General features: G+C 54.3%; 2 protein-coding genes and 1 pseudogene across 2 annotated transcripts; all 3 read right to left on the bottom strand.

The window, feature by feature from the left end:
* Nucleotides 1–22834: 22834 nt before the first annotated feature.
* On the bottom strand, nucleotides 22835–88222 carry TMEM51 (transmembrane protein 51). Its single transcript, XM_075550935.1, has 3 exons — nucleotides 87950–88222; nucleotides 29116–29691; nucleotides 22835–23929 (listed from the first exon to the last, which is right to left on the bottom strand). Exons 2-3 carry the CDS (start codon nucleotides 29451–29453, stop codon nucleotides 23518–23520), a joined length of 750 nt encoding a protein of 249 aa, XP_075407050.1. The 5' UTR covers nucleotides 29454–29691; nucleotides 87950–88222; the 3' UTR covers nucleotides 22835–23517.
* Nucleotides 88223–132333: 44111 nt separating this feature from the next.
* On the bottom strand, nucleotides 132334–278007 carry KAZN (kazrin, periplakin interacting protein). The gene is made up of 15 exons (XM_075550934.1): nucleotides 277515–278007; nucleotides 233590–233781; nucleotides 197053–197189; nucleotides 191798–191968; nucleotides 188493–188682; nucleotides 186258–186388; nucleotides 183504–183554; nucleotides 181217–181340; nucleotides 155959–156164; nucleotides 155436–155554; nucleotides 145258–145489; nucleotides 143840–143941; nucleotides 142978–143144; nucleotides 136708–136822; nucleotides 132334–135914 (listed from the first exon to the last, which is right to left on the bottom strand). Exons 1-15 carry the CDS (start codon nucleotides 277726–277728, stop codon nucleotides 135750–135752), a joined length of 2316 nt encoding a protein of 771 aa, XP_075407049.1. The 5' UTR covers nucleotides 277729–278007; the 3' UTR covers nucleotides 132334–135749.
* LOC142438110 (U4 spliceosomal RNA) lies at nucleotides 190889–191039 on the bottom strand (annotated as a pseudogene).
* Nucleotides 278008–279853: the final 1846 nt, after the last annotated feature.

The raw sequence follows: 279853 nt of genomic DNA, 5'->3' as shown, positions 1-279853 counted from the left end.
GAAATGTCAGTGAAAGATGATGCCGTTTTTCCAGGCAGTTTTTGAAGCCCCTTCCTTTGTGTTGGGATCATTGTTCCTGAATCTGTGGGTGTAACCTCCTTTGGGAAGTGGGTTATTTGTTAGTTTGATGGATGAGGCCATATCTAGGGGGTGGGTGTCCGAAGTCTAACCACCCCTGAATCATAAGGAGCCCGTAGACACGGAGACGAGCGGACCTAGGCCGCTGAGTGGACTCAGACTCATGGTGGCCCTGCAGGACAGAGCAGAATGGTCCTGTACAGTTCCCAAAGCTGTCGTCTTTCCCGATGTAGACGGCCACACCTTTCTTCTGCAGAGCTTCAGGTGAGTTTGAAACTAGCCCTTTGGATGAGCGCTTAACCCCTGTGCCACCAGAATTCCTTGGCGAACGGCATAAATGGGACAATCGATGTCACAAGGCAATCACCAAGGAACCCTGAACCAGATCAGGAACCTCGCTGAGAGTCGTGCTCTGTGTCCCGGGGTGTGCTAGAACCCATCTGTCCTGGGAAGCCACCCTCTGGAGGGAGTTCTGTGAAAACAGCACCAGACAGCTAGACACCGGCTCTGGGATCTTGCCGGAGTCACGGACTCTCGGAGTAGAACTGCCCCATAAGGTTTCCAAGACGGACATCTTTCCAGAAGCACACAGTCACATCTTTTTCCTGTGGAGCCGATGGTGGGTTTGAATTGTCAACTTTGGGGCTAGCAGTTGAACGCCTAAGCACTGCCTCATCACGGCTCCTCTGAATCACCCCCTAACCCCCAAACCTACTGTCGCACTCCAGCTCACAGCTACTGTCTACAGGGCTTCTGAGACTAAATCTTAATGGGTGCAGACAGTCTTATCTTTCTTCCACGAGTGGCTGCTGGATTTGAACGTGCAGCCTTGTGGTTACTAGTGAATCGTTGAAAGGGCTTTGAGCTTTTTCTTGCACCAAACTCACTGCTACTGAGCCCATTCCCACCGAGAGTCCCTACAGGGCAGAGTGGAACTGCCCCTGTGAGTTTCCAAGACTGTTAATGGGAGTAGAAAGCCCCGTCCTTCTCCTTAGGAGCGGCTGGTGGTTTCAAACCGATGGCCTTAGGGATTGTATCCTAATGTGTAACCACTATGCCACCAGGGCTCCTTGCCCTCTGGTAAGGCTAAACAAGAACATTGCACACCTATTAACATCCTCACAAATTCGACTTGAAGGCTTATCTGTAACCTGAGCACTGACGACATTTCTGTTACAGCAGCACAAAGAAATGAAAGCAGGTTTACCAACAACCTCTGTAAAAGACTAGAGCTTCCTGGCCAGCACCTGGCCAGCTGTTTTGCATCCCCCAAGAGGCTTCTGGGACAATAGAACCAATCCACACAAGCAGCCTGGACTGCCTGTTGTACCTGCTGCACCAGGAGTCCTGTGTTACAGCTCGGCACTGTAGCCGGCTACCGTGTGCGTTTGCAAGTAGGGTAACAACCTCAGGCCATCCGCGGCTGACAGTTTGTTTTATGACTCCTTTTCCAGTACCCTGTCTGAGTAACACCTGACACATAGGAGGTCCTTCGTAAATGCTTGCTGAGGCCATCGGTGATACCTTGGTGGAATCCTCAGCTCCCACGTGGGGGGCAGAGGGCAGATCCCCTGCTGGGGGTGCAGCTCGTGCACAGCTGCCATGTTGCTATGATGCTGAACGGTTTGCAACAGAGTTTCCACACGAAGACAGATCAGAAAGAAAAGAGCGGCTGTCAGCTTCTGAAATTCAGCCAGTGAGAACCCGAGAGGACACAAGGAACCAGTGACGGCTCTGTGAAGGGGGTGCAGGGCAGGGCAGCTGGCCAGTGCTTCACCAGTACTTAAGACAATGACACTTCAAAGCAAGTCAGTGAGAGCAGCTCGCTCGGAATCTTTGGCTGTAACTTGTTTTCCCCTACAGTCAGTCTCAATCCTGGACGATTTCTTTAAAATGTGTATTTGATTATATCACAGTTACCTGCTATTGTGGTTAGATGCCATTGAGTTAATTCCAACCCATAATGGCCCTGTGCACAACAGAACAAAATACTGCCCAGCTATCTAGGGGGGCTGATAGAAATCCTGTGGGTGAGCGATTTTAACAGACAGAAATGTGTTCAATCAGAGTTCAGGGAGCTAGAAGTCTGAATTCAGGGTGCAGACTGGGCGAAGACTTTCGCTCTGTGTCAGCTCTGGGAAAATCCTCGTGTCTTTTCAACATCTGTAGTTCCAGCATCTCTGAGGGATCTCCATGTGTCTTAGCAGGGTCTAGAAGGTTCTCAGTCCAAGGACCCGGGGTCCAAAGGATGTGCGCTGCTCCCTGCTCTTCTTTCTTGGTGGCACCGAGGTCCCTGCTCCTCTGCTTGTTATATCCTTAAACCTTGTGTAAGATAGAAGGTGACGCAGGTCACACCCCAGGGAAACTCTCCCTGCATCGGATCATTGAGGCTGCAACCTGAGCACGGGTGCTGCTTCGCACCATACACCCCCTGATCCCAGGACTACTGATTGCCTGGCTGCTTAGATAGCATCTTGGCATTTGATTACACCATTAGGTAAGTGGCAATCATGGCCCGGCCGAAATGACCCATGTTTTGTGGGGGCACAACTCAGTTCACAGCAGCAGACTTTAGCTGTCTGGGTTGGAGAATATGTCTCTACTTTCCTTCTGCCCTTCGAAGTCACCCTTCTGCCTGAAAACCGTACCGAGAGTCATCTGAACTAGTTCAGCTCTGTAAGCCGATCTCAGCGGATGGTGGAGAGCTCCGGACACGTGCTGACAGCTTCATTCATCCGCATCTCCCTCGGCTTCAGCAGGGTGAGAATGGGGTTACAGGAGCCAAGCTACTTTGTGGAGGTCACAGGTGGTCTGTGAGCGTTCCAGGTTACGTACATGGGAAGGAGAACTAATGTGTGGGAGTTGTCCTTAAATCAGGTGAGGCAGACTGTTCTCACTAAGCCCAGGTGTTACCCGCTGGGCACCCCAAAGCTGCCAGCAGGTGCCAAAGAGGGGCCTAGCGGAAGTCCGGGGTGCCCGGTGGAGGGCTGCCCGTGGGGTGAAAATGCCTCTGCAGTCACCATGGGGCCTGAGTCAGGGTCCAAGAAGCGATCCGCAACCTAAGCATCCCTCAGCCCTTGACCTCGCGGGACCGGCCCTGGCCTGACCCGGACCTCGGCCCGCGGCCTCGTCTCCTCGGTCCGCACTCACCTGGCCGCAGGAAGAAGCCCACCCTCCGTCCTCCGCTGGGAGCCCCGCTGGCTCGGGAGGCCCGGGGCCCCCTCCCGGGCGAGCCCGCCCGGCCGCGCTCCCGCGGAGTCTCCAGCCCGCAGCCCGCACCCGCGCACCCGCCCGGCCTGTGTACGCGCGTCACCATGGCAATGCGGCCGCGCGGCCGCGGGGCTGGGTCGGGCCGGCGGGGGCGTGGCCTGCGCGCGCCCCGCCCCCTCTTCCCCCTCCACAGCCAGGTGACCCAAGGTGTGAGGGCGAGGAAGGAGCAGAGAAGGAATTGGACTTAAGCCTTGGCTTTCCCACTACTTTGGCTGAGGGCTAGATGGGGCGTCTCTTGAGTTAGACTCAAGAGAAGCTTGGGAGTGGTTAGTAGTTTGTTAACTCCGGTTTGTGACCGGTGCCCTCAGTGGGGACCCCATGTGACAGAGAACTGCCCCATCCAGTGTTCTGGGCTGTCACCTGCCCTCCTTCCCTTACCCTCCTGGAATCACTGCTCCACTTACTGGTCCTGAGGGGTTTATCTGTTCTGGATTTCCGTGTTGCAAGCGCTTATCTGTACCAGTATACATGTTCTAGTCTCTCCAGATTTGTAAGATAGAATTGAGATCATGATAGTGGGGGAGGGTAGTGCGAGAGGAAGCATTAAAGAACGTGAGGAAGGCTGTGTGGGAAACCCTGTCTTACAGGGTCACTGAGTCACAATCCACTCGGTGGCCATCAGTTTTAATTAATTTTCACAGAAGGAGGTAGCCAAGTTTTTCTCTTGAAGAGCAGCTGGCTCAAACTGCCAACCTTTGATCAATCGCCCAGCACTTAACTGCTGTGCCATTAGGCTCCTTGCCTCCCTCCACCCAAGTCCTTTCCCTGCAGATCACGAAATAGAGCAAGCTGAATGTAGCCACCTCTGGGAGCAAGGGTGGGGTGGGGTGGGGGTGGGGTGGAGACAGGCTGGAATGAACAATTTGGAAGCAATGAGGTTTTCTCCCAGGAACTGAAGAAAGGCTATCGCTAAGCTCCCAACCTTTCAAGGGCCCTTCCCTCTCCGCTGAGCCTATTACTCCTGACTTCCGGGTCAAAGTGACCTGCATTCGTTCTCTCATTCGTTCTGTATTCCTGCAAACATTCCCCCCAAGCCCCTGTCTCAGTTGTAGCCACAGAGTTGACCCAGGCCAGTCATTGCCCTTTAAGAAGCCCCCTGCCCAGTGGGACGCATGGGACTGTGGGGTGGAGTGTGTGGAGACAGACTTGCAAATCAGATCTCGCTCCACTGCACGCTCAGACCAGTCCCTTCGGCGTGTGCACAGAGCAAGCTTGCCCAATACCACCTGCACACGCCTGCCCCTGGCAGAAAATGGCTGGCATGGTGCCTTTATGTTTGTCCACGAAGGATCAGTACTGACGGACTCCACCCTGGTCAGCAGGAAGAAAAGAGAAGGACGCTGGAGATCTGTTTGAACCGAATACAGGGGAGAGTTCTCCAAAAGCTCCTAGAAGGCAAATTCTCAGGCACAAACCCTAAAGCTTCTGATGAAGTGAGTCTATAGCATGCCCCTCAGAGGTCCAGGTGGCCCAGCAGTTAGGCACTCAGCTGCGAGAAGAAAGGTCAGTGGTTAGAACTGGTGGTCCGCTCCATGTACCTGGTCCTGTACAGAGCACAGCCTAGGAAACCTGATGGAGCAGTTGTCGTCTGCCCTCTGGAGCCACTGACCCCAAGTCTTGCAGAGTATACATTGACATCAGGGCACAGCCAGGAATGTGCATTCGTAAAGCAAAGTTGATTTAAAAATAAACAAAACCAAAAAAACCTGATGTATGCAAAATGGAATGGCATACATCTCCCCAAGAGCCTATCTCTTGTAGGCTCTTGAGTGGGCTGGTGCAGCCCAGGCCAATTCCCATGGCTAGAGAGACCCTCAGAGTCCAGGACCGGGAGTCACCAGAGAGGCTTGGGGCTGAGAGATGGTTTCACCAGAAAGGGAGAGATGGGCTCAGCTTTCCAAGCTCAGTCCTGCCCCAAGAACTTTGCACTTGCTTTTGCCTCTCCCTGGAAGGCTCTTCCCGCAGGGATCTCCTTTACCTCCTACAGGATTTTCCCTCAAATATCACCCTATCTAAAAAAATTATCAAGCCAAAACAAAGCACACAGCAAATAAGCAGAAAGCACATGAGAGAAGTCAATAACAACCGCACAACAAAACATTGAATGCTGTGCCCTTCCTCCGTCTTATCATCATCTAAAATACTATTGTATTCATGAATCTTGAACAGAAGAAGGGATATGGTTTGAAATCAGGAAATGTGTGCATCAGGGTTGCATCCTCTCACCATATTGATTTAATTGGTGTGCTGAGAAAATAATGGGAGAAGTTGGACCAGCTGAAGAAGGACCCGCGGAAGGCTTATTAACAGGCTGCAATATGCAGAGGACACAATCTTGCTTGCTGAAGGATCAAGGATTTTTGCTGCTGAAGCTCAAGGAGTGCAGCCTTCAGTGTCGACTACAGCTCAATGTAAAACCCCCAATCCTCACAACAGGACCAATAAGTAACATCCCGATAAACAGATAAAAGATTGAAATTTTCAAGGATTTCCCCTTGCTTGGATCCACAATCCAAGTCAAGAGATCAAAAGACATATTGCATTCGGTAAACCTGGTGCACAAGACCCCTTTAACATGTGGAAGAGCAAGGATGTCACTTTCAGGACTCAGATGCACCTGGCCCAAATTGAATCAATATGCTGAGTGCATACGACCCCGATGCTCACATTTCCTGATTTCAAACCACACCCCTTCTTCTGTTCAAACGCCTGCCTCTTGATTCATGAATACAATAGTATCTTAGATGATAACAAGTATTTTCAATTGCCTCATATGCCTGTGAAAGTTTGACAATGAGTAAGAAAAACCGTGGAAGAATGGATGTATTTGAAATATGATGCTGGGAAAGAATGCTGAAAGTACCGGGGACTGACTGCTGGAAGAACACACAGATCGGTCTTGGGAAAAGTACAGCCAGAAGGTTCCTTAGAGCAAGCATGGGAATCATCTGACGTACTCGGGACATATTGTCAGGACAGACTGGTCGGTGGAAAATGGCATCAGGCTTGGTAAAGTAGGAGGAGCAGCAAAAAAGAGGAAGACATTTGAAGAGAGAGCATGTCACAACGGGCTCAAGGGTGACAAAAATCAGAGGGTGATGCAGGAACTGGGCGGATTTTTGTACCTTGGGTCACTCTGAGTCAAAACTGACTCAATGGCACCTAACCCCAATAATACACTATTTTAAGGAGAACTGATGGTGCTCTGTGAGCTACCATGTATTTGATGGCAGTGATGGTGGCAGTGTGGGTTAGGTGTTGGTTTGCTGACCAAAAAGTCAAAGGTTCAAATCTACTCTTCTATCCTTGGAAGAAAGATGAGGCTTTTTTCACCCATAAAGATTTTCAGACTTGGAAATTGGGTTGCTGGGTTTCAGAATCCACTCCATGACTGGGAGCGGTGGTTTGGTAAGACGCCATTTATTTTAGTTCGTTAGTGTTTTTCTATGGTCTCTCTCTTAGAACCTAAGCTTTAGGAGGGCAGGGATTTTGCTTTCCTATTTGTCCTTAGACAGCAGCAGTTCTCAACCTTCCTAATGCCGCCACCCTTTCATACAGTTCCTCATGTTGTGGGGACACCCCCAGCCATAACATTATTTTTGTTGCTACTTCATAACGATAATTTGCTACTGCTATGAATTGGGCGACCCCTGTGAAAGGGTTGTTAGACCCCCAAAGGGTCTCCGCCCACAGGTTGAGAACCGCTGGTCTACAGGGCTTCCTTTTCTGGGAGCACCTGATCTTACCAGCTGCTGGCTGGTCAATTTGGACTCCTGGAGATCCTGCCCCTTAGGGTTCTCAATGTTGCTGTTCTGTTTGTGTTTGGCTTGTTTTCTGAAGTAGATCACCAGTAATCCAGTAATCGCGGAATGCCTAAGCACGTGTGCCACCTGGGAACTCCACCACAGAGCAGGCTTTCAGGAATACCTGCTGAATGTGTGAATAAATGAGTGAATTAGCAAGAAAGGGTGCTCTAGGTCCAGTGTACCAAACCCCACCTGTCCTGCTGACCCTTTAGGCCTGGAGCCCCCTAGAACCCTCCCACAGCCTGTCCCCCTGGCCCCTGAGGGCTGCTGAGTTGGCCTGTCCTTCGTTTCTCTAGCCTGCTGCCCAGCTAGTTGGCCCTATGGGGTGGCCCAAGCGCTTCTCCTCCATACTGTTTTTGACTCAAAACTCTTGTCATCTACATGTGAGCACCAGACACTAACTTGGTCACTCCCACACCGCCATCAGCATTTCCCAAGCCAGCCAGGGCTGGAAGCTCCCACGGCCCCAGAGGCTGCAGGAATCAGAGGCCGCTGTTATCCAATCTCTCCATGAGAAACACCCAACCAACTGTCCAGCTGACGCCCTAACCCACGGAGTGCAGATCACTGAGCCTCGGTTGAACTCCCCCCACCTCACCCCAGGGTGCCGCCGTTATCTCGGAGGGTGTGAATAGTTCTGGAAACCCAATTCCCTGCAATCCACGTGACTTTGAAATAAAGCGAGTGAAACATCTAGATAACTTGGGCTATCATTTCCCAGGTCAAGTGGGAGGGCTTGGCCTCGTGATGAAATGAAGGTGGAGTCAAAGGCTGTCCGGGAGGCATACACAGGCTTCTAGATGACCTGGGTTCCCTGGTGGTCCCTGCGGACAGACAACTCCGCGTTTACTATGCTCTGAGTGTCAATGAAGGCTGTGTTGTGACCTGGTTAACACCAGGAGCCCTGGCATCTGAAGGACCCAGGTTGGAAGCCCAGCTCCATCCTCCCAGCTGTGGAAGGTTAGATTGTATCCCTCTTCCCCCACCCCCCCAAAAAAAGTTATGTTGAAGTTCTAACCTCACGTACCTGTGGATATGACGTTGTTTGGAAAATGGAAAGGAGACTTTCGGTGGTGCAAATAGTTATCTAAGCGGGCTGCTCACTGAAAGGGTGATGGTTCGGGACCATCCACAGGCACCTTAACTGATCAACTTCCCTAAAGGCACCCACTGAAAATCCTATGGAGCTTCCTAGTTCCGCTCTGATGCTCACGGGTTGGCCATGAGTTGGCATCAATTCAGCTGACAACTGGTTTGGAAGTAGGAGGGTTTGGGCCTCTGTTGATGAGATCATACTGGAGCAGGGTGGATCCTAAACCCAAGCCCTTCTGAGTGGTGTCTTATGAAAATACACACACACAGAGGGAGTGGGACAAAGGAATCTCTACACTCAGGAATGTCAAGGACTGCTGCTAGGAGAAGGTGATAGAGACAAAGAGGACCTTCCTCTAGAGCAGTGGGTCTCAGCCTTCCTCATGCTGCGACCCTTTCATACGGCTCCTCATGTTGTGGTAACACCCCCCCCCATGATAACATTATTTTTATTGCTACTTCATCACTCTCATTTTGCTACTGTTATGAATTGGGCCCACAGGCTGAGAACCGCTGCCCTAAAGCCAACATAGGGAGCCAGTCTTCCAGCCTCCAGACTGGGGTGGAGGAAAGTATGGGCTCTTTACAGTCCTGTACAAGGTACCCAGGACATCGGTGCCTTAGTGGCAGTACAAGGGGTGGTGTTTATGGAGGATCTCACTTGCCAGACACTCACCTGAGTCATCTCACTTCAGAGCCAGCGCGGCGGGTGGTGGGCTCAACTACAGGAACAATGGTGGGGATGGCACAGGGCCAGGAAGTGTTTCATTCTGTTGTGCTTGGGTTGCTATGGGCGGAACTGACTTGCTGGTCCCTAACAACAAGCGGCAGGTGCCTGTGAGACACCCAGCAGTGACCTGTGCAGGCAAGCATCCACAAATGCCAGGGAGGGCAAGTGCTTTGGGTAATTGCCCATCTTTATCAGAGAAAGGAGGCTCAGAGACAGGAAGGTGTGTGCCACGGCCACGCAGCTAGAGGGTCTGGCAGGATTCCATTCTAGTTGACTGTGGCAGGGAAGATGTTCCTGGGGGGAGGGGGCCTCTGGGTGACGGTGGCACTTCTTTTGCCCTTGCACCACCTCATCTCTGACCAGGTGATCTCTTGTCTGTCCCAAAGGCCTGAGAGTGCGCAGATGCCTCAGTGACCTTAGCACTGCTGTAGCAGATTCTTCCCACAGTCGGACCCTTCAGTGAACGCATGTATTCACGGAGTTTCTTCTTGTTGCTGGGCGGTGCTGGACAGTCAGTTTCTACCTTGTGCACAACAGAGCCATGTGCCAATCCATCTTGTTGAGGATCTTCTACAGGGCGAAAAAGGAGGAGTCGGCAAGCGGTCCTGCAGTCCAGGTTATTTGAGGCCTCTGGCTGGGAGGCGTGGTCTGAAGTCTTGGTTGATCCCACTGGCTGAATTAAGCCCATCTGGGCCTAGTGGGCTGCTCAGGTGTACCGCCCACCTGGCTGGGGCTTGAACTGGAGCATGCCTAGTAGTCTTTATGGCTGGTGAAGGCTCGCCTGATTCTCTTCCAACCTCCGGTAGGGGGCCTTCAGGCATGGAGAGGGACCACCCTCTGGTCCCTGTCTCTTGCGACCTAATGCAGGGGCTGGTCTCCCCATAGATAACCTGTCCAAAGCACACGAGATGACGTCTCCCCATCCGTGCTTCCAAGGAGCATGCTGGCTATCCTTCTTCTGAGACAGTAGTCTGCAGTAATTTCGATTTTCTTTGCCAGTACCGTCATTCAGAGGCATCGATTCTTCCTCAGTTTTCCTTATTCATTGTCCAACTTTCACATACGCGTATGAGCGTTACACAGTCCACGGGTTGGGGTCCAGTGTACATTAGTCCATCTTTGCTTTTTGGCCCTTTAAAGAGGCCCTTGCGCAGCAGATAAGCTCAATGCAGTACGTCAGTGCAAGCGGTCATTCTTGCCTGCTGCTTCCAGGAGGGTCAGTCAGTGTGCCTGTCACACTATGGTGACTTAGATGTTGCAGGGATGCTGAATGCAGACACCGGCAGGGTCCCTGGGGTGGGCAGGTGTCAGTGGAGCTTCAAGACAAAGAACAGACTGGAAGCAGGCGCAGGCAGTCCACTTCTTGGGGGTTAGCCACTGAAAGCCTTACGGGTGGCAGTGGAACATTGTGCAGAGGGGAGTCCTCGTGTCCAGCCTTAGCTTTGGGGGACAGCTGTCTGGCTCACAGTTGGCTCTGAGGGAAGGCGTGGCTCAGATTCTGCAGCCTCAGCCTTCCTGGGCCCCTTGGGGATTTCCTCCTGAAGTCTTTCTCCTACACTTTGTGCTGGAGTCGCAGTGGACTGAAGGCAACAGGGTTTCTCTCTGTGTAATCCGCTCCCTGAAATGCAGCAATTGTACCCGGAATCAGGTCAGCCCATTTACTCCATGCTGGAGGAGGAGAGAGAAGTTCATTTCGACAGTTCCAGCAAAGAGCCCAACAGCCTCACCGTCTGTCTTTGTCGTGTCCTGTTTGAAATCAGAATCCATAGAGAACACTCACCTTTGACTTAGGAATTCACCCTTTGGGGAGTCCTATATAGAAGTTTTACATGAACGCAGGTCTCAAAGTAACTTACAAGAAGCCACTGTTGACGGTGAGCGAGCAAACCTAGCAACGAGGTTCGTTAAGTCTCTGGAGGTCTTTGTGGACTAAGTAGATCGCCACACCAAACTCACTGCCATCAAGTCAATGCTGACTCATACATAGTCACCCCCGCCTTGTGGGTTTCCGAGACTCTGTTTATGGGAGCAGAAAACTCAGTCTTTCTCCCTCAGAGCTTAGACTGCCAGCCATGTGGATCACCGGCCACCCTGCACCCCCAGGACTTCTAACTAGTTAGCAGAGCCCAGCTTTTAATCCCTAACAGGTGAACAAGTGTGGACTGTCCGTTTTATCTGGCCACCTCCAGGTGACATCCCCATCTAACCTGTGAGCAATCTATAAAAATTCCAGAGACTAGGGGGATTTTTCTAATTACATTAAGTTAAATATCTTAGGTTACACCGCTATATCTCAAACTTGAGTAGGTTTGAGTCACACCCTGCACTGATACGGCCTCATTAACATAACAAAGAAAACCCTATCCCCCACAGGATTACAGCCACTGGGATAAAACAAAACAAAACAAAACAAAGGAAATCTGTTGCTATGGAGTCAATTCTGACTCCCAGGGACCCTCTAGGACAGGGTAGAACAGCTCCATAGAGTTTCTAGGCAGTTCGTTTTTATCGAAGCAGGCAACCACATCTTCCTCCCCAGCCCCCTCCCTAAGCTGCCCCGATTGAGGGATACCCGCCCCCCATGTGCTCCTTCCTCTGTTGTTACTCCCTTGGCCTGTGCATTCACACCCTAAATGAATGCTGGTCTCCAGGGCGGCTCCGCCCATCCACTAGGACAGGTAGTAGGGTGGGGTCCTCCGCCTTTATTGGGTTAGCAGTGTCAGGTTACCCAACCTGCAAGGTAAACACAGACTTACTTGTTGTGTTTACCGACTAATCCTCCGTGCCCAGTTTCACACTTTTTCCAACCACAGCAAAGATTCTGCTTCTGGGTATGGCTGGCATCTCTTTTTCTCAACCCCACAGCGCCTTCCTGTGGAACCAAAGGCTCTTCCCAGCATTATGAGACCTCACGGGGATGGAGTGCCCCAGAAGCAAAGCGAGCAAGGCTCTTCCCAGCATTATGATACCTCACAGGGATGGAGTGCCCCGGAAGCAAAGCGAGCAAGGTTGGGATGAGTTGTGCTTTCAGCAAGCAAGAGGAAGCCCGTGATTGCTTTTGAAACAAATGTGAAATTGTTCATCATAAGGAAGTCAAGTCAACTGTGCTTACCTTGCTTCCCTGGTAACAAAGAGCCCCTGGCTGAGTCAAGTGTTGCACATTGGCCTGCTAACCACAAGGCCGGCAGTTCAAAACCACCAGCAGCTCCCTGGGAGAGAGATGAGGTGTTTTATTCTTATAAAGATTTATAATCTAGAAACCCACAGGGCAGATCGATCCTGTCCTCTTGACTTGCTGTGAGTGGGACTTGACTCGATGACAGTGAGTGTGGTTTTCTGGTTTGGGGTGAGAGAGAACCAGGGGCAGAGAGCAGGAGAACAGGACATGACCAACCAGCTGGGTCAGATGACAGAGCTCAGGGCCCATGAGAGATTCCAAGGCCCTTGACTAACCTGACCATATAAGCTTAGGAAGGACAGGTTTGTATACACACAGTCACAGAGACTCACAAAAATAAATCCAAACCCCCAGAAGAACTGGCAAGCAAGCCTTCTGGGGCATCCTCACCCCCTCCTGCTGGCAAGAACATTGTAAAAAAAGCCTCAAACCAGCTCATTCTCAAAATGACTCTGCCGTGGCTGGCTGAGGGCACGGGTTTCTTTTGCCAGTCAGTTTCCAAGGGCAGATCCCCTAGGATCAGTTTGCTTCCCCAGGGTTGGCCTGCACCTTTGAATAGCTGGAAATGCACAGGCCAAGGTGTGCCTCCAGCTCTGAGGGTCCGCTTCCTGCTTTGATGTAGCGGAGGCTCACTTCGCTCACCCTTAAAACGGGGAGCAACGGACCCTGAGGATTAAATGGATGAACGTTGTAAAGCACTAGAAAACCCAACCTGACATTCCCCCTTTCTGATGACTTCAGGGCTAGGCTGTGACCCAGACCACACATTCCCTGGGGCAAGGGGACCGCTCTCTCTCCCCCTCCCTCCAAAGTATGCTGATGCCTAGACCCACAGCTGTCATCTAGTCAATTCTAATTCATAGCAGTCCTGTAGGACAGGGTAGACTGCCACTGTGGGTTTCGGAGTATAAAGCCTCATCTTTCTCCCTCGGAGCTGGAGGGTGGTTTTGAACTGCTGACTTTGTGGTTAGCAGCCCAACATGGCTCCCTGTTATAGAGCCAGAACTCGGTAAATATGTAGGCTGTCATTAAACAGTGAGTTTAAGAACTGCTGTCCCAGGGCATCTGCAGGTGAGCCCCAGGCAGGGTGTGGACCCTGGATAGCAAGAGGAATCCTTGGGGTTTTGGAACTCAGATGAACTTTCCTGGAAGAAGACCAGATCCCCACCCTCCAAAATGATTCCGAATCTCTGTGATTGGGTAGAGTCGGCTCAGTTGCCTTATCATATAAAGAAACAGTTCCTCTTAAAATATTCAAGCATTAACCTACCTAATGATCCCGAAATTCCAACCCAAACATATATAGCCCATGTACTTGAGAACAGGGATTCAAACATGTGCATGCCGCCCACATCCGCCACGGCTTTATTCACAGTAGCCCAAACAGGTGGCCACAACGCGAGTACCCATCAACAGAAAAACAGCATGTGGCACACACAGACACAATTCAGCCAGAAAGAAATGAAGTTCCAATACCTTCTACAACGTGGATGAACCTTGACACCAGGCCAAATGAAAGTAGTCACCAAGGGACAAATAATTGTATGATCTCACCTACAGTGAACATCCAGAATATGCAAATAAATGAAACACTGCCATTGAGTTGATGCCGACTCATAGTGACCCCACAGGACAGGGTAGAACTGCCCCTGCAGGTTTCTGAGACTGTGACTCTTTACAGGAGCAGAGAGCCTCGTCTTTCTCCCACATAGAGGTACAGAGACCCGCTAATCAGTGGCACCAGTGGAAGTGAGCCTTAAGGGGCACTGAGTTCCTGTGACGGGCAATGGACAAATTTGGAAACAGACCATGATGCTGGGTAGGAGCAATTGCGAGGCTGGCCCAGGACAGTTCCATGTCCCGTCTGCTGTGCCTGAGGTCACGAAGGGTCGGTGGCACCTAGCAACAATAACAGCAATGACGTGACAGTTGAACCACAGGAGGGACGGAACAGATGTCACCGAGGCGCACATGTGAAGAGGGCTGACGTGGCAAGTGTTTTAACTTGTCCATTTTTACCACCAAAAAAAAGAGAAAAGTCAATAAAACCCAGTTGGTCCTTGGGAAGGAAGGCAGCATAGGAATTAGGGAGATGCCTCCACGAGGTGTAGTGGCCTTTCCTACGTGGGAAGAGGGACTTCCCACTTGCCTGAGGTAACTGATAAGCTGGTAAGCGTGCTCACTTGGACCTTGGACCTTTTCCCCCTTTTGTCCCAGTTAGCCCCTGCCTGGCTTCCTGAGACCTTCCCCTCTCGCTGATTGTCACAGAGCAAAGACAGAAAGTCTCCGTGGTCCTGGGTTTCTCCAAGCAGCAACGAGCTGCTCTTCGTGGCCATCAGAAAGTTCCCCGGGTGGTTGGGTTGGAGGTGAGCCCACCCTCTGTGTGTGTGGGTGGGGACCTCTGGCCGCCGATGTCCCATGTCTGCATTCTCCCCTCACCTGAACAGTGCTGCCCATTGAGCACGTCTTCATGTCGGGTCATTCCTGTCACCCTCTCCGGTAGATCGGCCTAGCGCCTCTCTAAACACGGCTTCTCAGGTTTCCCCGGAATCCTGTCATAGCTGAACTATCTCCCGTCCTCCCTCACAGACCTCTTCGTCCCCCAGGACAACGGCTCCTTTCTTTCCGCTTGCTCGGCCTGCTCCTTGTCTTTCACCGGGCTTTCTGAGCGCCCCACAGAGGGCGTTGTTTCTGGAAACTTAAGTCGCAAAAGTCATCCCTTCTAATCTGACCTTGAATTTGAACCACAGTCAAGAATCCAGGGAGTCTGGAATGCTCCCGGGTAACTAGGCTTCTCCTCAGAGGGGGTCTCAATGGGAACTGGGGCAGAAGGCCGGGGCGAGGGAAACCCTTCTACTTGCCCCTGGCCTAGGGCTGGAGCTAAGAAAGGCGCTTTGACAATGGAAGCATTTGACCTGAGCCTTTAAGGATGTCTGGGCTTGGGCGAGGTGGCGACCAGTCAGAACATGGTGGGAGGAAGGAAGAGCAGGATTAAAGGCCACAAAAATCCTAAACCCAATGCTATCAAGTCTATTCTGACTCTGGCGACGAAAAGTGTCACCTCCCAATGCCAACTGGTCTGCCACTTTGTCATTGGGTGGTGGCTGGCATGGTGTCACGAGGCAGAGGCGGCGTCACCAGAATCTCTAGCAGGGTTGCCCATGAGGGACAGTTTTCAGAAGAGCTTCTAGACAAAGACAGAGGAGGAAGAAAGGCCTGGTGATCGACTTCTGAAAATTAGCCAATGGAGACACTATGGACTGCAACAGAATGTTGACTGATATATTTCCGGAAGGTGAAAGTGACTCTGAAGGCCCAGTGGCCACAGCAGTGGACGCGAGCAGGTGATGGATCCAAGGACCGGGTGGTGCTGCGGTCTGTGGCACACGGCCGCCCAGAGTCCAACAACAGCAACATCTACCTTGGACTTCCTGGCACCGCTGACCCTTTGGCTTTGCCTGAAGCACCCAGTGAGCTACACGTGTGTTTCTTCCGGATGACTTGTTTCACCTCATTTTGCTTCGTGCTTCTTCCCTTTGGGCTTCTTTTCTTTTTCTGGATTATTTTAAAGACAAACAAGTGCCAGTACCCCTAAACATACTTCTGCATGCATCTCTGATCCATCCTTACATGGTCGCCTTGATGCCACATCTGATATAAGAACAACGTCCGAGTGTCGTCTAGTCTTAGTCCAGGCTCAAATCGCCTGGATCCCTTCAAAGGTGTCTTTCCTCCTCCTCCTCTTTCCCCCCTCCCCCTCTCACTCGTGCATGTTCGAATCAGGATCCAGAGATGGGCCACACGATTGTATTGGGTCGGTGTGGCCCTCCAGTCTCTAGTCTTTCAAAGAATCCCACACAGGTTTGCAGGAGAAGCTGGGCCCTTTGTCCAGAAGGGTTGCCACCTCCTGGATTTGATGGATTGCTTCCTATTGTTGCTTCTGCTTCCCCATGTTTTCTGTCAACGAGCGTTATTGCTAGCAGCCCTCGCCATGTCCATGCAGGAAAACAGGTCTGTTTCATGTGATCCCCGTGGTTCTTCCCAGGATTCTTTTGACCCCCAGGATTTTCCTTTGTTAACGTTGGAAGCAGATCAAACCTTTCTTCCTAGTCTGTCTGGGTCTGGAAGCTCTGCTGAAACCACTCCAGCGTCAGAGCAGCACACAGGCTCTATCTGCAAACCACCCCTGACAGACAGGGGTGGAGACGCTGAGGCGTGCGGGCGGGGAACGGAGTCTGCGTGTCTGTGGTTCTGTCCACTGGAGTCATCATCTGATTCGACACTTACCCTGTGCTGTCTCTGGGGGTCCATTCAGGTTGACTCCTATGACCTACGTTTTTTTGGGTGGAGTCGCTCAATATTTGATTATAATCACCTAGGGCCCCCGTGGCACAGCAGTGGTTACATGTGGGCTGCTCACTGCAAGGTCAGCCGCTGGCCACCACTGCTGCTCTATGGGAGAAAGATGGGGCTTTCTACTCCCGTAAAGAGTTACCATCTCAGGAACCCACGGGGATAGTGCTACCCTGTCCTATAGGGTCGCTACGAGTAGACATCCACCCTATAGCAATATGTTAGTGTTTATGTCCTATAAGCATTGAACTGCTAACTGCAAGGTGAGCCATTCAACCCCTACAGTGACTCTGTAGGAGAAAGCTGGAGCTGTCCACTCCAGTAAAGACTTACAGCCTTGGGAACCCATGGGGTCAGCATGCGTGGGAACTACTAGCTGACAGCCAGGAGGGGGAGGAGGAGGAGGAGGACTCAACCAGGCTGATCTCTCTCCTCTCAGGCTCTCTTTGCCAACCACGGAAGACATTTTGGGTCCCCATAGCTTGCATTTGGTTCCGTAGGGGCCAGGGAAGTTGCTGAACACGCTACAGCCTCGGAGCCACTGAAAAATGACCCCACTCCAAATGTCAACAGGACCGAGGTTGAAAAGCTCTGGGCTGGTGTGCGTCACGCAGGTGACTCGCAGGCGGGCATTCCAGTGTTTATGCGGCAACAGGGCGCGCAGCAAAGTACTGAGGCAGACGAGGGAACGGTACATTTTAAGATGCCCTCAGCAGGCTGCACTTTCTCCTCCAGAATTATTCCTGGCTCCTTTCTGCCCCTTGAGACCTTTCTATTATTGGCCGAAGGGAAGATTAATGGACAATCTTTCCTGCTTTGGGGTCAATGGAAAAATGTCAGATCTTAAAAAAACATTTTAAAAATTTTAGAAAATAAATATCAACATCAAGTGTAATTTCAAAGAGCCAGAGACTTGTATACGTGTCATGATTCCCCATAGCCATTTTGGTGGGCCTCAACGGGATTTTCAAGAAAATATTAGGCTTCACCTTGGTTAACGTTCGTGGTGTCTTGTGCTCTCAGCTTCGCCCTTCAGAGACAGAACCCAGCGTGGTTTCTCTGCCGTGACCGGCCTGGTTCAACAGCAGCCACCACGCTGCAGGAGCCACACTAATTCACCGTCTACACCCCTCCCTCCTTCCTCTGCCACCCCTTCCCGCCCCCCACAGGGAAAGTCAATTTGTGGACTAATAGGAGGTGGCTTAAAAAAATGTGTGAGAAAACTCCATGATCTACTAATTCAAAAATTTCCCATAAATGTTTAGCTTTGGGGATCTGATCTTTCACACCTGCGATGTGTCACGATATTGAAAGTGCGGTGGACTGCCAAAAGAACAAACCCCTCTGCCATGGAAGAGGAACAGCGTGGCCAATCCTTAGAGGCAAGGATTTTGTCTCACGTACGTTGGACATGTTGTCGGGAAAGACCAGTCCCTGGAGAAGGACAGCGAACAAGAAGCAGGGCCCTGGACGAGATGGATTGACCCAGAGGCTGAGCACTGGGCTCGGACACAAGACCAATTGCGAGGGGGGCCTGGGCCGGGCGGTGTTCTGTTCGGGTGTACACAGGGTTGCTGTGAGTCGGACCGGATTCGACAACACCCAGCCACAACAACAATGTGCCAGAAACAAGGAAAATGCTCCTTCTCTTTCCTCTTTGTTTTGACTCTGAAGGAGAGGCCTCTGCTTATTCTCTGGCACCCATGCAGTCTCTCCTACAAAAAAACAGACACTCACAGCTGGCTGTATTTCACCCATCAATTTAAAGAAAATGCTTTGGGAATAATTGTGGACTTATTTATTCTCTCTTTCATGTCTTGTTAAAGTAGATGTCACAGCTGAGGCGTTTTCTGGACGGGGCCCCATCTTCAAGGCCACATTTTAAGGCAGGACACCTTGAGAATCAATAATAATACCATTTCCTTGGGTTTACGGTCCCCAGCCCTCTCCGGCATCGGATACAGTACTGAGCCGGGCTGTGCGCCTCAGAAGCTGCCTTATCCAGCATGGGTTTTCCAAGAGTTTCAACCCAGAAAGAGTCACACCCTCCTGTTGACTTCCCAAATTGTATTCTAGCTGTGTCATTTTGTCATATCGATCTTTCATTAGTTCCAAATAGGCTTTCAAACACTCAACAATTTCTCAAAATCCATTTCAGTGTGTAAGTACCGGTTACCATTACATTGGAATTGCCCTTGTGTCTCCGCTGCTCCCTACCCCAACTGCACATTGTAAACCCACATGGGCCTGGGTTCTTGGTATTGTAAACAAGGCAGGGTGAGTGCAGAGTGCGTGTGGTAGTTATATAATCTGTCGTCAATCTGAGAGGATTATGAGCAAAGAGGTGGAGGTTAGTCTGTCAATCAGGATATAGCCAATGAGGTCTCTGTGTGGGCCTGGCCTTCCCCTGAGGATTCTGGGAATTCCGGTATTTTCCTCCCTGGAGGCGGGAGACACACTCTGGACTCATTCCCTGAGAGATGCTCTACTGACAAGACACAGGGCACTACGCTGGTAGAGTCCTTGCCTTGGGAACTGGAGGAGCCATTGGAGACCCCAGCCAGCACTGAGATGCTTCTACCACCACTGGATCCACAAGACTTTGCACCCACTGGCCTGTGATCTTCCTGCATTCAGCATCATTGCATGTGTCCTGTGAGTCTAAAGAGGGCTTTAAATATTGGTATTGGACATATGGGCTAATATTGGGCTTATGGACTTAATCTGGACTGGGCTGGGGTGTTTTCTCAATATTCATCTGCTCTTGAATATAAAGCTCTTTCCTATACACATATGAATGTCTCTATAAATTTATTTCTCTAGTCTACCTGAACTAACACAGTGTGTCTTGCGTCCAACTCTTTTGAGATATAAAAGAGAATAAACAATAGAGAGGAACCGAGATGGACAGAGAGAGATGCCAAGATCCAGGAGGCCCTCGGAGATAGTTAAGGTTTATTATGCCAACCTGACCGATAAACACACATGGGGTTAATTGAAGGGCAGAGATAAATGGCTTGGTGAGCCTCGCCTTTCTAGTTCTCAGGTCTCTTGCTTTCTGATGGTCGGACCAGGGTGCAGCTGCCTTAGCTCGTTCCCTGCTTCAGCTTGCAAGGCTCACTTCCTATAGGACATCCCTGAGGAGAAGCCCCTGGACCTACCACGGTGCTGAAGCAGCCTTGTGGAGACCCCTGTCAATGCTGAGATGCTTACACGTTCACTGATTGGGCTTTCCTCCTGCAGTCGGCATCATTGCATGTATTTTGTGAAACTGAGGAGGACTTTGTAAATCAGTGTCGGACATATGGATTAATGTTGGACTTATGGGTTTGGACAGCTCAGGGTTGGGATGCTTTCTTAATGTACATTTACCCTTTATATCAAGTCTCTCATACACATATGCGCTTCTGTGCATTTGTTTCTCTAGTCTACCCAGAGTAACACACTCTCCTAGGAGCAGAAGCTCACAGAGAGGAGGCCATTGCTCCAGAGCCAGCCACCAGAAAAAGCTTTCCTCTAGAGCCAGCGGCACCCTGAATTTGGACTCCCCAAATTTCTGTGAGAAGATAAACTTCCGTTAGTTAAAGCTATCTAGCTGTACACTTCTGTTACAACAGTGCTCCATAGCTGAGCTGCCTGCCCTGTCTGTGGGTCTCCACCGGTGTTTGGAGAAGCTGAGATTGATGGGCGGCAGCTCATGGTCACGTAGCTGGAGGCACCAGCACCGGATGTCAAAGACACAAGGGAACGGCCTTCTCCCTGTAAACTGGATGTGAAAGGCACTTCTCAGTGAGCCTGGAGATGCTCTCACAAGCTGTCCACCCACTGTCCACCCCTGGGGGGGGCAGTGTAGAACCAGAGGACGTTTCTGCTTGTCTTGATGGCGTTCAGTGCGGCAAGGGCTATTGTGAGGGGCACAGGATTCTCAGCAGAGGAAAAAGCTTCCATCTTGGGGAGCGGGCACAAGTTCTGCAGACAGGGAGGTCCGCAGTGGGCCTGAGAGGCGGGCGACCTTAGGTCGCTGTGCCTGGCTCACTATGCACCTATGACCTTGGTTCTCCAGATTGCCAATGCCAGGCAGGACCATCTCAGTGGTCTGCCCTCTGAATGCCACTCAGTGAGGAAGATAACAGTGTGCCTGGCCAGGGAGCCACTGGCCTGTGGACAAGTCTCTAGTTGATCTGGCTGGTTTGTGCCCCTGTGAGATGTTTGAGGATGCCCTGAGGGGTGTCCAGTGGAATGCCAGCATGATAATGGGGGGTCCTGCTCAGGTGGTCATGGGGAAGAGGGTCGGTTAAGTCCAGGAAGCTGTGCCCTCCTGGGAATCGCGTTCCTGGTACAGGTCACATGGTTCTAATGTACTGACCACACAGCATGAAGGGAAAGCCAAACAAAATGGACTGACTCATGCAGGGACCCCAGCGGTGGTTGTGTGATGGACCCCAGGGCCAGCTGAACTGGTCCTGTAGCCGCTCCACCCCCTGAAGTCGGCTTTCTGGGAAGATTCTTCACCAACCACTCCTGGCAGCTGGTGCATTTTTCTCAGAGCATGTTTGCAGAATGCGTGCAGAGCTCATGGTGATGGGCTGATTTCTGACCTCCCCCCTGGTTCCTGAGGGCAGCTGTCTGTGGAAACAGCATCTTTGCAGATGGAAGTCGTGAGCATGAACCCATCCTGCAGAAGGACGGGCCCTCATCCCCTATGGCTGGTGACCATGTAAAATGTGGAGCGATGCAGAGACAGCACGGGGGAAGAGACTGGAGCGAGGCTGCCACAAGCCAAGGGATGCCTGCCAGAGACAAGAAGGGCTCTTCCCAAGAGTCCTCCAAGAGAACATGGCTCTGCCCACACACTGAATCCTGACTTTGGCCTAGGACCATGGGTCCAATTCTGTGGTTATGAGGCATTCCAACCCACTGCCACTGAGTCGATGCCAACCCACAGGGACCTATGGTATCACATACTCCTCACTGGCTCCCTGCCAGGTACGGGGTCCATGGATCAGGATCCCCCATAGCACTGTCATAGGCCACAAAGGTAGTCACCACCCCTTTCCATGGGGACACACTCCCCTACCCCATATGTTCACACAGCCCTCAGTTTGAGGGGTCATGGCTGGTTGTGGGGGAGCTTCCCCCGGGACCCAATTGTCAGGTGTGTAGGAAGAGGGTGCTAAGTCCAGGTGGAGAGCTAGGACTCCCTCTTGGGCACGTGGGTTCGTGGGTCCGGTCTTGGGTCTTAGGAAGTCCTCATTTAAGTCTAGAACAGCTCTGGACACAGACTTGCTTGGATGTCAGAACTAGCCGGCCTACATTCAAATCCCAACCATGCCATCGACTCGCCGTGTGACGTGACTGCCTTCATCAGACTAAGCCTCAGTGGCCGACCTGCAACAAGGCAGTACTGCCAGGCTTGTAGTCGTTTAAATACAGTAACAAGTGATGTTCTTGGCATAGCGCTTGGCACATACTAAGCGCGAGGCACAGTGGTCATGCAGCCAACTGCTACTTGCAGGATCAGCAGATTGAAGCCACTAGCCACTCTGAGCGAGAAAGACAGGCTTTTTACTCCTGGACAGAGTCACCATCTCAGCAGCCCACCCTGCCTTCCAGGGATGCTTTGAGTTGGAATGAACGGGATGGGCAGGGAGTTTGCGTGGCACATTAAAAGCTTGGCGGTACAAGGAGCCCCGGTGGTAGAGTTATATGCCAGGCTATGAGTCGCAAGGGCATCATTGGAAACTACCAGTCATTCCTTGGGAGAAAGAGTGAGCTTTCTACTCCTGTAAAGGGCGAGTCTTAGAAATCCACAGAGGGGAGCTCTACCCTGTCCTACAGTGTCACAATACGTCAGCATCGACTCAGTGAGTTGACTTTTGTTTTCTTGGGTGGCGCAGTGGGTTCATTCTCCAACTGCTCATCAAAAGGTCAGTGGTTGGAACCCCTAGTTCCCCTTCAAGAGCAAGATGTGGCAGTGCCCTGTGTTAAGGTCACAGCTCTGGAAACACTACAGGGCAGGATATTCTGTCTCCCAAGGGTTCCGGGAGTCGAAATCGACCTGATGGCAACAGGAACTGGGGTGTCGCAAATTACTTGTGTTCGACTACTACCCAAAGGCTGGTGGTTTGAATCCATCCAGCAGATCAGGTAAAATGACAACCATTTGAAAACCACAGGGAGTGTACATCAGCTCTGAAACGCGTGGGCTCCCCAGGAGTTGGGGTATACCTTCTGTTGGCTTGAGCTATTAATTATTAGTATTGATATCCCTTCCCAAGCGAGTCAGTCTTGGAGCAGCTGCTAAGGTAATTCAGCACCCCAATGTGCTACATATAAAACCTTTTATTACAAAAAGCTCAGTTGGCACTGCATTGTGGAAGGAACATCCCGTGTGGTCTTCCTTCTCTGCCATTCCACCGGAGAGGCTTGACGTGGGCCAGTGAGGGCGACTGTCTTCTTCCTCCTGTGAAGTTCACCGGGCCCCCAAGATGCCGGCAGCCTCTCGTCCGGGTCTCAACCCTCAGTCATAGTGCCTCTTGTTTCCCTTAATTGACGAGATGCCCCAGGTGTGCGTCCTTTCTGTAAGTCACCTGAGTCATCCTCCTTGTCCAGCTAAAGATTCCAGGGAAGAAAGCAAAGGCATGACTCACTTTCTCCTGGAAACAGTACTGCATTGTGGAAGAAACACGATCCCGTGGGGTCAAAACCTGCCGCCGGGCGACCCTCCCTTCCTCTGTGTCCCAGGCCCGTTGACAATTCTGAGCCGAGGAAGGATGAGAACACAGCGAGGGCAGGCCTTCTGGCGGGATCCAGGAAACAGTGCTCCAGCTACCTAAGGCTCTACAGAACCTCGGGGCCCCTCACACAGGCAGAACCCGCCCCCACCCCACCCACACCCACCCAGAGAGCTCCGTGTGCACCTGGCCCACGGCTCCGCCGACGTGGCCTGAGTGGAACCTGTGGTGCTGGGGGTGGGCATGGACCAGAGGGCACACACCAGGGAGAGCCACTCAGTCAGGTGGCCGAGTATCCGGGGCCTTCTCCTGCGCCTCCTCGTACTGGGGAGGGGGGGTCAGGGGCTCGATGGAGGGTGGGGGCACATTCTTGTCCGGGAGGTTGATCCGGAAGTCTTTGAGGTGGAGTTTCTCGGATTTAATCCTCCGAACTTTCAGAGGCTTCAGGCGCTTGGCCAGCCTAGAGTTCTGTCTGTCGGGTGGGTTCCCGGGGCCGGTTTCCACGTCGGCCCTGGTGGTCGTGGGCATCGCCTCATCCAGGCCCGTCAGGGACTCGTAGGAGGGGAGGGAGATGCTTATTCTGGGGTTCTGGCCCAGCTCCCTCTCTTCCGAATAGTTTGTGTTCATCACCTCCTCGTAACTGGGGACGTAGTACCGGGAGGAGGCCTCCTCCTCCTCCTCCTCTTGGCTGCAAGACAACAGAAGGTGACACCGTGGGTTAGTGCTGACTCCGGCCACTCAGATCACCAATAAATGGTTCTACCGTCGGCACCGGGCTCACCCTGCCACACGTTGACGGGGCATCATCCTCTGCACCTCAACACCTCAAGACCAATGAGCCAGTTCAACCTTTCTTACGGGGTCCCTGGGACAGTGGTGGCTCAGTGGTCAGAGCCTCACCTTTCAGGCAGCGGACCCGGTCACACACAGTCACGTCCCGTCTGTCAGCGAGGTCTGCGCGTGGTTAGAATGCTCAAGCTTTCCGTGGAGCTTCTTGACTAAGGTAGACTAGGAACAAAGGCCTCGGGAGCTGCTTCCAGAAAGCCGTGCCGGGAAATGCTACGCTTCCCAACCGTCCACTCGTGCTGTGCTGGGGCCACCGTGAGTCAGGCACTGACCGGACTGGATGGCAGCGCACAAGCAGGACAGTGGAGTCGACGGAGCAGCGGGCTGCGCGGCACAGGCATGCCTTCAGGAAGAGGGTGGGAGGCGAGCTCCTTCCTCATCCTCACTCTCGGGCATCTTAAGCGCTGCACTCCAGGGTCTGGGCGTTACACCCCTGTGGTCCTATGCCTTCCACTTAACACGCCGACAGCTATGCCAATGCCGGGTGTGTGGGTGGGGGTGGGGGGGTGGGTTTACCCACAGGCAACATAAAAACATAGCTGCCAGCCTGAAGCCAACGGTTGTTCCCAGGAAGAGACTAACTGAAGAGTAAAATGTGCACGCCTCTTGGGTGATTCTCTAGTGCAAGCTCGGAGCTTGCCATGAGGCCCAGAGCACAGATGTGCGTCCAGCCGGGCTCTCCTGGGACTGCGGAAAGAGGGAACTGCACACACAGAGCGTGCCCGCGAGGTGGGCCTCACCTCACTGCAATTCCACACAGCTGTGGATCAGACTGTTGTGGTCCATATGCTTTCACTGGCCGGCCTTTGGAACCATACCGCCAGGCCTTTCTTCCTAGTCTCTCTCTTGGTCTGGAAGCCCATGGAAACCTCTGCCGCATCGTTACCGCCACTCGGCCTTCACTGAGAGATGATGGGAGCTACCTGGACCTGAGGTTCATTGGTCAGGAATCCTACCTGGGTCTCCCACACAGAGGGGAGCGTTTTACCACGGCACCAGCCACGTCCTCCTTTGATGCCTCCAGGAGAGAGGACAAAGCCAGTCGCCGTTTGCCACGACCTACCCTCTTACTTCAGGCATGCCGACGGCTGGCACCAGAGGCCTCGCTGAGTCCCACAGGTGTATTGAGGCTCCTGGGCCACACCAAGAGCGCGGGTGGCACAATGGTTAAGCACTCGGCTGCTAAGGCAAACGTCTCTCCATCTTCAGGTCATTTACTCAGCTAGCCGTCCTCTCCTCCTTTGTGAGCTCATGGGTCCTCTCACCTACTCAAACGGACCCAGCACCAAAGCCCGTACGGACTCACGCACCCCTACGGGACAGGGCAGAACTGCTCCTGCGGGCTGCGGGGGCTGCGCACCCTCCTGGGAACAGGTGCCTCGTCTTCTCCTGCAGAGCAGCTGGGGGGGTCGGAACTGCTCATCAATCGATGCAGCTGATTCAGCAGAATGCTTCTACTCTTCCTACTGCCTGACTTCCGGGTCCCGGGGCACAAGACGGGACCTCCAGCTGACTGCCCAACCTGTCGAGTTTATATTTAAATCCCCCTCTTTCCCCTGCTCCGTCTAAAACCAACCAGGAATCCGGGCATGTCTGTGAAGAACAGCACTCCCTAAGGTTTCCACGGCAGACTTTTCAGCAGTAGATCACCAGGCCTTTCTTCCGAGGCACCCCTGGGTGGGCCCGGCCCTTGGACCTTTTGGTTAGCTGTCAAGCACAGTCACCATTCACACCCCCGAGGACTCATCTCGACCTCTTTACCCATCTATGGGTTCTGTGTTTCTATCGAGAACCCTGACTAAGACAGACCCATATCTCACCCCCTGAGAATCAACACTGGAGATTAAGGCTCCAGCATGCACCTTCCCAAATCCCTCTCTGACCTTACATTCACAGCATCTTACACGATTGGGACCTCACCAGGGATGCTGTTTGAGGACCATGGCACATCAACCCAGTGGCTACAGATACAGGGGGACCGCGGCTGCATGACATCCCACGGAACGGCGGTGTCATAAGAGAAACTGATGGATGCGGACTCAGGTTGGTTCCAAGCTTTTGCTATTTTTTTAACACAAATTCCTTTGCACATTTGTATGATTGTCTCCCAAGGATAAATTCTTAGAAATAGAATCCATTTCTTTTAAAAAATAGTAGGCATACACTGTGACGGTGGCATTTCCCCAGGGAGACTGTCAATGCATGTTCCCATCAACAACCCGTCTTCCTGACAATTCTTCAACATCTTGGCCAATACAATGGGCCGGAAAAAAACAAAAAGAAACCAATGAGGTTGACTATCTGTTGGCTGAACATCTTTGAAAAGCCAGTTCATTTCTTTGTCCCTTTTCCTACCAGTATGTCTCTCTTTCATATTCACTTGTAAAGTATTTTTTACATGGGAGGATAGTGACATTTATCATCACCCCAGGGGTCCCTTATTTTGAAAATGTGTGTGTGGTACTTTGGATCCACTAGAATACACCCTCCCACTCCTAGGGGCCTGGATTGGGGCCCCTCAGAAGACATGTCCCCATCCTAACCCCCGGGACCTTGCAGTGAGACCTGAGCTGGGTTGTAAATGTAATTAAACAAGGGTCTGGTGATGAGATCCTTCTGGCATAACTTCGTATGCCCTAAGCCAGGGACAGGGGTACTTAGCGATGCTTGAGTGATCCGGTGCTGCAGCACAGAAACCCCACCAGTGAGTGGCCTTCGTGAGCAGAAATGTGTGCTCTCGCAACTTAGGGGGCTAGAAGTCAGAACCCAGAGCCCGGGCTCAGGGGAAGGCTCCTGTTCCTGGGCTCCTTGGTGACCTTCATTCAAGTGCACTGTGTTTGATTTCCCCCATCTGTTGCTTTTCTAGGCCCAATCTGCTATTTTTTGTCCATTCAGAGGTGACTGATATGATAGGGTCTCTTAACACAGCAAAGGCCTAGGGGTGATCATTGACAGTGCAGGTTTTGGAGGTGTGCACTTGAAGAAGGCACGACAGAGGAAGAAAGGGCTGGTGGCCAAGTGGTGACAGAGGCAGAGATCAGAGTTTTGCTGTCCCCAGTCACGAGGAGATGCAAGAGTGGGGAGGATTCCACTCCCTGCTGGCTGACACCTTGATTGATAACTTCTGGCCCCCAGAACGTGAGGACACGTTTCTGTTGCTTTAAGCCATCAGCTTCTGGTGGGTGTTCCAGCAGCCCAGGACATGTGTCCACCAATCTTCTCAAACCCTTGCACATTCATAGCACCGAGGGGTGGTGAATGGGCAAGCACCCCGTCTGGGGGCTCTGGTTGCCCCGGGCCCCACTCAGGCGGGCAGGGGTGTGTGTCAAAATCTTGCCACGTCATCTCCTGCTCTGCCACGGAAGGACAATGTGATTTGTAAAGTTATTAACTGTTGTACGGAGCCCTGGTGCATAGTGGGTACACGTTGGGCTGTTAACCGAAAGGCCTGCAGTTCAAAAGCACCAGTTGCTCCAAAGCAAAAAGATGAGGCTTTCTACTCCCGTAGAGAATTGCGATCCTGGAAACCCACAGGGGCAGTCAGTGCTCTCCTGTCCTATGAGTCCGCCAGAGCGGAATAGACTCGTGGCAGTGGTCTGTTTTCCCGAGGACAGAAGCCCTGGGGACAGCGGCCGAGTGCCTGGCTGCTCACCACAAGGGGAGCGGTTTGAACGCACCAGCGGTTTGGCTTATGGAAGAAAATGTGGTGGTGGGGGGGGCCTTCAGGAGGGTATGCTGTTGCTGAAGTGCTTCGAGAGTTTGTGAGTGCGAGTGTGTGTGAGTATGTGTGTGTGTGAGTGTGTGTGAGAGTGAGTGTGTGCGTGTGTGTGAGTATGTGTGTGTGAATGAGAGAGAGTATGAGAGTGTGAGGGTGTGAATGTGTGTGTGTGTGAGTGAGAGAGAGTATGAGAGTGTGAGGGTGTGAATATGTGTGTGTGTGTGAATGAGAGAGAGTATGAGAGTGTGAAGGTGTGCGTGTGTGTGTGAATGAGAGTATGAGAGTGTGAGGGTGTGAATATGTGTGTGTGTGTGTGAATGAGAGTATGAGAGTGTGAGGGTGTGAATATGTGTGTGTGTGTGAATGAGAGAGAGTATGAGAGTGTGAAGGTGTCAGTGCAAGTGTGTGTGTGTGAGAGAGAGAGTGTGAATGAGAGTATGAGAGTGTGAGGGTGTGAATGTGTGTGTGTGTGAATGAGAGAGAGGATCAGAGTGTGAGTGTGTGTGTGTGTGAGAGAGTGTGAATGAAAGTGTGAGGGTGTGAATGTGTATGTGTGTGAATGAGAGTATGAGAGTGTGAGGGTGTGAGTGTGTGTGTGTGTGTCAGAGAGAGTGTGAATGAGAGAGAGTATGAGAGTGTGAGGGTGTGAATGTGTGTGTGTGTGAATGAGTGTGAGGGTGTGAGTGTGTGTGTGTGTGTGAGAGTGTGAATGAGAGTATGAGAGTGTGAGGGTGTGAGTGTGTGTGTGAGTGTGTGTGTGTGAGTGTGTGAATGAGAGAGAGTATGAGAGTGTGAGGGTGTGAATGTGTGTGTGTGTGAATGAGAGAGAGTGTGAGGGTGTGAATGTGTGTGTGTGAATGAGAGAGAGTATGAGGGTGTGAATGTGTGTGTGTGAATGAGAGTATGAGAGTGTGAGTGTGTGTGAGAGAGGGTGTGAATGAGAGAGAGTATGAGAGTGTGAGGGTGTGAATGTATATGTGTGTGAATGAGTGTGAGGGTGTGAGTGTGTGTGTGTGTGTGAGTGTGTGTGTGTGAGTGTGTGAATGAGAGAGAGTATGAGAGTGTGAGGGTGTGAATGTGTGTGTGTGTGAATGAGAGAGAGTGTGAGGGTGTGAATGTGTGTGTGTGTGAATGAGAGAGAGTATGAGAGTGTGAGGGTGTGAATGTGTGTGTGTGAATGAGAGTATGAGAGTGTGAGTGTGTGTGAGAGAGAGTGTGAATGAGAGAGAGAGAGAGAGAGAGAGAGAGAGAGAGAGAGCGTGCGCATGTGCATACCCTCCCTGTCCCGGGCAGGGGCGGCTCGCGCTCACCTGTCTTCCTCCGGGGCGGGCGGCCCGGTGCCGGCCGGGTGCTGGCTGCGTGCTCGCTGCTCGCCCTGCCGCTGCCGCTGCCTGTCCCGGATGCTCAGGCAGAGGGAGAGCAGCAGTAGCATCAGCCCGGCCCCGACCAGCACGTAGGCCACCGAGAAGGTCTTGCTCTTCAGGATGCCGCTGCCGATCTCCGTCTTGTTGCCCGGAGCTGCCGGCTTCTCCGTGGTGCTGAACCCGGGCACCAGGTTCCACATGGCCATGATGACGCCCAGGACCAGCATGCCCAGGCCGATGGCCGTCAGCGCGTAGTGCGAGCCATTTGCCTTGGACTGGGCCATGGTGCCGGTGGCAGCGGGGACGGCCCGGTGACAAGAAAGAAAAACAAAATTCAAAATCGCCCCCTCCCCCTAAATAAAAACAAAACAAAATCCCCAAAACCCAGAAACAACAGCAGCCATGGAGACTCTCTGCATTCGCTTCTATCACCACACGAAGAGCAGGTCGGTCACCGGACTCTCCAGGGCTGGTCCCAGGCGCTCAGGAGGCAGCCTGGGTGGACCGCTGCAGCGGAGACATCTGGAATGAGAACAGAAAGAGGAGGAGGTAGGGTCAGCTCCCTTCCAATGCCGTCCTCTGGAAGGAATGAAGGCACTGAACCCCAAGCTCGAGCCCGGATACCAGGGGCTGGCTGGGCCCTCCTCGATGCATTCCTGATTCCAAATGCCTTGCGCACTTTCTGGTCCCTCCAAAGGGAGGCTGGTCCACCCGCCTACTCCCATCCGAAAAGGCACAGGCAGGTCTTGTCCCGCAGGGGGCCAGAAAGGTCAAGCCATACAAACAGTGTGTGGAATTTAATGCAGTGGGCTGGAGCCACAGCAGAGAGTGAGCGCAAGGTCCGAGCAAGCTACAGTCAAGTGTCCTCGTGGGCCCACCTGAGCGACAGCCATCAGTCAGTGAGCCTGGCCCCTGCCTCTCCTCCACCTCTCGGTACTCCCCTGGCACTCATGCCAACTCCCGTATGCTCCCTGAAACCCCACCCGCCCACTGTGGTGGCAGTATCTTCTGCCCGAGGCCACTCCTTCCCCATCTGTGTGCCTGGCACACAGCCAGGACTCCACACTGTGTGCCTCATCAACATCCATGTTTGGATGAAGTGACCAGGAGCCACCCAGCAAGACAAGCTTCTCTTCGCCCCGGGGGGCGGGGGGTGGTGGCAGCAGGGGCAGGAGCCTGGGCACCCCTCCTCTGAGCTCGGTGTCTTGCTGGAGGAGGAAGCCCCTTCCTCAGGCCCTGTCCCAAAGGGAGCAGCCAGCAGCCCTGGGGCCTGGCTAGCTGCAGGCTGAGAGCAGGGGCCAGAGAAGCCAAGTCTTCATCTTAAGGCAGTGGTTCTCAACCTGTGGGTCGCAACCCTCTCAAAGGGGTCACCTGATTCATCACAGTAGCAAAATGACAGTGATGGAGTAGCAACGAAAATAATGTTATGGCTGGGGGTGTCACCACCACATGAGGAACTGTATGAAAGGGTCACAGGCTTAGGAAGGTTGAGAACTGCTGTCTTAGGGGTTCAGGCTAGAACACTCCCAGGGCTCAGGGATGGTGGCGAGCCCTGCTCCCCCAGAGGCAGGCGCCGTGGACATAGCACAACTTTACAGATGCTTAGATGGACATGATCTTGCTTTCAACCCTGCATTCTTTCCTGAGGGCGGCTAACCAGGCCGCTTGAAACCCGATGCAGTGGAAGTATTTTCTCAAACAATTGGCTTAATCCAGCCGCTTTGTTAAAAGATACTGTGAAAATATTTGGGGCAACATCCATTGAACAGCTTGAGCCCTGGTCCCTCCCGTGTGCATGCAACACGTATGGACAGGGCAGCTGCTCCCTGTGAAGCAGGGCTCCAGGCACAGGGCAAACTAATGAGCTAGATGAGGGTGGGCAGGGCTTCCGGCTAGCTGGGAGACCACCAACCAGGAAGAGCAATGTGGGAAGGCTGCTGGGGACCTGGGGAGCTAGCATGCAGGGGTCCTAACGCTATCCAGGGGGCACAGAAATCTCTTGTGAGAGAAACCAAGCACCCAAGCTCACTGCCACTGAGACGAGGCCGATGGGTAGAACTGCCCCCATGGGTTTCCGAGGCTGTAACGCTTTACGGGAGTAGATGGTGGTTTTGATCTGCCGACCTTGAAATTAGCAACTCAACTCATAACCACGCTACAGCCGGGGCTCCTGTTATGGGAGAGAAGTCCTTGGCACAGTAGGTCCACACTCTGGATATAGTGTGCCTTGTGTGTGTGTGTGTGGGGGGGTGTATCTGAATGTGATATATACACAGCCATGTGCATGTCCAAGAGTGCACATGTGTACCAGAGCTGCAAGCACAACGCATGCTTGTGGGTGTACGTGTGCACAGGCATGTGAGCAGGGCACTGAACAGGCAGTTGCCACTAGCTGCAGAGGGACTAGCTGGGAATTGTCCGAGAGCTGGGTTCACGGCTAGCAAAAAGGAGTTGGCAGCCCCAGGAATGCACCAGGTCTGCCCCATGGAGCTAAGGTCGGGCCAGACTTTGAGGGTCAGTGGTGAGCCCCTGGAAGCAGGAGAAAAGAGGAAACCCACTGGGGGAGAACCTGCTGAGTGGCCCACAGGAAGACCATGGACTGGGGGCGTGGACAGTGGGGGCATTGGCCAGGGTACCTTCACCTTCCCTCTGTCCTCCCCATGCTAGTGCTCCAGTCAAGCCTTGCCTTCACCGCCTGGGGCAGGACAAAGGGTCCCGCTTCCTCACGGCGCCCTCAGGTATCACAGAGCAGAACGGCTCCTGGGAGCTTCCCAGGCTGCAGTCTTCACAGAAAGAAGTCGCCAGGCTCTCTTCCTCGGTGGGTGACCTGGAACCACCAACTCCCCAACTAGCAGATGAGGGTGACTGCTGGCGCCACCCAGGATTTTGGACTGCCTCCGCAGCGGGCACACAATTGGTTCCTGATGGGTGTGGGTGTGCAAAAATCTCAACTGTCCCAGGGGGCTGTGCGCTCCCAAAGAGCCACCGCACGTGACGGCCACACTACAACTGAGGCCGTAAAATGGCACGGGCTGAGGGAGTACTGAGAAAGAGCTTCCCAAAATGACTCCTTACGGGAGTGATAATGGGGAAAACAGGTTGAGAAACGGATTTAATGTGCCGTATTAAATTTCAAAACCCTCAATATTTTATACCCCATATTTATCGTTATCTTCTTCCAGCAGTAGGATTAAGTGTGTGTGTGTGTTGTGTGTGTTTTGCCCACTGGGGAAAAAAAGAATAGAAAACCCTAGAAATATGCATAGCAAGAAGAGAGAGAATGTTTTCTCTGTTTGGGGCTGATGGTAAGGTGCTGTGTCCAGCAGCAGCTTAAACTTGTTCAGGATACGGGGCCTGATGGCTTGCTGGGGTCCAAGGATCACAGCTCCCAAGGTGCAGCCGCCCGGCTGTTTATCCTGTTTCTAGTTTCTTGACGCTGGACGGCGTTGGTGTTATATTTAGTAGGGTGTTCTTTCCCTCTCAAAGTATGGAAAGAAGCTAATTTTGCGCTCAGAGGATTTGGACCACATGGCTTCTGGCATGTTTCTAAAAAGGAACCGCTTCGGTGGGGCACCTCAGGTCCCAGCTTGGCCAGACCCATAGCTAAACCCTGGAGTTGACCCATCACTGCTCATGGTGAAGGCCACTCTCAGGGGCAGATGGAGGATCTCCTATCTGGGTGCTTAAGTGCAGGAGATAATAGCTCAGCCCCACACCTACCTGCTGCTGCCTGGGGAGACTCAGGGAAGGCCCTGCAACAGCTCCTGAGGCCGGACTCTTGCGTTAAGGAGCCTCCCAGAGGAAAGCACAGCCAGGATGTCAGTGCTAGGCATTTGGGGTAGAGGTGTGTCTTGGGTTTTGTTTTTAGAGGATGGGGGCCAAGGAGAGAGCAGCGGTACCCAAAGACGCCACACTTGTGCACAAACATGTGGGTTCGCAGAAGGAAAGCAATGTGGCCGCTGACCACATTACCACATGCCAATGGCTTTATCAGAAACTCTAGAGAAAGTGAATTCCACCTTACACGTGTGCTAGCAAGAATACTAAAGAGAAACCCTGCCCTGGCCATTTTCCTAGGGACTCTGTAACCACCCCGTTGTGAGGCCAGAAAAGGTAAGAAAGGAAAAATAGTAGCCAGTGTGACCCACTCATACCCAAAGCCCAGTAGCCAGTGTGACCCGCTCATACCCAAAGCCCAGCAGCCAGTGTGACCCGCTCATACCCAAAGCCCAGCAGCCAGTGGGATCCAGCGATGTTTTCAACCAGAAAGACAATGCATGTGCCATAATCAAGTTGGGTTTGTCCCAGGAATGCAAGGCTGGTTCAATGTGAGAAAACAGGAATGGTGCCAAGTCCCAGGAGAAGAGAGAAACCAAGACAACAAACCTTCAGCCTCATAACAATGACGGATGGTGTCATGCATAAACCAACAAGAGCCCACTGCCATCAAGTCAGTTCTGACTCATAGCAACCCTACAGGGCCGAGTAGAATGGTTCCTACTCACTACAGTTTCCCAGACTGTAAATCTTTTTGTGAGCAGAAAGCCTCATTTTTCTCCTTTGGGGCAGCTGCCGGAGTTGAACTGCAGACCTTGCATTTAGCTGCCTAACTCATAACCCACTAAGCCATTAGGCAAGGCTGATGCCACGTAGCTTGAAACCAGGCAAATCACACGATGCGATATTCTGTTTGGTAGTATTGTGAAGAAATGCAAGATCCTAAACACAAGCGTCAGATTAGTAGCTACGACCCTTGAGGCTGGAGAAACGGGGCTGGGAGGGGGAAGGGTGAAAACACATGGGCTTTGCTATTATCACTGTCCCTGAAATGCCACATCCATCTTGATTGGTGGCAACAGTTCATGACAGGAATTTCTAGAAGCCCAGCAATGCCTGTCCATTTCACTTTGCATACAACCCAAGCTCCTTATCACGGCCTCCAAGCCACACCCAGTCAGATTACGCTCCCCGCTTATCTTTGCTCTCACCAAACCTAGGTGGCTTCCTTCCCGTTTCTCAAGCACCACCAGCCTCAGGACCTTGGCACATGCTGTTCCCTCTGCCCCAACACTGTTCCACCCATCTCTCTTGTTTGGTTAGTTCTTGACAACTTCCGTCCCTCTGCTCAAAGGCCACCTCAGCTGAGACACTCACGGGTGTTGGGTGAAGGTAGAATGAAAGAACGAGTGCCTGGTAAGTGAAGAAGGTCAACCGTGTGTGGCCCCAGAGCAATTAGGGGAAATTCCCAGTGCTGGCTGGGCAGCGAGGGAGAAAGGGAAGGATTCGTGAGCACTGCCTTCCAGGAGCACATTGTACTTCAATGATCTGTGGGCAGCTCGCCCAGAGTAGAGGACTTTCCGTCCGCATGGCGAAGGTGACCCTGTGATGGTCCCTGGAGGGGTCTGAGGTTTCAGCTGCTCCAACCAGGGCAGTGTGCGCTCCACTGCATGCACACCCTTGGCCGGCCAGAGCCCTGGGGTGGGGAGGGGCAGGGATCCCTTTACGACTTTGCTAAATCAGAGAAAGGCATTGCTGGTTCGCCAGTTCTGAACGCTGTACATGAGGCACAGGGCTGCACACATTCTCATGTGATTTGATTTTTTTTGGACCTTTTCTCTGTCAGAACCATCCATGCTGGCTTCTGCTGCTGCCGCCGCCTCCATGGCTTCTCCTTTCCCGTGGGCTGTAGCGCCCTCCCCTTGGCCAAGACCCTGTGGGGACCATCTCTGGCTGCCCACCTTGAGAATGGGCTGCGATGGAAGTACAATCAAACCACAGGCGGTACAAACAGTGTGTGTCTGACTCTTCACCGAAAGGCGGGTAGTCGGGTTCACCAGCAGTGCCGTGGAGGAAAGGCCTGGCAGTCTGCTTCTACAGATTACAGTCCTGGAGAAAAGGACTTCGACCAGCATCGTCCAGCTGCAATGTGTGGCTCGTGGGAATCCCAGTTCACACAAACCATAATGCCGATGCAGCTAGGTTAAAGCTAATACCTTGTCGTGTGTCTTCCCTTTAGACGCCTTTCAAATCTGCTCTGGAGTCGAAGATGCTCTGCTTTCATTTGGATCCAAGGTTTTCTGTTTTCTCATGGTTGGATTTGTTTTGTGTCAGCGGTGGGGGTGGGGGTGGGTATGACCTTGTGAAATCCAGGAGAGAGACAACTCAGATGAATCGTTTCCGAGGGCTCTCGCAGAGGAGGATGGGGCGCGGGGGGGGGGGGACTTTGGGAGCTAATAAGTTTGAGTACATGAATGAGGAAGATATCCTCAAGTTGATAGTGGTGACGACTGCACAACTTTTTAAAGACATCTAAACCACTGACTTGTATGGTGTGTGAATTATACCTCAATAAAATGATTGGAGTTAATAGATATTTAAACAAAATGAAGCCATGGAAGCAGAGCCATGCCGCAGGTTGAAATGGGGCAGATTCCAGCATCGGTGACTCAGTCCTTGTCCCCTTTTCGTCCCCTGGGTCCCCCAGAGGCTCACTGGAACCAAGGACTGCACCTGGCCTCCCCACCTCAGCCACGAGGAAACCGAGTCTCCAGAGCAGTGTTTCCCGGAGTGGGCATGCCGCGCCCTGAGGCGGTAGGCCGACCCAGAGGATGCAAGAGCAGACACGTACCCTTATCGCGATTCCGGGCTGAAGCACCTGTGTGTGCTCTTTGCTGGGGGTGGGTGCGCTGAGTAGTTTCGTGTTGGGGACCGACCCTATGCTCCAAAGTAGTGTGCTGGGGAGGTCCCGTGACCTGGAGGCCCCCACCCCAAGTGTTGGTGGGAGGAGCCCTCTCAGGCCCAGGTGTCCAGCTCCAGTTTCCAGACAAAGACTCCTTCTCTATGAGTCCACCTCTCCCTGCCAAGCTGCCCAACTGGAAAGGGAGCCCAGTCCCCATGGGTGAAGGAGCCAGACCTTGCTACATCCCCATCACAAAGGCAGGATTCAGTGGGACCGCTCTGCCAGCCACCTTTGTTACCAAGTCTCAGGCCCATGCTGCATCTGGCAGGCAGAGGAGGAAGGCTGAGACGAGAGGCCCAGAGCCACCGCCAGCCACCCCTGTTTCCCCCACAGGCAGCCTCTCCAGGGACCAAGGTGAGCAGGCTCAGGTGCCTGTCTGACCACGTGTAAATGAGTCACTAGGAGGAGGGAGGGTGGGGAGGGCTGCTGGAGTCAGAGAGGCGGGTGGGGCAAGGAGTAAGACTAGAAGTCACGCTAGGGGCCAGACAGAGTGAGAGTGACGATAAGATGTCAGCAGCTTCCGGCATTTTCCACGTATCCAGCACTGTTCCCACACGCACTTAGTCCTCCAGGGAGGATAGCCGAGCCCCAGGCCTCTGAGTCTCAGAAAGGGTGAGCCGTCTGCCCTAGATCACATAGCAAGTAAGCAGCTGAGTCGACAGCCAACTTCAAGTCCAGCTGACTCTGATGTTCACCTTTGTCCTTCACACCCTGCTGGCTCCCACAAGGCTGGGTCCAGGTGAGGCCGCTCTGGCCAGAAAGGAGTGCTGGGCAGTGCTAATGGGGAAACTAGGCCGTTTACCCTCTGAAATGCGTTTCTCCTCCCGTGGAAGGTGGCATTCCTTTGTGACTGTTAAAAGCATTCGATCCAAGCAATCCCTTATCCAAAAAATGCCCTGCTGTGCACCAGGGAGCTTCAGGGGTGCACAAGGGGAGAGGATATGTTCACATTAGAAAGGTGGGAGGTGGGGGGTAGGGGGTTTTCCAAATAGGAGGGAATTAGAAATCAGAATGAGCTCCTGCGGCGAGCGTGCAGTGCTGTTTCCGAGGCAGGCCTGGCACACAGCCCTTTCCCCGCAGTCATTCCGGAGTTCGGTTTTCCACTTGGCAGATAGGAAAACGGGGTTCTGAGAGGCAGGGGAACTCAGCTGAAGTCACCCGGCTCATAGAAGGCAGGGCTCAGCTCTGTCGGATTCTGAAACTCACACTTTCCATGAGCGGGCACTGCTTTTTAAAGTGGGCATATAGAATGACGTTAGGAAACCCCGAGTGGACGAGAGAGTCAGTGTGCTCGGCAGCGGATAGGAAAGTGGAGCGGTGGAAGTCCACCCAGAGCCTCAGAAGAAAGGCCTGGCTATCTGCTTCCTGAAAACTGGCCGTGGGAAACCCGACGGAGCAGACTTCCACTCCAGGCTCAGCGGCAGCTGGCTCAGTTTTGCTCTCTAGGGAAGAAGGTGAGTTTTCTAGAGAAGGCGCGGTGAATTCGACTTGAAGGCAGTGAGGAGGAAGAGGAGGAGGAGGAGGAGGAGGAGGAGGAGGAGGAGGAGGAGAAGGAGGAGGAGGAGGAGAAAATGGCACGGGAGGTTTGCAGGTGCAGATGCCCATGGTGGCTGGGGATTCCAGGAGGGAGCTTCAGTCTGAGTGGTGCCCGCCAGGTAAGAAGTGCGGAGAAAAGAAGGCTCTTGCCTGGCCCCAGACACAGACATGAGTGAATTCTAGGAGACCTGGCACTGCCAGGCTCTGTGCTGATTCGTTTGCATGTCGGCAAGATGAAGGAAGAAACGTTCATCCCAGAGGCTGCAGACAGAGGGAGCGAGTTAACAAACCGGATGCCTCTTCTTCAGGAGCTTGCCCAGTGACTCTCTCTGAGCAGATGGCTGGGGTTCGGTCCTATTTAGGAGACTGGTGCCGGGGACCCCGGTCTGAGGGCTCCGGACCCAGTCGGCTCTTCTCGGGAGTTGGGCCATCCGTGTTTCCCTCAGACAGGACACAGTGGGGTGCAGGGTGTCAGCCAGCTCACGTGTGGCCATCAATTTTGAATGAGTCTGACTCCCTGCCTACCCATTTGGTTAAAACGCTAAACAAAACTGGGTGCCATCAGGCCGGGTCCCACTCTCGGGGACTTCACAAGTGTTCCACAGGGAGGGCTGCCAATGGCTGACTTTCCTGAGGTGGGTCACCAGGCCTTGTTCCCGAGGGGCCGCTGGGGGGACCTGAACCACCAGTTTCTCAGTTAGCAGCCGTGTGCTCCACCGTCAGCACCACCCAGGGGTTCCAGAACAGGGCTCACAACAAAAACATCTGCTGCCATTTACCGGATCCCCACTCTCTGCCGGGCACAAGTTCACTTACTTACACCATTTAACGACCACTACAGGAAAGGAGAGCTAGCCAGAATCGTGTCAAATGCAGAAGCAATGTCTCTTCATTTATAAGGGAAAAAATGTGAGCGTCCCCAGACCTCAAAAAGATAACTTACCCAATCATACCAAATAACACTAACACTGGCCATAGCTGAAGCAGGAACGGGAAGAGAGGGGAGGGGAGGGGAGGGGAGAGGAGGGGAGGGGAGGGGAGAAGAGAAGAGGGGTAAGGGAGGGGAGAGGAGGGGAAGTTGGACAGCCTGTAAGACACAGGTGTGTGTGTGCCATGTCATTCCCCGCAGGAGCCTGGGGACACCCATCTCACCTCTTGGGGTGCATGCTGCCCCTCAAATGGCTTGCCAAACACTGGCAACTAGCTTTGTTTCTCCTATTGTAAAGTGACAATTCTCTTCAGATTTTTTTCAGTTAGTGAAGAGTCAAGTGATGTAGTGCAAACTTTTGAAGGGCGGGGTGTGTGCATGAGTGTGCGTGCGCCTGTACTGTTTCTCCAGCCGTCTCCACACCCATCTATCAACAAACACACCGAGGCACAGAGAGACCTGACCAAGGCCTCACAGCTTAGCAAGTGGTAGTCCCTATTCAGAAAGTCCTTTTGTTTTCAGATCTCCCGAAAACAGGTCTTTTTCCATCAAGTATGGAGAACAGGGGCAGGGCAGATCTCCTGCCCCTAAGGGCTGGCCTCACAGCCACACAACCTCGGCTTCTCTCTGGGAGCACAGGGCGCTGCAGCTGGCTCCAGGCTCCCTAGAGAGAACCTGAGTGCTCTCGGGATGGGGCAGTAGGCCTGGGGAGGTTCTGAACTTGAACTTTGTTCTCTTGCTTCCCTTACTCCCCAGGAGTCATTTGGGTCCTGTTCACTTAAAAGGGAATGTTTTATTTTTGCATTTTGCATTTATGTCTATGGTGAAAACTGAAAAGTTAAGAGTGGAAAAGAAGAACCATCCCACATTCTAACACTTAAGATGATCGCTGCTACCATGTCAGGGAATTTTTCAAAACTTTGTAAAATCATGTTTATAGCCAAGACCATTATATCTGCGCACATACATACCTATGATCAATAAATATAGACGCACATGTTTATATCATCCCTTTTCTGCTTTTGTTGAACACTTTTGCCCAAGAGGGATTTTGCAGCCATCTTTTTTTGGTGATGGAAGAGAGCAGAAATGAGCAATTGAAATCAGGAACCTGCCGGGGGCAATAGCGAGCACTACTCCCTCCTCCACCAGGCAGTGGGATCGTGGGGCTGGGCCCTGGGCCAGATGCCTGGTTCCTCTCTGAGCTCCTCTGCTTAATAGTTAACTAGCCCCATTAATTCTTCAACTTTGTTAGCCTCAATTCTCTCTCTGCAAAAGGGGAAGTATTCGAGACTACCTATGAGCTTGATGGATTCATTTACAGGACAAACCTTATGGGGCATCGACCCTTGCCTGCCTCCCCTCTGAGTGCTGGGGACAGAGAGGACCCATACAGACAAAAGGCCTCTCACTGCTGGAGATGCACCCCACTGGCCCCACAGCGTCCCAGGCGTGCCAGACCCCTACACGTGAGGAGCTCCTGCACAGAGACAGAGAGTGCCCCCCACCCCCACCCCACCCCCTGCCTTCCGTTCAATTCTGCGTCGTGGTGACTCTACAGAAACACACAGCCATTATTGAAGCAACACAGTCAGACCTCAGGCCAGCACCTGATCGTATAAATGCACTGAATGTGACAGCTCTCAGCTGTCACTCTGGGTCCATCTATTGTTACGGAGGCTGGAGGGGCGGGGGAGAAGTGATGGAGCAGAACCTGGAGGTCAGCCCTCCTGTGCCCACCTCAGAGCTCAGTGACCCCCACCTCCCCTCGACTCTGGGAGAATGCAGTGTGGCCAAGGAGGGGGCCGAGCAAGCAATGGCCCCCAAAGATGCTCACGTCCTAATCCTGAGCAAACGGGAGGCTGCAGATGTGACTCCGGGAGGGATCCTGAGATGGAGCAATGACCTTGGGTTGTTTAAATGGGCTCGCGGGCATCCTCGGTGACCTGAGACCAGGGAAGAAGTAGAGCTGTGACGACAGCAGCAAGAGGCTGGACCGGCTCAAGGAAGGGGCGGTGAGCCACGGGGCGCAGGCATCTCCAGCAGCTGGGGGGGGGGGGGCGTCAAGGAAACAGACACTCTGAGAGCCTCCAGAAGGACCATCCCCGATTTAGACCTCCAGGTACTAAGAGAATAAAGCGCTACCAGTTTGTTAATTGGTTACAGCAGTCAGGGAACACGGGTGCACAAATGGTGGACAGACGCAAAAGAACTCCAGAAACACTATTATTATGTGGGGGGCTGCTAACTGCAGGGCCAGGGGTCACACCCACCAACTGCTCAGTGTAAAGAGTCCCAATCACGGGAACGGTTCTCTTGGGCTGGCATCACCTCGCCAGCAGCGAGTAGTCTATCAAGTGTGTCCGAACACCCCTTCCTAAGTGTGAGCTATCGTGAGAACGACCAGAGCGTGGCACAGGGGCACGAGCAAACACATACTGTTGGGACAAGGGCATCATCGATAGACTCACTCAAAGCAGGGCTGCCACAGCCCCTGACTTTGTCAAGCACCCGGGGGGGGGGGGGGGCAACGGAGCGGGTTCGCCAGCACGAGGGTGCCCGCCCCAGCGGGATCGTGCTCGTGGCTGTATTTGGCACCCACCACCACACAGCCTGCTCCCTTACCCCTGCGCTGGTTTAACTGGGAACCCTGCTTCCCTCGGACCCCTTGGGAAGGGCTTCCCTCAGTCCCGGGGGCCAGCTGAGAGAGAGGGTCAGTGAGCTGGTCTCCCTCTGACCGGCTGGCCTGCCTCCACTAGAGAGCCAGATTTAGGATTGCTTGAACTTGGTGGGGATCAAAACCCTGACAAACGCATCCTGGGGTTTGCACTCATAGACTACTGGGGAACTCACCTCTACAGAAAGCCCAACAGCACACAAGGCTGGTGTTTATCGCCTGTGCCCGTCCTGCGGCGACTTTCAGATGCCAGAGCGTGGTGTGTGCGGGACCCAGGCAGACCTCTGCAGACTAAGGTAGCAAGCCCTCCTTATTCATCCCGGGCCTTTCTGAGAGTGGCCGGGTTCTGGCTTGAGACGAGGCCGAGGTTGGAAAGCCAGTCCTGCCCATATTGGGACATTTCTTTTCTCGGCACAGCACTGCTGTCACCTTGCAGCAGTTCCCAAACCTCCTGCCAAGAGCCACTTTGGTGCCCCGTGGCACGGCGCTTATCCAGCCTTCTCCCCACCCTGCACCCCACTGTCCACCTGTGCTTTAGTTGGGGCTGTGTTCAAGGCCTTCCTGCCTTGGACCTGTAAGAGGTTACACTTGGCAATCATGGCAGCAGGTGGCTACGGGCTTACCTGCAGGCCCAAAGGTTGGAGGTTAGCACCCACTTAGAGACGCCACGGAAAACAGGTCCAGTGATCTGTGTCTGAGAGGTCAGGGCATTTGAAATCCCGGGGAGTGTGGTTCTTTCTGCTCTGTGCACAGGGGCCGCTGCCAGCTAGCACCAACTAGATGGCAACCCGCACCAACAAGAAGTGCCGAGTACCGTATAGACTCGAGTAGAAGCCGACCCGAATATCCACCGAGGCACCTAAGTTTACCACAAACACTGCATCAAACATGCGCTGGAAAACTCGCCTGATACTTGAGTCTATACGGTAAGTGGTTTCCATTCTCTGTCCTGTTTACACTTTCCCAGAACCCTGTGATCTCCACTCCACAGATGACAGTTCAAAGGGGTGCTCTGCTCAGCCTGTGGGGGACATGGCACAGATGCAAGCTAGACATATCCCACTCAAGGGCTAGCCGGCCCTGCAGCTGCCGCCTCAGTCCCCTTTCTCTCCGTGGCCTCCCTCTGCACCCTCCCTGGCTGACTCCTCTTCGTGGTCAGAGGGTGGAATTCCTGGCCTTCCCGGCTGTGACTTCCCCTCCATAAAACCCAACTTCCCCATGTGAGTCAGTCAGCACCCTGAAACCCATCAGGGCATACAGTAAATAATTGACCCTGGCTGTTTCATTATAAAGGGGAAGTTGAGGCAGGGGGTGGGGGTGGAGGGTGAGGAGGCCGGTAGCCCATAGAGGGGGCTTGCTTGTTAAGTTTGGAGAGAAGGACGAACCTCTACCGGGTGCTTACATCCTCTGCACTGCTCACCCACGGCTTTCTCTGGCGTTCCAGGCAGGGTTCGGGCTGGGGTGGGTTGGGAACAAGCCCACACTGCTACGATCCTCCGCGTCCTCTCCCAGCAATCCAGGAAGCTGAGGCTCAGCTGGCGGAGAGGCTGGAATCCATCCCCACGTCTGCCCGCAGTGATGAGAATGGATGACGCCCGCCTCCCAGGGCGGAAGAGCAATGTTACTCCGCGTGTTTATCCACATGGGAGGTGTACACTGCTGGGCAAACGGGCAGCACTGGGTCATGGTGCAGCAAGGGAAGGATGACTTTGACTCCCCAGCCCACCACGGGCTCATTCTTCCTGTCTGTCACGCTGGCTCCATGAGGTTTTAGTTTCCTCTCAAACCACACTGCACCGCACTGCACCAAACCAAGCACACCACCACACCACACACACTAACCACCTCACAACACACCAACCACAGCACGCCACACCAAACCAACCACAGCAAACACACAACACACCGCACCAACCACACCCACTGCCATTGTGTCCTTCTGACTCACAGCAACCTTGCAGGTCAAGGTAGAACTGCCCCTGTGGGTTTCCAAAACGGTAACTCTTGACGGGAGTAGAAAGCCTCATCCTTCCCTCTTGTGGGGGCAGGTGGTTCCAAACTACTGATCTTGTGGTTAGCAGCCCAACGCGGAACCGCTACACCACCAGGAAGCCTTTTCTTGGGGCCTGAAAAAGCCCCGGGTTGCATGCCTTGCAGTGACCTTACTGCCGGTGGACCCCTCTGCAGGCGGCAGCATTCGAGTTGGGAAACAGAGTCCCGAGGCCAACAGTTCAGGCAGGGTTGGGTGGGCAGCTCTGAGATGGCCGTGGACCTAGGCTCCTTCCCTCGAGTCTTCCGCCACCTTCTGCCACCTCACGTTCCAGATGGCTGCTTGGGCTGCAGCCATCGCATCTGCCCTGCAGCCTAGAGCAGAGGAGAGGGCAAAGCAAGGCAGGCCCCTTTCAACTGAGGATGCGTTCCTCAATTCCCCACACACTTGGTCTCAGGGCCCTCGGTGGGCACATCTGTCCGCCTCTCCGCTTTGTCATTTTCATCTGCAGATGTCAATCAGGCACTGGCAAGGGTCTGGAAAAGGCACAACACCTCCCCAGGAATGCGTCAGACATCTGGCTGAGGTGAGATGCCATCTGGAGGGTACTGCTCACCCCCAGCACAGTTACACTCCGGCCTTCTCTGGCCTGCCAGAGGGAGAACGAGAGGAGGAGGGACTGGCTCACTCCTCTGATGTTCTCATTGGGTTGCCAGGTAGCTTTGTTTTGCCTGCTCTTAAACCCTTTCCCCTTCTTCTTGGGAAGAAAACTCTTGATGCTCAGCGGGGACCCGTGGCTTCCAAACATAGATGGCATACCCCGCCTTCTGGGCAGCTGGCTGTGCCACGTGCTAAGTTCTGGCTGTAAGCAGAAAAATGTGGGGACTTTGCCCCTTACCCCTTCCCATGAGCTAGTGCAGACATGATGACTGACACCCAAGCAACCAGTCTGGACACGCAGGACAGAGGGAGCTGGGGATGGTAGAGGTGCCCTTCCTACCTGCTGAGACCTGGGCTGTGCTACATGGGAGGCCATTCGAAATGCACCTTCTTTACGGTTCCATTTGCAACAACAACAACAAGCCAACAATCCCACTGCCATCGAGTCAATCTTGACAGCCTCATCGTTCTTCCACACGGTGGCGGGTGGGCTTGAACAAACCGACCTTGTAGTTAACAGGCCCTATGCCAGGTTCCATGAATCAGAGCCTTTGGCCACTTGTAGCTAAAGCAGCCCAGGTCTGGCCCATCACAACAGTTACACTGTCATCATTTATCAGACCAACAGGTAGGCCAGGGGCAGCGCTAAAAGCTCTTCCTTCATCAGCGTGTGTAAGTGTACAGCACCCTGCAAGCAGAGGCGATTGTCTCTGTCCTCAGGGGCCGTGGAGCTCATTGGCTGGAGCTCCCAGCGGCCCCACGGGCAGCAGACCCCAAAGCTGCCCTGTCTGCTCCATCCCTACAGTGGCTACTGGTTGAACCGTGCTGATCTAGTTCATTGAGGGTCTTCTCCTTTTTCGTTGACCCTCTACCGAGTGCTCGCTCCCTCCCAACACTGTCTAAACACGAGACAGTCTTGCCACCCAGTCCTGCTTCTAAGGAACCTATGGCTGCATTTCTGCCGAGACAGCCGTGCTTCTTCTTCCGACAGTGCAGGCGCTCAACGCTCGTCCTCGCCAACACCGCAATTCAAATGTGCTGGTTCTTCGTGGGCCTCCCTCGTGCACAGACCAGCTGTCACCCACCGCATTCTGCAGATCAGGAAACGGAGATCCTGCCCAGGACCACACAGTGTGTCTCTGACTCTCTCCTCTTCCCCTACCACGAAGAAAGGATAGCCTGAGAGAGAACGTGGTGGACAGACTGCCCTCGTGGCCCTGGCCCCAGCCTCCGGGGGTTCATGCTGGCAAGGCCCTGTTCTTGTGTGGGGGTGGGGCTGTGACTTGCTTCTGGCCAGTGGAATATGGCAAAGGGGGTAAGGGGTAGGCAATGGTGTGCAGGAGTTGAGATTACCTGAGACTGCAATGCCCATCCTGCCAGGAGTCATCTTCTCCTTGCCGACTTTGAGGGAGCAAGTGGCCATTTGGAAGACCCAGAGGACAAGGGACTGAGGCTACCTCCAACTAAGAGCCAGGGGGACCACGACTACAACTGCCAGGAACTGAATGCCATCAGTTACCATCTGTGAACATGGAAGTGACCCTTCCCCATTCAAGCCATCAGATGAGATGTCAGCCCTGGCCTCCACCTAGACTAGAGTTGTGACCCATCCAGGTGTCCCCAGGTGTGTGTGTGTGTGTGTAAATGGCTAAGTGGTCAAAAGGTGGGCAGAACCTATCCAGAGGCACTGTGGCAGGAGTCTCACTGACTCTCTCCAAAAGCCTCAGCCTTGTTCTCTGACACCATTCTTCCTGCAGAGGTAGGCTCTGGGCCAATGCCCCATGCAAGATCACTCTGTGCACTATAAGTCCCTGGGGTCACGGAGGAACATGTGCTCAGCTGCTCATGGAAAGGTTGGCAGTTGGAGTCCCCCAGGCCTGGTCACCTACATCTGAATCAAACGTGGGGTCACGGAAAGGCCTGGCTAAAGAAGCCAGAGAGACCGGGAAATCCAGGCAGCACGGAGTCCCTAGGTTATAGAAGGGGCAACAGAGGGGCAGTGGTCAGCCTCCGGGGCCTTAGAGGAGGCTGCCTGGCAACTACTCCTATTCCTGCCAGTGACCCAGGACCGCAAACGGAACGTGCCTCAGCCGCTAACCCAGTGGTGGGACACTTGTGTTCTCCCTGAAGCCCCTCGGAAGAAAGGCCTGGAGGTCTGTGGCCCCAAATCAGCCATTGAAAGCCCTATGGACAGAGCTCCACATCGACAGCAGCCTGATTGTCCTCTGGGAGGCCCTCTCAATTCTCATTCCACATGGCTGACTCTCGAGTTGGCTCCTTGGGTGGACACACAGGCATTGCCCAGGCCTGGCTAATCAGGCCATTCCATGCCCCAGTCGGTCAGCACTGTGATAGCTTCAGAGATGAGCGTCTGACCCATGCTGAGCCCAGGAGCGAGTTCGTTCGGATTTCAGCACTTCCCTTAGAATCCCTGAGAAAGAGTCCTATCCCTCTTTGCATATGCAACTTGTGGGGTGCAAGCCTAGGATCTGCTGGTGAGAAAAGCTGGGTGGGAAGGGATCCTTACAGAGACAACTGGTGCCAAAACAGAGGGGGTGGGGAAGAGAGAGAGAGAGACCCCGACACACTGTGAAGACCAAGCCTTTGAGCGCTTGTTTTCAAGAGTTGATTCTTGATATTACATTCTTGTCACACGCAGCTGTGATGGTCCCTGGTTAACTCAGAAATCAAAAGAAAGGGGGCCCAGACAAGAAACGGAATTCAACTCAAACCAAAATATCCCAAACCAGCCCTGCTGCTGTCCCACTGACACCCACTCATGCGATCCTGGGTGAGAGTCAGAGCAAAGCCGCTCCACTGGGCAGAGCCAGATCTTTCTTCCATGGCACTGCTGGGTGGGTTTGAAGAGGCAACCTTAGGATGAATAGCCAAGAGGAAGCCCTTTGTGCCACCCAAACGTTCCATCTTTGGAATTCCGTACAACACAACAGGGGCCCACGGGCTGAATTCTTAAGTGATTTAAGATGATGTCGCCATGGCTTATAACATACACACTTGCTCACACATCTCACCTACCTATTTAAAAGACGAACGTGATAGGGAAATATCTACTTTTAATGGGCTGTGGGAGTAGACGGTCATTTTATACTGGCTTAGGGATTCGAAACCAAATTGAAGTATGTGCACTACTATCACAGTGGTCAGTTGGTAAACAGGCTTGAGGAGAAGAAGGGGGAGAAGGGGGAGGGAGAAGAAGGGGAGGAAGAGAGGAGAAGAGGAAGGGGAGGAACTGAAGAAAGGCCTGGTTAGACATGCTGTCGATTCCTGGGGTAAAGCCGGTTCCAGCACGTCCCTGCAATCCCACACCTGAGTCTACAGCCTGATGCCACCGCAACAAACGACCCCGGAGGCTCAAACAGCCACTTAGTGGCTTCAAACCACCCACACTGATGAGACCCTGGGTGGTGGCAAAGGGTTGCCACGGCCCAGCTGCTAACCCAGAAGTACCTGGGGGGAAAGGGCCTGGAGATCTATTCCCCCAAACCCAGCCACTAGGGGATTAACCAACCAGAGACCCAGATGTCGTCCCCTACAGTCACAGAAGTCAGAAGTCAAACGGAGGCATCTATGGGGCTGGTTCTGTCTGAAGACCCAGTGGGCTTCCTGGTCTCTCCCAGCAGACCCAGTGGGTGGAACACTGGGCTACAACGTGAGAGGTAGGCAGTGGGAACTCACCAGCCAGTCCGCGCGGGAGGGAGATGGGCTACTGGCTTCCGTAAAGGTTTGCAGCCTTGTAGAGCCTCTGGGGTAGTTCTCTTCTGTCCTATGGGGTCACTGGGAGTCGCTCTCTGCTCCATACACAGAGCACTTGGTCTGGTTTAGAAGCTGCCTGCATTCCTTGGCTCCCAACGCCCTCCCCTATCTTCAAAGCACATAGCTTCAGCCTTTGCTTCAGTCATCCCCTCCTTTCCCTTGGCCTCTTATGAGGCCCCTGTGATTACATGGCCCAGCCCCTACCTGAATCAGGTAATTTAGAGTAATCTCTCCATCTCAGGATCCTTCACTTCATCACCTCTGCAAAGGCTCTCTGCTCCCCGCAGCCCTGTTGATGGGGCTGGAGGTGGAGACTAACTAGATGTTTATCAGGAGGGTGCTTGGATGGCACGTGAGGCGGGAGCCAACAAGGGCTGTTGTGGACCCTCAGAGGCTACTGATGGCAAGTGCACACCGCAGGGGGTCAGGTACGAAAGGACTGCTTCATCCACGAGGGAGAGAGCGCCCATGACCTTGTCCTCTCCACGCTCTGCGGACCCCGCTGTGCCTGGGAGGACTGCTCAGACATCTCTCCTGCAAGCTGCAAGGCCTGGACTCCTCCTGGGTCAACAGCGAGGGCTGGCCAGCTGGGCTGCCGAGCTGTGGAAAGAGCAGGTTTGCCCTGGGTGAACACTGCCTGAGTCTCAGACAGCCATGCACCCAACATGGTGGCTATCTACGGCAAAAGGTGGATGTGAGGTCACTGTGAGAGATGACTGTGCGCAGTCGGACCGTGGGAGGCGGGGGGAGATGGAGGGTCTCATTGAGGTGTCCTGAGAGGCTGGGGTCTTGTGGGAAGAAACTCGGGACCTCCAAACCACGTGAAGCAAGATAGTCCCTGGAGAGTGAAGGAGAAACTGGGGGGTGGGGGTGAGGGATAAGATGATAAGGATGCTGGTAGCTGCTGTGATTGGACCTCAACCCCTGAAGACCCCAGCCACACCAATGGCGCCCAGCCTCGTGCCACCTGCAGGGTGGGGGACTGTGACGCAAAGCAAGTTCACTGGCGGGTTTTCTAAAGCAGACTGCCAGGTGTTTCTTCCTGGTCTGTTTCAGACCAAAGTTCTGTTAAAACCTGCTCAACAGCCTCACAGAGCCCCCCGCCGGCTTCCCCTGACAGATGGGTGAAGGGCAAGTGGAAGGCGAGGATTCTTCCACAGATCCACCTTGCCTCTTCTAAAGACGTAGGGGGAAAACAAAAGGACCACCTTACTCATACTTATTATTGCGAATGATATTACCGCACATACTTGAGTATACGCCGAGTTTTCCAGCACATTGTTAATGCAGTTTTGGTGGTAAAATTAGGTTCCCTGGTGGATATGCAGGGCAGCTCATAGTCGAGTATATACGGTAATTGCATGGTGAAATGATAATCCTTTGGATCTCTTGGGTGAAGGAAACCCTGTTATCAACATCCAGTTCACCTGCTTCTACCTGTGCCTTAACCCCGCACAAACCTCTTCTGTGGGACACGTGAGACTGCACGCGCCCCGTGAAGCCTTTCTGGGGAACATCGCGGTCCTAGAACGTGTGCACCACGAGGGTGGGGGCTCTGTCAGCTCTGCTCCCAGGACTCTCCTGTCCCAAGGGAGACAGCGTACTGAATAGCGGCCCAATGAATAAATAGCATCACCAGGTAGCACTGGGGCAAAGTCCTGGTTTGGGGAGCCTGTCAGATCTCTCAGCACACTACTCCACCTTCTTGTGCCTCAGTTTCCTCACCTGTAAAAGGAAGATGCAGCCTCCTACCTGGGCTGCTTCGGTGAGTCCAGTGGGAAGACTGAGGCAGACTCAGCAGAGAATGGGTGCTCAGGGACCTGCTGGCTGTTAGCCCCTGATGTAGGAATCTGGGGAGGCTGGGAGGACTCCCTCAAAGGGTTATCACCAACTCTCCCTGACCCCCCCTCTTTCCTTTCCAAGCCTGTGACCTTGCACAGCTGCTGAGAGGCTTTCCCCAAAGGGCAGTGCCTGCAACCAGTCTCCCCATGAGGACAAGTAGCTAGCAGCCCAGCGAGGGAGGAGGCATCGTCCATGGGCCCCTGCAGTGACTCTAGTGTAGGAAGCCCCTGTGGCGCAGGCATGGGGCTTCGACCACAAGGTCAGCAGTTCAGATCCACCAGCCACCCTTCAGATGGAAGGACGAGGCTGTCTGTGCCCATCCAGATTGCAGTCTTGGAAAGATTACCCTAGGGAGCACTGCTCTGTCCTAGACGGTCACCACGAGTCACAGCCAACTTGGTGGCAGCGAGTTTCATTCTGGGTGGAGTTAGCGTGGTGAGGAGGGGGTGCTGCTTTTCCTGAGAAGATACTGGGGCTGAGAAAGAGCTGCATTTCAGATTCACCTCCCAGAACATGGGGGCTCCAGGAGGCAGGGGCACAGTGATGATGCAAGCCGGCAGTGGGGCCCGGGGCACAGCTGTTAATGGGTGAACATCGGAGGCGCAGCTCCGGGCCGCCTGCTGCTCTAATGACCCAAATTGAGCGGCTTAAAACCACACACATTTATCCCCCTCCCTCTGGAGTCAGAAGTGGAAGAGGCAGGCGGCAGCAGGACATGGGTTGAGGGGAGAAACCCGCTCCCCTGCCTTTCCCAGCTGCTGGAGTGCCAATGCATGCCTTGGCTTGTGGGCCCTTCTCTACATTTTCTCCACCATCCTCACAGCTCCTTCTCCTGTCTCCCTCTTGGAAGGACCCCGAGACTGCCCTGGGCCCATCCTCATGATCCAGGATAAGCACGTCTGCCAAGCCCCCCGGGCCATGTAAAGGGGCATGCTCACGGGTCCTGGGGATGAGGGCTTGACTATCTCTCGGGTTCCATCATTCAGCATTCTATTAGGGTTCTCGGCACAAATCCTTTACAGTTTCAGGGGTTCAATGGTCATCCACAGACCACCTCCCAGGATAAGAACCCCAGCTTTGGGATTGACTGGGCAGCTCTTAGGGCCTCAGGAGTGTGTATTTAGCAGGTACGGTAGGTGTCTTCTGACAACCTGGGGCGGGCAGAGAATCACACATTTTCCAAACCACCTTTTGTTTGCAACAGTTTGCTGCATCTTTCAATCCAAATAGAAACCGCGGGCGTACACACACTGAAGTCTGCATCGAGGGCCTCCTCTGGTCCTCTGGAGTACGGGGCTCCCACCATCCTGTCGAGGATGCCACCTGGAGGCCCAGAGATGTTCAGGAACTAGCCCAAGTCTCACGTTAATAAGTACCCGGGGCAGAGAGCAACTCAGATCCCAGGCAGCCCGAGTCTGGAGTCCACGCTCTCAGTCACTGGACTGCCTGGCTCTCCCAGGCCCCAGGCCAGGCTTTAAAATGTCTACAGGCAGGTCAATGAGCAGGGACTCCTTGGTCTAATGCAGCGGGCAGAGTGGTGGGAGAGGCACGTGGGCCTGTGGGGACATGGGCCAGCTCACTCAGAAACAGAGATGGTGCTCGTCCCTGGAAGGACCTGTTGGAGGAGCAGCCAGGGGATGGCAGAATGCCAGACCGGGGCCTTTTTGCCAGTGGGCTTGGCCCCGGGCCCCTGGGCTCCCAGGCTCCCTGCACCTGCCCTCCTGTCCAAGGAGCCCGTCTCCTCTGAGCTGGGCACACTTCTGCACATCATCTCTGTAAACCAGAAGAGCAGCACGCTGCCTGCTTAGGCTCTCTTCCTTCCCCTCTGTAAGCTGGGGGCAGGGCGGGGGGCGGGGACGGACCTGGGGGTAGCCAGTAAATGACCACAGACCCCCAACCAGCACCACCCACCCTGGAACCCGGCTCCTTGGCCCGCGTCCCACACAGACGTCGCGGTCTCTGCAGTGGCTCTGTGTGTTTCTCCTACAGCCCCTCTCCCCTGTCCCTCGGTTGGTTTCTCCTCTTCCTCTGGGGGGGCCCAGGCAACACAGAGGTTCGGGAATGCCTGGGAAGGTCTGACCCTGGATCTCCCTTTTAGGGTGTTTCTATGAAGAAGACAGCCAAGGAACCCTAATTCCAAACACAGAAGGGACTAGTATACTGAATATCACTTGAGGCCTACATGCTGGCAAGGTCTGGACTGCCCCCGGAGCCAGGAGAAGCTTGTGTGCTGAACAATGACAGCAGCCAGGTAAGAATCACAACAATGATACTATAGCAGCTGCTATTTCTCCGAGTAGCCTGAGTTGGCACAGATGGTGCTGGTGGAGGAGGGGCAAGAGGCATACATGAACCTGCTCGGTGGCAGCTCCTGCCTGCCTCTCTCTGCCATGTCATCGTCATTCAGCAAGCATCAACTGCGCATCACCCACAGCAGCATGCTGGCCAGACCACCTCAGAGCTCTCTGGCCTCCTGAAGAAGCACTCTAGGCCCAGGTCCCCTGCAGGATTAACACGCCAACTCCAAATTAAAACAAAAAAACAAACTCACCGCCATCCAGTCGATTCCGACTCATAGCGACCCTAGAGGATAGAAGTGACTCTGTGTTTCTGAGAGTGAAACTCTTTACAGGAGTAGAAAGCCCCATCTTTCTCTCACTGAGCAACTGGTGGTTTCGAACTGCTGACCTTGCAGTTAGCAGCCCAACTCACAACCACTATGCCACCAACGCCACACAGGACCCCTCAAACAGGTAAACCGAAGGCGGCTTAGTATCTAACGTCATATGGGAAGTCGCTGCAGGGGTCCATCAAAGAGCACCCTGCTGGGCTTTCCAGAGAACGTGGCCGCCAAGAGCCTGGGAGGTGGGCACAATCAACGCACTCAGCTGAGCACAGAAGGTTGGCGGTTTGAACCCACCTCAAAGTGCCTTGGAAGACAGGTCTGGCAATATCCATTTGAAAAGCAGCCATTGAGAAACCCGGGAGCATAGTTCTACTTGGGTCCACATTGCCGGGCGGGGGTGGGGGCTCATCGGGAATTAGAATCAATCTGATGGCAGCTGGACTGACTGATTGCACCACAGATTCCCAAGCTGAGAGGTGGGGGGGAAGGCCCCCAGGGGGAGGCCCCCAGGGGAAGGGCTGCGCTGGGCTTGGGAAGGCCAGGCAGCTCCGGGGTGACAGGTGGTACCACTCTGTAATCAAGTCTGTCTCTTTCCCTGCCCCGAGTGATTGACAGAGAGAGGGTCCCACCCAGTGGGAGGCAGGGAGACCATTCTTCCGTGACTTCCTCCTCCTCTTCCTGCTGGGAGTACTGAGAGGACAGGATGTAAGCCCTGGGCAGCAGGTGGCCGAACTGTCACCAGGGGGAGAGGCTGCCTGAGGGTGGCGCCAACAGAGGACGGAAGAGCTCCAAGGGGTGACTGCACCCCCTGATCCCAGGGAGTCACGGAGACTCAGGGAGCTGTCAGCCTAGGAACCAATACCGCGACCCCTTCCTGCCCAGTCGTGACAGGGAAAGCAGGCAGTGGGCTGGCTCTGAATGGCCTTTTCCACAGTGAGCTGGACGCTGACCAGGCACACGGCAGACAGAGGAGCTCCCACAGGTCCTCCCAAAGTTACAGCCATTAGCTCTTCCAGGGTGGGGGTTCAGGCCTGGACCCCAGGGTGACAGCTGTGACCTCAGTTGGGGTGCTGTGGTCCCAGTGTTGAGGGTGGGAATAGGCATTCACAGACGGTACTGTAGAGCACAGGAGTCAGATGTCTCTAGGTCAGTGGTTCTCAACCTGTGGGTCGCGGCCCCTTTAGGGGTAAAATGTCCCTTTCACAGGGGTCGCCCGATTCATCACAGTAGCAAAATGACAGTGATGAAGTAGCAACGAAAATAATTTAAGGTTGGGGGTCACCACAACATGAGAAACTGTATGAAAGTGTCGCGGCATGAGGAAGGTGGAGAGCCACTGCGCTAGGCTGTTAGGATAGCCAGCCACTCCGCTTAGAAAACTTCACGGTGTTGAGAGAGTAAACAGACACACTCAAAGGAAAAGAGAGGGACAAAGAAATGCACTTGAAGGGCTTGTCAGGACAGGCAGATATACCCACACCCTAAGGAAACCCCATCTCCCCACCCAAGGGCCCAGCCCCAGCCTCCTACAGATCCAAGAGCTAAAAATAGCACATTCCTAATTGGGAAGGGAGGGCAGGTTGGGACAGAAGTAAGGCACAGCCCAGTGGAATAGAGCACTTAGTCCCATCTCGTGTGCTGACCCACAACTCTGCAGGACAGGGTAGAACTGCCTCTGTGAGTGTCTGGGACCGTAACTCTTGACTGGAGTAGAACACCTCCGCTTTCTCGCTGGGAGCGGCTAGGGGTTTCGAACTGCTGACGTGGCAGTTACCACTATGCCACCTGGGCTCCTGGAAGGAGAGAAAGGGGAGCAGAGTGGAGCAGGCATAAGAAGAGATGGTAGGAATGGGAGAAATTAAGATCTGGGCCCCAAAGCATCGACGGAATGGCTGGGGCACACGGAGGGCAGGGGAGGTAGCTGGAGGAAATGGAGGGGAAAGTGCCCAGCAGGAAGGAGGGTCGCTCCATGCTGCGCATCACCCTCACCAGACGGCAGCTGCCTCTCTGGCCCCATGGGCAGCCTTTGGGGTCCCAGGGACAGGTCCAGGGTAGAGCTTTAGACCCAGATGGTGGGCTGGTCAGGGGGCCCACTCACAGTGACTGCCCCAATACCACAGGGAGGCAAATTAGCAAGCTGGGCCCAGGGGAGGGAGCAGGGAGGCCACCCTCAAGGTCAGCCCTACCACCTCTGGCTTGGCCAGGGCAACCTGGTGCCTCCCCTAGGCACCATCTCTACAAAGGCCTTCTCCACGGTCACGACATTGCTCTCACAGGGGTCTTTCTAGAAGGTCCGCGTGATTATACTGCCCTCAGTCAGGATTCCTCTATGGCTCCCTATTGCCCCCGGTCACTGCCTTACTCATAGGTCTTTCAGGGACCTGGGGTCTCTGCTGCTCCAGTCAGGGCCTGTGCAAACCTCCACGCCATGTTCCGGGCCTGGTTGCACATCGTGCGTCCCACCACCCTTTCTACGGATGGCTTAGCTGAGGCTGGGAGGAGCAGGTCACTGGGTTTAAGGCTGAGGTCACCCATGACTCTAGCCTCGCCCTTCTTCTGGGGGAGCCCTGCTCCATTAGTACTTCCTGCCACCTCATCTTCCTTCTCTGGTTCGATGGTCTCCCTGATTCCTCACTGCACCCACCAAGCTTCTCTGCCCAGGGTTTGTGTCTGGCCAATTGGCTAGTGCACTGCTGCCATGTCCATCTTCCTTGGATCTTGGCACTCCCCTGCTCAGAAACCTTCAGTGGCTCCCCAGCACCAAAGACTAAAAGGCCAAGCCCAAACCTGGCCTGCAGGCTCTTGAGCTCCCACCCAAGGGGCCTGGGGAAACCGGAGCAGAGGGTTCCCAGGCCTGCTCCCTCAACTTTGGGTGGTGGCCCTGTTCTAGACCATGGCGCTGGCAGCCCCACCCCTTCACTTTAACCTCAGGCCCCTCTCAGGACTGGGGATTTCAATGGCATGCAATTTAGTCACTCAGAGGATGAGACGCTGGGTGTGGCCGTCAGCCTTTTCAGGGCTACCCTGACTACAGCAGTTGGTGTCTTCTTGGAAGCTCAGGGTCAGAGCTGGGCATGTGACATCCGGAGAGCAACCTCTGCTATCCCCATTCTGTCAGCCAAGCAGTCACCAGCGCTCGCTCGGCTGGCAGACAGAGATGGGCAGAGGGATCAAACTCCCCGCCACACAGCGTCCCCCTCTCAGCTGTCTATGGCGGCGGGGGCCCAGCGTGGTGTTTTGAGTAGCTATTGCCAGTGGAATTGTTGGTATGCTTGAGAATGCAGTTTGGAAATACCAGCCCTTCCTAGGAAGAAGGATGAGGCGTCTATTCCCATAAGGAGTCCCAGTCTTGGAAACCCAGAGGGGCAGGCAGTTCGCCCCTGTCCTGAAGGGTCAGTCGGGGTTGAAATGGACTCAGCAGAAGGGCATTTGCTTTCGTTTTCTTTCTATGAGGGAGCAGGTGCCCAGGAGGGTTAGAGGTACGTGTTAGCCGCATCCAACTACTACTTTAGCCCTGGATCTGCCTCCTTGTAGGTGAACCTTCAGCCCAGACGGCCGTCCTTGACTGAATGCCGAACCCCCCACCACGGCGTCCTTCCTGGATCCAGGGACTCACTTCACGGTTGCAGAAATGAGAACGCGTTACGAGGATGCCTGTTGTGTGTTTAAACGCATACGCTTGTGTGTACACATTAGACCACATACTTGATGCACAGATAGACATATATGTTGCCCTCCCTCTCTTGTTCCACTACTTGTGTCACTCGGACACACGTGTGGCCGTCATGGGTCGGAGCCAACGCAGTGACAATGGATTCCCGTGTGCCCGGATTGGTTGTGCCATGCCAGCCAGATGTGTACCTCTGCTCCTGTCTTTACTTGGAGATGGCCTGCGCTTGAAGCTTGAAGGAGATGTGTGTGAGCACCGGCGTCCATGGGGTGGGGGTGGGGCAGTGAACGTGCTTAGCTGCCAACAGAAAGCTTTGTTGGAGGTTCAAGTCCACTTGCCTGGTGATCGATTTCCAAAACAACAACAACAACACCAGCCACTGAAAGTTCATTTCTACTTTGATGCCCATGGGATCCCCCTGAGTCAGAATGGACCGGCAGCAATGGGTTCACTGGTTTGGGCATCACACGGACAATGGGTGCACTGTGCTGGTTCATTTAGGGTGTCAATTGGCGAGACTATAGTTCCCAGTTGTTTGGTCCAACAGTAAACTCTTGTCCCAAAATACAATCAAATATACACTATAATTACTTTCCATAATGTTGTCTAGCTAATATAATCAACCAGTCAGTTGAAAAGGGAGTTTCCTTAGAGTATGAATCGATACTTAGACAAGACTCTCCCTTCACCCTGAACTTGCACAGACCCCAGTCCCACAGATCTGGGGACACCAGCTTGCAGGCATGTCCCAACTCCCATCTGACCTATGGATGTTGGACTTGGCAGGCCCTCTCCACCGTGAGAGCCAATTCCTCGAAGGAAAGCCAGCAATCGTCCACCAAAGAGCTCATGGGAACTTTCCAAGAGCCTCTTATTCTACGTTCCCACAAATATTTGAAGTCCCTCACACTCTTTCCCACCGCTCCTTCCTCCAGAGAAGCCTAAGGCAGGGCCCGTGACTGCACCACAGAGCCCACCTCTCTGTCCTGTGGGGCCCTCGCTTGGGGCGTCTCCTGGGGTGAAGCACCATCCTCTGCCCTTGGGGTCTCTACAGGGCTACCTAATAGATGAGTGCATGGGGCGGGGGGAGGGCAGTCATGGAAGGTGGCCCCTTCACATCTGAGGCTGAGTTGAAGGCTGATCTCCAAGTGGCCGAGGTGTCCCCCAGCACTTGAAGACCACACTAAAGCCTTCCCCTGTGGTAGGAGATTAAACCAACGTTCCCCAGACTGGGGCGTTCACAGACCAGCAGAATCTCCAAAACTTGTGAGCACTAACAATGTGGCCTTTCTCTTCTACTAAAGATCAGGTGGTGAAGAAAGGCCTGCCATTCCCACCCTGCCTACCACCCAATGCATCCCTACCTCTGTCCCGGTACTGTAGCTATGATTTCTTAACTCGAAAACCTCACTGATGCATAATAACCCTGTAGGACAGTGTAGAACTGTAATTCTTCATGAGGGTAGAAAGCCTCACAGTATTCCTGGAGAGCAGGGTTGACGGTTTTGAACTGCGAACCTTGCCGTCAGCAGCCTAAGAAACAAATGCTCTGCCACCAGGCCTCCTCATCACTTTACCAAACCAAACTCACTGCTGTTGGATCAATTCTAACTCATAGCGGCCCTTGGGGGTAGAACTTCCCTACACGTTTCTGAGACTGTAAGTCTTTGCAGGAGTAGAAAGCCCTGTCTTTCTCCCAAGGAGCAGGTGGTGGTTTCAAACTGCTGACCTGATGGTTGGCAGCCCAATGAGAATCCACTGTGCCAGCAGGGCTCCTAACCATCTCACAGGCGAATTTAAAAGTAAGCTGCAAGGCCTCCGAGTCAGAATCCACTTGATGGCAGCGGGCCATTTGGGGGACAGTATGAGAGCATCTTGGCAGTGCTCTCAAGCCAATTCTGAGCAGAGAGGCCACATGGGGGAGGGAGGGGGCAGCTAACCTCAAGGCCAGCAGCTTGAATACACCAGCTGCCCCGCTCTGTGCTGCGGGGTTGCTGGAGTCTTGAAGTCTAGGAAACTCTTTGAAAAGAAATTACTTGTCATTTGGGGAAAATTTGACACACTGGTCTGAGTTTTCGGATTTCTCTGGGAAGGTGTGGAGTTCTTTGTAACAGTTGCCCGAAGTCTGCACTCAACATTTAGCCCCCTTCAAAGCTCTCTTTGCTGGTGAGCAATGGTCCCCGACCTCAATGGGGGCGGGAAAGACATCCCGAAGCAAACACAAACTCACATGAAAACCCTGACATGAAAATCCCAGTCAGTGAAGGCCAGGCTAGGGTGTCTCTGGGTGATACATTCATGTAAGTGCTCAACTGCTGGCTTGGCGGCTCGTGTCCACCAGGAATGCCTCGGAAGAAAGGCCTGGGGAGCTCCTTCTGAGGACCGGCCCCCCACCCCACCCCACGGGAACAGCTCTGCCCAGACACATGTGGGCTTTCCCAGGGTTGGAAGCAGCTCTATGGTAACGGGGCTTGGGGTTATTTGTTTTACTTTGAATTAGAAACCTTCCCCGTTTACAGCAAGTCTTGTCTCTGTTTTCCCCCGTAAAAAACAAGAAGCTGAGTGGGCTGACCCCAGTCTCTTCCAGCGCTCAAATTCTCAGTTTTTAAGAGTTGGTGCCAGTTAGATAGGCGGCGGGGGTCACATGGCTGCAGTTTCTAAAACGGGTGGGGGAAGTGCGGCCCGGGGGGTTGTGTAAGGCCCGAGACATCGTCACTACCAGCTACCGTCGCGGCTTCACCAAAACGAAGCTGTTCCAGACGTCACATTAGCGACGAGTTCATGAAATGTTGGACCAAATACAGCAGGCTAATTTTTCAGTGGATCGTTTTATATGGCCTTCACAGGGTTCCGGTCCCTGGTTCACAGGGTTCTTTGGAAACAGGGTACGGATCCCAGTGTAGACAGAGAGGTTTGCAGAATCTCCCAGTCTCGGGCCTCTCAGTGCCCTTCAGAGAGGGAGGGGATGGAGCAGAGGTGGCAGAACAAACAAGTGCCCCCCCCCGGCGGGGGCCGGTGCTCTGGCCTCCTAATCGATCCCCAGTCATCCGTCAGTCATCGGGGCTGAGCTGGGGTCCCCAACAGGCACTGCCCACCATGACACCATCTCCTGGGCCACCTCCCCATGAGGGCATTCCATATCACAGGAACAACTCCCGCCCGCCTCACCCTCCTGGCTTTGGAATAGCAAGGGTGGCAATGTAACCAGCTTGGTCATCCATTTCATGCTCCATACCCCAGGTGTAAGCGTTTTGAGGGCAGGTGCAGGGCAGACGTGCCAGGTCCAGAGGCGGGTGCTTAGCAAGGATTTGGAATGAATGACAACAACCTGTGTTACACGTGGTACCATCACACACAAGGTCTGTAACTGAACTGGGGGCCACTGTGGTACAGACTTACCACACAACAGCATGTTTCCTTCGGCATGTGCGCTGGCTGATTGCACACACAGCCTGTGGTCTGAGTGAGGCGGTCCTCCTAATGGTCATGGTGCAGAGGGACACACACACCCAGACACACACCCTTGCTTTTTCCCAGCTCGGAAGCAAGGATGGTGAGACTGGGGCTCCCTTACTTCAGACACGTCACTGGGAAAAATCCGTCCCTAGGACAGATCTGCCTAATTGGTCGGGGGTCCGTGAAGGTGAGGGAAACCCTCACCGAGGCGGATGGACGTGACAGCTGTAACATGGGCTCAGATAGATCACCAACACAGAGATGGCGCGGGTCCGGGCACCATGATACCCTGCTCTCCGTGAAGTCTTGGTGAGCCCGAGCCAATGCCACACCAACCCCAAATCCCCACCGCCATGCAGACGAGCAGGCGGAGGCTCCAGGACACCAGGTGAGAGCCGGGGAGAGGCAGAACCTGGCTCTATCTTGGCGCAGGTGGGGATATTGACGCGGCTCCTGAGAACACACTTTGTCACCATGGCGTCCAGCCACCCTCTTACTTGTCAGCCAAACAGCACTGACATGCAGAGACGGCTGGCGCTGAAAGGAATTTCATCACATAGGCATCTACAAAATAAGGGCTTTTGCTATTTGGGAGTGATTCTCGCTAAGCTGCATCTTTGCGTTCTGAATGGCTGCATATCCTCGCTCCCCAGACTGCTGGTGTAAGCCATTTGCCTCCAGCCATGAGCCCCCAAACAAGCCCATCAGGGAAGCTGCTGGGGGGGGGGGCAATGAACTTATGAAACAGTCGCTATTTCTGCATCCGGCGCTGGACTGGCACGATCTCCCCGGCCCCAGCCACCAGGTCAATGCGCGTCCATCTTTAGAGACTCAGCACTTTGGTCTAGAGCAGCGGTTCTCAACCTGGGGGTCACGACCCCTTTGAGGTCGAACAATCCTTTCACAGGGGTCACCTGATTCAGAACAGTGGCAAAATTATATTGATGAAGTAGCAATGAAAATAATGTTACGGTTGGGGGAGGGTCACCTCAACAGGAGGAACTGTGTGAAAGGGTCACGGCATGAGGAAGGTGGAGAACCACAAGTCTAGAGTCCTTCCTGCCTGTCCTCTATCTCCCTTCGAGGCCTGCAGCAGGTACCCAGCGCCCTTGCAGTTCCACTCAGGGACACGTTGGGGCCCACAGGGCCTGTTCCACTCCTTGGGGGTCAGGGTCACTGTCCCTGCTGCTCCGTCATCAGCACAAGAGCCACCATCCTCGGTACTTGCCTAGTATGGCTTACTCCCTTTTCTGTAATCGCTGGGGCAAACTTTCATGAGGGGCCACAAGGGGGTCTCAGCTTTGCAAAGGGAAGCTCAAAGGGATGGAGCCATCTGCCCAAGGTCATGTGGCACTCAGTAAGAGATGGAGGACTAAAGTATTTGCTCAGCATGGTCCCGGCCAGGGGACAATCCTGTTGACTAGGGTTTTACTGCATGCGTACCACATGCTGGACCTGTGCCTAGACCTGGACTGCGTGGTCTCACAAAACCCAGTGAGGTGGGCGCACCAGGAGGTCCACTTTACAGACGAGGAAACTGAGGCACAGTCATGAAGCAGGAGAGCGGGAATCTGACCCCAGACCCAGCTCCGGGCTGCGTTGCCATGGCCATGCAGCTTCCAACACAACGTGGTCACCACGTTAACACCACAAGCACAGGCAGCCAGATGTCAGCACGTAAGCCCCCAGGAAACAGAGCAGCTTGGGAAGCCCATGCCGTGCTCCCCCAGATGAAAGCAGGATGGAAAATAAATGCACAAGATACACCAGCCAAGGGGCAGGCAGTCCTTTACCTCCCACTTAGTCTGGCCGGGCACGTGCCAGGGGGACTGACTAGGGGGTAGTCAGTCACCCTTGACATGAACCATTGACCAGAATTGCCTCTACTGGAAGGTACAGCAAAATGGCTTGAAAACGGAGCCTAAAACAGGACTGTGGTTTTGTACGACGAGAATCCAGGAGCTGGCTTAATAATAGACCTTCCGACTCCCTGGACGTGGTTCTAAAAGGCTTTTGGCTACACCTGTTGTCGCTGGCCGCTCTGGCCACTTCTTCGAAGGCCGACCGCAGCCTGGAGTCCGGACAGCTCAGCTCCCCGCGGGAGAGGCGCGTGACCTTGCAGATGCAGCTAAAGAAGAGCAGCGGACAAGAACTTCAGGCTTTGTGTGAGCGGGGTACCTTCAGGGTGCCCTCCACCCAGTGACTGGGGAGTCTTTGCCTCAGACTCTCAGAGTACGGATGAAAACCCCAAATCCTGTAGCCGCAGAGTCGACTGCATCTCACAGTGTCCCCGTGTGTTACAGAGCAGAACTGAACCCCGGAACGCTTTCCTGGCCGTGTCTGTCACAGAGCACATCAGGGGGACTCCCCCGCCACGAGGCGGGGTGAGCTCCAGCGGCCACCTTTCAAGTAGTAGTAGAGGGCAAGCGGGTTGAGCCACTCAGGGTTCTTGGGTAGGTGTTAGCACCCCGTTTTGCAGAATAGACCACAGCGCCACAGCTGGCAGAGCTGGGATTTGCACCCACTTTTGTGGCCACTGCACACAACTTTCCAGAAGGGTAGGTCACTCACAACCAACACTGGGTTTTCATCCCAGTACCTGGGGTCTTCGGCAGGGACCCTGTGGTAGTCCCCTAATCTGGTGTCAATTTAAGGATTACGAGTGTAGGGGTGGAGTCTAGGCTGTCAATCTGGAGATAGCCAATGAGACTTCTGTGTGGGCATGGCCTTCTGAGAATTCTGGGAAATCTGGTACTTCCTCCTTGGAGGCGGAAACACCTCTCTCTCTCTCTCTGCTACTCCCTGGGAGACGTTGCAGAAGGCAAGCCACATGGACGCAACCAGACCTCAGAAGCCGGAGAAGCCTCAGAGAGACCCCTGCCAGCACTGAAATGCTTACAACGCCACTGGACCCAAGGACTTTCTACCCGCTGGCTTGTGATCAGCCTGCATTTGGTTTCATTGCATGTGTTTCGTGAGCCTGAAGAGGAAGGACTTTATAGATTGATATCAGACATATGGGCTAATGTCAGACTTATGGCCTTGGACTGGACTGGGTTGGGATGTTTTCTCCATGCTCAATTGCTCTTGTACATAAAATTCTTTCTTATATAAATATGTGTGTCCATGGATTTGTTTCTCTAGTCTACCCAGACTAACACAGACACCCACCCAACGGCACCGACAGTCTGGCGTAGTGAAAGAGCCAGGAGTTGGGAACACCAAGTTTGACTCCAGCACCTCTAATTTCTAGCTCGGTGACTTTGATGAGCGGACTTGACCTCTTCGAGCCTTGGTGTTTGCTGTGTAAAATGGGAATAAGAATAGCTCTTGTTCCCCCAGCTACCCATGCCCCGCCCTCACCCCCACCTCCTTTTTAGTTGGCTACCATATGTATCCCTGGATTTAGTCTGGCCCCTGCCATACTACCTGGACCTCACCCCAGGAATGTATGGGCACTGATCCACCCAAGGAGAGGGTGTTGTTTATATCTCCACAGGGAAAGAGGGACCAGACTTCAACCCGGTGCTCCAAGACAAGAAAGCAACACACTGGCATGAGGCAGGGAACCAATAGAGAGGCCTGAGGGGCCGGCCCCATTACCAACCAAGTGGACACACACCCCATCCCCCCAGAAGAATTCATTTCAGAGGACAGCACTGAAGCTACAGCTCAGGAATAGGGACGTGTCTGATCAGAGTACACAGGAGCAAAGGAAGGGGAGGGTGAAAAGAGTGAAGCACATCCTGGCCCACCAAACCCTGAGGACAATATTCCTGCTCAGAGCAGCCCATGCACAGAGAGGACCACAGGGCCAGCCCCACCACCAGACATGACCTCCCTCACTGACCCATAGCACTTTGGGGACAGCACTGGAGACACAGTGCGGGAATTGAGCCCGATCTGACCCCACCACATGGAGGTGAAACACTAAGGGCGTGCATCAGAACAGCAAGGGGAGCAGAGCAAGGCATAAAAGACAAAAAATAGATCTTGAACTATTTATAGGCTTTTCTCTTTTTTGTCGTTGGCTTTTTTTTGTTTTGTTTTGTTGACGTTGTTGCTTTGTTTTACTCGATCGTTTGTGCATATTATTATCTCTGCATGTCTATCTAGATAAAAGATAGGCAGGATAAACAAGCTAGAGGATAAAACAATGGGACAGGAGCAACAAGTGACCCAAAATCAGTGGCAAGGAGGGTGTAAGAGGTCTGCCAGGGCTGAATCAAGGGCAATGTAACCGAGAGGAATTACTGAAACTCAAACGAAGGCTGAACATGATAGTGGGACAAAAGAAAAGTACAAAGAAATAGAGGAAATAACTAGGAGGCAAAGGGAGCTTATAGAAATCTAAATACGGGCATGTACATATGCAAATATATTTATACATGATGATGGGGAAATAGATCTATGTATGTATATTTATAGGTTTAGTATTAAGGTAGCAGATGGACATTGGAATACTCAAGTATTCCCTCAACACAAGAACACTTTGTTTTAATAATCCTGCATTCTGAGATGCTCACCTTCCCAATATGATTGCTGAGGACAAATGGGTGCATAAGCAAATGTGGTGAAGAAAGTTGATGGTGCCGGCTATCAAAAGATATAGTGTCTGGGGTCTTAAAGGCTTGAAGGTAAACAAGCGGCCATCTAGCTCAGAAGCAACAAAGCCCACATGGAAGAAGCACACCAGCCTGTGTGATCACGAGGTGTCAATGGGATCAGGTATCAGACATTAAAGACCCAGAACAAAAAATCGTGTCAATGTGAATACGTGAGTGTGCAGTGGAGGCCCAAAGCCAATCTGTAGGCAATTAGACATCCCCTTACAGAAGGGTCACAGGGAGGAGACAGGCCAGTCAGGGTGCAGTATAGCACCGATGAAACACACCTTTCCTCTAGTTCTTTAATGCTTCCTCCTCCGCACTATCATGACCCTAATCCTACCTTACATTTCTGGCTAGACCAGAGCATGGACATGGGTACAGATAAGAACTGGAAACACAGGGAAGACAGATAAACTCCCCAGAACCAGTATTGAGAGTAGCCATGTCAGGAGGGGAAGGGGAAGTGGGGGGAGAAAGGGGGAACTGATCACAATGATCTACCTATAACCACCTCCTAGGGGGATGGACAACAGAAAAGGGGGTGAAGGGAGACATCAGACAGTGCAAGACATGGGAAAATAATAACAATTTATAAATTATCAAGGGTTCATGAGGGTGGAAGGGGGGAGGGGAAAAATGAGAAGCTGATATCAAGGGCTCAAGTAGTAAGAAAATGTTTTGAAAATGATGGCAACTGATGTAAAAATGTGCTTGACACAATGGATGGATGCATGGATTGTGATGAGTTGTATGAGGCCCCAATAAAATGATTTGGAAAAAAACATAGCTCTTAGCCAAAACCAAGCCTGTTGCCATCACGTCAATTGCGACTCCTGGTGGCCCTCTAGGACGGAGTGGGAGTGGGTTTCCAAGGCTCCCATCTTGCCAGAAGGAGGCTACTCCCTCTCTGTCCCTTGGAGCAGCTGCTGGGCTTGAATCGCTGGTTTCTGGATTAGTGGCTGAGTGATTAACATGGCACCACAGACTCTCTTAGCTAAGCCATTAACCAACCAACCAACAAAAACCAAACGCACTGCCACCTAAACCATAGAGTTGTTAAAAAAAAAAAAAGCAAATCCGACTGCCATCAAGCCGGCTCCGATTCACGGAGACCCCACGTGTCAGAGAGACATGAGCTGCAAAACACACTGCCAGGCCTTTCCCCACAGCTCCTCCGGGTGAGTCCAAGCCATTACGCTTTCCGTTAGCAGTCAAGGGCAGACCCTTTGTGCCAACCCGGCCACATGCAGGGTTCTTGCAAGCACTGCATTCGAGGGTGATGATGCTAGCCAACATTTCCTAAGCATGTCTCATGTTTGAGGCATGGTGGGGAAAGGCAGCAGATTACTGTCTTCATTTTACACGCGAGAAACCGAGGCTCAGAGTGGCTCAGACACTTGGGTGAAGACATACAGCTGATTCTAGTCCCAGGCTCTTAAGGACTGCACGGCGCATCCTCCCGTAGAATTAAAAGTCGCCATAAACCAACCAGCGAGGTGTCTGGAACACAATAAATAAATCCTCAATGCAGAGCCCAGAGAGGGCCTGTTTGGCTTGACACCCAGTGCCCGGCGCACATCAGCGGTCCTGCTTGGGATCCCGCTCCCTGGTGCAGCACAGCAGGCTCTGTGATGCCCGGCACATGGCCAGCCTGGACTCTGAGAGCGCTTTGTCCCCAGCTTTGCATTCGGCTTGCTGATCATCAGGAGACTGCCTGCGGCCAGACTTCAACCCCAGCTAGGCTTGTGCCTCAAAAGAGACCGAGAGAGTCTCTGTAACTTCAAAGGCCCAATAGTCCTGGCAGCAACCGGAGGCTGGTGCTGCACAGACAGGGTGCTCTTGTCTACTAATGACGCCTAGACTCCCGTAAAGAGAGACCGTCTCGGAAACCCACAGGGTCTGTCGGGTCGCTATGAGGTGGAATCGATTCAGACGGCAGTGAGTGAGAGTCAGTGAGTAACCTAAAGCTTGGGAGTTCAAATCCATCGGAGGCTCCCTAGAAGAATGACATGACAATCTGCTTCAATTCCGACTCAGAGCGAGCGACCCATTGGACAGGGGAGAACAGCTCCCGGGGGTTCTGTAATTCTTTACGGGAGTAGAGGGCCTCAGCTTCCTTCCATGGAGCAGCTGGTGGTTCCGAACTGCTTACTCGGAATAAGCAACCTGATGTGTAACCCACTCCACTCCTTCGGTAGCAATGAGAGTCAAGTGGAACTCTTGTGACACATGGGGTCGCCATGGATCAGAATGAAAGTGGGAGCAATGGGCTTGTGTGGGGCTGGTGCCCACCCCCTCTCCCCCTAGGCTGGGCATCAGCGCTATCCATGGCTGTACTAAGAGTAGATGACCAGGCCCCACCCAAGACCAGCTGGCTCAGAGTTGCCAGGGCCAACGTGGGGGCATTGCTCACCCACCTCTTTGCTCATGTAGGGCATCATTTATAGATAACATAGTAGCGTGACCACCTCCTAACTGTCTCGTTTAGAGGTGATGCGTTTTAACAACATGCTATATCCACGTAACCGCCATCCAGATCGTGATATCAGACATGTCCCTCACCCTAGAAAGTGCCCTCTGGCACAGCGTCTTCCATTCGGCCTGACCACCCCCACTCTGGCAGTCCCTACTGTGCTTTGTCACTGTATGCCGGCCGTGCCCCTGTTAGAAGTCCGTGTGAGATGCACTGTGTCTGATGTCTGTCGTTATCTGCAGCGCTCGCTGCATCCGTGGCCTTGCTGAGCAGTCCTCACGTCTGTAGAGACACGGCCATAAAACTCCTTAGATGTAAAGATGGCGCGGCTTTGCTCGCTGGCTTTGGACCTGGCACCAGGGAAGACCCAGCGCTGGGACAAGACATAGTGGCTGGTAAGGTGGAGGGGCAACAAGAACAGGGGATGCCCTCCCCAAGTTGAGCTGACACCAGGGCGGGAACGGTGGACCCAAACCCAACAGCCGTCACAAAGATCCAAGCAGGACCTGGCAGGCTTTCATTCTGTTTGATGGGGCGTCGCCATGAGTCTGAGCTGGCCGGATGGCAACGAGGGCCAACAAGTGGTCCGTTGCATGGGAGCCTCGGTGGCACAGTGGTTACGAGTTGGGCCAGTACCTGCAAGGTCAGTAGTTCGAAACCACCAGTGGCTCCTCGGGAGAAAGATGGGGCATATAGTCTTGGGAACTCACAGGGACAGTTCGACTCTGCGCTCTAGAGTTGCTGTGAACTGGAAGCAACTGGATAGCAGTGCGTGACTCACATCAGAACAGCAGGACAAACGGACAGAGTCGGCAGTGTGGGTGGGCCCAGGATCTACACTTGGCAAGCTCCCCAAAGAGCCTTGCTCACTGAAGCCTAAGACCTGCTCCTTGGACCAGGAGTCAGCTGAGCAGGAGGCTGCAGGGAGGGGGGCAGTAAGGGGGGTTGGAGGTGAGGAGGTGCCAGAAGCCCCGTGAAAGACTGGAACTAGTCAGGACCAGGGACAGGTGGAAGGGGCCAATCTATTTCTTCGCCAAGGCTGCCTCTCTGATGTGCCCTGGGAATTCATGGCTCACCTAGCAAGTCCTAAGCCTGGTCACACTGGTCCCCGGGCAGGTGTGCCTCATGTCACTAGTTGGGTGGGCCCTTGTGGCAGAGTCCTGGTGCTGTTTGCAAGAAAGCATTGTTAGGGCAGGGCTCAAAGTTCTGGCTCTGGAGTTAGGAGACTGTAGGTTCGAACCCCAGCTGCCTCATGTCCTGGTCGGATGACATTGGGCAGGTTATTTCAGCTGGACTGTAAATGGGATTAATAAAGGGTAGAGCCCTCTCTCAGGAATGCCGCACAGGTGTGGGCAGAGCATGTCACACAAGGTCGGGCACACTTGGCCTGGCTCTCTCTGAGGGCGCACAAAGGCCTTGACTTTGCTTCCTCATTGGGTGTGGGAACAGAGTTGGTCGCTGAGAAATGTTCACAATTCAAGGGGACAGGGAACAAAGGGCAGGTGTGCCTTGTGGATCTGCTGAGCAGCCGCTCCAACCCCCACTTGGGGTACCTTTCTATAAGGATGTAATCTCTCCCCTGAAAGACACTCATAATGCCCCCATTTTGTACCCAGCAGGCTGCGGCATCTCTAGAGGGTCAGGGAGGCTCGGCTGTGCCACCTCAATGGGGGAGGGAGGCCAGAGATCCCACTGCTGAGCCCCAGTTTCTTCGTTGGCAAAATGGGGACTGACGGATTAGAGCATTGTTGTGGGGCTTAATTACCCTATGGTGTAAGCCAGGTGAGCCAGTCTCACTGCCAGCGAGCTGACTCTGACTCAGAGCCCATGGGGCACAGTAGCGCTTCCCCTGAGGGTTGCCGCGTCTGTAACTCTTTTTTTTTTCAAAAACAGTTTTATTGACACTTAATCCACATATCACACAATTCCATAGTTCAATCCTATCAAGAAGAGTTGTATAACCATTACCACAATCAGTATTAGAATACTTTCTCTGCCCCCCCCCTCACCCCATGGTTAAATCACCTTTAAAATGAGTTGTGTAACGACCATCAGTTCTAGTACTCCCTCTCCCCTCCCACATACACTGTCTCCCCGCCCCCTCACCCTCACCCTCCGCATCTCCCACACCCACCCCTACCTCCCCTATGAAGCCCTGCATCAATTATTTCTTTATTATTAGAAGGGGTTTCATAATATATCATTCCACGGTTCGATCACATCAAGTCGGATTATATCGTTGCTATCACAGTTTTCAAACATTCTTTTTCTACATGGACTACTTGACATCTCCCTTCTACCTCACCCCCACCACTGTCCCCCTCTTTCCCCAAGCCCCTTATTCTACTTGCTGTCCCTATAGGTTCATCGATTCTGGGTTTCACATACCGAAAAACAGAGAAGCATATAATACATCTTCAAGACGGTGGCCTCCACTGACGAAACACCTCTGAGAAACACTCAACTGTGAACGAACCAAACCAAACCAAACAATACACATGAAGAATGCAGAAAACCTTGGAAACCAGAGCAGGTTCAGCCTGCATCACAGGGGATCCACTGACACCATTTTCACTGTTCAGGTGAGCTTTATGCCTTTGATCTTCTAAGTCCGCTCTCCCAAGCACTCTCTTCAGTGACCACCTTCCTCCCACCTCTCAATGTTTCATAGGGGAAGGTCACCGGAAGCTTATTTCCTGTGTAGTTCCACAAATGAATCCCACTGTCATCCATTGCCTTCTGCACACCGGATTCTCACAATTCTGAGTCTGTAACTCGATGGGAGCAGAAAGCCTCATCTTGCTGTCAAGTTCATTTCTGACTGAGGGGGACTACAGTTGACAGAAAACATACTGTGTTCTCGGGTGCCGTCTTTCCAGGAACAGAGGGTCACCAGGCTCCTCTTCTGGGGAGACACAGGGTCCCCACCCTGTCACAGCCAAGCACTTAACCTGCTCTCACTCACTGCCAGCAAGTCAATCCAGACTCAGAGCGACCCTTTAGCACAGTGTAGAATTGCCCGTGGGTGTCTGAGACGGTAACTCTTGATGGGAGTGGAAAGCCTCATCTTCCTCCCAAGGAGTGGCTGGTGGTTTCAAAGCGCTGACTTGGCAGTTAACCATTGCAGGGCTCCTGGGTTTACAGTGCATTCCCGGTACATGCTACCATGCACTTCTTGAATAGCCAGGGGCTGTTACTGTTAGTTGCTGCTGCTGCTGTTGTCAGGCTGTGCAGCCAGTGCCGACTCATAGCGACCCCATGCGTAGCAGAAGGAAACACTGCCCGGTCCTGTGTCCTCACACTTCAGTTGAGGCCATTGCTGCAGCCACGGAGCCAAGCCATCTCGTCACGGGCTGCCTCTTCGTCACGGCCCCTCTACTGGGCCAAGCCTGACTTCCTTCTCCAGGGACTGGTCTCCCTGACAACATGTCCAAAGTGCACGAGATGAAGTCTCACTGTCCTCATTTTTAAAAAAATTTGTTTTACTATCCTCATTTCTAAAGAGCCCCCTAGCTGTACTTCTTCAGAGACAGATTGGCTTGTTCTTCTGGCAGCCCGGGGTTCTTTGAGCATCCTTCACCGGCACTGTCATTCACATGCATCGATTTTCCTTCCGCCTTCCTTACTCGCTGTCCAACTTCCACATGCATCAGAGGTGAGTGAGAGCGCCACAGTCTGCTTGGGTCGGGCGCCCCTGAGCCCTCAAAGTGGCAAAGTCGTTGCCATGCGTCGAACGCATCGCCTGGCAACCCCGTGGGTGCACAGACAGGACGGGGCTTCTCCACAGGGCTTTCCAGGCTCTGACCTACTGGAAGCAGACAGCCAGGAGTCTTCAGCGTGCCTCTAGGTGGGTTCAAACCGATAACCTTTTGGCTAGAATTCAAGTGCTGTGCCTCCGAAAGACAGAGCCCCTAACAAACAAAAGGATGCTCACGCTGGCAAATTGCATGCAAGACACTGAACAAAGCAGGGGCAGAGAGGGGGTTCCCAGGGGACCTCCAGGACTGATTCAGCTGCTTCCCGTGACTAGCTGTCCTTTTCCACTGGAGTCCCCCCTTTGTCATATGTGTGTCCCTTCCTTTACCGTTGCCACCTGCCACTCCCTTCCCCCTCCAACCCCTGCTTCTCCTTCAAATTCCCCATGACCGTGTGTGGGCATGTCATTCTGCCAGTGACCTGGGGTTAACATCCCAGTGACCTCACCCCACCGCACACACTCCTAGCTCTCCCACGGGCAGCCCGCGGGCTGTAGCTGGGCCTCTAAGTGCTGGGCCTGCGAGGCTATTTAATTATTTGACGAGATACGGAGTAGCTGTTCACAGGGAATGTGGGTGATCTCATACACACAGAGCCTCACAAGCTGGTAGGCCTGGCTCACGCAGCTGTTGCTGAGTCATAGCTAGGCCCCACGGCAGGGGACGGTCCTCCACTTTGCCACAACCCCCACCCATCCCTAATGCCTCACGCCTGGCCAGCTTCACTCCTTACCCTCCCCTGCCTGCTCCGATGGTACGCCTGTACTTGCTGGTCGCCAAGCCGGCCGCTTCTGCCTCCTGTGCAGTTATCCCTCCCCCTTAAGGAAGTTGGTTGACCAGAGCGCTGCTGATTACCACTCAGCTAATGGGTTCCTGGCTTTAGTGGCACAGAGGGTGAAGCACTAACCATCAGGTTGTTGTTTCAAACCCACCAACCACTCTGCGGGGGAAAGATGGGGCTATCTTCTCCTTTAAAGATTCAGTCTTGGAAACCCACAGGGGCAGTTCCACTCTGTCCTTCAGGTTGGAATTGGCTGAGGTCTTTTTGGTTTACGGCTTTCCCAGGCTCTACGTCCGGCTCTTGAAACAGCCAGCATGTCCATCCACCTTGGAAGGAGCCCACAGTGCCTTCAAAAGGCAATCTCCACTCTTCAGGGAGAGTGTGGATTCCCTGCCCCCCTCTTGATTCTGTTTCAGGGCTTCCCAAACACCTGCTTTGCTCAGGACCCTGGACCAGCCACCAATGACATCACAGTGAGTGAAAGCATGGCCGCTCCTGAGAGATAGCCCAGGGCCATGACAAAGGAGAAAGGCCACTCTGGCCTCCTGCCTCAAGGTCAGTGGGTCTGCTTCCCATTGCTTCACACAGCCCACTTTGCCTGCCTCTGCTCTCTCCCCTCCCCGGGCTAGCCATTGAGGCCTCACCATCGACCCCCTACCCACCCCCAGCTCCTTCTCTGTGCACTCAGCTGGATGGCCAGTGAGAAGCATTCTGCTCGCCTCGGAGCTCCACTAGTGTAAGAGCCAATTGAAACTGGCTGCGCAGAGAGGTCTTGTGGGTGTAACTTTCCGTCCTGCTCTGTATCTTGCTAAGCCTTCAGTTAAGCAGGCAGGGCTGGACATCTGGTTTGGGACCTTTTGAACATTCTCCGGGACTCTGCTGACACGGGACAGGGAACACTGCACAGGACAAAGTCTCAACCAATCTCGGCCGACTTCACTCATTCATTTGTTCCATCCATCAGCATGTCCCGGGCATGGCTGGGTGCCAGGTGCTATGGGCACAGGAGTGAGCAGGGCAAAAGCCTGTTCTCATGAAGTTTCTCGTCCCCCGAGGAAGACAAGAACGCGGGAAGAACTTGGGTACCAAGAGACGCTCAGGAACGGAAATGGGATAAAGTGAGAAAAAGGGTCACCCTGAGAGCCCTGGCAGCACAGTGGTTCTGTGTTAGGCTGTTAGCCACCAGGTCAGCAGTTCAAAACCACTTGTCACTCTGAGAGAGAAAGATGGGGCTTTCTACTCCTGTCAAAAGTCACAGTGTCCGAAACCCACAGGGGCTGTTCTACTCTGCCTTCTCCGCTCGATGGCAGTGAGTTTGGTTTGGGGTTCTGAAAGGCCATGCTGGGTGTACCCCCAGAGTGACGGCAGGAAGTCAACCAGCTGTTCACTCAGCACTTGGCACAACAGCTACTGGTGGACGCGAGCGAATGCCCAGCAACCGCTGGGTATGCCATAGACACACAATGGAGCATTATTCAGCCATAAAACGAACTGCGCTCCCAAGGCGTCCTTCACCTCTGGTGGAGCTGGTCAACAGTATGCTGAGCAAACAAGCCTGTTGCAAATGGTTAACCAAGGCCCGGAACCCCACCGACATGAACTAAGTCAATATACAGAACCCAAGATTTGTAGTGGCTGCCACGACGGGGCAGAGGGGGCAGGCCGTGGAGAGGTTTTGCTCCCAGAGCAAAAGTGGAAAAGTAGCATGAAGATGCTCTCCCGGCTTGAAGATCGTAAACAAAGCCACCACGAAATTACACATGTAGATGTCGCCGAATTGACCACGGTCCTCAGGGCCTTGGATGGGCTCCTTCCAGTTTGAACCCTGCTGAGAGGTTTTGATTCTGGGGGAATCTTGTTAAAATGAAGACTCAGATTCAGCACAAGTGGGCTTCAAAGAGTTTGGGGAGAAATGGAATTAAAGTTTTTCCATGGACTTAAATATATATAGTGAATTAGATGAGGATATATATATATATAATTAGATGGGGTTTTACATTTCCAGATCATCCATTTTTCTTTCAACAACTTAAACTACTTATCAACCACCACTCCCCGCAGCTTGCCCTGTCCCTGCCCTGGAATTCTCTTCTCCCTTTTGTAGAATGCTGCCTTTGCCTTCACCCAGGTTAACCCTGGCTACCCTAGCTTCACCTTCCTGCCTGCCCCATAGGCATCAAAGAGAGTTCTTTGGGGGATGAATACCTTTGCCTTGGATTTCCCTTTGCAACTGGGGTCCCATGCAGTGTGTACCCTTTGGGACTGACTGGCTTGCTGGTGGACTATAAAACTGTGCCACCTTTGTGGAAGAGGTACGGCGCTTTCTCAAACAACTGGGAACAGAAATAGCATACGGCCCAGCAATCCCTCTGGTGGGAATACTCCCCAAAGGCGTAGGCACCAGTGCCCAACAGAGAGCTGCACCCTCATGTCCATCACAGCACTGCGCCCAACAGCAAGAAGATGGAAACCACTGTCCATCGGTAGAAGAAACTAAGGTACAGGTGCCACATAGCACGTGCTCCGCATGACTGAAGAGCCATGATGAAACTGTGGCACACCTCGGGACCCGGATGGACTTGGAGCCTATTCTGCTGAGCGACATTAGTCCAGGAACTCTTTGAAGCCTCCTGGCCTCTCTGTGGTGGAAATGGAACTTCTCAGCGGGGGATGGAATCACAATGAACTGGCTCAAAGCCTTGAATGTTCTATTGTGTATACTTTCAACACACACAAAGAACACTGTCAGTGTGTGGTTCCTCTGAGAGGGCTCCTTCCAACAGAGACCCGCAGCACATGGGGAGGAGGAGCTGAGTGGAGTCCAAGGTGAAGGCTTGAGTCGGTGGGAAGCCAACCCCCACCCCACTCCCAGCCCCCTGGTAGTAATAACCGTGGAGCATGGTGGGGAGCCCGTTTGGAGAATACTGCCCTTGCCTGGGGTCAAGGTTGACAAGTGGAGATGGATATCATGGGGGGAGGAGGAAAGCCCAAGTAACTGAGATGACAGGAAATCGCAACAAATCATGAGTGAGTGCCTAAAGGGTCTCCAGGATGAACATCTTCCAGCTGAGGCCGATATAGTAAAATGACGGCACCGGGTCAATGAAGGCTATAGAAGTTTGCCGAAGGTGCGGAGCCCTGCGTTTCCTTGGAGATCCCAAAGCACCTTTGTCTCTGAGCCTTTGCTAATGCTGTTTGCTCTTCCCAAAGGGCCCCCTCTAGGATTTCTGATCATTAAAAGCATCCTTCCCTTCCCCACCTCCACCCAGATGAGAAACCAAACTCTGCTGCTTCTGCTTGCTTTGGGAATAAATAACAGCTTCTTCTGAAACCATGCTTCAAAGTCATTGCTCCACGTATCACCTAGCCTGGCCAAAGACACCAGAGGCTGGTGATCCAATAAGCAAGGTGGGCTCACTTGTGCTTGCTGACTCATCTGTAGTGAACGATTTCACACGACTTCCTGTGCTTCCCTGTCAGGGATTGTACATTTGGAAAGAGAGAGACCCCAATTCTACAGGACAGTGCTGTGGGGCCAGGAGAGAGACAGACGCCAGCCAGAGCTACAGGCAAAATCTTTGATGTAGTGAGAAGGGAAAAAAAAAATTTAATCTCGATTTAGCAAGAAAGCACAAGTAAGCCAGTGGTTACCTTACTAAGGAGTCCATCAATCCTTTGCTCCACTGAGGAGCAGGCATTATGTAAAATTCCAATCTTGTTCTACCAGCACATGTCATCGTGATTTTACCAAGGATAAAACTGACAAATGCAGGTTTGGAAATGCATAAAACTTGGCACAATCATCGAAGGTTCCAGGTATAAGAAAAAGGTGTTTTCAGGTAAAAATAAACAGCATGGGAAATTGGAGTGATTTTGTTGGGAGTTTTTATATGCTTAAGATGTAATTTGTGGCATTAAACAAAACAGTCTAAATGATAAAACAAGAGATATTTATTTACATGAACCAGTGCCTGGAGTATGAACTGCGACCAGGTAAGGGAAATCTCGTTTTCAAAGTAGAGGGAAGCAATCTGTGTATGAATATGATCGGAGCGGCGGGTTCCTAGAAGGAACGGGAAGACTGTGGATAACATTACCTCTTGGTTACCTGTGAAGTACGGAACCAGGTGCTGTGAGCTGATTCAGACTCAGGAAGATAGCGTGCGTGTCCGAGCAAGAGCTGCGCTCCTGAGGGTGTTCTAAGGTGGACCTCAGAAGTAGACTGCCTGACCTTTCTTCCACGGTGCCCCTGGGTGGACATGAACGCCCACCCTTTTGGTTAGCAGCTGAGCACATTCCAGATCCCTGAGTCCCCCTGCTGCAGTCTGGCTCAGTAGGCCTAAGACAAAGGCCTGGTAGTCTGTCCTGAAGCTGGCCCAGCTCTTGCTCGAGGAGATGGGCAATGTCCACACCATCAGAAGGTCCTCCCGGGGAGGAGGAGCCCAGAAACTTCCCCGGGCTTAGGGAGGCTGTGCCTGGCCAGCACAGATCAAGCCTCTAGGTAGTTTGTGCAGTGTCAAGCTCGTTAGGCCAGGCCTACTTTTCCAGAATCCCCTTCCCTGGCTGACTGGTTCTGAGCTAGAACAGGCCAAGAGAGGTGTGGTAGCTACATCATTTCATACCAGCTTGAAGATATATAAAAGGGTACGGGTGGCATCCAACCTGTCAATCAGGTCACAGCCTCCTGGTGCCTCTTCGTGGGCAAGGCTAGCGCATAAGGAAGGCACTGGACAACCCCCGCCCCTCTGTTTTCCCCTCCCTGCTTGCTGGCCACCCTGAGAGGCGCCGGAGCCTTGCCAGGTCGCCACCGACCTTGGATAATGTGACTTTGCACCCACCAGCCTGTGATCTTGCTGCATTCTGCATCACTACGTGTGGCTGCATGAGTCTGAAGCGGGACTTATGGAATAGTATCAGACTTGGCTAGGATGCGTTCTTGACATCTGATTACTTCTTGATACAAAGCTTTTTCTTCCACGTATATGCCAAAGGACTTTGTTTCTCTAGTCAACCCGACCTAACACAAGAGGAATGGGCATGACAGTCAGCAAGTGCGAGCAGAGTATGAGCTGTACTTTCTCCAGGCTGTCACAGCTAGGTACAGTGACACGTGCACACCCACCTGTCCTCGCCGGCTTCCAATCTGTGTCCAGCATTCCTTCTAGACCAACAGCAGCCCCAGGTCCACGGACAGCCTGGAGCTGTGCTTCCACAGATCCACAGCAGGGGCCAAGTTCTCCCTTTGTGGTCCCATATTGGTGGCCAAGTACCCTGGCTTCTCAGACAGACCAGGGGCAGCGGCCTCTGATCCCTTCATCTCTGACCTCACTGTCACATCATTTCCCCCTGCTGTGTAAGACCCAAGTCTTACAACAAATCCCTAATTCCAGAGTGCCTCTGCTTCCCTGATGGACCCAGCGAGACACCACCACCCTCTCTCCCCTGCAGTCAGCTTCCATCTCAGGCAGCCTCTCTGCGTGGCACTGAACACCAACCTCAGCACCTCCTGGGAGCTGGTCAGAAAGGTGCGCCCTGCCAGCAGCTCTGGCAGGGGAGGAGGGCCAGGCAATCTTGTGGAGAGAACAGTGTGAGGATGGATCCAGGGAGCTACACGTAAAAAGCACTCCCTAACTAAGCCTCTGCCGTCATGTCCATTCTCATCAAATTGGCTCTCTAGGACCAGGGAGGACTGCCCCCAGAGGGTTCAGAAGCTACAGATCTATCCAGAACCAGACTGCCTCCCCTTTCTCCCATGGACGGGCTGGTGGATTTGAACCACCTACCTTTGGATTATCAGCCGACTGCTGAACCTCCAGGGTTCCTTTAAAAGCATGTCAATGCTCAGGCCATCTTTACTGCTGTTCCTGCCATTATCATGTTTAAAAAGTGTTTGCAGTTCCTTTTCCTCCTGGTCTCTCTCTCTCTCTCTCTCTCTCTCTCTCTCTCTCTCTCTCTCTCTCTCTCTCTCTCTCTCTCTCTCTCTCTTAGGTCTGTGATCAGGGCCCAGAGCGGGCCGGAGCCTCCTCCCTTCAGAAGGGAACAGGCCCGGGTGCCCTCGGCTGCAGCACAGGGTGGAGCTGAGTGGCCGGGAGGGGCAGGCTGCTACTCTGCCCACAGAGAAATTACTCCAAGCCCTGGCATATTGGTTGAAAGTCCAGCTCTGAATCTGTTAAGTGAGAAGATGAAGAATGCCACCCTCCGAGGCTTGGGAGGCACCCTGGTGGCACTGAGGTTAAGTGCTCAGCTGTTAACCCAGAAGGCTGGCGGTTCGAACCCACCTGCCCCTCCATTGCATAGAGAGATAGCAACCTGTCTCTCCTCCGTCCTCTATAGTCGCCGTGCATTAGAATGGACTGTATGGAAGCAGGCTTGGTTCCCACAGGGTTGGGGTGAGTGTCGGTGACAGGGTGCCTGGACAGCACTAGCAGGTGCCTCACTGGACGCTGCCTCTCAGAGACTGAGAGCCAGGCCACAGCAGGCGGCCTGCAAAAACAGACGGCTGCCAGCCGTGGCAAGAAAGGCTTTCTAAGTGAGCCAGGCACCGGGCAACCACAGGCTGATGCACAAGTATTTCAAGTGCAATTTTCTGGAGAAATGGGTTCATTTTTAGAGATAACTGAGAGCAAGGAGCGGTGGCAGGGCAATGGCTGACAAGACAGACTCCAGAATTAGATGTAGGAGTTCAAATCCCACTCCCACCCCCACCCCCCTTACAGCTGTAGGAAGGAGCTCCCCACACCACCTTTGGACCCCGGGAGGTGCAGATGTAGGAGGCCTGCACTGAGTACATGACTGTGGAGGAGAGACCATCCTCCCTACCCAACACACCAACTGGTGACCTGAGTGAGGGTCGTAAGCCCTGGAGATATGGGGGTGTCTGCACAGTGGTTGGCAAAAGCCATGCCTCACTTTCCCCACCCACCAGAGGACTTACCACATCAGTGAATTAATATATGCCAGGTACTGAGAATAATACCTGAGCCCATACCTGCGTGCTTTGGGGGTTTCAGTGAATCATGAAAACACCTTGCAAGGTCGGACTACCCTCTCCTTCCACCCAGCCCAGGCCTCCTCCAGGGCAGCCCCACCAGGGGGGTGATGGAAGGATCGGTCCCCTTCCCACATCATTCCCCAAACATCTGTGACTTTCAAATGACCCGGATGTGGCTCTGCCCCCCCCCAGGTCCTCCCCTCAATTCTACTCAAAGATCCTCTTGGAGGAAGCGAGCTTCTTAAGGCTCAGAAATCCCCCCTCCCCCCGTAGGAGGGAGGCTACACACGATGAAGTCAACAGCATACGTCCCCTCGGGCGGTGAGTCCGTACACATGGGCAGGGCTGTGGAGCTCCGGAACCGCCACCATCGGTGGCTCAGCCCACACATTGCCCCACTCCCTCCATCCAAGACACCCCGGCACAGCTGCCCCACCCCCACCTGCGCAGCCCTGAACTCCATGGGCTGTCCCAGACTGGGACCTTCTGGATCCAGATCATTGGGTCTGGCTTCCGAGGTGCCTCAGCATGGGTTCGAACCATCCACCATGGGTCAGCATTTGTGTCACCCAGGACTTCTCGCCCAAGCCCAAACCGTGGCTCCACCAGCAGCCACCGAAAATCCAAGGACCAGTCACAGTTGCATAGACACTCACGTCCCCCAGCTTAGGATGCGTGTCACTTATCCGTCCCCAACTGTACCTCCATGCCCACCATTCCACACAAATCTGTCTACCCCGCTGCCTGCCCCCTGCGGAAAAACACAGAGAAAGAAGCTTTGACCTACATGTCAGGTGACTAACGGGTCCTCAGAGGCAAGCTGTGGCCCCTAAGGGGAGTCTTTACAAGTTTAAACGCACCCAACAATTTTAGGACAACCCTTTACACCTCTGATGATGAAGAAAACCGCTAAAAGCAGCATTTAAAAACTATCGGTCTATGTCTAAAACCTAGAGCTAGCTGCAGGAAGATGTTACCTGGAGCTGCCTCTGGGAGGAAGGCCGGGTTCAGGGAGGAGGGGCGATGCACTGCCCCCGCGTCCCAATTAGATAGTTTTGCACAGTTTTTTTTTATTTTCCTACTTGTAGGCACTATTTTTGTCTCTACTTAGTTAAAATAGAAGGTTTCTTAAGCTAAGAGCTTAAGGAAGGGGAGGCCGCCCACGGGGAGGGGGTCATTGAACCGGCTTCAGCACAGAGAGGACAACAATTCTTTGGAAAACGGCATCCTTGTTCCCAGTGGCCTTCAGTGTAGGTTCTCTGAATCGGAGCCGGGACGTGGTCAGTAGGTCGCAGAATCCTTCCACAACGAGCTAGCCAACAGCTTCTGAGGGACGCCCTGGGGTGAGCGATGACCTAGGTGAGTCCGAGCGAAGGTGGGCGTCCCAAGTGAAGTGGACACTAGGAACCCTCTGTGGGGTCGGGTAACACGCAGAGGGTAAACCGTCCCCCACTCCATCTCCCTCCACCGCCACGAGAGCAGCTGCACATCTATGAGGTGGGCCCCCCACCTACAGGGTTTCTTTCTGGCCCTTTCACAGGGGTCACTCGATTCATAACAGTAGTGAAATGACAGTGATGAAGTAGCCATGAAAATAATGTCATGGTGGGGGGCGGGGTCACCACCACATGAGGAACTTCCTTAGAGGGTGGTGGCATGAGGAAGGTTGAGAACCGCTGCTGTAAAGAGTCTCGGGCAGTGGATTTTCCCAATGCACTGCATTGAAGGACCCAGAGTGGGGGCTGGGGTGGTGCATATGGTGAAGAGTTCAACTACTAGCCCAAAAGTTGGCGGTTTGAACCCACCCAGGTTTCTACAAACCTGGCCATCTGCTTCCCAGAGGCCACACAGCCTTGTAAAACCCTAGGCAGCAGTTCCACTCTGCCCATGGGGATTCCCCCAAGCTGGCATCCCCTCCACGGGCAGAATGGTTTCTAGAATCAATCCCCTCTTTCTGGAGGAAGCCCTGGTGACGTCCCAGGTGACACGTGAGACCGCTAACCACCAGGAAGGTGATTCAAACTTACCAGCCCCTCAGTGGAGAAAAGAGGAGGCTGTCTGCTTCCGTGACGATTTAGAAAGTACAGTTCTCCTCTGTGCTGTGGGATCGGGATCAACTCCAGAGCATCGGGTTGACGAAGACAAGACTTGGATGATTACACGGACGGCAGGGACGAGTGTGATAACAGGGAGAGGGGATGGGGAGAGATCCCACAAAAGGAAGGTTACACACACACACACACACACACACACACACACACAATTCCTTCATGGAAAACCCCCCAAACCTCCAGATACCTCGCCCCTCGGCTCTAAATGTTGGTCTGAGTGTCTAAAGAAGGAGGGAAAGTAAAACTGAACCGGACTTCGAGTCTGTAGTGAAGTACAAGTTCATAAAAATAAATAAATAACCACGCAGTTGGTTTCTCGTGCTTTTGGTATTAGTAAAAGGAGAAATCAGCGTTGAAACGACCTCCTTACGACACCCATTCCCAGGCAGTCTCCCCACTTCTGCCTTCACCAGAAGCAGGCGCTGAGGCTCCGCACTCTTATAACCTCAACCTTAAGAAAATGTTCAGAAACATTTTAAATTTTCTCTGTGAAAGAAGCCATTATTTCCATCAGCATTTCCTTTGAATCACTGACGCTGACTGTCATCTGCTTTCCCCCCCCCCCCACGTGCTTATTCGCTGCTATTTCTTCTGGATCCCGTGTCCCGATGAGGGCCGGCAGCTTTCCCGTACTGACCTGGACAGCTCTGGGGCGTACTCAGAAAACAAGCCCATGTGCCACTTGCTGCAAAGACGGACTCAGTTGACATTGGGGATATCAAGGTCTTTGAATGTAGGAAGCTAAACTAGCCATCATTTTCAGTCATTTCTTTCACGTCATCTTTTTTTAATTTTAAGAAATCATTTTATTGAGGGCTCTTACAACAAACAATCCATTCATCAATTATATCAAGCATATTTGTACATATGTTGCGATCATCATTATCAAAACATCTACTTGAGCCCTTGGGATCAGAGACTCTTTGTACCCCTCCCTTCCCCACCATCCTACCCCCATGAACCCTTTGATAATTTATCAAAAATTTTTAAATCATGTTATTGGAGACTCAGAGGAGCCCTGGTGCTGGTGTAGTCACGTGTTGGCTGCGATCTGAAAAGTCAGCAGTTTGAAATCATCAGTCACTCCTTGGAAGAAAGACGGGCTTTCCACTCCTACAAACAGTGACAGTCTTGGCAACACATTGGGGGTCAGTTCCACCTTGTCCTCTAAGGTCGCTATGAGTCAACATCAACTCGATGGCCTTGAGTCTTTACAACGATGCTTTATAGAAAAATAATGAAAACAGGCCCTTCCAGTAACTGGCAACTTTCTGGTGGAAGAGTCCCTGGGTGGAGCAGACACGTGGTGTGCCAGGCTGCTAAGCAAAGGCTGAAGGCTCAAGTCCAGGTAGAGGTGCCTCGGAGGAAAGGCCTGGCGATCTACCTCTGAAGCCCAGTCCTTGGAAAGCCTGCGGGACCCGAGCGCAGTTCCACTTGGACATACAAGGGAGCACCAGGAGTTGGTGCCAACTTGAGGGCAACTGGTTTGCAGTGCAGAAACTGGGCAGACACCCCCTTATCAATGTGCTTAATCATCACCAGTATGGGGTCATGTTACTAGGTTATCCTGATAGGACGGGAAGAGAAGGCTACATCACCTCTACAGTTTTTCCCCTAATAACCTCAAACCTTCGTCTGATCACGAGAAAATAGCAGACGAGCCCCCTCAGAGGGGGAGTCGACAGCATCCTGCCAGTCCTCTACAAGACCTTGAAATATTCAGGGGCAGGCTCTCTCACACTCTCTCAGCAATCCAGATGTGGAAAGGAGGTCCCGGCACAGACATGCGGCACACCCACCAGCCCACGCCTGCATCTCCATCTTGAACAGAGCACGCAGACCTCTCATTCTGGAGATACCCAGAACGGGGCATGCCCTGAGACTGCGATGCTTAAAACGGGAACTCGAGCTATGTAATGGCTCATGCATTGCAGCAATGGACCGGGCCACTGGGGTGACAGTTTGAGGATTTATGATCAGTTAATGCCCAGTCCCCGCAGTCAGCACCAAAAACACGTGTTTCCAGCCTGCTGCTCGGCCTGATGTTGAAGAAGCTCAGGTGTGCTGCCATTGAGTGGATTCAGGCTCTGGGCAACCCCATGTGACAGGACTGCTGGGCAGCTGGGCAGGGAGGCTGGGGAGCCTTAAAGTACTAAAATATTGTTGAAAGGAAATTTTTGTGTTCTTAACCTCTGGATTATTTACCACAGAGCCTCCTTCTTGCTAGTCTTGCCTCCCACCCCTCACCTTTGTCTTTGCCAACCCGCAGAGGCTTCTGGGACCTGGCTCAGGAGTCCTGTGTTTCCCAGAACCACAGGATCAAGGATCAAGACCAGTCGCCCAGAGGAGGGCTGCCCATGGTTCATTCTCTCTCTGCCTCTGTCTGTCTGTCTGTCTCTCTCCTCCTCCCTCTTTTTCTCACTGCCATCGAGTCAATACCAACCCTATAGGTTAAGGTGGATGAAACTGCCCCTGTGCATTTCCCAGACTGTGATGAGGAGTAGAAAGCCCATCTTTCTCTTAAGGATCGGGATGGTGGTTTTGAACCGCTGACCTTATGGTTAGCAGCCCAGTGCGTAACCACTACGCCACCAGGGCTCCTCCCTATGGCTCTTGGCACATAGTTCAAAGCAGGTTTTATCTGGTGACGTGGCACAGTCCAGCATTCAGAGACCTGCAACGACAGTTCTGCAAAGAGCGCTCACTGCAACGGGGATGCACTCCATTTTCTACCCACACTCTGCTAGTTCACGTTTTAGAAAATCGATCCATGAGGCCAGGGGAAAACGACTTAAAAGCTGAAATCCAAGCCTGCCACTACGTCCATTTGGACTCACAGTGATGCCAGAGGACAGGGACTGCCCCCAAGGAAGACATGTCGCCAAGCTCGCCATCTTTACAGAAACAGCCTGCCGCCTTGTTCCTCCAAGGAGCAGGTGGGGGGTTCTAACCACTGACCTCTCAGTTAGCAGTCGAGCATACCCACTGTGCCACCAGGGCCTCTTGGAAAGCCACTTAACCGATTGATAAACCTACCCACAAATCGGCTGCAGTCCACCGCTTTCAAACGCAAGCCCAAACCTCCCTGCCACTGGGTCAATTCTGACTCATAGTGATCCTGTAGGAAGTGTAGAATTGCCCTTGTGGGTTCTCGAGACTGTAACTCTTTATGGGAGTGGAACGCCTCATCTTTCTCCCACAGTGCCGCTGGTGGTTTCAAACTGCTCACCTTACAGTTCACAGCCCGATGCATAACCCACTGTGCCACCAGGGCTAGGAGTTCTCTGAGACTGTGCTGGAAGTGTCCAGCATGAATGGCCTCTGGTGTTAACAAAACTGTCTGCCTCCCAGAGATATGAGAGCTTGAAGGATCCTGTCCCCAGCTCCAGGGGACCCTTCCTGAATGGCTTTCGGAATCCTCACCAGGAGACTAATTCTCAGGGCATCTTTGCCACTGAAACACTTGTTCTCTGAGATGCAGGGCTTGGACACCTGTAGGCCAAAGACCTCTTCGCCCTGGACTCCATACTTGCCAGCCTAGTCTCTAGAGTGATCTAGGCCAAGAGGTACAGCAGGCGCTTGGCAAAACGAACAGGGCCCCGAATCAGAAGAGAAGAAGCTCTCTCCCTCCAGCACACTCATCTGTGACCCAGATGGCTAAACTCCATTTCTAAGAGACTCCGAGATGACTTGTTTTGTTTCCTGTTGTCAGCTATCATCCAATCAGGGACCCCATGCACAGAGGAAAGAATGCTGCCTGGACCTGAGCCACCTTCGCGGCAGGAGGCAGAGTGACTGTTGTGATCTGGAGCGTTTCCAGGGCTGATTTTTAGACAGAAAGAGCCAGGCCTTTCTTCCTAGTCTCCAGTTGTCTGAAGCGCACTGAAATTCGCTCAGCATCATAGCAACACATGTGTCTACAATGACAGAGCGGGAGCTGCACGCACAGCGCACTGCCCAGAAACGGAACCCGGGTCTCCTGCACAGAAGGCCAGGGTGCGGTCATGCAACCACAAATGCCCTCACGTCTCCCGTGAAGTAAGGCCCTTTCCCAAACACCCACGATGACGTGGCGAAATGGCCCCTGGATTCCCATGGTGACTGATGCATTTCTCGGGATTTGGGTCCTGGGAATGGCCTGTGTCCATACAAGCTAGACTCCTGAGTGCCAGAGAGCCACTGGATGGGACCGAAGAACCAGTGTGTAAAACAAAACAAAACAAAACTGTCACGTGGGGATCTTGTATGAGATGACTCTAAACTGGTGCACCGGGACAGGCCGCACAGCGACCAAGCAAACAAATGCAGAGACGCACAGCAGTGTGAACATGGCCACCAGCGGGTCGCCATGGTCTCCTTCCGCGGAGCTTTCTACAATGAACGCGTACTCTTTCTGTAAATGAGGGAGGACATAATGCTTTGAAAGCCTGTCCCCTTCAGAGGCGCATTAGAAAGCGTGGCTTAGGGAGTGCCTGTCAGATTTAATTGCTGGCTCACTCGCAGGTTCTACTGCCAGAAGGGACAGACAGGAAGTGAACCTGCCGAGATGTGAAGCCGTGGAGCAGCAGGGTGTTTTTACAGGAACGGTTCACGCCCGTAACATCTGTAACATTTATAAGCAAAGCCTCCTTCCTGCTGACCAACTCAACTCGGGCCAATCCACCGGTGGCTTTGGGGGCCCACCAAAGATGTCCAAGACCCCAGGAGTACGGCATAAAAACCCCAGCCCAGAGCACCCCTGACTTTCAGGGCATTCAATGTGTGCTCTTTGTGTGCATCACTGTGATGTCCTGAGAATATATATATATATATATATATATATATATATATATATATATATATATATATATATATATATATATATATAGAGAGAGAGAGAGAGAGAGAGAGAGAGAGAGAGAGAGAGAGACCTCCCAAGAATTATCCTCAAAAGCTGTGAAAGTGGGTTCGAGCCCTGGTTCTGATGGCAGGCCCTTCTCTGGGGTCCCTTCGAGCGCCAGCATTTTAAGGCACAGTCCAACCAGCAAGCTGGTTCAGAGTTGCCCAGCCTGCTAAATCTAGGGCAGGGAAGAAAAAGGAGACCTCATGCTACTCAGCCCAAGTAAACAATGCTGAACAGCAGGCCCGGGCCAACCCCGCCATGTGAGTGGGGGCCGTGCGGAGGGAGGGGTGGAGAATTGGCCTGAACGAGCAGGGACCCTCCGAGAGCCACTCTGGCCAGGGCTTCCAGGCTGAAAGGCCTGGAGGTGAGATAGCCAAACAAGAAACCTGTTTCTTTAGGGGTCAACTGTTCTCAACAGGCAGGGGCAGCGCCCACATCCAAAGTTCAATCCAGTGGAAGAGAGCGAACGGGTCACTGAGCTGAGCAGGGTCACCTGTTCAGGTTAGGGAGGAACAGGATCCAAGGAAGTAGCTAGAAATGCTGAAGTGTTAAAACCACCAAACCTGGGCTGATCTAGAAAATAAAACAAGTGTTTTATCCGGGCATGGCCAGGCCTCTTGGGCGAATGCAAGGGAGAGTAGAGGGCTGGTTCCAGTTCCACCTCTGCTGCTGACTTGCAGCGTGCCCTTGAGCCAGTGCCTTTCCGTCTCTGAGTTTCTTACTGCATGACAGGCATCCCGGGCCTTTCCTAGCCAGAGGTGGATGATAGACAGGGTCCCTCCTAGACAGAGTTAGGTGAAAGGCAGTACAAATTTCACCTCTGAGCAACAGAAGAATGACAGCAGGAAGGTGTCAATTCCAAGACAGGGTCCTCTAGACTTCAGAGCAAAGACAAGAAAAGCGAAGGCAAAAGCCAGCCGCCAGAGCAGACCTGTCTCCACTGACCCATCAGAAGGCATCTGGAACATTCCTGGCCATTGCAGTCCCTGGAATTCCAGGCTTAATTTGGAGCTGGGGGTAGAAGGGCCAAGGACTCCAACTCCTTATATGCCCCTGCCTCTTCCGATCCAAGAGTGCCAGGGCGTTTCCCACGAGCCCTGCAGACTTGCGAGAGCCTGTACTGGAATCATGACCCAGTGACACAGGCCCTTGAGGGGCAATGTCCACAGCTGGCGGGCTACTGGATCTGCCACCAGCCTTGCCATCCCTCACCCGAAAACCCTGGGGCTTGGGGATATTTGAAGCCCAAGGCCTGGAAAGCCACAACAGAAGGGGGCCAACCCTTGCTCAAGTCCCAGGCAGGCAGCAGGTCTCTGCTCAGAGACAGGTTGGCAGTGTGGCCTCACACCCATGCATTCCCCTTGATCAGTGGTCACAAGCTAATCTCTGCTTCCCATAGGAGCCCATCCAGGCCTAGAACCTTCTCTCCTAGCAGCTCCATCCAACTTCCACCCAGCCAAATTTTCTTCCTAATGATCGCCCATAAACTGCGGGTAGAGACCCCTGCTTAAAGACCCCAAATAGAATCCATCTTTCCTTGTCTGCCTTTCTGTTCAGTGATCTCAGAGGAAGTGGAAACAGTATTTGCCGGGTGGTTCCTAGATGTCTCTCTCATTCTGCAACAAGCCCCTCCACGCCGTTTGTCCATCTACTGGGCCAGCTCCATGCTCTTTACTTCCTCCCTCCCTCCAAGCCACACACCACCGACCTGCTTAACCACTCAGCCATCTCGACTGAGCTATTCCAGCTGCCAAGAGACGCCCGGGCCCACTTCTCCCTGAGGGACCCCTCCTCACTGTCCAGTAGTCTATCCTGTTTTTCTTCTTTCTCTTTTCCCCAAAGTCCCGACACATAGCTTGTTACCAAGTATTTACTCCATGCTAGGAATGAACGTCTCTCACGACCCCAAGAGGTTATCAAGGCCATTTTACAGATGAAGAAACCGAGGCTCAGAGTGGTGAGGAGAGAGGCCACTATCATCACCCAGCCAACAAGGAGGTGCATCCTGTCTCCCCCCCTCTCCCAGACACTGGTCAGTGTCTCCCTGACTTCCTCCTAAGATGGAGGCCTCCCCTGAGCCCTTGGGTTGTGTCAGGAATGGCTAGGGAAGTGGAAAGGGGAGAAGGGAGGGGAGAGGATGAAGAGGAGGAGGAGGGAAGAGCTAACAGCTCCTGGCAACTGAACACCAGCCTCCTCTCCTCCTCCTTCCCCTTTCCTTCCTCACCAGGGTGGGAAAGGGGGACATTTGGAAGGGCAGGGGCTCCTTGTCATCTCGGCTTGGCCCCAATGGTTGACTTAGGTCTACAAAGTGTGCACGGTCCCAGCCAGTTTCACCAGGACACCAGGGAGGCCATCCTCGAAGTGCCCCATTCAAAGCCCAAGGCGAGGCCAGCGACATTGAGTAAGTCCTCTTCCTCGCCACCCCACCAGCCTCTGAGGATCACCTACCGGTTCAGGGCGGCTCTGGCCCCGCCCACCCAGCACCCTCGGAGGCGCAGTTTTCAGCGCTGGCTGAGGGAAGCAGGACGTGGCTGAGGGCCCCGCGCATCTTGGAGAACACATCTGAGCGCTGCCCAGGGTGCCCCAAGGCTGTGCCCGGCCAGCGAGGGCAGGGTGGGGCTGGGAAAACCGAACACGCGTGCAGGTCCCCAAGCAGTCCCCATACTTGGTTAGGAAAGGCTTGGGGGACCCTCTCTGAAAGTGGTCACCCCCTTGATCGGGCATGCCCACCCCGGCCTCGGGCTCGCTGTGCGCAGGGACGTGATTTGGAAACCAAGAAGGGCTTGACTTTACTTTGCCCGCACCTGCTTCCTTCTGCTTCGAGAATGTGAAAACAAATCCAAACAAGAACCTAAGCCCCAGAAGAAGCCTCGAGTTCCAGATTCCCCGAAAGAAAGACGTAAGGGAGAGCGGCGCGGCGGGGGCCGGAGCGGTTTTCTGGGGCCTGGGGGTGGGGGTGGGTGGGCGGTGGGTCTTTGTGAAGGCCCAGAAACCGAATCCCACCAGGACGCTGACACTTGTGCCTGCCAACAGGGGACCCCGAGGCCTGCTGTCCACCCCCCAGTCTCGGCTCGCCGATCCCTCGCGAAGTCAGGGGAGGCCGGGTGTCCCGAAAGCGCTCCAGAGAGCGCGGGGTCCGGAGCCCTGAAGGCAGCCTTCGTGCGGGAAGCTCTCAGACAGACAGACAGACAACCCAGACAGGCCTCGGTGCCCTCCCGGGCCCCCGCCGGGAACCCAGGCCCGCGGCGGAGCGCGGCGGGGCAGAAGGCGCAGACTCACCGGGTGGCGGCTGTGGGTCCGGCTCCGCCTCGAGCGGGCGCCCCGGGACTCGGAGCTCCGCGATCTCAGCCTCGTCGGGCTGCCTCCTCCGGGCCTCGGGGGCTCTGGGGCTCCGCGACCAGGGGGCTGCAGGCTCGGACGAGGGAGCGCGCTGGCGACGAGGGCGCGCTGCCCGCTCGGGGACCGGGATGGGGCGCAGGAAGCGCGGCCGGAGGGCGGGCGGACGGGCGGGCGGGGCCAGCGGCCTTCAGCCCGAGAGGCACCGCCTACGTAGACCCTCCTCCCGGCCCTCCCGGGACCGCGGGGCGCTGGGCCGATGAGTCGGAGGGGGGCCACCTGGGGCGCGCCTCCGCAGGGGGCGTGGGCGGAGGGGGAGGGAGGGTGGCGCGAGGCCAAGCCCCGCCCTCGGACGGCGCTGGGTCAGCCCGAGTAGGGGTCAGAGCCCGGACCTTGCCTCTGCCTGGCCTCCGCGCTGGGCAGGGTGCGGGCAGCGACTTCTCCAGCTGGGCCTCGGCCTTTCTGGGCTAACATAGAGCTGGGACGCCAGGCGCCGGGCAAGAACACCACCCCGCCGCGCCTTTACCTGGCCGGGCCCTCACCTGGGCGCTCCGCGCGCCCTTCCACCGAGGGAGGAAACGAGAATTTTAAAAAGGCGTGAGCCCGGGCCCTCAGGCTCCCTCCCCCTGCCCGGGTGTTCAGGGTGCCCTCCTGGATTCGCGCCTGGGCGAGGGGCGCCGGGCGGAGGAAGCCCGGGCCTTGGGTTGGTTCCAGCACCCGCACACTGGGGAGCGGGGATGCATTCCAATCTGCGGGAAACTTTCCGGCTAGCGCTCGGTACAGAAGCGACCCCTGGGAAACAGCGCCGATGGCTATTGGTTAGAAATCACCGAATGCTCCCTCAGGGCCGGCGATGGGGATGGCGAGGCTAACAGCAACTGTCCAGTGGCGGGCCCCTTCTACCTGGAGGCGCTCAGGGCACGTGTCATACCTTAGAAAGGCCCGAGCCCAGAGGCAGATGGGTGTCACGTCTCTGTCCAGAGTCCCCTCTGTTGCCGCCGGGTAAGAGGAACTTGAATTCAGCGCGGGGGGGGTCGCCCCCTACCTGGGCCCTGCGACGCACAGCGAAGGTGGACGGGATCCTAAGCTCAGAAAACTTGGAATCTCAACACTGAAGGAGGAGCTAGCCGTCTTCCTCCTCCTCCTCCTCCTCCTCCTCCTCCTCCTCCTCCTCCTCCTCCTCCTCCTCCTCCTCCTCCTCCTCCTCCTCCTCCTCCTCCTCCTCCTCCTCCTCCTCCTCGCAAGACCTGGGATTGTTTTGAATTCCAGGAGAGGTCTAGCTGGGGGCGCCCTTCTCTGGAGAGCTCAGAGCATTGAAGTTCAAACCTTGAGCTTGGCCCCAGCGCCGGCGCGGTGTTCCTGGTGGAGACTTAGTTGGAAGCTGAAGGCAGCCGTCCAGCCACCGTGGGAGAAAAGCCATCCCACAGGTGGCCATTGCTGTCTTCCAAGCTGCCCAACTCATTTCCAAAGTGTGAAACTGTGCATACACGGGTGGGCGTGTGCCTACAGAGCTCCCACCAAACCCAAACGGACCAAATCCACTTCGCACAGCTGCACAATCAATTCTGATTCATAGCGACCCTATAGGACAGAGTCGAACTGCCCCTTTGGGTTTCTGAAACTTAAAATTTCTGCTGGAGTAGACAGCCTCATGGTGCATTGGAAATGCACCATGACTTGCAGTTAATAACTCAATGTGTAACATACTATGACACCAGAGCTCTATCCCCAAGCCCACTTGGCACAGCTAGTAAGTTAGACTTGCTGACCTTTGGGTGAGCGGCGGCTGGTTTGTACCACAAAGGCCTGAGGGACTCCTTACAGATGGACAGCAAAATCAAACCCACTGCCGTCGGGTCAATGCCAAATTCCAGCGATCCAGGAGGACAAGGTGGCACTGCCTCTGTGGGTTTCTGAGACTCTTTACAGGAGTAGAAAGCCTGTCTTTCTCCCTCGGAAGAGCTGGTGGTTTCGAAATGCCGACCTTGCTGTTAGCGGCCCACACCATCATAGCTCGCTCGGGCCTTTTTCCTGTGGTTGCTTCTTAGCATCTCATAATAATCATAAAAGGCAAATCCAGGGCCATCTTGCGATTGGGGAATGAGGAAGGCATTGGAGAGCAGTCATACCGCCCCATGACAGTAATCATAATCTCTGCCTTAGGACGACCTTGGCACTGGAGAGAGAGCTGAGAGAAAGCTGGGTGTAAGGAGCATCAGAGCCGTGGCGGTGGTCAGTGTAGAAGGGTTTGCAGGGCGGGATCTCAGAGGCAGATCACCAGCGCTGCCTTCCAAGGTGCCGTGGGTGGGTTGAAAGCACCAACCTTTCAGTTAGTAACCAAGCATTTAATTGTTTGCCCCACCCAGGGCCTCTGGGGCTTAAGGAGGTGGGGCCATTTGTACAATGGCTTATTAAATCTTATATTCCAGTCGTGTATTAAATCTTCCTTCTGGGCTGTTGTGAGGGTTGAAGACACAGACTGTGCATGGAACTCAATCACGGTAACTTCTCCACGCTGCCTATGAATCGCCGCCCTCCCAGACAAGCTGGGGTCCCGGACAGGTCAGCGAGGCCCTAGAGGAAGAGGGAAAGTGGCAGGAGATGGACTCAGGTGGCCCTTCCTGAGCCTGTGCTCTTGTGCTCTGTCCCCTCCCCCAGCCCCTGCCGGGGTTTGATATTTGTTGAGTGAACAAAAGTTCCAGATTATAACAGCATGGTCCAGCAAATGGGAGGACCTTCTTTGCAGACAAGTGCCTATAAATAATATGTTGCAACAATGGATTTGGGATCTTTTCCAGGCTCCAGGCCAGTGATGGGAAACAGTCACGGAGTCTCAGATAAGCGCTGGAATCTGGTTTTCATTCCCTGCTGCGAGACTGACTTGAAGCCTGGGCTGGGCCCTCAGCTCCAGCTCCTACCTGGAGACAGAGAGCCTGGTATTTTTCCATGCCGCCATCCAGCCCCACCCCTCTCGGCTGCAAACCCAACAGGGCAGGTCCCATCTATCTACGAAAACCATCTTCAGACTTTCGCCAGGCTAACCCCACTGACCCCGGAGACTGGAGAAACTGAACCCGGGCAACAGGGAGGCATCAAAGGAAGCCGCTGCTTCCCCATTGCTTCCCTTCCCTTCAGAGCGCTCTCGCTCTGCATGGTCAGCTCCTCCTCCTCCAGGCCCTTGCTGGCCTGTCCAGGACCCCAGGTTCAGTCAGCTGCCAACCTCGCCCACCACCATCAGCTGACTGAGGCCTGAGAAGTGTCCCTGAGGAAACGACCCCAAGAAGGACATCTGGGTGGACAGCGATTCATAGTCAGCGTGGAGAAATCACCGTGCTTGAGCTCCGTGCAGTCTGTGTCCTTCAGCCCTTACAACAGCCCAGAAGGAAGGTTCAGTGCACGAAGACGAGCCATATGACTGAATCATTGAATTCTATGAGATGTGGATTAGGGACCAATAAAAATGTAAATAAATAAATGATGAGGCTTTCTATTCTGATAAAGCGTTATGGTCTCAGAAACCTGCAGGGGCAATTCTGCTGTATCATGTAGGATCTCTATGAGTCAGAATTGACTCCATGGGCAGTGATTTTATATACCTGCCTATGTACACTCATATATAGCTAATGATGGAGTGGCTGCTAACCTCAAGTTTGGCAGTTCAAGTCCACCAGTCCCTCCCCAGGAAGACAAGTCTCCTCCTGCAAAGATTTGCAGGTGTGGGAGGCTCAAAGAGGAGTTTCACTCTCTGTTAGAGGGTAGGGTGGAGTCAGAATAGATTCGATGGCAGATTATGCATGCAAAGGAATAGGCTGGAAAGAATAGAATCAGAAAGGGATTGCTCTCAGAAATTGATGAGGGGTGTGCATGTAATTTATTCCCCAACAAGCAGATGTTAATATACTAATAAAAACTTGAGGGTGGGGGGAGTCGACTACAAGCCACCTATATTGCCTACCAGGAACACATCCCATGTCTTCTCCTGCTTGCTGCGGTCTCCACCACCCCCTGACACACACCCACTCCCTATCTGTCACCCCTTCCTTTGTCTGGTTCTGAGCAAGTGAGCCCCTCATTCCCATGCTGGACTGAGCAATGCTGGGCTCTGAGTGACTCCAGTCAAAGTCAGCAGTACATCAAGCATGTGTACTTGCAACATATCCCCGGTCTGATGCAGTTCAAATTAGTCACTGGGAAGGGATGGGTCTTACATGTTGGTTTCAGCAGCAACGTGCAGCCCAGCCCCTCAGAAGGTTGAATCAGATCTGGGTGGCAAGGATTCTGCAAAGCAAGCAATGTCCTGGAAGCAGCAGTCCAGAAATGAAATGATGTCATATAGGGCAAATCTGTTGCGAATGACCTCGTGTTAAAAAGCAAAGATGTCACTTTGAGGACTGATGCGTGCTGTACCCAAATCAGGGCACTTTCAATCAGCTTGTTTACATAGGAAAGTGGGACCCTGCCTGAAGAAAACCGAAGAAGGGACGTTTGTGATCCACGTGCTTGGCAACAATCGTGACTCCACCATGGACCACCTGGAGAATAATCCAACAGTTGGAACAGAAGCACAACCAGGATGCTCCTTGGAAGCAAAGATGGTGAGATATTGTCTCACATACTTTGGACATGTTATCCAGAGGGGCTGATCCCCTGAGAAGGACAGGCATCGTGCTAGAGTAGAGGGGTCAGTAAACAAGAGGAAGACCTTCAATGAGATGAACCAACATCGTAGATACAATAGGCTCACATACAGCTGCGATGGTGAAGAGGGCGGAGCACCGAGCGGTGTTTCATTCTGTTGTACACAAGGGTGCTGTAAGCACTGCAGTCCACTCAGTGGCACCTAACAATATAAACAACAACACAACGCGAAGCAACATTTGATATTTGAGCCACGTATTTAAAGGAAACCCTTTTAAAGTTTTCATCTTATTTCCTGAAAAATAATCTAAGACGCTTCGTCATTGGATTTGCCAGTGTAACTGGGCCTGTGTAGATGGATCAGACCATCCAGATTGAGGACATTGTGACATAGGGCAAAGGTCCTGGGGGCCCCCAGAGCATGGAGAATCCGCAGTTCGATCTCCTTATCACTCTGTCCCATAGAACCTCTCCTGTAGACTTCATTATCACTGGAATTTATCCAGTCCCCCCTCCCCCACCTCGCTGGTCTCCTGCTCCCAAGCTCTCCGTCTTCAATCTATTCTCCATGCGGCACAGTCTGGGAGATGAAACACAGAGCTGAGCAATGGTCCCCACTGCGCGCAGCACTGAGTCCAGACTTCTCCACCAAGACAGATAAGGGCTTCATAGCTGGGGATGTGCTCAGCCTCCTTACTCACCACTCCCTCACGCCCCACACCTGCCACGCTCACTTCCTGCAGCTCTTTTTCCTCACTGATAAAACCTTTCCCAGAAGCTCCCAGTAAGCATCCCTGGATGGAATTGGGTAATATGCCGACTCATTAAGAGATCCCTAACAAAAACCCTCAAGACTTAGGAAGAACCTTGGGATTCACCTAGTTATTCAAAGTAAATGGTTTGACCAATAGGAAGAAAAGGCCAGTGGTTGTTGGCAGAGCTCAGACAAACCTGTAGCCCGAAACAACAACAACAAAGCAAAACAAAACAGAGCCTCAGTGGCTGCCAAGTTGATCCCAGTGCATGGCAACCTCAGCTGTGCCAGAGAAGAACTAGCTCCATCGGGTTTCCAATATCTCTGTTTTCAGAAGAAAATCACCAAATCTCTCTCTTTTTAAAATGTTTATGTTTTTAAAAAACTTTTTATGGTAAATTAGGTGAAGGTTTACAGAGAAAAAAATTTTTAATTTCAAAACCATTTTATTGGGAGCTAAGCAAATCAATGTTCAATGCTACAATATCGCAGTCACTACAATGTCATATTACTTATCCCCCTTGTGTCTAGAATTTCCAATCCTCCTTCTTTCCCACCCCATTTTCTTGTTTCCCCCACTTTGCCCTTGGGTAAAATGCTGCCCTTGTGGGCTCAACTGATTAATCATTCGAAGGAGTGTATCTCCCTCGTGCTATCATCATTCACCTTCTAGCTCAATTGTTTGGCTGAAAATGAGCCACAGGAATGACCCCAGTTGCAGGTCTTAAGGAGGGCAAGGCCATCGTCTCAGGGTTCTCACCAGTCCCAGGCAAAGAGCAAGTGGGTCTTGTTTGTGATGTTGCCTTTGTCCCATATTTCCTCCCACTCCGTCTGGGACCGTCTCAGGAGAGCCCTTTCAGAGCAGCTGGGCACCAGCTAGTTCTTCTGGTCTCAGGACCATGGAGCCCATTGGTCCGCTGACTTGTGCCCAGTTCCCTGGGTTTCTTCACGGTTCTTGGCCCGGGGCAGGGAGAGACCAATAGTTGCATCCTAGATGGCCACTCACAAGCTTTTAAGACTCCAGTCACCACGTACCAAAGTCAATTTAGAAGATTCTATTATGTCAGTGGACCTTGGGGTCCCCTGAAATGATGGTTCTGAGCCCCCAGGCCCAGCGACTCAGTCCCTCGAGGCGCTTGGTTAGGGCTAAGGTGTTTTCATACCTTTACCTGCCGTGTGTTCTACCATAATCATGGTTACACAAAGGAGCTTCCAAAAGTTCGTGAAAAACAGCAGGGAAGGCTCATGGGAGTTTTCCAGGACCACGTTGAAGCCCCTTCTTGTTTGCAGCATAAATACACATGCATGTAGGGATCTCCTGTCACACCTAGACATCTTCCTGAGTACAGCCCCTCTCCTTCCCACACCTGCCCAGCACGCATGCCTTGCTGTGCACCTACTCCAACATGGCTTCATTGGACCACCGCGGCTGTGATTGTGTTCACCTCAGGTGTCTCTAACCCTCGCAGTCCTCCCCGTCTCTTCCTTTGCCATCACCACTTCTTTGCTAACCCCTCTTATTAGATACCGCCTCGCCTGCATATGTGACCAGGCCTTCCTCTCAAGACACTGCTGGGTGGACTCAAACCTCCAACGTTGCGGTGAGGAGCTGTGTGCATTTGCTCGTGTCCCAGTCAGGAGCTCTGTCACCACAGCCGAGGTTGCTGTGTGTCCTGGAGCGGATTCAGACGCGTGGCCCCTGCAGCAGTCATTTCTTTTGTGAGAGTTCCAAGGAGTTGGAGTTGAAGACGTCCCAAATGTCCACGTCTTCCCGCGTGCTGCTCTGCCCGTTTTCTCCTACTCCTCCCTTGAGCATGTCCCTGAAGCCCCTGGGTTCTGCGACTCCTGCAGCGTCCCACAGAAACTCAACAAAATGTCTCGCATGGTGTCTGTGGGGTGTGTGCTGTCGGGTCCAAAGTCCAAGGCTCAGGCGGAGGGAGGTGAGCCGAAGGCAGGGCCCAGTGGCAGAAGCCAAAAATGTTCAAAGGCCACAGCCAGTCTTCTTGCTTCAAGCAAAGCGCAGGCAGGGGAATAGAGGCCCTGCTTTCTAGGTGAGGTGATAGGATGTGTGTATAGGACTGGGTGGGGCACCATTGTTTGTCCAAGGAAAACAAAGAGTGTGGCCTGGTTCGCACCCAGTCCTAAAGTCAGGTCTTAACGATGTCCCCAGGGAATCAAAGAGTGTGGCTTGGCCTCCCCCCTGCACCAAGATCAGGGCTAAGTCCCACACCACTCCTGCCCATCAGCACAGTGGACAGTGCCCTCCAACTGGGACCAGAGCCACCGGTGTATCAAGTGCAGAGCCATAATATGTCATCGAAGGAACTCTGGCTAGAAGACCCACATTCAGTGACCATACCGCCTCAACCCTGTGGGACAGTGTAGAACTACTGTCCCCGCAAGTTGTCTAGGCTGTCACAGCCGGGCCTCTCCTCCTGTGGCACCCTCAAGCGCAGTGAGGCCTCTGTGTGAGATGAACCCAAACAGAAACACCAGAAGCCCAGACAGAGGCTGTCAGGGCGGTGGGCAGCCTCCCCCCTCTTGGTGCTGCGCAGGGTTCCCGTGTGTCGTACTGAGTGTCCTGTGTTTCCCACGTGCGTCTAAACTAGACTGGCGAGCTTCCGGTTCTTGCAGCTAAAGGACCCTGGGAGAGCCTTTGTGAAGCTCTGGCAAGCAGATGGGGAGCAGTGCCGGCGAGCAGGCCTGGATGCTCTGACCTCTCCTCGCTCACCCGCAGCCCCAGACCACCAGCCAGGAGAGGGCCCTGCAGAGTCTGGGTTCCAGCAGAGCCCACACCATGGGAAAACACACGTGGCAATAGCAGTGATGGTCACACCAACGCTCACTAACGCCTCCTACATTTTCTAAGCACCGGCTCATTCGATCCCTACCATCAACCCCCTAGGAAAGGACTGTGTGCTCCCCAAATGAGGATCCCGGGACACAGAGACGTCAGCTGGCAGGTCATGGGGACTGGGTTGGATCCCAGCTGCCTGGAGTCTCCATTCTCCTGCATGGCGCTGCCACAGCTCCCGGTGACTGGTGCTTGTGGTCCCTGTAAGGTGGCACTCTGGATCCAGGCTCAGAGGCGAGGCTGGCCTATGTCTCAGGGCAGGGACGTCACTGTGGCAGCTTTAACAAATACGGTTCTTTTTTCCCTGTCTTATGGGACACAAGTGAATTCAAGGCACCAGCTCGAGGGAGCCCTGAGGGTTAAGCACTGGGCTCAGATCCACAGGGTCAGCAGTTCTAAACCACCATCAGCTCCTCCAGATCAAGGTGGGACTTTCTGCTCCCATAAAGAGTTACAGGCTCAGAAACTCACAGAGGCAGTTCTGCCCTGTCCTACAGGACTGCTCCTAGTTGGCATCAACTTGATGGCAGTGAGTGTTTGAGGGAGTGATTGAGTGAGCGAGCAAGTGAGCAGAGCGAGAGAGTGAGTGAGTGAATGAGTGAGTGAGTGAGTGAGTGAGTGAGCTCCAGGGGGAGGTGTTCTCTCTCTGTTGGCTTTGGCAGAAGGTCCTCGTTCTTTTCAGCTTTGGTCCTTGTCTTGTTGGGGAGCTGTGTGTGGCGTCAAGGTGCCCCCGTGTCTCCTTGTTTGCTCCTGTGCCTGATCGGTTCCTCTGACATCTCAAAAGGGACACTGTACATGGGAGGTTTGTCTTTTAGACTTTACGTTTAAATTTAATTCTATTTTTATGTCTGAAGGAGACTGGCAGCTTTACTATTTAGTTATACCCCTAATCAAACCCACTGTCAAATCATAGTGATCCTATAGGACAGGCTAGAACTGCCCCCATGGGTTTCTGAGACTGTCACTGTTTACGAGTAGAAAGACTTTCTCCCGTGGAGTGGCTGGTGGTTTTGAACTGCTGACCTTGCAGTTAGCAGTTCAGCGTGTATCTCACTCCATCACCAGGGCTCTTCCTACCTAGTGGTACTGCTGATTTATCGCCCATCACTTGTGGAGCATGTAAGAAATAACATGACTCATCTACAAGACAGCTGGCCACTGAGACAAGACATTCATGAACATTTTTGTCCCCCTCCACACAAGACCTCTTTAGAGTCTTGGGAAACAAGAATGCTTCTTTGAGGATGAAGGTGGACCTGGCCCAAGCCATGGTATTTTCAATTGCCTCATGTACATGTGAAAGCTCTGCATTGAATAAGGATGAGCAGAGGTGTGATGTATTTGAATTGTGGTGCTGGAGAAGAATATTGAAAGTCAGAGATTGTACACTGGTGCATATGGGAGCTGGAGGCACAGGGAATCCAGGGTGGATGATACCTTCAGGACCAGGGGTGTGAGGGGCGATGCTGGGAGAGTGGAGGGTGAGTGAGTTGGAAAGGGGGAACTGATTACAAGGATCCACATGAGACCTCCTCCCTGGGAGATGGACGGCAGAGAAGGGGGGGAAGGGAGACTCCGGATAGGGCAAGATATGACAAAATAACAATCTGTGGATTATCGAGGGCTCATGAGGGAGGGGGGAGCGGGGAGGGAGGGGGGAAAAAGAGGACCTGATACAGAGGGCTTAAGTGGAGAGCAAATGCTTTGAGAGTGATTAGGGCAAAGAATGTACGGATGTGCTTTATACAATTGATGCATGTATATGTGTGGATTGTGATAAGAGTTGTATGAGCCCCTAATAAATTGTAAAAAAAGAAAAGAAGAAAAAAAAGAATATTGAAAGGAGCATGGACTGCTAAAAGGACAAGCCGATCTGTGTTGGAAGAAGTCAGGCCAGAGTGCTCCTTAGAGGCAAGGAGGTGAGACTTCGTCTTACGTACTTTGGACATGTTGTCAGGAGAGCCCAGTCCCTAGAGAAGGACACGGTGCTTGGTGAAGTGGAGGAACAGCAGAGAAGAGGAGGGCTCTCAAGGAGATGGATTGACACACGGGTACAACAATGAGCTAAAGCACAGGAACTATAGGGAGTGCTCGCTTCTATTGTGCACAGGGTCGCTATGGGTCGGCACTGACCCAATGACACCCAACAATTTTTAACAGCTCTTTCTAGACAGTGGCTCTTATTTGGAAAAAGCAGAGAAACCTCCATCCCACTCACGGGGACCCCAGGTGTACCAGGATAGAGCTGCACGCCAGAGCGTTTCAAGGGCTAATTTTATTTAGAAAGTCCATTGCCAGGCCTTTCTGCCAAGGCCCCTCTAAGTGAATTCCAACCTCCAGTCATTGCGTGAGCCCCAACTAGTGACTCTCTTACTGTCGAGGGCGCCAGATTCAGCAGAGAAGGAGCGAGGACGGTCATTTTCCATTTCAAGAGCCGAGAGTATCAGAGCAAGTGCCTTGTGTTTTCAAAGGAACAGTTTTGAGTGACTGTGGGCTAAAGTTGGTGCCATTCACTAGACGCTGGAAGACTGAGTCCAATCCAAGAGCAGCTGCTACCCCCACTCCCCCCCACCCCACCCCCTCAACCTCACCCCCACCCCCACCTGCCGACCCAAACAAGCACTGTAACCACACTTCTTCCAAGACACATCACTTTGTCTTTTTAGCAGTCATGGTACTTTCAATATCCTTCTCCAACCACCACAATGCAAATGCATCAATACTTCTTCGATCTTCCTTATTCCACTTTCACATGCATTGAAGGTGACTGAAAATACAAGGCTTGGGTCAGGCGCACCTTAGTCCTCAAAGTAACATCCCTGCTTTTCAACACTAAAGAGGTCTTGGGCACCAGTTTACCAAGTGCGATGCCCCTTTTGATCTCTTGATTGCTGCTCAATGAACATTATAGCTGTATCATAAGGATAATAAACGAGGAGAGGGACCTCAGTGTATTTGTGTATTGCTGTGTTCCCAATAGGCAGAATAGAACAATGCAAGTAGTAGGTGCTCAATAAAAATGTATTGATTGAACAAATGAGCCCCTCCAATCCCTCTCTCGCTTCCAGGGTGTGTTAGTCTGGGTTGACTAGAGAAATCCAGGACACTCATATATATGTAAAAAAGAGCTTTATATCAAAGAGTAATTGTATATAAAGAAAACATCCCAGCCCAGTCCAGATCAAGTCCTTAAGTCTGATATTAAGCCATATGTCTGATACCAGTCTAAACTCACGTAACACATGCAATGACACCAAATGCAGGAAGATGACAGGCCAGTGGGTGGAAAGTCTTGTGGATCCAGTGGCAGTGGAAGCATCTCAGCAATGGCATGGGTCTCCATGTGACTCCTCCAGCTCCCGAGCTCTGACTTCACCAGCGTAGCTCCATGTGGCTTGCCAACAGGAATGTCTCCCAGGGAGAGAGTATGTCGCCTCCAGGGAGGAAGAGAGGAGTTTCCAGAATCCTCAGGAGAAGACTATGCCCACACAGAGGCTTCACTGACTAACACCCGATTGACAGTCTAGATTCCATCCCTTCCTCGAGTTGACAGTAGATTATGTAACTACCGCACTGAGCTACGGCAGAGTTCAAATGAAAGCCACACTTGGCTCATATTCAGAATCGATCTGCAACTGGATGACATTTTCTAAACTGATTTTATAAACACGTGTTGATGCTAGGTGCTACTGAGTCTGGACTGACTCGTAGTGACACTCCTATGTACAACAGAACGAAGCACTGCCCTGTCCTCTGCCATCTTTACCATTGTTAGGCGAGGTAGTTAGTTTATTGTGCCAACCTGGCCAATAAACACATGTAGGGTTAATTGAAGTGTGGAGGGATAGCTCAGTGAACCTCGCCTTTTTTGAGTTCTCGGGTCTCTTGCTTTGTGATGGTTGGACCAGGGTGCAGCTGCCTCAGCCAGTTCCCTGCTTCAGCTGGCAAGGCTCACTTCCTGGAAGACATTCCTGAGGAGAAGCTACATGGACCTACCCCGATACAGCCCTGGGTGCTAGAGCATCCGTGTGGAGACCCCTGCCAGTGCTGAGATGCTTACACACTCACTGAGTCAGCTTTCCTCCTGCAGTCGGCATCATTGCCTCTGTTTTGTGAGATGGAGGAGGACTTTGTGGATTGGTGTCGGACATGTGGGTTAATGTTGGACTTGTGGGCTTGGGCAGCACTGGGTTGGGATGTTTTCTTGATGTGCACTCAACCTTTATATAAAACTCTCTCTTGTACATGAGTTTCTGTGGATGTGTTTCTCTAAAGTACCCAGACTAACACATTATGTTTGAGCCCATTGTTACAGCCCCTGTATCAGTCCATCTCCTGGCTGATGATATTGAACTCTTCCATCGTCTCTTCCCACAGAGGTAGTCAGTTTGGTCCCTGTGTTTTCCATTAGGGGAAGCCCACGTGTTGATTGCTCTTTATGCTATTGGAAATGGGTGTTTGCGATGAAGAAGTCACTGGTCTTGCAACATTCTATTATGCCATCTACAGCTTCATCTCTATCACCGAGGCCATATTTTTCAACTCGTGACCCTTCCTCTTGGTTTCCAATGTTTGCATTCCATCGCCAGTAATTATCAACTCATCTTGATTGCGTGTCTGATCAAGTTCAGACTGAAGAAGCGGAAGTCTTCAGTGTCCCCATCACTAGCTCGAGAGGCTGGTGCGCACGTGTGAGTAGGAGCTGTGTTAAGTTAATAAGCCTTCCTTGTTGGGCAGTAGCTATCATCCTACCACAGACAGCATGGCGCTTCAAGATAGGCCTTGCAATGTTCTTTTGGACCGTGAACGCCATGCCACTCTTCTGGAATTTGTCATTCCAGCATAGTGTATGTGGACATTGACTGATTCAAAATGGCCCCTATCTGTCCCTCTCAGCTCACTAGTACCTAGGATTGCGATCTTTATGTGGCCTATTTCGTTTGGGATGGCTTCCAATTTCCTTGCGTCATACTACCTGCCACGTTCTAACTGTTAATGGGTCATCACAGCTGCTGCTTTGCACTTTGAGTCATAGTCATCAGCAAATGAAAGTCCCCAAAGCTTGACTCCCTCCCCTTCATAAAGGGCAACTCTACTTTGAGGCGACAGCCCTTCCCCATTCATATTTCGACGGTCTTCCAATTCAGGGGCTCATCTTCCGGCACTCATCATCATCATCATCACCATCACCATCAGACAATGTTCCACTGCAATGTTCCAGTGGCTAGTCCCTTAATAGTGGACCACCTATTCCTTCTTCCTTGTCTGTCTTATCTGGAAACTCTGCGGAACCCTGTCCATCCTGGATGACCCTGCTGGTATCTGAACCAGTCGTGTCAGAGTTTCCAGAATCACATGGAAGCAACATGAAAGCTACCCGTGGTATGACAAACTGACATAGAGTGGGGAACAAACACATGAAGACTTATAATAACCCCAAACTGGAAACACCCAAATGCCCTTCCATGGGTTAATGGTTCCATGCTGTACATCCATGCCACTTAATATGACAAAGTAATTAAAATTTAAATACTATTGATACAGTCTTTGGGTGATACACATGTTTCACATGCTTAGCTGCTAAGAGAAAAGTTCCAACTCAGAGGCATCTCGGAAGAAAGGCCTGGTGATCTACTTCTGAGAAACTAGCCATTGAAAGCCCTAGAGCACGCAGCTCTGGTGCCACACCCACGGGGTAGGCTTCAGTTGGCATTGACTTGATGGCAACCAGCTTGATTGCATGATTTCGTTCATAGGACATTGCTGAAATGACAAAGTTATAGATCATGACAACCAGATGGGTGGTGGCCCTGGGTTGTGGATGTGGCATGAGGGGTTGGTGTGACTGTAAAGGTGTCCCCTGAGGGAAACTTGGGTGATGGAACAATTCTATGCCTTAATGATGGCGCAAACTTACCTACATAGAAACACACACACCTGGGTGTGTATAAAACGTGAATAAGCTCTATAGGTGGTATGCATGTCAGTGCCTGGCTGTGGCATTGTCCTACAGCTATTACGGGAGACAGAGTCCTGAGGGATGCACACAGTTAATCTGCTGGTCTGCTAACCAAGATCCTGGTGGCTCCGCCCACCCAGAGGAAAGGCCTGGCAATCTACTTACAAAGCAGCCACTGCAGGAAACCGTTGGAGCCCAGTTCTACTTGGACACACACTGGGGTGGACCACAGTTCACCTCGACACACGGGCGGGCCTCCCTGAGTGGGGAGCAACTTGAAGGCTTATCACTGCGTAAGGGCTGTCTGAAACCTCCTTGTAATTTGTTGTGTGTGAGTCTATAACTAATTCAAAATGTAAAGGATTAAATCCACTAATTCACAATAAATAAATACAACAAGTAACCATATAGGATATTGTGTAACCACTCAGCCAGCAGAGTCAGAATGCAGCATATAAATGGTTACATTTCCCAAATTAGAGGAAGCCACAAACTCAGGCTGGCAGGAAATGCAGCCTTCTGTCTGTGATTCCGCCCAGTTGTGCCAGGTGGCAGAAAGCGCCTCCTCCCTGATTTGCTGGGATGGCATCTAAATTCTGAAAGTCTCAGGTCGTGCCAGAGCCCCACAGCGGGGACATCTGGCATGGATGCTGTCCAGCCATGCTCCAAGCTGGCTGTGGCTGTGGGGCTGCCCAAGTCTGAGCTAAGCTGTCCCTCTTCAAACTCCCACACCACACTGGCCCGTAGTCCACACATCTCTTTTGTTTGGCTCACAGACTAATTTTTAGAAATGAGTTGCCAATACTGAAAATGGGGGATTTAAAGAGTTGGTTTCTCCTGAAGAATCCATCTTGCCACCCTCTCAGCCCACATCCCAACGTGGCAAGCCTGGGCTGGCAGCAAAACTGGATGGTGGCGGTTGCCCCGCCACACTGGCCACGTGCATGTGGTTTTGCCACAGTCCTCACCATGCCCTATTGCTGCATTTGGTCTGGGCTCATTTATAAATCCTGCCTGATCTGGGCAACCTTCTACTCCGCCACTTTTGGGTGCATGCCTCTTGCTAGGGGAGCTCTAGGACCCACCGGCCTAGACCTCTCAGTGGTTATTCACATCTAGGGTCTCCTGGCCTGCACATGGGGAAGGGATTCAGAGGGACTCAGGGGTGGGCATAGTCCATTTTCCTTGAGGACTCTCCCCCTACTGCTCCTCCCAACGTGCTCACTACCATGGAGTCGATTCCAACTCACAGTGACCCTGTGGGACAGGGTGGGGCTGTCCCTGTAGGTCTCCAAGACTGTGACTTTTTCTGGAAGTAGAAAGTCTTGTCTCTCCTCCTGCAGAGCTACTAAGGTTTCACAGAGCTAACCTTATGGTTAGCAGCCCAATGCATAACCACTGCTGGGCCCCTGCTGGTTTGGAGCCTGCTGCTCCAGGATCCTTTATCTGGTGTGGGGGTGGGAGGGGGCGACAAGAAGCCTGGCCAGTTTAGCATCTGCTCCCCTTGCACCCTGCCCATCTACTCTTACCTAGACACAAGTCCTGTCTCTTCTGATCCCCCAGACTCCTAAATCATAAGGCAGGAGAGGGTGAGTTAGCTCCCCCTTTTTGCTGTGTCACCCTTCCTAAGGCCATCCGCCACCGGCCCGCCTGGAGTTAGGGAGTGGGAGGATCTTGGAGCAACAAGAAATACTGGGAATGAAGAATGCATCCGTCAGCAAATTCAAACCCTCACCTGTCATCATCTTCCTGCCTGTAGGGAGGTCCCCTGAGCATTTTAGAGGCACCGTTTCCTCTCCACCTCAGAGAAAGGGTGGACCTCGCAGCGGCTGCCTGGCCCAGGACAACACGCAGGACAAGGCAGAGATGGGATTTAGATAAGGGTGGGCTACAGGGCTGGTGATGTAGTGGTTACAAATTGGTCTTCAATCTGCATGGTGGGTAGTTCAAAACCACCAGCAGCTCTGTGGGTGAAAAGGCTGGGCTTTCTACGTTGGTACCTAGTTCTCTAAAGTCTCAGAAACCCACAGGGGTCAGCACGAGTCAGCATTGGCTCTTTGGCAGCGGGTTTGGGTTTTAATTTTGGGTGGGAGTGGGGTGGGTCTCACAGGGCACTAAGTGGGGGAATCGTAGGAAAGGGGACATTGGTCTGACGGTCCCGTGCAGTTCCCACAGCCAGTTGTCATTGACTTAACGCTGCCTCATAGTGCCCCGGGTGTGCTCCTGGGGGTCAAAGGCTGCTTTTTCTGCAGCAGATTGCCAGGCCTTTTCGCCAAGGCACCTCTGGGTGGACTCAACCTTCAATCAGACTAACAATCTGCACCAGCCAGTTCCCAGGTCCCTAGCTAATCCTCCCCGTTTCCTGCGCTCCCAGGTCCCTGCCAGTCTCTACAGGGAAGACACAGTCAGAATCTTTGCATAGGTGAAAGTGAAAGACCATTGGTCAAGTTTTTATAAGGCCCGCCTCTGCTGTGTGTCTTCTGGCTCAGGGACCTGCCTATTCGCAGCTGATTGGCAGGATCCCGGCTATTGACATAATGCACTGTAGCCACTGGTAAAGCTACTTTATCCATTGATGGGCTCCCTGGAGAAAAGCAGGGATAAAAAATGAAAAGACAAAACAAGAGGCTGAGTCAGAGTTGGCAAATCCAGTTACAGGTTGTAAATCAGCAGTCTGCAGTGAACGCTACACAGAGCCATTTCTCGGAAAATTCACTTATCCTTCAGAGCCTCCAGGGCTGTCCTGGGTGCTCCGCCCGACTCCCTGTCCAGCCTTCCAGAATCACAGGGCCCCTTGAGCAGGTGGGGGGCCTGTTGGTCTCTGTGGCTGGGACTGACTCAGAGCCCTGGGTCTTAGCGCTTTTTGGTACAAAGGCTCTCGCTTGTGATTCTTGCTGGGCAGGAGTTCCAGATGGGCCAGCTGTCTGGACAGCCCTCGGCCCACCCCGGAGCTCTGCACTGCCCTTGGTGGCCCAGACTTTCTGCAGCTGGCCCAGCCTGGAACATTTGCTCATTCTCAAGGTGCACGAGCAGCGCAGACTCCACTAGATTTTCCAGGGTGTCCCAACAGCTGAGCAAGATGACAGCTCAGCCTGGTGTGGACGGTGCCATTTAAACCAAGACCCCCTGTGTGGCAAGAAAGAGGGGAGAGTTATTTCTTTAATCCCATGTAATTCAAAATGTAGCAATCTGTATTCCTTGGGATTATAATGTTTCCGGTTAGAAATGCAACTGTTTCCTTCACCTTGCCACAAATGATTTGTGCTCAACTACCAGCCCAAAAGCTGCCTAGGTGGGTTAACTCTCACTAGCAGCACTGCGGGAGAAAGGCCTGGTAATCCTTGTCAGTAAAATTAAACCTTCAAGCCAAACCTGTTGCCACCAAGGAGCTTCGTAACTAGTGGCAGCCCCGTGTGTTACAGAGTGGACCTGCTCCACTGGTTCCGCTTGGCTGTCATGTTGATGGAAACAGATCACCAGGCCTTACTTCTTCAGTGCACTTGTCTGGGTTTGAACTGCCAACCTTGAGGCTGTAGTTCATTACTAACCATTTGCTCAACCCAGGGACCCTCTGCAAGAATGTCGTTCATAGCAGCCTATATTATAGAAAGAGTAGAACTGGCCCACAAGGTTTCCAAGGCTGTACGTCCTTACTGAAAGAGTTCTGGGGGGTGTAGGGGTAAAGTGCTTGGCTGCTAATGGAAAGATCAGCGGTTCAAGTCCCCAAGCTGCTCCACAGGAGAAAGATGTGGCAGTCTGCTACACCAGCCTTGTAAACCCATGGGGGCCATGCTGCTCTGTGCTACAGGGTCATTACGAATCAGAATGGACTCAACGGCAACAAGGCCTCTTGATAGGAGCAGATGGCCAGATCTTTTCTCTTCTGCAGCCTCTAGGTGCTCTGCAGGGAGTCCTGGTGGCGTCGGCCCAAAACAAGGCTCCCAGAATGGACGGGCGACCAATGGAAGTGTTTCAGCTGATGGCGTCCTAGGAGACTCACTCAACTGTGCCAAGAAATGTAGAAGACAGCTGCTTGGCCAACTGACTGGCAGAGATCCTCCTTGGTACCCATGCTAAAGAAAATGACCCAGCAGAATGCTCACATCACAGAACAATGTCATTAAATAGGACATGCAAGTAAAACATTGCTGAAGACCGCCCAGCCATGGCTGCAAGCAGTCCATTGACAGGGAGCTGCCAGAAGTTTAGGCTGGATTCAGACTCTTGGCTCACATCAGAGACGTTACTTGTGTTTTTATTGACGGTGCAAAAGCATTTGACTGTGTGGATCATGACAAACTATGGAAAGCATTGAAAATAATGGGGATTTCAGAACATTTCGTTGAGCTCGTGTGCAACTTGTACATGGGTCACACTCAAGAGGCAGTTGTGTGAACAGAACATGGGACAGTGGTATGGTTTAAAATAGGAAAGGTGTGGGCCAGTGTTGTATCCTCTCTCCATAATTATTAATCTGTAGGCTGAGCACATCATCAGAGAAGCTGGATTATATGAAGAAGAATGTAGCATCATGATTGGAGGAAGTCTTGCTAAAAATCTGTGATGTGCAGATGACACAAGTTGCTGGCTGAAAGTGAGGAGGACTTGAAGCCCTTGCTGATGAAGATCCAGGATTGCAGCCTTCAGTGTGGATGACAGCTCAGTGTCAAGAAGACCAGGATCCTCACAACTGGATCAATAGGTAACATCACGATCAATGAGGAAAGGTTGATAAGTTGTCAAGGACTTCATCTTGCCTGGATCTACCCAGAGGTGCCTAGAAGAGAGGCCTGGTGACCTGAACTACTTCTGAGAAGCCAGCCGGGAGAACCCCTTTGGAGCAGCCCAGTTCTGCTCAAACACACACCAGGTCACCTTGTGTTGGGATATGCGCAAGGTTACTCTGGGTCCTACCCTGCTTCTGGGACCAGCTGTTCAGAAAGAGGAAGCGGTGGCCAGACTGTGAGCTAAAGGCCATGTGGGAGTGCTGGGAATTGCTACTCAATTCAGTGGAAATCCCCTGGGGAGGCTTCCTTGTCTGGACTCCCTCTGATTCCAGCTCTTTAGCCTATTGTTCATTTCTTTGTTTGTATTTCGGTCTAACATCTGTTCAGGGAGGTACAGACATCTGAAGTGGGGAGTTTGATGAATTTTGACAGACCCACAGGCCCAGCTCGTTTGTTTTTTTCCCCTGAGTTTTGCAGAGACTGGGCTTCTTCTTCTTCTTCTTCTTCTTCTTCTTCTTCTTCTTCTTCTTCTTCTTCTTCTTCTTCTTCTTCTTCTTCTTCTTCTTCTCCTTCTCCTCCTCCTCCTCCTCCTCCTCCTCCTCCTCCTCCTCCTCTGTCTTCATGAATGGCAGGTCTGTGGTGATCTTCTGTGTGGAGCAGCACTCCCCCCAACCGCCGTGCTCCCTATGCGTGTCTGTGTCATGTGTGGGTGATGCTCACAATGTTTCTCTCTTTTCCATCACACTGCTTCCTGCACCTTTCTGAGATATATTAGATTCAGGCATCACTCCTACCTGGATCGGGGAGATCCCCCCAAATCCGGGTGACTTGCAATAGTCACTTGATTGTGGTGACATGACCGCCACCCAGATGAAAATTACAACAGTCCCAGGACCCAAAAGGTTCCCTCCCACTTCCTGGCTTCAAACCAAACCAAACTCTCCATCATCAAGTTGATCTGACTCCTAGTGGTCCTGTAGGACAGGGGAGAACGGCCCCTGTGAGTTTCCAAGACGGTAACTCCTTCTTCTTCTTCTTCTTTTGTAGACTGTACCTCTTTATGGGAACTGAAAGCCAGTCTTTCTCCCACAAAGCGGTAGCTTCAAACTGCCAACCTTGTGATTAACGGTCAAGTGCATAACCATGACGCCACCAGAGCCCATCCCCTCTCTCAGCCACCGCACTTCTAACGCTCACTACCACATACTAGTGTTGTCTCCCAGCGATGATTTTAGATTGTTTTCTTCCGCTTAGGATTATTGTGGAGCACGCAGCTCTGAACCTCTGGCTCCTGTCTTTGGGTGCCCGGAAGCCCTCGTTTCTGCTGGGCATGCACCCTGGAGGGGTCGCAGGCCTATAGACCCTCTGTTACGAACTTAGGCTGTGAATAAATGATTATTTTAAGCCACTGTGTTTGGGGATCACTTATTATGTATCAACAGATAATTAACACAGTGGTATTGGTTTATCATACGATTCTTTTCTTGGAAGAACATTAGGCCCAGTTTTATCGGTAAGAATTCATCACGAGGGGATTACACATTGGTCTGTAAACTGCAAGGTCAGCAGTTTGACACTACTAGCTACTCTGAGGGATAAAGATGAGATTTTCTACTCCCATGGGAATTATTCTCAGAGACCCAGGTGGCAGTTCCACCCTGTCCTAGAGGGTCATCACGTGTCAGAATCAACTCAATGGCAGATTTTTTTTTAATCTGAAAGTGCTCCAACACAGGAATAAGGATAAAAGAAAGGGGAGGAGACCTGGGATCATAGTTGATACAGGTTGGGCTGTCGTCAGCAAGTTCGAAACCACCTGCCACTCTAAGGGAGAAAGATAGGGCTTTTACTCTGGTTAAGTGTGACAGACACGGAAACTCACAGGGGGGATTCTGCCCTGTCCTATAGGGTCACTATGAGTCAGCCAGCTTGTTGCCTTGGAGTTTTAACGACACTCGTGTGCTTTCTGCCTTTCAGTTCCTCCACTCGCCGGGTTCCCCACACCTCCGGCTGCTGGGCGGGGAATCGGGTAAGCAAGAAAGGATGGAGAGGACATGACAGCAGACATGCACAGAAGAAACAGGAGCCCCACTCGCCGGTGGCACTTCCCCACTGACCATGGCTCAGATCTTTTGCTGAGCACGGGCTGGAGAAAGTGTGGGAGGGGCTGCTCCCCCTTCCCCGCTAACAGTGCTCCCAGGAGTCACCAGCTAGCTCTGGTTTGTCTGGGTTTATTCCCATGTTAATACAGAAAGCAGGACCTCCCCAACCATAACCTAAATTAATTGCCAAATCGATGTTGACTCATAATGACAGAGGAGAACTGCCCCCATGGGGTCCAGACTGTAACTCTTCCGGGGAGTCGAAAGTCTCCTCTTTCGCCCAAGGAGAGGCTGACCTTGCAGTTAGCCACCCGATGCATAACCACTGTGCCACCAGGAGCCTCCTCACTACTGGGCAAATCCAAGATGCCCAGCAGGTATCCTGGCATCTGAGCCCAGAAATGGAGAAATGGTGGAATGAGGCAGGTGGCTTCCAGGAGAGGAACCATTCCTCGGGTTTGTGGCAGTCCTTGAGCTGGCCCTGACTTGTGACAACCTGACAAAGAGCAGGATGAGCCATGACCTGGCCCCCCCGTCTCTTTCACGCTGGTTTGGAGGCTTGTGTCCATAGTGTCAGTCTGTCCATGGAGCATCCCCTCGTGGGTGCTGGCCTCCTGCTGGACCAGCTGGAACACCCCAGTCACTGCCTGGGGGCTCATGAGGAAAAGTCTTTTTTCCAGACCGGTGACCAGTGTCACGTGGTTCAGAGTGAGCCTGGGACAGAAGGAAAGGCCCCAGGAGCCTGTCCTTTCCAAATCACAGCACACCCGGCCCAGCTGACTTCAGCACTTACCCAGTGCATGTTCTGATCTCCACCTAGAAGGAAGGAGGCCGGGGCTGACCGGGGGGTGGGAGGAGGTGAGGGGGCGGGAGTGTGGGGAGGGTCGCGGAAAACCCCATCCATCAAGGTGTCTTGAGAAACTCTTCTATTACGCAGAAAGTTTAGTTCAAAAATCAATGATGTCCAATTGTGGCCGTGGGAAGGTTCCCCTAGGGAACTATGGGCCCCACCACAGAGCAGTGCACTAGGACTCTCTGAGGGTGGGACCCTAGCGCTGTTGTCAGATGTCCTCCAGTTGACTGTGACTCAGGGCCACTTTCCGTGCAATAGAAGACACCTGGCCCGCACCTGCACCAGCCTCACAATTGTCACTGTGTTTGGCCATCTCATTGAGGGTTGTGATGGCGAGGCTTTGGAGTATAACCTATGGATCAGGTCACAACCTAATGGCGTGGCCTGTTCATAAGAGACCCAGTAGCGAACTGGTCTCTCCCTTTCTTACCGTTCTCTGTCCTACTTGCTGGAGCCTGTCTGGTTCCTGGGGTGGGTGACCCATGTGACCTGCTGACCCTGGAAGCTGCCAGTGCCCTGCCAACTTCCTGCTAGCCTTGGATCGCATGACTCTGCACCTACTGGCCTGTGATCTCCCAGCTTCCTGCTTCCATGTCCTGCTTTATCAGCTGGCGACTGTGTGAATCTGGAGGAGCTTCGGGCTACCATCTGATCCATGGGCTTGAGTTAGACTGGGCTGGGCTGCTTCTTTGATGTAATTTTTTTTAATGAAGTTCTTTCCAAGACATATTTGAATGTTTTGTTTCTCTAGAAAACCCAGCGTAAGACAAAGATCTTCCTCTTTGTGGCCTCCCCCTACTTTACCAAACCTGATGACCTGTCCAAAGTGAGCTACATTCAGTTCCAAGGGACATTTTGCCTGTACTTCCTCCAAGAATGGTTGATTCATTTTCCTGGCAGTCCCTGGCATATTAATTTTTCCCCCAAACTGCAGGTCTGCCTGTCAATTCTTCTCAGTTTCCTGTTTTCATGGTCTAGCATCTCCATGAAAACGTCCTGGCTTAGATCAGCCTACCTAAGTTTTCCAAGTGACAGCTTCGGTTTGTAAGATTTTAGTGAGGTCTTTTGTTTAAGATTAAAACATATTAAGTTTAAAATCTCTCTGGGTGTTTCTAGAGAGACAAGTCCCTAGAGAAAGATACCAGGCTTGGTAAAGTGGAGAGGTGGCGAGAAAGAGGAAGGCCCTGGAGGAGATGGACTGGCATGGTGGCTGCAGCCATGGGCTCGAGGATGGGACCAATTGTGAGGACAGTGCAGGACCAGGCAGTGTTTCGTTCTGCTGTGTTCATTCTAGGGTTGCTATGGGTCAGAACTCACTGGATGGCATCGAACAACAAACAACAGGTGTTTCTAACAGGCCAGGCGCCAGGACCCAGAACTACTTGGCTACAGCAGTGTGCAGAGAGGGCAGAGTGGCTGGATTATTAACATCTGTTGTTGCTGCAGCTAGCTGCTGTCCAGCCCTCTTGGGGCAGGGTAGAACTGCGTCACAGGGCTCTCTCTCGACTATGGCCTTTTGGGAGCAGGTCACCAGGTCTGCCTCAAGCTGTTCTAACTACCAACTGCTCAGCTAGTTCCGCCAGCCATCGGTACCACCCAGGGGCACAGTGTACAAGCGTGCATGCAGGCAGACCTCTGCGATACTGCAGGGATTCCAGGCCGCTGCTATAAAGCGAGATAGTAACAAAGTGTTCCGAATGGACATTTTGGTTTCACGGTGCATATAGAAGTTAATGTTTACACTGTACCGTCTTCTATTCAGTGTGCCAATAGTATGGTGAGCACGTTTGAAATATTGTGAGTACGTTGGGCTGAGTTCTCTAGAGAAGCAAAACCCATGACACTTATATATGTACACAATGAGAGAAGTTCATATGACAAAAAAAAAAAAAAAAAAGGTTCACTTGGTTGTAGAAGTGGTTAAGTTCCGTTTGGGTCAAGTCCCGTCTATCACGTGTTAAAGTTGGAGGATTTGTCTGACCTGTGTGACTGCTGCTGGATCTGGGAAACCAGGAAGCCGAGAAGCTGGAAGACAAACCAGGGGGCAGGAGGAGAAAGCAGGAAGAGCATATCCAGGGAATGAGGAGGCCTGTAGGCAGATCGGATGTTACAGCAGGCAAGCTGCCGATAGCTCCCCAGATTGGCGGGCAGTGTGGCAGGCTGTTGGCACATGTCCACAGAACCAGAGGTGGGTGAAACAGGCACAGAAGTCCACCCAGCAAGGGAGAGCAAGTTCCCCACAGTATCTATTTAGGGACAGGAGGGAACTCCCACTCCCACGGGAATGTCACCAGGCTGCAACCTAAGTGAGGGATTGCTGGGAGTTTACTATAGGCCACATCATGAGGGAGTCATACTGTACACTTACTGAGGACCCCGACCCCTATAACCTAGTGATCATGGTGGGGACTGCCAACATCCGATGCAGACACAGCCTGAGCACAGCTTGTTGGGCATGGCACTGATAGATTTGCTGTCTGCAGGATGGCCACGCACCTTCCATGTGTGGAAACACGGGATCTGTGGTGGCAGTGAATGCAAGCACAATAAAATGAGCGATGCCCACTGATACAGAATTTTCGCCATCCTGTGTTTCTGTGTGTGAGTGGTGGGTATTTGACTATCCCTTCCATTTAAAAAAAAATTGGGTTTTTTTTTGCTGTTGTTGGGGAGCCACGTATTTTTAATGATATTCGACTGATACCAATTATCTTACAGTTTGAAGATTGATACGAGCTCCCCGGGGACACCAGGGTCGCCCCTTTGGTGGGAGGGAGAGCACCCCAAGCCCCCTGTGGCGATGCTGCAGAGGGAACTTGATTCACGCCCCTCCTCTTTCTTCTTTAGAACAGCCCTGCCTCTCCTGCAGGGCCCTGGCTTCATTACTTAGAGCCCCATGTTCCTGTGAAACCAGTCATTGCTTTCTTTCCCAGGTTCTAAGGAGGCCTCCCTCCTTATGTAGATTTGGCAGTTACTGCTCCCTGCCCAGGTGTGGCGTTCCACCAACAAGTGGAATACTTGTTGACATGTGTTCCCTGACACAGCGGGGCTCTGAGGATGACCTCATCCTCCCTCACCCCATGGCGGAACGGTAACCCGTGACCCCCAAAGGCCCCTACCTGTGACCTTCCAGGAAGCTCTTTTGCGGGCCCCCTAAGCCACATGGCTAATGAGCTGGCTATCGTCCAGAGGCCCCTTTAGAGTGACGTGACTTGGAATCAAAATCTATTTCTGAGAGCAACCAAGTAATAAAAAAGCAAAGGTCATTTTCCAAGCTAGCTCATAAATACCTATTTATAGGAACAACTGTGGAAAGTTTTGTACTCTAATAATACATTTTCACCAGTTTAGACAGAAAAAAAGCCGACGACCTACAAGGTGAATAGAATTTATGTGCATAGCGACGGCTCCCCTATCATCATTTGCTGGGCTTGTACCTCCCCGCTTCCTCCCCACTCCCCCTGTTTTCTGTCTTTCAAAGTCATTTAATTTCCTGAACCTGAACAATGTTAGGGCATGTGGTCCTCGGCCTGGGGCGGGGGAGGGGGTTCCGATGATCTTGGCTACTGGTTCTGATGTAAGCGGAATGCCTCTTTGTTGTCACTGTTTCTTTTCACTATTGGAGCCTTTTACGACCAGCACCTTTATAAATTTGATCTCTGATCACCTGCGAGTGAGCGTCTAAGAGCAGCCGCAAATCATGACCTGCAACGTTGTATATAGCACATAGAACTCCAGATCAGACGTGTCAAAACCAAACGAAACCCACAGTCGTCCGTGTGGTTTGTCTTGCTGGAATGTGTCCAGGGGGGTGGCGCTACGTGTTCAGCAAGGGTGTGGCATGTGACAAGCACACTTGTCAGATGGTGTGTTAGGCCGGCTTGTCAACAGAATCAAATCCAGTGACACTCATCTATGGCTAAGAAAGAGCTTTATGTCCATAAGTAATCACATCAAAAGAAGGCGTTCCGGCCCTGTCCCGTCCAACTCAAGTCCATAATCTGATGCTGGGCCATCAGTCCTTTTCAGACTCATGTGGCCACATGCCAGTGACACAGAGAGGTGAACCGGAAGCAGAAAGATCACAGGGCAGCGGTGCACAGCCACGTGGATCCTAGGTCGGTGGGATCATGGCAGGGACCCTAGGGAACCCCCCTGGCAGCAGGCAGAGTCCCAGCAGCAGGCAGGTGGAGGAACAGAGGGGAGCAGTCCCATGCAAAAGGCCACACCTCCACCCCTAGCCCTGAGCATCTGACTGACATAAGATCCCCCAACTACCACAGATGACAAGGAATGGTGACCGTCCAGTGACTACGGCCACTCCCGGGTGACGTGCACATGAAGCCTGTGATCCCTGACCCAGCCGTGCTCCCTCAGCTGAGTCCCACCACGGTGACTGGACACAGGTTGTTTCCGTCCGGGTGTGTTCACCAGTCTGGCAGGCATGCGTGCTGTGTCACCTCCGCAGTCGCTGCCGGCACCACCATGTCTCAAGCAGAGCCTCTAACGAAGCGGTGCTCAGCCTTCCTCACGCTGCCACCCTGTCACACAACTCCTCACGCAGTGGGGACCCCCAACCTTACAATTATCTTCATTGCTACTTCACCACTGTCATTTTGCTACTGTGATGAATCGGGCGGCCTTTGTGAAAGGGTTGTTGAACCCCCAAATCTAACACATCGGTGATCCTTCTCTGGAGAGGCAGCAGGTCTCCGTGAGGCCTGGTGTGGCCCACCCTCCGCTCCCTCTGAGACCCAGTCGAGGCACCACATTAAGGGTTGAAGGCCCTAACCCTAACCTCACCGTCCTCTCTTGACTCGCCGCTGGCAAGACCGCTGTGCCCGGATGCTTGCTTCCAGGTGAGAAGCTGAGACGCCTCGTGGGCGGTGACTTTCACGCACAGGGAACACAGCCATTCAGAGGCTGTGCGGGACTCGAACTCATGCCCCTGGCCACTAGGACAGAGCTCTTTATACCCTGCCCTGTCACCTCGCTCCTCTTTCCAGCATGTTCTGAAACGCTAGTTAATAGGAGCAGCTGCTCTGTCATGTGGAGGCACATAAATGAGCCGAGAGTGGAGCCCAGCCCCTAACCTGCGCACCTGGCTGCCCCGGACCCGCGGGACTCAGTTATTCGAGGGGTTTCCGAGGGGGACCCAGCCTGAAAGAGAAACGGGCGGGAGAAAGGAGCGAGACCAAGCAGATTCTTGTCAAGGTCTCTTTATTGCTACACAAGCCTCTTTTTAAAGGGTGAGGCAAACAAAGGAATTCCAAGGGAAGGTAAAAAAAAAGGAAGGGAGGGGGTGTAGAGCAAACAGGGTAGACAGACACAAATCTACGGTTGGAATGTCCGGTGCTGGAGTAAACAAAGGTGGGCCATCTGGTGTTTGTCAGGATAAGATAAGGTTGAGGCTGCCGGGCAGGCAATATGGAGTTGGTTTTGTCAGACTGATTATGTCCGGTTCCCAACACCTGGCCTTCTCCCCACACCCCTCACCACCACCGCACCAATCACCTGCCAGTTTGGGGTACTGCGGCGGCTGTCACGGTGCCGTGATGCTGAAAGTTATGCGTTTCCAACACCAGCAGGGAACAGGTTTCAGTGGAGCCTCCATTCCTACAACCAGACTGCCAGGAAAGAGGAGTCTGTCTACGTCTGAGCTGCCGGAACCCTGGTCAGGAGCTTGGGAGATGAGCCCCTGCGGGTGGTAGGCACTCGGGGCACGGACCTGAACGACCGACACGGAGGTAACAAAGCTCTAGAGACCTTCCCCTGCGGATGGGGCGGGCTCCACATGAGCAGAACCGCGTTTACAGCCAGGGAGGCCTCATGGAGGAGTTCCGTGAGGTTGCTGGGCACTGGGGCCAGCGGGGTGGCAGGGGGCTTGGGGGGCTGGGCTGAGGATTAAATGCCACGGAAGCAGAGAAGACGCCTTGCCTAGTGCCAGGCGCACAATGGGAGCTGGCAGTTTATGGAGTCCATTAGGTTTCCTATGGCGGCTATAACACACACACACACACACACACACAGTGGTTCAAAGCAACACAGCTTCATTGCTTTACAGCTCCGAAAGCACACGTCTGACGTGGGTCACAGCAGGCTGGACTCAAGATGTCAGCAGTTTTCCTTTCTGGAGACTCTCAGACGATAACGGATTTCTTTGGCTTTTCTAGGTCCTGGAGCTTGTCTCTTCTGACCTGCTTTGGATGTGTTGTCAGGAGAGACCAGTCCCTGGAGTAGCAGGACATCACATTTGGTGACCCAGAAGTGCAGTGAAAAAGAGGAAGGCCCTCCAGGAGATGGAGTGACACCTTGGTTGCAGCAATGGGCTCGAGCGTGGGAACAATGGGGTGGCTGCAGCAGGACCGGGCAGCATCCTGTTCTGTTGTGGACAAGGTCACTGTGGGTCACCGACTCCATGGTCCCCAACAGCAACAGCAGAGGCTATCCGTATTCCTTGGCTTGTGGCCCCTTCCTCCACCTCCCGCCTTTCTCACACCACATGACTCCACACTGTCTGTAGTCATCCCTCCCTCTCATCTCTTCTGCTCCCCTTCTCCACCATTCAGGACCCTTGTTAGTATTATAGTGGGCTCCCCAGATCACCCAGCCCCCCTCTTGATTGTAAGAGAAGAATTGTTATTAGAAGCCACTGAGTGGATTCCAACCCAGTGTAATTCCGTTTGGCAGAGTAGAAGGGCCACCCAGGCAGGGTCAGATTAAGGGATGTGAGGGCCCTGAACATCCATCATCTCAGGTGGCCCCTCCTGGGTTTACTCATGCATGTGAGCTGTAGGCGCCCTGAGGGCATAGTGGAGTATGCTCAGGGATGTGGACCCTAGGGTCAGCTGTTCAAGCCCACGATCTGCTCCAGAGGAGAGAGATGAGGTATTCTGCTCTTGTAAAGATTCACAACCTCTGAAATCCAAAGGAGCAATTCTGCTCCGCCCTATAAGATTAACTTGATGGCAGAGAGTTGGCTTTTTGAATATGTGTGTGTGTGTGTGTTAGTACGTGTGATCAACTGCTCTGCATGTTTCCCATCTGTACGCAGCTAGCTGACCAGATGTTATGAGCTGATTATGTGTAGCGGTCCTCTGCGTGCTGTTTCAGACATACAGGATGGGGTCCTTCTCTTGTGCCACCATAGTTTGAGATGTGACCTACTCACAATGGATCAAACCAAACCGAGCACCCCAGTCAGGTACCCCTAAATCCCCATACACCACGTTCCTTCCTTGAGGAGAAAGTCCGTGCTCAGTGACTATTCCCCGGACAGCAGGACAGTGCGGATGGCTCCCCACGCCCAGGCTCCTCGTCACTCTCTGTCTCCTGTTCCTGAGTTAAGCCCAAATGATGTTTTCTCTGAACTATGACGACAGATAATCCTGTGAATTAGACTGTTCTCATGGTTATCAGTGACATTTGAGTTATACCAATCACTAAATCCATCCATAGCAAATCGAGAATGAAATTATTTTGCAAACAGAACAATCTTCGGAGCTGACAGAGAATATAGCAACCGCTCCTTGTCATTTTCACCATCGGACTTGCACTCGATAAATATATCCAGATGTAGAATCCCGTTATCATCCTGAAATTGTCAATACAGATTTTCAAAGGGCCACTGTGATGCGGACAATTCCTTGGCCTCTTGTGACCCGATAATTTATACGACTGGGCGGAGAAGCATTATTACACGACGTGGGAGCTGCGTTTCTGCTCCGCATGCAGAGGTGACCGGTGAGACTTACTCATGTTCTTTTCCTGCAGCAAGACCCGGGTGGACCCACTGCATTCTTACTCTTCGTTGTAATTTCAGCATTAGCAGTACTAGTGCCGTGATTTGTGCCGTTAAACTCCAGCGTTCAATGGGCTGATTCGTTTTGTTTTTTAACTGAATTTATTTTTTATTTTACTCCTGCTTCCTCTCCTTTCTTTCCCATGATTCATTGTTTTGAAAAGGAAGTTACTTTGGGAATTCTCTTGAACACTCTCTGTCATCAAGTCGTTTCTGACTCGTCGCGGCCTAGAGGACGGGGGCACGGCCCGCGGGTTTCCCAGCCTGTGCCTGCGGATGGGGGTAGAAAGCCTCGTCTTTCTCCCTTGGAGGAAGAGGGTACTGGAGGTTTCAAACTGCTGTCCTTGCCGTTCGCAGCCCACCGTGTAACCACTACGCCACCAGGGCTCGGGACTCACAGATTTCTTTTCATCTTCTGCCTGGTTTCATTTTTTGAGTTCCACTGAGTTACCATTGCATGTTATCTGGTGTGATAGTTAACGTTTATTGTGCCAATCTGGCCAATGAACACATGGGGATTAATTGAAGGGCGGCGAGCCTCGCCTTTCTGGTCTCTTGTTCTCCGATGGTCGGACCAGTGTGCGGCTGCCTTAGCTAGTTCTCTGCCTCAGCTGGCAAGACATCTCAGCTTCCTGCAAGACATCCCTGAGGAGAAGCCACATGGGCCTACCCCTATGCAGCCCTGGGTGCTGGAGCAGCCGTGTGGAGACCCCTGCCAGCACTGAGATGATTACACGCTCACTGACTCAGCTTTCCTCTGGCGGTTGGCATCATTGTGTGTGTTTTGTGAGTTTGAGGAGGACTTTGTAGATCAGTGTCAGACATATGGGCTAATGTTGGACTTATGGGCTTGGACTGGCATGGCTTGGGAGGTTTAATGTATAATTACCCTTTATATAAAACTCTCTTATAAAATATGAGTGTTTATGAATTTTCTCTAGTCTACCCAGACTAACACATCTGGACATAATATTAAAATATGTCTCTTTTTAAATTTTGACTCCACCACATTTGACTCATTTGAAAATGCATGTGATAAAAGAAGTAAAATTTCCAAAATGAAATTTGCATTACACTTTGGACATCAGCACAAAAATATACCTGAGTGTTATTCGGTGAAAAATGATGTGGAGCACGTAGCTTGGTTCTTCAGGTCTGACACGGTCAAAATAAATAGTACTTAGAAGGCAGTCTGAAACAATTCCGTTTATTTGTTGCTCGATGCTTGTGGGTGTGTCCATCACCGACTCCCATAGCTGTTTTTCACCCTGAAATTATACTTAAAGGCGTGTGTCCGCACTTGCCACCCTCTGAAGCGACATCTCCACAGCGCATACAAGTGCAGAGCGTGCTGGGCCTGGAGGTGGGTTTGGGGCTCCTGTGCCCAGGGCCAGGCCAGATACACTGAGCCATTGGAGGAGAGCCGGGCTGTCAGGTTCTCATGTGCTCCACAGGGAAGGACGGGCGGAATGCAAGCTTATACTTGGATGGTAATGATAATGCCCTGGTGGTGCAGTGGTTACGAGTTGGGCTGTGATCCACATGGTCGGCAGTTCAACACCACCAGCCGCTCCCAGAGAAAAAGCCTGAGCCTTCTACTCCCATCAACAAGTACAGTCTCGAAAACCCACAGCGGAGTCCCTGTGAGTCCGGCAGGGAGGGGAGGGGGTAGAAAATTCCCGTCATGGTCTCAATTTCACTTGGTGCCCTGTCATTGGCTTCCATGGAGGCACTGCGTTTTCTTGGGTCCTGTCTTGCTGGCCTCTGTGAGTGTTTGCATTGGACAATTGGCACCTCTGTGTGGCTGCCCTAAGCTTGTGTTCACCGCATTTATTGGGTACAATGGGTTCCTCGCTTCTGCTGACCGGAGTATGTACACACCAGGTTGATTGGGTAATCCGACCTTGCCCACGGGGTGTTCTAGATTGAGGGATTTCCTGGGCAGATCACTGGATCATCCTGGAGCCGCTGAGTGGGTTCCAAGAGCAAACCTTTCGGCTAGCACTTAGCCAATTTGCCACCAGGGCTCCTGAGGTAAATACCCCCCACTCACCCCCATCTTTCCATGTCACCTAACACGGTCGCAGGTTCCAAGCATTAGGAATTGGGCATCCTTGAGGCAGCAGGGGTGGGGTGGCCTCCAGTCTTCTGAGCACAGATTCCACCCACTTGTCATATTACTATTGCCAGGTGGCATCGAGTCAGTTCAGACGCGGCAACTCCGTGCGCAGCAGAACCAAGCAGCCCCCGGTCCCGTGTTACCCTCACACTCCTTGTTAGCTCTGAGCCCCACCTGGCAGCCACCGTGGCCATCCATCTTCTTGAGGGGCTTCCTCCTTTCCACTTTACCCGGCAGGAGGTCCTTCTCCAGGGACTGGTCTGTCCTGCCTAAGGAGCATTCTGGCCGTCCTTCTTCCAAGACAGATCCATTTGTCCTTTTGTCAGCCCACAGCACTTCCGGGGCTCATCAGCAGCACCATCCCTCAAAGGTATGGATACTGCTTGGGTCTTCCTTAGTCAATGTTCACTTTTCACATGCGTATGAGATGACTGAAGAGGTCATGGTTTGGATCAGGCACAGGTTCCTTCTCAAAGGGGAATCTTCGTCCTCAACATTTTACAGAGTGGATGTGCCCAATGCAAGGCATCGTTTCATCTCTTGACTGCTGCTTCCATGAGCATCAACTTGGCTCCAAGAAAGATGGAACCCTTCACATAGCACACCCCAAAGTCTCCCACTTCTGACACCCCCCTACCTGGCTCCCCATTGCCCCTGGGATGTCCTGTGCCCCCAGGGAGAGGCCCTCCCCAGCATGTCCAGGTGCCAGGCGGAAGGCTCATTGATCCTGTAGGCGCGTGAGAAGGAGGCAGGGGGCCCTTCAAGGTGAAGTTTATGGACATTCTTGAGGTTCCCCAACTGTGTAGAACTCCCTCAGGCACTCACTTGGTTTGTTGGCCTGTTTTATAGCCTACTCTGCCTGGGAACAATGGCCTGGACACAGGACCTGCTCCTCCCAGATGCCTCTGCACGGGGTGTCTGGCTGCCTGCCAACTCCTGCCCCACTGAGGAAGGGAGAGGGACGAGGGGGCGAGGCGAGACTCCCCTTTGTGCCTGTGTCTGTCAGAGGGGCTTTTTATGTTTGTTTGTTTTCTGTGAGGCAGCCAAAATAAAAAAGATTTCTTCACCACGAGTCACCTTTTTTGGGGTGCAGAGAGGGTGTAGGGTTTTAAGGAGTCTTGTCTCAGTGAACCCTGTATTTGCAGAGCCTGGGTTTCTGGGGCGGCAACCACTTGGGGTGGCAGCTGGTCTGACCTGGGTTGGTGAGCACACAGCGTCCCGCCATCTAGTGGTCAGTGGTGAGGTTACAGGCTGCCCGTTAAGACTACTAAGGCCTTCTTTGATTCAAGGAGGTTAAGATACAGGAGAGGGCCTCCTAGCTCTGTCCTCTATTTCCTTTCACTTTCCTCTTGTCCTACTGTTATGCTCAGCCTTCATTTGGGTTTCAGTAATTCCTCTCCATTACATTACTCTTGATCAAGTCCTACCAGACCTCCTACACCCTCCTTGCCATCAAGTTTAGATTACTTGTTGTTCCCTTGTCCCTGGATTTGTTCCTTTCCCCAGCCTCCCCCTCTCCCATGTCTCCCCAGAACCATTGTTCCCATTGTTTACTCCTCCAGATTGTTTATCCCACCTTTCTTATCTGGATAGACCTGCAGAGATAATAATATGCACCCAAAAAAGACAGCAAAACAAAGCAACAAAAGAAAACAAAACAACAAACCAGTGACCAAAACCCAGAAAAGCCTGTAAATATAGGAAATAATTAGGAGGCATAGGGCATGTATAGAAGTCTAAATAAAGGCATGTACATATGTAAATATATTTATATATGATGTGGGGAAATAGATCTATGTACATTTATTTATAGGTTTAGTATTAAGGTAGCAGATGGACATTAGGCCTCCACTCAAGTACTCCTCAATGCAAGAACACTTTGTTCTATTAAACTGGCATTTCATGAAGCTCACCTTTACAACACAATCACTGAAGACAAATGGGTGCATAAGCAAATGTGGTGAAGAAAGCTGATGGTGCCTGGCTATCAAAAGCTATAGCATCTGGGGTCTTAAAGGCTTGAAGATAAACAAGCAGCCATCTAGCTGAGAAGCAACAAAGTCCACATGGGAGAGGCACACCAGCTTGTGTGATCATGAGATGTTGATAGGATCAGGTATCAGAGAACAAAGACATAATATCATTGTGAATGAGGGGGAGTGTGGAGTGGAGACCCAAAGCCCAACTGAAGGTAACTGGACATCCCCTTACAGAAGGATCACGGGGAGGAGATGAGCCAGTCAGGGTGCAGTATAGCACGGAAGAAACATACAACTTTCCTCTAGCTCTTTAATGTTTCTTCCCCACAATCATGATCCCAATTCTATCTTACAAATCCAGCTAGACCAGAGGATATACACTGGTACAGATGGGAGCTGGAAACACAGGGAATCCAGGACAGATGAACCCCTCAGGACCAGTGGGGAGAGTGGTGATACCAGGAAGGTGGGGTAGAAATGGGGAACCGATCACAATGTTCTACATATAACTCCCTCCCTGGAGACAGGACAACAGAAAAGTGGGTGAAGAGAGACATCGGTCAGTGTAAGGCATGGAAAAAAATTATCAAGGGTTCCAGAGGCAGGTGGGGGGGTTGAGGATCTGATACCAAGAGCTCAAGTAGAAAGAAAATGTTTTGAGAATGATGATGGCAACAAACTTACAAATGTGCTTGACGCAATGGATGCATGTATGGATTGTGATAAGAGTTGAAGGTCCAGGAGCGGGCTTCCGGAAGTCTGTGGGAAACGGTAACGAAAATATAACGGAGCTGGATTGTAAAACTCTCCCGAATAGTATGGAGGGATTCCATTTATGCTCTGCCAATACAACCATGGAAACAAAGAAACAACATAACACAACCCCCACCCCTGCTTCCTCTCCTGTCAGATGTAAACCGGGGTCTGAGTGTTTACACAAAACATCCGGTCTGATGTCAGTGCTTTTGTAGCACATGGGCTTATTTCAGACAGTTTAAGAAAAGGGGGGAGTGGAATTTCCCCCACGGTCCCCTTAAATTCGGAAACCCTGGGGCCGAAGCAGCCCTGGGCACAACAGAAGGGGACACCGTCCGGTCCTGCTCCATCCTCACAAGCAGTTTGCTGCCCGGGCCGTCACTGCAGCCATGGTGTCCAGCCATCTCGGGGAGGGTCTTCTTCTTCACTGGCCTCGACTTTACCAAGCACGAGGTCCTGCTCCCGGTACTGGTCTCTCCCGACGAATGTCCAAAGTGTTTTCATCCTGGTTGTACTTCTTCCCGGACAGAGTTGCTTGTTCTCTTGGCAGTCCATGGCACTTTCAATGTTCTTCACCAGCTCCATAATTCAAACACGCTGTAGATGTAGAATGTAGAGCCCCAGGCCCCCACCCCTAAACTTCCTAGGTTTGGGACAGGATGTAAGTACCTGAGTTTTTAACAAGGTTTTTCTAGGGCATGGGACCTTAAACTTTTTAAATAGGGGGCCAGTTCACTGTCCCTCGGACCATTGGAGGGCCGGACTATAGTTTTTTGTTTTAAAAAAAAACTATGAACAAATTCCTATGCACACTGGCACATATCTTATTTTGAAGTAAAAAAAGGGGGGCCAAAACACCCGGCGGGCTGGATAAATGTCCTTGGCGGGCCACATGTGGCCCGCCGGCCGTAGTTTGCTCTAGGATCTCCTGGGATTGACTTGATTTGAACACCGCTGACTCGCTGCCCACAAGATCGTGGGTCCGCTCTGTGATGTGGATGTCTTCTCTTCATTGGTTGGTTTTAATTGGGTTGTGCTCTGTGTGATATGTGATGAGGATAGGTCAAAAAGTATTGTTACTAGACTTCTAGCTCACGTGGGCACAGTTTATTCCGACAAAAACATATTTATTTTTTCCCTTAAGGAGATGAGGAAGAAAAACACAGGTAAACATGTCTCTGTGATCGCTGAACGGCGGCACACGAGTTCTCTCAAGAAACACGCTTGGTTTCGTCTTGCAAAGCGATCTTCAGAGAAAGACCCCATCTAAACAGTGGCCTCTGAGGGTTCTGCTGAGCCAGTTAATTCAAGGCAGAGACATGAGCTCAGAAGGTTATGGTGACTCCATGTAGGGCCAAAATCAGGCCAGGGGCTGACTGCGAAAGACCATCCGTGACGCATATGTAAGTTCAGGTAGAAGCTGAAGAAAACTGAAACAAGCCCATGAGAGCCAAAGCGCAAACGTGAGTCTATCCCACCACATTTCAAGAACGTCTCAAGGACAGGTGCGATGCCTTCGACACCACTGACAGGAGAGCCGGCGAGCTGTGGGGTGGCATGGAGCGCGTCCTCCAAGACGTCACCGGAAGGCAGGAAAGAAAGGAGACATCACAGCGGGTGTCAGAAATGACTCTGAGACTTGCTCTTAATCGTAGAGCAGCCAAGGCAAACGGAAGAAAGGTTGAAGTAATTAGAGCAGAACATAATTCCAAAGGGCGGCTTGCAAAGACAAAACAAAACAAAAAACAAGCTCGCTGCCATCGAGTGGATGCCGCCTCCTCGCGACGCCGCACAAAGGCCAGGCTAGAACTGCCCCTGTGGGTTTCCGCGACTGTCGCTCTGGAAGAGACTAGATGGCCCCGACTTTGTCCTGAGGAGCAGCGGATGGTTTCAAACGGCTGACCTTGAGGATGGATCAGAGCCCAATGCGTAACCACTCTGCCACCAAGACAAAATAGAATATGATAATGAAATGTCCAAGACCTGCAGTTAGACTGCCAAGAAAACAAGACAGCGGTCAGTATTTCTCAAGCTGAACGGACTGAAGAAAAATTGGATCGTGAAGGTTTCCATGGGGAGGATTTACACAGAGGACACACACCGAGTCACTGCAGCAAAAGGAACTGGCCAACATTCAACTATTTCAGGAGGTAGCATCTGACCAACGATCGATGGTATGGAAGAATCCCAGCCTGCACTGAAGGCACCGGCAAAATCCAAAGCCCCAGGAATTTATAGAAATACCAACTGGAGAGCTTCAACACACCGGTGCAGTACTGGAAGCACTGGCTTGTCTGTGCGGTGAAATTTGAAAGACAGCTAGCTGGCCAACTGGCTGGAAGAGATCCATATCTATGCCCACCCCAGAGACAAGCGACCCAACAGAATGTGGAGATTATCAAACAATATAATGACTATCGCACGCAAGCGACATGTTGCCAACCATCATCCAAAGACGGCTATGGCGAGTGTGGAGACAAAAGCAGACGGTGCCTGGCTGCAGAAAGAATGGTGTCTGCGGTATTAAAGGCTTGTCTGAAAACAAGCAGACAGCTAAGTAAGGTGTCCACTAAGTCCACAGGGAAGAAGCGCACCAGCCTGTGTGACCCGAGGATTGTAAATAATAAAATCCAAGTCTGGAGGAGGGAAAGGTCTGAAAGCTTAAATGCCGAACACCCAGTTTGCAGAGTCATCCAGGCAGATTCAGCCTCTGGTGAAGCCCCTCTGACCGTGGACCAGGATGGGACAGAGGACATCGTAGGGCGGATTGCCGCAGCTTTACTCAGGTCAAAATATGACCTCCCTCTTGATCCAAAGAATAATTGTCCCAGTTTGTTAATATTTTCTGCTTTGCTTTCTATTGAGGTTTTTCTCTGTTTCTTTCCTCTGTCTGTGTTTTGTTTTGATGTTGTATGTGTTTCTGTAGACAAAGCTCAGGACAGGTAAACCTCTAGAGACAGCACCTGGATTATCAATAGTTTCAACAAGAGACGTGACAGGGGAGGCTGGCAAGGAATGGCGAGCCAACGACAAGGAGAGCAGGGAACAAGAAATGTCCTGGAGTTGATTGTGGTGATGTTAGCATGCCTCTTAGGAATGTGATCGAACTACTGAAGTGTAGGATAGGTGAATTATATGCTAGTGAAGCGGTTATCAATTACAAATTAAATTTAAAAATAAATAAAGCACAGAAGCTCAGACCAGAGGCTCCAGGTTCACATTGTAGCTCCTCCTTGACCCAGGTTTGGGCCCCCAGGCTTAGCCATGTCATCCTACTGCTGTGATTGGTACAAATGGGTGACGCTCTCAATTTATTGTAACTCAGAAATTTTTGTGGGCATCCAATGACATTATGCACAGGAGAATGCTTTGATAGAATGTAGTGACGTGACTATAAAAAAATGACTGAAGCCATAAATTGACAGGGATTCAGGAGAGGCTTGGAACCAAGAGTATCATTGCTGGTGTCGGATGAATCTTAGCTGCAAGCAGAGAATATCAGATAGATGTCTGCTAGTGTTTTATCGACTATGACAAGATAGTTGACTGTGGGGGTCATAGCAAACTGTGGACAACATGGTTTAACATCAGCTATGTCAGCGATATGTTGGGTTATTACTCATGTTCGCATGACATTAAATGTATGCTAGATCGAGTCTGTGTGTACATCATGCACTCTTTCTCTTTTGACATCAGCATTTTTTGTGTGTGTGACATTGTCGTCCACAGTGTACCAACCTGCTTGCCATTTCCCTCTTGGCTTAGTTTCCATGTGCCCTCCTTTCCTAACCCCCCACCCTTTGATGTGGTTTGGGGGACTGAAAGTTGACCCACAGGGTGAGTTCCGTTCCAGGCTTGAAGACTGACTAAGGGCCGGAGTATCCAAGGTTCCACCGGTCTCTATCAGACCAGTGAGCCTTGCCATTTTTTCCCCGCTCAGCCCAGGGGTCTGGATTGTGACCTTGACAGAGTGGTCTGCAGTGCTAGCTGGGCACCACCTAGTTCTTCTAGCCTTGGGATTGTGGGGGCTGAGGTTGCCATGGCCCATGAGTTCTTTGACTAAATGCTTTCATGTATCTTCTATTTCCTTTGTTCTTCTTTTGTTCCAGATGAGGAGAATTATACCTTAGATGGCTGACTGCTCCTAAGCTTTAAAGACGCCAGGCAATACTCACCAAAGTTGGCTAGAATACAGTCTATGTGGACTATGAGATGCTGATTGATCTTGATGTCCCCCAGCCCAAATCTCAAATTGTGGTCCTATACCTCCAGGTCCAGTGACCCATTCCCTCGAGGTGATTTGTGATGGCTAAGGCATTTACCTATCTCAAATCTATTTTAAAGGGAAAGCTCTAAATATAATTATTCACAAGCTTAGAGATCACTGGACACAAATGCTTACAGTCAGAAAGTATCTTGGTTGAGCTCATCGCTGCCAGGGGAAGGTAGCCCCTGACACGTCATTATGGGTCCGGTAGGCGCAATTGTACAGCGATAATAAGTAAAGATCATAGTAAAGTTATAGAGAGCATGAGAGATAGAAGAGAAGTATTGAAATCAATGGAGTCAGACATGATTCATAGTAGCATGCCCACCTCAGCCCTGCCTGATGGTCCATGTGGAGGGAGAGAGAGAATTTAATGCTAGCCCAGGCCTTTTATATTCTCTGGGGACGTGCAAGCCCCCTAATTACAGGTGAGGACATACGTCACTGGAAGGGGCTGTCCTATAGGTAATACAGTAATGAGGAGGTGCTATAGGGAAATATACACAATAGGAAGAGGAGGGATTGGGGGTATACATGTGACAAGATGGGCGGATCTCCTAGGTACAGGATGGCAGCCTAACCTTGGAGGCCACAGATCAGTTTGGCCTGTTCCCTGGCTCAGCTGATAGAGACCATTAATCCATTGTCTCTAGCAGCAGGGAGCAGGCCCACCCCTGTGGTGTGGGGAGACAGCAGTCTGGCAGGAACTGCCTCCAGGGAAGATGCCTGTGAGCATCTGACCTCCCCCACACATTGCAATGATCTGCTTCTTCAAGTGCTCTAGCTTTCTCTTGTCATCTGGACTAGAACTCCCCATGGTTGTCTACCAGGATGCACACAAGAGCACAGCCTTGTGTTTGTATCTTGGTAAAGACCCCTGCTGCCCCGCCTGACTGGAGTTGCTGGACCGGCGAGCGTGGATAGACAAGATCCCTCTCTCAAAATGGATCAGAGACTCTTGTCTATGAGTGCCATCTCTCCTTTCCCAGTAAGCGCTCATGTCGGATTCAGTTGCATGTTGGGGAACATGGCTGGAGGTAGGCTTCAGCCCACCCCCACCTCTTGTTTACTGGAAAAACAAATCGTGTTCGCCTAAGAGGCCCAGTGAGAAAGGAATTTCAGTTACACGGGAGGCGACCAGAGGAGACAGGTGTGAATGAAGGCGTGGAAGCGTTAAGGATGGATCACACCGCTCAAACACCTTGCACATGGGTGTGTTCACGGCCCGCTGTGAACTTTATTTCTGCCAGCACATTTTCCCACACGGGTGCTGGCTTACAGCTCATGCCAGTTCCCATCTGCGGTGGCATGCATTTTCCTGGGGTCCTGCCAGTCTGGCACTGGTGGGCCTTTGCTTGTAGGATGGGCACCCTATTTTGTTGGTTCCCTAAGCTCAGGCTTGCCTTTCTCACGGGCTCATCTGATTGATACAGCCAGCTGCTGCGAGACTCCCTCGGGAATTTGTTGTGAGGTCTCTGACGTGTGTCCGGCACTCTCCTGCTTGCTTCCTGTGGTTCGTTTTCGCCTAAACAAGGTGAGCTGGACGGGTCTGTGCTGGGACACCAGCTCTTACAGGCTCTCACGGAGCCAGCTGCTTCGAGTCTCTGAATGAGGACCTTGTTCTAAACCAGGTGTCCGTGCTCTTCACCCCCGTCCCTTACTGAGCCATTTCCCGCCAGGCGGAGGGAGGGAGGGACTCCAGCATCCATGCTTCACCAGGGGACATCTGCCTACAGGAATGTTTTTAATTATGAAGGGCTGGGGGTGGCCCGGTCAACCTCAGACCAGAGCAGCAGGTTCCGTACATAGGAGCCCAGGCCCTGCACAAAGCCAGGTGGCCACCACCCTCCCCTCCCCCACCTTGTGGGCCCCCCCCCCCCAGGGTGAGGAATCTCCACATTGCTCCATGCATCACTTGTCACTTTGCCAGAACAAAGCCTAGTCATGTGACCTCATTGTGGGGTTGGGGTGTGTGTGTGTGTGTGTGTGTATGTGTGTGTGTGTTTGCATCGGGAACATCTGGGCATGTTTTTGGCTGTCACACTTGGGGGAGGGGGAGGGTGCTTCTGATACCAAGGGCGTGGAGGCCTGAGAGGCTGCTAAGCATCCACAATGCAAGAACAGAGCCCCACCAACAGTTCCCTGTAGAGGACAGGGCAAGTGTCCTCAAGATTGGCTGTGATGAGTCCTGGGGCTCCGGGGTGCCTGTCCTGCTGCTCGTGTCTGTTCCTGGTGCTTCTGTGTGCTGCTGACACTGAGAGCCCTGCTCCTTCCCCTCTTAGCGTGTGGTCTGGCTGTCCTGTCTACCTGTGGGGCAGGGAGAAGAGGCATGGGAGCAAGGGGAAGGAAGCCCGGCCCTACACCTGGATCCCACAGCCTCACAGTCCCTAGGAGCCTGGTGCCCTCATGGACTGTGGTAGATTAGCCCCATGCAACACGCTGCTTCACTTCCTGACGGCTGCGTCCACCGGCGTTGATGATGTTGTTAGTTGTTGAGTGACATCAAGTCCGTTCTCAATATGGATCCAAGTTCAGTGACACCCTCACTAATTTCCGTCTTTTCTCCGTTTATCGTGGCGTGTCGATTGGTTCAGGTGTGTGGACTTACAATTTCTCTGTGTTGAGATACAACACATCTGAAGGCTGTAGTCCCTGATTTGCATCAGCAGGTGCTTCAAGCCCTCCTCACTTTCAGCAATCAAGGTTGTGTCCTCTGCACGTCACAGGTTGGGAACAAGCCGTCCTCCTGTCCCGAGGCTGTGTTCTTCCTCAGACAGTCCAGCTTCTCAGATCCCTTGCCCAGCACACTGATGGACGAAGTCTGGCGAAAGGCCACAGCCTTGACACACACCTTGGCTTTACACCGTGACGAATCCCTTTGTTCTGTTTGAATGACTGCCTATTGATCTACAGACAGGCTCTGTGTCTGGCATTCCCATTTTTCAAAACGTTATCCATAATTTATTATGATTCACATTATTGACTGCCTTGGCATAGCCAATAAAACACAAGTAAACAGTATCTGCTATTCTGTGTTTTCCCTCAAGTCGCCTGACATCAGCAATAATAGGCTTTGTTTCATGTCTTCTGAATCTGGCTTACATCTCTTGCAGTTCACGGATCAGGGACTGCTGAAAATAGTTGCGAATGATCCTCCGCTGCCCTCTGCTCAGTCTCCCGGTCTCCCCCACTCCTGATGCATTAACACCCCCGATAGTGGGCTCTCTGTAACCTGAGAGCCAAGTCAGAGCTGTTTCCTTCACATTGCTCGGGCCTCACGTCCATCTATTTCCCCAGATGGTAAGCTCTCTGAGGGCAGAAGCTGGACAGGACCGAGGAGGGCCTGGCTGCTGGATTGTTCCGGCCCCAGCTCTGGATCACCACTCTTTCCTGGAAGCCACGGGGCAGTCTTCCTCTCTTTTGACTGCCATTCGACCACTGTCAGCCAGCACCAACAACAGGATCTAGCTGTCCCAGGTTGGTGTGGGAGGGTCCTCAGCTCGTCAACCCTACCATCCACACTTCTGAAGGCCCTTCCCTGGCCTGGTGTTAGTCGCCGCCTAGGGCTCAGCTTCCGTGCCTGCCCAGGGGAATCCGATTGACTGGTTCTGACCTGGGGTTCTGCCAGGCTCTCTGGGGCCCTTATAAGGTGCCCATGACCAGGTCTTGCCTTGTGAACCAGGGCTTGTCTGGGACAACCCAGTGGGTAAGCATATGGGCTGCTAACCACAAGGTCAGCAGTTTGAAACCACCAGCCAGCTCTGCAGGGGAAGGATGAGGCTTTCTACTCTGTGAAGATCGGCAGGCTCAGAGACTCACAGGGCGGTAGGACACTGTGAGTCAGTCTTGACGTGATGGCAGTGGAAGTGATGGCGCAGGAGGAGATTGCTAACATTCTCGAACATAAAATGCCAGCGATGCCTCTGAGGTGAACCAGAGACACACATCAACCATAGGTGCGTGAATGGGTTTGGGGCTTGCGCTTCATTCTAGCCTCAATAGAAGAACAATGACTTCTTATGACATGGCCCTGCTTGAGGCTCGCCCTCATGAAGACATCGCTGAAGATATTGGTGCTGTAGCAAAGTGTGGTGAAGAAACCATTCGGTGCCTGGCTATCAGAAAGAATAGCGCCGAGGGTCTCAAAGGCTTGTTTTCAAAAAAACAGACATCGAAGTGCGGCATCAACGAAGGTTACGCGGAAGAAGCACACCAGCCAGTGTGATCCAGAGATTGTAAATAATATAATCCAAACCTAAAGGAGGAAATAGTATCAGAGTTTCAATAATGAACGCTCATTTGGCAGAAGGCTAGGATGACAGCGGATGCCCAACATCCATCTGTAGGGTCCACACATGGATCAAGCCTCTGGCGAATCCCCTTTGTTCATTCGCAGTTGAGGGATGTGAAAAGCTCTGTTATCAGACAGGAGCACTGTAAAGTTACGTAGGGCAGACATCGCTAGGCCAAAATGCAACATCTTAGTTGAACTCCAATTTGATCCTCTTTAAATGTGTGGTTTTTTTTTTAATTTTAAGTGCAGGGCAACTACATGTGGCTTCTGCCCCTGGCAGAGTCCCTCTGGCCATGGACCAGGGATGGGTCTAGCCTTGCTCACATGAGCACGCCCTGGAGAGTGGTTTGTTTACTGCAGATGCAGATAGGCTAAAACTTAGCACCCTATCATTTGGTCTCCCTTATGGTGCATTTAAATTTGTTCTAGTTTTTAATATTTTCTGCTTACTTCTCAATGGAGGTTTTTATCATATTCCGTTGTTCTTGCTCATTTGCATTTGTTTTTTAGATGTTTCTCTGTCTATGGAATCTGGGACAGGTACATCTATAGAGGCAGTAAGTGGATACATGTGGCAGGGGCGGTGGGGGAGTTGGGGAGCTAATAACAATGAGTATGAGAATGAAGAAAATGTTCTCAAACAGCTTGTGGGGATGATGAAGGCCCAACTCTTCTCAGTGGGATGGAACTATTGAATTGTATGACATGTGAATGTACATGCCAATAAAACTGTTGGAATATAGAAATGAAAAAATAATTTAAAAGTCCCTCCTGCTGAGGGGCAGCGTCCTAGTGGGATCCCTGTGAACCCACCACAGCCGTCTATTCCAGTCACCGGGCATATGCACCTACCTGAGTGCAGTGGACGGAGGGGCCATCAGCCAAGATGTGGGTCACCTGAACACCACCAGAGTGATGCGACCAGGTAAGGGGGGTTCATGCTGGAAGGTGGGCCCATGAGGCAGGGGACAGAGGTGAGAGCGTGCTGTGGTAGGGTGAGTCTGGGATTTGGAGGTAGCCCCAATAGTTTGAGTCCCTGCCCTGTGACCTTTCAGCTTTAGGGGCTGAGCTGGCTCTTCAGCCTCTCCGATTGCATCGTCCCCACCTGGGAGATGAGTGAGAAGGCTCCCGGGACTCAGAGGGGTGGTTGGGAAATGAAATGAGAAGATGTACAGAGAGAGGCCACTCGTCAACCAGGTTCTAGGTGGTAGTGTTTATTGTTACAGTGTTAACATTTCACCCGGGAGTCCCTCCTGGCCAGGGCCAGCCGCCAATGGTCAGGGGTGTCACCTTTGCTCCTGGACACAGCATCTCCTTGGCAGCCACAGTCTGTCCCTTGCACTCAGGACTCGGCGTGGGGGAAAGTCTCTTCCCATCAACCTTGGGGGAACACTGTTCGTTGCCCAGGGTGCAGCACCCCTTGAGGGCCTCAGAAGCTGGGAAATCCCAGCACATAGAACGTGGAGGGATTGATGGGAAGGGACAGGGGTAGCCCTGGAGCCTGGGACGCCCCCACCCCCGCAGGTAGGGAAGAAGAGGGGTCTGCCAAATCTCCCCTTCTGCCAAGACACCTTCTGTCACCGAGTCAGTGGCCCTGAGATTTGGGGGCATGGTGAGGAGGCCCCTCCATGCTAGTGTGGCTGTGGAGAGCTGCTTCCCTGCCTCAGCCAGCCCAGGCCCTCCTATCCTTCTCCCTGCTTCTCCGCAACCTGAGAAAGTGATGCTGCCAGACAGGCGGATGAACTTCTGCCAGGAACGAGGCGGCCTTGTAGAGCTGAGACTTAACTGGGCCAGTGCCTCCCCTTGACTCCGCGTGCGGCTCTGGGAGGAAGCAGGGGTGTCCAGCTGGTCCTAGGTGGTGAGTCCAGATGACTCCTTGCTCAGCTGCCTGCTGGAAGGCTGGAGTTCAGGAGGAGGCTGGCAATCAGCTCCTGAAGAAACAGCCACCGGAGACCCCCGGGATCACACCGCTAAGCTCATCCCACCATGGGGTCGCCATGCCTTGGGGTCGGTTTGATGGCCACTGGTTCTTTGGTCCCTACCCGGACTGCTCCCAGTCCTGGCACCACACACCCTTCCCAGGCACAGCACCCAGGGGCCTGGGTGACAATACCATGCCGAGGAGCACTTTCATGTGGTCCCCAAGCCCATGCACCACGTCACCCTTTGAAAACCAGGATCATAACTCGGTCATTTGGATGACGCATGCCAGGTCAGGGTCCCTGCGTGGCCTTGTGACCTGCCCTTGCCAACAGACCACCAAGGCTTGCCGTGCCATGCCTTCCTCTGCCCTGGAAACAGAGTGGGCATTTAGGATTATTCCAGCGGAGCCTGTTAATTTATCAACCAATCCAGCCTTGTGTTGAGAAGCCAGCTCGGAAGGCTGGCCTGGCTGCGGGGGGATGGGAGCGTCCCGCAGAGAAGCGCATGCTGCAGCAGAAGATGCACTGGAGGTCCTCGTGTGGCCCCAGGCCCCCTCGTCTACTGCTGTCCCATCAGGGACCCCTCAGCTCTCTGGGGGCCCATATACCCCAGCAGACAGGCTGTGTCTGGCTGTAGAGCAAGCTACCTATTGGACAACCTGGGTGAAGCTGCTCCTGTGTGATCACATCAGCATTCAGGCCCCTCTGCCAACCATGTTCGCCCAGCAGTGGGAGGAGAAGTGGGGGGCTACTTTTTATGGCTCCTAGAAGGCAGATCTGGGTTCCCTGACTACCCAGCCTGGACACGGGTTTTCAAGGACCTGTGGCATCAGATGAGGAAGTTCTCCCTCTTGTCTGGCTCCTCTCTGTAGCTTTGGGGTGCTGTGCGTTAGCTGGAGGGCACAGAGATAAGGGTGGGCTCAGAAATGGAACTCAAACTCAGCTAAGTCCCACACCAGAGAGGGGCTCTTCAGGGCCTGGATCAGGAATGGCCCCTTAGAAACAAGCATTCAGGTAAAAGGGGACACACACCGGCCCAGCTGCCACAGGGAATTTGGCTTCAGTCGTAAGAAAGGCTGTGCTTATGGAAGGTGCGGGCGGACTAGCTCTCATGCCTGCTGGCTAGGATGAGGGGCATGCATGGGCCTCAAGGGAAAGCAGTCGGCTAGCCAGAAGGGCAGGTGTCTGAGCCGTTCCTGGAAGCTGGGACCTGCCACAAGGGGAAGTCAACCTCCTGGGGCACCTGGCTTCAACAGAAGCAGACCACCATGGCTCAAGGAAAGGCTTGCTTCCATTACGGATGTGCGTGTCCAAGCCTAGCACACTGTGCTCCCGGTCTCCCTCAGCAGGGCCTCCTGGCCAGTGAAGTCCTCCTTGGGATCCTGAGTCAAGGGCTGTTGCAGGCCCGTGCCCACAGGAGCACCCCCTCTCCCCACCACCCACCAGAGTCTGAACACGAACCATTGCTTGTCTTCTTGTGCACGTGGCCCCAGCCAAAGCCGAGCTGGTGGGAACGAGGCCATCAACAGTTCTGGGTCTGGACACGGTGAAGGAGACATGCTTTGACCCCACCCTGATCCCATCTCACCAGTCTCCCCAGAGGTTACAGTGTGTTACAGGTATTAGCGAATGTTAATCCTCCCGGCATGACGGGAGGGGAGGAGGGCTCGAGAGAGGGAGGCAGGGAATCAGAAGTGGTGCAGATGAAGACATTGAGGCACAGAGAGGTGAAGTCGCTGGGACGCAGCCACACAGCAAGACAGTGGCAGAGCGGAGAAGGGAACCTGGGGCTCTCTCCACGGCCACCTGCAGGAGTGACTTTGCTCGGTGGAATTTGTGCCTCTGGGAGGGCAATGGTGAATCCAGCCTGCGTCCCGGGTGAAAGGGACATGATAACCAGGGCTTGTTTGCCCCCAAACCCACTGCCGAGCTTGGTGGGGCTGACCCTAACCAAACGCAGTCATCCCGGTCGTTGAGGGCCACAATGGCGTCCTGCATCCCAAGGACTACAAAGCGACACTGCCTGGAAACGATGGCGTTAAGCAGTGTCCTTGCAAGGAGCCGGTCCTGCAGCCCAGAGGGCCAAACAGCTCGTCAATGTGCCCTTCCGTGGGACATCGGATTTGAGAGTGGAAGGGGGACAGACCATCCACAACTGCACCCTCCAAAGAGATTCCGTGGCCCAAGTTCTCAGTCATGAGAGGCAGAGATCACCCCCTCAGTCGGACCGCTCAGCAAGGGCAGCATCCCTTGCCTCTGCTCTGCTGCAAAGGGGCCTCCGATGCCTGGCAGCCTGGCTCGGCCGGCTCCCAGCACGATCCATGCCAGGCTGTGGTCTGTGTGGTGGGAGAGGCCCCTGCGCCATCCTGACAGGTGTTTGGGAAAGACGAGGGCCCCTCCCCATCTTGGCAGCAGAGGCCGCAGCAGCTGCTCAGTGGCTGACAGTGGCTCAGAGACTGAGACTGCACAGAAGGGCCAAGGGGAGGCTGGGCCCCGGGGACCGGAAGTCCATGGCCCGCCCAAGACCGGCAGGCTGGCGCTGTGTCTCCTCCGGGTGCTTGCAGCGTGAAATCACAGGGGATTCTGCCCTGGGAGCTGAGGAGCAGCCTCAGCCGGAGGGAGCGGGGGAGGGGAGGGCTGGTGCCCAGGTCTCTATGTACAGTGGGGGTGGCCTCGGCCGGCTGGCCTGCTTCCTTCTAGGGTCCCGCAGGTCGGTGCTCACACATTGGTGACCTCCAGGCTGGAGTAGGCTTCCAGGCAGCACTGCTCGGGCCTGCTCTGCCGCTCATCCTCCCCACACTCTTCATTTTGCAGAGAACCATAGTCGTCGTGGAAATCAGGGTCTTTGCTGCTGAAGCCCCTGCCTATCTTCCCCAGGGGCAGCTGGGAGGAGAGGGGAGCAAAGGCAGAGAGCGGGGAAGAAGAGACACAATGAGGTGTTTTCACATGGACTTCCCGTGTGGCCTGAGGCCACGCATTTTACCTCTCCGCTCAGTGGCTAGTCTGGCTGCTCACTGTAAGGTCAGCAGTTCAAAACCACCAGGTTCCTTGGGAGAAAGGCGGGGCAAGGGGGGCGTCCCCTGCTATCAAGGTGGAATCCCACCTCTGGGAGAAGCTCCGCCCTGTCCCACAGGGTCGCTATGAGTTGGTGTGGACTCCACGGGGTGAGCTTGGTTTGGGTTGGTGCCCCCATGTTCAGGGCTAACGGGCAGCTCTGAGAGCAGACGCTTCTGTGTAGGGAGCTGGCCTGCCTCTGCACAGTTCTGCTGGAATCGGCAGAGGCTCCTCGCTTGCTATTGGCCATGTTGGTGGAGTTCAAACTGGAAGCTGGTTCTCAAGAGTTTGAGGTATATGCAGGCATTGACCGTAGAGATGCAGGGGGCCCCGAGTCTGTATCTGAAGCCACCCCCTTCCCAGGGAGACTGACACAGACAGGTGAGACCTACACTCCAAACGCCGTGCAAACCTCAGCTCTGTGCCTGATGCGTCATGCAGGTACCTTGAAGGTGGCCACCAAGACATCCTTCAGGCTGCACCTGTGACCTGGCCCATCCTTCCACTTCTACAGGCTCACCCAGCTGTCTGGAGGTAAGCTGGGAGAGGGCAGCTTGGTCGCCAAGAACAAAGAGCTTCCCCAGGTGTGCGGGACTCACAGGGGAGTGATGGGGGTACTTACCCGGCCTGCCTTGTACTTGATGGCACCGCAGTTCTCCTCCTTCCCAGTCCGGGGGATGCTGGAGGCCCTCCCGGGGGGCGTTCTGAAGCGCTCAGCTTCCCGGATGCCTGCCGAGCTGCAGAGAGGCCAGCCAGTCAATGCCACCCAGACATACCCACCAACACATACACATGCTCCATTGGTGACAACAGTCACAGCCGCTGAGATGGACAAAAGTCACGGGTTCAACTGTGAAGCCCAAAGGTTGGGGATCTGGACCCACCTAGATGTACCTTGGAAGAAAGGCCCGGTGATCTGCTTCCAACCAACCACCCGTTGCAAACCCCGTGGAAAGAACACAGTTTCACCTGGACACACACTGAGCTTGCCAGGAGCTTGAATCAACCCACCATTAGCTGGCTACTGGTGACTCTGATCCTCACAGCGTCCCTGAGAGGCAGGTCACTCACAGATGTTCAAAGATCAGATTTATAATGCTACTGGTAATAAAAGGCAAGGAGAGGAAAATTTGTGGGGAGGGGGAAAGGTATTTGCCGTATGGTAAACCCCACCCTAGCCAACATTGTTAGTGTGGAACCTTGGTGTGAGTCAGATGGCCCATGCCCCCATTGCTGTGACTTGGATTTGGAGACACAGGGGTACCCAGCAACTTGCCCATGAGGATGTGGGTGGTGGGTGACAGAGCCCAGATCCGAACCCAGGTGTCTGACTCCAGCCTCGTGCTGAAGCCTCCGGTCCACTGCAACCCTTCCCAAGAAAGGAAAGAGCAGGAGAAGCCCTCTGGAGTCCAGAGAACTAGCGTCATGTAAGGCACCTCAGGGCAGTTTTTCCGACTCTGTACTGGAAGCTTGTGTCCTGGACCCGACTCGTCGTCTGAGGCCCCACCACCACGCCTGTCTGTTAAGTCTCACCTCTGGGAGCAGGAATGTCTGTGTGACAGCCACGGGAGCCCCGTCGAGTTGCCCTGGCTCCTAGTGACCCCACGCAGAAAGGGACAAAACACTGGGGGCTGTGCCAGCCCCACTATCGCCTGCTGCTCGGGATGTTGTGAGCCACAGGATTCTCACCGCCTGGCTCTCCAGAAGTAGATCTCCAGGCCTTTCTTCCTAGTCTTCTTAGTCTGGAAGCGTCACCAAAACCTGCTCGGCATCACGTGAGCCTCTGCTGGCAGACAGCTGGTGCCTGTTCCTGAGGGGCCCCGGTGTCCGCTCAGGAGGTGAGCATGCTGCCCTTGACCCAGCAGTGCCTCGCTCTGTGAGGCCAGGGCTTGGCCAAGGGCAGCCTGCAGGCCAACTTCAGGACACCGACTACTTTTACCCATAAAGTTTGACTGGGCCCATCCACCCCATTTGTTCACACGTTGTCTCGGGCTGTCTCTGGCTCGCATGGCGCGGTTGGATTCTCGCCGCAGAGGCCATATGGCCCTCAATCCTAGAACGCTTGCCATCTGGCCTTTCACAGGAGAAGTTTACCCACGCTGCGTTAGGACATCAGTGTTGTGGATTTAAACAAACAAACAGACTCTGGATGGAGCAGGGAGTTGGGACAAGAATCCCGGACCTGCACTAGGCGTCCTGAATGAAGCCCACCAGCCACGGGCTTTTCCACTTTCTCTTCTTGGGAAGCCAGTGTCTACCCTGAGTTCTGGTCTCTCTTTCTCTGACCCCAGGACTTGGGCCCCATGATGGCGGGAAGCCACTTGCACCCCCTCTTTGAATCCATGCCAAACCCTGGCGACTCTGCCCAGACTCTCTAGGGACTCAGAACAGACAGGCTTGGCCGAAACCCTGGCTCTCCTGCTGTGTGGGCTGAGCAGGTGCGTGGGAAGCTTCAGTGCTGGTTTCAGGATCTGCAGGCCCGTTGGGGCAGGGGGGTGAAGGGCACGGCAGCAGGCACAGCACAGCAGAGCCAGCCTCAGGCAGTGGTTGTGGGGCTCATGACAAGAGATGGGTTGATGAGAAAAAGCAAAAACCCAACCCACTGTCCTCAAGTTAACTCCGACTCCTGCAACCCCACATGGCGCTGCGTAAAGCTGCTCCGCTGGGCTTCACGGGAAGGGAGGGGCAGCAGGCAGGAGGCAGCACCGGCCACTTGTCCAGCCAAGGTCTTGACACCACAGCTGCCACGTGTGCTTGGCAGGGCCCAGAAAACTAGGTTTCGCTCCTGTCTGCTCTTCCTTCATTCACCCCGAGACGAGCTGTCCCAAGTCCGGTGGGAAGCAATCCTGACTGTGGACACTATGCCAAGCCAGCCTCGTGCGTGCTGGCTGCAGAAGGGCGCCAGCCCCACTGAGTCGTGAGCATTAGTGGTCGAGTGAGCGTGGCAGATGTCCAGGACCCCCCTCTTGTGCTCACAGAAGTCAGGCCTCTGGAATCAGCTGCTTTCGGGCACCCTCTTCTCCTCGTGGAGCTATGCGTAGGGTGCCGGGAGAGCAGGCATCAGCAGCCGGCTCCACACTTGGGCAGCAGACCTCACCGTGTGCTCTGCACGGTAGGTTCCCGGCAGCCCCTCTCTCCTACAAGGTTTCAGGGTCAGATGAGGGATGTGCATGAAGCACAGAGGCCACTGCTTCACACGATGTCCCCAAAGTTCCCATCAGGCACCCAATCTTTTAGGGAAGCAGCGAACCCCAGGCTCATTAACTATCAATATCCAAATGGTGCACTTTAGGGCCAGGGCCAGGGGAGCAGAGGAAAGGGAGAGATATTAACAGATCAGGGCGCAAAGTCTCCCTGAGGCTTCAGAGTCCGAAGAGAACCCTGGGAGGCCTGACTATCTTCAGAGAATCCAGCGAACAGGGTGGGCTCAACCCCGGCCCTGCTCCCAGGTACAGAAAGGCATCTTCCTCTATGCAGGAGACAGGAAGTGGGCAAGCATTTTCTCCCAGCTCCTCTGATGACCCGGAGATAGCCTGGGGGGCACCCTGCCAGCCCTGCCTCTTGCCTGTCTGCTAGGCTTGGCTTTCCTGGAAACTTCAGCGCACCGTCCCAGCCTGGCACGGAGTTGCCACGGGCCACGGTGGACCAGGAGGTACAGGAAGTCCGGGCATGTCAGAGCAGGCTGGCAGAGACCATGTTTGGAATCTCTTTGCTGGCTCCGGTGTAGTGTTGTGGTGAAGGGAGAAGGCTGAGACAGGTGGCATCACGCTGAGACCTAAAAAATCATAGTAAATGTGTCTCTGCCAGATGTCCTCTGTCACCCTGACCGTGGGGCACAGCTCATGGTGATGACAGAAGGACAGTGTGTTCGGTAAAGGACACACCATTGAATCCAAGCATCCAAGCAACCAGGTTAGTGCTGGTCATCTCATGAGTTGGCAGCAGCTCAATGGTGACAAACAAGGACAAAGTCATCTTCAAGAGGCTCCAAGCCGCCTGTTCCCCTCTGTCCTCTTTAAGTGGCCTGAGGACCCCAAGGGCCACATCCACCAAGGCCCCCCTATCCAGGTGGACGTTGTTGGACAAGGAGCCGCCCTGGCTCCTCCTCTTGAGCAAGATGCAGCACGTCACTGAAGCCTTGTCTTTGTACCCTGAACCCGGGGGCAAAAATCCTGTTCGCTCAGCCCCACTCCTGGCTGCAGGGAGCTCAAATGAAACAAGGAACGGGTGGTAGTTTGTTGGTGAGAAATGGTGCTCGTTCTACAGCACTATGCGCCACTCAAAGAGCCCTGGTGACGTAGTGGGCTACACATCGAGCTGTTAACCATGAGGCCAGCAGTTCAAATCCACCACTTGATCCGAGGGAGGAAGCTTTAGTTTCAGAAACCCACAGGGGCAGTTCCACCCTGTCTTGTGGGGTCGCCGTGAGTCAGAATTGACTGGCTAGCAGTACAAATGGTCCATTTAGTCCAGGGTTGGGTCTTGGGCTCAGTAGGGGGATTCTCGCTGTCCCTGTGGGAGACCCAGGTTTGATTCTTGGCCAGTGCTCCCTCATGTACCCTGTGTCACTCTCTGTCGGTTGCCAGAGGCTGGCAGGCTACTTTACTGCAGAAGAGGATCCCAGTGGGGGCTCCCAGACTACAATGGATGGGAGAAAAGGCCCAGTAATCTTCCAGAGACCAGCCAATGAAAACCCTTGACATCAAAGTGGTCTGAGAGCTGTGCCCAGTCATTGGGCGGGGGGTGGGGGGGTGGGCAGGAGGGAGCAGCATGCTCTCCATGTGTCACCGTAGTCAAGGGTGACCCGGACAGCAGTGAACAGCAACATCATCCAGCTTCCCCCTCCACCCCCCGCGTGTCCCGGGCTAACACCCAAAGGCCTGGGTTAATGTGAAGCCAGCAGGGCTTCTCACGGATCTCACCACAAGCCTGGGGTCGACACACGCACCCCCACACCTCGGAATTTGCGTGGGGAGGGACTCTTGCGTCATCAGGGATGCTCTCGAAAATTCCTTAGGAGCCCACAGAGGTCTGTCTCCCTCCAGGGAACTGGCGTCTGCTCCCCTGACCCGGAGCGCAATCTCAGCAGTTTTCTGGAATACCACACAGGGACATTGACCCATGAGCCCAGCGTCTTGGTGAGCTGAGAACCCGGGGGAGCGCAGAGAACAGTTCTCCCCATCAGAGGAGCCTCAGCTGTCCTGTGTGTGATGGGGGAGCAACCAAGTCCCTTCCCCTCCGTTAGCAAGGGGCCCTTCTCAGAGGGGCCTGTGACATCCCCCCTGAAATGCAGACTCCCCCCACCCCACCCCCATTTAACGACCTACCACATAGGCTCACAACCTTACTTCAGGAAAAAAAAATTGCTTCCTGGCAAGGAAACGCTTTTGTACTATTTCCCAGAGTCCAGGACAAACCGTAGGCATCTGCTTTTGCAGGCCTGAACCCCCAATCCACATCCTCATTCCAGAGACCTCCAGGGGGCGGTGTTGCCCACTGTGGGATACCCTGGTCTCCCATCACCTTCCCCTGCATGAGTGCCAGACACGCCTTAGCACGCCCGCAGCTTCATGGCAACCCTGGGATTAGTCAGGAACGGCGCTGTTAATGTCTAGCTTTTGTCACTGCCCCAGGGCTCAGAACTAGTTACCGATCATGTGGCTCTGGACAGGAGGTCAGGGGAAGTGGACCACACTGAGAAGAGCCCTTGCTGCCCATTGGGGTAGATTTATGGCTCACAGAATAGCATTCTTATCAGCACCCCCTGGAAATGATACGCATGCTCCTTATGGGCCTGGGAATCTACGTTCTACATACGGGGGCTCGTCACATGCAAACTACAGACCTAAGTTCCTTATCAATGTCGATATAAAAACCCTCAATAAAACACCAGGGAAACCAATGCACCAGGACCAGGTGGGATTTCTGCCAGAAATGCAAGGTTGGCTCAAGATCTGCAACTCAATCAAGTGATACAATATGTGCGCAGAGGAAGACACAACTTGGGCTCTAACATGTCCTAAAGGCGTGATCTTGAGTGAGGACCTCCTTCCATCTATAAAGGAGGGTCTCCAGAATTGCTGAGAGAATTTAATTAGACAGTGATCACACAGTTAGTGATCAGTAAGTGGTCACCTAACCCTGAATGCTAATCAAGTAGTGACCACTTACTATGTCAATTACCTTCTTTCTTACTACCAATGCGGTTGTCGTTAGGTGGTGGAAATAATGAAACCCTTGACTACTAGCCAAAAGGTTGGTGGTTCAAGCCCACCCAGAAGTGTCTTGAGAGACAGGCCTGGTGACCAGCTTCTGAAAGGTTATGGCCTTCAAGACCTTCTGCATCGTGGGTCAGAATCGATCGACAACTACCAACAACCCCAAAAGCAATTGTTTTTAGGGAGCAAACCTATTGGAGGGGCATAGTTTATTCATTCTTGGGTCACTTTTTAGATGAGGAGTCCGGCCCAGGTGGCCTGATACCGCCTGCTCACCTGGGTCAGAAGAACCATTGGTCTGTGCATTCCTGCCTCCAAACCTTCACCCCCATCTCATCTGCCCGAAACAACTACCTAAGACCACTGAGCAGCTGCGAAGCCTCCTCAGCCCACTGGCTATTCCTAACACAGGCAATGGTCATCCTCAGTCCAGGGAGGCCGGGGTATTTGCACATTAACCATGTGTTAGCCAGGGCCTCAGGACTCCTCTGCCTCTTTCCGGCTTGTGCACTATGCTTCTCTGAGCCTCAGTTTCTTGAACCGTAGAAGGGGGTCGCCTTGTTGCAAGGAACACTTGGAATGTGGCAAGCCACGGAGGCAGGAGAGCCAGCCAGGGCAGTCGCTCCCCCACCCCCCCAGTTCCCACCTGCCCGGTGGGGCCGGCTGGCACTCACTTGGCAGGGTGGAAGATGGCACTCATCTCCTCGGCCAGGTGTCTCCGCAGGATGTGCTTCCCACTGGGGATGCCCAGGGCCGTGGCCATGGCCTCAGCGTTGAACGTGGGCTCCAGCACCAGCACGGCTCCATGAACACCGCTGTTCGTCAGGTTGTCTGCATACTCCTGAGGGCAAAGGCATGAAGTCAGTTAGCTCAGGAGCCCCCCCACCCATTAGCCTGAGAAGGTCCCTCTATGGTCTGAGAGGGTCCCCTGTTAGTCTGAGAGAAACCCATCTCCTGAGATACTCCCTGTTAGCATGAAACAGTCCCCCTATTAGCCTGAGAGAACGCCATCTCCGGAAAGGCGCTGCCTGTTGGCCTGAGAGGGTCCCTCTATTAGCATGACAGGGTCTCTTTGTCCTTCTGCGAAGGCCCTCCTATTAATCAGAGAGAATCTCATCTCCGAGAAGACTGCCAATTCACATGCCTCCAAAGGCAAGGACTTCTCTCTCTCTGGGATCAGTTCATTTAATTCTGGGTAAGGGGGGGGGCCTCCCACACTTTTAGAGAGATGTGGGTGGCAGAGCTGAGACTCTGCATCCCTGACATGTCCCGGAGTCCAGCAGGCAATACTGAGTGCAAAAATGGTCTGGGGCCTCGGCCCATCCTTGCCAATGGGAGTGAGGTGGGTGAGAGCACCCTTACCTGGATGGGGTCCTACTGCTGAGGGGCGAGTGGTCCCTCCTCTCGAGTGACAGGAGCCTGAGTCTTCCTGCTGGACTGGGCCCCAGGGCCCAGTTCACAAGTAAGGCTGCTGATTTACATACATATTTGCGTGTGGTTTGCATATGCCTGGGAGTCCCTGCCATCCCTCCTCACCTTCAGGTCGATGTCTCGCACCCACTTGAGCACCCGCTGGTTGGTCCAGACCACAGGGTCAATGTTCTGTGTCTCACAGCGGGCCCGACGCTCCTGGAGAGCCTGTGGGAGATAGCTGGGTCAGTGGGTGGGGGTGAGACCAGGGAGCACACAGGGGTCTCATGTGGGCCCTCATGGGGCTGGCATGGAGAGTTACCCCAGCTTGGCCATAGACATCTGTTCTGACCACACTGCCTCCTGGGGCAGAGTGGGGCTTTGGGCTGGGGTGTAGCTACAGCTGCCCAGTGATGCGCCCTTCCAAGCTCCTGGCTTGGACAGGCTCTCCATGGGCACTGGAGGGTCTATGGGTATTGGCTGGGAGGCCACGAGGGACAGGCTTTTGAGTCTGCTGGCCCCCAAGGCAGGGATGTCACCTGGTCTAAAGCATCTCCCTCAGCATCCTGAAGAGCAAAGTCTGCCTGTCACCCATCGGCAAAGCTGGGGGCAGGTCTGGCCGCCAGCTCCTCCTGTATGGCCCCCAGCAGTCCTTTTCCTGCCCTTCTGTAAGAGGTCGGCCTCTCATGTCTGTCCTCTATCCACCTGGGTTCCCATTGGCCAGGGACTATGTCCTCATCATCTTCTTGTCCCCAGGGCCCACAGTGGAGGGACTCAGCAGGGCTCTCTGAACTGCTTTCCTGACCCTGAATGGCTTGTGCTCTGCTCTTCACACTTAGAAAGTGAACCCATTGGGCAGACGCCAGGGCCTCTCCCTCGGGGACTATGGGTGAGTGTGCTGGATAGGAAGGGTGGGTGCAGCTGGCACTCAGATCACAGGGCACTCAGAGTCCACACAGGCCTGCTGCCCCCAGCCTGCCCTGCCATTCAGAACTCAGCACTGCTGTGTCACAGGTCTCTCCTCTGGCCCCGCCGGCCTGCTTCCCCACCTGTGTTCACAGATGGATCCTTGAGGTTCCCCCTCCCAGGCTCAGTCTAGCTGCCACCACCTCTGGGAGCCTCCCCATCCCCTGGGCTGGCTCAAGGGTGTCTTCTCCAGGCCACTGGTCTTATCTGTGGTTCCCTGATGAGGTGTGGGTTCTAGAGAAGGAGGGATGTATTCCTCGGTCTCCCCATCTCCCCTGAATGAGCCCCAGACCTTCCCCATGGTGGTACCCAATACACAATGTTGGAAGAAGAGTGGGGGTAATGGGAAGAAAGGATTTGGGGAGAAGTGGGTGGATGAATGGATGGATGGATGGATGGATGACAGACAGATGGGTGGCTGGATAGAAGTATGGATGAAAGCGTAGAGGGTGGATGGACAGACAGACATGTAGATTAATGTATACATACATGGTGGATGTCAGAAGGGGCAGGGAGACGGGACAATCACACATAGCCCTCCCTCCTTGCCTCGCCCTGGCCTGGTGAAGTTCACTTACCTCCCTGCTGAAGTTCACTTGGTACAGCAGCTCGATCCCCAGCAGGATGCTGACCTGGTGGAACTTTTTGGACACGTTCAGGTGCTTCTCCAGGTCCCGCTTCATTAGGGAGTTCAGCATCCGCCCGTCCACGAGGTGGTTCTGGAAGGCCTGGGAGTACTGGGACAGGCCGAGGTCATTCAGCCAGGCTTTGGCCACCCAGTGATGGTCCAGGTCTGCCGCTTTGGACAGGCTGGTGAGGGAGAAGATGCAGAAGGGAGGGAGGGAGGCATGGGTGGGCAGAAAGTGGGACAGGCGAGAGGAGACAGACAAACAGGGAGGGGAACAGAGAAAGCCACAGGAGGCAGTGGTGGACAGGGAGAGAGTGGAGAGTAGAGGGGAAGGAGGCAGGACAGAGGTGGGAGGAGAGAGCCAGGGGCAAGGAGACAGAGGCAAAGACATTGAGGGAGAGAAAGAAGAAAACAGAAGGGACGGACAGGAAAGACCTTGGGATACAGGCAGACGCCGAGAGAGGCACCAGGGACAGCGACAGGGAGCACGGGGAAGCGGTGTAGCTGCTCCCCCTCCCCGCCCCTCCCTGCTCCCACCAGGGGGTCTGAGGAACCCTGGGCTCCCATTGCCTCTGCCTCCTGCCCTTCCCCCCTCCCCCAGCTGCTGCTGCTGTCCCACTTGGTGCAAATGAGGAACAGGCTTTGCTGCTGATCCAAGGGTTGGGGAGGTCAAACCCACCCAGAGGCTCCCGGGAAGAACACCTGGAGCCTCGCTTCCCAAACCTCCAGCACTGAAAACCTGAGCCAGTGCAGCTGGACTCTGAAACGCACGGAAAACCTGAGCCAGTGCAGCTGGACTCTGAAACGCACGGAAAACCTGAGCCAGTGCAGCTGGACTCTGAAACGCACGGTCCAAACTGGCGCCCGAGAAACCATTTCCTTTGTAATGTTCACTTGCCGGGACGCAAGGGGCGCGGCCGCAGCGTTGTTTGCCATGGTGTGCGGGGTGTCGGGGAGTTGTCCCGGGCCACAGGGTGGGCCCGCTGGGGAGTCAGGGGTTAAACCTATTTGCTGGTCCCAAGCCCTCTCGCTGCTGTGTCTGGGGCTTTTGTGAATCCCACGCAGAACGTGTCCTTGTGTCACACACATCGTTGGCAAAGCACAACAACGACGTCTCATGAAATTATAGGGGGGGGGAGTCCCCTCCCACCCCCCACCCCAGGAGGTTGTGCCCGGAAAGGGTGCCGGCTCTGCGGTCATTCCCCTGAGGACCACACGGTGGCACGCTTGCAGAAGGGAGGAGGGCAGCGTTCCCAACCTACTGCATGACTGAAAAAATGGAGCTGATACCAAGGGCTCAAGTAGAAAGCAAAGGTTTTGAGAATGATGATGGAAACAAATGTACAAATGTGACTGACACAATGGAGAGATATATGGATTGTGATGAGCTGTACGAGCCCCCAATAAAATGATTTTTTAAAAAGAAGAAAAGAAAAAACGGCCAGAGGTGCTGGCAGGGAGAAACATGGTGTGGTCCCGTGGGAGCTTCTGGGCCACAGAATCCAACTTCCTTCCCTTCCCCCAGGTAGACAAACAAGCGGCCCGTCACTGTCACCTGCTTCCCAGCCCTGAGGGTGAGGGGTGAGGGGTGAGGAGGGGAACAGAGGCAGTGAGGTGGGCAAGAGACCTCTCTTACTGCAATGACTCTAGGGTGGCCCAGCCTGTGAGCCTGGGTGGTTTTGACCCCACCTCAGCCCCCTGCTCAATCTTATGTCCTATGCCACTACAGGTGCCCCCTTCTCCCTTTCCATGTCCCTTCTCAGATGGCAGTCAGCGTGATGGCAGCCGAGGGGCAAGTGCTGGGGAGCAGACCTCATGCCCATGTGGGAGACCCGGACCCCATTCTGGTCGGGACTCCTGTGGAATGGGTCTCAGCGAAGCGTCCAGACTGGAGATTCTCGCCGGAGAGTCTGACCGTGGATCCACAACTGGTCTCTGGGGTGGCTGGGGGCGGGACGGAGCTTTACTCTGTCCTGCAAGGGTCATTGTCCCTATTCAAGCCCACAGGGGCCGGGGGCAGCTAGTGATAGCAAACGCCGTGGGGAGCACGGGTTGGAAGTTCAAACCCACCAACTGCTCTGTGGTAAAGAGACATGGCTCTCTGCTCCTGTAAAGGTCCAGACTCGGAAACCCAGGGGCAGTTGGACTCTGTCCTGTAGACCTGTGATGAGTCAGCATTGACTCGATGGCAGGGAGAGAGTTTGGCATCTGAAAACACAGCTTCCAAATTCACTGCTCATGCTCTCAACCCCTCCTGTCTGCCTCCCACAGACACCTCACACCTAAAAGTTTCCGCCCACAAATCATCAGGGCCCCTTCTCAGCCACCCCTCCCTCCCTCTCACCCCACCCATCCAGGTCAGAGACCAAATCACTCTTGCCTGCCCCTCCCCTTCCTCCCCCCTGGCTACTCCATCCATCACTCTGCTCAGCTCCGCCTGAACATCCACTGGTCATGGCAGTGCCCTGCATACATCGTCCCTTTGTGCCAACAACTTCTTCCTTGCCAACCCCACCCCCAGGCCTATTTCTCAGAATGCAATGCCTGCTGGGGGCTGCCAGAGAGACCAGCTGCGCCTGGAGGGCAGGGTGTGACTTATCCCGCCACAGCCCCCTCCACTTATCCCATTCCCAGGGGCCTGCTCAGGGTGAGGTGGGGGGAGGGAAAGCGGGCCCCCACCTGGTGCCCTCCGGCCCAAGACCAGCTCCCTCCAGGGATCAGAAGTCCTGGGCAGCTTCCTCGTGGCCCTGTCACTCAGCAGGACCCTCACAGGCAGGGCACACCTGCTCTGAGGTAAGTCTAAGGTAAGGCAGGTGCGGCAAGTGCACTTGAAGCAGAGAGGCAAAGGCTGAACAGTTTCTCCGCACCATGCAGTTTCCACCGCCCGCTGGGAGGGATCATTTAAATCATTAGCAAGTTCAATGTAATCCTCCCTCCTCTCAGCACCTCCGTGGGGTTAAGGCAGGCTGCTTGGCCCTGGGCCCTGCTGCGCTGCTTAGAAAGGGAAGGGATTACAAACCATAACTGGGAGCCCGTCTGAGCGAGTCCAGCTTCCCGAAAGCAGGGAAGATGCTGCCGGGCCCGGGGCTGCAAGGGCTGTGGCTGACAGGGACTGGGGTAGCTGCTGGTCCGCTTGAAGACAGGGTTGGCTCGGCAGATCATTGGGGTAACAAGACTCAGGGCGGGGGGCTCCCCAGCTTAATCTACTTGACAGAGACACATTAATCATCAGCAGTGCCCCTCTGCCTGCCAGCCAGCCACCCTGCTTCTCATTAAAGTGCTCCCCACGGGGCCTCCGCTTGGAAGCACTTCCGCACATGCTGATTTGAGCTGTCCTAGAAGCCAAGACTAAAGCCACGTGGCATTAAAAGTCATTCGGACATTCTGTTAAATAAGCCACAGCCCCTCTCCCTGCAAACTGGGAGCTGATTAAGTCCTCAGATCTGAGAATGGGCCCATGACTTAGACACCTGGATCAGGATTCAGGGCAGTCATGCTTGCCTTGCGCATGGCAAGGACTGACAGACAGCGAATGTCAGGTCCTCAGCACAAAGCCCGGGGTGCCGTGAGGGGGACATACGCCATAGCAGCAGGAGTTGTCCTCATCTGGAACAAAAGGGACACAGAGATCTGGGAATTTTCTGCACCTCACTTTTCTCATCTTGAAAATGGGGGTGAGGATGTCCATCCTGCATTGATGGCATGGGGATTCAATACAACTCAGCCCATAAGTGATAGGCAGTAGGCTGGCCAAGAGGCAGTGGGCTTCCTTGTCAGGATATAAAAGGCAAGAAGTGGCCCAGAGAGGGCAATGCTATGGGCAAGGTCACACCAACTGTCATGGCTGGGAATGTCCTCAGAGATGACCTCACTGGGGGGGGTGTCTCATCTCAGAACCCCAAAAGTCCCATGGGTGGTCCAGAGCATCCCAGAATGCAAAGCTGTGAATTCTTGTATACTTCTTCTGGAGAGAGCATCAAAGAGTTTTGATTGTTTTAAAATTATATTCTCAAAGGAGTTTTAGCCCTAAGAGTGTTTACAAACCACTGTTTTTCGGGGGTGGGGGGAGACTTCTAAGCAAGATCTTGACCAGGCTGCATGGTTCTCCTGCCACTTACCTCCAAATGAGAGAAGAGAGAGACGGACTGAAAAATGTCAACACAACTTCAAGATCTGGAACATCCTAGGTCCTGACTCAGACCAGGTGTTCTAGAATTTTACCAAGGATGTGGCTAAACCAACTTTTGTGAAAGAGACAGTCTGCGACGGAGGACCTAACCACCAACCACAGCTTAGACGGAAGGATGGGAGACTGGACAGAAAGAAAGCTGTTTGTCTCTTGGAATGGTCCAGGCAGGAGACAGGCTAAGGAAATACCTGTGTTGTCCTTCAAGGGCAGAAAAGGACCATCCCTGGAACAACCTGGGGACCAACAGAAAGTCTGGAAGTGGCACAGGAAGCAGGGCTACCTTGGTTCCAAAGGGTAGAACCTTAGTTCGTTGGGGCTCAAAGGGTACGGGCAGGGCTTCCTGGATCTCAGAGCATCTCTTGAGCCTCTCTAGCCCCTTTGCTGAGAAGGCTTGCGACAGCCAGACTCTACACACAGGGTGTAGAGCATGTACAAGAAGGCCCCCTGGTTCTCCATTCTGGAAGTTCGGGGCTGTCTGGAACTGGATGCAGCTGTGTGTTCCTAAGTATTCAAGCTCCCTGCAGCTCTTACATCTGGCTGCTTGTTTAAGGCTGCCCCTTTGGAGCCTCTGTAGAACTGTGGTCTATGGAGGCTCTCTGCTGGGGAGACTTGGGCAGTGGCCCTCAGTTCCCTTGCACTTTTGAGGGTGAAGCAGGCTCACACCCACCCCTCTCTGTACCATGTACCCCTCCCTGCCCTGTTCAATAACTGACCATTGTGGTAAGAAGGGGGCAGGGGGTGGGGTGGGAGGATTTTCCAGGTTGAGTGACTGAGCACTGGGAAGGCTTCTGGGGGTGTGGGGAAGGAAATGGGTGGTGAATGCAAGGTGCGTGTGGACGCTCCAGATGAGGAAGCCCAGCAGGGGTGCACACTGCCCCCCAGTTTCCGCCCGTGCCCTTCCTCTTACCCACAGACCTGACACTGCCCTCTCAGAGCTGCCTCTCCTTGCCTATAAAACACTAACAGTGAGCACCCGTCCCCCCCCCCCCCCCCAGCTCCTGCCACATGGTCACCTGGGGACATCAGAGCAGCCAGGTGCAGAGCCCTTTCCCTTAGGAACAGCAACACTCCCGGTCCCATGACGGTGGGCCATCTGCTTGCTGGATGGGCAGGGTCTGACAGGCTACAGCCCCGCCCCCCACCCACTCACCATGTTCTCTTGCTTAGCTCACCTGGGGTCCCTGCCTATGTTTCTGGTCTGGCTCTTTCTCACCACCTAGAAGTCCCACAGCAGTGAGTTTCCTGCCTGTATCCCGGCCGCCCACTCCCACCCTTGAGCGGCTCTTTCTTTTATCCACAAAGAGGGTTCTGCAAACACGAGCACCCGCCCGCAGGTCTGATTAATTAACTGCACGAAAATGATGATGGAGAAGCCAGTGAAGGAGATAATTATGCAAAAACAGAAAGTGTCAGGTTTACAGAGCATCTTCCTCCCTGTTCCGCATGCCCAGGGCTGGGGGCAGGCAGGGGGTGGGCTGTGTGTGTGTGTGTGTGTGTGTGTGTAGGGGGAGCACCTGTGTGTGTGTGTGTGTGTGTGTGTGTGTGTGTGTAGGGGGAGCACCTGGTGGGTGGGAACTCCAGATTGGTGCTGGCCCAATCCTCTTGGGAAAGTGATTTCAATAAATCCCTCCATGCCTGTCCCTCCATTCAGTCCCCTTGGCCCCTGTCCCCCTGCCGTCTTCCCTCACCCTGGACTAGGACCTGAGTAGGTGGGGCAGGTGTTTTGGCTCAGTTCACTGACAGCCACCTGGCCAGCTACCAAGGGGGAAGGGTTCCAGGGGGTTGAGGTGGGGGGTAGTGGGGGTGGTCCTGAGCCTCCCTGTGTGTCCATCCCCCTGTGGGAAGGACTCATTCACATTGGGGTAGGCCTACCTGGTGTCACTCAGGAGGAGCAAGGGGCAGGGCGGGGCGGGTGGTGGGTGGGGGAGGCAACAAGCGCACTGAACAGGGTGACATTGTCAGCGGGGCTGACGTCCAAAGGACGGCCTATGAAAGTGTATGCCCCACCGAGCAGATATTGATCACTTTTCCTGAAAGGATCCCAGTGGTCAGTTTCACTACCAAGGGCATTTTATGTAAGCCCAGCAATATACAAGGAATATGTCCAAAAGCATGCTTTCAAATCACAGGAAACTTTAAGACGGACAGATAAAACTGCAAAGCTCTTGTTTCTCCACAGAGGCTCCGTCTAGGTCGACACACTTCTGGTGGCGGTGTTTCCATCTTCCCCAAAGATTTCTACTCTCGGCTCACGACCCTGGGAAATGGCCCCTGAACTTAGGGCGCACAAAGAAATCTGCCAAAGGTAAGCTCAGCCCCGTGGCTGGGGGGGTCAGGCTTCCCAGTGGAATTCTCTGAGGATAGCCTATTCCCTGGATGAAAGAGAGGGCGCATGGTGGGGCCAACCCTGGGTCAGACTGCCCTGGCCTTTATCTCACCAAGGCAATTTTAATGATCTTAAAACGTCCCTAATAAGCTCCTGTGACGACGGTCCTTTGAGAAAAGCCATCCAGATGATCCCTTTGGAGTCCCCAAACCCAGTGGCCGTGACCTCTCTTGAATGCCACTGGCCCAGCAGATCCCCTAGAAAGCCACTGTTGGAACTAAGCTTGTTTTGGAAGACTCAGGCGAGTGTGCTACAGAGAGAGACGCGTGGACGTGTTGGGTGGGGAATGAGCCTCGGCACGTTTGAACTGGCGCCCTCGTGGCAATGTGCTTTGACTTCCTCTTCAACCTACAAGGGCCAAACTCTTTGCGGGTTTACTTTGGAGTCTTCTGCAGGATCAGAGCTGTCCTTGTCATTCGGTGACAGTGACACCCACCGGCATCGGCTGCTACACGCACACCCTGCTGTTTTCGTTGCTGCTAGTGTGTTCAGGGTCACTAACGAACTCTGTTAAGTTGTGTGGTGTCTGCGCTTCAAGATGGCGGTGATTATTGTTGGTAAATACCGAAGAGTGGGTTCCCACTCACCGCGCCCCGAAGCACAACAGCACGGAACACCGTCTGGCCCTGTCCCTTCTTCACAATGGTCCTTCTGTTTGAACCCCCACCCCGCCCCCCTCGTCATGGAAGCCACTGTGTCAATCTACCCCCTTGATGGTCTTCCTTCTTTTCCGCTGTCTGATACGGTTCCAGCAGGCTGTCTGTCCTCCGCCAGGGACTGGTCTCTCCTGACAACATGTCCAATGTATGTGAGACCAAGTCTCACCATCCTTGCTTCTAAGGAGCGTTCTGGTTGTGCTTCTAAAGCAGTGGTGCTTAACCTTCCTCGTGCCACGACCCTTTCATGCAGTTCCTCCTGTGGGGGTGACCCTTCAACCATAAAATTATCTTCGTTACTACTGTTGTGAATCGGGCAACCCTTGTGAAAGGGTTGTTTGACCCCCAAAGGGGTCGAGGCCCACAGGTTGAGAACCGCTGTTCTAAAACAAATTTCTTGGTTCTTTTGGCAGTTCATGATATTTTGAATATTCTCTTCCAGCACCATAATTCAAAGGCGTTGACTCTCCTTTGGGTCTTATTCAACGTCCAACTTTGACATGTATACGAGGCAGTTGAAAACAGCACGGCTTGGGTCAGTGGTACGTTAGTCCTCACAGTGACAGACACCCTTGCTGTAAAGAGCTCTTGCACAGCCAAGTTAACCAGTGCAAGGTGTCTTTGGATCTCTTGACTGCTGCTTCCATGAGCCTTGATTATGGATCCAAGAAAGACCAAATCCTCGACAACTCCAATTTTCTTCTCATTATCGTGTTGTTGAAAGTGATGGAATGGTTACACATTGGGCTGCTAACCACAAGGTCATCAGGTCAAAACCACCAACTGCTCCCTGACAGCAAGAAGAGGCTTTCTAGGCTTGTAAAGAGTTACCGCTTCAGAAACCCACGGGGGGACTTTTGTCCTGTCTGATAAGGTATTTTAGGAATCGGAGTCAGCTTCCTGGCAGTGAGTTTGTTTTTTATCATGATGTTACTACCTATTGGTCCAACTATGAGGATTTTAGTCTTGACATTGAGTTGTGAATCCGTGGTGAAGGCTGCAATCCTTGATCTTCATCAGCAAGTGCTTCAAGGCCTCCTGTCTTTCAGTAAGCAAGGCTGTGTCATCTGCTTATCACAGATTGCTAATAAACATTCCTGATGTGACACTCTTCATACGTAATCTGGCTTCTCTGATCATTTGCTTGGGCTACAGATTGAATAAGTATGGCCAGAGGAGACACAACTTTCTTGATGTCAAACCATGTAGAATTTCATTTTTCTCTTCACACAACTGCCTCTTGAGCCATGTAGCTTCCCAATGAGCCCAATGAAGTTGTGGTAGTTACATAATTTCGTGTCAACTTGAAGATATAAACGTGTAGGGGTGGAGTCTAGCCTGTCAATCAGGTCACAGCCTGATGGTACCTCCTTGTGGGCGTGACCTCATAAGGAGGGTCATGGGAACCTGCCTACTCTCTCTCTCTCTGCCTTCACCTTCCTGTTAAGCGATGCTGAGACCTTCGTGGGCCCTGTGATGTGGCCACCACCATTGGATCCACAAGACTTTGCACCCACCAGCCTGTGATATTCCTGCATTCTGCATCATTAATGTAGCCGTGTGACTCTTAAGAAGAATTTATAGACTAGTATTGGACTTACGAACTAGGATCACACTTACGAATTTGATGTGAACTGGGCTGGGATGTTTGCTTGATATATAATTACTTATTGATATAAAACTCTTTCTTATACATATATGAGTGTCACTGAATTTGTTTTTGGAGTCAACCTGGCCTAAGAGAAATTCCCATTCTTCTCAAAGTGATCCATAATTTTTTTTTATGATTCACACAGTCTAATGCCTTGACCTAGTCAATAAAATACAGATTAAACATATTTCTGATATTCTCTGCTTTCAGTCAAGGTTCATCAACACCAGTAATGATGTCCCTGGTTCCACGCCCTCTTCAGAATCTGGACGGAACCTCTGGCAGCTCCCTGTCATTATACTGCTGCAACTGTTGTTTAGTGATCTTTAGATGGAGCATTCTGTTGGGTCTCCTTTCTTTGAAATGAGCACACATATGGATCTCGTCCAGTCAGTCCGCCAGGTAGCTGTCTTCCAGATTTCCTGGCACAGCTTGTTGAAACATCTCAGTGGGCATTCCGTCAATCCCACGGGCCTTGTGGTTGGCCTCTGGCTTCATTTCAGCTCGGACTTATTTCTTCAGCACCATTGGTTCTTGATCATAGACTATGCTACCTCTTCTTCTGATGCTTTCTGCATCATTCAATATTTTGCCCATAAAGAGCAAACAGATAAACCCACTGGCATAGAGTCAGTGCTGACTTATAGCAACCCTATAGGATAGGGAAGAACTGCCCCTGCGAGGTTATGAGACTGTATCACTTTATGGGAGCAGAAAGCTTCATCTTTCTCCCGAATTTTGCCCATAGGATTTCGGTAAATAGTATGTATGAATTTTACCTGTAACTTTTTTTTTAGAGTGAAGCAGTAATTAAAGCAAGAGGAAAAAAATGTAATTTCTGCTCAGTTACTAATAATGTTGTAACTGATTTCATTGCAATTTAAAATAGAGTCTAGACAGTTGACAAAACAACTGTGCTGTCAGATTTATATTGTCTAAGAAATGCAACATTTAAATTATTTAATATAGTTGTGTTTGTCACATTACTGTATGATTGAAATGGACACTAACCCTTATGAAGGATTCTGTATGGTGGGGGATGGGGTCGGGGCAGGGTGACACCATGAGCTACCGCACTGGGCCCACCAACGCCAGTGATGTCATTGCCTGCGCCCCTGGTCACTGGTACCCTGGGGTTATCTTAGCCACACCCCAAAGTCTCCCACCCTCGCCTGGGCAAGAATCTTGGACCCCTCTGTGGGCCCTGGGGTGTCCGGCAGCGGTCCTCCCCTCCCCCACTGCTCACCCGCGGCCAGCCTCGGCATCTCGGTAGTCCTCGATGGCCAGACGGAGCTTGCGCCGGTGCAGAGAGCTGCAGACGCCCAGGCCCAGTTCCAGGTCTTCGTCACTCAGGCTCAGCAGCACCTGCTCTCCGAGGAGGGGGGCACTGAGTGCCCCAGGAGGCGGGCAGGCAGGAGGAGGGGCTGCTGTTCTGGTCACCTAAGACCTCCCAGGACCAGAAGGGTCTACTGGCATGGGGCTGCCTGCCTACCTCTCCCTGACCCCCAATCCCCGCATCAGGGCTTAGGGTATACCTGGCCAATGTCTGCCCCAGGAGGTGAGGCAGAATCACTGTTGGTGCCAAAAGAATGCTCTAATCTAGTCCCGCCCCAGGGCTAGGCAGGGATGGTTACACCCATTGTGAGGATGGGAACAGCGAGGTTCCAGAGGGCAAAGTGAGCCCTGCAGTTGAACCTAGGTCGGTGGACTCTCCTCTGGACCTTGGGATGGGGGCGAGGCTGGTCAAGCTCTTGGAGAGGGTGCCCTACCTTCCCGCTCTTCACATTCTCGGCGCAGGCCTTGACGTACATAGGCATGGCCATGATGACCTCCAGCCAGGCCTGCACGGTGCCAGCCTTCCAATGGGACATGGGCGTGGTCCTGACCAGCTCCACATGCTGCAGTCGGTCCATCTGCTCCTCGCCCTCCGACAGGCTGAGGCTCTGCCTCGTGGGACTGCACTGGCTGTCCGAGTCTGCAACACACAAGCAAGGCCGCAGCCCGGGTGGGTGGGCAGCTTGTGGGGGCGGGGCAACCCCAGCCCTAGAGATCAGGGAGGAAGGCAGGGATGTCTTCCTCAGACACTTCTTTCCAAAATTAACATGCAAAATGACTGGTTCTGCTGTCCCTCCTTCAATTAGAAGCATCATTCATTATCCCCTTAAAAATAAAAAAGCAATATAACATGTAATCCTGGAAGAAATAAAATCAAAACAGAATGTGAAAATGGCACCAAATCCAACACTGCCCAGAAACAGCAGCTGTTGGTATTTAGCAAAATACTCTTTGCGATACACACCCGCTCCCGCTTACAGACACACACAGTCACCAAGAGCATCCGCTGCCTTCCGGGTCTACCAAGCATGCCCTTCCGCTTGCAGGCCAGGGTTTGGGCTCAGTACATAGACCTCCAGCCTACATTTCTTCCGCCAAGGAGGCAGGGGCGAAGGTGGGCTAGGGGAGGGGCTAGAGAAGGGTTGGGCGGAGCCCAGTCTCCTTCTCTGGTGACCAGGACTGTGTTTGGGCAGCACGGTGATGTTTTCTTGGGCTCAATGGAGCTCCATGAGTGACCTCCTCAGACAAAAATAGTTCACTCACCACCACTTTCCAATACGGTTGATTCTTTCACCATGACTGGTGGCCCCAACGTCAGATTAAACAATGCCAGACAGACTGAGCCCCAACACTGCCTTGGGCGGTCGCTGACTCATCTCCGGGGAGCAGCTGGTGGATTTGAACCACTGACCATTCTATTAGTAGTGAAGGGCTTAACCTCTGGGGCCACCAGGGCTTCTAGACAAAACCCAGAAAATACAAACAAGCCTCTCACTCTCTGCTGTCAGGCCCACACAGGGATGGGGGAAGAAAAGAGATGGCAAGTGGGGAAGAGGGTACTAACCCACCCCGTGGGAGGGCACTGTTGATGCCTCCACAGGAAAGGGAGAGAGCGAGTAGACCTTATTCCGAGGCCCCAAGCCTTGAGGGCAATGTTCCTGCTCAGAACAGCTCGCTCACGGAGAGGACTGCACGGCTGGCCTCAGTGCGAGACATGATGTCCCCTCCCTAGATGACAGGACGACACCGAAGACACGTTTCGGGAAACTCATAGCAACCTGATAGGGAAAGCAGAACTGCCCTGTGGTTTCTGAGACTGGGAGTAGACAGACTTGTCTGTTTCCCCCAAGGAGCAGCTGGTGGTCTCGAACTGCTAACCTTGAGTTTAGCAGCCCAATTTACAACTACTATGCCACCAGATGAAAACCCAGAGGGGACAACATTCTTCTTTCCTCTAAATCCTTATTTTAGTGAAAAACCCTTGCTTTTCAAACTCACTACCTGCTGGCCCAGTATGTTGGGGAGTCATTCCCACCATGCAAACCCCACCTGCCCATCAAGTCAGTAGGGGACAGAGCTAAAGTAACAGTTCTGAAGTACATCCAAATGACGTGGCCCCCGAGTCCAGGGACCGGGAAGAGAAGGTCATTTCCTTCTTGCTCTACCTTTGTGTATCATCGATGTTCCTTGATAACTAATACTTAGTGTATCATAATGAATTGGACGAGATGAAAATGTAGGAAGCATCACAAATACTCATTGTTGCAGTCGGCTGACTCACAGTGATGTTCTCTCTGCACAACAGAATGAACCACTGCCCGGTCCGGGGCCAGCTTCCCAATAGCTATTCTGCTGGTTGGTGGGGATTTATTAGGTTGGACAAGAATCCGTATGCCTGAATATATCCCATGAACATAGCATCGGTCACAGGACAATGTTCTCTCGACAGGGGAAAATGTTCCCCACCATCTACTGCCAAGTGGAAAGTGGGGTGGGGGTGGGGGGTCTGACAGGGCAGGCACAAATGCAGTCGTGGTGGGCTTGGAAATCTACAGGTTGGTAGCAGGGCAAAGTTGGAATTTTCTACTCCTGTCAAGAGTGAGAGTCTTGGAAAGCCACAGGGGCAGTTCTTCCGTGTCCTACGGGGCTGCTGAGTCAACTGGATGGCAGTGAGTGAGTGAATGACAGATCGAGGGTCAGGCCTGCCTGGATTTTGTGCTTTTGACTTCATTGTGCCTGGCAGAACTGTGTGTTTTTTTTTTTACACACTGGAGGGGTGTGGCCACCTCGAATGCTGGCACAAAGCTGCTCCCCGCTGCTTGCCTCTTCCCCCAGGTTGCAGTGAGTCACTCGGAGCCTGTCTGTTGATGGCTCACCGGCAACACAACATTTCCCTTCTGGATGTGGGTTGGTGGGAAGTGGCAGGTGAGCCCAGAACTGCAGGTGGTCAGGCTGCTCCCACGTGTTGCCATGGCACCCAGAATGGAAATCCCGCAGCAGGTGCTTCTGCAGCACCACCTGGACTGCACCCCCACTAGGTGAGGGTGCCTGGCTCAGGGACACAGACCAGCACCAGGGGCCACCCAGGGATACAGGGACTAGCAGGAGGGCCTTTGTGCTCAAGCCCAGAACACGCAGTCCACAATCAGGAGGTCCCTGTCCGGCCTGGGAGAGCCTCGGGCCCCCAGAAGTCTTCTTAATCTTCCTTCTGTCTCATTGGGAAGCTGAGTTCTGTTCTGTTAAGGCAATGGGGTGATGAGAGAGAGGTGTGATCTGGCCAAATCTGGTAACCCCAAGTTCCGGGCCCCTGTCCAGATTGTCTGTGTGGGCAAGGCCTATGGAAAGAGGCCAGGGCTTACATTGGAACAGACTTTTGTTTGGATACATCTCTTTATCTCTTGAAAGTTTGATTTCTTCATCTGTAGAGCGGGTGCAACACTAAGAACTGCCTCTGAGGTTGCTGCGAGCATTAGAGGCCGTGTGGGCTGCGAGTCATTTCATGGAATTGTTCCATCCTGGCCCGGGGGTGGGGGGAGGGTGGTACCCAGGGGAGGCTATGATTGGGAACACGACCATACTCTTCTTTAAGGCGTGGAAGAGCCCAGGGGTGCCTTGGAGGACGAAGGGGCGCCTGACCCAACCCATGGTATTTTCAGTCACCTCCTATGCATGGGAAAGTCGGGCCCTGAATAAGAAAGACCAAAGAATTGATGGAATTGATTTGGGGCATTGGAAAAGACAACTGGCAGTGCCACAGACTGCCAGAGGGACCAACAAATCTGTCTGGGAAGATGTACAGTCAGAATTTCCTTAGAAACAAGGGTGGCGAGACACCATCGCATGCACTTTGAACATGTTGTCGACAGAGAGCAGTCCCTGGAAAGGGGAAAGCCATGCTTGGTGAAGTAGAGGACCAGGGGAGGAGAAGGGGGGGGGGGTCTGCAAGGACATGGCAGCGCTCACAACCACTGGCTGAGGCGCAGGGACAACTGTGAGGCTGGCGCAGGACCTCGGGTGCTGTGTTCTGTTGTACATAGGGTGCTGTGGGTTGGAACTTGCATGACAGCACCACCTGTGGGATTTGGGCACTTGTCCCCACCTAGGATGTGGCTGTACTGCCTCTGCCCATTGCATCCTGGGGGAAAGCTGTGTCTTGGGCCTTGTTCCTGCCCAGAGAGAAAACCCAGTCCCACTTGTAGGTGGAAGGAAAGTCATCGTCTTAGTGGGGCTTAAAGTGGGAAGTGGGGCAAAGCTTAGTAGATGAGAAAGGGTGTGGGCAGGGGGAGAAAGACAGGAAGCAGGTATCAGAACTGGAGAGAAGGGAAGAGATAGATAGATATGTATAGATAGATATAAGCAAGTGAGAGCGACCAAGAGCAAATTGGCTCCTGAGTCCACTGCCATTGGCTACTGAGTCCATTGGCTCCTGAGTCCACTGGGCTTCGCTGGGCCCCTGTGGCAGAGGGGGCGGCCTGTGGGGGGGGGGTGTTGTAGGCTGTGGTCTTTACAGGAGCAGAAACGCTACCCTTTTGGTGAGCCGCAGAGCGTTTAACCATCGCTCTACCAGGAGCTCAGTGGTGGTGCACACAGCAGAGACAAAGAGGTGAACAGGTGGAGGAGCGAGGGAGGAGAGCAAGTGGGTGTGGAGATGAAACAGCAGACGGTGGAGAGACAAAGGGAACAAAGCAAACTGTGTGTGTGTGTGCGCGTATGTATGTGGGGTATATGTGTTTATGTATGGTGTGTATGTGTGGTATGCATATGCATGTGTGTGGCGTGTATGTGTTTGTATGGTGCGTATGTGTGGGGTGTATATGTATGTGTGTGGTGTGTATATGGTGTGTATGTGTGGGGTGTGTATATGTATGTGTGTATTATGCGTGTGCTTGCTCCTGAGGGCACAGGATGTGTGTGGTGCGGGCAGGATGCTCTTGGACTTCCAGGCCACAGGCCTGCATGGGGGGTGGGGGCGGGCATCTTACAGTGCACGTTATTGGTGGGGCCTAGGCTCTAGGTGCATCCCAGGCCAAGTGGGCTCATGGGGACACACATTTTAGTTTCTGAGAAAAGAAGGTGATTTCTCAGCTCCCCTTCACTCCATACCCTGTGACTGGTCTCCAGAGAGACCCTGCTGCCGAAGGACTATGGGGCTGGGGCCCGCTTTGAGCTCGTAAACTATCAATTAAAGGCAATTTCCAAAACACAGATGCTTCAGTGCCAGACTATATGCTGGGTGCCCATCAATCCTGACACTTTCATTTCCTCTCCTCCTCAGCCCTGAAAGTGGGAATAACTCATCTTTACGGCCAGGCTGGTTGGCAGAGGGGCTGGTCTGCAGAGAGGCTGCCCAGGCCCCAGGGCAGCTCAGTGCCTGATGTCATTCCAGGAGGGGCCACTTTGAAAATCCTCCTCAACACCATGACAGGGGCAGGGGGACTGTGGGATGGAAGTCTCTGTTCCCCCAGACATCACCAACACACACACTCATAGACACACTCACACGGGTAAACATGTACAGCCATGCACACAGACACACCAAACACATTCACACACTCACACAGACACAAGTACATGCTCATATAGGTACACACACAGACACAAGTATACATGCATGTTGACACCCACACAGAGGACAACTCGTACAAGTACACAGTCACACATAGTCACACAGAGACAAATTGATACATTCACACACACAAGCACACCAGGACACACATACAACCCATAGCACACACTCACATAGAGACATGCACATTCACACAGGTGTGGACATGCACTCGCACACACACACACACACACACACACACACACATGCACCTACAGACTGCTAGGACAGAGGCTGTCCCACACCATGCTGGCAGTATGAGTCTGGCAAACAGCTGCCCTTGGGTCAAGGGCAGCCCTTGGCCTATTCTCATAAATACAGTTGGATGCTCACACAGCAGTGTCATGGGACGGAGGCGTTTGTCAGAGGCTGCCCTTGTGATCCTCTCCCCATGGGACACTGGCAGTGTTTCACAGGGGAGCTGGCCCATCTGGCCCTGCACAGAACTAGTCTGCTGACTCCTGGTCTATGGTTGCTTCTAAGACAGGAGAAACCTAGGTTTGTTTGGACCTCAGCCGTGGGAGCTTGGGAAGAGTAGTCTCTTTTCGGAGTCCCTCTCTCTAAAATGGGGGTGACTGCTGTCTCATCTCCCAGGTTGCTGTGAGGACCACCTGAGATGATGTCTGCAGAGTCCTCAGCCAAGTGGGGGGCCCCCAATGGCCAGTGGGGGCCTCTGCAGGTGCACATCCCTCTTGGCCTAGACCGTGGTCACCAGGAGCCCCAGCACTTGAAGACTGGCTACTAGAAGGCTGTCCGTGAAAACCCACTAGGAGACCCAACATAGGGAAACTAAGCTGTCTCGTTAAGTTGATATGTACAATGTATCACTTTCACATTTTGATATTGATTTAAGGTCAAAAATCGTTGCGACATGTTGAGTTAAGTAATAAAATACATGAGTCTGATTAAAAGCAACCTCAACTTGCTTTTTAACGGTGGCTGTTGCTGCTCCGGGGCGGCACTGAGTCGGTTCCGACTCACCATGACCCGTGCACAACAGAACAGACCGCTGCCATCGCACACCTCACAAGTGTTGTACTTGAGCCCGCTGTTGCAGCCACTGGGTCTGTCCATCTCCTTGAGGGTCTTCCTCCCTTTTGCTGACCAAGCATGATGCCCTCTTCCAGGGACTGGAGGTACCGTCATGTAGCCATAAGTATCCGACCCATAGGGGCCTCATGGGACAGAGCAGACCCATCCACAAAGGGTCAAAGTCTACAATCTTTACGCTAACCCCGCCCCTGGAATCTCCCCGGAGTGGCAGGCTCATCAAACCTTTGGTTAGCAGCCAAGCACCTAACCACTGCACCACCAAGCCTTCTTACCACAGGTCAGGTCTCACAACACATGTTTTTGAGGACACCGCTCAGTCTATGAAGTGGCCCCAGAGGACCACCTTTTGTTCCCAGCCTCAGTCTCTCAGGCCTCCCCCACAGCACTGGGGTCCCAGCATTCTAACACCCCTGACACCCAGGGCCCAGCCGTCCCCATCTGCTACACCTGCTTGGTCTTCCACTGCCTGCCAGTCAGGCAGTCAGTGTAGATCACACCTCCTCACCCCGCACACATCCACTCCCCAGCACACACGTGTGCTCATGTGTGCTCTTGTTCTGGGGTCCCTTTCCTGCCCAGCCCTTTTCACAGCTGGGTTTCATTCCCCATCCACTGCAGTGACCCTGTGGACAGAGAACTGCCCCACGGTGCCCCACGCTGCCAACGTCAGGGGAGCAGACATCTCCCCCCTGCAGAGTTTTGAACTGCCAACCATCTGGGTAGCAGTTCATTGCTTAGTGATAAGGCCACCCACCAGGCCCTGGGTTTGCAGGACCTACCAAGGGCTTCAAAGCAGGGGTGAGCACAACAGGCTCACAACAGGCTCTTGAGACACAATAAAATAGCCAACCCAATCCACCTGCTTGTAACATTTGCCGATGGCTGGCGTGTCAATGCTGAGTCCCTGGGTGGTCCAGATGGGTATGCGGGACAACCAGCAAACAGTTTGGCAGTTCAAAGCCACTCTGAGGCCACTCAGAAGAGAGGCCTGGAGATTTGCTTTTGAAATGTTGGTCAAGGCTTGAAGGACCTCTGGGTTTTCCCTTTGCACACTTTTTTTCTGCCAAGAGTCAGAATCAACTCATCGGCCATTGGGACGAGGACGGAAAGGTTGGAGGGTCCGACCCTCCTGGTGATGCCAGGTGGAAACGGCTGGAGAGCTGCTTCCAAAAGATGATGGCCAGCAGCCCCCGGGAAGGCTCCTCAGCTTGCCAGTGCTGACTGTCGGGTTTGCTGCAGGCTCCTGCCCTGAAGGCCTGAGGCGAGGAAATGCAACTGGTAGAAGGGAGCTTGGCTCCAGCTGCCCCAGTCTGGCCCTGCCACAGAGGCCACCCTGCCCGGGGAGCCAGATGAGCCACCGTGTGGCAGAGCAGTTAAGGGGCAAGGGAGATTTATAGCAGCTGATTAAGATCTACAAATGCTGACACGTTCCTGGGTGAGGCCCATCACCCACGGCCGGTTCCTGCGCACATGTACATTCTAAACAATAAGATTGGCTGGTCAGGCTTTTCTGGGTGGTCTCAGTGACCCAATCCCAGCCTTGTGGTGGTTTGGACACTGAGGGCCTTGAATCTCTGTAAGAAGTCCAAATTAAAAGAAAATACACACACACACACACACACACACACAGAATCCTATGGAGCAGGTCTACTCTGTAACTCACAGAATCACTTTGAATCCCCCACTGACTTGGCCACAGCGTGTGATTTGGAGTTACCAGTGCAATGTCACCAGACATGGGCCTGCAGGCACCAGATGTTTAGCAGCTGGTCTGGGCCAGCGCCAGCCCACCACTTCCTAGAACACCCCCCACACTCCCCGCTCTCTCTCTCACTGACTTCAAATTTATTCTGACTCCAATGACCCTGCAGGACAGAGCAGCAGACCCCCTGTGGGTTTCTGAGACTGTAACTCTTTATAGGAGTAGAAAGCCTCATTTTCCCCCCTTGGAAGGGCAGGTGATTTCAAACTGCCGACCTTGCAGTTAGCAGCCCAACATGAAAGCACTATGCCACAGCAGGGTTAAAAGAAGGGAGGGAGAGGGGGGAGGGCCTCTTAGGGTCTTCTCCCACCAACCGCAGCTCCTCCACCCCCCCCCCCCCACAGCCATTCCTCCAGCGCACATAGGGTGCCCTCCCTGTGCTCTGTGCCCGGAGCAGGGGCCTCAGCTCTGCCACCATTCTCTTGGGCTGGTGGCTATCATGGGGTCTGAGCCAAATTCCTAACTCCTGGTGCCCCCGTGTTTAGGTGGGAACTGCTCACAGGGCTGTCGGGCTGTCGTCCCCTGGTCAGCTTGCATCAGGCCTTACTTCCACGGGGCCACCTTTCCCGTTAGCAGCCGCTGGCTTGCCACCGGCTGGGGCTTGAATCCCTGTTTGTGTGGGGCTGCCCTGTGCCCTGCCCCATGCTTGGTGGCCTCTCTGCTCACTCCCCACTGGCTACCAGGAGCAGCTTCCCCAGTCATGACACACGTGTCCCCTGGAGGGAAATTACTGCCAGGGGGCAACCACAGGGCCATGAGGTGCCCTCTCCCAGGGAGTTGTTGGCATTTGCAACCCTGACTGCTGGCAGATGCTTCTGGATCTCCAGGTCTGGGCTCCAGGTGTTCCCTCCTGGGTGCAGCTCCCTTGGCAGACTCATCACCCTGCCCTGATACCGACGTGTACAAACCCTCCAGTGCCCCTTGGGGTCTCATTGATCTTTGCATTCCCAGAGCCTGGCGCTGGGAGCCTGGCACATAGGAAGTGCTCACGGAATACTTCTTGCCTGTCTGTGCATCTGGAGTGAAGTGCCCCCTGTTCTTGCACCATCCTCATGACGGACACCAGACCTTGGCGAGCTATTGGTTGATTTTTTGGGGGCGAGTAGATCTCCAGGCCTTTCTTCCTCATCTGCCTGAGTCTGGAAGCTCTGCGGGAACCTGTTCAGCATCAGGGCAACCTAGAAGCCTCCATGGGCAGAGGGGCAGGGACTGAGCTGGAGGTGCTCTGGCAGGGAATCAAACCCTGGTCTCCAAGGAGTGGAAAGATGAGCCTTTCTACTCCTGTAAAGAGTTACAGTCTCGGAAACCCACAGGGGCTCTGCTGTCCTGTAGAGTCATTGGCGTCAGAGTGGACTTGATGTCAAACTCACAGCCGTCCAGCCGATGCCCATTCAAAGAGACCCTGAGGACAGGGTAGAACTGCCCCTGTGGCTTCCCGAGACTGTCACTCTTTATAGAAGTAGAGCGCCTCATGTTTCTCCCTCGGAGGGACTGGGGGTTTTGAACTTCTGACTTCGCAATTAGCAACCCAACTCGTAACTAAGCCACAGGGGCTCTGTACCCTAGAGGGCCTTGGATTTCAACCAGGCATCCTGGCCTCGCCCCACCAGAAGGGAAGCGGGGATGCAGGTGAGGTAAATTAATTCCTCCCTCCCTCCCCCCTGCAGCATCCCACATCAGGTAGGTTTTAAGCAGGTGGCCCACTGGAAGGCCAGCTCTCCCCCTTCCTCTCCTGTGTGCCAGTCTTCCTCCTGGGAGCCCAGAGGGGATTCCCCCATGCCAGCTTCCCCTTCCCGCGCTCGGCCCTCACTCTAACCCTGGGCCGCTTTTCCTACGATTGGGGGGCAGTGGGGTGGCACCTTTACCACTGAAGCAGGGGTGGGGGGAGAAGGAGGAACTGCCCCTGAGAGCACACAGTAAGGCTGCTAGGAGTGGCCCCCAACGTCCTGGGACCCACAGAGAGCCTGCCCCTCCTCAGCCAGCCCCACCCAGAGGCCCTCAGACTTCCTGCCTGGAGAGGCAGCACTTTCAGAAGCAAAGGCGTAATGCTCTCTCTATAGAAAACATTTCATCTTAATGTAAAGACACGGCTTTGCATGGCTTGATGGCAGCCCCTGCGGCACGAGAGAGAGAGATGTTCCTGAGGCTGTTTGCCAGCCACAGCTCCTGCAGGGGCACTGGGGAGGTGGGCTCCCTGGCAGAGGCAGCCCAGGAGAAAGGGGACCAGGATGGCCCACTCCACAGGGCCTGGCAGCCCTGCACCCACATGCTGAGGGCACTCTGCACTCTGACCTGGCCCCTACGCCAACTCTAAAGGACAAAATGCACAGACAAGTCCAACAGTAAGGACTCTATGCTTTTAAAGAAAATAACAGACTTCTTCCCCCTCACTTTTTTTTTTAAAACACAAGAGCTGAAGAGGTATTTAAGGGGCCTGGTGGCATTCTGGGTTAGCATTGGGCTGCCAAGTGCAAGGCCAGCGAGTTGAACATGCCACTCTGAGGGAGAAAGAAGAAGCTTTTTGGTCTCAGAAACCCACAAGGGCAGTTCTGTCTGTCCTAGAGGGTTGCTATGGGCCAGGGCTAACTCACTGCAGTGAGTTTGGTTTGGTTTGCAGAGATGCTTCCTGTACCTCTGGGCACAGTTGCCAGCTGTGGAATGCACCTTCTTCGCACCATCCCAATTCTTCCTCTCACACACCAAGGATTTCTCAAGGGCTCAAGGAATCTGCATGGCTCTGCCCAGGCATTCCTCAGGACATGCTTCCAGCTTCCCAGTGTGACGTCACAGTACTTTTAAAAACCAAAAAGCCTAACTCACTGCCATCAAGTTGATTCTGACTCATGGCGGCCTTCTAGGGCAACACAGGACTGTCCCTGTGGGTTTCTAAAACTAACACTTTATGGGAGGGAGAAAGCCTCATCTTTCTCCCCAGGAGTTGCTGGCGGTTTCAAACTGCTACCCTTGAGGTTAACAGCCCAGTGCGTGACCACTACCTCACCAGTACGTTTTAAATATCCCTAAAATAGTCGTCCTTTCCCTCCTTGCTAGCCTATTCTGGAGCCCCTGGGTGTTGCAAACTGTGAACGTGCCCTGCTGCTGGCAGTAAGGCCAGCTTCCAGCCCACCCAGAAGTATACTGGAAGAAAGGCCTGGTTTTCTAACTCCCAGAAAACCAGCCACTAAAAGCCTGATGGAACCTGGTTCTCTGCAATGGTAATTGCTACTAGTAAGTTGTTCTATGGGCAAAAGACACCCATATTTGGAAAGTCCTTCTTATAGTCTAACCTGCAACCAAAGCTCATCTTCCCTCTTGTTTGGTTTGGAGCCAGGAGGCATTCTAGCTGATTGCTGCCCCATCTCACTCACTGCTATTGGGCTGATTCCAACTCATAGCGACCCTAGAGGACAGGGCAGAAGTGCTCCCTCAGGATTACAAAGCAATAGGTCTTTATGAGAGCAGACTGCCATATCTTTCTCCCGGGAGCAGCTGGGGGGTTTGAACTGCCAACCTTTAGATTGGAATCAGAGTGCTTTGACCACTAAACCACGAAAGCTCCTTGCAGATTCCTTAATTTCTTTCAAACTATTCCTCCAATGCCACTAGTTCAGCAGTTCAAACTCTCCAATCATTTCTCCGGAGAAAGATGAAGCTCATGCTCTCAGAAAGATTTACAATCTCCAGAACCCTATGGATAAGGGTCTGCTCTGTCCTATAGGGTCACTGGGAGTTGGAATCAACTCAAGGGCAATGGGCTTTTGGTTCAATCATGTGTATGAGCAGCATGGACATAATTTCTTTTTGAATGAAGAGTTTTGCTAAGACCATGACGGTGGTGGGGGGGATGTTCTTACCACTTAGATGCCTACTTGGTTGGGTAGGGAATTCCCAGGAGAAAACCAATGGCAACAGGGAAACTGGCTTCCAATGAAGCATCCTGAAAGGGGCCACTGGCTGCTGACAGCCACGGCATGCTCCCTTGGTGGGGGCGCTTCTCCCCCTACGACTCTGAGCATAAGCTCCCCCCCCATGAATTGTGGCATTTCTGCTTCCCCCAGCACAGAGGTCTCCAAACTTCCTTGGCCTACCAACCCCTTTTCAGAAAAAGAAAAAATTACTTAGCGTGTCCTGGCAATTAAAGCCTTTTGTATTGTCACCCATAATCCAGGATAGAAGGCAGGTATCTATCTACTTTTGCATATCCCTGACCCACCCTTGATCATTCCAGAGCCCCCCAGGAGATGGTAGTACCCACTTTGAGAAACACTGCTCTCACATTTAAAAGCAAAACAACACAACCCAGTTCTGGTCATGCCCATCCTAACCCCTGGCGATGCCCTGCCTGTCAGAGTGGAACCGTGCTCCACAGGGCTGTGGGGGCTGACTTTCTTGGCCGTGGGTCACCAGGCCTTTCTTCCTGGGCACCTCTGAGTGGACTCAAACTTCCAACCTTTGGGTTAGCATTGGGTGTGTTAACCATTGCACCAGCCAGGAATTAATTTGGGAAACCAGACAGCAAAACCTTCTTCTCATCACTGGTGGCTTTTCAGCTTTTCTCATTACTGTTGAAGTGGAGTACAGCCATCTGTCGGACCCCATTTCTTATCTTTGTTCCATCACTTGCTGTGCGTTACTCATGTCACCTCACTGACCCTCCGTTTCCTCCTCTGTAAAGCTGAGGCCAAAATGCATGTCCCATGGGATTTCACTTGTGCCATCTCACCATTTACACCTGACTCCTCAGCCCGTGACCCTGACCCTGGCTCATAGGGCTAGGAGATGCTCAGCCAGGCTTTGCTGCATGTCTGTAAAGAGCCTAGCATGGGTCTAGCACAGTCAGCACACAGTCTATGTCAACACATTCCAAAGTTCTGGGGAAAATCCCATGATCCCATGAAGTTTTCTACAAATTTTCTCAAGGTCTTCCCTTGTATGGCCTCCTGGAGCCCTGGTGGTGTAGTGTAGTGAGTTATGCACTGGGTTGCTAACCACAAGATCAGCAGTTCGAAACTACCAGCCGCTCCAAGGGAGAAAGAGGAGGCTTTCTGCTCCTGTAAAGATTTACAGCCTCTGAGATGCACAGGGGAGTTCTACTCTGTCCTACAGGGCCCCTTGAGTCGGCATCGTCTGAGTGTGGCTTCTTAGTGTGGTGCTATCTCCTTCCAGCTTCCATCCCTTCCCCTTTCTGCCCTCTCTCCTCAGCCTAGCCCCCTCCACATCTGTGGGGGTTCAACTCCTCTGCACTGGTGACTCAGGTCCCCCGGGAATTTCCGGGAGTAAGGAGTCACCCTTTGGTCACGCCCATCAGCACCTTTCTCTAAACATGAGCCCCTGCCCCCATGGCTAAGACCCACAGAAATGGCTGAGGTGCCTGGCTGTGCTCTTGGGCTGTAGGCAGGCTGGCCCTGGGGTGCGCAGACAGGGATGCGCAAGCTCCTCTCCCTTTTCTCTGTTTTTGCCTCCAGGCTCACCAAACCCTGGGAACCCTGCTCTGGACTCAGGAACTGTGACACCCCTACAGCCCTGTCCAGGGAGAGAAAGGCAGGAGGCCCCTGGAGCTAGCGAGTGAGCGCCCTGGCTGAATTCTGACCACAGCCACTGGCCAGTCTGGCCCATGGACTGCTCTGGGTTTAGAATTGTGGTAGTGAAGTAGTTACATGCTGGCATGCTAACTACAAGGTCAGTGGTTCTAAACCACCAGCAGCTTCTCAGGAGAAGGACAGGGTTTTCTGCTCCTGCAAAGATTCGCAGCTTCAGAAACCTGGAATCAATTTGATGGCAATGAGACAGCCCTGTCCTGGGAGGGCAGGGCAGAAGGGCCCTGGGACAATTTTGATGGGCGCAACTGGCCAGCCCTGCCCATGGGACCCCATGATCGAAAAGAAAGCTGGGTTCAAGAGAGCTGGAGGGAGGGCCCACAGGGAGAATCCAGAGGGAGGGGGCAGGCCTGGGAACACGTTTGTTTCCCTAACAGACATGATTTTTTTAAAGTATTTTCTTTTTGGTAATGAAAGAATTGGGAGTACGTTATATCAAGATAATGCATAGTTCTGATTGGTATCGAAAATAAAAGCAAAAACAAAAATCAAAGCCCTGGAGCCCTGAAAATCCTAGGCTGGCATTCCCGTGCCTGCTCCCAGCAGCCTCCATGGAGCTGAGCAGGTCTGCTCCCTGGCCATGGGTCACTGCGGCCCACAGCACTGCCCGGTCCCCAGGCCTCTGGGCAATCTTGCTGAGCTGAAGGGCAGCGCTGACCCTTGGCAGTGCTCACAAAGCCTGGGGGTGGGTGGGGTGGACAATGCTTGTCATCACTACCCCTGGGCTCTGCATGAACTGATCTAAACCAGCAGATAACACGGCAACGCCAGCTTTGTAACCGCCCAGGCTAACGCTGGCCTAGATGTTGTCCAGCCACTGGGGACGCCGCCCCTGGCTCACGGCGACCTGGTGCCGCCCACTTCTGTGCCTCCCCCGTGCCCAGTTTTGGATTGGACAGTTGTGTTTTGAGAGCATCCCCACTGGCTGCCCTTCGGAAGCAGGTTGGCAGGCCTTTCTTCCTGGTCCTTCTGAGGCTGAAGCTCCGCTGAAACGTGTTCAGCGTCACAGCAACATGCAAGCCTCCTCTGCGGGATGCGGGTGTGCTGCCCTGTGGTGCGCCGACCCGGCACGGAGCCTTCACGGAAGGAGAGCAGTCTCAGTCCCGCAGAACCACCAGCCAATGCAAGGCCTTCAGAGTTCTCTTGAAGGTGGGCACAGGCCTACCAGGGGTCCATTTCTCCGACGAGGAAAGCAGAGCTCAGCAGGGCTCCAAGCGGCACCCTCTGTCTCCGGCCTCTTCCTCTTGGGCACCTCCCTGGCCTCAAGCACACGTGACCACCTGCCGCTGCGATCTCTTTGCAACAGCTGTGAGTTAGGTGGTGTTAGTTCCACATTACCTTGGGGTAGGTAACCTGAGGCTCCATGGGACACAGTGACTCGTTCGGGGCCATGCAGCGCTGGCCTGAGCCTAGTGTCTGGTTCCAACACCTGGGTCTCCCGACAGGGGACTGGATGTGGGCAGTTCTGCTGGGGCCCGGCTGTTACTATGAGACCCAGTTCCTTGCAGGCACAGTGAGGCGGAGGGAACTGGGGATTGACTCTCAGCCCCAGGCTGCACTCGGGGATCCCCGTCCAGCGACCTCCACCCTCATCCGTGGAGGGCCCTCAGGGCGCCACCTGCCTGTGCAAGCAGCTTGGACCCCTGTAGGGCCAGCTGTCAGAGATAGCCTGCTCCCCTCCTGGCCTGGATGTCCTGGACCACCAGCTCCACGCCATGCCGGGGCATCATGCACTGCGCAGCCGACGTGGCTGTGGCTGACGACACTGGCCTGTCCCAGGGAAAGGCCTGAGACAGATCTGAGCTGCCCGGGGGTGACTGCTGGACAGTGTGTGTGTGTGTGTGTGTGTTGGGGAAGCAGGGCAGATATCTTGGCAGAACAGGCATGCTCACCCCTACCAACAGGCCTCTGCCAATGGGCTTAGCCTGCTTGCACCTGGGACCCAGGGCGGCACTTCGGGGATGGGGGGCAGAAGCAGGGTGGGGGGACACTTCTGCCGTCTGAGCTGCCACCTGCTGCCTCAGCGCTGCACCACAGGGGCGTTCAGTGGCGAGAAAGGTCACGTCTCCACCTGCTCACCTTGCCTGGAGAGGCACCCATTTCCCCAGCACCCAGGGATCCCACGGGAGCTGCTGAGTCTCTCTGTGGTTACAGGATGTGGGGAAGGTGGCCTTCATCCTGGGGCAACTCCAGGGATGCCTGGCTCTGCCCTTCAAGCACAGACTCCTGAAGGAGTCACCTGTCCACACGTTTCTGGAGGCTACAGCCATGAAGGGCCTGCTGCTGTGGCCACAGGAGTGTGGGAAACACCAGGGGAAAAGAGAAAGCAGTCCCGCTGCCTTTACTGTGGGCTTGTCAGAGCCTTGATAAGCCATGCGCCCGGTCTGGCCCCCTTCTCCGGCTGAGCCTGTAGTCTGAGACGGCGGGTGCTGCTCTGTGTCGGGGGTCCTGGGATCTGGAACGGGCTCTGCTGCACGTCTGGCTTGACTGTGGGCAAGTCCCTCCCATCTGCAGTGTGGACGGGGTGGGAGCGGGGTGGTCTTGTAGCTCAGAAGCCTCAATGGTTGCAAGACCTTGCTCCCTCTGGTCCTTGAGGGGGCTTGCTTCGAAGCTCGGGCCAGCTGCTCAACGTCCGTGGCCTCAGCCTTCTTGTTTGTGCAAAGGGGCCCATTCTGCCCATCTCACAGGGCTGGTCTCAGGCGGTGGCTGGTCACTGGTCTGCGGTCGCTGGCAGTGCCCTGGGCTACGGCTGTTTCTCCGTGTTATTTCATCCTGTCGGCGGCTCTGAGTTAGTCCCTTCAACTCACACTGCCCTCAAGTCAGCGGGCTCACAGCGACCCTACAGGACAGGGTAGAACTGCCTTGGTCTTCCAAGATCGTGACTCTCTACGGGAGGAGAAAGCCCATCTGTCTCCTGAGGAGCAGCTGGTGGTTTCAAACTACCGACCTTGTGGATCACAGCCCAACATGTTAGCTACTCTGCCACCAGGGCTCCTGAGGTCGAATCACGCTAGTTTTCAGGTGAGGAAACGGAGGCATAGAGAGAGAGGCTATGTCACTTGATAAGGTTATCAGCTAGTGAGTGGTGGGGCTGGGCCTCAAACCCAGACCCTTAGTTCTCATCCAGGCTCCAGGCTGCCTGTGCACGTGAGCTGTATTGGGAAAGGGCTGGGACTGAGCAGGGCGCTGTCCGATGTAGCGCCCTGGTGGGTGGGGGTGTGTGTTGGTGTCTGGGGGAGGGGCTGTGTGCCCAGGGAGCCTGCTGGTTCTATTCCACCAGGGCTGAGCAGGGGCCAGCACCGCCTCTGGTGAGGGGGGAAAGTGGGGAGCATGAAGGGGCCTGAGGCAGCCTCTGCCCCCTTTCCCCTAACTCTGTGAGTATCCAGAAGGCCCTGGAAGGAGCTGAGGGTTACTGCCATGTGGTCTTCGTGTTGTCTTGCGGCTACGGTGCCCTCTGCAGACATGAACTTGCCATCTGGAAGCTTCTGGGAAAAGGACAGTGGGTGTGTGCTGTGGGCAGTGGCCTTGGACGCGCTAGCCAGCTACTTCCTATGGCAGGACACGGGACCCCAAGACCCCACAGGTGGATAATAACCCACCTGGTCCATTTTAGAGGGAGCCTGAGTCCCAGAGAGGAGACCTCGTAGCATAATGGTTATGCCCCGGGCTGCTAACTGCAAGGCCAGCAGTTTGAAACCACCAGCTGCTCCACGGGAGAAAGATGAAGCTTTCTACTCCCAGAGTTTCAGTCTCGGGAACTCACAGGGCAGTTCTGCCTTGTCGTGTGGGGTTGCTGTGAGTCAGCATCGACTGGATGGCATGAGTTTGGCTTGGTTTTGAGGCTCAGAGAGGGAGACTGCTTGCCTAGGGTCACACAGCAAGTCCTTGGCCAGGCTGCGAGCCAGGAGTCCAGGGCCAGGTGCTGGGCTAGTGTGAGTGGGGAGGCTCTTGGAGCTCCAGCTTGGGAGGTCTGGGCAGATCCTTGTTGGACCCTCTGCACTGTGGCTCTGTGTCTGGCCCCTTCCCAACCACCGACTTCAGCAGAGTGCATCCCAGTTTAGGATTTGCTCCTAGTTTAGGGTTCATCCTCTGGGGTCCCCATGGGCCCCCACCCGAGGCCCAGGATGCTCGGTGGAAGTTAGGGTGGTGGCTGTGCACAGATTTCTTGGGAAAGCCTCCCCACAGAACAGGGTCCCAATCTTGCCAATCCCTACGGCCTCTAGGCAAGTCAGGGCCTCTCAGGGACCCTTTTGGGGCTGGTGAGATTTGGGGGACCCTGTCACTGTGCAGATGGAGCAGGACCCAGGAGCTGGCATTTGGGCAGCCTGGGCCCTTCTCTGGGTGTGGCTTCTGCTTGCTGGGAGCTCTGGGGCTGGCCCATACTCCCCGTATGGGTCTCCCTCTCCATGGGGACGCTTCCCAATGCCAAGTCTGCACGGGAACACACAGGCAGGATGAGCCACCCTTGGCCTACCCGTGACGGCTCCCACCTTGGGGTGCCACTTCAACATGCAGAGCTCAGAGCCTCACCCCTAGACCACCAGACCCCACAGGGGTGCAATGAGGGCTGGGAGTCTGTAAGCTCTGTGACAAGTCCCCTTTGACAAATACTGGTCTCCTGCAGGGCCTCTATCCCCCCTCTACCCCCTGCTTCCTATCAGGCCTGGCCTGTGGGCTCTCGTATGGAGGTCACTGTGTGGGGGAGAGAGTGGAGCTTCTGGCTAGAGGCCGCCTGCTAGTTCTGCAGCAGCCACGGCAGCCCCTGAAGCTCCTCTCAGGAGCCCAGCTGGGTTTCATGGGACACAGTTCCAAAGCCCCCACTGACTCAACACTTTTCCTTCTATCTTGAGGCAAACTGAGCCCCAGAGAGCTGGTTGCACTCTGTTGATCAACTGTCTCTGAAGAGAGACAGCATCACACGAGGCCATGGGTAGGAGAGCCAGAATGCTGGAGTCCTCCTGGTTCTGCTTCTTCTAGCGGCATGACTTTGGGCAGGAGCTCACCTGTCTGTGGCTGGGTTTACTCATCTGTACAACGGGGCTGGTAAAAAGTAGCATTTCTCTGGAAAGGTTGTTGGAAAAATTGAATGAGTGGTTATCTGCAAAGAGCCTTCCCCCGACTCCAAACTCACTGCCCTCGAGTGGACTCTGGCTCACCACGAGCCTCTAGGACTGAGCAGAACTGCCCCTGTGGATTCCTGACACTGCAACTTTTTATGGGAGTAGAAAGCCTCGTCTTTCTCCTGTGGAGCAGCTGGTGGTTTCCAGCTACTGACCTTTCAGTTGGTAGGCACCATGTAACCCGCCAGGCCACTAGGGTGCGGAGCTCGGCACGGTGGGTGCCGAGAGCTTGCAAACGCCCAGCAGCATGCGCCTAGCTGGACTCTGAGAGAACTTGACCCTCCCTGCTCTAAGGCAGAGAAGCCTGGATTCTCCCACAAAGGAACACGGAACTGAATTCGGTGCTCATAGACGCCAGGCTCACACCAGCCCAATACGCTGATTTTATACCCAGGGACAAGTGTGGATTGAGTCCCCTCTGTGCTCAGGACCTGTGCCCTGCTGTGTTCATGTCCTTCCCCATCCGGCTGGACTGAAGCTCACTTGTTAAAAGCTAAGGACCACCCAAATCATGGGCCAGCCAAACACCTCCAGCTCCCATCTCTGAGCCTACAAACAGCGGGGAGATTATCACACCCATTTTACAGAGGAGGACGTTGAGGCCCAAAGGTTAAACAACTAGCTTGAAATTGGCTGCAGGGCCAGGGCTGGGCACAGTGATTCAGGCTTGGCTGTGGCATTCCCCAGATGGGGCCAGACAAATCCCCAAGGGCAAACCCTTCTTTTTTGTGGGGTGTTTCTTGATGGATGGCATGTAATGTGGGAGATATTCTGGCTTTGGGGCATTTTACTGCTCCTTCCGGGCACCTGCAGAACACTGATGGCGTAGTGGGTTAAACACTGGGCTGCTAATCATAAGGTCAGCAGTTTGAGACCACCAGCTGCTCCACAGGAAAAAGATGAGGCTTTCTACCTTTGTAAAGACGTAGAGTCTTGTGGGCAGTTCTACTCTGTCCATAGGGTCGCTGAGTCAGTGTCAACTTGATGGCAGTGAGTTTTGAGTGAGTTCCTGGCAACCAATCAAGAACTCGGGGAAGGACTCCCGAACCAGAAACTCATAAATGTCCATATCTTCCAAGAGCTGATTCCGTTCTCCCACTGGGCACTTGGGAAGCCCTGCCATTCGGGGTGGGATGGGGGGCTGGGCTCGGGGGTGGGGTGGGGTGGTGGTCAAGGTTTTCAGTTGCTGCTGTGTTTGCTTCTTACAGCCGCATCTTCTTCGATGTCGTTCTCCGTTTGCTGGGGGTGTGGCAGGGCCCCACAGGGACGCAGGTGGCAGGCTGGCTTGCCGTGTTTTCTTCCCTGCTGCTGGGCGTTACGGCGGCTTGCGGCTGTGGTTCAGGTTGGAAGCAGACACACCCCCAGCTGCCATCCCAGAGTCACAGCTGGCCCGCACACCCCAATCTGCCCGCAGAGGGGCACTCACTGGGCAGGTGTTGTTCGTGAGGTTGTGATTAAGTAGCTTCTAGCATCAAAGTCAAGGGCAGCTCGCCTAATAGCACACCAAGGTTATTTTTCAGTTCACTGGGCGTGATTTTATAATACAAAAGGACCAGCCTTCTATAAGATAAAGAATACACTCATTACGAAATCTCCCCCTTGTTTCTTCATCCTCACCAAGCTGGCTGCCCATTGAACCACGGGAGTGGGTGGGAGGTCAGGGACCATAGCATGTTCTCTGTGACCAGGGCTGAAAATGCTGGAGCCCCAATTATTCCGAGCAGATGGGCTGGGCTAGGGGCATCTGTGGTTGGTCCTGGCGCCATTTTTCTGGGGAAACGTGCAGGATGGTTTTATTGCTTGTTGGCCCCTCCACGGTTCAAGCTTACTACAACTGGATCCTCAAGGAGCCCAGGCTGACTGAGCCAAGCAGCCCAACAGCTCAGGGTCCTCCTATGTCCGGGAGGAATGCCAACCCCCTTCCCCCGATTGGGGTGCAGCTAGGCCCCAGGATGCTGGGGTAGAACAGGGGGTTCGACCACAGTGCCATGAAGCAGCGTGGGGCCAGGACTCAGCCTAGCCCGTTTCTACTGCTCCTCCCACCAGCTCCTCTCTGAACCCAGAGGGCCAGGCAGACAAAAATCGGCCCAGTCACCAAATCAAGAGACTGTGCCTTGGATGCCAGCTCCAAATGATAGGCAACTGAGGGGCGGGTGGGAGTCTTTAGAAGATGCCCATCAGTGAGCAGGTGCCCCTCCCAATGCTTAGGCCCAGGCCCCACTGCCTAGATCAGTTGTTCTCAACCTTCCTAATGCTGGGACCCTTTAATAAACTTCCTCATGTTGTGGTGACCCCCTCAACCATAAAATTATTTTCATTGCTACTTCATCATTGTCGTTTTGCTACTGTTATGACCCGGGCGACCCCTGTGAAAGGGTCGTTCGACCCCCAAAGGGGTTGTAACCCACAGGTTGAGACCCACTGGCTTAGATAGGGTGGTGGCTGAGAGCATATATTGTGCTGCCAGACCCCAGAGGTTTAAAGTCCATTCTACTGTTCAGCAGCCCCGGGAAGCTGGCCGACTCACTACCCCGTCTTCTCGATGACACAGATGGTAGGAGGGTTACCTGGATTAATGCGTGTCAGGTGCGCAGCATGGGTCATGGTAAGTGGTTAAGGACTGTTAGATGGTATTATTCTTGTTACGACAGTATTACTGTGGTTACGCCCAGGCGAGCCTGCTGGCACGGAGGGGAGGGCATGGAGAAGGCCCACTGGGCACAGTCAGTGTGCACAGCACAGCTCGAGGGCAGTGCTTTCTGGAGTCATGTAGTACACAGCCTACACAACTGGACGCTGGCCCCGAGTGCCCTGGGCAGCCCTCCACCTATTACTGACCATAGGGGGCACCTCCAGGCAGACCACTGGTGGCGCAGGCTCAGAGAAGATGCAGGTGACCAAGGCGCTGGGGTGACTTTGGTGTAGAGCTGCAGTGACCCGAGTAAGATGTGGCCTGGTCCTTGAGAAGCTCACAGGATTTTAGGAGGACACTTAGTGGCACAGTGGTTTGAGAGGCTCAGCTGCTCACCAAAAGGCCGGGGGTTCGAACCCACCAGCCAGGGTGCAGGAGAACGTGGTGGCAGGTTTCTGCTTTTCTAAAGTGTCTCTGCCTTGGAAACCTGAGGAGGCAGCTCTTCTCTGTCCTGCAGGACCACTGTGAGTCAAGACGGAGTTGACCACAGTGGCCTAGTTAGGACCAGAGCCAAAGTTCTCCCCACCTGTCTAGTGGGAGAGGCTGGGCTGGCTAGTTTGGGATGGTAAGTCGGCAGTTGATTGGTAGTGCCTGTCTGAAGGACTGGAAAGTGAAGAAACCAGAGGCCACTTTGGGATGGGGAAGGGCTCTTCAATTGATTCGTGATGTCTGCCTAGGCCAGGGTGAAGGAAGCAATGGCTTCCATGCTAGGGGGTTTGCTGTCCTTGGGCCAGCGGGCAGTTCTCAATGCTGGCTGTGCATTAGGATCACCAGAGGAGGTGCCACACTGACTCAGAGTAGGGCCAGAGCATCAGGATTTTTTCCTGAAAGCTCCTCCCTCAGGTGATTCTAATGTGGCCGATTGAGACCTGTGGATGGTAATTCAGGTGGGCGGGCAAGTGGCCCAACACACATGTCACTACTCCCTTGGTGAGGCTCCGGGCAGGTAGCACTGATTAAGTACAGGCGGCAGCTCAGTCCCTCACAGCTCCAAGCCTTCCTGACCTCCCAGGATCGTAAGTATCCCTCTGCTTCCTTACTGACCGGGTCCATGCAAGCTTCCTTGGTACAGGGAACATGCACGTATCACCTTGCTTTGTGCGTTTCCCAGCTGAGATTCCTGGGAAGAAGAAAGTCTGGTCTCCCCTCCATCTTATGGCTGGGGAGAATTTTTTTTTAAGTTGGTCGTTGTCTGATCGGCCTCTTTACTGACAGCACTTTGGCTCTCCCTGGGGAAACTCCGGGCATTATGTCTGCGGGGACTGCCTGGCACACCCTGACTTCAAGAAGCCCCGGGACCCTAGCTCTGCAGGAAGCAGCAGGCCCGGAACTCAGGCCCTTTGGAATGAGCGATGGGGGAGAAGGAAGCAGAAGAAAGCTGACTGGGGGCGCTCAGGTCCAGAAACGCAGGGCTCCAGGGCCAGAGGGAGGTGGTGCCGTAGGACAGGGCCCCTCTGGAGGCTGGTGACACCTCGAAATTATGGTCTGGGTGGCAGACACAAGCTGTTTCCTGGAGGCCACCTGGCCCGGTCTTGGCCCCTCACACGCCCAGCATCCAGCCAGCTTTCCTTGGCCCCCGCAGCCCCGGCCCGGGAGTTCCAAGGAGCCAGCTGCAGCCTCCCACCCGGAGCCAAATAGAAGCAATCAAATAAGATAGAATTCGGCAATATTTTAAAATAAGCTTTATTTAGATTTTTTTAATAGTTTATATTTGCATCCATGCCTTCGAGAAACCTTTCCCACAGGAAAGGTTACTTTCATCTAAAGGTACCCATAACTCATTCGCTATTTGACGTAGTTCTCTGAAATAAATCATCCTTAGTCACTTTTAGAATGATCTCCTAATTTACCAAAAAAACAAACCTGAAATGGAAAGGAACTACTGAATCATTACTGGGAGTGGCTGGGATCTCATTTCATCAGAGGCAAAGGAAAAACAAAAGCAGAAAAGAAAAGAAATCACAAAGGGAGCAAAAACCTGGCCTAAAATCCCTTCTCTGAGAGCAAGCCTCCAGCTCTGGCCAAGCACAGGCGCGGGTGCTCGCTTGCTGCCCAGATGCCCTGCTTACTTCTTCCCAGCCCTAGACTCGGCGGGAAGGAGGAGAGCAGCTGACTGGGCCTTTTCCTTTAGTTCCAGAGGCTTCGGATCAAGGCGCTTAGCTTCTCTGGCTGATACCCCAGTGGGCTGTGAGGGCCTGGCTTGCTTTTTAAGAGCCGACAATGTGACTGTTAGCAGAAAGCGCAATTCCTGTTGTCTAGAGGGCATTGTGCTTGGAGCTGTCAGCGGTTAAAGGAGAACAGAAGGTGAAAGAAAAGGAGGTGGGGTAGGGCAGGGGCTAGGCCTTGGGTGGGCCTAGGGGTATGGTTTAAGGTGGACCCCACTATCCAGCATGAATTTGTAGGCTGTTCCCTCACCTGCTCCTGGCAACCCTGATCTTCTGGGGTTCGTGGGCTCAGGCCCCTGTGACATGGCCACAGGGACCCCGAGAAAGACTAGGCACTGCCACCGGAATGGGGAGGGGAGAGGGCCTAAGTTCTGGGACTCTATGTCCCCAAGACATTCCCTGCTCCTCATCTTCTTTCCTGATGGATGAGGGTGAGCAAGAGCCGGCAGGGAGGGCTGTGTGGGTGAGTGGCTGGCTATCTCCCCTGCCTTCCCCCTCCCCCCTCCCAGACTTGTGACAAGATGGCCACAGCTGAAAACCCTGTGCTGTAAGCAAGAAGCAGAGTCAGCCCGGAGAGGTGTGGGAGGCGGAGGAAGCCAGTATTGATTGCCATGCGGGGCCAGGGTGGGGGCAGAGGGCCAAGGGGTAGAAGAAGGGCAAGCTCTGAGATCCAGGGGTCCCTGGGTTCTGGCCAGCCTACACCCCACCTTGCCCAGGTTGGCAGTAGCCTGGTAACAGTGCAGACATGGTGTCAACAGTGACCCCTGCCTCCCGCCCACCTTGTGGAGAGACCACCATTCCGACAGCGATGCGGTAATCTCAATAGGCCTCGCTTTCTGACTTTGTGCAAAAAAATTAAATGAAACGATTTTTGTTTTCCTTATGAGAGGAAAAACGGCAAAGCAACATGAGATCCTGCAGGCCGCTCAGAAAGCCCACTGGACCTCATGCCAAACCCAGCCAGGCCCCTTGTCCGGGCTCGAGGGGGGCTCGGCGGAGAGTTGACCTTACCCTGGCGACAGGGGCGTTCTGTGTCCAAAGAGCCTCGGGCACACCCCGAGAACAGGAGTTGGTCCCACACATTCACACGGGAGGGCCAGCGGGAGCGGGGAGCAAATGGAAAACAGACCCCATCCTGGGGGAGCCGGGCTCTGGGTCGGCTTCAGAGGGGCGTTAACAAGCAGGGAGTGCACAATCGTCTCTGTTATTTACAAATACACAGCAGTCCTTCAAGTTTTCAAGTTTCATAAAAAGGAGGTGGGGACGGGAGAAACAAAAACAAACAAAATAAACGAAACCCAACAAACCAAACATAAAGAAGTGGGGGGGGGGAACCCCAACAAAAACCCAAACATTGAAAAAACGCAACAAAAACAAAGTCCGGCTTAACAATACAACGGCATCGCTCCGAAGACAACAGAGATTGACATGTTCACACACGGTTTGCAGTATGTACATCAATTACAGAGGTGGCGACGCACAGGACGGGGTTCACACGCAGGGTTTCCCTTGTCCGCGGTGCCTGCCCACACCCAGCACCCACGACGGCCCCGCCCCCAGCGCGCCCAGCCACACAGCCCCACGCACGCACACAGGCACACACGCAGTCACGCGCACAGACGCCCGTCGGGCGGCGGGCGCAGGGAGGCGGCTATCACCAGTCTGCGTCCTCCTCTATGTAATAATCAGGGGTGGTACCATCAAAGAGGCCGGGGTCGAGGGACTTCCGCTGCTTCCCTCTGGCGAAGACGCGGGAGATGGAGCCGAATCCCATCTTCTCCTTCTTCTTTTTCCGTTTTTGGTCTTCAAGGTCTTCTAGTGACTGAAGGGTCGGTCGGGTGGGCGCAGAGCGGCAGAGAGGAAGAGGAACAAAGGAGGCTTTAGTTGGGGGCAGGGCCGGGCCGGGCCAGCAGGCTGGCCTCTCCCAGCTCCAAGCCCGCAGATCAGGCCTGCTCCTCTCTAGACAGGGGAACCCGGGCCAGGGGCAGAGCTCCCTCCCCGGGGCAACAGGGTCTACCCAGGCCTGGCATGAAATCACTAAACCAGCCAACCAACTTGAACCCTGCCATCAGGCCGCTCGCATCGGCTGACCCTGGCCAGGGTTTTCTGTTGCGGAGTTTAGGGAGATGACAGCCAGGCCTTCCTTCTGTGATGCCCTGGGTGGCCTTGAACCGCCAGCCCAGGTGTGTACCTGCTTGGTGCCAGCCAGGGAGGACAGGTGCACAGAGCAGCCCTGGCCCGTCATAAGCACCTGGTACCAAGGGTGAATGGAGAGAGGCCTGGCTGTTCTCAGCCAGCGAAACCCAATGGAGGCCAACTCTGAACATCAGCCCATCAGGGGAGTGGTGCAGACCGGGCAGTGCTGGGTCACTGTGCCTGGGGTCATGCTTGAGGGGGGTGGGGTGGGGTGGGGCCGACTCACAGCAGGCAAGAGCAACAAGATTTTTATTGAAACACAATTTCGCTGTGTCAGTACAGGGCTGTGCAGGAGCACGGCGTACCACCCTGCATGTGACTGAGCCTGACGCGAGAGTACCACGGGGTTGGAGGGGCCGCCCCGGCCCTGTCTGCAGCGAGACCAGGGTTAAAAGAGGGCGAGGTGGGTCCGGACCAGTGGTTGGCAAACTCATGAGATAGAAGAGTCAATCTTGCCCCTCCCAGCGTTTTAAAAATTACTTGGGGGCAATATAAATGCATTTCTACAAAATAAATGAAACCCCTGCTCTCGGAATAATCGCTTTAATTTCACTTTCAGTCTTGCTTCAGAGCCATGCACGGGCTCTGAATGAGCTGCTGCCTAGGCTTTGGGGCTGCAGTTTCCAACCCCTGGTCTGGACCGTGAGAGGGCACTGGAGCTTCGTCTCAGCCAAGGGCAAGGCTGGACATGGTGGGGTAGGCACCTTGGCCTAGTTACATCTCTACATGTGGGGTTGGATCCTAAAGATCCTCCAGATTCTCAGAAACGGGGAGGGTAACAGGGACACTGCTCTGCCCTCCTGTCACAGCCAGGGTGACTCTGGGTCTATGGGGTGGTGGCTGCTAGGACCACAGTTAGAAACTGTCAGTGCTTTACACCAAGACATAAGGTGGCGTTACCCATGAAAGAGGTGGGGGGTAGACTAGATGAAGCCCTCCCCATTCTTTTTTTTTTAAATGGTTTTATTAGGGGCTCATACAACTCTTATCACAATCCTTACATACATCAATTGTATGAAGCACATTTGTACATTCATTGCCCTCATCATTCTCAAAGCATTTGCTCTCCACTTAAGCCCCTGGCATCAGGTCCTCAATGTTTCCCCTCCCTCCCCACTCCCCGTTCCCTCATGGGCCCTTGATAATTTATAAATTATTATTTTGTCATGTCTTGCCCTGTCCGATGTCTCCCTTCACCCACTTTTCTGTTGTCCTTCCCCCAGGGAGGAGGTTACATGTAGATCCTTGAAATCGGTTCCCCCTTTCCAACCCACCCTCCTTCTGCCCCCCGAGTATTGCCACTGACACCCCTGGTCCTGAGGGGATCATCCTCCCTGGATTCCCTGTCCAAACATCATTCTTAAGCGACCCCCAGGCGCTGCTCTGAGAAGACCACGGTGCACACAGGCAGCATGCAAACAGGAAGGTGGGAAGCTTGGACAAGAGGGATGGTCTTCCCCGCAGCCCCCTCATTGATGACATAATGTTGAATAAATAATAGAGATCAATAAAATCTTCCAGCAGGAAGGGTCCCCAAGAGCCCACCACCCGGGTCATCAGCCTCGAAATGATAATTTCACAATGTAGCTGCTAGAAAATGCTCACTGTGCACAGGGCAGCAGATAGAAGCTGGGAGCACCTAGTAGGTCTCAGCCACCAGTCTACACCTGACTCAGCCCGAAGCTGCCCCTCCCTGTGCCGAGGGGCCTGAGGATGGCAGGGGGGTGGCCAAGGGCTCATGGATCACAGGTGGTGCTGGGCTGGCGGCGTGGGGTGGGGGCACACTTACCTGTACAATGGGGTTGTGCAGGTTCTTCTGAACTGGGCCGGGACTGTCGCCCTGTAGCCAAAAGGAGAGGACGATGAAACAACAGAACGCCAGGTCACGCGGTGCAGAGGTAGCCCGTGCGGCTGGGCCTTCAGTGGAAGGCAGCTGCCCCTCAGGCCACCCTATCTCTTTAGTGGGGAACCCATCTCCCACCGCCTACAGCAGACACTTCCAGGGAGCTCAGTGATGGAGCCAGGCTGACTGAGATGCTGCCACCTGGATGCCAGGTTCTGGTCAGAGGTCCTAGGGTCCTGCTCTGGAAGCCGGACACCCTCTGACCAGCCAAGCAGGCATTCACCGACTTCAGACATCTTGTCTCTGCTGGTCCATCTCGACAGTACCTGGAGGCAGGTTTGGCTTGTGCTTTTCATAAAGATGTCTAGTTAATGTGGACACAGCACAGCACTGGACTGAGCTAAAGGATTCCAGGCCAGGAACAGACCCCAAGAGGATCCCCTACGAGCAAGAGGAGGATTCCTGATTTTGTGTGTGTGTGTGTTGGGGGGAGAAAGGGGGCAAGCAGGAGCTCCTGAGCCTGGCTTCACGATGTCTGCTTTGCCAATAGAACCCATTCTGTGGGCAGCTAAGAGAGCTCTGCTCTGACCAGGACCATCTTTGCTAAATCTATGGGTAAGAAGAGAATGAGGCTGGTGTGCAGACGACAGGCTTATCTAAGCACCTGCTTCCTGGCAGCGTGGCCGCTTACTGAACATCAACGTGCTGGACCTGACAATGCTAGCAGCAGGCACGTGCCAAGGCCAAGTTGGACAGAGGTTAGGCCTGGGCCAAATGCAATTTAGGAGGCCTTCAGATATCCCTTTCTGCAGAAGAGATTCCGGCGGTCAGCGCAGCCAATGAGGACAGGGTGTGGTCTCGGGAGGTGGTCTCAGCCAGGGGGTGTACAGTGCAATGGGGTATCTGGCCACAGGCGGGGTTCTCCACTCCACAGTGGGGAACGAGGGCCACTATTGGCCCTCAACATCACTTCCTTAGAGCCAGAGAGGCTGCCCGAAGTCCTCGTATGGGCCTCTGTCCTGACACTGGTCCTGCCAATTTTTGTGGCACACAGCCTCCCCTGGGGACAGGGGGTGAATCCATGGATTCCTTAAAGCCCAGGTAAAAGAATCCCAGGCAGCACTCCCTGAGCAGGGATCTCCTACAGGTGATCTCACCCACTCCCACCCCCCTTGGGCTCTGCTTCCATTTCACCAGGCCCAGGGACTTCTTTCTGCTTGGTTGTAATGATTTTGCTATTGGTCTTTTCCCCCTGGACTGTGGGCTGAAAACGTCCCCGCTATTATTACTCGTACATAGGCACATTACTGATGTGAATAAATTGATTTCCAACAGGCACCATTATGTGCTCCCTTACCACGAGCCCTAACAGCATTTCAGCCTATTCTCCTGAGTTTCCCCAGGGGAGGATCACATCAGCAGCAAATCACAGTGACTCTGTCTCTTTTGAACTCAGAGGCTCATCTCTTTTCATCTCCATTGTTTTCTTTCACTGGCTAGTAAAGCAGCGTTCACTGAGTTTTTGTTTTTTTTTGAAAAGCCTTTCTTGTATTTGAAGTCCTAACCCTACTCTGTCTCTTTGTCTTCAGTATCTGGTGGGGAGCCCTTCATTATGATCAATTACTGGGTACAAAACCGTGGTTCCACACCCTGACCCAGGGCTTCCTGTGCAGCCTCGGGGTGCTTACACCGTCCTGTGATGCCTCACCCACCCCTGCACTCCTTCCTTGGGGCGGGCCTCTCGGTAGCTGGAGCCCAATATAAAATCTGGAAGTATTGTATAAATAAGCAAAGCAAATACGGCTAAGGGCCATTTCATAAAATTAGAATAGATTCATGAATGCGCTACGTCTCCAGAATCCTAAAATTAAGTGGGAAGGGTAAATCCCTACTAGGGAACCGCCCCCTGGTGGTTACTTACTAGAATTGCAGGCTTAATGCTAAGGAGAAGCAAAGTGTGTGTTACTTGGGCCAGTGTGGAGCCACTTTCTCCAACCCCTCTGTGCTGAGACCCCACTTCTGTTTTACATTAGCGACCAGAGCACTAGTGAGTTGGGAGGGCCTTAGGCCAGGCCAGGCTGTTCCTGTTGGTGCCAGGTCAGCAGAGGGTTACCTGGAGCTTTTGGGGTGTTCTTTCTGACTTAGGTGTGTGCACACCTGTTGAGATGGGGGAAGGAAGACGGCCGATGGCACCGATGTGACAAATGGAGCTCAGTCTTTAGTCCTGACCCCAAGTTTACAAACAGAACCCATCTACGGAGAGCTGGGAGCCCGCTCTGTTCCCGATGAAGCACTGTGAGCTGGCCCAACAGGGCAATGAGGGGATGCTTGCTGTCACAACCATGAGCTGCTGGGCGGACTGCTCGGCAGGAGAAGCCCAGTGCCCCAGGCATGCTGCCCAGAGGCAGAGTCCTGGACTGCACGGACCCTGTGGCCGCCGAGCCTGGCCTGCCTTCCTCTGGGATACGGGGCACGTGTCTCGATTGTCCTTGCCCTCCTGGACACAGGGAGCAAATGGGCCTCATGGCCTTCTCGCCCCACCTCCATCGCTTCTTGCAACGGAAACAACACAACAGGAAATGCATTCGCCAGAGTGCTCCCTGGGGGGCGAGAGGAAACATCGGTATGTCTGGACCCCTGCCCCCTCCCCCCTTGGGCTCTGGGCAGGGCTCTGGGCCGCCCTGCGGCTGCTGGCCTTACGTTGCAGAGGGAATGCGTCCGGTGTCTTGGGGAGTTGATGTCGCTCGGTGTGGATGACCGGTCACCTTCAGCGGCAGATGCGTCGGAGATGACAGAGGGCTGCCGGGAGTGGCACGGGCTCACTCTGACCGCTGGGGAGCAGAGGCAGCTGGTAAGGCAGGGTGGTGGGGATGTTCTTGCCCAATGCACCCATTCTCCAGATGGGACACAGAGCAGACAAGGGACTCCCCCACCCCTCCCTGCTATCTTCCTGCCCCAAGTCATCACAGAACAGCTGCTGGGAAAACCTCCCACGCCCCTCTGGAGCTGCCTGGGAGACCCTCCTCATCAGGTGAAGGGGAAGATGCCAAAGTTTGCAGCTCCCTCTGTGACTTGTTTCACCACTGCTGCACTCTCCCAGAATCTTCTCTAGACTGGCAACACCAGTGTCCCATCCTCGATGCCCCACCACCACTGCCTCCTTCTCCCAGCCACCAGCAGAACCCCCAAGACCAAGCCCCTCCTGCCTCCCCTTCCCACCCCCCCCCTCAGGTCCTTCAAGGCCACTCTTCACTCAGTGGCAAAAGCCACAGCCTGACCACTCTGGGACACACCTCCCTGGGCTTCTGAGGCTGAATGTGACCTAGCCCTGCCACCTGCTCAGCCTTGTCCCTGGTCACTGTCCTTGAGTCCCATTGGCCTGGCATTGCCTGACCCGCCACCTCTTTCCTTCTCAGTCCCTTTCCAAGCCTGTCTTAGCGAGCTAGTCCTGCCTGAGATACTGAGAGTGTGACCTGAGAGCCAGACTCAGGTCCTCACAGCTTAGGAGGTGCCGGCTGACAGGAAAGCTCTCTGTCCACCCCAGGCACATCCTCTTCTCAACTGGCTGGCTCCCCTGGTCCTTGCTCATCTCTGCGGCTGTGTTGCTGAGTGACTGGCTTCAGGCACTTCCTACCATGATAATCGGGCGCAGGTCAAAGCTGTCTGCTCTGATAGAGATACACAGCCTCGGAAACCCTCCACCGGCCCGTGTGAGTCAGAATCCACTCCACGTGGCGGGCCCGGAGTGTCCTGATAACGGTTTCATAACACAACCCCCGGTGGACTGGTGCCCACAGGAGTGTGGTCGCCCATGTTGCTGGCAGACACACTTCCGTCCACCGCCTGGCCCAGGCTTGCTTGAGAGGCCTGCCCACCCAGGATGACTCTGCTGTTTATTTCTAGAAGCCACCAAGATCATGCTCCGTGTGCATGGGTATGTGTGTGTTGGTGTCTGCACACTGACACACTGGGTGTCTTAGCCATGTGGTAACCTCAGAGCTGAGTACCCAGCTCAGGGCAGCTGCTCTGGAAGGCTCGGCTCAGACGCCGCAGCCCGCAGGCCCTGCCAAGATGCCCACAGACCCTGCCAAGGCACCCACAGGCCGCTCTCGGGCCTGGGTCTGCAGGCAGCATGCAAGCAGGCCAGGTGACAGCCCAGAAGGTGTGGTCTCAACGCCAGTGCGTTGGCTACTGTCTAGTAGGGAGGTGGTGGCTGGAGGGACATTGGCTCTGAATCAGTAACTCGGCTCCGATGTGAGTTTGGGGACAGGCTGCGTGGCCTTGGACACCTGCCTCCCTCCCAGTCTGCTAGTTATGAAATGGGGTTGACAGTGGTGCCCACCACACCGCTCGGACTAACCAGGCGAGTGTGCAGTGCCTATGACAGCCCCACAGCAGGACCAAGGGACACACCCGGGCCGGCTGCCTGAGTATAATGAGTCCATGAGGGCGGTGGGGCCAGCTGCGGCTCAGGAGCCAATACCTGGGACCCTTCGCCTGCCCTGCCTCTACACTGTGACTGGACGAAGCTCAGCGGCTTCACAAGCCCAAGGAGCCCGTGTTACCCAGGCTAGCCAAGAAGGGAACCTGCTGATTGGTCTGGGTGTGGGCGGGTGACCCAGGCAAAGCCAATCAGTCCTTCTCTGGGATTTGTTTTGGGCACTGGAAGAAGAGGCATCTTTCCTTGCTCAAGACCGATGCTGTCCAAGACGTGAAAAGCCTGCAGCTGCTGGGGCCCAGTTTGCTGCCTTGTGGACGGAGACAGACTAAGCTGCGGTCAAGAGGCATTAGCGAGGCAGTACAGAGGGAGGGAGGGTCCGATACTGCTTGGACCTCAGGGTGCTTCGGGGTTGTGGACCCACCCCAGACGCAGCTCCGTGAGCCCCAAGCCCACCCACTGCAAGGGCGGGCGGGGCGGGCCGGGGCCAGGCTCACCTTGCCGGTCGGCGGGGTGGGGCGGGTGGGAGTGGTAGAGTGTCTGCTGGCTCTGCCGGATGGCCGCCGTCAGCGGGAGGTCCGCCTGCACCACCCACTCCTGGTTGCCGTTGAGCACCGTCTCGCCCGGCATGGCGAGCGAGTGCCGCTTGGGCACGTCCTTGGTCAGCGTCGCCAGGGACTGCTTGGCCTGGAGAGAGACCGGAAGTCAGGAGGAGAAAGATGTCATCGAGGGTCGCCTTGGCCTGCAGCTGGCGGCGCCACTCCCCACCATCGCTGCGGGAAAGCCGAATGTAGCAGGGCTCCCCAGGGAGCCTGCACCGGAGCATGTGCCGAGCATGTGCCGCTGCTAGCAGGTCAGATGTACAGACTAACAGCCTCGGACAGCCCCTGGGGGCAGCGCCTCGCTTTGGTGCCCTCCAGCAAAGGATGCTGCCGCCCTGACCACTGGGACTTGCTGAATCCTCATGGTTTGGAAACAGGGTCTTTGAGATGTGAAAGGTCCGAGGGTGGGTCCTAAGCCAAGCTGAGCCCTGCTCTTATAAGACACAGGCAGGGAAGAGCAACAAGCCAGGGAATACCTGGAGCTGCCAGAGGTGTGTCCACCCTCCCCCACCCCGCACTGCATTTGCTCATACCTGGGCCAGTTCACACAGCATGTTTTCCGGTTTAATCCGGTCTACTAAATGAGATGGAAGTAAGTTGATTTTGACCTTAAGTAGAACGGGTGCTCCCTGGTCTGCTCAGCCCCTGGGAACTATTCTCAATTTCACCCCCCACGAAAGGGAACTGGAACTCAGAGCTTCGGGGTACTTCCTGGTCAACCAGGAGGTCAGGAGGCAGCCTCTCCAGGGACGTGTGGTGGGCAGGGAATGTGGGCTTTCCCTGGAGGGGCTGGCCCATCTGGCTGGTCACGTGCAGAGGTCAGGCACTGAGCCCGGCCAGCACCTGCTCATCCCTCACCTGGCACCCTGTTGCCCAATGGCTTCAGTGCCAGGACAGTTGTTGCTCAGTCCCTTGGCCAGTACCTCAGGGTCACCTAAGATATTAGTCATCACCGGGGCCCATCGCCTAGGCCCCTGAGTAAGGGCTGAGCATATGACCCAAAATGGGCCATTTGGAGACCTGCAGGGAACTGACTTCACCAGAGGACAAAGGGCTTGAGCTCAACTTCCCAGCACACCCTCCTGTGACCATGGTAGAGGGCTGGCTTCCTTTGGTTTCTGGGCCTGGCCCTTCACTTCCCCCTGCATGCTCCTCCCAGCACACCCTCCTGTAACCATGGTGGACCCTTCCGGCTGGAGGGCTGGCTTCCTTTGGTTTCTGGGCCTGGCCCTTCACTTCCCCCTGCAAGCTCCTCCCAGCACACCCTCCTGTGAGGTTAGCCAGAGCTATTTTCCTTGGGGTGCATCCCAAGGGCTCAAAGTACACTTGGTGTTTCCTTAGGCCGGCAGTGACAGCTCTCACCACTCGGGAGCAGCACTGGATAAGGAGACCAGAAGGCAGCCCTGGGTGGCCTGGTCCTAAAGTATGGGACCCTGAAACACATCATTGCTTCCCATGAAGCGGCACTGCCCACGTGTCTGGTCATGGACACTCTCACCACAGCCCTACCGGGTTCGTGCTATTGTAAGTTGGTGGCACTCAGGCTCAGAGGGAAGAGCTCTGGCTGCCCCATTGGCACAGCGCTCTGCAGGAAGACCAAATGGCTTCCTCCCTGGTCCCTCCACGACCACCCTCAAAATGAACCCTCAAAGGCCCTTTGTGGGTGGGACAAGGGGCCCTCCCTCTCCCCTTAGCAGGTCAAGGGCACTGACGCCCAGAGCAGTTCAGAGAGCAGCCCAAAGCCACACAGGAAGAGATCAACACAGAACTCCTGGGTGCTGGGCCGCTGTTCTCCCACCAACCTGGACGGCTGAACCAGAAACAAGGGGACTGGAGTATTGTGGGGGTTTGTCTTAGTTTAGAGGTAATTCTGTCTTGGTTCCTCCAGTAGGGGATCTTCACTGCAGGTGCATTTGAAAATAGGCCCCCAGGAAGAAAAGAAATCACCTGTAACCTTCGAGCGCTAAGCTGGACGATGAAACAAAAAAGCTCCAGGTTGAGGAGATACAGTAAATTAATAGGGCCTTTCTAGTCATAATCCCTCACTGCTAGGGAGCTGATGCCAATTCTGCGCGTGCCTATATGGTAAGGCAGAGCTGCTCCTGTGGGTTTCTGAGACTGTAACTCTTTTGGGGAGCAGAAAGCCCTGTCTTTCTCACTGACCTTGCAGATTGCTGACCAATGTTTATCCACTCCATCACCAGGGCTCCTTATATGTGATATAATTCTGGCCTTTGTGCTTACCATGTATACTTGAGTATAAACCAACCCAAATATTAGCCAAGGCACCTAATTTTACCACAAAAACTGCATTAAAAATATGCTGAAAACACTCGGCTTGTACATGAGTATATACGGCATATGAATTCTTTTTCTTTCAATTAGCAATAATCGTGCTTCGGGTAAGCCTCATTGGCTACGATATTGCCACTGCGCAAAGCTACGGTATATGAATTCCTATGTGATTTACAATTCTGACTTCAGGTGGCTGTCGTCCCATTTTGGAGGACAAGGAGAGGATGGGCCTGAGCCCTGCCCTGAGTAGAGGGTGTGATCAGCCCCGCTCTTTGTTTAATGCAATCTTGATGACTGTGACTTGTAGCGGATGTGAGGAGTGATGTGGGACAGCTGAGAAGAGACAAGCTACTTCTGGAGTGGCCAGGGAGAAAGCCTGGCTGACTAAGATCAGCAGGAGGCCAGTATCTGCTGGACCCGTCCTGCCAGAGGCCCCAGGTCATATGTGCATCAATAAGGCAGTCCAGATTATTAGCTCTGGCTATCATCACGAGGTGGAGGGACGGCACTATTGCGATGATTCACAAGGACACTCCCACCGTAGGTCTGATGAGAAGAAGCGACTGGACCAGCAACCAGCAGGTAAGCACTTTGGCCCAAACCCTTTCCTAAACCAATGTCTGTTAAACAAACACGGACTTTTTTCTTCTGTTAACAGTAGAGAGGGGTGCGTGGACTTTTCGGAACCCTGCGCTCCCTGGGTGGCAGCAGGAGGAAGGGCGGCCTTCCCCTGGGGCAGAGGGGGCTGGAGGGAGTGGAAAGGGGGCCCCCATCCTGGCTGCTCCCACCCTCCTCACACTTGCTCTGCCTGACTCCTGTGTATCAACGCGCGGGTCACGTCGGCCCCCACCGGGGCTGTCGGGGCACTTCTCCCAGATCCTGGGCCGCCCCGCGGGGACCCTCACCATGGCCAGCTCGGCCTCCAGCTCCTTCATGCGGTTGTCCTTGAGGTCCAGCTGGGAGCGCAGCGCCGTGGCGTGGTCCGTGGCCTCTTTGGCTTGGCGCCGCAGCTCCCACTTCTCCCGCTCGAGCAGGTCCTTCTCCTTGGCCAGGGCTTTGACGGCGTCCTCGCTCTCCTGTGGGCGGAGAGCCACGCGTGACCGTGGGAGGGGCCTCCTCATGGTCCAGGGGAACCGGCCGGGCCCGGCCCCCAGCCCAGAGAAGGCCGAGAGTGGGAGCCCCACGCCCCAGGCCATGGCCAGGAGCTCCAGCTCTGCAGGAAGAAAGCCCTGGGCTCGAATGCAGGCCACCAACGAGCTGGGGGGATGGGACGGACACCACGCCGTTAGGAGGAGCCGCTCAGTCACTGTTCGCTCCATGGACCGAGGGAGCTGCATGCTTCACACTGTTGCAAAACTAAGATTGCATAAGGCAAGGGAATTAATTAACACAGGGTCCAACAAAAGTTAGGGTTCAAGGGAAAATAGCCAGGACCCAAAAGGTCAAATACAGCTCCACCTAAGCCTTGGGCTGCTAGTCACGAGGTCAGCTGTTTGGACCCTCTAGCTGCTCCCAGGGTGAAAGGCAAGGCTTTCTGCCTGCCTAAAGAGTCTCAGAAACCTACAGGGTTACTATGAGCCATTAAGGGACTTGGTTTGGGGGAGATGAGGTGCCGGGAGCCCTGGTGGCATGGTGGCTTAGGGACTGGGATACGTGTTGCATGTATTTTCCTGCAGTGAAATAGTTAGACGCCAAAGGACACGTACTGCGAAGACACTGCTTATATGCAATGTCTAGATGACGAGGCGGCACAGGGATGAAAGGGTCACGGTTCCCAGGGGCCGGGGCAGGGGAGGGAGGCAGCCAGGGAGCTGGGGAGCAGAGTTGACGTGCAATAACTTACCATCAAATAACAAACCACCTCTGGTGGATTTATAGCATAATCAGGTCTTTCCTACAGGTTGGGGTGCCATCCTTGTTTCTCTGTTTGGTTCTGTGGCTGGTGAAATGTGTGTGTCATGGGGCTATGAGGAGTCTAGCGAGGAGGCACCTGTTCCTGCAGTGGCCTTGGTCACTGCCCGGCCCAGCCCCGTGGGGGATGAGCACAGCCCCCAGCCTGCCTCTGAACAAAGCCAGCCGGCAAGGCACACACAGCTGAATCAGGGTAACCACTGAGTAGAAGCTTCGAAGAGGCAGGCACCCCGTTCTGCCCCCAAGAGGACATTTCCAGGCCCACACAAGGGCCACGGGCTATTCTCTGAACCCCAAGTCAGAGCTGAGAGGCCGGAGCTTATGGGGCCTACCACCCCTGCCCCCAAGTCCCCTGTGGCTGTGTGGAACTCAGGAAGACTTTGGGTGAGTCTTGGCTTCGGAAGGATGAGCTAGAAGTCCTCTCATTGCCTCAGCTTCTTCATCAGCACCACGTACCTCTGGGTGCTACTATGAGGGATGAAGAAGCGTCCCTTTGGACATCTTCTCCGCAGCCACGTGGACCCACCGCCCAAGAGAGTGCCCACTCCCCTGCCAGATCCACCTTCTCAGTGGTGTCGGAGATTGGTCTTCCCACCACACCAATGGGCACCTCAGCGTGCCCATCACCAGACAACAAGGCGGGCCTCCACGGCTCACCCGCCAGCCTCTCTTTAGCTGCTGGGCAGTGGCAAGGGTCCCAGAACAGAGCCTGGCAAGCAGCAGCTAGTGCACAGTGGGGAAGGCCTGACTGGCTGCTAGGACTCCAGTGGGATAATTCTCTCTCACTCAGGAGACCCAGGTTCGATTCCCAGCCAAGGCACCTCATATACCACCACACTGTCTGTTGGTGGGGGCTGGCTTGAAGCCAAGCTGTGACTGATGCCAATGGCCACTGTGGGACTGTGCTCAGGGCTTGGGGAGGGCTGACCTGCGTGGAGGTCCTTGCAGGGGCTGGAGCATGTGGGAGGGGGTCGGGGGCGTGGTTCATGCCCCTGGGCCCTGGTGCCAGGCTGTCTGGGTGTGGATTTCCGCTCAGTCCATCGCAGAGCTTCATGTCTGAAAACCTCAGCTCCTCCCCAAAGCCCTCTCAGGGTGACAAGTCGCTGGTGGTGCAGAGCGAGAGCACGATGCCTGGAGACCCCATTCTAGTCTCAGGTGGAGTGGTGGTTCCGGTTCCGGGGGCAGGGGCGCACCATCTCTGCTTAGGGGGTCGTCCCCTGCCTCTTGAGCTGTCCTCAGGTGGGGTCAGTGCTGCCAAGAGCAACATGGCCATCCAGGAAACCCCAGGGCCACAGAGGGGAGGGCCGGCTGCCCAGGGAACCTTGTGGGATGGGTCCCAGCTTCTCAGCAGCCAGCGATTCCATGAGCCAGGGAACTCGAGGTCCAGCTGGGAGGTAAGGCAGGATGATGGCCTGCTACAAATGTGGCCTTATTACCTAAGGTCACCTGTGTCCCATGCCCATCCCAGGCACTGGCTTGCTGTAACAACTTGTGCAGCTGGGTGTGTGCAGTCCCCAGACAGCCCTCCAGCTACTCTCATGGGAAAGGCACACCCATGGGTACAGCTCTCTGAGATTCGGCTACTCTAAGACTTTCTGGGCAGGGCAAGACTCCTTGTTTCCCAGCAGCCTTTGTGCCTGTGCTACCTCTCCTGCGGTCTCCCTGGGCCAGCTCGGGTGAGGCCTGCAGGGTCCCATGATGAGCGGGGTGGAACGTGGCAGGCTGAGGGTTAGGTGAATAGGGTGGGGAATCAGAGGGTCCCATCATTTGTCCATCTTCTTTATCTTGTAAAGGGTCTTTGAAAAAGAAGAAAACCAAGATGTGTGACTTCAATGTTTCCAAACCAGCTTGACCTTATGTGGCCCTTGGGTCAGTCACTTAACCCTTCAAGGCCTCGGCGGTCCTGTCTAAGGTTGGAGTTGGGCCCAACAAAGACTAAAGATCGTTATGACGTGGTCCTTGGGCAGATATGCTGGGATTTCAGGAGGGACTCTTGTGGCAGTTACATAATCTCCTGTCAACTTGAGCAAAGGGGTGGAGTCTAGCCTGTCAATGAGGTCATAGCCAATCATGCCTCTTTGTAGGCATGGCCTTCTCCTGAGGATTCTTGTTCCTCCTTCTTTTTCCTGCCGTTGAGACATTCATGTTGACAAGCCACATGGAGCGAGGCTGATGGAGCTGGAGGAGTCATGGGGAGACCCGCTCCAGCACTGAGATGCTTCCACCACCACTGGATCCACAAAACCTTCTATCCACTGGCCTGGGATCTTCCTGCATTCGGCGTCATTGAATGTGTTGTGTGAATCTGAAGAGGAATTTATGGACTAGTATTGAACACTGGGCTAATATTGAACTTAGGGACTTGATCTGTGCCGTGCTGCAATGTTTTCTTAATATACAACTGCTCTTTGATCTAAAGCTCTTTCCTGTACACACAAAGTATCTGGATTTGTTTCTCCAGTCTACCCGGACTAACACAACTCTCCACTCCATAACAAGGGCTAGGACAGTTGTTTTTTCTTTCTTCCGGTGACCGTTTTCCAAACCCACCGAATGGTACCGTGACTTGGTGCTCAGCTGGTAGCCACCTTGGTCTGCTCCATGCCTATACGGCTTCTGCTTATCAGAGCTGCAACTCCACCCCCGCCCCCGTGGACTGGACATAGGGGCACCAGCCACTCAAAAAAAAAATGGCTCGCTGCTCTCCATGGGAGTTCTATGCCTCAATACATACATGGTCTTAAAAGGACATGAGACACAGTGTCGTTAAAGAACCCAGGGTGATGCTCTGCCCTCACAATTGTTGAGACCTGCGTTCTGTCACCTTCACCTTCACTGAGCGCCATGTCCTTCTGTGGGAACTGTCCTTCCTGAAGTGTCCATAGAGGGAGTCGCATCGAAGGTGCATTGACTTGCTCCTCTCGCCCTGCCCCCCCACACCCCCAAAATCAAACTTGCTGCTTCCTGAAGTCCATGAGGTAGAAGACAGGAAAGCACTTCCCTGCCCTGTATGTTTTTAAGACTTGTAGCCCTTTGTGCAAGTAGACCTCATCCTTCTCCCTCAGGGCCCCTGATGATTTTTAAACTGCTGACCTGTAGGTTAGCAGCCCAACATGTAACCACTACACCACCAAGGCTCCTCTGGCCATCCTCTCTTCAAACTTCACCACAATCGGGCAGAAAACTCTGCAGCTGAAAGGGCAAGGCTGGCCCCTGCTGGTGGCCAAGGGTAATGGCGATCGATGGGGGCGGGTTGGGAAGTCTGAGCCCCTGCTGGAGTCAAGCCTCTGGGGAGAAAGGCTCCACGGGCGTCCCTTTCCCCTGGCTCCACAAGTTGCCACCGACAAGTCCACACCACAGTCTGCCGCGGAGCAGCGGCTCCACTTCTTAGCAGCTGGAGCGGACAGCGTGGGCAGCCAGGGCTGGTGCAGCTCGGGACCCCTGGTATGCAGTCTCTCATGGGGCTGTGTCATGCTGTTGGGGCGTGCTCTGCAGCCCTGCAGTGACAGGGAGGGCCCTGTGAGAGTCCCTTGGGGGAGTGGGGATGACCAATTCTTGCTCAAATGCAGCCTCAATGCTTGCTGGCCTCTCGCCTGCCACCCACGAACGGCTCCTCTAACAGAGCAGTCGCCCTGTGCTGCAGAGAGCGGCTCGGCCAGTCCCTGTGTGGACGTGTGATCCTCAGTCACTGCCCTCACCATGTTCCTGAGGTGGTCATGTGCCTGACGGCGATTTTCAGCTTTCTCTGCCCTGCACAGCGACTCACCCAGGTGGCTTTCCTCGGGGGGCGTGAGTCTTGTTTCTGTACGTCTGTACAGTTTTCTGTACCTCGTATCTACAAGGTCGGCATGCGTGGGCTCAAATGCCTGGGGGAGCCGATCCATGCACTCCTCCTTCTCCTACCACCGCCACCTCCTCTCTGAAGCCTCCCCACAGTCAAACTCTCCTGCGGCCTCCCCTGCTCCCTTTCCACACTTTGGTCGCTGACTGCAGGTAGGTGGCTGTGGGTAGGAATCGACCCAGCGGCCGTGGGTTTGGTTTGAGAGGTCAGATGAAAAGGGCAGATGCGCATGCGTGCCACGCAAGCACTATACCCATCGCACCACCCTGCCCAGGCCCGTGTGCCCTGGACCCCCTGCCCGACTCCCACAGGTGCATTTTTTCCGCCGGAGCCCCTGCACAGGCCAGCACCGAGGTGCCCTGAGCGTGGCGTGTGTGCATGCATGCGGGGTGGCGGGCGGCGGCCGACCTTGCGGTGCTGCTCGTAGTTGCGGATGAAGTCCCGCAGCTGCTCCTCCCGGCTCTCTAGCGTGGCATACAGCTGCTGCATCTGGCTCACCAGGTCCGCCTTCTCGCCCTTCAAGCGCTTCCGGTCGGCCTTCATGGCTGGGGGGAGGGAGAGCGAGTTAGTTGCCGGGGCGCTGGCCAGTAGCCTCCTCCAGAACCTCCAGTCCCGATCAAGCCGGGCTTCAGACGGGGGTCTCCCCACGGTTTCTGAGCCCTGTACCCTCTGTCTAGGTGATCCAACGTGAGGGGCCTGTCCCACGGCACCATTTCTCCCAGACCCCCAACTGGACAGGTTCCCCAGGGGAAGAAAGAGCCAGGGCCAAGCACCCTCCTGACCCTTAGGGTACAGAAAGTGGATGGGGGCCCCAATTTCCTGCCCAGACTTAAAGCAGTCTGAACACATACAGGTTGGGCCCAGCCACCCATCATGTACCTAATCTCGCCACCCCCCGTGAAAGGGGCTAGAGGAAAGGCACTGAAAACGGAAGCAAAAAACCCCAAACAAACAAAAGGAGAAACTTGAGCGAAACGAACTTAGTTTGAAACGCATTCTTGGTGTGTTTCAAAGGACACACGGAGAGTGGACCGCTAACGCACAGGGAGTGTTTGCAAACCCTGTGTGATGAAGGACTTGCATCTCGAATAGGAATATATAAAGACCTCTTTCAACTCGGGAATACAAGGCAAACAATTCCATTTAAAAGGGGCAGGGGTGCTGGGCTAATGCCCCGCTTTTGGTGGGACAGTCCCGATTTTTAACCATTTTTCCTGCATCCTGCAGCGTTTTTAAAAAGTCCCGAATTTTGGAAAGAATGCACGACAAGCTAGGGTATACAGTTTTCGGCTGCCATGTGGCTATTTCGCCAGGATACGAGTTTTATCAATGGTGTCCCACTGGTGTCCCGCTTTACCAATGTTAAAATCTGGTCACCTTAGAGAATTCTCCAAGGAAGATGCACACGTGGTGCAGAAGCCCGGGGAAAGAGGCTCAACCCTGTGAGCCGCTACACCCGTGGCTGTGGAGTCCAGCACGGGCTCAGAGCAGCCCTGGAAGACAGCAGAGCTGCCCCAGACACTACTCTCCAGGGCTGGCCTCTTCAGCGAGGCCACCTCCCTCACCCAAGGACGGTGGTTCCAACCTCCACTCTGGTTAGCAGTTGAGTGCCCACCCACTGCCTCCCACAGCCCTGCCTCATTAGCTAGTCTCAGAAGCTCCGGGCCACCAGGCTGACTCCGCCTCACAGTGACCCCCGTGGGTTTCTGAGGTGGTAACTCTTTACCAGAGCAGACAGCCTCATCTTTCTCCTAAGGAGCGGCTAGTGGACTCGAACCGCTAACCCTGTATAACCCACTCTGCTGGTAGGGCTCAACTCAAAACCACCATGAGATATGGCTTGTACCCACTAAAGCCAGAGAGCCACACAGCCAGGCTCACAAAGTTGGGGGAGCTTGGGGCAAACGGCCTTAGGCACTGCTTGTGGGGATGCAGTTCACAGAGAGCAGAACCTTCAGGTTCCGTTGTAATAAATACTCCGGTGCCCCCCTCCTAGGCAAAGACCCAGGAGAAATCAAAACTGCTAAGTCCTGCATGCCCACACCAGCAACCACCTCAGCCACCAGGCCCAGTGTAAGGACTCACACCTGGGGCTCCTGGCCCAGCTGCCACCACAAGCTGATGGCCTTCTGGCCCTTCAAGTCCTCTTGCCCTCAAGAGAGAACACAGTGAGAGGCCAGCCAGCTGGAAAAGCAAGACAGCTCTGTAGCTGGGCTGGGTCTTGGGCAGCCCGGAAGATCTAGCACTGAGCTGGCCACCTCCTGCGGCCGGGCCGTCCCATTTTTGTGTCCGGCTTGGCCGAACAGCACATCAGGTCACCAGGGCTGGAATTCCAGGCCTGCTGGGCTGTGGCCTTAAAGGAAGGTACAGCAGGCCCTGGGGAGAGGACAACGCCTCTTAGCTGTCCTGCCAGGCAGGAGATGGCTCCCGGGGCCCAGAGTCAGCACACATATTCTGGTCAGTACCCTGGACACCACATGAGGACAGGGTATCAGAGAGCCCGATTCTGATGTCAAGACCCTCTGGCGGCTTTCAGTGGGTGATGTGCCGGGCTGCTAACCACTAGGTTGGCAGTTCAGGTCCACGAGTTGCTCTGTGGGAAGAGGGCTTCTGCTCCTATAAAGATTTACAGGCTGGAAACCACCAGGGCAGATGCACTCTGCCCCCGCGGGTCTCTAGGACTTCAGGGTTTCCTTCCGCTCCCTCCTTCTCCCTGCCCCCTCCACCCCAGGCCTCCCACCTACTCACCCTCCCACCTACTCACCCATCCAATACCCCCCCCCCCCTGAAAGTCTCTAAATACTAGAGACGACATCCTTCCAATGAAACCTTGCAGCAAACTGAGGGGAAAGGGTATGGAGGCCGCAGAGAGCCCAAAGCGGCGGGGCGGCAGGTGCAGTGGTGAGAATGGGGTTTTTAAACTGGTCGCTCTTCTATGAAAAATGGAAGGATTGGATGGGGTGAGCTGACTGAGGCTCGCGGTGGTGCTGGGCATTGAAGACGGTGCCGGCTGTTTGGGCAGGGGCACAATCCCAGTGCTGCCACAGCCAGGTTTTTTCAGAGAGGCCTCTGCCGGGGCCTGGGTGGAGGGGTGGCCACAGCTGGGCTAGGTCCAGCCTCCGCCCTGAGTTGTAAGAGGCCCTGCCAACGTTGTAAGAGGTGAGTGGCACCGTGTAAGATGCTGGTTCCCAGCAGGTGGTGATGCTATGCCTACCTCCAGCTACAAGGTAGCTGGTAAACCGAACACTTTGCTGGGCACACTGGTCTCAGATGGGGTGGGGCATAAGAACAGCGGGGCAGTGTCGCCCAGGGGGCTGGTTCCCAGGGGGACACTGACTCCAACCTTTGTTGGCCGGCCAAGTTTCCACTGTGGCTTCCAGGGCCAGTTCCGGCAGCTCCCTGCCCCGGGGGAGAGAGCGGGAGAAGCTGTTGCCAAGGGGCCACCACCCACCTCAGGCCCCGGGAGTCACTGCTCTGCCTTCTGCCTGGAAATACAATCCCTTTGGGTTCCGGTTTGTCTCCTTTTAATCTGCCCTGTCCTGCTCCTGGAAACTGGACTCCCGGAGGGCACCCCTGCCCCTAGTAGACCTCCGGGTCCTTCCTCCTTTGGGAGGGTGACACATTGGTCACCCAGTCTCTCTTGGCATCATCCTTGCCCCACCTGTGCAAATGCTTCCATCAGCAGGCGGAAGGAGTGCCTGCATCTCATTGTTGCTCCCACGATGGTCACGTGGGGTGGGGAGGGACTCTGTCTCCCCAGCCCCATCTGACTGGGGAAGTCAGCCAGGGTTTCCTGAGAATGAGGGCCAAGCCTCTGCCTTCCCGTAAGGGGCAGGGACAGGACTTGCGTGGATGATGATCTGACAGAGGAGACAGACGCATACACACCTGCCTCGCAGTCAGGGGAGCGACAACGTGCCCAGTTCAACACTGGGTTTCCCAAGCACCCCCTCCCGCCCCCAAAACTGGAGCGCGCACATGTTAGTGCTGAGATGTACACAGACGTGCACCGGGAGAACGCTGTTTTCTCTGTGCCTTCCGCTCCTTACAGGGCCCCGTAAAGGCAGCGGCACTGCAGCCACCGGGTGAATATGGGAGAGAAGACACAAGCTGGACCGGGGAGCAGAGAGAAAGACAGGGGGCCCCAGATCCTGCCGGCACCCACCCCGGCCAGGAATCTGTGTTATAGCAGAGACAACCAAACCACCCTGGTTTCTCGAAGCCAGGGTGTATGGGGTTTCCCGTTCCTGGCAGCCGGACACATTCCTAATGCACACAGTCAGGCCGGCTGTGAGTCTCGCCGCCTCCCTTCCCGGTCCTGGTCCATCACTGCATGTGGCAACGCTCTGACTCTGGCCATGGCCAGAGGAGCTGGCTCTGCTCACCTTTCGGGCAGGATGCCAACAGCCGGGGGCCTGAGGCATGGTGCAAGGTGAATGCGTGGGAGAGGCTGCCCGTGAGGAGCGGTGGGCAACCCGGGGGGCCGTCGCCGGAACCACATGCAAACAAGAGGCAGGAAGTTGGCCTGCCCACAGCTTTTCAGAGGCGCACACAACCCCAGCCTGACCGCCAACGGCAGCCTGACCGCCCATCCCTGAACAGGGTCTGCTATCCTGGGCTGCCTGAAACCTACTCTGCACAGAGGGCAAAAGGGGCCTCCTCCCCCAGAAGTCCATGCTGGCACCCCCCCATGCGCTTCTAACCAGGATGGTCTGGGAGGCAAGGCTCTGGGCTCAGCCTGCTGTGGTTCTCCCAGCTTCCATCCAGACGCCAGTGCTGCTGCCATGGTAACGGATGACATCAGGCCAGGGAGGGCCCAGCAGGATCTCAGAATGGAACCAACCCTTTTTTTTTTTCTCTCAGGAGATCAGATGCGTGCTGAGACAGAGGGTGTACCCAGGGGTCTGGGGCGTGTTCCAGGGGGGCGTCACAGTTGTGGGGCTTCCGCTGCTGACTTTTCACCTTGGCCGTCTTCTTCCTTGTTTGGCTTAGAAGACCGGTTTCCCACCACCTTCCTGCCCCTCACCCTGAACTTCTGCAAATGTAGCTCTTGGCAAACCAGGCCTCCACCCAGTGCCCGGGGGCAGGGAGGCCACCTCGGGCAGGCACCAGGACAGGGCTGGATTCTTGGCCGATTTCAGAGATTCTGAGGGTTCTCCCTGTTCACTGAGGCAGTCATGCAGCAAGAGCCACAGTCAGTTTCCCCAGCACACAGTGGGGGTGCTGGGCTCACCAGCCTTCCCAGGGGCTTCTAAGATTCGGGATCTTTTGCTGCACATCAGCAGACACCCCTATGACCACGGCCCTGGCTTTGGCCAAGGCCACGCAGTAGGACAGGATGGGCCCTAGTCTGGGGCAAGGGGACCTGAGTTCCCACCCTACCTCTGGGACCTTGGGCAAGCCACTTCCTTGCTGAGCCTCAGTGCTTCAGGATATCCACATGGTTTCTATGGGCGACAGTCCACACAGGCTGTAGGCCATTTTTGTTCAGGCATTTGATTCTCATGGAACTACCCTTCCACGCTGCACACAAGGCCAGGGCTGCCCACAGGGCCTAGGAGATTCGGCCAAATGCGAGGGGCAGAACTTGCCGGGTCCCAGCACCCACCCTCCTCCCCTTGTTGCCTCCAAAGTCACTAACCCAAACCGACCCCACCCCAGGCACCGTCCTCACGGGCTCAGGAGGAGGTCGGGTGTTGTCTGCACCTGTGCCTCGAGGTTGGGGGGGGGGAGGGAGGGGCGGAGGGGAGTCCCTTCACAGCCTGCCTCCTACCTGCGGGCGCCTCAAAAAGTCCAGCATAGCCTCTCGCCACACACACTCCTATTTCCCATTAGTCTGAGCGTAGCAGGCTCCGGCCTATTCCAGCATGTTCCAAGGCCAAGAAGCCGCCTAAACATTTCCAGCCTCCTGGGTGGACCCCAGAGAAAGAGGACAGAAGCAGGTGTGGGAGGGAGGGAGGGAGAGCAGGCAATCAGTGGGCATCAGATTGTGTATGGCAATCCCAGCTGCTGCCAGCAGGGGCCCCCCTTTCAATCCACTGAACATTCCCCATCAGTGGATGATTTGTTCCCAGAATTCAGGTTCTGGGACATGAGAGGTGGGCAGGTGGGAGTGTGAGGACCTGGCACCCACTGCAGGCCCCTGAGGTGCTAAATAAACGCCCCCCACCCCCAGTTCCTCCAGCTCAACTCTCTACACAGTTGGGGAAATGGAGGCCCGAGAGAAAGAGCATGTCCAAACTTGGATCCGTGGACTACGCCCAGGGGAGGGGTCAGGAAACCCCGGCATCACGTTGGGAAGTCCTGCTGCACAACACCCCTCTGCACCTCGGGGCACAGGTGCAGACAACATCCACTGTCTGATGTCTAAAGGAGCCAAGGTGCCTCTTTGATGACGGAGGTCTGCTCTTCCCAATCGCCCCGCCTCCAGGTGACAGCTGGCTGATAAAAAAGCAATCAGAGAAGAAGCATGCCTTCCGGTCGGGGTGCAGCAGAGACCACGGCTTGCGCCTGTCTACCCCCAAGAGCAGCACGTCGGAGGGAAGGGCCATCTCTAGAAAAGCAGAGGCTGTCGGTGGAGCTGGGGGCCATCCAAAAGGGACGCCCTCCCGGAGACAGGCTGGCACACCAAGGGACTCACAGACACGGGTGCTGGTGCAGAAGGCGCAGGGCCAGCAGGCCTGTCCTGTTACACTCAAAGTCACCAGGAGCTGGGCTGACCCCACAGTGACCACCACTGTGCCTCAAGGGCAGTCAGCCCAGACCTGATTTCTAGTCTGGCTCGGCCGAGTTCAAGGCACTTGGCTTTGGAGTCTGCCTGTCTGAATGGAATGACACCTCAGTTTCCGCATCTGCAGGGTGGGAATGATCATCATTTCTGGTTTTTGCTGAGTGAACTACCCACCACGGACTCTTGGGGGTCTTTGGGGAAGGGAACCTCAGCTTTGGAGTCAGGGAACGGGGTTCCAGCCGGTCTCCATGCGACACTGGGCGACAGCATGCAGAACAATTAAGCTCACCTTACCTATAAAGGTCAGGCCGGCCGTGCCCCATCAGGTAGCACGGAGACACAGCAGAAAAAGCCACCTGGGTCTTGAACCAGTGGCAGGGCCACTGACAAAGTGCTGCGCTGGGTCTTGGGGAGGGGCCAGGACCATATGTGGACAGCTCTGCTCCTCGTGTGGGGCCTCCTTAAGTGGCTTAAGTGGTCTTGGGCCCCACAACAGGAGGGCATGTGGGGAGGTGACCTGGGGGTTGAGCAGGTGGTTGGGGGTGCAGGCACTATTTCCCGAACTACCTTAGTGATCCGATTCTGCCCTGTTCCTGCACGTTTGGGATCTGACCCTGTTTACCAGGTCCAGCAAAAGGCTTAGTGAGTAAGCCAGCGGGGCCCAAACGCACCCCACCCCCTACAGGGGCCAGGTACCAAGGTTGAGTGGGGCCCAACACGGCCACACCTTCACACTTTTCAAGGGACTCCAGGTACCAGTTCACGACGACCGTTTCATGTTGTCAATGTGGGCAGCTAATCGTGACCGTGGGACGCGTGTGGGGAGAGATGGAGTTCACCTGCTGTGCTGAGAACCAGGCTCCTCCGGCGGAGACCGAACCCCACCACTCACGAGCCGTGTGACCTTTGGTCAGTGCCCCAACCTCTCTGTGTGTGCTTCTCTATCTAAGATGGGGATAAAATGACCTCTGCCCCATCCAGCCTGTGAGTGGTACAGGAGGGAAGACTTCACTGTGGCCAGCAGGGGGTGAGTGTGCACCCAGGTCCTGGCAGCTGGCGTTGCCTGGCTGTGGTTGGCAGTTCCCAGTGGGGAACGGACAACGGCCATCCATCCCTGTACATGCCATGGCTGTGGCTGCCCCTCTGGAGCTGGTCTGCTCATGGCCCCCAGGTAAGACAAGACTAGCTGGGGAGCCTGGACCAGTCCCAGAGACGATGGCAAAGGTCACCCATAGAGTCAAAGTGCCCCAGCTCTACCCTTACTCCTGAACTTGCCTGAGCACCAGGGACCCTCCCCTCACCGCCACCCTGAGCATGGGCCTCCAGCAATTGGGGAAATGGGAGGGGCCTGGTGGCATGAGGGGGTGGTGTTTGTTTTCCACGCCTCGGAAGGGGAGTCCGGGAAAAGTCCTCTTTCCTCCGAGTCACCCCTCCTGGGGGACTAAAAATAGTGGCAGGGGCTGGGCCGGAACTGGACAGTCCCTGGACAGTGTCGCAGGAACTCCTGGGGGGTGGAAGCAGGGAATGACTCCAGCCGTGGTCAGTAGTCAGGGATCCAACACAATGGGGACTATTTTTAAAAGCTCTCCTTGGCATGTGAGGTCATTCTCCGGCTGGGGACTGGCCCAGTGGGGGCAGAGGAGGTGGTACCCTCTTGGGAAATGACTGGGGAACAGGTTGTCAGTGAGCTGAGGTCAGCCGCTGTTGCTGTGTGGCCTTGGGTACCATGTTCTCAAAAGGGTCCTGCACATTCTGGGAAGCTGCCCCGTGCACCCGGTGGCTTAGGCGCTGGTCTCAGATCCTTGCCCTCGCTCTGAGACCCAGGGGGGCTGTTCAAGGTTGGGCACGGACGGCCAACTGGCAGCTGCCGCCAGCTCCTTCCCAGCCGAGTTTGGAAGTGCAGACAGCTGCGGCAAGCAGAGTGGCCATGTGAGACCCCTGGAACCAGGCTGCATGGACTCAAGTCCCCACAGTGTCTCTCATGAGCTGAGTGACCAACAGCAAGTCACATAATCCCAAGGTTTTTCGTTATATTTTTGCATTAAACAAAAAACCCAAACCCACTGCCATCAAGTCTGTCCTAGTCCATCGTAACCCTATACAGACTGCAGATCTTTATAGCAGCGGGTAGCCTCATCTTTCTCCCATGAAGCAGATGGTGGGTTCGAACCTCTGACTGTGTGATCGGCAATCCAACACTTACCACAAGGGCTCCTTGCATTAAGGCAGCTCTTACCTAGGCAGACGTCTGACGTGCACATAGCCGTGTGTTCACCTAGAGAGACCTGCTGGAAGGTCCACAGTGGAAAACTCAAGACAGGTGCACACAGAGCCACCACATGACGCCATTCCGGGGTACATGCCCAAGGAAAGGGGTCACTGAAGCACTGTTCCCAGGAGCCAAACCGTACACACAACCCCAGTGCCTGCCAACAGGTGACGGCCAACACAAGGTCCCCTATCCATAAATGGTTTTCTGCCAGCAGGAGGCATGACACTGGGCTCAGCTTCCGCAGGCGTGAGCCTGGAAAACGTGATGCGGAATGACAGGAGCCGGCACACAAGGTCGCTCTACTATCCCTGAAATAGACAATGCAGAGCCCCAGTTTATCAGTGGCTATTGAGGGCTGCTGGGAAGGAGTCCTGGTGGCGTAGTGGGTAAGCTTTGGGCTACTAACCGAAAGGTCAGCAGTTTGAAACTACCAGCCACACCATGGGAGAAAAGAAAGACTCTGCTCCTATAGAGAGGGACACTCTCGGAAACCCACAGGGGCAGTTCTACCCTGTCCTGTGACAGGGTCACTATGAGACTGGATGGATTCGGGAGTACTGAGTTATTCAGAGGGCTTCGGAGGGTGGGATGGGGAAGTGTGTTACTCCTTCATGGACACGGAGCTTCTGTCAAGGGGCAGGGGGGACGGGACATACAGACACGGTGGTGGTGGTGACTGCACAACATGGCGAGTGCCATCCACGCCACTGGCTTGTGCCTTTACAAAGGCCTACAATGGCAGGCATTTAGGTTACATTTTACCATTTTAAAAGTTCAAAGCAGGATGGTACCTGGCTATTAAAAGACAGAGCGTTTGGGGTCTGAAAGGCTTGAAGTTAAGCAAGCGGCCATTGAGCAGGGAAGTAACAAAGCCCATGTGGAAGAGGCACAGCAGCCTGTGTGACCATGAGGTGTCGATGGGAAGAGGTATCAGAGGTTCAAAAACAAGCAATCAAATGGACGTGAGGGAGGGCGGACAAAGTGCAGACCCCAAACCCACCTGCAAGGGAATCGGACAGTCCCTCAGAGAAGGCCCATACGGAAGGGATGATATGTCCAGGGTGCAGGGGAGCACTGATGAAACTCTTTATTCTTTCCTCCCCTTACTAGTCTGGTCTTAGTTTTACCTCATTCATCTTGTTAGACCTGGACATGTTCATTTGTATAATTACAATTGTCCAATGCATGAAAATCAAGATAAATACACTCTTTAGAAATCGTAAAGGGAGTAATGATTGCCTGAAGGTATGGGGAGGGGTGGGGACTGATAGCAACGATGCCTGTATAACCCACTGGAGAGGAATTCCTAACAGAACTGTTTGCACTCTGTGAACGGACCCAATGGATGGTGTAAGACATGACCCCAAGCACATATATATCGATATATGTAATGGTAATCTGTGTTCTTGGGAGGCAGGGTGGGGAGAAAGGGGAGCTGGATATCAAAGAATTCAAGAAGAAAGAAAATGTTCTGAACCTGATGGTAGCAGCAACAGTACAATTATGCTTGATCTAACCAAATTATGGATTGTTTTAATATCTGTAAGAGCTCCCAATAAAATGATTATTAAAAAATGCTGACATCAAGAAAAAAAAAAGTTCACAACAGATACTTTGGAAATGCTCCAGACGGGGACCCTCCCACACCCACACCAGGAGACTGCCGCACCAGGGATCTGCTAACTGCAAGGTTCAAGCTTTCAATGCGCCCGCCGCTTTCAGGGCAAAAGATGAGGCTGTCTGCTCCCCTGAAAGATCTGCGACCGTGGGAACTCTCTGCAGAGTCGCTGTGAGTTGGAATCGACTCAGTGGCGCTGGACTTGTGGGGTTTAGCAGTCCCCTCGAGTGGTGGTGGACTTGACCCAAAGACGACCCAATTATAACCACACACAACATGGATGAGCAGCACTGAGGACGAGCCAGAAAATGGGCACAGAGGGCGGAGCGGACCCGAGGTCAGGAAGAGGCTACTCTTGCAGTGCTTACAGTGACCAAAAGGGGCCCCCAGGACCTTGGGGATGCTCATGATGCTCTGTTTCTTGATCTGGGGCTGGCCTCGGCCAGGTGGGCTCCGGCTGTGAGCCCTTGCCTGCTGCACACTCAGGATTGTCACACGTCTGTGCTATATTGAGCTGAATGTTTTCAAAGGGGCTTTTTACATATGTGACACACTTGGCACGGAGCCTCACGCATGGGGAGTGCTCAGTAGACACCGGTCTTCTCATGTGGCCTGTGGGCACTCCAGTGGGTCGCGCCTGGGGCTGTTCAACCCCCCCAGCTGCTCTGTGGGAGAAACGAGGAGGCTTTCTGCTCCCATAAAAACATCTGTCCTCAGAAACCCACAGGGGCAGTTCTGCTCTGTCCTATAAGGTCATTATGAGTCAGATTGACTCAAAGGCAGTATCTCTCCCCGCCACCCCCCTGCCCAATCCAACCTTGACATCTGAGGGGTAGGTAGCCCCCAGTGCATCACGGACAGCCCCAAGAGCAAGGGCATGCTGAGTGGTTTAAAATCGGGAGAGGTGTGTGTCAGGGCTGTGTCCGTTCCCCATAGCTATGCCACCTGTATGCTGAGCCACTCATCGGAGAGGCTGGATGATAAGAAGACCGTGGCATCAGGATTGGAGGAAGGCTTAGCAGCAACCTGAGATACACAGATGACACAACCTTGCTCGCTGGCGGTGAGGAGGGCTTGTAGCCCTTGCTGATGAAGATCAAGGAGTGCGGCCTGCAGCGTGGATGACAGCTCATGGAAGACCAACAGGTGACATCATGACAAACGGACAGAAGATGCAAGCTGGAATCTTCCTTGGATCCCCATCGGTGCTCATGGGTGCATCCGTCAAGACAGTGAAAGACGTGTTGCATCAGGTAAATGAGCTGCACAAGACCCCTCTAGAGTGTTTGAAAAGGCAAGGGTGTGACTCTGAGGGCTAAGGTGTGCCTGACCCAAAGCCACGGCACTGTCATCCTGCGCACGTGAACGCTGGACATGAAATAAGGAAGCGCAAAGGAAAATCGGTGCATCTGAATCAGGATGCTGGCGCAGAATACTGCAGGCTCCGCCAACTGCCAGAAGAACACATGGATCTGTCTTGTAACAGGTACACCGAAATGCTCCCCGGGGGCCAGGAGGGTGAGACTGGGTCTCGGGTGCTTTGGACGCGGTGTCAGGAGAGAGCCGTGCCTGGCAAGGGGCGTCAGGCTTAGCCAAGTTAGCGGGGCAGCGAAAAGAAGGCCCTTGGCGAGATGGACTGACACCGTGGCTGCTTCAATGGTCTCGGACAGAACAATCGTGAAGACAGCACATGACGGGGCGCTGTTTCGTTCGGGGGTGCACAGGGCTGCAATGCGTCAGAACCGACTCGACGGCACCCAACAATGATACCTATCAATCTAGCTTCAGGTCTTCCTTCCCTGGAGCAACGGGATGGGTTCTCACTGCCACTCTTCTGCTCGCCATGACGCCATCTGGGCGCCTCCTGAGGATGGACCAGGGATGAAAGACCGGCTTGAGGTCTAGGTGCATTTTCACCACAACCACACCAGCCTACGCCGAGCTGCGTTCACCCTCACAGCAGCCAGTGTACGAGTGAATACATGACCACCCGGCGCTGTGCCCACCTCACAGCATGCTGTCCTTCCCCAAGGACTGGTCCCTCCTGACCTCATGCCCAGTTTGCATGAGATGAAGTCTTGCCATCCTCCGTCCAAAGAAACATTCTGGCTGCCTGCCTTCCAGCATGTGCCTGCCTTCACAGCATGTGTCATATTTTCCACCAAGAGCACGGGTCAATGGAACAGCCCTTCACCGTCCGGCTCGCGTACACACACGAGGCCACCGAGCATGTCATGGATCAGGTGCGCTTTAGCCGCACACAGACATCTTTTCCATACTGCTGAGAGGCCTTTCACGGCAGCTTGCCCAGCGCGATGTGTCATTTGATTTTCCGACTGCTGCTTGAGCCACCGATCACTTGGTTAGACGTTAACACCTTTAGCTCTTGGTGACACGCAAGGATCCCAGGCAGGTGGGAGGACAGGGCATTGGCGGATGCAGGTGAAACGCTGTCCTCTGCAGCTTCACTTTGCTCCCCGTCGAGTGCAGCATGAGGCAGGCAGTACCACGACCCCCACTGGACAAAGGAGGAAAACAGGCAAAGAAGCAGGGTTGGACGGACTCGGTAAATGCTGCCAGAATTCCCAGGTGCTCTGGCTCCGAGGACCTCTCGTGGTCACGTGCTCAGCTACAATGCCGAAGGTCAGCAGTTTGAAACCCCTGGCTGCTCTGTGGGCAAATGTCGGGGCAGTTCTCTGTCCTACAGGGTCGCTATGAGTCAGGATCCACTGGAAGGCCCTGGGTTGGGTGTGGTTTAGAGCCCGCTCAGCAAGTCTCCAGGTGGCTGCCAGCTTCGGGAGTGGAGGGAGCATGGTCGGGAGGAGTCGAGCTCCCACGAGAGCATCCACCTTCCTGCAGAATGAGGCCCCAGTCCTTCTGGGGTGGGGGTGAGGGGTTATCACCCCCAGGCCCAGGATGGCTGGCTGCTGAGAAAACACGGGTCATGGTCCAGGTGGGACCACAGGCCGCTGGGAAGCCACACAGTGTCTCCCTCGGAGCCTCCGTCTTCTATCTGTAGAATACGTAAACACCGGCCAGCCTCGTGGGCGGGGGTGATGTCTGCAGGTGGCCTGTGTCATCTGTAGGAGCTTCAGAGGCGCGAGCCACAAACCACACCAGCTGCTGTGAGTCGACTGGACCCCTGGCAATCCCGTGTGTGCAGAGGCCGCTGCTCCGCAGGGTCTTCAAGGCTGGGACCTGCTGGAAGCAGACCCCCTACCCCCACACCGTGGCCTCTTGTCCCAAGGTGCTGGGGGTGGGGAAAGGTGGGTTTGCATCCCCACCGTGTGGTTAGCAGGGGCGTGCCTTGGCTGTTGGTGACACCCAGGCACTCCAGAAGGAGTGAGGGCAGCTGTACCGTGGCAGCAGGCGGCTCTTCACACCGTGCTGGCTAGCTCAAACCCGCTCCTCCTTGAGGAACATTCTGACCTTCACTGCCCGGACTCCCAGGACCCCCTCCTGGACCGACTTGCTCATCTGGCACAGGAAGAAAGGGGTGCCTGAGCCATATTCCTGAAGCCGCGGCAGCAAGAATCATTCCTGCTCCTGCGATCCCCCCTCTTCCCAGGCCGCAGTGGCTGCAGCCGACAACTTCCTGCTCTTTGGCAGTCATCCGTCATTCGCTGCATCTGCGAGCACCCAGAAACCGGAGACCCTGGCTCCTGCTGGAGGGGTTCTTGTGGTCTCTGTGGCCAAGGTCCCCAGGCTAGCCGACACCGCCCCATTCAATTGGTGGGGTGCACTGGTTTTACACCCAGACTGGAAGTCACCGGTAATTAAGACCTCTGTGAAATATTTAGACGGCCCTGCCCAGATATGATAATGATGATACATTTAAATGTTAATGAGGGTAATTAGATGAAAGATTAGCCGAGCCTGTCACTAACGATATATCCAGGACTGATAGACTCTCTTGCGTGTGTGTGTGTGTGTGTGTGTGTGTGTGTGTGAATCATCTGGGGAACAGATGTGTGGGTAGGCTCCGCCCCCAGCCCTCCGTACACTTCTCAGTGCAGTGCTTCCCAGGCTTCCTGGGAGAAGAACCTCCGGGGTGGAAACTACCAGTTGGGGGTCAGGCCTAGGAGAAGGAGGGGACAGGCGGGAAGGTACTGCACATGCTCTGACCAGGGGCACTGGCCAGCAGGGAAGTTAGCACAGGACACAAGCGGACATGAAGCGCTCTGCAGCTCCAGAGGCTAGGAATCCACACCCGGGGTCCCCTCACTAGGAGGAGAGCCTGTATCATCTGTCCCAACGCCCCAGGCGTTCCTTGGGGGGGGGAGGGTCACCCATCTTCACAGCCTGTGTGTCCCCTTTCGATGGCCAGCCCTCAGAGTAACCTAGGACCCACCTTGCTCCAGTATGACCTCATGTTCCCTGCCAGCATCTTCAAAAAGGCCTTCCAAAACAGTAACAAGAAGAATAAAAATCTGCCGCCATCGAGTCGATTCTGGCTCACAGCGACCTTTCAGGACAGAGGAGAACTGCTCTGGAGGTGTTCTGCGACTGTAACTGGAGTATAGAGCCTCGTCTTCCTCCTGTGGAGCAGCTAGTGGTTTCGAACTGCTGATCGTGCAGTTAGCACAGTCATAGTCCCAGGCATGGGGGCGAGGCGTCGTTCAGCCTATCCTTTTTTATTTAATTTAAAATGAATAGTTTTATTGGCATATACTACCCGTTATCATACAATGGAGTCATTCGGTCGAAGGGATCAGGTATCAAGCATCGAGGAACAAAAATCATATCATTGTAAATGTGGATGAGTGCAGAGTGGAGACTCCTCGGCGGGGCGGGGGGCGGGGGGGCTGGCCTTTGTGGTGTCAGGACAGAGCAGCTGGAGGGCAGGATGCAGGACTCACCCAGAATCCAGGGCAGGGCTTCCCTTGGCAGAGCCCTCCGGGCTGCCCACCCTGCCGTTAGCAGTCCACTGGTTAACCCTTTACCGTACCAGGGCTGAGTGGCATTTTTGTGTTTATTACGACCTGCTAGAGTTTGGGCTTGGGCTAGGCGCTTTACATTTTCAAAACTTCTCCCCAGCAAATTCCGTGCAGGGCAGCATTCCAACATGCATTGCGTTGGTCACCCCTCCCCCTAGCCCCGCTGCCACCCACAGCCCTGCCTGGCAGTGTGTGCACAGACGTACATCCGTGCGGGCAGCTGAAATAAATAACTGAAAACTCAGTGTCTGAGCAAAAACAAATGCATTATGTTACAGTTCTGGAGGTCAGACGTCTGCTGTGTCTTCCATGGACCTAAACCGGGACCCTGGGCTATGGGAATGGTTTGCACTGGTCTCTTAGCCTAAAGGTAGTCAGTTCCAAGCCACCTAGAGGCACTACTGCGGAAGGGCCTGGAGCTCTGCTTCCCCTAAAGATTATAGCCGAGAATGGCCTAGGGAAGAGGGCTACTCTCTAGCACATGGGTAACAAAGTTCGGACCCACCAAATGGCAATGGATAGGGGCCCCGGTGACATGGTGGGCCGTGAACCACAAGTCAGCAGTTCGAAACCCCCAGCTGCTCCACAGGAAAAAGATGAGGCTTTCCACTCCCGTGGACTTATAGTCTGGGAAACCCAGAGGCAGTTCTTTCCACTCTGTCCTCCAGGGTCACCCTGAATGGTAATCGACTTGGCAGTGGTCTTACTTTCCGATTTGGTTCAACGGCAATGGGGTATAGCCCCCAAATCAAGGTCGAGTCCCTGTGTCAAAAGTAACTCTGGGCCTCCAGACACACGCCTGCCCACCCACCCCGACGCACGCCAAGTCTGGACTGCAGGCTGCTGGGCCCTGGGTCTCCAAGCTCTCAGCCAGCATCCCGCTTGGGCTGGCCTCCTGGCTCCTCGTCCAGGAGAGCATTCCACTTTCTCTGGAGGCACTGAGGGCCTCTGCCCCCTTACCGTCTCCAGCTTCTAGAAGCCACCTGCATTTCTTGGCACCTGGCCCCCTCCTCTCTCTTCCCAGCTGCCATGGAAAAACAAACCCACTACCATTGGCCCCGGCTCCTAGCAGCCCTCTTAGGGTTTCTGTGGGAGCAGATAACCTCATCTTTCTTCTTGAGTGTGGCCGGTGGGTTTGAACTGACAACCTTGCAGTTAGCAGCCCAACGCTTCCCCAACAGTGCCACCACTGGCACCTGCAAGTCTGACTCCGAGCCTCTGCTACATTTGTCACTGCTCCTCCCCACCCTCTGTCCCTCCTGTCTCTCTCTTAGAAGGACCCTTGTGGTAATGAACAGGCCCACCCGGAAAAGCAAGGTCAACGCCCCCCACTTAAGGTCCTAAACTTAATCCTGCCTTCAAAAGGCCCTCTCTCATCCTGTAAGGTAACACAACTACAAGTTCCCAAGACTAGAATGTGGGCACGGAGGAGTCCAGCTGGAGCAGGGGCAGGCAGACAGGCCAGCTGGGTGTGGAGGCTTTCAGGGCAGAGTGCCCACACGCCTCCAGTCCAGGCCCGGCTCGTCAGAAACACATCCACGGGCCTGTTCCTCGAAGTGCGGAATCACCTTTACGTTCTAAAAATACTGCCCCGTTGGTAAACAAACGCCAGGGATCTTGAGAAATAAAGCAGTCAACATGAAAGGCCTGGCACGGGGCAGCCGCCATCCGGATCTGCAGGCCGAGCCCAGCAGCTCCCTCCTCCGAGTGGCCAGAGCAGGCTTGTTTCCGAAGTTCTTCCGGAGTGGACGCTCAGCCAAGGTCAGGCTCTGGATAGCAGCCAAAGCCCTGGGCTGCAGAGACCACCGGGTGGGAGGGCCCTCTGGAGAAAGAGTGGGGGCAGGCATTTGCGGGGCACCTTGGGGCGGGTTGTCACACATCACCCAGACAACGGAGGCATCGTTACTTCTGTCCCGCCGGCAGTAAAGCGGAGGCTCAGAGAGGTATGGTGACTTGCTGAAGGCCACACAGCCGTATGAGCAGTACGGTCTAGGCTTCCAACCACGTCCACCCAGTGCCACCCAAGACCAGCAGGTCTAACCAATGGGCCCGACAAGCTTCCGCGGATGGCAATGGTGAGACGCGGCAGGTGTGGGACCCTGGACCGGATGTCACCCGGCTGATTTGGGCAACAAATTACTGGCCCCTCTGTGCCGATCTGTGAAGTGCAGCCAATTCTCGCACCGCCCACGAGGGGTTGCTGTCAGGACATTCAAGGTGGAGGCCCGGACCAGTGCAGTCCCTAGGTGGGGCCGAGTTCCCCACCCACCCAGTCCCATCTTCTGAGTGGGCTCTGCTGGCTGCTCACTGGAGGAGGTGCAGCCTCCTGACCTGACCCATCCCTGTCCTGAAGCAGGGAGAGTCCCACAGCTCAGACCATCCCCGGGGCCACACTGAGCATCTTCTAGCAGCGAAGCCACCAGTGAATCTATTTTATCAACCAGCAGCTGACGGGGACGTCCTCCCCTGCCTGTGCACCCTGGGCGGGGTCTGTGGGACAGCTCCCATCCCAGAGAGGGGAAGATGGGCCGGGGGATTGGGAGGTGGGGTGAGGACCAAGCCCTGCCTGGCTGCCTCACTCCAAGCCAAGCAGACATGACACCAGCCTCCCTGTGGGGCAACAGTCATGGGTACTTCGTCCCCAGGTCCCGACACGCTTTTTCACTGAGCTGCCCTCCATCCCGGCTCGTACGACACCCAGTTCACACAGAAGGAAGCCAGAGCTGAGAGGCTCCATGACCCACCTCAAGCCTCATAGTAGCTCGGCGGCTCTGCCCAGCTTTGGCCAAGTTGGCCTGCTGCCTGGGCTCGGTGAGGCCCTCGGTGCCCATGAGGCCCTGAGCCCTGCTGCCAACTCCCAGGCAAGCATCCACACGGGGCTACCCTAATTCCAGTGAACTCTGTCCAACTGTCTTGCTGTCCTTGGAAAGCACCCCTACCCCACAGCCTTGTAACCGCGTGCTGACCGCTGGAGAGATAGCCCAAACAGGGCAGCCCCCGCCTCTGCCCTCCCAAAGCTGAGTAAACACATCTGACCCAGTGAAATGTGTTCGGGACACATCTGAGGCAGACACAGAAACAATGGGGCGGGGGGGGGGGGCCCGGGACAGGTCTCCTCGGTTCTCGGGTGACACTTAAGGAAAATCTTGATGGAGGAGGGGCCGCCATGCATTCCGGGATGCAGAGAAAGTTGGCAAAGAGAACGGCAGCTCAAAAGCACCGAGGTCTTGGGGGCTTGAGGAATGGAGAGGTGACCGAGCTTCCTCACCGAGAAAGGGGACGTGAGGTCAGAGGGAGAGGTGGGCCCCAGGCCCGCAGGGTGAGTGGGGAGAGGGCAGGGCAAACATGGCTCCCTCCCTTCCTGAAGGTCAGAGACGCCCCCCCTCCAGCACCCCAAAGGCAAGGCCTGGGGGAGAGCTTGCGGGGCGGGCAGAGGCACCCCCTCCCATGCTGCCTCTTCCTGAAAGTGGCTGGTTTAGCTCGCTCTCAAGAGGAATGTGGGGAGAGGCCAGCCCTGGGGCAGGGGGATGAGTGTGGGCACAAGCTTGGTCGGGGATCAGGGGCTCTCCCATCACACCCCTCTGTCCACTCAGCTTCCTGGAGCACCCACCCCCTGTGCTGGGCCCTGACAGTTGGGTGGTGACTAAGCTCGGACAACAATACCTGTCCCCAAGAGGGGAGACGGCCACACGCCCAGCCTGTCTGCACCAGTGTGGGGAGCTGTGGAGAGGGCCGCCCCCCCCCCCGGGAACAAACACGAGGGCATGAGTCACTGTGCTTGGGTGGAGGGTGGGGAACGGGCGGAGGGGGAGAAGAGGAGGGGTGGGCTCAGAGTTATCAGGGGGAAAGGCTCACCCCATGAGCTCTGATGCTGGGTCCTGGTGTCTGAGGCAGAATTAGGACTGCTGCCAGAAACCAATACCCCATCCTTCCATGGTGCCCAAGCCTCCTCCCCTGCTGGTTGCCCAGTGGTGATCAGCCTTGGGGTCCAGGAGCTCAGGGGCAAAGCAGGAGGGGTGTAAGGTGGACCCAGGGGTGGAACACCCGGGAAGCAAGGTAAGCAAGGACCCACCTGTGCTACCGTACTGACCTACAGCGATCAGTTTCACACGAGTTCCATCCATTAAAGATCAAAACGGGCCACCACAGATCAGTCAGTAAGCCCCGCTTCCCTTGTTTGCCGGGTCTCCTATCCACCAGGGGCTGTAAAGTCGAAAAGAGACTTTGACTTTGTAGGAAGGAAGGGGCTGGGGGCAAGACAGAGAGATGCCAGCGAGACTTAGCCGCAGCATCTTTGCTGTCGGGAAAACATGTTAATTTGTTCGCTGCTGATCGGTAAGCAAGCACAAATCTGTGGTTACCTTGCTACCAGGTAACCTCACGGGTCTGAGGGTCAGCCCACACCAACCCACTCAGATGCCTCATCATCTCCACCCTCACCCTACAGGAGTGTCCACTTGCTGCTCCCTTCCTACCAAACGAACCCTCCCCAGCCTTCGGGTTCAGCTCCAGTGCCCTACACGCCCCGCTGCCCTACGCTCCTTTCCCTCCCAGAACTCGGAGATGGTCACCCGTGGCCTTGCTGTCACCACTCACCACACGTGTCCCCAACACCCAGACCTGCCACACACTGACCCAGACTCGCCCAGCTACCTCTGCTCGCTCTCCAAACAGTCCTCTGCGTTGGCCCAAACACCCAGTTCACAGGCATGGAGGTGATAGGAGGCGGCGGCGGTCATGGCTAACCAGTTGCCCTGGCCAGCTTTAGGGCTCCGGACTCCCAGGAAAAATTCCTTTCCACCCCCTGCCACCCGAGCTGTTTATAAAACAATCTCTCATCACTGTTAAATCTGGGCAGTGCTAATAGTTTATGCTGGACTGCTCTTCTAGGGCAACGGTTCTCAACCTTCTTCAAGCCTCGACCCTTTCATACAGTTCTTCATGTGGTGCTGGCCCCCTAACATACGATTATTTCCATTTCTACTTCATAACTATAATTTTGCGACTCTTATGAATTGGGTGACCTCATGTAAGGGTTGTTCGACCCATAAAGGGGTCGCGACCCACAGGTTGAGAACAGCTGCTCTAAAGGTTGGCAGTTTACACCCATGTGGAGGTACCTGGTGGCCTGCTTCCATAAAGCTGACAGCCAAGAAGACCCCACGGGGCCACCCTGCACAGCCGCCACACAGGCAACTGTCCAGCTGCCAGAACCAGCCCGAGGGCACCGGGCTTGGTTTCAGGGTTTCATGGGCTGGGCTCCTGGCATGGACAAGGCACTCGCAGGACCTGCCCCCCTGGCGCTCACCACTGCTTGGCACAGCCAGGACCAGCCCCAGGAGCAAAGCTGAAGTGTAAAGGCCCTGTTGATGACGTCACACCCACATTCCACAGGACATAAAACCAGGATGTCCAAGCATAAGAGGTCCTGTCTGCCTCTGGGCCTGGATACTGCTCAGTCAGCTTTCGCCCAGGGGAGGGGTTGGCGTCTCCTTGCCTCCTCCAGGAAGGGGCGATGCAAAACATCAAGGAATTCTGGGAAGGGTGATGTCACAGCACCAGAGAACAGGTTCTAGCTATTTGGGGCTGCCTGGGGGTCGGGGTGGAGGGAGAGGCTGTTGTAGTGCAAACTGAGGGGTGGCCCCGCTGGACACGGTGACCTGCTCTGACACACTGGCTTTGTCCGAGGAACACCTAGCTCTCCGAAGCACAAAAGGACTCGGGCCTGAGGGTCACGGGGAAGAGGCAGCTACAAGGCTTTGTGGGTGGGACCCTCCGAGTCACCAGGAGGAGACCTCCGGCAGCCACGCCCTCCAGCTCTGCAGAAGGAAGCCGAGAAGCTAACAGCATAGGAAGCATCTCCGGCTGACCCAGTGATCCAGCAGGCTCTAGCGTCAGGGCCAGAAAACATCTTTTGTCAAGAGCCAGACAGTAAGTAAATATTTGCAAGCCAACGGCTGCAAAGACTCAGCTCAGCTGATACAGGGGAAAGCGCCGTCCACGATAGGTACACGGACAGGCACGGCTGTGTTCCAGTACATATTTATTGACAAACAGGCCAGGGGCTGTATATGGCAGCGGTGGCAGTTTGTGGGATGCTGGAGTGCGGCGGGCCTTCATCCGGATGAGAAGCCACGTGGTGCTGAGTGTGCCCAGGGTACCCCTCGGATGGCAGCTAACACTCATCTCCAGGACGTGCTGCCCTGCGAATCGTGTGTGCACCTCGGTTACTGGCCAGACTTTAGTCCCCGTCTCCCCAGCTCCGATGCCGAGCACCTTCTGCAGCCGGTATGCATTTGCTCCGGGGTCTACTCTGGATTTGGAAGATGGCCAGCACCTGGGCTCCTCACCTGCAGACCAGGTACAGATGGGGAAGGCATGGGGGCAGTTGTGTTAGCCTGGGTTGACTAGAGAAACAAATTCAGAGACACTCGTGTATAAGAAAGGTCTGTTGAATATTGAGAAAACATCCCAGCCTAGTCTAGATCAAGTCCATAAGTCCGATATTAGCCCGTATGTCTGATAACAGTCCATAAATTCCTCTTTAGAGTTGTGCAGCACATGCAAAGACACAGAATGCAGGACTATCACAGGCCAGTGGGTGGAAAGTCTTGTGGATCCAGTGGTGGTGGAAGCATCTCAGCACTGCAGGGGTCTCCATGTGGCTCCTCCAGCTCTAGGGCTCTGGCTCCATCAGGGGTCTTCATGTGGCTTGTCAACAGGAAGACAAGCAGAAAGTGTCTCCCACTTCCAGGGACGAATACAAGAGTTCCCAGAATCCTCAGGAGAAGGTCATGCCCACACAGAGGCCTCATTGGCTGTGGCCTGACAGGTTAGACTCCACCCCTTCCTCAAGTTGACAGGAGATGATGTCACTGCCACAGCGGTAGGTGGGGACTCTCAGCGGCATCACGGTGCTCAGGACTGCATGGGTTTGATCTTGGTCAACCCTCACCATCCCCTGATCAGGCAACCTCTGGTGCCACCCCCATTTATCAGAACGGGCAAATGAATCCTCAAGAGCAGCTGAGGGACCTACCCAGGTCCTACAGATACTCTGCACCAGAGGGAGGATTTGAACCTCAGAGCAACGCCTTCAAGAGCCCCGAGAGAAGGCCCACAGATGACAGGGGGCAGGGAGGGGGAGCAAGCAACAAAGTGGGACAATATGTTCCAAAGTGAAAAGCCAGAGCCAAGCATATTCCCAAGGTGACCCGAGCAACTGAAAAATAAAACCCAAAGTGTCCCCACTGAGTCGAGGTCAGACGGGCTGCCTCGGTGGGCTTCCAAGGCTGTATTCTTTAGGCATTGTGGGCTAGGTATTGGGTTTCTAACCTTAAAGTTAGCATTCAAAGCCACTAGCTGTTCCTCAGGACAGAGATGAGGCTGTGTGCTCCCATAAAGACCCAGTCTCTAAAACAACCCCCAAGGAGCAGTTCTGGCTATTCCAGAGTCCCCATGAGTTGGAACGACTTGACTGCAGTGGGTCATCGTCACGGGTGTAGACTGCCGCAGCATTTTCCTGGGGAGACCCTAATGGAGTTGAACCACCGACCTTTTGGTTAGCAGCCGTGTGCTGTCATGGGACCGCCAGGGCCCCTTTCTGAATCGTTGTTGTTGTGAGGAGCTGTTGCGTCATTTCCCATTCACAGCTACCCGCGGTCCAACGGAACATGCTCTGCCCGTCCCGGGCCAGCCTCACAATGGTTCTTATCTTGAGCCCCACAGCGTCGATCCTTCTCCTTAAATGTCTTCCTCTCCATCGCTGTCCCTCCGCTTTAGCAAGCATGTGTCCTTTTCCAGGTCTCTCCTGACCACATGTCTAAAGTACTTGAGACGAAGTCTCTCCACCCTTGCCTGTGAGAAACACTCTGTCCGTATTCGTCCAAGACAGATTTTTGTTGTTCGTCTGGCAGTCTGTGTACTTTCCGGATTCTTCACCAGCACCCGAGTCACTCAAGATGCTAAACTGTGCTCCCAGCGGCCTCAGGCGGGGCAGGTGGGAGCGCTCTGTACCAGGTGGTGAGAGTCCCAAGTGCCCCAGATGGAATGGGCACCCAGAGCTGGGCCTGGCACAGAGTGGGCATTCAGAACACACCTGTTGAACAGGGTGGAAAGTGTGGCAGACACGGGCAAAACGCAAGGATCAGCCAGGTGCAGGTACAGTGGACTCAGAGTTGCTAGCACCCAGGTATTGCGGAGGGTGGGGGCCAACAACCTGCCCTCCCTCAGTGCACCCTCAGGAGGGTTTTGCCCCGTCCTGACCCAATCCAGCATCTTTTGCTGCTGAGCTGACACAACCACTCCCCAGGACTCAGGGCCAGGACCCCACCTGGCAGCCAGGGCTGTGGGCTGACAACGCAACCAATCTCACTGCCATCGAGTCAATGCTGACTCAGAGAGACCCTATCGGGCAGAGTAGACCTGCCCCTGTGGGTTCTGTCTGTAATTCTGTATGGGCGTAGTAAATCCCATCTTTCTCTTAAGGAGCCAGCTGGTGGATTCAAACTGCTGACGTTTCAGATGGCAGCAACACGGGTAACCACCATGCCACAGGGCCCCAGGACCCCAAGAGAAGGAGGGTAATCAGCGCATACAGAGCAAGAGGGGAGGAGCTCCCAAACCCCACCAGCCCCGCCCCTCCTGGCAGATGTGACTTGAGGTGATTGGATTTTCTAGCAGCAGGAAAACCCGGAGCCTAGAAAAGCAATTCCCAGGACAGTGTGTCATTACCCCTCTTTTTAATTACAATTCCCCACAGCAGCAGCAGTAGCAGCAGGTTGGGGGGGGGGGTAGGTCTAGCAGGGCGGGGCGGGGCGGGGTCAGGCTCATTCCTTAAGAGCTTCCCGCAGGTGAGTCTGGTGGCGGCCAGCTGGAATGTGGCCGCCCTTGCGCCCCTGCAACTCTGGAGGAGGGGAGTCTTTTGGGGTGCCCCATGGGGAAGCCAGGATGAGAAGGTGGGGGTGCTGACACTGCCGGGCTGGGGCCTGGGACTACATCAGAGGCAGACAGTCCGGTGCGCAGCTCCTTCTCTGGGGAGAACCTGTCTCCATCCTGCCGCTGCCCAGGGCAAGCCCCACAGCTCAAGGCTGCTCTCCTGGCCAGCCTCCCACTCTGCTTCCCCCAGGGCATCTTCCAGAGCCCCAAGCCCATCCCATCACTCACTGCCCACATTCTACAATGGCACCACGTGCGCCCAGTGCCGAAGCCCCAGCCCTGCCTGCTGCCTCTCTTCTCTTTCCCTTCCTTTGCTGGCCTCCCCTGGCCCCTCCCCACTCCATTCTCCATGAGCTGCCCAGGGATATCCCATCAGAGCTGCTACCCCCTGCTGCCCTACACCTCCCCCCTCACTGTCCAGCCACCTGGGCTGCTACTCAGCCAAGGTCCCTTTTCCCCAGTCCGGGGAGGAGACCCCTTCCTTCTCTAGCCACGGCAGGCCACGCCCCACCACACACCACTGACACAGCTGCCTCTAGGTCAATTCTGACTCAAAGCAGAACTGACCCTGTGAGTTTCCTGGCTGTCGATCTCTACCCGAGCAGACGGCCCCTCCTTCTCTGGGACAGTGGCGGGTGGTACAGGGAGCGGCAGAGCCCTCTGACTATACTCTCTCCTCGGCGCCTCTATTTCACACCTGTCGGCACACCCTCCTGCTTGCACACCCTCCTGGTTTTTAACTGATGACTCAGGAGCCCTAATGGTGTAGTGGCCGCACCTTGGGCTGCTAACTGCAAGGTCAGCAGTTCGGAAGCACCGGCCTCTCTGAGGGAGACAGAGGCGGCTTTCTAGTTACAGTCTCTGGCCAGTTCGACTCTGTCCTAGAGGGTCGCTGGGAGCCCGGACTGACTTGCTGGCAGTGAGTTTTGCTTGGTTGGAGTCTATACCCTGACGTTTTGGAAGACAGCTTTCTGGTCAACGGCCTAGAACAGTTGCACGCCTGTGCCCAATCCAAAGAAAGGTGGCCTAAGAGAACGCGGAAACTATCAAACGATATCATGAACATCCCACGCAAGTACAACGTTGCTGGAGATAATTTAACCACGGTTGCAGCAGTGCGCTGACAAGGAGCGGCCAGAAATCCAAGCCGGATTCAGAAGAAACGGCACAAGAGATGACACCGCAGCTGGAAAACAGATCTTGGCTGAGAGCAGAGACTTCCAGCAAGATGCTCACTTGTGTTTCATGGGTTCTGCAGAGGCATGGATGTGTGGATCCTATCAAACTCGGAATAGCACTGGTGCTGGAGAAGAGCGTTGAAAGTCCCGCGGACTGTCGGGAGAACAAACAAGTCTGACTCGGAGAAAGCACAGCCAGAAGACTCCTGGAGACACGTGATCCGGAGAGACGTGTCCCTGGACAAGGATATCATGCTTGGTCAAACAGTTGCTGTTGTTAGGTGCAGTTACATCATCTGGTGTCAACATGAGACTATTAAGGGTGAAGGGGTGGCGGTTAGCCTGTCAATCAGGTCGCAGCTTGATGACCTCATTTGGAGGCACTAAGGAGATAAATATTTCACTGGAGCTATTTGACTCTTTGCGAGATGTTCCTGTTGACAAGCCACACGGAGCTACGCTAATGGAGCCAGAGCCCTGGAGCTGGAGGAGTCATGTGGAGGAGACCCACGCCAGGGCTGCAATGCTTCCATCACCACTGGATCCATAAGACGTTCCATCCACTGGCCTGTGACCTTCCTGCATTTCGTGTCATTGCATGGTTTCGCGAGTCTAAAGAGGAATTTACAGACTGGTATCAACACATGGGGTAATATCGGACATGGATTTGAACTGGACTGGGCTGTTTTCTTAATGTACAATTGTTCTTTGATATAAAGTTCTCTTTTACACACATATGAGGGTCTATGAATTTGTTTCTCTAGTCAACCCAGACTAACACATTATAGGGATGTCTCACATGGAGAGAATGTCAAATTGACAAGGGGTGGTCTGTGGCAGTTACTTAATTTCCTGTCAACTTGCAAAGGGGTGGAGTCTAGCCTGTCAATCAGGCTATAGCCAATGAGGCTGCTGTGTGGGCATGGTCTTTTCCTGAGGATTCTGGGAACTCCTGTCTTCCTCCCTAGAGGTGGGACACACACACTCTCTCCACATCGTCTTCCTGTGAGACATTCCTGTTGACAACCCACATGGAGATATGCTGATGGAGCCACAGCCTTGGAGCTGGAGGAGCCATGTGGAAACCCATGCCAGTACTGAGATGCTTCCACCTCCACTGGATCCACAAGACTTTCCACCCACTGGCCTGTGATCTTCCTGCATTCTGTGTCATTGCAAGCTGCATGAGTCTAAAGTGGAATTTATGGACTGGTATCGACATATGGGGTAATATCAGACTTAAGGACTTGACCTGGACTGGGCTGGGATGTGTTCTTAATGTACAATTGCTCTTTGATATAAAGTTCTCTCTCATACACATATGAGGGTCTCTGGATCTGTTTCTCTAGTCTACCCAGACTAACACGGGTACCATCAAGCCAGCTTTGACCCACAGCGTCCCAGTGCACAACAGAACCACACAGTGTGGCCCTGAGCCATCCTCACAATGTCCCTCTGCCTGAGCCCGTGGGTGCAGCCCCTGTGACAGTCCACCTCGTCGAGAGCCTTCTTCTTTTTTGCGGCCCCTCCACTGTACCAAACATGCTGTTTTTTCCAGGGACCGGTCTCTCCTGACAGTAAGTCCAAAGTATGTAAGACGAAGTCTTGCCATCCTTGCCTCTAAGGAGCGCTCTGGCCTTACTTTGTCCCATATGGATCAGTCTGTCCTTTCGGTGTTCTTCCCCAGCCCCACCATTCAAATGCATCGATTCTTCTATGGTCTTCCTGAGTCACTGTCCAACTCTCACCGGCATATGAGGCAATGAAGAATGCCATGGCTTGGGTCAGGCGCACCTTAGTCCTCAACGAAGCTTCCTGGCTCTTCGGTACGCTAGGGAGGTCTGGAGCAGCATGTCTTCTGACGTAGTGAAGAGCAGGAAGAATGGCTACAACCAGGGGCTCACAGCAGACCGAGTGACCATGGTGAGGAGGGTGCAGGACTGGGCAGTGAGGATGGTGAGACTTGCTTCTCCCCTGGGCAAGGAGCCCTGGTGGCACGGTGGTTACAAGCTGGGCTGCCAACGGCAAGGTCAGCAGTTCGAAATCACCAGCCGCTCCGTGAGAAAAAGATGAGGCTTTCTACTCCCATAGACCTTACTTAGAATGTGGTGTAATGTGACGGCGTGGTAAAGAGTTACGGTGTCGGGCAGTGTAGAACTGTCCTGCTGGGTCACACTGAGTCAGAATCCACTTGATGGCAGAGAGTTTGGTGGTTGAGTTCCCCTGTGGGGCTGGACGAGGCTGACACCTGTTCTGCTCACCGTGAGACCCTCAGCACCTTGCCAAACCCGGCATGCGGTTGGGGGCCGATCGATATTTCTGGAATGAAGGAGTCTATTCTGGGAACCTGGCAGAGTGCCTGCTCGTGTGAGTGTGGGAAAACGGAACAGAGGAGAATAGCAACAGCCGCTGTGCTTTGAGGGCCCACGGATGATGGACGTGGATGAGAGTGGGGCACAACACAGAGAGTCTGGGGAGGCCCTGGGGAGGTGGCCAGCCAGGGCCTTGTCAGTATTCCATCCTACCCTTAACTGAGACCCCGAGCCCCTCTCCTGAAGGGATATTCGAGCAAGAAAATGCGAGGTCCTGCGAGTCCCACTCAAGAAGGGGTGAGGGCACCTTGCTAGAGGCTCAGGTTGGCACCAGGGAACGGCTCGGCAGAATGCGCCAGCCAGGAAAAGCAACCGCTCAGCACTTTCTGGGGTCGGCCACGTCCACATTAAAATATTCATGAGGAGAAGTCATACCACTGTGCACGCATTTCCTGTGTGCAGAGGGGGATTAGCATCTGCTCCCAGCACTTGGCCGGCAGCGTGGAGTACAGCCTGGTGAGAGGGGGATGCGAAAGCTAGGGGGTCAAACTGCCGGAGGCCCAAGACTCGCTTCCGGCAGAGGCCGGACTGAGTGCGCTGACGAGTCAATTCTGACTCACAGGGCCCGAGGAGACAGGGCAAAAGTGCTCCATGAGGTTTCCCTTGTGCATCCCGACAGCCGCAGGCTGCCAGAACTTTCTCCGTTGGATCATTGGGTGGGCAGGCGAGCACTTGAACACTGCACCACTGGGGGGCCTCCTTTCACCAAGGCCACCCCCACACACCCACATGGGTCAGTTTTTCACACTCTCAGTGTTACGTCGCTATGGTGCAGAACCTATGCCGGCGGGGTCACCCAGCGTGGGCAGGTTTCAGCGGAGTATCCTGGGTAAAACTAGGAAGAAAAGCTGGGTAATCTACTGAAAACTGGCCAATGAAACCCCTTGAAACCACAGCACAATGCTGCCTGCTCGAGATCAACATGTGCCCCAGGTTGGCAGACGTTCACACGACGCACGGTTGACTCAGCCTACCGCCTTCCTTCCTCCCTCCCTCCCTTCTCAGCGATTCAGAACCGGACTGCGCTCCACTCTGCCATGCACGGGGTCATGTCAGTGAGCGCCCGTGAAGAATCGTGTTAAGCACTGAGCTCAAAACATCATCGCACACGGAGTCCACATTCAAGTTCCCTGAGCTCTGCCACTGACTGCCCCGTGACTATTCACGCCACCCAAACAGGCTCTGCAGTGAAGTGTTGTGACTCTTGGTCCTCCTGTCATCTAGAAGGGTCCCTGCCCTTTGTGGGGGGATGGGGTGGGGGGGCTGTCTCCCATGGCATCGAGGAACCATGGGCTGCCAAGCTCAGCAATCCCAAACCACCAGGTACCCCCAGGGACAAAGACAGGGCTTCCTACTCCCAAATAAAGTGGTACAGCCTTGGAAACGCCTGGGGCAATTCTACCCTGGCCTTGAAGGCCACTGTGAGACGCAGCGAGCTTGATTGGGGCCATCCACGGCATGGGCAGTTTGGAGGCTCCCAGGCCAGCTGCCCGTAGAGCAGTCCCCAAAGCACAGCCGTTCCACAGGGAGATGTGTGCTCCTGCTTTCTATCAGAGGCCCAGCTTGTCCACTGAGGTGACTATCTCAGTTTCTTTCCTTCCTCGGTTACTAGCGAGCATTCAGTGGCCAAGAAGGGATTGCCTCTCACCTCTTAGGAATCCATTCTTATTACCCTTTTAGACGAGCAGTTCTCAACCTGTGGGTCGCGACCCCTTGGGGGTCGAACGACCCTTTCACAGGGGTCGCCCGATTCATAACAGTAGCAAAATGACAGTGATGAAGTAGCAACGAAAATAATTCTATGGCTGGGGGGTCCCCACCACGTGAGGAACTGTCTGAAAGGGTTGTGGCGTGAGGAAGGTGGAGAACCACTGCCTTTAGATGGTCCAACTGGCTCATCTGTCAGTAGGAGTTCCTTCCAGCCACTGCCTGAGTCCTTCTGACACACCAATCTTTGAACATGTATGTCCTTGCCTTCTGCAATGTCAAGATGTTCTACGAATACCTTGTTCAGCTTGGACTGAAGTGGGGAAAGAAAGATGGAAGGAAGGAAGGAAGGAAGGAAGGAAGGAAGGAAGGAAGGAAGGAAGGAAGGAAGACGGAGGGAGGAGGGAGGGAAGGAGGGAGGGAGAAAGGGAGGAAGAAGAAGGAAAGAAGCGGGAAAGCTGTCTGCCCCTGGAATTTTACAAGCAGGAAACAGGCCAGAGATGCTAGGTCCTCTTCTGCCCTCGGAGATCAGCGGCACTATTGGAAGGAGCGTGGCATGCAGAGCTGACTGGGCTTTCAAAGGGTGGGGCCGCAGGCTGCTGGGTCTCACAGGCAGATCAGCAGTCTCCAAAGCTTCACAGAGTCAGGATACTTCACCAACGGGGTCTTGGTGGGTGGAGCTGCCACTTTGTTTTGCATTCTGGATGGGGCTATTGGGTCCAAGTGGGTGGGGTGGCCACTGAGCCCGATAAAGAGAATAGGGCTGTCCAAATCCAAGGGAGCAGAGTTGCTGCTTCAGAGGTCCTGGAAGGTTGAACTAAAGTCTAGGGCTGAGGAGCCTCCACCCAGAATCCAGAGAGTGGCCAACACCCAGAGTCTGGAGGACAAGGCCATTGCCTAGGTGGTCTCAGACAGCAGAGGATTGCTTCCAAGCCTCGCAAGCGAATGGAATGATCCTGCTGGCTTTCTGACTTGCCCTGCTTCTCCCTCATGAAAATGTGTCTACCTGGTGTCTTCTCTGCCACTGCATTTTGGAGGCAGATGGCCTGAAGCTTGATTTCACAGGTTGACAGATGAAGAGGTAAAAACCTGATCTCCCACCCATCTAGATAGCTCAGAAGGTGAGACTTGGGGCTTGCAGGTGATTTCTGCCTTTGGGGATGATGTGAGGCGGCGGAGGTGCTTTACACGTGGCAAGGACGTCCATTTTGGGGATTGAATGGTAGATTGCATTCGGTCTCCTCAAAATATATGCGCAAATCCTAATCTCTAGACCCGTCGTGATAATCCCAGTCGTTGTGTTAATAAGGCAGGAATATGGGTGGCTAGGCCCTAAGTATCTCTTGAGACATAAGAGAGATTTAACAAAAGCAAAGTAAGACATTGAGATGGAGCACCCAGGGCTCAGAATTCTGAACTAACTGTGAGAAGACACAGTTGTGTTCGTGTGAGCCTTCCACTTGTGGCATTTCTGGTCTAGTAGCAACAGAACTCAGACACCTCTGGGAGGTCTTGGGGCTCAAGCCAAATTCACTGCTGCCGAGTTCGCTCTGACTTGTAGAACTGCCCATGTGGGTTTCCAAGACCATGAGTCTTTAGGGGAGTAGACAGTCTCATCTTTCTCTCATGAGCAGGCCGGGGGGTTCAAACCACTGACCATGTGGTTAGCAGCTCAGTAAGTCATTTCTCTCACTCAGTAAAACAGTAATCTTCCAAGTATCTCACAATCTATGTTGTGGGGGGAAAATATCACAGATGGGTAAAAGATGCATTCAAAGTATTAACCCGGCCAATGGATCTTAACAGAATGAAGCAGTGAAACTTCATTGGAAACGGTGTTAAGATTCCACAATGCACAAACCAAACAAACCACAAGACCCCAACAAAAGTAAAGCAATGCAACGGGCCTTTAGGAAACTACCACTGGCGTTTCAGTGGGGTGTCAAAGAATAATACACCCTCATTATCTAAGAAGGCAATCTTGGACTCTCCGCTGCCTCTTCCAGCGACAGGCAGTGTCGACCAAAGCAAGTCCCATCGGGCGACTGAAGGGAGAAGAGCTGAGAATCCCATTACGGTCTACAAAAAAGGCATTAGGGAATTCTGCAGGAGGTAAACCAAAATCACTCCTTCTCAGTCACACCTCTCTGTTTGGAAACGCACGGTTATCCTTCATGAAAATGAATGTGTTCCACGCCAACATGGACTAGGGGGTTGCCATGAGTTGACATTGGCTCACTGGCGGTGAGAGTTCTGAACTGGAATAAGCAGTCCCTGGGCGGTGCAATGGTGAAGGGCTCGAGTCCCGGCAGAGGTTGGGGGTTCAGAGGCAGCCAGAGGGCCTCAGGACCGCCTGCAGCCGAGTCCCAACGGGCACAGCCACTGAAAACCCTGGACGGGGGGTTCTGCTCGTGGAATCCACTCAATGGCAACTACCACCGTCACCAAACATGGAATAGGTTTCTTCTGATTATTATTTTAAAACAAATAGAGGGGTTGTTTTCCATCTTCATTTTTTAAAAGACAAATACTGAGAGAGAGAGCTCTAAACCACTTGAACAAACATTCTCTGGGGTCTTCAATTCTTATAGCATGAAAGGGTCCCAGGAGCAGTAAGTTCAGAAATGCTGTCCTAGCAGACGGTGTAAGATATGAAAATAAAAATAACTTATAATTTGTCAAGGGGTCACGAGGGGGAGGGGAGAGGAGCTGATACCAAGGGCTCATGTAGAAAAAAAATGTTTTGAGAATGATGATGGCAACATATGTACAAATGTGCTTGACCCAATGGATGGATGGATTATTATAAGAGCTGTAAGACCCCCAATAAAATGATTGATAGATATAGAGAATAAAACCCCTTCATGTGCGTGGATCTCAATTGTAATGTTACATAATGGTGGGGGGGGGAGGAGGGGGAGAACAACTCAATTGTCCAATAATAGAGGAATGGCTAAATAAATTATGGTACCTCCATTTGGTAGAACATGATGTAGTCATTAAAAATTATGTTTCCGAAGAGTATTTATTGTTGTGGGAAAATGTTCAACACATGCAGCATGCTGTTAAGTGATTTAAAAGCGGGGGAAAGACATAAAGTTTCCTGATTGTTTTGGCATTGCTTGACTTCAGGAAAAATCCACCCCCTGGAGGAATCTGAAGGAAATCAACAGCCACCCCACAGTGGGCTCCCACATCACCACGGGTACAGGGCTGGGAGGCCTCAAGGTCTCTGGGGTGAGTGAACCCATAAGATGCCACCTTTCTTAAGCAATCACGAAGGGCTTTACTTTAGTCTTTAAACTCTTAGGCAAGAGGCCAAAACCCTTCACCAAACATTGCCACATTCATCCCCCACACGGGGAGTTCTACCCTCTCTTAGAGGGTCGCTATGAGTTGGCATCAACTCGCTGGCAGTGCGTTTAGCTTCTGGTTTGGTCCCAGGCACTGGACCAAGCACTTTATATCTCATTTAGTCCTTGCGACAGCTCAAGAAACACTACTATTTCCCCTACTGTATGTAAGTGTTGTGTATGTATGTGTGTGTGGGGGGGGGGGGGCCTTTGTGGCACAAATGCTTTGCACTCACCTTCTAGCCTAAAGGTTGCTGGTTCAAAGCTAACCACTGGCACAACAGAAGAAAGGTCTTCCAATCTGTGTCCATAAAGATTAAAACCCTAACCTGCTGCCGCTGAGCTAATTGCGACTCCTATGGCCTGCAGGACACCGGCGACCCGCCCCATGGGGCTCCCAAGGCTTTCATCTCAATAGGAATCAGACTCCCACATCTTCCTTTTATGCCACAGTGAGAGGGTTCAAACAGTGGGCCTTCTGGTTAGCGGCGGGTTGCTTAACTGGTGCACCACCAGGGCTCCTTACATAAGGGTGAGAGCTGGCACTGACTCTCATTACCCCCAACAAAGGGAATCTGGCACAGAGAGGTTAAGAAATCTGCCCGCGGTCACACAGCTAGGAAGTAGTGGATCTGCCACGTGCAAACCCAAGTCTGAGCCCAGAGCCTGCCGCCCTCCTCACTGACTGGGAGAGTGTGTCGGTACCCAGCTCTGCTGTGACGGAAATACCACAGCAGGTGGCTTCGGGGACAAAAATGAATTTTCTCAGTTCAGCAACTAGCTGTCTAAAAGCAGGCTGAGGCTTCAGGGGTGGTTTGTCTTCGGGGTGTGTGTGTGTGTGTGTGTGTGTGTGTGTGTGTATGTGTGTGTCCTGCACAGCATGACTCATTAACATAACAAAGACCATCCCGTCAGAGGTCATTAGGTTAAATGCAGTCTTATCATTCCATCTCTCTTGTGACCGTTTTAAAGTTGCTTCAGTTTGAAACACAGACGCGTGGAGGGGAACACATGTGGCTGACGTGTCCGGCAAGTCCCTCTGACCAGGAACAGGGAAGTGACGGGCCTGGTTGTCTGTCGGGCAGAGTGCACTGGACAGTGGATTCCTGCAGTTAGGTTACAAGGTGACACCTGCGCATTTCAGCTCCCTTTCCACCCACTTTACATTTGTTCTCCTTTTTAATATCCCCTGCTTTCTTTGACTGGAGTTCTTCTCTGTTGTTGCGTTGTGTTGGATTTTTGTACAGTCACTGGATGAATGGTGTCTGGGGGCATGGCGGGGAGCTGGGGGGTGATGGGCAGTCACAATGAGTGCAAGGACGAAGAGCAGGTTCTAAAGTTGATCGATTGTGGGGATGACAGCACAACTCTTTGTAGGATGGCTGAACTATTGACTTGTATGATGTGTGAATTATATGCCAATCAAACTGCGTAAAATAACAAACCCAAAGCCTCCTTGTTCCCCAGCAGGGCAGCACCTACAGGTATTGGGGAGAGCAGTGCCCAACGCCCGATGTCACCTCAGAAAGCCGGCAACTTGACTGCCAATTCACTCTGTGACCGGGGCCGAATACCGTGACCTCCCCGAACCTCCCCTGGTGTCTCCATCTGTGGAAGGGCAGTCCCACCGAGCCGGGCTGGGCGAGCCATGCCGGCACACAGTAGGTGTCCAAGGAAACATTCCCTTCGTGAACAGTGACAGAGTCCTCGCTGCCAGGGATCACTGTTCCCACCCAGCATCCATGGGTCCCTGGGGGGCAGATAAGGACATCTCACAGGGTGGAGGATTAGAGAGAAGAGCCGGGTACCGGTCTAAGCCTTCCCCAGACCTTCCGGGCTGAAGGGAGAGGAAGGCACAGGATGCTAACGCCGCTCTCCCAGAGTGAGAACTGGGTCGCTTGATGATCTCTCCAGGCAGCCTGAGGACGACCCCATGTGGGCCAGGGTTTCCAGCGGCTGCATTTTTGAAAGTATACTCACTTCCAGACCTTTCTCCCGAGGCCCCGCTGGAAGAGGAAACTGAGGTTTGGAGAGTGTAGGCTCTACGTGCTGGGGAGTGTGTGTGTAGGTGATTTTCTGCTTAGCCCCTGGGCCCAGGAGGAAGGGAGAGAGGGCTCTGTCCGCAGATCCAGAGGGCCGGACGTGCGGAGGGTGGGTTTCCCCGGCTCTGGAACGATAGTAGGAAATGAAAGGTGCTTGGGACAACACTGGCTGCTCCCAGCGGCAGTCCCACTGCCCACAGGACCTCAGAGCTCGGAAAGCCCAAAGGGCAGGAGCCGACACAGGGGAGACCAGCAAGGCCTGTGTTTCTGGCCTGCAGAGTGGAGCCGCTGCTGGGAGGTCCTGAGAAGCTGGGAGGAGAGGGCGGCTCACCTAGACTGCTGGGTGGTTTGCCTGGCCAATGACTTCCCCGCATGGGATGTCGCTGGGCCACAGGGTACATCACTCCTGCTAGAGCTTTAGGGAACTACACAGAACACTGCCTCAGTGACCTCCCCCCTGCCCCGAAACTCAACGCCAAGGGAAGAGCAGCCCTCTGCTTTTAAGAGTAGCGTGCTTCCGGAGAGAACTTTTGTTATGAAGAGTGCCGTACCACTTTCACAGGGGCTGGCCATAGCGATTCCCCAAGACTCCCAGAGAGAGGTGAGGTAGGCACTGGCCTGATTACAGAGACAGACAGAGTGTATGTGTGTGTTCTGCCCACACCGATGATCAAAAAAAAATCCGTTTCTCTCACACACACACACGCACACACACACACACATTTCAGAGCTGTCGGTAGGATATGGCCAGTCAGCTCAAACACGCCATTTCCCAACACCGCCTGCAGCTCGCTCCAGCCTCTCCCAGTGTCCCTCCAGGACCAAAGGGAACAGAGATGAACGGCCGGGCAGGAATTCTCCCCTGCGGATGGTTACAGGAGAGAGAGGCTCTGATCCTTTCAGCCACTGTGCTATGGACACGCTGTCACACCACCTGGCATCAGCCTAAGCCATAAACCTTTGTCGGCGGCAGCAGCAGCAAAGTTTTCAAAGAGCACACACTGTCAGAGTTCACCATGAGTTAAAAGCTGGGGGCCGTTTTACGGACTCCCCCTCACCCCCGCCCACCCTGCCCTTCCCCCAGAGTGGAAGAAACCAAGGAGGCTGGAGAGACCCCATGCAGACCTGGCAGGTATACGCACAGTTGGCTTTCTCACCAGTGTCTCATGCCCGAGTTCTCCGGGCACCGCAGGCTAGATGCCTCCCCTGCCCCGCAGGCACGGGTGTGCCCCCCTTCGCTCCCCAGGCAGAAATGGACGAATGTCCTTCCACCAGCTCCAGGAACACCCACTGGGCAGGTGGGCCCGCTGCTTTCTTCTTACCGTCAACAACACACACATCTATGGTCCATCTCGTCAAGAGCCCACGGGACGCACCTCTACCACATCGGCCCCTCAACTCCCCCTCTGTGGATCCAGGGCTGGGTGCTGTACACCAGAGAGGAGAGCTCCTGGGGACCAAGCAATGTGATACCCGAGCGAGACCCCAAGAGATGCTGGAAACAGTGGGTGCACTGCCACAATGTCTGGGGGCAAACAGGGATGGGCCTGAGAAAACTGACCAGCTGTGGGGAAGGTTAGTGACCTAGTTCAGCGTCGGTGTAAGGGAGGCACCCAGTCCGGCTCCAGAGGAGAGCTGGGGTCCCCCATGGGAGCAGGGCCTGGCGTCTGAACTCCAATGCTGCTTCCAGGAGGGGGTGGGGGTGTCCACGCCAGCTCTGACACAGGCAGGGCCCTGAGCGCCTGGGACCCACTGCCAGGTGAGGGGAGAGAGGGGCCCTGCAGGACCGCATCACTCACCCTGCAAAGCTTCTTTGGCTCTGGCTAGTTCCTGCTCCTTCTGGGCCAGCTGGACCCTGAGCTCGGTGGCAGAGAGCACCTCGGAGGACTTGCCCCCTTGCGATTCTTCTAGGTCCTTCGTCAGCATCTCCTTCATCTGCCGGAGCAGGTGCACTTCCTCCTGCAGCCGAGACACCTCCTCCCGCAGCAGCACTGGGGGGAGAAGGCAGGCATTAGAGGAGGGTGTCAGGCCACCTGGCAGGGGAGGGGGGGGCAGGATGATCAGATGCACTTCGGCTTTACATTCGGGGACCCTCACAGGCATGGGGGGAGGGGGGAGAGAAAACCTCAGAAGCTATTGCAAAGGCCTGAGTACTGCCCCCCCCCACCCCCTGCCTCCATAGCCTGCAGAACATGTCTGGTGAGAGCCCAGCCTTGACCCTCCAGGGCTGTTTGTCACACCACTGAGAGCCCCCATTCCAATGAGCAACAACCCCCCCGCCCCCCCCCCAAAAAAAGCAGGAGACAGCATTAGAACCAAGAGCTTCCAGCTTTACACCCACACACCCAGGCAAGTCTACAGAAAAACCGACAGCCCCATCTCCCAGATCAGGGCACTGAGGCCCAGCGAGACGCAGCAACTTCGCCAGGTCACGGACTCCCAATCTCACCCTCCAGGCACTGCCCACACGGCGCTCGGGGTCTCCAGGGGCCCACGCTCTCGGTCACCCTGCAGCAGGGAGGCAACAAGGTGCTGCACCAGGAACGGAGGGTCCCAGGGCAAGTCAGGCCTCCACAACTCACGGCCAGTCCCCCGGGTCTGGGCCGAGGAGGACAAGGTGTCCCAGGGGCTCTGGGTGCCTTGGAGAGGTCGCTGAGAACACACCGGCCTCCTCCCACGGGGAGAGCGAGGCCACGGAGGGGCACCACGTGCAGTTTGTTCACCAGAGCAAGTGCGAACAGAAGGAGCTCGGGTGGCACAAGGGGCAGGAGAAGGGCAGCCTCGGTTGTTAGGTTCTGCCAACCAGGGCTCTGGGAGAGGAGGACTGTGCCAGGCTGTGTGTCCCTTCCTGGTGGTAACTCTCAGCCCAGCAGCAGGGCACACTAGCCCAGAGCCGGAAGCTCCCCTCGCTGAGAGACCCATTAAAGAACATTCTGAAATATTCATGAAAGTACACCCCCAGGGCCCAGACTGTCAGCTTCAGTAAATCCACCTATTGCCGCCTGGGCCCCAGAGTCACCCTCCAGCCACATGGGCCCTCGGCTCCTCCCACGGCCATGCTCTTGCTGGCCTGGCGGTGGGGGCGCCTAGTTGCAGCGTGTGCTCACCCCAGCCCCACCCTGTTCTGTGGGTATCTCCTTCCTCATCCTCCCTGCCAGTCAAGCCCCTGGCAACGGCACGTCCTCCAGGAGGCGGGCTCTCTCCCCAGCCTGAGGTCACAGCCTGGGTGTCCCATTCCTCTCTTCCCTCTGAAGCTCTATCACCACCTGAAGCCACTCTTGTTTACAGTCTCTTCCCGACCAGGTGCCGGCTCCCAGGGCAGGAGCAGCCTGCCGGCGTCCGCCACTGCACATGATGTGAGTGTAGTCCATGCCGTAGCCTGTCCCGTGTGCCCCAGCTTGGGCTTCCTCAGGGGCTCACATCACCTCCGGACAGTCTGCCGACCTTTGCTTACTGATCGGCTATCCCCTCAAAAAGCCCCAGGCCCACGAGGGCTGGGACGTGTCCGTTTGTTCTTAGCCCTTGATAAGCATTTGCAGGTTGCCTCCCCTCCTCCAGCCCCTCCACACCCTACTACTTCGCCTCATGAGGGAACGGGGAGGGGACTCAGACAGTCCCAGGCAGATGTGTGGGAACAAGGAGTGTCCCCATTACTGAGGGGATGATGCAGACCGAGCCGGGGGTACAGGCCTCTCTTGGACATTACCAAAGGGATGTGGCCCTGGCATTGGTCTGGTTCCCTCTCTGATCAAGGGTGCCCTTGTGGGTAAGTCCCTTCCTCGGAAACCTTAGCTATCTCATCTGTAAAATGGGTCCAATCAGCGAATGTACCTTCACTAGACTGAGACTCCAATCCTGCTCTAAGAGGCAGCCTTCCTCGCAGGCCTAGAGCACAGGAAGTGTTTGATGTACGCAGGAAATACTCACGGTAATACACTGTTCAGAAAGTGCCCAGTGTATGCAGAAAGTGTCTGCAGAACAGTGTAGGAAGGGACGGTGTGATCGGGAAGTACTCATGTCCACAGTACAGGAAGTGCTGGGTATGTACCGTGTAGGAAGTACTGCACGCACACCTGTGTACAGAAAGGGCTCAGAGTAGGAAAGAAGCTCACAGAACACAAGAGGGGCTCAGTGTGCAGTCCCTGATCTCTAGCACAGTGTCCCTCCGATTCTCTAAGCGCTACAACCCTGTCACTAACTACCCTGCACTCCTGGGAGGCTCTCTGGCATGGAGACCAGTGGGCAGAGCCAGAAAGTGGGGATGGAGGAGGCAGGGTCGAGACCAGGAAGGCTGGCCTCTGTCCACCACTAGAGGCCTTAGGAAAAGGTGACAAGACTCCAGCCCTTTCCCTGTCCACCTTCCACCACTTTCTTCACTCCTGTCTGGGGAAGCTTTGCAAGAGGCCACACCCCCCCCCCCACAAATGCACCATAGAAGCCAGAGGGACCCTTTGAAATGCAAAGCACATTATCTTGCTCCAGTGCCCCAACCTTCTCAGTTGGCCAGTCCCATGGGGAGTGTAATCCAAATGTTTACTCTGGCCCCACCTGCTCCTAGAGCCAGGTTTCTCTGGGTCTGTCTAGTGCAGTGCCAGACCCAGCCCACCTCAGGCCTTCACAACACAATGCCTTCAGCCCTGAAGAGATTCCCTCCCATCTCCCCGGGTTCCTTCCCCTGTCACACCTCAGTCCCACAGTTACCTCCTCCAGACACCTGAAATCAGGCCCCCTGCCCCTGTCCAATCCTGATGCATCTGCACCAGTGAACCCTCATGCCTCTGGGCAGTATGGGCAGCATCTCAAGAGCCTAGAACAATGGACATCCCCACAGGTGCTCAGTGGGGTCTGCTAAACATCGGTATCCACCCACCCACCCACCCAGTTGACAAGCACATACGGGCACTCAGCCCTGGGGACCCGTGAGTGGCACAGGAAGCACTGGCCCTGGTTGTCCTCAGTCTACCCTTGGAACTCAGCTCCCAAACCGCAGAGCCCTCAAGTTCGTGGGAGCCATGGGCCATGCACGGGGCGCGTCTGGGCTGTTCTGACACTGACTCAGAGCCGGCTGGCCCCTGTCCAAGCCTCTCAACAAAACTGCGGAGTAGGAGGTTTGCTCTGGGGGCCCCTCCCTGCCCTCATTCCAGGCAGACTGCTGGCTGCCTACACCCCCCGGAGAGCAGGCGGGAACACCCTTGGCCTGGAAGCTTCCTGCTGAGAAACAGCGGCCTGCTACACCGGGGCAAGTGTGGCACAGAGGAGTGGCCGAGTCTGGCTGGAGCGCTCATGATACCTTTCCACAGATGCAGAGTTTGGGATAGGGCTGGGGGGAGGGAGGGGAGCAGAGCAAAATGCAAACCTAAGCCCCGACCATGAGGTGACTCTGACACGGAGTGACCCAACCGAGAAGGAGGCCAAAATGAGGAAGAGTGGGAGGAAGGCTAGAGAGGCCAACTGGATCCAATTCATTCTAAAGGCCTCCGTCCCTGGCCTGGCACCCCACCTCCAGCAAGGACCACTGACCCCAACGTACAGTAGAAGAAGGATTTGTTTTGGTTTCATATTTTAGAGCCATGGCTTCCGGACTCCCCTCAAACTGCCAAAAGCAACACGGTCATTCACTGGGTCTCCCTATGGCCGAGAAACCGGCCTAGCCATACAGTTGTGACCTTGGGCAAGTCTTTCTCTGGGTCTTAGTTGTTAAGTGTACTGCATGGGGTAATGCATAGCACCCACCCTGAAAGCTAAGTCGGGCTACTTAGCAAAACCAAGCCAAACCGATCGACCAATAGCCCCCACCCCCCACTCCCCACACCAGCAACCAACAAAACCCAGGTTGCACGTTGAATTTGAATTCCAGAAAAGCAACATGCAAGCTTCAACAGGTGTACCCCACAACTACAGCACAGAGACGCTTCTCAGACTGCTGGCTATCTGAAATCAAGGTCCCCGTGGCAGGCGACAGTGCCCCGGGGGCACAATCACACGTTTCCTGAGTGGCTTCTCATGAAGGTGGCCATGCATCTCTGTGCAGGACGGGCAGGCGACCGGAAACTGGGCAGCCGTATTCTACCAGGAAGCCTTGCCCCTGTCCCACGGGGATTGTGGCCAATGAAACAGGACGATCACCAGAAAGGGCTTTGAGAGAGCATTTCGGAGGAGTGAAGGCTAGGACCAAGGACAGTCGGTCCAGTCATCTCTGGTACGGAGAATAAGATGGGGCCAGGCACCACGTCCCTTTCCCTCCCTTCTCCTTTCTGCTGGGGCCAAGAGGAATCTCCCCCTAAACTCACCTTTCTGACAGGTGTGCCTGACAGCTAGGCCCTGGCCCTCATACCAGGCTCCAAACCAGCTGGATGGAGCCAGGAGGGCGGGACGCCAGGTGCAGAACCTGCCAGAGCCAAGTCTTAGGAGACCTGGCTAGAAAAACAACTCCACGCAGAGAGAGGCTCCTCAGAGCTTAGGAGCTGCACCTGCCCCAGCTGGGCATCTGATCCCAGATTGCACACAACCTGTCGGCTTCCAAGGGCACAGAAATGGAACCTTTCTGGCACTGCAGGTGCGGGAAGCCTGGGCTTGGAGACACCCCTCCTGGATTTAGCTGCTGCGGGACTGTGGACAAGCCCCTCATCTAGGCCTCAGCTGCCTCACCTGTAAAATGGAGAGGGGAGGGGTAGGGAATAAAAGAAACATGCACACGTGTAAAGCACTTAAACAGGGCCTGACACCACGTCTGGTGTGTGTGTGTGTGTGTGTCTTATATAACCACAACTCAACTTCTCTTCTGCACAGAGACAAACAGTAGCTACTGCAGGCAGACCTGGGCTTCTGTCTCTAGGGGACTGTTGTCCTGCTGGGTGCCCTTGGGCAATTGACTGTTCCTCTCTGAGCCTTCATCACATCAGTGCCCTTAGAGGGACCCACGCCTTCACATCTAGAAAGATGCTACCAATCCGAATTTTCTCCCTGGGCAGAAACAAGGCCCGTGCTCTATCTGCAACGGCACTGGCCCTTAGCCACCTGTGGCTATTTAAATTTCAACTCACTAAATGAAAAGTCCCCTTCCTCGGTGGGAATGGAGGCCACTGCAGTGCACATGCAGAGCTAGTACCCACTGGACCGTCCGTTACCACTACTGCACCAGGGCTGGCCGAGAGAGATCAGCAAGGAGAGAGAGACATCACTCTCTCCGAAGCTCCTGGTGCAGCCCAGAAACCCTGGTGGTGCTGTAGGTTAAGTGCTGGCTGCTAACCACAAGGCCAGCAGTCCACACCCACTGGGCACTCCTCTGGAGAGATCAGGCCCATAAAGATTTACGGTCTCAGGAAACCACAGAAATGGGCGCTATGACTTGGCGTTGCCTTGCTGGCAGTAGGCTGGAGCAGCCCAGGCCCAGAGCCACACTGTTGGAGGAGAGGAGGCCTTTTGCCCCAGGTGGGAGAGAAGCTGAGGAAAGAGCCCCCTTGGCCAAGCACAGAAAAAGATCAATGGTGTAGCTTCCTGCCAAGTGGGCAATCACAGGGATCCCGGACTTCTGGGCAGATGTGGGGCCAAAAAAAGCCACAGGCTCAGAGATCCCTGGGCTGTAGAAGCAGGACGTGAGTTACCTGGGCGACCTTGGGTCTCCTGTGCCAGAAGCTGCCTGTCACCAATGGCGCTGCCTCCAGGGAGTCCAGACCTAGTTTACCCACTAGCAGGAAGAGCCTGTAGAGGGTGGGGAAGGTAGGGGTGGTAGCCGATCTCCTCTCATGTGTGAGAGCAATGTGTGCTTGGCTTTTTAAAAAGTGATCTTCCAGCTCCCCTTGTCCCTAGGGAGGGGCACTAGAGCCTCTCTCTGCCCCTTATCCTTCCTGCCTGGAAAGTGGGTTTGCAGCCGGAGCCACGGCAGCCACTTTGTGGCCAGGAGGGCAACCCGCACACGGGCAGAACCACACCAAGCAAGGAGAGATGGAGTGTGGCTGCTCTTGACAGCAGCACGAGAGTCCTGCAGGGGCACCAAGGACATGAGCAGCACCAGCTGGCAGGGCTGCCTGGTCCCGGGGAACTGGGATTTCTTCATGCTTTCCCAAGTCACCAAACCCAAACCACCAGGGCCCAGGTGACAGACAGGCCGAGTCTGAGTTCAGACTATGGCTAGAGTCCAGCAGCCTCTGGGAGCCTGTGGAATCCAGGGCGGAAAAGGCAGGAACTCAGCATGGAGACCGCAGAACCCAGAAGGGCCCCTAGGTCATGGCACGTCCTTCCCAGATCTAAGCTCGTCAAGCTCATGGTGCAGGGATGGGAGCAGAAGTGGAGGGAAGAAACGCTTTCTCTTGACAGGAGAGAACTAACCAAGAGCTGCATGCACAAGGCTATGGGGGTGCAAGGTCTTGTCGTGAGTCTCTCCGTGAGTTGTAGGTTTATAAACACCAGCCCTCCCCAAGACAGAGGTCTAACCAATACCACGGTGACTGTCGGGTGCCACTGAGTGGCTTCCTGCTGGTGGCGGTCCCACGAGTGCAGAGCACAGGGCTCCGAGGGTTTTTCAAGGCTGTGACCTCTGGAAGCAGATGGCCAGGCCTGCCTTCCAAGGTACCTCTGGGTTGGTTTGAACCACCAACCTTTTAGCTAGTGGCCATGCCCTTCACCATCTGTGCCACTCTGAGCAGATATATGCGTGTGTGTCTATGCATACACACACATAGGTGGTTATGTCTTATTATAACTACTCCATGACTAACTCTTGAGGACATATGATGTGCTCCAAGGCGCTGCTGTGATCGCTTGCACACCCTAACTAATTTAACCCTCACACAACTCCTGGAAGTAGGCCCCCATTTTGCAAGTGGGAAACAAGGGGGAACAACAGCCTGTGGGCGACAGTCTCTGGGAGTACGGCCATACGGACAGCGCCAAGTTCTCAGCAAGCTCGCCCATGTGCAGAGTGCGTTCCACAGTGGGGTGTGTGGTGGGGTGTGTGTGAGGGGAGGTCTCCCCACAGTAAGCCGGCCCTCTGCGGTGGCACTCAGTACCAACCCGCCACCAAACCTCCCTGCACCATCCTCACCCCCTGCCAGAAGAGGGAGTGGTCCTGAGCCTGCCTGCTGCCCGGGACAGGAACAGTGCTGTGCTCACACTGGACACCCGGGCCGAGTTCCTGTGGGCTCGTGGCAGACAGACAGGCAACAATAAGGGGAGGCGGGCAGGTCTGGAGTCAGTCAGTCCCAGCTTTGGTCTTGGCGCTCCTGACTTCCTAGCTGTCTGACCCTGGGACAACTGACCTCTGACCCCTAAGCTTTTGCTTCCTTCTTGGAAAACGGAGCCAAGACCAGGCTCCCAGGCCTGTGGTAAACAATGTTAAACAAAGCGGGCATCCCAGTGGAAACATTCTGGAAGGTTCTAAGAGCGGGTCAACCGTTTTGGTGAGCTCACAGCGCCAGGGGCAGAAACATTCTGGAAGGTTCTAAAGGAGGGTCAACCGTTTTGGTGAGCTCACAGCACCAGGGGCAGGAGGAGAATACGCAAAAGGAAGAAACCACTTCTCTGGACTGCGTGTTCCTCAGGCTCGGATTCACACAAGGGGCTCACCTCGCCTGCCTTCCCCAGGAGCAGCACAGCAGTGACCCCAGGCCCGCCGGCCTGTAAATAGTCACCTCACAGCAGAGAAGGACATGTTAGCCAGGGAGCACCCAGACTGAGCCTCAAGGCAAGAGGGTGGCAGAAAGAAGTGCTGACTGAGGGGACTTTGAGTAGAAGCCAGGCTGCCTGGGGGTGGGGGCAGTGTTTTAAGAGCTGGGGCTGGGTGCGGCTGTCCCACCTGCCTGCCCCAGCAGCTGCCTTGATAAACACCAACCAGCATCTTTGTACAAACTCATCCAACTCCACCCATACCAGGAAGGCCGGTGCCTTGCGCTGTATGTAAATTACGTTGCTGTCATTGTTCGCTGCCGTCTCGTTGGTCTGACCCATAACGACCCTGTGGACGGCAGGACAAGACACTTCCTGGTCCTGTGCCTTCCTCTCAATTGGCGTGTTTGCGCCCACTGTCACAGCAAGAAAGCACGGTGAAACATCTACATAACAATAACTTCTCGTAGGTTTTACATTGGAAACTCATTTATATCCCCCCTCCCCCCAAAATTAATAAACCCCCAAATTCCACGCAGACCGCAGTGAAAGGGGGGCGGACCCTGGTAACTCTGGGGCCTGAGCTCTGCTCCTCGTATCTGGGGGTCCAGGTGACCCAGAGAACCCAGTGACTTGTCCCACACTGCCCACGGCCAAATGGAGGCTGCTTCCGGATGACACAATGCTTGGTCTTAATCACACCCTTCTCTCGGAGACACGGCTGTCCCCTGCCTGTGCACTTACCGTGTGCCATGCGCTGGGCCAGCCTTCAAGGACCTTACTGTCCACCAGCTTGATGGCAGAGCTGCCATGACGCCCAGGTGACGCTGGGTGCCATTAGATCATTGGCAATGGCACAGGGCGTGAGGACCGAGACCCAGGTCTGAGGAACTCTGGAGGGTGCAGTGCTGTGGGGACTGCTGCTCTTGTGTGGGCCATGAGGGGGACACCACCGAGGCCAAGGCCACAGTGCCTTCCCTTGGAGGGTGGGTTAAGGCTGTGGCGGCAGTCACGTGGGAACAGCCACGTTGGAGAGGTGAGGACCTCTGACACCAGCGAGTAAGTAAAAGACCAAATCAATGCATGGTCCCATCCAAGGCCTTGTGGGGAGGTGGAGGAGTCCAGGAAGAGAGAGAGGGGTTTGCTGGCCGAGCCCCTTGTCAAGGGCAGCAGGGGCTTCAGAGTTCGGCCAGTGGACTCAGGGGCCCTCCCTTCTCCCTGGGTTTCTGTGAGGTACAACCCTACTTGCCAAAGATCAAAGACAACACGCCTCAGTAAGGATTACACCTCGGCGTAACGCAAACAGAGACGCTCCCCACTGGACCGGCAGGCGGCATCGGAACAAAGGGAGGGAGGAGAGATGGAAGCCGTCTAGGATTTCATTGCACTTGGATCCACCATGAACACGCACGGGACCAGCAGTCAAGAGCTGAAGCGAGGTACGGCCTTGGGTGAATCTGCCGCAGAAGATCGCTGGAAAGGGCAAAGGTGTCGCTTTGGAAACTGACATCAAGGCACGCCTGGCCCCGCCATGTTCTTTTGACGGGTCTCATATGCTGGCCCATGAGCAAGGCAGAGTGAAGACCCGCTGGCTTTGAACAACGCTGCTGGCACCGAATGTTGACACCACGGACTGCCACAGGAATGTGTGGGAGGATCAGGAATGACTCGTTCCTGGAAAAGGGCATCATGCTCAGGATAGCAGAGAGCCGGCCAACAAAGGGGGGAACCCAACATAAGATGGATTGACTGAGATGGTGGTTCTCCCCTGCCCCCGCTACCCCTCTTTGGTGATTCGGCGGCAGAACTTCCTCCTGACACATAGGGACCCGAGTTTGATGCCTCATGCCCAGCCACCACTGTGTCTGTCAATGGAGGCGCAGAACGGTTATAGCGGAGCCTCCACGCTGTCAGGCTAGGAGGAATAAAGGCCTGGAGACTTCCACCCATCGGCCAATGACAGCCTTATGAATCACAGTGGTCCTTTCCTGCTATGTCTGGGGTCGCTGTGAGTTGGAGGCCGACCCCACAGCAGCCAAACACCAGTGGGAGGTGCTGTCTCCCCATCCACATGCATACGCTTTTCATTTACCCCCTCTCTCGTCATCCAACCCCCTGCACTCCTGACGACAGTGGAACAAGTCTACTAGATCGCTCACCGTCTGGTGCCCTCAACACCCACACCTGGCCGTACATAACAAAGGTGGTGGCTGCGGTCACAGGACACATCGTTGTCAGAGGGTTGGCAGCTCAGCTACGTGAGCGTATAGAGCTCAGTGATGGTGCACTGGGGGTTGGCATCTGGCAGTCATGTGATACGATGTAAACATCTTCCACTCTGATCTGATGGGTCATCCTCAGACCATTAAACCCAGTGGGCCTGCTGCAGGATCCTGGCAGTCCACAGACTGATAGCACTCCCTCGCAGGCCATTCAGGGTTCTCAAACTCCCATTCCCAACCTTCTTCCCAGCCTGCAAGCTCCGATGCTACAGAGCCGCCCCAACACCCCGCTGCGGCTAGACTCCCTGATTCAGGTACCAGTAGCAAGGATGCTTTCGCCTCCAATTCAGTTCCAAGGGGCCCTCAGACATCTGTAAGGGATCCTAACTGCCACGGGGACACTCAGCAAGGCTCAATGTAACAACAACAACAAAGTCATGGCCATTAAGCCAAGGCCTACTCACTGCAACCCTATAGGACAGAGTAGTAGCTGGTTGTTTTGAACTGCTGGCCTTTCAGACAGCTGCCCATCTCATAACCACTCTGCCACCAAGGCTCCTATAAGGCTCACTGCATGGAGAGAGATCCAGACAGGCAGCCTGGGGAGGTCCAGCTTGAGGGCCCTGCATCTGTTGGCCACCCTGGGCTAGGCCCCCTTTGCTAGGCCAGTCCTCAGACTCAGCCAGGGTCCTCCTCCTGCCCGGGCACTACATGGGCCTGCTGCCCATGAAGACTCTCGGGCACCTCCCTTAGTCTCTATGGCATGGAGACAGGGCCGCTAGCACTGAAGCAGGCCCTAGCGGCAGACAGGCAGGGGCTGGGGCTTACTGGAAATTTCCATGTTCTCCGGGTGTTGGTCATACGATCCTGAGACTGTGCAGCTCTGATGGGTGAAGGAATCAATACAGCTACCACCATAAGAGATTCTCAAATCGCACTGCCCCCCTCCAAATCCGCCTCCCAGTCTTCCTCCGGTGGCCACTCCCAGCCTGGGAGAGAGAGACACTCCCTTGTAGCATGTAATGCATGCTACAGGGTGGGGAGGGCAGGGCCAAGGCCCCCAGGTGCCCAGGCAATGCCACCTTTGTCTTTTTCTCATATTTCATGGTAATTGTGTTTTCCTTGAAGCATTGTTTAATCCATCTTTCCGGTGGAGGCTGTTCCGGTGCAGCTGCTGGCCTAAGAAACAAAGCTTGTAGTCAGACCCTCCTTGGGGGCCTCCCTGCAAGGCTAATCCTCAAGACTGGAGACCTACAGGCCTCACGGGAGAGCTGTGTCCACCCTTCTGTGTGCTGGGAAGACCCTTGACTGCTGATGGCAGGAGGGTGGTTGAAGTCCACCCAGAGGTGCCTTGGAAGAAAGGCCTGGCAGTCTGCTTCCCAAAACTCCCCCATCAGAATCCTGTGGAGCACAGGGCGATTCTGAAATACACGGGGGTCGTGCAAGGTGTATCCAGGGGTGAAGGTCACAGATTGTAAAATTAGGGATGCTCTGGGAAAGCCAAGAACCCGCGACTCCCTAAACAGAAGACAATACAAAGATTACCTACAGGGCGTGGCCCTGTGAGCAAGGAGCGGGCAGTGGGCCTGATTCCTAAGACTATTGCTGCCTGCCACCCTGGGGGCTGGACCCTCCTGCGCCCTGTGCCCACTGCCTTGCAAGCTCGGAGAAGCTGTCCTCGGCTGGGCCCTGTGGGCATGGTTGCATGCCATCACTGATACTGACCGAAGTAGGTTCTCTCGGCACTCTGGGGTTGCTATCGGCAGAGGTGACGCCTTTGAAGCTAGGACTGCAAAAGTGACTTGGCAGTTGCTTCCAGCACAGGAGGAAGCCGTGTCTCAAACCACATGACCTGGCCAGCGAGCACGGGCCTTGGTGGGCAGCGGCAGGGTGAACCAACAGCCACTGAAGCCCGGGCTCTGAAGCCCGGGCTCCAGGAGATGGTCACAGAGACACAAACTGGACCGGGATAACCCCTGGGTCTTTCCTTGGCTACATCACAGAGTTTTCTGTTGTTCCATGTTGGGCAGCTAACCACAAGGTCAGCGGTTTGAAACCACCAGCCCTCTCGGGGGTAAAGACCAGGCTTTCTACTCCTGTAAAGAGTTACGGTCTGAGAAACCCATAGGGGCAGTTCTACTTAGCCCCACAGGATGGCTGTGAATCGGCACTGAGGCGAAGGCAGTGAGGGAAGGTTTGGGAGCCATGCCAGCACCGGCTGGGGTGTTCTTGGAGGTCCAGGATCCCACAGACTCCGACCACTTTGATGTGCTCAGTACGCCACGCTGCCTGCCTTCCTTCAGAGACGCGGTGGCTGTGAGGCACCACTGCGTCACTTCCGATTCACAGCTCCTCCACGTACAACTTGGTCCTGCGCCAGCCTCCTCACCATTGTTGCTATGTCGGAGCCACTGTTACATCCACTGTGGAAGTTCATCGCCTAGACGGGCTTCCTCTTTTTCGCACGATGCCCTCTCCCAAGGACTGGTCTCTCCTGATAATGCGTCCCAAGTACGCGCGCCCAAGCCTCGCCATCCTGGCCTCTAAGGAGCATCCTGGCCGTACCTCTTTCAAGACAGGTTGGGTTGTTCTCTTGGCAGTCTACAGGTCTTTCGATCTTCTTCAGCAGCCCCCTAACTCACGCACGTGGGTTCTTCTTCAGCTTTCCTTGTTCAGAATCCCGCTTTCACGTGCACGTGAAGCAGCGGAAAATACCCCGACTTCAGAAACGGGACGGGTGAACGCAGACACCGACGTGACTCTCACAGGCAGTGTCCCCTTCCTGAGCTGCAGCTTCTCTGGTGTCGGCGAGGAGCCGTCCTGGCTTGAAGCTCTCGAGGACGGACACGTTCCTCTGACGGTCCTGCTCCTGGTCACTTCCTGGTCTTCCCAGCCCGGGCCGGCCTTGCCTCTCACGGCGAGGCCTCTGCGGGCACCTGCCCCACAGCCGCTCTGCTGCTTTCCTGCCCCGGAGGGAGGGTTCCCGCAGCAGGCCGAGAGCCCCCCACTGCCCGACAGCCCCGGAGAAGTGCTCCCGTTCTTGGTGGTGCCAGATGCAGCAGAGGCCCAGACAGGCGGGCAGTGGCTTGTCCCAATACAATGGCACAGCACAGGAGCACACCCCACCCCAGCACACCAGCCTGAACCACACTGTGCATATTCCCTGAACTCAGTCTGGGAAGAGCCTGACCAGTGGGCCCATGGTGGAGCCCGGGCCTTGTCCTGGAGCATCGACGCGGCTGAGCTCTTGGTTTGCAGACGGCTGTGGTTTACAGCCGGAGCCCTAAACCGAGGCTGCGTCTCAACAGACATTCCGCCTCCACCGCGTTCTTTGACCAAACGCATCAAACAAAAGTCATTGCCATCCAGTCGATCCTGACTCCTCATGACCCTGTAGGGCAGGGCGAGCTAGCCTGTGGGTGGCCGAGACGGTCGTTCTCTATGGGAAGCGTGAGGGGTGGGGCTCACGGGCAGCGGCTGATGGTTTCCAACTGACGACCTTTCAGTTCGTAGCCCAACGCTTTGCCCTTGGGGAGAGTGTTTGCTTAGACTCCCCTGGCCAGCCCTTTCCTCCCAGGACTGGCCATTGCCTTAGGGGAAATCGGTCGGAAGACTCCGGAACCAGTGCTGTACGCTTCTGAGCGTACCTCACCCAACTGTGGTCCCTTTCCTGCTTCCGCAGCCCCACCTGTGCGTGTGATGAAGAGATCTGCCACCAATCACGATTCGGTAGGAAATTGACTCACCCTCCCCTGCTGTATAAGTAAGCCCCTCAGCTATCAATCCAGGTGACTGCTTGTCTCTAGCCTGCTGAAGGCTGACATAATCAGGAACCCTGGTGGCATAATGGTTTCGAGTTGGGTTGAGATCCACAAGGTTGGCTGTTCGAAGCCCTTAGGAGAAAGAACGGAGCTTTCTATTCCCATAAAGAGTTACAGCGATGTGATGTTCCTGCAGTCTGCATCATTGCATGTGGCTTCACGACTCTGAAGAGGGACTTACGGACTAGTACCGGACTTATGAACTTGACCTGGACGGGGCTGGGATGTTTTCCTGATACATAGCTATTTCTTGATATAAAGCTCTTACACACACCCATACACATAAAAGAGTTATAGTCTCAGAAACCCACAGGGGCAGTTCTACCCCTGTGACAGAGGTAGAACTGTGACAGAGAGTTGAGTTGTGAGTGTCAGAGACACGTGGATGCCTGGTCTCCTTTCATTTACACCTTCCCTTCAGCATCACACGTCTTTGAGCTTCTGATGATAGGCATGCCAGGGCTCCCAATACTGGCTCTTTCTACAAACGTGTCCCTAGGACCTGGCTCCAACAGGGACCTATGCGGGAGACAGGCGGCAATATTGGGGCCAGGTGCCACGGCCCATCTCTCTCTGCTGCACCACAGGCAACTCTCACTTCTCACCCCCCTCCCTCTTCTCTACCCTCCAAGGAGGGGGAAGCGTCAAAACACAAATAAGAGCGATCCAGAAGGCTCAGCACCGGTCAGACCTGGCCCCTCACCCCTACCCTATCTAGTGAGGCAGTTCATGCATGCAGAGGAGCGGGGAGCCGGGCCAGGAGCCCTGCAGAGGAGGGGAGAGTAGCTGAGTAAGCCCTGGCTGCGTCCTCACCCAAGTCTGAGCCAACAGGACACCACCCGCGTCTCGTCTCGCTTCCTACTCCACCCTTGACTAGAATCTGGAGTGCACGGAGCACCCGTCGGACGCCTCGGGGCGCAGGTTCTCTGGTGGGGGCTTCTCAAGAAGACTTTGGAAGCAAACAAGCCATTCCCATCTCAGAGCGTTCGTCACACCGAGGCCCAATCTAGACCTAGCACCTTGATCACCAGGCCGCAGTCAGGCTGAAAACCTGCTTCAGCTGGGACCTTCGTGCAAGCCAGTCTCACCCCTCGCTCCAGGGACAAGCCTGTAAGAGGGGTGATGGCAGCCAAGCAAACGTGACAATTATGTGGAGAAGTGAAGTGGGGAACCAGCCCCCAACGTGGCTTTCCTGGACATCACTGTCCTTCCAGGGTGGAGAAGCCAAAATGCCTCCAGCTCAGATTCCTACCATGGACAGAGGGAGTTAAACCAGGGCCAGGAGACAGTCTGCAGAAGGTGCCCCGCCTTCACCTGACCTCCTGCCTCACCTGGGTGAGGGCCACGGGAGCTGTGTGCTGCAGGACTCCTGAAACTGGCCATCAGAGCCCCGTTGGCCACTTCTCTGGCCTCATGCAGAGAGGGAAAAAAAGAAACCAAAATTAAAAACTAGTGTTCCGTGGGGTTTTGAGACGCTGTGACCTCTTGGAAGTAGACCGACGGGCCCTTGGTTCAGTTCATCTGGCTGGATTTGAACTCTGTGAGTTGCCACCCAGGGTCTCTTTCGAGTGAAGAACCGAGATGACCCCGGTGCCTGCTGGCCTAGATAGCAAGCCCTGCTGGCGGCAGTTATGATGTCATCACAGAATGTCCTGCGGGGAGGAGAGACGATGTCTCCCTCTCGGGCTGCCCTGGTCAGGGCAGTTCCTCATGCACACGATCAGAGCCCTCGCTCCTGACGGTTCTCCAGGCCCCTTGAGCAGCTGCTCCGGGAAGACATAAAATACGCTCTGCATACTTTAAATGTTCCACTTATGAAAAGTGGCAGGCCGCCTTTCTAAACTGTTGAGCAATAAAGTCACTAACGAGCTCCGGTGAGCCCTGGCCCAGCGGGGCCTGAGCATGGGCGCGGGCCGGCTTCCAGAAGGCACCATCTGGGATTTCTCAGAGGGACACGGACCCTCTCCTGGTGTCCTGATGGGAAATCGGATCCTTCCTCCACAGCCAAGCCCCCAAACGAGTGGGACCAGAGAGGAGTGTCCTTCCGGCCCAGCCGTTTTCCCACACTCCAAGGGCGCCCCAATTCCCAGCCAATCGAGCTAATTGAAAAATTACCTTGGGCTGAGAAAGCACAGGCCCGGGCCATGGGGGAGGCAGCTCACAGGAAACCCAGCTCCATCCAGCACTGTGACCTGCATCTGGAAGGCCTGGCGTGGGCCAGGCACATAGGCACACGGCCTCCCAAGTGACCTTGCAGGCTGGGGCTGTGGCATCTCACAGGCGAAGAGAGGCGGAGGCTTGCTCAAGAGATGCGGCTGCAGGGCAGGGGCTGGTCAGCGAACCAAAGGATTCCAAGAGGGAGGGGGAGAGGGAAGGGCACGGCACCTGCCTTGTGTCCTGCACTGTTTTACCTATGGCCGCTCCCTCATCCGATCGTTCCCTCCAGAGGGGAAGTGGTGCAGAGTTGGGCTGCAATCCACAAGGTGAGCAGTTCAAAACCACCAGCTGCTCCGAGGGGGAAAACGGAGCTTTCCACTCACATCAACAGTGAAGAGTTGCAGAAATCCGCAGGGGCAATTTTATAGGGTCACTCTGAGTCGGGTCAGCCTGACGGCGGTGAGTGAGATGTTCCAGGTGAGAGAACTGAGGTTCAGAGAGTGGAAGCGTCTTGCCCAGGCTGAACGGTGGGGGATGAGGGAGTGACGTGTGATTCTAAGCTGCAGGCACCCCTCTCTGGGCACCCTGCCTGCCGGGCCCCTCGCTTTCTCCAGCTATGGGCTGAAGGAAGTCAGGAAGCTACTTTCTTCTACTCTCGAAGCCACGGCTGGGATCCACCAGAGCCCGTCCTCCCCCAGCCCCCCACCTCACCCTAGTCTCTCGGGCACACGCCAACCACATCTTAACAAAGGTCAGATGCTGCTGGACTCTGCACGCTGCCTCTTGGGAAAGCGGAGAGGAAAACTATTCCAAAAATGTAAACTGAACCCCGCCCCCCTCCAGCCTCCCCACACCGCCCACAGCTACAACACACACATGCGCAGTGCACCGCCAGGCGGACCGGACATAAAGCCAGGAGCTAGCACTGGGGTCTCGCAAACAAGTCAGAGGACAAAGGGGCAATTCAGAACGGTGACTCGCAGTTGCCGGGCTGTTTTCCGTAGAGGATGACAAGTGACCCTGGCCGCCCGGACGAGAAAGCAGCATCTGGCCTGACCTTCCGAGTTCACGATGACCCGAGAGTGCTGAGCTAAGAGAGCCCAGAGCACAGGGACGCCTTAGGCCAGGCCGAGGTCCCCAGGGCCAGCTTCTCTGCTTTCCCGGCCAACACACTTTCCCTGAAGGTCTCCCCACACCCATCCCCCAGGAGAAAATGCAAGATAAGCCATTTGCTTGACAGCAACTGACCCCCGGGCTCCAGCTTTGGCCTAACTGGATGGATGGATGATGGATGGGTGGATGGAAATGTTGGTGAGACCCAGTGGAAACCAGTAACAGGCTCTTCTTCCATCTACATACATTCTGTTCTCCTCATCTAGCGCCTCCTGCCTTACTTGGATGAGCTGAACTTCCAGATCGTTCCTCTCCGCCTTGCCCCCACCCTGCACATATCAAACCATTTCCAGAAGTTCCTGGAAAAAAAAAAATCCATCATCGCGGAATTCCACTTTCCCATGAACTGTCTGAAGCCCCCCTCAAACGTCTTTGGAGCCGAGGGCCGTGTGTGGCCTGGGGACCTCTTTCCTGCTACATCTGGCATAGCCAGGGCTGCTCACGGTCACGGAAGGGAGACTCAGAACCTGGGTCCCGGGGGCAGAGCAAAGCCGTCAAAACCTGGTGGAGGCTCCCCGGCTGCTCCATGTGGGCAAAGGAAGCAGAGAATAAGCCAGCTGCAAAAATGCGTGCCTTAATCAGGAGCAGGTGTTCCCATCGTAACGAACTTGTAACAAGAAAAGCCCCTGGGCTTGCTGTTGTGTCCCGCTGGGACTGCAGGCTGACCACCAGCCAGGTCCGTGAGGTCACCCACCACAAGCGGAGGATGACGCACTAGCTGCAGACGCCCCAGGAATCCAAAACACTAGCTGTCACCTCGAGGCATGTCCAAACCCAAGAGACCAGGGGCCAAGAGTCCGGGAGCGGCCTTCCTCCAGGTGAGCACAGGTTTCAGCAAAAATGTCTGGCAGGACCAAAGAGCCTTCCAGCAATTATGAAAATTATCCCAGGGGCCACCCCAGTGTCTAGGAAATCGCCCCAGCTGCTCATCTCCAGAGAAAAGCACAATGCTCCTTTCCAAATGACCGTTCACACGCACATCTGCAGCATGTGTAATTTGGGGAAAATTACAAAGGAAAAAAACAAAACCCCAGAAGTAACAGACTTAGGCTGCGTGGCTTGGACAGCAGGCGGCTGGTTCAAGTCAAATAATTCCAGCGATCCTTTTTTTTAAAAATAATTACCCCCCCTTACCCCCCCACCCCAAGTCCCCCCGGAACTGTCGGTCCCGTTGTTTTTCATCCAGATAGTTCATCCAGCCTGTCCTATTCAGACAGACCTGTGGAGTCACTAACATGCACGAAAACTAGACAGAGGAACACAAAGCAACAGTATACAACCAGACAACAAAACAACCAAAACAAACCACTGAAAAAGAACAGAACAAAACAGTTCACAAGAGAAAAGCTTGTAGTTAGTTCAGGGATCTTTGCTGGCCCTTAGGAACATTTTCCAGTCCAGTCTGTTGGGGCACCACGCCCTGGCCCCAAAGTCCACTTTCAGCATTCCCTGGGGACCTTGCCACTCCATTCCCTTGCTGTTCTGCTGCACTCCCCCAGTGATTTGCCTCGGTGTGGTGGGATCAGGTCAGGTGCAATTCCCACACTTTGTCTCCGGTGCTGTCCCCTGTATCGCCCTTAGTCACTGAGGGGCATCATGTCTCATAGTAGGGCCAGCCATGTTGTTCTCTCTGTGGACTGGCTGCTCTACTCAGGAACATCATCCTCACGGCCTGGTGGGCCAGGCTGTGCTCCACTCTCTCCTCCTGCCCCTCCAGCGATCCTTTTTCAACCGTTTGATTTCACCTATTGTTCTCTCCATACCTTGGCCCTTGTCCGTGTGCGATCTCCCTGCTGCCTGCCCATGCTCAGAGCCCCCCTCTTGCCTAGCAGTGAGCTCCATCCTGTGTAGACGGCTGTGGGTACTGTTTGCGGACCCCTAAGCGAGGGGGGTTGGGGCGAGGAGGGTGTGAACCCGTTAATGTAACTGTTGCTAGCTGCTGTCCAGCTGGGATCGGAGTGAAACGCTGCCCGGCCCAGCTGGCAGATGAACGTGTGTCCATGCGGTTTTCCGATGCAGATTGCCAGGCCTTACTTCCTAGTCTATAGGAACCCTGGCGTTCTTCCTAGCCCAAAGGTGGCCTAGTGGTTATGCACTGGGCTGCTAATTGCCAGGTTAGCAGTTCAAAACTGCCAGGCGCGCTGCAGGAGAGTCTCGGAACCAGCAGCATTCTGAGAACTGCCGACAGTGACATTCTACCCTGTCCTTTAGGGTCGCTATGCGTTTGCAGCCACTCCATGGCAGTTTGGATGTTTGGTTTCTCTGCCTAGCCTGTCTTAGTCTGGAAGCTCTGCTTTAATTTGTTCTGTAGCACAGCCACACAAAGCTTCCATGGCGCCTGGAGGTGCACGGGGCAGGAGTGTAATCCAGGCGTTTCACATGAAGGGTGAGAATTTTACCACAGACCCATCACTGCCTGCTGTGAGCCCCTTACTGCGTATCTCCGGGTCCCTCTGGGTCTTGGAACTGTCAGCATGAGAGTGGGGGTGTAAGCCGGCTGCAGTAAAATGGACAGCAGCCCAGTTTCACAGCCACACCTGTCCTGAGAGCCCCATCTACTGCCTTCCCTGCCTCCCTAATGTCTCTTGCCATGGCCTCTTCCACACAGGCCAGGAAAGCCAAAGACACACACAGCTCGGCCTGGGAACACGCTTGGGTGTACAAGAGATGGTGGCCCCTGCCGGCTGCTCATCATCCACCTTCTCAGAGGGGTCCTGGCTGGAGGTGGAGATGTAAGCCGGTTGGTGGGTAGGTCAGGGCAAGACGCCCCATCCTTCCACCTACCAGACACAATCAGCTGGGGCCGGGCGGAAGGCCTGTGGGGAAGGGAGGGGGGGCAGAGCTTATGCAGAGCGTAGGGGGCCCACAGTTCCACCACCAGGTGACAGTGTCAAAGCAAACAGCGAGATCAAATCCTCAAACAGCAGGGCATTCCGGTGAGATCCACAGAAAGGTGGAGCCGGTGTGTCCTGAGCAGGACTGCTCCATTGGGTAATCCCAGCTGTGACCTTGAGGGAAAGGGTCACCAGGCCTGTATCCGAAAAGTCTCTGGGTGGATTCAAAACACCAACCTTTGGGCTTATAGACCAGTGCTTACCCCTTTGTGCCACCAGGGACTCCCTGTATAAAGGTGAGTGAGCACTAGCGAACTGAAAGGGGCTGTCTTTAGAGACAGTGTTTCCAGTGTGGCCCCTCTGGCCTCAGATACCCGAAAGCTCATGACTTTTCCAAGCCCCTAGTCCCCGGCAGCAGCTCTCCTGCACACCAGGACTCCTGAGCTAAGGGATCAAACTCAATGACCCCCTATGCCTCCAAAACCAAAAACCAAACTCACTGCCTTTGAGCCAATTCTGACTCACCGTGATCCTGTAGGACAGGGTAGAAATGCCCCTGGGGGGTTCCAAGACAGTCACTCTACAGACACAGAAAGTCTCATCTTTTTTTCCGAAAGAGCTGCTTGTGGGGGGTGAACCGCTGACCTTGTGGTTAGCAGCCAAATGCGTTATGCCTCTGATGTACAGGTGAGGAACCAAGGGCTGAAGGTGAAAGACGGGTGAGGACCTCAGTTGGGATGATTTGAACCCAGGCCAAGTAGCTCCAGGAACCCTGGTGATACCATGGTTAAGCACCTGGCTGCGCACGGAGAGCAAGGTCGGTAGTTCTAGCCCACCAGCCCCTCTGTGATAGAAAGATGTGGTAAACTGTTCTCTTAAAGATGTACAGCCGGGGGGGGGGGGGGGTCCCCAGGTGTACAGCCTGGGGAGCCTGATGGCGAAGGTGTGGACTTAGTGACAGTGGGTCTTGGTTTCGGCTGCCTCTGTGACCCTAACTATCGGTGCACTAATGTGCCCCCATTGGAAGCCCTGCTCCACGTGCTTATCTAAGCTAACAATCTTCGCCCAGGGCTGGTGCCAAATAACAAAAGGAGGGCCTGCACCTCTGTCCTACATCATGCCCGGACCATGGCCTAGCAGCTGGACTGCCCACTGTCTGGCCTCCCGGGGTGGTGACATCTGTCTGCTGGGTGTGGAGCCAGGTTACTTTGAAGGTGGCAAGTTCCTCCACCTCCAGGCATTTCCATTGGTTCCTCTGGAAAATGGGTGCCAGTGACACCTAGTGCATTTGAGCAGTTTGATGCAGCTCTTGGCTCGGGTTCGTGAACTTGAAGCCAGACTCGTGTGTTTAAAGTGACTCTGTCTGACACTGTCTCTTTAAGTACACGGTGAGCAGAGGCTGAGCAGAACCCCAGACACCAGTCAGGCCTCCCAGCAAACAGGACCAGCCAGTTCGCCCAGGAAGCAGGAAGGCCAAGCTGGCCCGGGGACAAGAAGAGCACAGATGTACCTTGAGGCCTCTAGGGGTGGCTGCCCAGAGGTCCAGTCACCTTGGAGCGAAGCCTGAGGACGGACCTCTCAGAAAGTTCCTGATGTCCTCCCGGTACCTGGCACCAACGTGGCCGATCTCCATTTCCACAGCCCGGCAGCTGCCCGCATGCACAGTCAAGTCTCCTCCCACTGGTGCCCAACGCCACAGCCCTCCATGACCTGGGACTGTGGCTTTGCTTTGGGGGCCGAGAGTCAAATGATGAAGAGACTGGTGGCTGCAGTGGGTGTGCTTTGAACCCATGCTGCAGAGGACGCGCAGGGCCAAGGCACAGCACCACTGCTAAGGTGCTCCAGCCCGGAAGCTCTGCAGACGTCCAAAATACCCCCCAAAGACGAGTGAGTCGCCCAGGCCCCTTCTGTTCGGACACAACCAGGATGGGGAAGCAGGAAGGCACTTTAGGAAATGCTTCACGACACGGGAGCACATCAGCGCTTCGGGAACTAATTCTCGAGTATACTGCGCCCGATGCACCCGGGAGCAAGGCTGTTTTATTCCTGGCATTGAAGTCCATGGTAGGGTGAGCGGATGAACAAATGAACTTCGGAGGGCTGGTGGGGCCTCTCCCCATGCTCAAAAGTTCTGGACACTGAAATGCAATGTGTGCCCTGGCTTCTAGAGCTACCTTGGTTAAGGACAGCAATGGTGAGGACAGGGGCGGAGACCAGGCGGGCTCGCCATCTCCCATCATCAGACACGGAGGCCAGAGGCAGGGTGGGGGTGGGAGGCCTGCAGGCCTTCAGCCACCTTCACTAGCGGCACTGTATTTGCTCCAAGATTGAAGGAAGGGCAGTCTAATGCCAAAGCCAGCATCCCAGGTCACCCCCCACCCGGCCAGGCAGACACACTCGCCACTCGGAGTCATTACACTGGTTGGAAGGGCACCTTCTTCCCCACCAGCACCCCCAAATCCCAGGCTTCTGTGGGAAGGTCACCCCATTACTGTCATACTCCACACCTCTCTCTGCCCCTTGATGGCCCAGCTTGATGGCTGGGTTTGGCAGAGCTGGTGGGGCTTCTGTGGGTAGGTTTCGGTGAGTTCCTCCTGGGGAGCTGCCTGCCCGCCAAACCAAAGCCAAACTCACTGCCACGAGTCAGTGCTGAGTCGGCGTCTGGAGGCCTGGCGCTGACAGCCCTGCCAATGGCGAAGGTCGAGTGCGGGGACCAGGGAGCCCACTTGGTGGCACACGAGCCACTACGTCCACGTGGTGACAAGCTGTCTTGTTCCCCTCTCTGGAAGGGAACAGGGGTAACTTTTTGGATCCTCAAGCCGCCAATCATCTTTGGGGGAGTGTGTGCAGAGGTTCACCGGTGTGTGTGTGTGTGTGTGTGTGTGTGTGTGTGCGCGCGCACGCGCACTAAGTGTGTGGCATGGATGAGTGTGGGCAGCATGGGGGCGGGGTCAGAAAAAGGAGACACAGTAGTGGCTGGGATGGAGCAGGTAGGGGTGGGAGGGTAAGTCAGTTTCTGGGCAGCTGGGCAGGATGAAGCCACTGGGGTATGACTTGGTGACCACTCATGCTGCCTGGCCCAGGGCTCATGGGCTTTCCTGGGTGCAGCATTGTCAGCACCCAGGCCAGGACATCTCAGACCTGGTTGAGATGGTGCAGGTGTGCGCTCCCTCCAAGGGGCCCTCTGGGGACCAAGGCCACCAGTGGTACCGGCCAAAATCGTCATGGTTTTCAGTGTCTGGGCGGAAACAGTACAGCCGCCTGACCACCACCAGGTTGGCGATGAGAGGCCACCCAGCGGTGCCCAGACGGCAGCCCTGTTGACCTACTTCCAAAAGCTCAGCCAAGGAAAACCCCACCAGGCAGTGCTCCCGATGCACACAGAGACCATGAGTCAGAGGGAAGTGCAACGGGTCAGAGGTGAAGGGTTTATAAAGCACCTGCATCCTCAGGCTCATTTAAAGGTCACGGCATCTGTGAGCTAAGCCTGCAGGCATTACGGGCCTCATTGCCCAGAACCAGGAAACGGAGGTTGAGAGAGGCTAAGCAACCTGCCAAAGGTCACGCAGCAGGTAGGTACAGAGCAGGACCAAGTCTGATCGTCTCCCTTCCACACACCCCTGCCCTTCGGTACACATGGGGAGGGCACTAAAGAGCCCTGACAGTGTCCTTACCCACTGGGCTGCTAACTGTAAGGTCAGCAGTTCAAAACCACCAGCTGCTCCTCAGGAGAAAGATGGGCTTTCTATTCTCATAGAGAGTTACAGTCTTGGAAATGCACATGGGCAGTTATGAGGGGGTGGGGGGAGGTCACTGGGAGTTAGAATGGACTCAACTGCAGAATTTGGATTTTGGTTTGGGGGCACTGTGGCTTACAAAGCAGGCTAACAAAGTCGTCAGTGCCCAATGACCAGCCGCTCCCAAAGAACGATGCAGCTCTCTGCTCCCACAGATGTCCAGCCTCGGAAACCCGGGGAGGCAGGGCTACCCATGGGGACCCGCTTGGTGGCAGTGAGCGTTTGTGGCCAGTGGACTAAGGGTTGGGCTGATACAGTCAGCAATTCAGACCTATCAGCCACCTGGAGGCAGAAAGAGGGGGCTCTCTGCTCCCACACAGATGCAGGCCCTGGCTGACAGGGTTGCTCTGAATCCAAACCAACCCGAGGGCCGTAGGTTTGGGCCCGGGAAGACATTAAGGGAAAGGGCTGTCTGGCTGGCACAGCTGTGCACTCTGCAGACACACACCCCCTCCCCACTTCCCCCACCACCAGCCTGAGGGGTGATGGGCAATGGAAGGGAAGCAGCAGAGGCCCATCCCAAGTCCAGGAAAACAGGCCCATCTGGTCCCTGCTCTTCTGAGATTCTGGCCCGGGGTGAGCAGGTGGCCACCACCTGGGATGTGAGGGGAGAGGGCGTCATAGCAGGGGAGGGTTGGCTGGCTGCCCGCTCACCTCTTCCAAACACCTTGACATCTCTTGGGAAAGACCAATCGCCAAAGACCTTTGTGAAAGGGAGCAAGCTCACCCCTCCCCCAGCTCGAGCAGGAGCCCCTGGGTGGGGAAGGGGTCAGTCAGCTCTTGGCAGCTTGGGAAGGAACTGGGGTGAGAAGCAGGAATGATCAGAAAGAAGCTTTGGGGACCGCGTTTGTGGAAGGGGCTTCTGAGAGCAGCGGGGAGTGGCTCCAGCACTGTGGCTGCTGAGGCTACCTCAGCATCGGCATCAGTAGCCGGGGGCAGAGCGCTGGGCCATCCCCAGTTTCGGGTTTCGTAGGTCTGGTCCAGGCTGGACTTTGGCATTGCTATCAGGGCCCTGGGGCCGCTGCTGCTGCTTCTGGCACCATGTTTGGAAATCCACTGGCTTAGCACCTGGGGTTACTGGGGGTTGGTGGGGCGGGGCCAAGGTCCAAGTAGGCAATTGGGGACCGGGACTCTCTCTCACTAACATTGAGTCAATTCTGGCTCATAGCGACCCTACAGGACAGGGTAGAATTGTCCCTGTGAGTTTCCAAGACTATAACCTATGGGAGTAGAAAGCCTTGTCTTTTTCCCTCGGAGTAGTCAGTGGTTTTGAACTGCGGATCTTGCGGTTAGCAGCCCAACATGTAACCACTACACTATCCAGGGCAGGGAGGACCCACTAAAGTATAGAAGGTAGGTGCTAGAGCAGTGGTTCTCAAACTTCCTAATGCCGCGACCCTTTAATACCATTCCTCATCTTGTGGTGACCCCCCAACCAGAAAATTATTTTCGTTGCTACTTCATCACTGTCATTTTGCTACTGCTATTAATCGGGTGACCCCTGTGATAGGGTCGTCCAACCCCCAAAGGGGTCGAGACCCACAGGCTGGGAACCACTGTGCTAGAGACTTTGGTCCTCAGCCATGCGTATGGGTCAAAGTTACCTGGAAGGGGAAGGGGGGCTGTGTAAAATGCAGAAAGCTGGGCCACCACGATGCTGGTTGCCCAAGAGCCACACTGAGCAGCACGGACGTGAGGCCACAGTGGAGAATGCTCACCTTGGAATAGAGTCAGTCAGAGCCTGCTGCCCATATAGGGCAGGAGTCCTAGTCTCATGGGTCCTTTTACTTAAGAGAATCCAGTCTGCAGTCCGCTGGTCGTATTTCAAGTGCTCAGGAGTTGCCACCCTGGCTGGCACAGATATGGGACATGTCTGTTCTTCCAGAAAGCTCTAGTGGGCAGTGCTGGCCTGGAGGGAGTACATCTGCCCCTGTGCCCCCTGCCTCCCTCGGTCACAGCCAGGGTACAATAGAGAGGACACAAGACTGCTCTCCACCCCCCATTTTCCTTGAAATGCTTCCAGCCCATACCTGGTGTGGAGTTCAAGTGGCAAAGGCAGTGGCCCCATCTGACCGAGAGCCAACTGGAGGACACCTCTATTCCTGCAGAGGGAAAACGCCAACCCATTGCCATTGAGGCATGCGTGACCCTACAGAACAGTGTTCAACTGCATCAGTGGCTTTCTGAGACTGTCACTCTTTACAGGAGTACAGCCCCGTCTTTCTCCCCAAGAGCAGCTGGTGGTTTGGAACTAGTGACCTTGCAGTTAGCAACTCAAGGCAGCACCACTATGCTACCAGGGGTCCTACAGAGGGAAGGGCAGGGGTGAAATTCCTCTCTGGGCAGGCTGCTTGTGTAAGACTGAGGCGTCTCAGAGGGGTACAGGAAGACTGGTGTGTGTGTGGATGGGGGGGAGGTGAATCAGCCTCAGTGCAGGCCCATCCGATGGGACTGCTCAGCCAAAGGCCTGTCCTGAGGTCACTAACGACGGACAGGCTGGGTCGGAGAGTTGAAGGTGGCGTGCAGCAGGGGAGGCTCGGGGCCCACGGTGGTTGTAAGGAAGGATGGTGGCACAAAGGGTCGATTGAACCCACCCAGTGGCTCCACGGAAGGAAAGACATGGTGACCGACATCCACAAAGAGGGCATCCGGGGAAGTGCTACGGGAGGGTCCCCTGTGTCCCGTGGGGCCTCTCTGTGCTACAGTGGTGCTCGGCACAGGGTGTCTGCCAGCCTGGCCCGAGCTGGTCCAGCCAATCACGCCTTCATCTGGGGAAAGGGACTGGGGCGGCATCTGGGGGCCTGGATGGAGAGGACAGAGTTTTACATGGAGTACGGGCATTAGCCACCTCCAGGACCCCAAGCTGAAGGAATCTTCTGGAATACCCTGTCGGGGGCCCAGTCCTTGTCTGATGGGTCCCCCACAACAGCACCCTTTGTTGCCGGGACGAACATCCCTTTTAGGCTATCTCCCTGCAACTTCTAGGTAGCAGCGTAGAAGGTCGATCTGCCCAAGGCAGAGGCCCAGGTAGAGAGTAGTCCTTCAGCTTAGTAGATACAAACAGACTCTGGTAAAGTGTTCCAATGGACGCCAAGACCATCCAAACACAGAGGCAGAATCACTTCCTAATTCACCCAATGAAGCAAACATCATAACCCCGATATCAAACCAGACATCACAAGAAAACTATATGCTAAAAAAGAAAACTGTATGTCAATAGCCCTTACGACTACAGGTGCAAAGCCCCCAACAAAATACAAGTCAGCAAGGAGTCAAACGCCCGGCCCCATGGGCCTTAATCCAGGAAGGCAGGGTTGGTTCGGTGTGAGGTACGAGTTGGGCCGTGAGCCAAAATCCAGGCTTTCACAGCCACGGAGAAAGATGAGGCTGTCTGCTCCCCTCCAGACGTCGTCTTGGACACCCGAAGCCGAAGCAGTTCTATTCCGCCCTACAGGGCCAGCCAGGGCCTCTCCAGACGCGGCCGTGGGACCCATGGTGACGGGTGAAGATGAGGGTCATGTGAAGAACTCCAGCAGGGACCCGAGTGGGTCCCTGTACAGCAGTGATCACTGCAGCCTGACTGACAGCAGTCCACAGATGAAATCCGGTGCAGGCGCACCTCGCCAGACGAATGGGTCAGTAGAACGTGGTGTGTGCACATCCAGCCACAGAGAAACGCCGGCCCGGCCCTCGCAAACAGCTGACCCTTGAGAACATGATGCTGAGTGACATCGGTCAGACCCCAAAGGACAGGCACTGTGTGATCCCCTTACGTGAAGTAGGTACAACAGGCAGGAAGCAGATCAGAGTGACGAGCGGCTGGAGGCCCGGGGAGCACGGGGAAGTCACTGCTGGCTGCACACTGAGTGTCTGCGCCCTCTGCGGTGAGAGGGTGAGGGTCTTGGAAACAGTGTGGCACCAGCTGAGTGCTGAGAGTGTGATGAAAGCCGCTGGCCTGAACGCTCGCCCCAAACTCCAAACCCACTGCCATCAACTCGGTTCCGGCTCAGCAATAACAGGCGCGAGTGGCACTGTCTCCTGGGGGCTCGGAGGCTGGGCGGCTCTAGAGGGGCAGAAACCAGTCGGTTTCAGATTCTGTTTCTTACCACAGGGACGTGCAAGAAACAGAAGTGCAAAGATCCTGACCTTCGCCGTGGGCACTCCCCACACCCACCCCTGCCCCATCAACCTCTGGAGGAGGCCCTCGAGCCCACCAATGGGCGGGCTGTGGGGAGGGCTGGCGGGTTCTCCTCACCGTCACCCAGACCTTGGGTTGCACCCCAAAGGAGGTCAGAAAGTCCTAGAGGATCTAAAGTACATAGAACCCTCTTACCCTTACCCCCACCCCGTGCATGCCCCTTCCACCGCTGGCACAGTGTGTGGAAGATGTCAAGAGGGCACACAAGTCATGCCTTTGAACACACACCCCCCTTACCCAGCAACACAAGGGGTCCGAGCTGGGTAGGGTGGTGGGGAGCCCTGACTGGGAGAGCAGGCCCCAAAGGCGGGTTTGGGCACCCAGTGGAGTTGCTAGGGTTGGTGTTACCCGGGGTGCCAAGTCATGGTGCCACACACAGCCCCCATGGTGCCACACAAGGGCCCCAGGGGCCACCCCTAAGAGTACACCAGGCAGAATCCTCGGTGTTGTCCGGTGTGGTCAAGTAGCTTCCCACCGTGGCAGCCCCGGTGCAGGAGGGGATGAACACTGGCTGCTCCTGCGCCGTCCTCGCCACAGCTGCTCCCAGGCCCGGGCCCACTGCGTCCTTTGTCGGGTTTTTATCATCAAGTTCAATCACAGAATAGCACGTGACACACGGAGTGCTCCGCTGCATTCTTAGATGGGAGCGCCGCAAACAAACAGCTTCGTAAAGCCTTTCTGAGTTCCGTTGGCTCATCAGTCGCGACGTCCTAAGTCTCAGAATGGAAGCTCTTCCGCTTTTGTTTCTGTTTTCTCCTTGTCCTTCATGACTAGCTCATTCTCAGGAAAAGTTATCGAGCACGCTCATAGGCTTTCAGCTAATGTTCCAGAGCATCCGACACACCGGACACCGTAAGACCGGCAGCTCCTACCCAAACACCAGCATGTGCTTGAATCGAGTGCGCCGAAACCCCTAAGGCCACTGTCCCTGGGTCATGAGGGCAGCTGAGACCCCAGCACGGCAGGAGGCTCACAGTGGGCTCCTCTTACAGGTCCATGGACACATGTAAGCCATGCTGCTGGCGGAAAAAGAACAGTATGTGTGGCTGTAACCGTACACGACGATTTTATAAAAAAGCATTTCCACAGGACCCACCACAAGCACGGTAGACACGGTCCTCCTAGTGCCACACTGAGACTGTCCCCCCGTATAGCTGTGGGGGCACGCGGCGCTCACGCGCACACGCAGGGAGTGTAAATCTAAAGTTCCGGGAGCATCGTTGAATTGACGGCTTGGTCTCCTGTGTCTCCTTGGCACCTGGTTGGGCCTGCCGGGCTCATCCGGGGTCCTGGGCGGGGAACCAGGAGGACAAGCTGGCCCTGTATTGCTCCTCGCTTTGTTGCAGGCTGCAGACAGTCCTGTTTTACAACGCAAGGTTTGTGGCAGCCTTGCCAGTGTGTCCGTGCCAGGCCCCGTGCCAGGTCTTTCTGACTTTCTGTGCTGCCATTGAAGGATCCCGTCCCCCCTCCGGGGTCCAATCTAGGGCTTCTGAGGCTTTAAGTCCTTACGGGAACGGACAGGCCCAACTTTCCCCCTCAGAGGGACTGCTGGGTTTGAACTGATGACCTTGTGGTTAGCCGTCCAGCACTCACCAGACAGCGACGGCAGTGCAGTGTCAGCAGAACCTTTCTGTGTGGGCAGCCCCCAGAGTCGTGTGACCCGCGTTATGGGGATACCGCTTTATTGTGGCGGCCTGGAGCACTGGCTGGATGAAAGGCAATGAATGCCTGAGGCGCCGGGCAGGGCGTCGGAGCCCTGGCGCTGCCCCCACACAGGCCAGCCGGGGAGTTTATAAGATGGGGATGCCCTTGCCTTCCCACACGCTCCCGCCACTCACTGCCCATTCAGGGCACTTGTGGGCATGAGAGGGACCCCCTCGCATGAGCCGTCAGCTCTGGGGAGTCTGCTCTGTGGCACTCCCCCATCAGAACCACCAGGAGCACGGAGATGGGGGCGGGGAAATAGGGATACAGCTTCCTGGGCCCCTCCCCAGACCCCCAGACTCAGATCTGAAGGCGGAGTCTGAGAATCTGCATATTAACAAGCACAGCAGGACACTGCTCTTTTTGGACTGGGTGGGGGAGGGCAGCTAGAGGCCTTGCTAGGTTTGGTGCCACCCCCCCCACCTCTCACCCCCTACTCCCGTGGGAGGGGATGGCTGGTGAATCACTCTTTGGGCAGAGTGACCTACTGGTTTACTGGGTCCCCTCTTGGGGCTGAGCCCTGGTCCCCTGAAACACCCCCCCCCCGTCCCCAGCCTGAATTCTGACTGGTACGTGGCAGGGGGGCGGGATGGGAAATAACGCCTTATCCCGGTGTTCTCCACCCTCCTCACGCTGAGACCCTTTCATACGGTGCCTCGTGTTGTGGTGACCCCCCCCCCAACCAGAGAATTATTTTCATTGCTACTTCATCACTGTCATTTTGTTACTGTGATGAATCAGGCGACCCCTGTGAGAGGGTCGTTTGACCCCAAGGAGGTCGCGACCTATAGGTGGAGAACCGCTGTCATATCCGAATGCACTCCACGATGCCTCTGAGCCTGTCTTGGCATTGGCTGCCATGGTCTCTGACAGCCTGCCCCTCCATGTCACTGCACTGAGACGGTGATGTCCACCGGAGAGGGGCAGTGCTCAGCTCTTTGCATTGTGACAGCTGGCAAAGGCATGTGAGCCCGGGCACTGAGTGGGGTCCAGCCCTGGCTGTTTCCTCAGCTGCAGAGGGGTGGGCAGGCCTTGTTCTCACCGAGGTTTCTCCCCTGGGCTCTGCATTCTGGGTCCCAAACAACCAGCACCAGTCCTCCCGACACAGCCTGGCTCTCTGGGTTGCGGCTGGGGTGCAGATGAGGAGTGGCACTGGGCCCCCGAGGAGCCAGCGTGCCAAAGATGCCAGCGAGAACACCCAGGGCTCCCAGGCTCTGCACTTCGCCCGGGCGTTGTCAGCGGACTATGGAAACCACGGGGAAAGAGCAATCCTCGTGGGATGGCAGCCTGGCAGCAGGGCATGGGCACATCCTACGCTCGGTTGGTATAAGCTGTCTCTGCCCCAGGCCTCGCCTGAGCGGTGGGGAAAGCTAGCCTCACACAGGCAGAGGAGGAAGGACCCACAGGCACGCGGGGCACAAAGGAGCTGGCTCCCCCTCGGCCCTCATTAGCAACGAGACCTTCCCTGAGTTAGAGAGCCCTGGTGGTATAGTCGGTTGTGTGCTGGGCTGCTGACTGCAAGGTCGGTAGTTCAAACCCATTAGCCATCTCTGTGGGAGAAAGAGGAGCCAGATTTCTGCTTCTGGAAGATCCCAGGGGCAGTTCTGCTGTGTCCTGTAAGGTCCTCTAAGTTGGCAACCGGATGGCAGAGAGCCTGAGTTTTCCCATGAGTTGGAACCAACTGGACAACAACTGTATTTGCTTTTTCATGGAGTCGAGCCTGGAGGGTGAAGTCTACCCAGAGGTGCGACGAAAGAAAGACCTGGTCATCGACTTCCAAAAACCAGGCCACTGAAAACCCTGTGGGAGCACAGTTCTGACACACGCAGGGCCGTCATGAGAACTTCTCCTTTTTAAAACTAGAACTAAAGGTTGGCAATTTTAGACCACCCACAGGCACCTTGAATGAAAGACGGACCTCAATAAAAGAATTTTTTTTAAAAAGCAAATATTTAGAAAATGATGATGGCATCATATGCACAAATGTGCTCGATACAACTGATGTTTGGAATGTAATAAAAACTGTAAGAACTCCCCAAGTCAGCCATCGAAAATCCTTGGCAGTTCCAACCCACCTTAAAGGTACCTGGGAAGAGAGAACTGACAATCTGCGTCTGAAAGGTCATGACCTTGAAAATCCCTGGGAGGGCCGTTATACTCTGCAGACATGGCTCAACCCGACCTGTGCCGGGGGTTGGAACCGACCCCACTGCAGCTAACGACAAGAACTATCGAGCTAAATGCCCATGTCGCCCGCCTGAGCATGCAGCCCTTCAGTTAGGTGTACACACGTGACCTGGGAGGCGAGGCAGGTACAGCGTCCAGCAAAGAGCAGCTGGTGTCTTTACTTCTCTTCCACACCGCCCCCTCCCCCGAGAGAGCTTTCTGATGCTTCTGTACAATTAAAAGCTACTGCACGCACTTAATGCCTCCGATAAAGTTACAGCCCAAACTTGCCGGGCGTCTGAGCTGGCCTCTAAATGCAGCAGCAACAAAGGAGGGGGCCGAAGGCACCTGCGGATCAGCTACCAGCTGACTGGGCAGTTGCCAGATACCTGGACCCTGAGGACTGGCCACCACCCCGAATCCACCTCGCACCCCTCTCCCCAGTCCAGCCTTCCCAGGACCGGGACAGAGGTAGGACTCACACCTACCTGTCACACCCGCCTGGCTGTTAATTTCTTCCAAATTTGGGGCTGCCCCAGCACCTGATGGACCGGTGCCACTTGGCAAGGGTTCCGGGCAATCGCTACCACCTGCGTTCTTGAACTGGCCTCTTGTGAAGGCATCCAGGCAGCAGAGGAGAGACAGCCTGTAGTCCCCCACTCCATGGTGGTGATCACAGGGGGTGCAGACTGGAGGGTCCTTGTGATGAGGGGGCCATTCTGGCGGCCCCCCTCCCGCACAGGCACTCATCCGGCACGCCGAGCACAGGCGACATTTGCAGCCAAGAGTAAATCCATAAGAAATAACTCCCCACGTGTGCCTGCCGCACAGCGCCTCCAGCCCAGGCGTGCCTCCTCTCTGGAGGGTTTGTCTTTGCCCTTGGTGACTCACCGAAAACACAGGGTCCCCCATGGTGACTCTGGCCAGCTTTAATGAGACACCAGGCTCAATCTGTGTACACCCAAAGGCATCTGAGTCCCCATTTTTGTCAACAGGCTGAGCTACCCATTAAAAGGCAACGACACCAGGGCCCAGGATGCCGCTTCCCTGGGCCTGGCAATTGGTGACTGTTGAGATGCTTAAGAGCAGGGCTAATTCTTTCTCCAGGCAGCCTGGAGGGTGCTGCTGGACAAAGGAATACCTGTGAGAAATCAAACCTGATGGACGGCTCTTGTTTTTCTAAGGGCCATGGATCATACGGTGCACCCTGCCCCAATGGAATATGTATCAGCTTGGCTGGACCATGATTCTTAGTAGTGTTGGCAGTCATGTAATGCCATGACGTGGCGCCTGTGCGAACAGCCAATCAGCTACACGGGGATTAGGGTGAGGTGCAGGCTACAGATCTGGGTAAACTGGGAGATGCCCTGGAACGGGGCTTGCCTCACTGTTTCTCTTACAAGAGGTATGAGGAGAGAATCCCGCAGAGAAACAAACCAAGGAGAAAGGAGGGCTGGGAGTGGAGCATGTCCTTTGGACCCAGGGCCCTTGTGCTGAGACCCTCTTAGACCCTGGGGCAGACTGATGTCAAGACACCTGGGAATCTCTGGGCCCACAGATGCTGCAGAGACAAGGACCTTCCCTGAGTTCGTAGAGAGAAAGCCTCCCCTAGAGCTGGAGCCCACAGAGTCTCCCAAACAGTGAGGGAATGGTAAGCCCGCCACCTGTGATATATCTGACACAGCAGCACTAGAGAGCTCAGACACAGGTCTCTCACAGGTTTTATTTTCTGACAGGAGACAGCTTACCACTTTTCTATCACCCTGGACTCACTGCCATCAAGTCAATTCTGATTCACGGTGACCCTACAGGACCCAGAACTGGCCCTGTAGATTCCCAAGGCTATCATCTCTACAGGAGCAGACAGCCTCGTCTTTCTCCCAAGGAGTAACCGGTGGTTTTGGACGAATCACCTTGCGCTTTTCAGCCCAATGTGTAACCCAGGATACCATCAAGCCTTCCTCGTCACTCTAGTGGAAAATATTTGAGTTTCCCTTCTCAGCTCCTACAGGCTTCGCTGTTAATGCAAGGGCTCCTCGCGGTAAAGTGGCTAAGCTTTGAGCTGCCAACTGAAAGGTCAGCAGTTCGAACCCAGCAGTGGATCTGTGAAAGACAGATGTGCAAGTCTGCTTCTGTAAGGATCGCCAGCCCTGGAAAACTTTTGGAGTCTAAGTCTGCTGAAGGATATATGACTACAGATGTGTTTGTATGTGCTGTCAACATATCCACGTATATAGTAAAGCAAACAAGAGGCGAAGTCATGGAAGCTTCTTAAACAGAGCCAAACACCTTGAGGAAATGAGTCACTAGGCTTAGGGACTCAGGTATGAAGTCTCGGGAAAAGCTAAGTAAGTTTAGCCAAACATAATTCACAAAGATAATGGTCTACATCAGCGGTTCTCAACCGGTGGGTCGCGACCCCTTTGGAGGTTAAACCACCCTTTCACAGGGGTGGTCCGATTCATAACAGTAGCAACATTAAAGTTAGAAAGTAACAACGGAAATAATTTTATGGTTGGGGGGGTCACCACATGAGGAACTGTATGAAAGGGTCTTGGCATTAGGCACGTTTTGAACCACTGCTCTACATCATGCTGTAATGTGTAGGACCTAGGGCCTTACAAGCTAGCAAGCTGCTACCTGGGGGGAGGGGGGAGGGAGTGGGGGGGCAACTATTGGTCTCTCTCCATGGGGAGCTGAGAAAAGTGAAGAAAATCAAAGACTCGATTATTTCAAAGCACAGAGACCCTGAGGACAACAGATCCTACTACTCTGAGATCAGAAGATCTAGATGGTGCCCGGCTACCACTACTGATCACTCTGATTAGGAGCCACTCAAAACTTAAAAAGACCATACTTACTGGCCTGACAGGGGCTGTCAGAAGCCCCAAGACTGTGGACATTAGACACCATTCCAACTCAAAACCAAACCTACCCCTGGAGACCACTTTGGGGCCACACACACCTTGCAGGTCAATAAGGTGAACTGGAACACCCGAGGAAGGCAGTCCTCAGAACAATCCATCGGATGAGCACACAGGCAGCACGTGCCCAGCACAGCTCAGAAGGAGGCAGGAAAGGAGGACCCATGGAGACTGGGCCGGGGAGGGAGTGGAAAGGGGGCTGTGACACTGGGCACACTGCAGCCAAAGCTCCCCCAAAACGTGCACAACTAGTTGAGTTGGAAAACCTACTTGTTCTGTAAATTTTCACCCCAGCCACAATTTTTTTGAAAAAAGAAACTCTCCAGGGGCAGTTCTCGTCTGTTCTATAAGGTCCCTATGGATCATCTTCAACTTTATGGCGCTGTTCTGTTGTTGAGGGCTAAACAAGCGGCTGGCCGTCCCTCAGTCACCTGTTCAAAGACCAGATCTCAACATTCTGAACCTCAGTAGTGTGTGTGTGTGTGTGTGTGTGTGTGTGTGTCCTGTGGGTCAGTGAGCAAGCTACTATCATTTCACAGCGACCCGTTGGAGGCCAGAACAGACGGTGTTCCACGGGCGCTTCAATGACTGTTGGCTGATTGTTCAGCAGCCGATCACCAGGCCTTTTCCCCCGAGGTTCCTCTGGATGGGCTTGAACTACCAACCTATTGATTAGGAGCCAAGCATGTTACATGAACCACCTAGGGCAGTGGTTCTCCATCTTCCTCATGCTGAGACCCTTTCATACAGTTCCTCATGTGGTGGTGACCCCCCCAACCACAAAATTACTTTTATTGTTACTTCACTGTAATCTTGCTATTGTTATGAATTGGGCGAGCCCTGTGAAAGGGTCACTCGACCCCCAAAGGGGTCACGACCCACAGGTTGAGAACCGCTGCCCTAGGGGCTTTCTCCACACAAGGGAGCTTCCCAATCTTTTCCTTCTGGCAGGCTTTCCCCCCTCAAACCCTTGGCAGCCTACTTGCATGTTGTCATCAGTTGCTGTCACGACACTCCGACTCCGGGTGTTCTCACGTGTGGAGCAGCCCCGGGGGGCTTTGATTTGCATATCGAGTCCTCCTGTTGCATGGACTCAGTAAATGGGAGCTCTTTTAGGTCACAGGAAGGAGCCCTGCTGGCAGAGTGGGTCACAAGCTGGCCTTCGAACCCACCAGCCACTCGGTGAGAGAAGGACAAACCCACAGGCAGTTCTGCTCTGCCCTCTGCCATTGTTAGGGGTCCGAGTCAACTTGACGGCCCTCTGAGTTCTTTAAGTCACAGGTAACACTAGCCCCTGTGGGTCTGAGGGACAGGAACCAGACACACTCCTATGTGATCCCCATTTTTTTAGATGAGTAAGCTGAGGCCTTTGATAGATGAGAAAACAGATAATTACTTGTGTTTCGCTGCCTGTGCAAAGGCATTGGACTGTGTGGCCCTTCATAAACTGTGCATGACCTTGAGAAGAATGGGAATTCCGGAAGACCTCACTGTGCTCACGATGAACTTGTACGTGGATCAAGAGGCAGTTGTGCAAACAGAACATGGGAAGACTGCCTGGTTTAAAATCAGGAAAGCTGTGTGCCAGGGTTATAGCCTCTGACCAAACTTGTTCAATCTGCATGCTGAGCACATCATCAGAGAAGCTGGATTATATGAAGAAGAGTGTGGCATATGGATTGGAGGAAGGCTTATTAACAACTTGCAGTATGCAGATGACACAACCTTGCTCCCTAAAAGTGAAGAGGACTTGACGCACTTGCTGATGAAGATCAAGGATTGCAGCCTTCCGCGTGGATTACGACTCAGTGTAAGGAAGACCCACATCCTCACCATTACATCTATTTCTGAACAATCAGCCAACAGCCATTGAAGCCCCTGTGGAACACCGTCCTGTTCTGGCTGCCCATGATACACACACACATTTGAAGTTGGAGTTGAGAATGTGGAGATCTGATCTTCAAACAGGTGACTCTGAGGGACTGCTAGCCGCTTGTTTGGCCTTCTGAGTCATCAGGAAATTTCCAAAAGGTAACATCATGATAAGAGGAGAAATGGCTGAGGTTGTCAGGGATTTGACTTACTTGAATCTACCGTCAATGCTCATGGAAGCAACAGCCAAGAGATCAAAAGACACACTGCATTAGGTAAAGACCTTTTTAGAGTACCGAAGAGCGAGGGTGTCCCTTTGAGGACTGAGGTGATGTGCCTGATCTAGGCGTTCCCCATTGCATCTTACGCATGTGAAAGCTGAACTCTGAAGAAGGAAGATCGCAGAAGAACCGAGGCCTGGGAATTGTGGTGCTGGAGAAGAATGCTGAACAGCCGAAAGGTCAAACCCATGTGGTCAGCAAGAAGTATGGCCAGAGTGCTCCTTAGAGACAACGACGGCAAGACTACCTCTTACAGACTTTGGACACATTGCCAGGAGAGACCAGTCCCTGAAGAAGGACATCACATTGGATAAGCTGGAGGGGTGGCGAAAAAGAGGAAGGCCCTCAAGGCGATGGACAGACACTGGCAGGACCGTGCAGTGATTTGTTCTGTTGGACACAGGGTCGCTGTGAGTCCCAGTTGACTCAATGGCACCCGACAACATCAAGAAGCTGACGCTTGGGAAGGTAAATAAACTTGCTTGGGGACACAGAGCCAGGCGAATTCAAACCAGGGTGTGTTGGGTTTTCAAGCAGGTGCTGGTGCCCAGTAGGGGGTGTATGTGCACCCTCTCCAGCAGAGGTTCAATCCATGCTCCTGACAAGCCACGCACTGGAGACTTCCCTAGGGAAGCCTAGCTGAACCTTTTTAAGAGCAGCGGCTTCCCCCCGTGACCCTCCCAGGCCCCCGGCTAGTTCAGGGATGTTTACCCGAAGCCCACCCACAGGACTAGGGGGAGGCCTTCTTTCTAAGAACATCCAGGATTCTGACTTGGGAGATTGGATCTCGTCCCCACGCCAGCACAAATCCTTTCCAGAAGGGCAACAGAGAGCTGACCTCTTGCTGAAACTGCTAAAGGCACACAGATAAGCAAATGCTTGAGTTGCTTAAAACAAGGAATGTCAAGGAGAGGACACCTTTTTTTTTAATAAGCATAAAAATAGAAAGGATAAAACAGACCTGAAACTTCATGAGGGGTCTCCCTGCTTCAGAACAACCCAGCCCTTTTCACACCTCCTGCCCAGTCCACTGGGACTCATAGTTTCTGAGACTGTAACTCTTTCCAGGGAGTTGGAAGTCTCAGCTTTCTCCTGCAAAGGAGCTGGTGGCCTTGAACTGCTGAGCTTGTGGTGACCAGCCCAAGCATAACCACGAGCTACCAGGCCTACCAGGCCGGGTTCTTCTGGCATCTGGGCTAGATTCCTGGCTGTGACACTTAGGAGCTGTGTGACCTGGGGCAAGTTGATAAGCTCTTCTGAACACAGGTTCCCGCATCTGTGAATGGGGAGAGACTGCACGTTTCCCTAGAGCTGCTGGGAGAGCTGAATAAGACAAAGCCTGGTGTTTAATTAGTACCTTTGAGAGCTCAGCACTGGGAGCCAGGTAAACAAAGATACCCAAACCCAGGTCCCTGTCCTGGTTGTTCCCTCCTGGGTGGGGAAAAACAGCGTGTTAAGAGATGTTCTGATCTGTGGCTTTTAAAATTTTAAGTTGGTAGAAACAGTATCTGAGTCTGGAAAGACTTTGTATATGGACTGATAGAGCACCTAGTCAATTTCCCACCAACTTTCAGAAAATCCAGCGATTAGTTTAGCTGACCGGCAATGCCCTCTTGCCTTAACGAACTTCCCTTGATGTTCTCTCTGACCACCCTATCCCCCCAGAGTCTCTGGACACTGAGCGAAAGGTTGGAGGTTGGAGTCTCTCCAGAGGCAGCTCGGAAGGAAGTCCTGGCAATCTCCTGAAAAAGCAGCCATGGAAACCCTTGGGAGCTCAGCTCGGCTCTGATCCGCACGACGTGCCCAGGAGTCAGAAACAGATGGACGACACGCAGTTTACTGGTGTCCAGAACCAGGCTCTGTTTTTCTTTATAGCCCTTGCACCCTGACACCTCCCATGGTTATGCTTCCTGAAAACTGCACCCATACAAGATAGACTTCATGGAGAAAAGGGCCACAGGGTGCCGTGGGTAGAAGAAACTCAGCTGCTAAGGTTGACGGTTTGAACCCACAAGCCGCCCAGAAAGATGGACAGTCCTGTGAACCCTCTGCAGCTGTTGGACAGGGGTGTCAATGATGGGGGGAGTCTTCATTTGCTGCCAGGGTAAACCGAAAAACCCACACGGACTGCCACCAAGTCCGTGCCGACAGATAGCAGCAACCCTATAGGTCAGGGTAGAACTGCCCCTGTGGGGCTTCGGAGACTGTTAACGATTTATAGGAGTAGAAAGCCTGGCCTCTCTCCCTAAGAGCGGCTGGTGCTTACCATCTGCCCACTTTGTGGCTGGCAGCTCAGGGTGTGACCACTGAGCCATCAGGCGCCCTGGTCTGTCCTCAGATGGCATCATTTCCACTACAGGGTGGCTGTGCTATGGAGCACCTTCAGGTCAGCCAGAGGTGAGGGAGACTGAGGTGCTGGGATACATCTCTTTCCATCAGCTCCTGCCCCAGGCTCTGGCTGCCAGGCCCTCCCTATTTGAGTTCATGAACAAAGACCTGTCATCGCCCAGTTACCTCACCCTGGACACTGGGCTGAACAATGTCGACTGCCCCCCCTCCAAAAATTCATGCCCACCTGGAATCTGTGAACACGATCTCATTGATAAGTAGGGTCTTTGCAGGTGTATAGAAGTTCCAATGGGGTCACGCTAGATTGGGGCGGGCCCTATGAGAAGGGGGGAATGTGGACACAGACACACACAGGCTGCTTGGTAACCGCCAGGGATGGAGGGCCCTGCCCACACCCCACACCGTGCTTTGTGACTCTCGAACACAGAGAGAATAAAACTGCTGTTGCTTTAAGCCACCTCTTTTGCAGTTCCTTGTTCTGTAGTCACAGGCAACTAAGACACCCTGGAAGGGAGAGCTGTCACACACCCCTACCCCGCCCTGGTCATCTCAGATGACACTCTGAGCAAGGTCAAGGGGGTGCGCGCGCTGCATCCCACTCAGCAAGTTTCCCACTTCCAGGATGTCTCTCTTCCAACAAGGCACTTCTTGGACGCAGTGCTGCGATTCCGGGCTATTCCGTCACCTCATCAAACCAAACCCAACTAAACTCACTGCCTTCGGGTGGAGGGTGACGTACAGAGACTCTCAAGGACAGGGCAAAATGAATTCCTGTGGGTTTCTGAAACTGTAACGCTTTACGGAGTAGAAAGTCTTTCTCCTGAGGAGCGGCTGGTGGTTTGAACTGCTAAGTCACCTCCCAGCTCAGGTGCCATCTTTACTTCAACTCAAGATACTAACTAAAGCTGTTCTCACCTCCCAGAAGAGGACGCCTCCTAGCAGTCACGCAGGCCCCCTGGTTCAAACCCACCGGCTGTGCCCCAGGAGAGAGTTGGGTCAGGCTGCTTCCACGAAGTCTTAGCCTGGGAAGCCCCGTGGGACAGTTCTCCTCCATCCTGCAGGGCTGCTCTGAGTCGGAATCCATGCAACGGTGATGAGTTTTTGATGTCAGCAGTCATGGCGGCACAGAGGTTCAACGCTCAACTACTCAACAAGACGTTGCCGGGTCAAACCCACTCAGAGGCATCTCTGAAGCCATGCCCGGCTACCTGCACACATGCATAAGGATGGCCTCAATGACAACCAATGGGAAGCAGCAGCCAGTGGTTTGAGAGCCATTTCTAGGACATGTTGTCCCTAATGCCTAACCACCTCCAATGGCTGGTGGCCTTTAAAACCTAGGGGCCAGAGGTGCTGACAGGATCAGGTACCAGACATCAAAGACACAGAACAAAAAATCATACCATTGTGAATGAGTGGGAGTGCAGAGTGGAAACCCAAAGCCCATCTGTAGGCAACTGGACATCCCCTTACAGAAGGGTCAAGGGGAGAAGACGAGTCAGTCAGGGTGCAGTACAGCACTGATGAAACATACAACTTTCCTCTAGTTCTCTAATGTTTTCTCCCTCCCCACCCCCTATGATCATGACCCAACTCTACCTTACAAATCTGGCTAGACCTGAGCATGTACACGGGTATAGATAAGAGCTGGAAACACAGGGAATCCAGGACAGATAAACCCCTCAGGACCAACATTGAGAGTAGCTATACCAGAAGGGGAAGGGGAAGGTGGGGGAAGAAAGGTGGAACCTATCACAATGATCTACCTATAACCTTCCAGGGGGATGGACAACAGAAAAGTGGGTGAAGGGAGACATCGGCCAGTCAGTGTAAGACATGAAAAAATATTAATAATTTATAAATTATCAAGGGTTTATGAGGGAGAGAGGGAGGGTGGAGGAGGGAGGGGGAAAATGAGGAGCTAATACCAAGGGCTCAAGTAGAAAGAAAATGTACAAATGTACAAATGTGCTTGACACAATGGATGGGTGTATGGATTTTGATCCGAGTTGTATGAACCCCCAATAAAATGATTAAAGATAAATAAACACTTGCCAAAAAAAATTCCAAAAAAACCTAGAGGCCAGAAGTGGGGTGGAGGTGGCACAAACCTTTCAGGTTTAACTGCTATTTCATGCCAGCGATACCGTCTGCAATCAGGAAGTGAGAGCTCCAAGGCTCTCTGTCCAAAAGGAACACTCGCTGAGGGCCACCAGAATAACAACCACCCCCAGACCTGGGAGACAGGCGTTCCTGGCTGACACCATGTCATTAGTATATTGTTATTATGAACCCACAAATGGCGTTTATAGAGACACAAAGTAAACAGCCCTATCTCCACCCAACCATCTCATCCTATACATGTTTACATAATAACAATTTCCATTGACACAACACTTGGGCTCAGAGCACTTAAGTATTTTCCAGACAAGACAAAAGTCCTCTTGACATTGTTCACGAGGGTGGGGATGGGACAGATAACATCACATGCTAATGGGCAACTGAGTCAGCGGGGCACTGACGGTTGCGGTTGCCCAGCTCAGCTCGTGCTCGGTTGCCCAGCTCGTGCTCGTGCTCGAGGTTGGAAGAAGAGCGTTCATTAAGCCATCTGCTATGAACTAGGAGAGGCTTTAAAGGTTCAAACTGTGAGTTGGTACCACTGTGCTGGTTCCACTTTACAGCTGGGCCGACTGAGGCTCGGAAAGGTCCAAACCCTCCTATCTGCTAACTCTCTGGATCTCCACTCTCCCATATCAAGCTGGATCGGGAGCCTGCACGGGGAGCAGAAATACTGAGAGCTGTTGCTGGGCGTGGTGTGTCAGTGAGCTGTCTATCAGCGCGGTGGGCACGAATTCAGAGCCGCAGCTTGATCACTCCAAACCCACTGCCATCAACTCGTACGCACCCAATGGGGCAAAGAAGAGCTGCTCGCAGGGGGTTCTGAGGCTGGAAATCTTATCGTTAACAGGCTGACATGCAACCCCACTTCGCCACCAGGGCTCCTTGACAACCCAAACTCACTGCCAAGAAGCGGATTCCAACTCAGAGTGGTCCCGTAACAGGGCAGGACTGCCCTGCGGGTTACCGCGGGCCTTCTAATTCCTGAGCAAGAGCAAAGCTCCTTGCTCCGACACTGGGGGCCCTTCAGGGGAGCTCCACGAGGCTGGGCCTGTTTTCTAGCAAGAGCAACCCCCATCTGGAGGCCCAGGAACTCAAGGTCTCTCCAGGGCTCAGCATTTCTTCTCCAGAACCTTGGCAACGCAAAACATGGGTGGGTCCAGTGCACTGGCAGGAAGTTGGCCAGCTCCTCCGGCCCCGTCCCAAAGGGTAGAACTGTGCTGCAGGGTTGCTGTTTCTGGGGAGATGAACACAGGTGGGGATTCTGGTCCTTACTGTTGGCTTCTGAGCTTGCCTGCCTGCCTGAGGCATTCTGGGACAAGGTTTTAGAGCTAAACAGTCAGGAATTCCAGCACCATGGCTTCAGGGCTGTAGGACCCAGGGCAAGTTCTAGCTTCCCTTCCAGAGACTTTCTGTCCTCATCAGCAGGGAGATAGCCGTCTCACCCTAAGGGTGGTGATAAGAACTTAAGGAGACCCTGCATGTAAATGACTGCCACACAACAGGGGAGTCTACTCAAACCCACCACCCACTCAGTGACCTTACAGGTCCAGGTAGACCTGCCCCTTAGGATGCCCAAGGCTGTGTGACTTACACATCTTCCTCCCTTGGAGCGTGTGGTGGGTTCGAGCCACCCACCCATGGAGTGTTTAACTACTGAGTCCATAGGTGTGCATGAAGTCTGAGCCCTTTTCTTGTAAAAGGATATTCAAGAACTTCAAACCTTCATGACAAGTAACAGCCCCTTTTGAGAAAAGCTCTCCATGTGAACTGCTTCCTGTCTGGAGTCCAGCCCATCCAGGGATCCCTGAAAGGGACCCCACTGCCGCCCCCCCCCATCACCCTAATTGACGGTAAAACAGCTGAGCCTGTAACAGGATGAAATGGGCAGACACTCGTTTTAACCCTAAAACGCAGTTCCCCGCTGGAGGATTGGCTAACGACCCGCAGTTCCATCGACGCCCACCGGTATTGCCGCGCTGCCATTTCTCTTCCCGCACTGCTCCGAGTTCACGCTTATGGGAAGCGCAGCAGCCTCGCCGCTCCGAGCAAACGCCCATTATCCGTGTTCCCTGCCAGGGGCGGCGGTGAAGGGGTGCTCTCGTTGGCACTTTATGGGGCGGCCAGGTGGGTTACACAGGGCTGCCCAACTTTGCGCTAAGCCGGCCCCTTCCCCACGGTTCCCCAATCCAGCGCAGGGTCCAGACCGGAGCTAGGCGCTCAGAGATCGCAGGGCTCCGAAAGGTGTGGCCTTGACCTTTCCCAGCAAGCCTCTCTGCTGGCGTCTGGAGCCCCGAACTCCCTGCCTCGCCTCCATTGCTGAAGAACTAACTCCGCGTCCCGCGCATCTCCCTCCCCCGTGCACCCGCCGGCGTGAAGCGCTCAGAGCGCGGCGAGAACTTTGCCACCGGCGCCGAGTCCCGGTCGGGAGCGCCCCCGCGCGCCCGGCCCCGGCGGCTCCCCGGGCCTGTGTCCGAGCCGCCCTCCGCGCCCGCGCGCACCTACCCGGCTGGCTGCAGTCGCCATCGGCTGGAAAGGAGGGCGCCCCGGCGCGGGGCCGATCGGCTGGCCCCGCCGCGTCCGCACACAGCGAGCAGGCTGCGGGCCCGGGGGGCCGCTCGGGCCCGGGTCCGGGCCCGGCCCCGCAGGAAGGCGCCGGATCGCCCTGCGCCGCGAGCTGGCGGACGCGCTCCCAGGTGCCGGAGTCGGCCGCCCGCATGCCGTGTGCCCGGGGGGCGCTGGCCGCGGCGGGGAGGCGAGTGGGCGCGGGCCCGCGGGGGGGCTCCGAGGAAGGGCGCCGGACTCACAACTCTCGGGGCCGCCACCGCATCAGGGCGCAGCCCAGCGCGGCCCTCGCCGCCAGTCCGGCCACCAGCGCGCGCCGGACGGGGGCTCTCAGTGCAGCCGGACGCCTTGGCCGACCACGGCCGCCGCGCGCGAGGAATTCGGCCGCGGAGCCTCTCACGTGGGAAGAGCTCTACTCGGCGGCTCCTCCTCCCGCTCCTTCCGGGCTGGAGAGGGCCGGGCGCTGGCCCCGCCCCAGGCCCCGCCCCTCCGAGGCGCCCAGACTCGCTGGAATGCCATCGCGAGCGCGGGGGTCACTCAGTTTGCGGCTCTCCTCTGGCCACCAAGTGAATCAAAGTGGTCATTCCTGGGGAAAAGAGCCCTAGAGAAAGATGGCCGTGTCACAGGAGCAGGAGGTGGCCAGGATTGGACTTGAACCCAGTGTCAACTTCCAGGGATGGCACCTGGTCTTTGCCTGACCCTTCATTTGCATATGTCCCCAAGCGATTCTGGTACTCTTGTGACAGCTTTGACCAGGAACCAGTCTCAGCAACTAGATCTACAAGGATAGAGAGAGGGGGTGGGGAAGTGGCGAGCGCTTCATGACCTTTCCTGTGAGACCAGGCATTAACTAGTACCCACCGGTGTATCTGCCAGACCACAAGAAGATAAAGCCCGTACACTGACACCCAGCAAGACCTGTGAACCAGTGGGTGGCCAGCAATGTAACCCCCCTTTCCCAAGCCTCAATTTACTCATCTGTACAATGGAGCATTCCTGCCCTGTTGCTTAGGAGCTGCCTACCATCACAGACATGTGGCAAGGAGGTTATTGCTAGGGGAGAGGCCCAGGGCCTGGACCCAGGAGTGGGCTGGACCCACTTACCAAGAAGGTCTGCTGATTAGAGCCCACCCTGGAGTGGGTGCTTCTGCAGCAGGCAGGGCACCTGTCCGGTCAGTTTGAGGCCCTGCACCCCTTTTGATTTGGAGATTAGGATGCTCTTTAGGAGGGTTAATTATCTCCCAGCAGGCCCAAGAGGAAGGTCCAGTTTCCCCTCAATGCAGACACAGCGGAGCCTAGACTGCATAGCCAAGCAGACATGCATCCCAGCACCCCTGCTGGGTCGTATGCCCCCACCCCCACAGGTCTGCCACTTTAACATGGTCCCCCACCAGCTAGCCCTGAGGATTTCTAGATTTCTGGCGTGACTCCCCATCAAGCTGTGGGAACCAAATTACTTCCCCCCAAGTCTCTCAAACATTTTCTTTCTATGAGGGAAGAATCCTGCCTCTCAGTAACCACTGTGGCCTGGCCATCACCCACTGCAGCCTTCCGGGCGTCCACCCCCCATGCCTGGATGACTAGGAAACCAGCCAGTGGCAGAGGTCCAAAAGACATCGAATGAGCCCTAGTTTCCTTAGACCCTCTACCCCTGCCCTACCTGGGCTTCCCCAACTGATCTATGGAGGGCAGGCCACCCGTGGAGGGCAGTGGGGGAAGTGTGCCCTGGGGTCGGAGACCCACTTGAGGGGAAGGCAGCTAACCCTACACAAGGAACAAGGGAAAGGGCTCCCCCACCCTTCTGCTTTTGCTGGGATGAGATGGAACTGTAGGAAAGGAAGACTGCTCCTTGCCCCTGTGGCGGAGAAGCTGAGAGTTCATCCCTGCTGGAGCCTGGGCCCCAGAGCAGTCGGTTCTTCCGGGGATCCATCCACCCCAGGCTGTGAGCCCTCGAGGCAGGCTGTGCAGGGACTTGTGGGGCGTCTCAGAGGGCGCTGGTTCTTTTGAGTTAGGTTCCCTTTCATATGTAAAATGGGCTGTGGTTCTTCATTTCCTTCATGAAATGGGCTTTTCCCCCATAAAATTGCTTGAAGTGCCTGGAACTCTTGGTCAACCAAGGAAAAGGGAGAGGGACCCCTGTCTGACCGGCTGCATACTTTCTCCTTTGTTCCATGCGCGGGAGAAACAAGAGCACACGCATGGCTAGGTGGCACTTGTCACTTGGGTTCAGTGCCAGAGGAGCATCAGGGCATGGCGGGAATGTGGCAAACAAGAGGCCA

The sequence above is a fragment of the Tenrec ecaudatus genome, chromosome 1 (genome assembly GCF_050624435.1).
Source record: "Tenrec ecaudatus isolate mTenEca1 chromosome 1, mTenEca1.hap1, whole genome shotgun sequence".
NCBI classification, from domain to species: Eukaryota; Metazoa; Chordata; class Mammalia; order Afrosoricida; family Tenrecidae; genus Tenrec; species Tenrec ecaudatus.
Note: the sequence above shows the minus strand (reverse complement) of the source record. Positions and strands in the feature narration are given on the sequence as shown.

What these genes read in the sequence shown, in the direction of transcription:
- TMEM51 (XM_075550935.1), bottom strand. Translation starts at nt 29,453, where the DNA reads ATGGCCCAGTCCAAGGCAAATGGCTCGCACTACGCGCTGACGGCCATC. An exon ending in CCCGCCCCGGAGGAAGACAG is followed by an intron (nt 23,930 to 29,115) that starts GTGAGCGCGAGC and finishes GTTGTCTTGCAG; the next exon opens with CCAAGAGGAGGAGGAGGAGG.
- KAZN (XM_075550934.1), bottom strand. Translation starts at nt 277,728, where the DNA reads ATGCGGGCGGCCGACTCCGGCACCTGGGAGCGCGTCCGCCAGCTCGCG. An exon ending in AGCCAAAGAAGCTTTGCAGG is followed by an intron (nt 197,190 to 233,589) that starts GTGAGTGATGCG and finishes CCCTCCCCCCAG; the next exon opens with CCATGAAGGCCGACCGGAAG. An exon ending in TGCGAGACATCGACCTGAAG is followed by an intron (nt 143,145 to 143,839) that starts GTGAGGAGGGAT and finishes CTTTGCCCTCAG; the next exon opens with GAGTATGCAGACAACCTGAC.